This window comes from Myxine glutinosa, chromosome 12, assembly GCF_964187855.1.
Source record: "Myxine glutinosa chromosome 12, kmMyxGlut1.1, whole genome shotgun sequence".
In the NCBI taxonomy this organism is placed as follows: Eukaryota; Metazoa; Chordata; class Myxini; order Myxiniformes; family Myxinidae; genus Myxine; species Myxine glutinosa.
This window is the reverse complement of record NC_136272.1, coordinates 28714244-29002601: the sequence shown is the minus strand read 5'-3', so window position 1 is coordinate 29002601 and position 288358 is coordinate 28714244. Positions and strand designations below refer to the sequence as shown.

The window sequence follows — 288358 nt, the reverse complement described above, 5'->3', positions numbered from 1 at the left end:
GACGGCTACAACCATGACATAGAAGACAGACTATAGGAATTTTGATGCATATTATGCTTGTTTGTTTAAGTTTCACATTTGACTATTTGGACCTGATTTTACAATCCATTTTAAAGTCCCACTCATTAAGTAGTATGGCAGACACTTTTTGGGAAAGATTTTTTCCACTTAGTTTATTAAACAAGAAAAACTTTTGACTTTTTGAATGAGATGGGAATGCCAGACAGGTCAATCCAAATACAGACCAATTAAATAATTTCATTTTTTTTCGTGACTTCATTTTTTGGCCCAAGTATTGCACGAACCAGGTGGCCAGGACTGACGTGAGATGGAAGGTAATTTGGGTAGGAATTTGTTACTTGTTCCAGGGTGAAAGACCCCGTCGGATCTTTAATGTCCACAAATGACCAATGCTGGAAAACGGGTCTTCCAGCTTTACATCCATCCCATTCCAAGGAACGTTGATGTACAACCCTGCATACGAAGCACCAGGATGACTGTTTATAGCTGAGCCCAGATTCAAACTCAGGTGAGACAACTTAGTGGTGAGTGTACGTACATACCTCCATAACTATCCTACTAGCCCTCCAATTCTGATACTGTATATGAGGCCATTATGAGACTCTAATAAGGTTCGGTGTATTGGAGATACACTATATAACTATCATACTAAAATACGCAATTTGGTGTCTGTCTGTCTGTCTGAGCACTATACATTCGGTCGTTACTTCTCCAATCTCAACCAAACTGGACAGGAAGACTAATGGTCAAACGACGGAGGTTGTAGCAACTTAATTTGTCCCCCTTCCCAAGGAAGTTTTCCACTTTGGGCGAAACCCGAGTTAAGGTGTATATCCGTGTTAAGGTAGCTAATTGTGGCATTACTTTTCAAGGCCACATCTAATAATACTAGATGGTATTCATAGAATACTTACCCTGCGCAGTCAACTTGTTGCGAGCCAACTCTTCTGTTTTTGAGCATTTTTTCTTTGATCCAATATGGTTGCCAGACCACGTGAGCGATGACATCATAAATTTACATTCTCTATTATAATTGTTGTATAGATCACGCTCAATACATTTCAAACTGATCAGACTAAGCGTTGTCCCTGTCGAATTATAACGTCATAATTATGGCACCAATGCCGTCATCGTTAACAGCACCTATTCCCCATATGGAGTTCTTTACAATGAGCCACGTTTCAATTTTTTCCATGCAGCGGTTTTGGAGATATAGAGGTGCAACATTTTTTTCCCCCAAGATGGTGCCTGTATCACATGACCTATGACATCATGATTATCATTAAAATATTCTACAGGAGGAGGCACTCCTATGGTAAAATTCCATGTCAATCGGTCCAACGGTTTGCCGAGAAAATGAGTTTTTAAAATGCAGGCATGTGCGGCACACGGCAGACGTACGCAACTGAATGCTTAACCTTGATTTTCGCTTCACAAGTACAGGGTAATAACAACACCAGTGATAATATAATCTATATATATATATATTGTTGCGGTTTTGAGTTTTGTATAATAAAGGTTAAATTTCCCCTCATAGTTAGTCACACAAACAACACGTACCCTCGCGATAGTTCAGTTATTTCTTAGTATTTGTGAGCTTAGTCCTTTTCCTGTGTTAGTTTTGCGTTGAGTAGAGTAAGGAGAATAGGTCCTTTCATCGCTTCCATTGTCCTATGCCGCCTCCATCGCCTTACGTCTCTTTGTGCTGCCTTTGGCTTTTTGGCGCGAATTAACACGAGGCCGGCCTGGAGGGTCGGGGCAGGACCGAATGAGGGCAACAGAGAAGCTGACGGTAAGCGCGAGCCGCCAATCAGGGCTCACAGGGTGTGGCTGCAGCAATGCGTCACGCGGCGTGGTTGGAAGGTTCGAGAAGGCTCAGGGTGTGGCAGATATAAGCGGTCGCACAAAGCCCCCAGGAGGACTCGCGAGTTGAAGGAGCGCAGTGGGCAATTGAGGACTCGCGAGCAGTGGGATTGAAGAGAGCAGTGCGGTGAGTTGGCGGTCAGCAGAGGACTTTGAAAGATACGACATCGGCGAAAGACGCGCGTGAACCAGGATACGCGCTCGTATGAAAGTGATGCTCGGTTGAGCTTGAAGCCGAGCCGCATGTAGTGCATTGAGTTACGTGAGTGATGACGCGCTGTGTAACCGCCAGCCGCGCTGAGAGATGCGTACTTTGCCTTCCTGCCTCATCATCTGTTCTGTTCGGGAGACGCACTACGAGGATCCTTCCACCGCCTGCTTGCCTTCTTTGCGGGACGTGCTGGGACCGTGGAGAACCTGACGGGGCCGTTCCTGGACGACCACGTCAGCGCGTTTGGCCTGAACATCATCCTGCCTGCAATTCCCTGTGTGAGTGTGAATGGGCCCGAGTCTGGATATAAGGATAAGACTGATTAAGTGCTGCTCTGTGTCTCTGCGTCTACCGATCATTGTACATACTTGTGGGAATAATAATTAAACCTGTGTTCTTCCTTCCATTCGATCGTTCTTGTGTTTTCCTCATTGATTAAGCGTGGTACGAGTAGAATCGCTCGAATCGGGTTCCACTACTAGAAAACTGCACGGACCATGTGGTACTCAATCCGCTCGGTGTACCCAAATCACACGTGGCTCGTGCGAGGCTTGCTTCCCCGCTTCCGTGGCAGCGCAGGGATTTAGGTACGAGCAAGACTAGGGCCCGAAACCCTACCTTGCGTTTGCCCGGAAGTGGCATTTCAAGTCTCTCGGTTCCGCCAAGCCCAGAAATAACAAGAGGCTTAATCCCCCCCTTAGTAAGGGTAAGAAGGGCGGCGGAGAACCGCAACAATATATTATATTATAATCTATATATAATATAATTTGTTGCGGATCTCCTGAAGCCCGTCGACGTACAAAGGGGGGGTTAAACCCCTTTTCCCCCTCGGGTCTTCGTGTCCACGAGGCCGAGTCGCCACTCCCACAGCGAACGTGGAAAATGGTATCAGGTCGATGCCACACGTACCTTTGGTACCCATGCTGCAACGAAAACAGGGACCGGACCTCGCACAAGCCATGCTAATCGAATACGTCCGAGTGTTGTGCGTATCACGTGACTCATGCCGTTACCTTTTATTGAACCCGATTCGAGCGGTTTTATTTGAGCGATGCTAGACCAATAGATGGAACTGACGGGGATGATTAGATGGAAGGAAGAACAGGTTTATTTACTATGTACAGGGCGAAGAGACACAGAGCAGGCCCTTAACAGTTGTAACTTATCCCCAGACAAAGGGCCCACTCACTCACGTGGGGAAAAGGAGGAAGAGCAAGTTCACGCACCAAAGGCGCCTTGCCGTCGGTCGCTCCCGGACAGCTCGCCGGGCGTGGCCCTCTGGTGTTCACGGCACGTTTGCAGGGAGCCCAGGTAGGAGGGTCGTCGGCGTAAGTGGCTCCGGGATGGATCGTCTCCACAAGCGCGATTAATACAGCCACAGAGCGCAGGGCACGGGGAATTCGTACACAGAGAGGCTATAACAAGCAATTCAATCCACTTGTGGTGGGACAACAGTTCTGACGCACTCTCTCTCGTTCTCGTTCTGACTGACTCACTGGGGCACTCCCTCTCCGACTCCGTCGTGGGGCGACTCTGACTTGTCTCCTGCGGAGGGCTCGGGGCAGGGTTTTATATGGCCCCTCCCCGGCCTCAGCCGAATGTTCCATGCCCCTCCTCTCGTTGCCGTGGTGAGCCACTCCCCTCGAGCTCGAGCTAATTCTATGACCCAGGACCTGTACTTTGGGAAGAAATTGGAGGGGAAAAAAACACAACACACTCATAAATGTGGCACTTGCTGCTTGCATCTTGCATCTTGCTTCTTCTGTGTGCGGCTAACAAAACCGACTGGCCCCGACCAGCATACAGGCCATTTGAAGCATCAGGGCCATCTAGGCTTACACTTCTTCTTCATACCTAGCACACGATAGTAAATAATGCACACTTTTTATTTTTATTTTTCATTGCCAAGCAGGGCCACTCCCATGTGGTCCAACTGCGTGGCATCAGTGCCACTCAACAAGTGGTCCGAAGGTGCAAGATGAATGTGCAGCAAGATGCTGCACAGCAGAGGTGCGAGGCCACAAGGCTTGTGGTCCATAAGTGTGACGAGTGTGCAGCAAAGTGGTTTGGCAGCAAGGTGCTGCACAAGCCGGCTGCACAGATGTAGCAAATGTGCAGCAAAAGGACTGGAAGCAAGGTGGTTTTGGCAGCAAAGTGCTGCACAGTTCGGCTGCACAGGTGCGATGGTGCTGCATGGTTCGGCCTCCAAAATGGTCCTGGGGCGGGGAGGGAAGACGAAGCGCAAAAGCAAGCGGAAAGGACACAGTGGCACACAAAAATCAAGGTGACCAGGCACCACCATGCCTGGTGCGGTGCGAGGAATGTGGTAGAGTGAGCAGAGCAAACTTGTCCCGAGCCGTCCGTACCCCCCACCATTGGCTACACTACCCTAGCCCCCCCTTGTATTCACAATCCGTCTCTAGGTCTTGTCTCCCATATCCCCCCTCGATGCCAAATTCGTCTCCCAATCCCTCCCAGGAAGGAAGGGATGGAACAAAAACAATGTCTCACCCACGTCATGATGCGTCTTACCACTCAATCGGCTTACAGAGCCTTGGTGTGGAGCTCGTCCTCCTCGGTGACTGGCTGTGTATGGTGCGAAGGAATTTGTCATCCTAACTACTCTAGTAACATTAACTCATTTAAACTACCCGGGGTCGTACCCTGCCAATTGGCCTCTTTAAACTATGTGGTTCTAAGAACCCGAATTCCCATTGCCCATACTGTGTTGCCCTCCGAATTTGGGTCTCACTCCCACAAATTTTCACACTGTGCCCTCGCACAATTTCGGGGCTGGGTTGTGTGGCACTACCAGCAGGTCTACTACCTGCGCACCTCCACCACTGAAGCCACCTCCCGAGCTTGCCCACTCCTGACGACTACGTAAACCGGGGAAGGCCCTCCCTGGCACTTACCCCCTCTATGCCCACCTTGGCATCGTGCAACCAGGGTCCTCTCCTGGGATCCTCGGGCCCCATTCACTCTCAACAACTACCCTAACCGGCTCCCAGAGCCTACCTGTGGTCTCACCTGGCCGACAAACTACCAGTGATGGAGTGCCTCAATAACTATACTCACTAATTAAGCCACATGCGCAGCCATTCCACAGACTACTGCACCCTACAAAGCACTACTTTTCCACTACCCACACCACAGGTGTCAATATCCATGTAATTTACCTATGCCCTCTACCTGGCTTTACACTACCCACCCCGGGCTTTCGTGAATGGGTTCCACTCCCCCCATTCACTCCTTCGCACCATGCATTCCACACCTTTTATTCCACACCAAGCATTCTCACACCAAATATCTTGCACACCATTTTTCTCACACACCACTACTTTTACACACCATTTATTTCCACACAACTTTTGTTCTCACTCACACCTCCACACAATTCCTCAAACACTACCACACAACTCCGTTTATTCTCAACACAATTCCTCTCTCACACAGCATCATCTATCTACCTAATTTCCCCTACTCTCGTGCTTCCCCGTCGTCCCTTTACACTATGCACTCCCTTTTCTTTATCAACCACCTAAACTCTCTACGACCCCTCTTCAGTTCAGCTGTCACTACTTAAATCTCATGTTCCTAAGGTCTTCTAATTCCGTAACATTATCCTAGCCCTCCCTCGGCTAGCTTCGGTGCCCCAGGGAGGAAACCATTGCTGGCCCCTCCATGGGCCTAACACTGCCATCCCCCTAAACTAATGCTCATGCCCCCCCCCCCCCCCGTGTGAGGAATGTTGACACTACCATTCCCCCACGTGGGGTACACTACTCCCAGTCCTCTACACTATGAGCCCCTCCATGTGGAGGTACGTCTTCACGGCTCGGCCTCGAAGGGCCGAGCGATCCATGTGGGTGGTTGGTCGCCTGTATGGGGTGTCCGTCCGGCATTTTCGATCCAAGGGGGGAGGGATTGATGGGCCCAGGTTCAGGGCTCCATCCCTGCGCGGGGCCTCGCAGTCCCACGCGCGATGACCCAGCCGGCCACGGTCGGAGCACCGCACCCGACAAGGTGCGTGGCTCCGATAACTCCTACCTCCCCTTGAACCTGGCCGATCGGCCTTGCCGCACCATACCGTGCGGGAGCCGGAGGCACGAATCGTGCATGCCGGTCCTTGTGAGACCGACGCCGCACCGATCCCCTCCGGTCCCTGCAGCACACAACTCACCGGGGGCTCACGTACACTACCCGTCCCGCTAGGCGCTACCCCGGTTGGTGTCGATGCTTGAGTCGTGTCCTCACACCTCGCGGCCCACTCCACACTCGCACACCCAGGCACACACGCGCCCCTCACACTCTCCGCTATCGCACACCCAGGCGCACATGCACCTTTCACACACTCCTTTACCGCACAACCAGGCGCACACGTGCCCGCCACACACTCCGTTGTGCATTCTTCCTCGTACTCCGGAATTGCACACTCGGGTGAACACCACCCAGGCGCACTCGCACCTTTCACACACTCCAGTGTTGCACACTCCGGTGCACACCTTTCTTCTATGCATTCGGCCCTCGCACACTCCGGTGCACACTTTTCTCTTACACATTCGGCCATTGCACCTGCCGGTGCACACCACCCAGGTGCGCACACACCTTTCACACACCCCAGTGTCGCACACTCTGGTGCACACCTTTCTTCTATGCACTCGGCCCTTGCACACTCCGGTGCACACTCGGCCATCGCACACTCCAGTGCACACTCCTTTTTGCACACTCCGGTGCACACTCTGTTTCACTCTCTGGTGTGCACTCCTCCACACACTCGGGTACGCACTCTCTCTCATACTGCATACCACTCTCTCGCTCCACGTGTTCCATACCAGTATCACTCACACACCACACAATGGGCCCATCGTGAAAGCCCGGGTCTCGCCTCTCTCCCAAGCACGCCGAACACGCGTTCGCGCCAAACACATTCCCGCCATTTGCGCTACTCACCTCAGGGCCCTCCTTCTCCGCCAGCACCTGCAAACTTTCTATTGAGTTAGCAATCACGGTGCAAACACAGACTTTGTTCAGGCTCCATTTCTACCTCCCGTGATTTATTTTCTGTTACTCCTGTCTCTTCAGCCCCAATTGTTTCTTCTTTTTTCCGGGTTGCTTCCTCTAACTCGCCAATCGTCGGCGCCCCCAAAATTTCGTCTTCCAATTCGACCTTCCTCGGCGCCCCCGAAATTTTCTTTCCCAATTTGACGATCGCCGGCTCCTCTACACCCCGTGTCGCTACTCCCATAGTCTCGATCAACTTGGCTGTCCTTCGCTCAAGCTCGCTCCCCACGCGTTCTCCACACCGTGTCACCTCGTCGCGTACCACCGCGAACTTCCCGCTCAACCTGCGCCCAATGTCCTCCCCCATTTTTTTGATGTCCTTTCTCGACTCTGCCCTCATCTTCTGCAGATCGCACTTGGATTCCTCCCTCAATTTTTCCATGTTACACCTGGATTCCTTTATTTCTTCCCTCAATTTTTCCATGTTACACCTTGACTCCTCCCTTTGGGTGTCCATTTTTGTATTAATTTGGGTTAGGTATAATTCAATGTCAAACCCGGCTCGCTCAGCAGGCCCGGCTGCCGCCGCCACATGCGAGGCGCCGCCATTTTCTTCGCCAGCTGCCGCACCCTCATAAATTTCCTCTTCTTCTGCCAACCCTTCCTGCTGGTCCTGGGCCATTAATTCCTCTTCTACTACCCCCACCGGCATTTGACCGCCTTGGCCAGCCATCGTACGAATTTAATTTGGTTCTTAAACTAAATTTCATCCACTCGTAATTTTTGAGTGCGTGAAGCGCACTCTAGGTCCAATTATCCCACTCCTGACACCAATTTGTTGCGGATCTCCCAAAGCCCGTCGATGTACAGAGGGGGGGTGGGGGGGGGTGTTAAACCCCTTTTCCCCCTCTGGTCTTCGTGCCCACGAGGCCGAGTCGCCACTCCCACAGCGAACGTGGTCGATGCCACGCATACCTTTGGTACCCACGCTGCCACGAAAACGGGGACCGGACCTCACACAAGCCACACTAATCGAATACGCCCGAGCGGTGTGCGTATCCCGTGACTCATGCCGTTACCTTTTATTGAATCCGATTCGAGCGGTTTTATTCGTGCGATGCTAGGCCAATAGATGGAACTGACGGGGACGATCAGATGGAAGGAAGAACAGGTTTATTTACTATGTACAGGGCGAAGAGACACAGAGCAGGCACTTAACAGTTTTAACTTATCCCCAGACAAAGGGCCCACTCACTCACGTGGGGAAAAGGAGGAAGAGCAAGTTCGCATGCTTAATGCGCCTTGCCGTCGGTCGCTCCCAGACAGCTCGCCGGCGTGACCCTCTGGTGTTCACGGCACGTGTGCAGGGAGCCCAGGTAGGAAGGTCGTCGGCGTAGGTGGCTCCGGGATGGATCGTCTCCACAAGCGCGATTAATACAGCCGCAGAGCGCAAGGCACAGGGCACGGGGAATTCGTGTACAGAGAGGCTATAACAAGCAATTCAATCCACTCGTGGTGGGACAACAGCTCTGACGCACTCTCTCTCATTCTCGTTCTGACTGAGTCACTGGGGCACTCCCTCTCCGACTCCGACGCGGGGCGACTCTGACTTGTCTCCTGCGGGGGGCTCGGGGCAGGGTTTTATATGGCCCCTCCCCGGCCTTACCCGAATGTTCCATGCTCCTCCTCTCGTTGCCGTGGTGAGCCACTCCCCTCGAGCTCTGATTGGCGGCTCGCTGCTTACCGGCCACTCCCCCTGCAGCACCTCCCGTCGGCCTTGCCAGACTTGTTCCAGGCCGAGCACATGGCATTCTAGCCCAAATTGAGGCCAACATTTCCTGGCCTGCTCAACGCAAAACTAACACAGGAAAGGAGACTACGCTTACATTTACTAAGAAATAACTGAACTACAGCGAGGCTACATGTTGTGGTGCGTCTACCTACGAGGGGGGTTATCCTTTATTCACAAAACCACAACAATATTATATACCCCAGAATTAAAATAACACGAACCTCCCTGCCGCTCCCATATGGAGTAGGTGTACTAGTAAGCGTACTTCATTGTACCTTGCAGTGCACCTTTTACTTTTCGAAATACAAAGCAAAGCCGGAAATGGAAGATATTTCTGAATGGGAACCGGAATACCTTTGCTGATGAGAAAAGCTGACGTACAGACGTATATTGCATTGTGTGTCGGAGCATTGTTCTAGCTTGGGTCCTCATTACCCTGCGCTCGCGAAGCGACAAGCGGGGTTAAGCACTCAGGTGCGTACGTACGTGTGCCGGGCCGTGAGCCATGTGCCGTACATGTCTGCATTTTAAACATTCATTTTCTCGGCATCCGTTGGTCCGATTGACATGAAATTTTCACCTTAGGAGGGCCGCCTCCTGTAGAATATTTTAATGATTATTATGAAGTCATAGGTCACGTGTTGCAGGCGCCATCTTGGAAAAACTTCGCACCTCTATATCTCTGAAACTACTCCATGGAAAAAATTGAGTCCTGGCTCATTGTCAACTACTCCCCATGGGGAATAAGATATGTTAATGATGTCATCGGTGCCTTTGTTATGACGTCATTATTCGACAAATACAACACTTATCCACGAACTTTTCACCATAGGAGCGCCTCCTCCTTTAGAATATTTTAATGATAATCATGACGTCATAGATCATGTGGTACAGGCGCCATCTTGGAAAAACCGAAAAATGTTGCACCTTCAAAACCGCTGCATGAAAATAATTGAAACGTGGCTCATTGTAAAGAACTCCATACGTGGAATAGGTGTTGTTAACTATGACGCCATTTGTGCCATAATTATGATGTCATAATTCGACAGGGACACCGCTTAGTTTGATCAGTTTGAAATGTATTGAGCGTGATCTATGCAACAATTATATTAGAGAACATAAACTTATGATGTCATCGCTCACGTGGTTTGGCAGCCATATTGGATCAAAGAAAAAAAAATGTTCAAAAACAGAAGAGTTGGCTCGCAACAAGTTGACCGCGCAGGGTAAGTATTCTTTGAATACCACCGAGTTGTTTGAATGAATGAATGAATGATCGTTTTAAGGCCATGTTCCCCACTAGAACAGGGGTTAGCCTTGTGGGCCCTATGACAATCATGGTTCCCTGTTTGAGGCCTTGTGGGCCCTATGACAATCATGGTTCCCTGTTTGAGGCAATGTTTTTATGGCCAGATGCCTTTCCTGACGCCAACCCTTGGTCACGCTCTTACGATGCGCAGGAATACCGTGTACCTATTCTAATCGGGGTACACACCGTGATCATTCATCCCAGCAAGCTGGTACTCAATTTGCCGACCTCGGAAGGATGACAGGCTGAGTCAACCCCCCTGGCCTATAATTCAGCGCTTGACCGGGATTCGAACCCAGGATCCTAGGATCCCAAGCCGGCACCCTAACCGCTAAACCAACACCAGGCTTGTTTAGATGTGAATATTTGTTTGAACGACAACATCTAATTGCATCGCACAACAGTTTGAGAATAGGCCTATTCACATTTAGAATATTTAATTGGCTCGCTCTTTATCCATCAGGAATGGGTTTGTGGTGCAATATGTAATCAGCATCTTATTCGCAATGAGGGCTTGTTTTGCTGAATGCGTAAACCACCGAAAACATTTCTCAACAACCTTATTGCAATGTCCCTGTTTCGTCATGGCCTGTGCTTCTGGACCAGTTTTTCCAGGTTTTAAACGAAATGTAACGTTCTGACATGGAGATGAAAACCATGATATCAGATAAAACATTCCCTACCATTAACATCCCCACTAATTATGCGGGCGCACGTCACACGGGAAGGATGACGTCATACCGTTGTGTGTATTGTTGCATCGCAAGACCTTAAATAGAGCATGATCACATCAAAACGACGTCACATCCAGTCTGGAAACGGTATGGTTTCACCTCGTATAGTATTGATGTCGTTAAGATTTGTATTAAAATGACTCACGAAACCAACTATAACTCTGGTGTGATGTTAGGCGTTGTTTGTTAGGTGTGATGTGATGTGTGGTGTGATGTTATGTGATGTGTGTTATGTGATGTGTGTGATGTTATGTGATGTGATGTGTGGTCTGGTGTGATGTTAGGTGTTGTTTTTTAAACAACAGCACACTGTTGTTTAAAACAGCTGTTCACCACCATCTCTTATCTTCGCCCATCCAAAACCGTGATCTTTTCTACCCCTGATAATTTCACCCCAGATCCACTTTTTTGAAATACAAACTTCATTCTTTGAAGTCCTAGCAGTGTCCATGTGTTTTTTTACCACCCCCCCCCCTTCCCCTGCCTCTTCCCCCCCAGCCCTCTCCATCCCACAGATCTCCTGATGTCCCTGTTCTCCACTGCTGTGCTTGTGTGCTTCCCTCTCTCCCCCAATCTTGTCTCCCGCTCCTTTTACTATATGTTTTTTTTATGTGTCCGTTAGTTTTTTGTGATTAATGTTAGCTCTTACACGAGCCTCGATCATGTATACAAAAAAAAAAAAAAAAAAAAAACACGCTACTATTATGGCCCATGTACCGACACATCATCTATGCGCCTTATTATGTCACATTGTTTCTTGGCATAGTTATGACGTCACGAGTTTCAAACTTCACACACATCAGGTAGTAGATCAGATGTATGTAGTTTCAGATTTTTCGGATAACGATTTAAATTCAACCAATTATGGCTGGAATACCACTTCACCAATGACGTCATTGGTATAACCTGTTTGTGAACAAGATAGCTCAAAAAGTTGTGGACCGATTCGGACGAAACTTGGTGGACAGGTTGGGTGTGTGACGAGGACAAAACGATTCGATTTTGGTGAAGATCCAAAACCACGGATCCGGATACCGTACGAGAGTTTATTTTTTATTTTTACGCGATTCTTCACCATTGAGTGATAGGTGTGATGATATGATATTTTGATATGATATACAATGATATTTCAAAAAGTTATGGACGTTTTATGACTAAACGTGGTGGATGAGTTAGTTCGGAGACAAGAACAACCGATTCGATTTTGATTCAGATCCGAATCCAGATCCGGCCTGTCAGTGGATACAAAATGTAAACTGTTCAACCTGGCGGAGGTTTGCTCTCTACCGAATGCTTCTCAAGTTACCTCCGTCTCCAAATGTGGATGGAGGTGAGGTTATGGTTTCACCTCTGTCTGTCTGTCTGTCTGTTCGATTGTCTGTTTGTGAACAAAATATCTCAAAAAGTTGTGGACGGATTCGAACGAAATTTTGCAGAGATGTAGCGTAAGTGACAAGGACGAAATAATTAGATTTTGGTGAAGATCCGGATTCGGATCCGGCTAGTAGAATTTTTCACGTGATTCTTCACAATTGGGAGATAGGGCCAAAAACGATACAAAGCAGGATATCTCCAAAAGTTGTGGACAGATTTGGACGAAACTTGGTGGACATGTTGGGTGTCTGACAAGGACGATTCGCTTCGATTTTGATGAAGATCAGAATATGGATTCGGATATGATAATTATTTAATTTAATAAGTGATTATTCACCATTGGGAGATAGGGCCAAAAACGATACATAGCAGGATATCTCAAAAGGTTATGGATGGATTTGGACGAAACTTGTTGGACAGGTTGTGTGTGTGACAAGGAAGAATCGATTAAATTTTGGTGAAGATCCGGATCCGGACCCACCTCGTAGAATTTTCAAGTGATTCTTCACCATTGAGTGATGTGGCCAACCAGGCGGAGCTTTGCTCTCCACTGAGTGTCTTAGTTTTGACTGTTTCTTCCCTCGTTCATGTTAAAAGTGATGCCTTTTATGAAAAATTATTTTTCCTCTGGAGAAATGTGTAACATTTTTTCCCCCTCGTGGAACCTCATGGAATTACAAGAGTGGGTTCCACTAGGAAATTAAACAATAAATCCATAAAACTAAACGAGTTGTTTCCACATTTTTCCAGTATTGCATTGTTTATTTATAAAATACTAGCAGAAGACCTGGCGTTGGGGAGGGGGGGGGGGGGGGAGGGAGTGAGGAGACAGACAGGGAGGGGTGAGAAAGGGAGTGGGGGAGTGGAAGGGGGTTAATCACCTCTTCATTGAATCTATGCTGGTGAATGTGCCGTTCATCACGTTTCTGAGTTAAGTGTGATGCCGATCAGGAAGAAAAGGAAGCCTTACTACCAACTTCGTACACTTGCGGAATTGTTTGATTTATTTGTGTTCAAATGTCTGGTGATTGTTTTGTATTTATTTATACGAATGTGTACTTGTATATAACTGTCATTAATTTTAAAAGGCTTAGGATTTTTTAAAATTGAAAATTAAAAAATGTAATTAAAAATTTAAAAATTAAAAATTAAAGGCATTAATTAAAAAAGACGATTGAGCGATTTTTTTTTTTTAAATCCAAAAAAGGAACTTTTTTCAGAAAGTTTTTTTTAGTCTGAAACACTCCCAGGCACACACTGATGAACCTCTGAAAGTTTGACGAAGATCCGTTCAGCCATCTCTGAGAAAAATGGCGACACACACACACACACACACACACACACAGACTCAGACAGACCAACAGCTCTCTTATATAGTAGATCAAAATGTCTGTACAAATTTCGGTTTCTACATCTGTACAAATAAATAAAATGAAGCTCTTTCACAATCCTTTTCATCAAATATATAAAGCATATATTTATTATGTCCACATAGCATAGATCCAAATCAGTACCTGCTTGCAGACTGCAAGTAGAAGCTGGAGTGCATCCCCCGTGCACATGTAATGAATATAACGCATTCTGCAAGCAGCTAAATAACTCAAGTAAATCAAGAATGAGTGATTACAATGAGCTCTTTATTTTAGAGTTTTTAGCTGCAGGCATTTTTCATGTCAATATGGAACAAAAAGTTATAAAGCAAAACTATTCTTTATATGTACTCTTGGTGTTTCCCAGTAACTATAATGAGGTACCTGAGTGAAAATATCGTTACACGGTGGACAAAAGTAACATTTTTTCACCAAAGCATCTCCATGATATACTTTTTAGAAAAAAAGTAAGCTGCAAATAATTGGATAATGGGAAGGGCAATATATGACGTCATTATGACGCCATCATCAAATTATTACACAATTATATGTAAACCATCGTTTAATTAGTTAGGAGTAAGCCGTAGAGCGTATTTTGACCTTAAAATATATGTTTCGGAGGTGAAGGAATTCAATGCAGTCGCCAATATTGTTCTTAGACTATCTTTAAAAGACTTATGATGTCATTATGACATCAACTAAAAATAAGCACGTATTACACACAAACTAGGACGTGCCCGTACGTGGGTGCCCGTTCCGTGGCCAAAAAAAAAAAAAAAAAAAATTTCCAAATTTAAATCAAGTGTACCTCCCTGTCTTTGCTAGCCATGACATTCGATGCCATTGACCATTGCCACTCCTACGCCACGGTGAGGCGACAGGGTAGGATTTGTAGGAGACCTGAAAGTGCAGTGTCAGTATGTATTCCATGTTCGAATTGTATTAGTTTTAAAATAGTTTAAAAAAAAAAAGGTTTGCAAAGCATATCACCAAATTGAAACAGAATTGAAACAGAGCAGAATTCGTTATTATTATTATATTACTACAAATTATTACAAATTATTACATTACAAATTTTATTCGTTAATGTTAATTCCCTGCCATCACCCTCTGCCATCACCCTCTGCCATCACCCTCTGCCATCACCCTCTGCCATCACCCTTCCATCACCGTGCCATCACCCTCCCATCACCCTGCCATCACCCTGCCATCACCCTGCCCCATCACCCTGCCCCATCACCCTGCCCCATCACCCTCCCATCTCCCCCCCATCACCCTCCCATCACCCTCCCATCACCCTGCCATCTCCCTCCCACCACCCTGCCATCACCCTGCCATCACCCTGCCCCATCACCCTGCCCCATCACCCTGCCCCATCACCCTCCCATCTCCCCCCCATCACCCTCCCATCACCCTCCCATCACCCTGCCATCACCCTGCCATCACCCTGCCCCATCACCCTGCCCCATCACCCTCCCATCTCCCCCCCATCACCCTCCCATCACTCTCCCATCACCCTCTGCCATCACCCTCTGCCATCACCCTCCCATCACCCTGCCATCACCCTCCCATCACCCTGCCATCACCCTCCCATCACCCTGCCCCATCACCCTCCCATCTCCCTCCCAAACAAAGAATAATAAAAATTGTCTACATGTACATTGTACACACCTTTATGTCGTTAGCACCACTTCATAAGGCACCACGTACGGGCTTCTTCTTTGTTTCCTCGTCCTGGGCAAGAATGCGGAGGCTGCTGGAACTGCCAACCCTACAGGTCGCCACGTAGAACTGGCAATGGCTGAAGAAGTCTCTTGGGCAGAAGATCCCAACATGGTGTAGCGACTGCCAAAAGAAGTTGTGCATGTATTTTGATGAAATCTTTTCGTAACAATTTTTCTTCAATCAATAAATAAATAATAAGAATTGTCCACATGTACACACCTGTATGTCGTTAGCAGCTCTTCATAAACAACATTGCTGAGGAAACGGCACTTCTCCAGGAGATCCTCACATGGTGTACAACTGGCAAAAGAAGTTGTGCACTTATTTTGATGAAATCTTTTCGTAACAATTTTTCATCAAGCAATAAATAAATAATAAGAATTGTCCACATGTACACACCTGTATGTCGTTAGCAGCTCTTCATAAACAACATTGCTGAGGAAACGGCACTTCTCCAGGAGATCCTCACATGGTGTACAACTGGCAAAAGAAGTTGTGCACTTATTTTGATGAAATCTTTTCGTAACAATTTTGTCTTCAATCAATAAATAAATAATAAGAATTGTCCACATGTACACACCTGTATGTCGTTAGCAGCTCTTCATAAACAACATTGCTGAGGAAACGGCACTTCTCCAGGAGATCCTCACATGGTGTACAACTGGCAAAAGAAGTTGTGCACTTATTTTGATGAAATCTTTTCGTAACAATTTTGTCTTCAATCAATAAATAAATAATAAGAATTGTCCACATGTACACACCTGTATCTCGTTAGCAGCTCTTCATAAACAACATTGCTGAGGAAACGGCACTTCTCCAGGAGATCCTAACATGGTGTACGACTGGCAAAAGAAGTTGTGCACTTTTTTTGATGAATTCGTTTCGAAACAATTTTTCTTCAAAAAATAAATAATAATAAAAACTTGTCTACATGTACATTGTACACACCGTTATCTCGTTAGCACCTCTTCATAAACAACGTTGCTGAGGAAACGGCGCTTCTTCTTTGTTTCCTCGTCCAGGGCAAGAATGCGGAGGCTGCTGGATCTGCCAACCCTACTGGCCGCCACGTAGAACTGACCATGGCTGAAGAAGTCTCGTGTGCAGAAGATCCCAACATGGTGTAGCGACTGTCCTTGGGATTTATTCACAGTCATGGCAAAGCAGGGTCGTACCGGAAACTGCCGACGCCTCAGAGTGAACGGGAACATGTTGTCAGATGGACTCAAGGTTATGCGTGGAATGAGCAATGTGCGTCCAGAATTGACACCCATCACAGATTGTGCAACCAACAGATTTGGAAGGATCTGAAGTATGATGTACCTTGAGCCATTGCAGTGCCCGCTTTGCTGGTCGAAGTTTCGCAGCAGCATGATTACCATACCCACCTTGAGAGAGATTCGATGTGGCGGCATACCAGATGGACAGAGGGTGTTCAGGAACTCAGGCGGATACAAATGATCACCCTCAGATTCCGCTGTATCGACGCTACAGCAAACATGTTCCTCCCCTGGAAATATGGTCGTCATGTAGGCATTTACCTGATCGACTTCGGAATTGGTCGGACATAGTATAACACGCTCGCATAGCCACTTGGGGTTGCTAATGTTGTTATGCAAGTCTTCGTACACCCAAGTGACAATATCCTGAAGTTTTTCACCTGGAAGAATGAGCGGTTCCCTGAGCTCAATAGCAAATTCACCCTCTTCTGGATTGACAGGAATCTTCCCTTCACCCAGATCCAGCAGGAATTTTGCAAATTCAGATTCGTCCTGTTGTTCTCCAGCACCCTGCATGATCCTCATGTTTACTCTGAGACGAAGTATCTGCACTTTTCTCCACAGGTATGAGCTCTTGAAGCACCTTCCAACTATGTCAATACGGCTACCGTGTGGCACAACAGTAAGGATCTGCCTCCAGTCACCACTGAAAACCATTGCGATGCCGCCAAATGGGTCCTCTGAGCCCCGAAGCCACTGGAATGTTCGATCTGCTGCCTCCAATGCGCGACGATCCATCATTGAAACTTCATCCACCACCATTAGATTAGTCATGCGTATGAGTGCTGCAGTGGTGTCATTTTCACTGATGTTGCAAGTGGACTCATCAGTGAGAATGAGAGGACACTTGGTCCTACTATGGAAGGTGGCCCCTTTAGGCAGCAGCGTAGCTGCAATACCACTTGCAGCAGTTGCAAGAGCCACTTTGCCCATTGCTCGCACTTTGTTGAGTATATGAGACAATGTGAATGTTTTCCCAGTCCCACCACTTGCATCAACTGCAAGCATGCAGCCATGTCCGTGTTCCACACTCCGCATCACTGTATCGACAACAACGCGCTGCTCGTCATTAAGAAGGCACTCTGTTTGAGCGATGTGAGCCTCAAGTTCTCCTATATTGTGCACTGTTTCGTGCTCGATGACGCGCGGAATGCGAGACTGGAAATGAACTGGTTCAGGTTCAGGAAGGCCAAAGGTCTTGCTGAGCGAAAAGCCGTGGCACTCAACTTTGTTCCTCAGCTCTTGGAGCACTGCACTCACAATGCGTCCATTTGGTTCATTCACACCTGCTGCACGCATGAAGTCCTCGCACAGCACATACTTGTGCCTTTCCCAGAACTGCACGTGGTTGCCTCTGAGAACGAATATGAGCATGTTGGCAAATACTTCGCGGACTGCAGGGCCAAATGCAATATTTGCAGCCTCTTCCATAACAGAATCCACCTCCTGGTCATTGTCAACGATGCCATATGCAATGCAGGCTGCCAGATAGGTCTCCATGACCCTACCACCAACACGACGGAGATCCTGAAAGCATGTGGGGCCAGGCACGCGGTACAGTAGCATGCGGAGATAGTACAACTCGGCAGTATGTGAGTTGACGGGAATAATGGGGAGCCGCCCAACCGTATCAGCCTTACGGTTATCCTGGAAACTCAGCCTTCTCTTCCGCAATTGAAACCTTTTCCTCAAGTAGGTGAAGTGTTGGAATACATCTGGATATAGAACATGACGCATGTGTGGATGGAGATTCATGGCTTCGAAAAAGGCGGTGAGGGTTGTTGCAGGGGGTCCTGACTCTGCCAAGTTCTGTACGGCACCTTCGTCATTGAACGTGATCACCTGCTCATCCTGTAGATGGAGTGCCAGCATCTCGACTGGTGGGTACTTGCGTTGAATGGGGAAATCGTATATGCGCCAGTATCCCTCAGATGCGGTGATGTAACGCCCTAGTTCGTAGCGTGCCACTTCATCATGTCGTAATGCCTCTCGCATCCTCTCATGAGGCTCAAGTCTGACCAGGCACTGGTCCGGGCCCTTTTCAAGGTATTTGTACAGGTACTTGACACAGGTGACAGCACAGACGATCTCAAGGTTGATGTGAGCATCGTACCTGAGGACAATATATGGATTGTAAGGCACAACCCATGCATTGTTAACTAATACGTTAGCACCGCCTCGTATTGTCTTCATGATGGGATCACCAGGTGCAGCTTCTGCCCGTCTTCTGTACAGGGGATAGGAGTCATCAGAGAAGCTTGTCGTTTGTCGTAGGGCTTTGGGATAGTCCTTTGTGCACTTCCGGTCTGCCATGCAAGGGCTCAAGATGTTCCATTCCCCACATGGGCCGTGAATCATGTGTGATGTCACAATACGGTGTAGTTCCGGATTTGTGAGTCTGTCAGGAATCTCAGCAGAGACCACGCGATCGACATCTGCTGGTGTTCTGGGCTTGTCGCGAGGTACCACGGTCAGGAGCATGTGTATATGGGGAAGGTGACGCTTTTGCGTTTCCTTCACCATCACGTAAGCGTCCACATGCCCCAAGATGTCATGCTTGAGGATGTCTGCGAGGAGTGCTTCCACCTTCATATGAAACACCCGGGCGATGATATCAGGTCTTGCATTGGGTGGCTGACCCTCAAAAACCGATTCTTTAATTTCTGGCCACTTTGGGTTGCAGGTGAATGTTAGGAAAAAGTCTGGCTTTCCCTTGACTCGGACTAAAGCCATTGCATCCTGAAACTCTTTGGCATACCAACGTGGCGACCCATAAATAGACGGTGGCAGAATGGTGAGGCGTCCAGGTAGCACCTCAGCATCACTGTTCAACGCATCAACGATGATCTTATACTTTTCTGCCTTAATTGACTTCTGGTTGCAGCGAATCCAAGTGAGACGGTGTGACTCAATTTTTGCCATCATGTCGCATACGTACTGCTGTGTCAACCTTCCACCACGAAGCAGTAGATTGAAGTGATGAGTAGGATCACGTACTTGTAGATGGTAGCGGTAGAAAGTTGTTGGCGTTGTCCCTGCCAACTCAGTGTGGTACCCCTGAGAGCCGCAGGGTAGCAGAAGTATGTATGATAGTGGGTCATACGCTGGATGCATGGCGTCTATTGTCTGTAAACCTCCTCCTCTGAGGTGAACAGCGACTGCCAGCCTTCCAAACTGCTCAGTTGTCATTGCCCCTGGAGCAATGACAGCCACATCGCTGTCTGGGGAGGGAAGGTTGACGGTACCATGATGAAGGTCTTGGCGCCGCGTGCGACCTGTTAACACAATATTCAGTTCATTGGCGCTATCATTATGAACCACATACTCAATGGCTGATTTGAATTGCTGGACGTATGGGTTGCACTCATGAATGGCCTGTTGTGCTCTTAGCAAAAACTGCTCATTCAGGCCACTGTTCGAGGTGTGGGCACGACGATAATCCAGCTCATGGGCTGGATCGTGAAAGTAGATCTGAGCAAAGCGTGGGGTACAACCCAGATCGGCAAGAGGAGCACCAATGTAATGGTAAACCTTACCTTGTATGCGCACTCCAGGATTGAAGCCAGGCATACGTATCTCTCGGACACCGATACTTGCCATTGCCAGCGCGTTGTTGTACTGTTTCGCGTGCTTCACAAAGGCCTGGTTAAGGAAAAGGTTTTTAATAGCATCTGGAGGATGTGATGGAATTGAACCGGGTTTTGGATTCGTAGGATCATGCATAAGATCGACCTTGCCGTGGTTGCAGCAAAATCCTCTTCTCTCCTCATTCCACACCAAAGCAGCACAATGCGAGCATTTAGTGCATTGAAATATTGAGGTCCTGCTCAGCGCGTGCCTGTACTCACCATGAAGTACCTCTCGGAAGAAATCGGTATCATCGTATCGAGCAAGGTTGCGATTGTCATGGCGAGCCTGCTCTAGTCTCACACGGTGTACAGCCTGATGGCGCAGGGCATCCCTTACTTGCCGGTCTTCTCGCTGGTGAGGGATTTCTTCTGCACGACGCCTTGTCTCGCGTCCAGTGTTGTCTGCCAAGCGAGCAGTCCGTACCTCATCCGTTTCTTCTGCACGACGACTTGTTATGCGTCGAGTGTTGTCTGCCACGCGAGCAGTCCGTTCTTCATCCGTTTCTTCTGCACGACGACTTGTTATGCGTCGAGTGTTGTCTGCCACGCGAGCAGTCCGTTCTTCATCCGTTTCTTCTGCACGACGACTTGTTATGCGTCGAGTGTCGTATGCCACGCGAGCAGTCCGTTCTTCATCCGTTTCTTCTGCACGACGACTTGTTATGCGTCGAGTGTTGTCTGCCACGCGAGCAGTCCGTTCTTCATCCGTTTCTTCTGCACGACGACTTGTTATGCGTCGAGTGTCGTCTGCCACGCGAGCAGTCCGTTCTTCATCCGTTTCTTCTGCACGACGACTTGTTATGCGTCGAGTGTTGTCTGCCACGCGAGCAGTCCGTTCTTCATCCGTTTCTTCTGCACGACGACTTGTTATGCGTCGAGTGTTGTCTGCCACGCGAGCAGTCCGTTCTTCATCCGTTTCTTCTGCACGACGACTTGTTATGCGTCGAGTGTTGTCTGCCACGCGAGCAGTCCGTTCTTCATCCGTTTCTTCTGCACGACGACTTGTCACGCGCGTAACGTCGCGTGTCAGGCGAGCAGCACGTTCTTCGTCAGATTCCATTGCGCGTGCACGCCGTGCATCTTCGTTCCTTCGTTCTCGTAAACGACGACTCGATTGGGGCATTGTATAATAGATAATAGAACAGATAATAGAATAGAATAGATAGATAGAATAGATAGATATAACAATAAGACAGTGGGAAGATACAATCGAGACAGTAAGTCGGCACTTTCGTAAGGCCGGAAGTGAAGGCCTCACTGTCCGGAAGTTCGCATGTCGCAGTTACGATTATTCGCCATTTAGTGTTAATAATGCCCAATTATTCAATTAGCGCCAACGTATTTTGGCTGTTTGCAATTTAAGCGCAAGGAATCAATCAATTCAATGAAAAAAATGAAAAGGAAAAACACGCAACAACGTGTTCCGTGATTGGCTACGGGAAGTGAGGTCTTTGGCTGATGGGTGATTGGCTGCCGGAGGAAGGTCGTATATCGCAGTTACGATGAATCGCAAATTCGTTTTTATTAGTTTTAAAACATAGTTTAACGCCAACATAGCGCCAACATAGTTTGCAAACGTGAAATAAATGAATACGCTCTCAAATGTGCCATCCGAGGCAGAGTGTGTCCGCCACGTTCGGCACACGCGATAGCTCGCTGCTCTCTGATTGGTTGAATCGTTTTTTGGACATAGCTCGGTAAGTAATTGTCCGATTAATATGAAACCTTGAAAAGGCACATCCTCGGGTCCCCAGCAATATACCTGGCAAGTTTAAAGTATATCGGACCCGTGGTTGTCGAGAAACAGCGGTCACAGACAAACAAACAAACGTACAAACGTACAAACGTACAAACAAACACACAGAGATTACTGGAATTATAGATAGATTGGATTGGTTAGTCAACACTGACATGTGGAGAGTCTTTAGTTCATACGGCTATGCTTGTTGGGTCATAGAATTTAACGCAGCCACACTTTTTTTTATTTAGACTGAGCTATTACGTTTTATGACGTCATCATTATGTCATCTGCTAGTTGAATAAAAGGATAGATGGTTCAAAATGAAACATTGAATTAAATATTTATATACATCATAGTCGTGCGCCTCTCCCCTGTTGTGATCAATGATTCCATGGAGATGTAAAAAAAATAATAACGATGTCTTATGTCATTATTACCTCACAAAAACACAGTGACAGCCCCCCCCTCTCCCTCCCCCCCCCCCACACACACATCTGTTTTATGCTATATCATTGTTGTAATTGCTACTCATGCCTTTGTGAGAGGATATTACGAAGTATTACCAGCCTCATTGATTCTGCAATTAGGATTGATATTCAACACCCTAATTGTACTCAAGGCGAGTAATTCATTGTTCAGAGTTGACATGCACACATGTGGAATATGATTGATAGCTTAGTGTCAGTGATGAGCTGTAGCTGCAAGCAAATGATTTCTGACAGTTGCAACTGCAAAGTTCTGTGCAGGGTAGACCTCTTCCATGAAAAGATCCTTTGGCTGTAGTGGACGAGGGATTATGGTCAATGTTATCCAGCGCACCGACAGATGACAGTGAAGAGTCCATTCCTGAGAATAGATAGGCACACAATTTGATCAGCAGTGAACTGGTCACACATTGCAGATGCCAATTTATTCTCCAGCTGCAGGACCCGGCTGTAGGAGATGCTCAACCCCAGTTTAGCCAGTTGGTCAACAAGCGTTCTGTTCCTCGTCAGTGTGTGAATATTCAATCCAATGTAGACAGGAAGTGGAGGCTCTTGCTCTGGAGACTGTTTTTTGGGAGTGGCCCCCTTTTTTTTTTCTTTTTTTTTTTGTATACTGAATCGAGGCTCGTGAAAGAGCTAACATTTATTTCACAAACAAATCAACCAGACAAACAAAATATACAAAAAGAGGGAGCGGAAGACAAGATGGGGAGAGAAGGGAAAGCACACAACCACAACATTTGAGAGCAGGGAGACGTGTGGGAGGGAGAGGGCTTGGGGGGAGGAGGCGTGGGAAGGGGGGGGGGGGGGGGAGAGGTATAAAACACAAAGGGACCGATCTTGCATCTTCTCTTCGATTTGTGGAGGTATAACTGAGCCATTGTTTGACTGGCCTGAGTGTCATCAACATTGAAGATTCTTTGCTATTTTTGAATAAAATTGGAATATAGTGACGTCACTGCAACAGCAAATCAGCTTATGGTTGCTTAAATGTCATTGATTACATCACTCTTCAATTCACTGACCCTCAAAATGTCAAATTAATGACTTGGAATCTCATCTCAATGCTTCACCACCTCATTTTCTACATTTACAACATTTACTTGCTCTACGAGCTCGGTAGTAGATTGTGACGTCATTATGACGTCATAAAGTACACTTCCTGTCATCCGATTTTTTGCAACTTACCCTCTTTTTGATTGTAACACATGGGCAAAGCTTTGGTGAAAAAATGGTGCTTTTGTCCACCGTGTAACAATCCTTGGCATTTTTGTTACTAAGGTTACTGGGAAACACCAAGAGTTGTAATTTATTATTCAGTAATTTATGATTCTAAGTCGAAGATAAACGTTCAGAGGTGTATCTTTAAATTATAAATCGAAGTAGAAAACAAACAGTAATTGTCATGTTTTTGTAGCTGCTCTCATGTCACGTATGCTTTTCGCTGCAGCAGCAGAGCAGCAGAGCTGATTATGCAGCAGCAGGAAGTAAACAGCAGAGCTGATTCGAGTTATCGTGTTAAGGTAGCTCTTCCCTTTTTGATATGTTGATTGATGTATACATATATCTTATGGACAAAGATGTCTAAATTGATGTTCAAATTCAGACTTTCTTCGGAAGTAATTTCAGAACAAAGGAGATGCTCGGAGTCTTAATTAAACTTTTAAACCATAAACGAGAATTTACCGTGAATTTTAAAAGGTTAAAAGTTTAGTTTCTTTGGGGTTCAGCATTGGCATATGACCACAACCCCACAAGCACAATTGGTACAGACTTAAGATTACTGTAATAAAATCCATTTGGAAGGAAACCACAGTATTGAGCAGTCGTTGCAAGTTGTTGCATGTTCATCGTGGTATGACGTCATACATTGTTCAACTCCTGTGATGAAGTTTACCAAGATTTTTGGTATTTCAATCAAAAATAATTCAAGAAAAAAAAACAATGGAGTTCATAGAACACTGTACCCCACACAGTCTTGAGAAAAAGGACATGGGTGGAGTCTTTTTAACTCTTGCTTTGCATTTCAAAGCACAATCTATATTCCAAGAACAATATATATTTCCTATGAGACATGATTTTGTCTGAATCTTGATAATCCCCAATGCTGAAAGTGTGAGCGTCAAACTTGATTGGTCGAGATGGCGTAATATTTTGTCCAAGTACTTCTAAACTGGAGGTTTTTGGAAGTGCCAACAAGGCGATTTGTGTTCTGCAGTGTTCAAGTACGCAATTAAATTGAAATATAATAAAGGTTTTTAAAGGTTGCAGAAACTTTTTTTCCTGGAAGTTTCCCACCCTTGTTGCACCCTCTTTTACACCACCTTATTGAACACGTTAAATTAGCTTTTTGTGCCTGTTGTTTGTGTCTTTTATGAGGTCCCTAAAACAGTAAGTTTTCTGTTTGAAATTATTTTTACCTTCACCACAAAAGGTGGACGGAGGTTATGTTTTCACTGCAGTCTGTCTTTTTGTTTGTCTGTTTGTATGTTTGTTTGATTAACTGTGAGTAGGATATCTCAAAAAGTTATGAACTGATTCGGCCGAAATCTGGTGCACAGGTTGAGAGTGTGACGAGGTTGAATTGATTAGATTTTGGTGAAAATCCAAATCCGGATTCGGCTACTATAATTTTTTAAGTGATTCTTCGCCATTGAGAGATAGGGCTAAAACTATACATAGCACAATATCTCAAAAAGTTGTGGAACGGAATCTTGGTGCACAGTTTGGATGTGTGACAAGGACGAAATGATTCGATTTTGGTGAAGGATTATCCTGAAAGTGATTCTTAAACATTAAGTTATGGGGCCAAAAATTACACATAGCAAGGAGGATAAATAGCCTAATGTTGAGGAGGTAGAAAATACAATATTTGTGAAAAAAGAAGCAAAACTACAACAGCAAACTACAATGGTGAAGAATCAGTTAAAAATATATACGAGCTGGATCCAGATCCGGATCTTCACCAAAATTGAATCGATTCTTCCTTGTCACACACACAACCTGTCCAACAAGTTTGTCCAAATCCATCCATAACTTTTTGAGATGTCCTGCTGTGTGTCGTTTTTGGCCCTATCTGCCAATGGTGAAGAATTACTTACAAAATGTAATAACTCTCATATCCGAATCCATATACAGATCTTCACCAAAATCGAATCGAATCGACCTTGTCAGACACACAACCGGTCCACCAAGTTTCGTCCAAATCCGTCCACAACGTTTTGAGATATATTGCTATGTATAGTTTTTGGCCCTATCTCCCAATGGTGAAGAATCACTTTAAAATTTTTAGTAGCCGGATCCGAATCCGGAACTTCACCAAAATCTAATCATTCCGTCCTTGTCACATACGCTACATCTCGGCCAAATTTCGTCCGAATCTGTCTACAACCTTTTGAGATATTTTGTTCACAAACAGACAGACAAACGGACAAACAGACAGACAGAGGTGAAAACATAACCTCCATCTACGTTTGGTGGCGGAGGTAACGAGGACCACGCCAACAAATGGGAGACATAATTTACATGGTTGCTATCCAATGAGTATGCCTTAACAACACGAAAACAAATTCGACAAATACAGCACAACAAGATATGATTTAACAGTTAAAATTGGACAAAAACATTGCAGCAAAAAATAATAGCAGCAAAGGAATGAAAATACAGCATTGTAGGAGTTACAGGCAACAAAAGGCTGAAACTTGTTGAATAGCTCATAGTCCAGCAGTGAAACGACCATTTCTCACCTAACCCCTTCTTGCCGGATAAAGTTTTTTTAAATGTTGATTATTACTCACAAGGGTTTATATAATAAGATACAGGTGGGTGTAGACATCTTACCCTTGGGGAAATTGAAGAAAAATGACAAAATCCAAGATGGCCACCATAAAATTCGTAAAATCTTCTTTTCTCCATATTATGGTTACTACTTGACATAGAAACGTCATTAAAACATCTTTTTATATGTTTTCAGACACGAGGAGTCCGATAGGAGTTCAATTTCACGAAAAAGTAAAGAAAAAACAAGATGGTGATGCCAATTATGCCACTTGGCCCATGTCCATATCTCATGAAGGTAGTTTCTATGGCCATGTCCGTCCAAACGCCATTGAATATACCAGCCTTGTGATGCATTGTGTGTTTGCCATCAACAAAATGCTCTTGGATATTAACTGGTAAGTTTTGTATTGAGCGCAAATAGTAGAGGGCATATCTGGCATAGTGAATATGTCCCGCAGCAAAAAACAGAGGGATCATTTCCTTCACGCTATCGAGATGCAGAGCCCAATCTGCTTCACGTTCTGCTCGAACGTATCTCAGCATTGTGAATATGGGCATGATGAGACAGTCCACCCATAACTTTCCAGTTCTGTTCTGTGAACTTATGTCCTCCAGTGTTTGGAGAAGGTCAGCTATGCTCTCCAGCTGGAACTTGGCAAACAGTGGACGGAGAAGTTCTTCAACAAGCATTCTTAGGGCTCTGATGTTTTGGGGATATTTATTGCCGCTCAACATTTTCAATATGCCACCGAATGCAGTGCTTAGAATTTCTACTATACCACTTTCAGCCATTAGTGTACCCACACAACCACGGTACTGTAGCTCATGAGCAGGTGCATGCCACCAAGTCTCAGATATACGTTGCCCAGTTCTGCCTCATTCTCCCACTGGACAAGAAGTGCTATTCGGTATAGTTGCTGGTCAGCTGTGAATATCACATATTCTTGTTCTGCTTCTTCAGACACCTTCTGGGCTTTCTTCATTACAAGCATCATCGTAGATGGGTCAGCGGGAGGCAGGTCAATCAAAGGTAGATATACTACTTTAGTCTTCAGTTTCAAAGTGTGTCCTTGCTCTCGAGACATCTTCGTGTTATAGGGGGCACTTATAGCCGTTATATTCTGGACAATTGTTGTGTGTGGTCATATCTTGGAAGAAAGCAAAATCATTCTCTTCAGCTCGCCTTCGAGACACATCTTGGTGTGCTAGGAACTCAGCAGAAATTGACCTAGTAGATTTTCGCGGCATGGGGGGATTCCATTGGCAATAGTAAGAAAGTCCCTGTTCCTCAACCTCTTCAACGATTGCCTTACTTAAATCTTCTTTTTTGAGTCGTCTGATTGTGTCTTGCACATCCGTCTCATCGCTGGTTGTTGGTTGTGTGATGATCATTGCCAGAGAATGGGTTGATGATTTTCCATTTGGTGATGATACGTCTGTGTCAAAGTTATCACAGATCACTTGAACTAGGCCTTCTTTCGCGTCTATGATTCCCTGTTGACTTAGGTCACGAGCTGTAGCGACTGCAGCTGATTTCTTGAATCGGAGGACTTCGTCATAGCTGCAGGTAACACGATAGTCATACATGTGAGCTATTAGTTGTTTTGAGTCCCGCATCAGCACCCCGAGTGCCACCTGGAGACCCGTTGGTTCGTTGGTCACCATGCTTGTGATTATACTTCCGATCAGCATAGCTGGTAAGGAGTTGGTAAGTTTCGGTGATATTGCTGTCAGTAATGTTAACAGTGTACTCGATACAGCTTCTGCTGCAGTGTTCACATCAATATGTGTTGTAAGACGATTTGTCCCAAACAATGGCTGCACACTCTTTTCCTATTTGCTTGCCTACTTTACCGATGCATGTCGGAACGTCGTCCTCGTCGTCATCCTTGACGAGCTTCAGAATAACAGCAGTGTTAGCTCGGAAGGTAATAGTACTTGCAAATCCTGGCGAGGAGAGAACAAGCAGATCTCCAGAGAAATGACGGTGGACAGCAACAACAAGGCGGGCTCTACTCAAGACAGTACCCCTGTGATACTGATTAAGGTACTCCTGATGCAACTCAATCGAGTTCCAAATGCGGTTTTTGTCATCGCACAGCACATTGATAATCACATCAAGTGCTAAATCTGGACAGGTACCATCGTCTGTTGTCGATGTGTCATTGTTTTCACGAACTAAGCTTCTGTTTGCGAAGAATCGACTCGTACAGTCTCTGTGATATCGTGCTTCCACTGCATGTAGGTCACCTAGGGCACCCTGCACACGATGCTTCACATCTTCTCCCCACTTGTCCCCTCGGGTATCACATTCCTCAATCAAGTAAAGCTTGGAAGGTTTGTCTCTTTGTTCTGAAAGTGTTGATCTGCACATATATGCTGGACGCCACCGTTCAGGATGTTTCTCGTCCTTCGTGACATTACATGTGTCTGCACAATATAAACGGTGTTGTAAGAAGTCAAAAGGCACTGGGGAGGAACGTAAACGCTTTGCTGCTGGAACAGTTTCAGGTGTGTTTTCGGTACTTGTTGATGCACGACGGAGAATGGTCGCCAAGTTAGACTTGGATGTGTACTTTGATGCACAGTTCTTGTGATATTGAATAGATAAACTTGGGTTTGCTGCAAGCTGACCTTCGAGGCCTTGCCATAACTTGTCTTTGTATATTCTGCCTGCTCGGATGATTGATTGTATTCTGGCCGGTCCTGAGTTGGTTACACAAGGAGACTTGTTGTCACGTGCTTCTCCGTAGCGTGATTTAAATACACGTCCCTCGTCCATGGCTGGACTGAAATGACACATACATAATATGATTGAGCATATGGTGTTTTATAATTTTGAAATCCTTATCTATTACATTTATTGAAATCCCGGAAGGAGGCGCGTCAGAATATACACGTTTCATCTGAAAATACATCGAACGTGCAACTGTGCAAGTCATTATTGATCTTATGCCTTTATTAAATATAATCCACGATGTATGTTACTTAAAGGTGGGCGCGATTCGGAAAATGTTAAGTCCGCTTACCGCTTATCCGCTCCGCCAGCCCGTGTAGTCCGATTCGCTTATCCGCTTCAGCGGCCGAAAATCTTAGTCCGCTTACCGCTTATCTGCTTATCCGCTTCGATTCGATTTTTTAAAAGCGCTTCGACGTTTTTAAAGCGCTTTTTGACGTTTCTAAAGGGAATTTAATGCTTTTTAAGCCTAAATAGCCATTTCTAACTACTACAAAGACAAACAAAGCTTTTAAGATCAAAAATATACATTTTTATTTAAATAAAATTTATTCAAAATTTATTGAAATAAAGTTTTCCACTCGACTCTACTCTACTCTACAGTTAATTTAAATATAATTTTAATATATGCAAGTTACATTAAAGAAAAATCAATTTGCCCGTCCTTTCTTTGACAAGAGAGTCTACTAGTCAACAGACTAGCAGTCTGTTGACTAGTCCTCGTCTTCCTCCTCCACCTCGTGGGCCTTCTTGAGGAATTGTCTGTGTCCATTGTCACGTTGATCTCAGCCGACTCGATTGAGTCCAGCGACATCCTGCTCTCGCTGCGCGCGAGCTGAGGGGTCAGGGCACAGATCTCCTGACTGTCCTCCACGTCCCCCATCATGTTGACCGCCGGGTTGTGGATGTCGCTGTGCTGGGACTGCTGGTTTGCGTCGCTCGTGTGCCTGTCCCTGGCACTGCCGCTGGGCTGGAGAGTCAGAAATCTCTCCATCTTGACGTTATTGCCGCTCTAGCGTCCAATAAAATATTCAGTTTTCACTTATTATTCACTTAAATAAATATTCACAATTCTAGAGTAACGGCTCAGGCTAACAGCTGATTTGGCGAATCGCGATGCGCTTTAATTTTTCGGTAGTCCGCTTACGCTTATCCGCTTCGGTTTCCGGGGGTTGTTCCGATTCGCTTATCCGCTTCGAAAACGTTAGTCCGCTGCAGCGGATAAGCGGATAAGCGGACTTCCGAAGCGGACCGCCCACCTATTGTTACTCTTGTCTTGATGTGTCTGTATCACAACTGCAAAAGACATTCATCTTGTGTTTATAAGACTCGTAAATAATTCCTTAATTATTGCATTCTATGTAGCTTATCACTAGAATGTAATTTTCACAATTTCGGCATCCATTCTGACGCATAAATGGCCGCCATCTTGTTTTTCCTGTGCTTTTTCGTAATAGGCCCTACTGACCTCACAATCGGACTCCTCATGTCTGTAATCCTATAAAAAGATGTTTTGATGACGTTTCCATGTCAATTAGTAACCATAATATGGAGAAAAGAAGATTTTACGAATTTTAGGGCGGCCATCTTGGATTTTGTCATCTATCTATAATTCCAGCAATCTCTGTGTGTGTGTGTGTGTATGTCTGTGTGTTTGTCTGTGACCGCTGTTTCTCGACAACCACGGGTCCGATATACTTGAAACTTGCCAGGTATATTGCTGGGGACCCGAGGATGTGCCTTTTCAAGGTTTTAAATTAATCGGACAAGTAGTTACCGAGCTATGTCCAAAAAACGATTCAACCAATCAGAGAGCAGCGAGCTATCACGTGTGCCGAACGTGGCGAACAGACTCTGCCTCGGACGGCACATTTGAGAGCGTATTCATTTATTTCCCGTCGGCAAACTATGTTGGCGCTATGTTGGCGTTAAACTATGTTTTAAAACTAATTAAAACTAATTTGCGATTCTTTCGCTTTGCGATGCGATTTGTGATTGCGTTAAACTCGCTCGGGCGTTAAACTATGTTTTAAAACTAATTAAAACTAATTTGCGATTCTTTCGCTTTCCTGCGCGTTTGTGCACGATATGGCGATTTCTTTACCAAACTCCGCAAGCCGTTCGCTTTGGACCAAACCATTTCATGTAAATAGAGGGGGGGGATTGTCACCGTACTCGCAAGCCGTTCGCTTTGGACCAAACCATTTCATGTAAATAGAGGGGGGGGATATAATTTTAGATATAGATATAGTACGGGCATGCCCTAGTCTATCTATAATTCCAGTAATCTCTGTGTGTGTGTGTATGTGTGTGTCTGTGTGTGTGTATGCGACCGCTGTTTCTCGACAACTACCGGTCCGATATACTTGAAACTTGCCAGGTATATTGCTGGGGACCCGAGGATGTGCCTTTTCAAGGTTTCATATTAATCGGACAAGTAGTTACCGAGCTATGGCGATTTCTTTACCAAACTCCGCAAGCCGTTCGCTTTGGACCAAACCATTGCATGTAAATAGAGGGGGGGGGATTGTCACCGTACTCGCAAGCCGTTCGCTTTGGACCAAACCATTTCATGTAAATAGAGGGGGGGGGATTGTCACCGTACTCGCAAGCCGTTCGCTTTGGACCAAACCATTTCATGTAAATAGAGGGGGGGGATATAATTTTAGATATAGATATAGTACGGGCATGCCCTAGTTTTTCTCAATTTCCCCAAGGGTGTGAGGTTTACACCCACCTGGATTTCATTATATGTATCTTAATGATAAATAATCAGCAAAGAAAAAACTTTATCAGGTGAAAAGGGGTTACACCCCCCCACTGCCGGACTATCAAGGCCCCTTTATTCCAAAAAATCCTTTTTTTCCAAACCGGAACTCGTCTCAATAAAAAACCCCCGTCACTTCCGTTCCGCCCGATCCTCTTAAAGGGGCGTGGCTCCAATAACCGAGTGCACGCAACACCCATACCGTCAATAATCCCATTGGTAACGTGACAGTGAATTATGACCAACCCAGCCTCTATGGGGTATCCCCCACAGTATCACAGAAAATACACGACGGATCCAGGTTGAGAAATATAGCTTTGTTGAGGTGGAAGCAAAAACTTTAGGTTTGACCACGCAACGTTTAAGTTCTGTCACTCAAGCTTTTGGGTCTCACAATCTGCCATGATCTGTCCTGGGTAACCCACATTTCCAAGCTGGCCTGCAAAGCCAGTCGCCGTCTGGGCATCCTCCATCGTGTAAAGCCCTTTCTGGGCACACCTGAGCTCCTCACCACATACAAGGCTGCCCACAGCCAACCCAGCCTCTATGGGGTAAATTTGGGGTATGAGTATCAGGGGGCACAGCCCACAGCCACATCTCAGATCTCCCGCTGTCCCCATCATCTCTTTCATCCATAGGTTGATGGAATACTGCTCTCCCCTCTGAGCTGGTGCACCTGCCTCACACCTAGCTCGGCTTCACGCTGTAGAAACCAAAGCTTTCAGGATCATTGGAATCTCCTGTGATGAAGCTGATTCTGAGGGGCTTTCACTCACTCACCGCAGGCAGGTAGGTTGTCTTTCTATCTTCTACCGACTCCTCTCCGGCCTTTCCCCCCCAGCTCTCTCTGGGCTCTGTCCCCCAAATATTCCTACAGGTCGCACAAGATCTGCCAGCAACCCTCTTATGGTTAAACTGCCGAAATCTCGGCTCTCTGCTCACCTTCACTCCTTCATTCCTCTTTTCTCCCGCCTCTGGAACAAACTCCCTCACCCTCTTCAATCCCACTCCTCCCTCCAGGTCTTTAAAACAGCTGTTAACCATCATCTCTTATCTTTCCCCATCCATAACCTTGATATTTTCTACCCCTGTTAATCCACCCAAAATCCACCTCCTTCATATTCCGTTTTCTTTCCTAAAAGTCCTTGTAGTGTCCATCTTGTTTAACCCGTGTGCCCCACCCCCAGCGCGATACCATAGCTCAGCCCGATACCAACCCGTGTGCCTCTCTTCCTTCCCAAGATCTCCCGCTGTCCTTGTTCTCTACTGTTTTTGTGCTTCCCTCTCCACCCCACCCCCACCTCTTATTGTCTCCCGCTCCCTTTATTATATGTTCTATGTGTTAGCTCTTACACAAGCCTTGACTTAATATACAAAATATATATCTAAAAAAATCCCCTAACCGGAAGTCTGATTTGTGTAGTTTATCTGTGTCACACAAGACTTCATCACATGATAACTGGAGCACTCTGGAGGATGAAATCTCACCTAAGTTGAGATACTGGAGTGGGCTACTGAAGGGAGAGGAGCAGAGGAGCATGTACCCCCAATTTGGAGCGGGGTCAGAGTGTGCCTCAATTGGTTGATGATTGTTTTTATTTTTGTTTCAGTGCTGCGAGTCATGAGCAGCTGGCTGCTCATGGCATTTGAGAAGGAAGCAGGAGGCTCAAGTCCAGCAGCAACTGCAAGGCCAGGGACAAAGACCCAAGAGCCATGGGGGCACAGCCCACAGCCACGATTTTGGCACCTGAGGAAGCCATGGGGAGGATTTGGTCTGAATTTGGACCAGCGGTAGTCAGTTTGTCCAGTATCAGGGGAAATTACCCCCCATAGCAAATTGGGATGTGTCAGGCAGCCAGGGGGCTGGTCTGGCAGGATTTGGACGTGGGGCCTCAACATATAGTTGGCGTGAGCTCGGCTCCACAGGGAGTCTTTTGGCAGTGCAGTGGGGCACCCCATGTCCATTGTTGGGTAACCTGAGCTATGGTATCGGGCTGACAGAGTCACCGAACCCAGAAGGGGGGGGGGGGGGGGGGGGAAGTCTGTCATCTGGGGGTTTACGATGGTCTCTCCCAGGCATCTGTGAGAGGTATGTTTGGGAGCACCACCTGGGAGAGGTGAGGAGGTCCGTGCAATAGTGGTATTGACCAACCTCCTCAGTGATTAATTGAAGAAAAAAAATGTGGACAAAATTGACCTTTTTCCACTGCAACCTCTCACCATGCTATGCTATGGGAGAATGCAGGTGGGTCATGGAATGTGCAACTTTCAAAATGACGTATGATTGCTAACGAGGCCTTTTGCGCATGGCGCAGTTCTGCTCACAGGTCACTTTTAACATGCCGATGCTAACGCGGAATCTGCAATAAAAATCGTCTTTTTTTGAAATAATTTTCCACATTTAGACAAAAGAGTAGAGCCTGGTGTTGGCTTAGCGGTTAGGGTGCCAGCTTGGGATCCTAGGATCCTGGGCTCAAATCCCGGTCAATCGCTGAATATATGCCAGGGGGGTTGACTCAGCCTGTCATCCCTCCGAGGTCAGCAAATTGAGTACCAGTTCACTGGTAATTCTCTGTGCGTTGCAAGAGGCGACCAACAGTGCTGGTGGCAGGAAGGCCATAAAACATTCCTTCAAAAAAGGGGACCATGGTGCCCAAAAAAGGCCAACCCCTGCTCTGAAGGAAAAAATGGCCTCGAAAGAAGTTTTTAATTATCTATTTATTTATTTAGACAAAAGAGTGGTGTTTATACAATTGTTAACCATAACTGGTCTGTTCCTGAATGCAAATCTGACTCACGGACACACAGGAAATACAACACAAAAAATATCCGTGGATGAGAGTTGGCAAGTTCGTACCATTTCTTCTTAGTACAAGCAAGCAGTGGCAGTGGATATGACATATATATATATACACACACACAGACAGACGGACGCTTGTCATTTTTACCAATAGATGCAAAAACTCTTGTGGTCCCAGAACCACACCATAAAAAATACATACTGTATTTATAATATCCCTCACAGGAGTCACAGTTCATACAGCTCCCACTCCCAGCTCCCTGCCCTCCTTCCAAACATGATTAATAGTAAATATCATCATTTTAAACTTACCTTGTGCATTGACAAGCCCCAGATATGACCTTCCCATCGGTGTGAAGAAATAAGAAGCATCCAAACCAGAGGTGGCGTTCCCCCCTGGGAAGTTTGCCTGAATGTTGGTAATGATGGCATTGTCTTTCGAATTTCATTAAATAAATCACCAAACCTGCCATGTTCACATAGGTAATCCTGCAAGGTTCAAAGTCCACTCACTGACAGGGATGATCGGGTGGAAAGCGTCGGTCCACAGCCCATCCACAGGCCTTGCATTGGCCCACATCTTTGGAGTTTTTTCAGTACCAGCTGCAATATATCAACTTTTTGTGCAAGTTGATCAGAAAGTTTTCCAAATCTTTTGTTGTGCAGAGGCACACCCCTTTCTTTCTCCCTTTCTCTCAGGTACGTTTTCAAATATTTTTGGATTACTTTAGAAGCTTAGTGAGCCATTTTAGGCAACAATCATTATCTGTCATGCACAATACAATCCCCTGTCCCAATGACCATTGTTTCTAGGGGTTTCTGTGTATGTTTACTGAGCATTCTGGGGCAGATTACGCCATATCGAAGGTTGCGTATAGGTATGGGCAAGAGTGATAATGAGTGCACGTGGACCAAGTACTGTTAACATGTAATGTTACCCTCATGGGTCGGGTAGTCGGCGACTAAACCGACTACCCTGACTGGCTTGCCATTGGGGATGGTGACTGTGACAGTGTGACAGTGACACCCTACAGGACTAAAAACAATACCTGTTAAAGGGCAGATGAGCTCCCTTCGGGAGCCAACGGCCATCCAGTAAGGAGATGGTGTCTCCTAAAAAACACCAATCTGGTTGGACCGGTTTTTTAGGTGGTAGGTTGAAGACAGCAACTGCTCAGGGTAGTACTACCGTTCGGACTTAGGAGCATTAAAGTGGTGCCCGGAACCATCATACACTCTCCGTGTCAGCTGGTCTTACTTTCTGTCTCACTCAAACTCTAGCTACTGGGCTAGCTTTAATCTCTCTTTCTCGTAAACAAACATCATACATTTTTCATCATACACTTTTCTTACTCATTTTCACTCCTCATCTCTATCAATGCAGCTCTTTTATTTAAGGCCTCGCCTCAATAAGGACTATATAGTCCGTGACTGGAGCCTTCAACATAAAAAAGTGGAATGGGCTTCAAATTATTGAAAGGGGATTTGCATTAAGCAATAAAGAAAAATACATCCCTTTGTTTTGTTTTTGTTTCGTGTACACTAGCAAGGTACCCGTGAAACGCATTGGTGGGATTCCACAGGCAGTAAATGGCGAAACTGCTAATGCTGAACCCGTCAATGTGTTTACATGTGGAGAGAGAGAGCAGCTTTCGAAACTCAAAATCATAATTGTATTGTGAAAGTAATGAAACCTCCCACTCACCTTAAGACTCCCACTGGGACCCCAAAAGGTTCCGCAGAAAGTTTGGTGGGGCTAGCCCCAAAACTGAGGGAGTAGTTCTGGGGAAGGAAGGACAGACAGACAGTCAGACAGTTCTGACTTATTATATAGGTGCAGGCCATGGTATTTAAGGTATATACTTACTCTATATGACAGGTGGTCTAGTGTAAAATGGTATGGCAACCAGGAGGGAAAATTGTGTTGTAAAGTGAGTCAGTTGGGGATTATAGTGAGAGCCCGCAACCTCAGGTAATCTCTCATGGAGGGAGTATCGTCTGTGGCTCTGCCATACCTCGCCCTCTGTTACTCCGGCATTGGACTGGAAATGGAAAAATCACTTGGAGGAGGGTTAGGTTCAGTCGACCATTTGATATAGGAAGATTTCTGGTGACCAGGGGAGGACAATGGGTGATCCCCTCGAGTGAGGTGACTTCACAGAAGCTGATGTGGTGTTTGGGGTGTAGGAATCATGAGGAGTAGGCAAAGTTTAAGTACCGGTACAACATTTTAACAACCAAGTGGTTTTCACCTGGGTCTTCATAGTGAACATAAGGTCTGATGAAGATCAGTCATTGGTCGAAACGTTTTACATGCTGGAAAGCTACACCAGTTTGCGGTGTCTTCATTTTTGTAAAACTATCTAATTGCCAACTACAACCAGCTTTTTCCTTATTTCTATTTTTTTTTTTTTTTTTTTTTGTATACAAGATCGAGGCTCGTGAAAGAGCTAATATTAATCACACAAAAGTCAAACCGACACACAAAAAAAAAAGGGAGCGGCAGACATGATGGGGAGAGAGGGGGAAGGACACAAACACAACATTTGAGAGCAGGGACATCAGGAGGACTTGGGGGGAGGTGGGAGAGGTATAAAACATATGAACACTGCAAGGACTCTGGGGTGAATTAGCGGGGGTAGAAAAGATCAAGGTTTTGGATGGGGGAAGATAAGAGATGGTGGTGAACAGCTGTTTTAACGACCTGGAGGGAGGAGTGGGATTGAAGGGAGTGGGGGAGTTTGTTCCAGAGGCGGAGAAAAGGGGAATGAAAGAGTGAAGGTGAGCAGAGAGCCTAGACTTTGGCAGTTTAACCATAAGAGGGTTGCTGGCAGATCTTGTGCGACCTGAAGGAATATTAGGGGGACAGAGCCCAGAGAGAGCTGGGGGAGCAAGGCCGGAGAGGAGTCGGTAGAAGACAGAAAGACCACCAACCTGCCTGTGGTGAGTGAGTGAAAGGCTCTCGGAGTTAACTTCATCGCAGGAGATTCCAATGATTCTGAAAGCTTTGGCCTCAACAGCGTGAAGCCGAGCAAGGTGTGAGGCAGGAGCACCAGCCCAGAGGAGGGAACAGCCCAGTAGGCACACAGACATTGGATCCACGTTGAATGAACGTCAAGATTCGACGTGGACCCGAGGTTGAAAACGAGTTGGATTTGAAAATTGGATCAACGTCATTTTTCCAACGTCGAAACAACGTCGAATAAACGTTGATACAATGTCACAACAATGTCATTTATTCGATTAAAAAATCAAGCCAAGTTGCCAACGGTGAACAACGTTGAATGACTGTCGGGTTTTGATGTAGGTATTAATGTGGTTGGGTTTTGGTTGTCCGACGTCGCGACCTCATTTCAACCGTTATTCGACGTTGAAACAACGTCGTGTGCCCGCTGGGAGTATTCCATTGAGCTGCGGATGAAAGCCTTGTATGTGGTGAGGAGCTCAGGTGTGCCAAAGAAGGACTTCGCACGACGGAGGATGCCCAGTCGGCGACTGGCTTTGGAGGCCAGCTTGGAAATGTGGTTTTCCCAAGAAAGATCATGGCAGATAGTGAGACACAAAAGCTTGAGTGACAGAACTTCTTGGAGAGGATTGTTGAGAAAGTAGATGGGAGGGTTTTCCAGTCGGTCCTTTCGGAGAGACATTGTAAGAGTGTGAGATTTGTCAGGATTGAAAGACATGTTCTACTTGTTTGACCAGTCTGTGATTTTGGCCAGGTCTGCAGAGAGTGAGGAGCCTGCAGCCTGTCGATCTGAGGGAAGAGGAATGGAGCGGCAGAGAGTGGAGTCATCAGCAAAGAGACAGAGAGGATTTTCCAGAGAGTCGGAGAGATCATTGATGAAGACCAGAAATAGCAATAATAGAAATAGCAATAAATAGAAATTTAATGTTCAAGTATGGAAGTTTTTTTTGTAAATAAACGATTCAAATAATAGGCGGCGAAGCCGGTGTTGTCAATAAACCAGTACGTATTATGTTGAAAACCTGATTATGCCTTGGTTCGAGAATCCGAAGTGCAGTGGACGCAGCCATCTTGCGGATGCGGAAGTATGCATAACAAATTTAAAACGTTCATTAGGAGTTTCTTTCACCCGTCATCGTTTGATTCACAATCTTATGCACCTCCGATGTATTAATAAAATAATTTAAGACCAACATCGGCCCGCACGGGCCTGGTTATCTTCAACAAAACGCGTCACCAAACACCGGACCCAATGAGAGTCGAGCATTTGCAAAAATATTTCTAAAATGAAAGCGCTCAATGATGGGCGCCATCGACCGGATGCGGAAGTTTGCATAAAACAATTGCGAAAAAGTTCAATAGGAGTTTTTTCACCCGTCGTTCTTTGATTCACAATCTAATGAAACCTCTAATTAGTAATTAAAATACGTTAAGACCAACCTCGTTATCTTCAACGAAAATCGTCATCAAACACCAGAACCAATGAGATTCGAGCATTTGAAAATATATTATTACGCGTTTCGGAGGGTGAAAACGGTGTCAAATATTCTAAAATTGACGAAGAATTATTTTTTAGAAATCTCGCAGCCGTATGGGACAGTTTTTCACGGCCAGAAATATGGTATAAGCGGTTTACATATTTAGTTTAGAAATACGGATAGTTTTTCACGGCCGGAAATATCCGAAGTTGAGACGGAATTCACCGAATTAATCACTGCAAGCTAACGTCTTCTGGTGGAGGAAGCTGCCGTGCCCGGAGAGTCAGAGAACCAGCCCTGGCGCCTGACAGCGGCTGAAGTTAGAAGACGACACACATACTGTGAAAACGTATGTTGAGCCCAGTTAAAAATAGGCCTTAAGCTAGCACATCGTATAGTTACTTCCTTAAGCTTCTTGTGACATTTATTGTATGCAGGTATTGCCATTGGGAAGGACTGTCTGCTCTTCTCTTTTACCAAGTCTTACCAGGTACGGTACCTACTACACCTACCTACTACCAACTACCTACCTACCTACTACCAACTACCTACCTACCTACTACCAACTACCTAACCTACTGATGCCATGGTGATGGGTAAAATAGTGGCAAGAGGTTTTGGCTTCGCCGGCTCATTGCAGCTTTGCAGTCGGTACTAGTAGCCGGCGAAGCCGGTGTTGTCAATAAACGAGTACGTATTATGTTGAAAACCTGATTATGCCTTGGCTCGAGAATCCGAAGCGCAGTGGGCGCAGCCATCTTGCGGAGGCGGAAGTATGCATAACAAATTTAAAACGTTCATTAGGAGTTTCTTTCACCCGTCGTCGTTTGATTCACAATCTTATACACCTCCGATGTATTAATAAAATAATTTAAGACCAACATCGGCCCGCACGGGCCTGGTTATCTTCAACAAAATGCGTCACCAAACACCGGACCCAATGAGAGTCGAGCATTTGCAAAAATATTTCTAAAATGAAAGCGTTCAATGGTGGGCGCCATCGACCGGATGCGGAAGTTTGCATAAAACAATTGCGAAAAAGTTCAATAGGAGTTTCTTTCACCCGTCGTTCTTTGATTCACAATCTAATGAAACCTCTCATTAGTAATTAAAATACGTTAAGACCAACCTCGTTATCTTCAACGAAAATCGTCATCAAACACCAGAACCAATGAGATTCGAGCATTTGAAAAAATATTATTACGCGTTTTGGACGGTGAAAACGGCGTCAAATATTCTAACATTGACGAAGAATTATTTTTTAGAAATCTCGCGGCCGTCTGGGATAGTTTTTCACGGCCAGAAATATGGTATAAGCGGTTTACATATTTAGTTTAGAAATACGGATAGTTTTTCACGGCCGGAAATATCCGAAGTTGAGACGGAATTCACCGAATTAATCACTGCAAGCTAATGTCTTCTGGTGGAGGAAGCTGCCGTGCCCGGAGAGTCAGAGAACCAGCCCTGGCGCCTGACAGCGACTGAAGTTAGAAGACTACACACTTACTGTGAAAACGTATGTTAAGCCCAGTTAAAAATAGGCCTTAAGCTAGCACATCGTATAGTTACTTCCTTAAGCTTCTTGTGACATTTATTGTATGCAGGTATAGCCATTGGGGAGGACTGTCTGCTCTTCTCTTTTACCAAGTCTTACCAGGTACGGTACCTACTACACCTACCTACTACCAACTACCTACCTGCCTACTACCAAATACCTACCTACCTACTACCAACTACCTAACCTACTGATGCCATGGTGATGGGTAAAATAGTGGCAAGAGGTTTTGGCTTCGCCGGCTCATTGTGGCTTTGCAGTCGGTACTAGTAGCCGGCGAAGCCGGTGTTGTCAATAAACGAGTACGTATTATGTTGAAAACCTGATTATGCCTTGGCTCGAGAATCCGAAGCGCAGTGGACGCAGCCATCTTGCGGATGCGGAAGTATGCATAACAAATTTAAAACGTTCATTAGGAGTTTCTTTCACCCGTCATCGTTTGATTCACAATCTTATGCACCTCCGATGTATTAATAAAATAATTTAAGACCAACATCGGCCCGCACGGGCCTGGTTACCTTCAACAAAACGCGTCACCAAACACCGGACCCAATGAGAGTCGAGCATTTGCAAAAATATTTCTAAAATGAAAGCGCTCAATGGTGGGCGCCATCGACCGGATGCGGAAGTTTGCATAAAACAATTGCGAAAAAGTTCAATAGGAGTTTGTTTCACCCGTCGTTCTTTGATTCACAATCTAATGAAACCTCTCATTAGTAATTAAAATACGTTAAGACCAACCTCGTTATCTTCAACGAAAATCGTCATCAAACACCAGAACCAATGAGATTCGAGCATTTGAAAAAATATTTTTTTTAAAGCTTATTACGCGTTTCGGACGGTGAAAACGGCGTCAAATATTCTAACATTGATGAAGAATTATTTTTTAGAAATCTCGCGGCCGTATGGGATAGTTTTTCACAGCCAGAAATACGGTATAAGCGGTTTACATATTTAGTTTAGAAATACGGATAGTTTTTCACGGCCGGAAATATCCGAAGTTGAGACGGAATTCACCGAATTAATCACTGCAAGCTAATTTCTTCTGGTGGACGAAGCCGCCGTGCTCGGAGAGAACCAGTCCTGCCAGCGACTGAAGTTAGAAGACTACACACATACTGTGAAAACGTATGTTAAGCCCAGTTAAAATTTCTTAAAATAGGCCTTAAGCTAGCACATCGTATAGTTAATTCCTTAAGCTTCTTGTGACATTTATTGTATGCAGGTATTGGGGAGGACTGTCTGCTGTTCTCTTTTACCAAGTCTTACCAGGTACGGTACCTACTACACCTACCTACTACCAACTACCTACCTACCTACCTACTACCAACTACCTACCAAGTCTTACCAGGTACGGTACCTACTACACCTACCTACTACCAACTACCTAACCTACTGATGCCATAGTGATGGGTAAAATAGTGGCAAGAGGCTTTGGCTTCGCCGGCTCATTGCGGCTTTGCAGTCGGTACTAGTAGCCGGCGAAGCCGGTGTTGTCAATAAACGAGTACGTATTATGTTGAAAACCTGATTATGCCTTGGCTCGAGAATTCTGAACGCAGTGGACGCAGCCATCTTGCGGATGCGGAAGTATGCATAACAAATTTAAAACGTTCATTAGGAGTTTCTTTCACCCGTCATCGTTTGATTCACAATCTTATGCACCTCCAATGTATTAATAAAATAATTTAAGACCAACATCGGCCCGCACGGGCCTGGTTATCTTCAACAAAATGCGTCACCAAACACCGGACCCAATGAGAGTCGAGCATTTGCAAACATATTTCTAAAATGAAATCACTCAATGGTCGCCGCCATCGACCGGATGCGGAAGTTTGCATAAAACAATTGCGAAACAGTTAAATAGGAGTTTGTTTCACCCGTCGTCGTTCTTTGATTCACAATCTAATGAAACCTCTAATTAGTAATTAAAATACGTTAAGACTAACCTCGTTATCTTCAACGAAAATCGTCATCAAACACCAGAACCAATGAGATTCGAGCATTTGAAAAAATATTATTACGCGTTTCGGACGGTGAAAACGGCGTCAAATATTCTAACATTGACGAAGAATTATTTTTTAGAAATCTCGCGGCAGTATGGGATAGTTTTTCACGGCCAGAAATACAGTATAAGCGGTTTACATATTTAGTTTAGAAATACGGATAATTTTTCACGGCCGGAAATATCCGAAGTTGAGACGGAATTCACCGAATTAATCACTGCGACGCCGGGAACTGCGACGGGAATCACTGCGACGTCTGCGACGCCGGGAACGAGGTTGGTGCAAAACAACCGAATCATGAGTAAGCGTATGCTGCTCGAAATAGTTCTCATCATATGCTCAAATTTCCTAAGCTAAATCGTCATTGCTTTGGGCACTGTGAAACGTATCAAGTCACTCGCTTACTGCACAGTGAAAAAGTACGAGCACTTGAACAACGTGTTTTTCGACTCGATTCTGCAAAACGCCATGTCACTCGGTCAAAGCCAAAACGAGGAACAATGTTTCGCCTCCATTCTTCATCGCCACACCGACCTATCAGATGTGGCATGAAGGACGACGTTTATGCTTAACCACGACATAAATGTACCCAAGTCTTGGGTACCCAAGCTAAATCGTGAGAAAGTGTCATGTGACTCCTGCTCATTCACCAGGTTACAATCTACACTGTTTCAATTACCAGTTTAAGTCTACACTTTAACTGTACACTGCTAAATTTCTCTAAACCGTATAAAGACCTTTGAGTGCTCGCACCAGCATATATGTGTTGTTGAGGATGTTCAAGAGTACTTACAGGTCACTATCATCGTCTATCACCTTCTTTTCGCGATAAAAAACAATGTTCTCATGAAACGTAATTGGAAAGTAAACCACTCTGGGCCACTTTCGAAATTTTTCTCTTCTTTAGTGGTAGACCTGAAAAGCCGAATTAGGCTTCAATCCCATGCTCCCATGCTCAGTAGGTTTGTCTGATTTATGATGTTGTCCTGCCCTACCGGTATAAGCGGTTTATATAAAGAAAGAAAGCTCGGTTTGATTAACGACAGTCACACATTACTGTTGAAACGGCGCTATCGTCTGATCTGTCGGCACTGATCTTACTGCAAGCTAACTTCTTCTGGTGGAGGAAGCCGCAGTGCCCAGAGAGAACCAGTCCTGACAGCGACTGAAGTTAGAAGACGACACACATACTGTGAAAACGTATGTTAAGCCCAGTTAAAATTTCTTAAAATAGGCCCTAAACTAGCACATCGTATAGTTACTTCCTTAAGCTTCTTGTGACATTTATTGTAAGGAGGTATTGGGAAGGACTGTCTGCTCTTCTCTTTTACCAAGTCTTACCAGGTATGGTACCAACTACACCTACCTATTACCAACTACCTAACCTACTGATGGGTAAAATAGTGGCAAGAGGCTTTGGCTTCGCCGGCTCATTGCGGCTTTGCAGTCGGTACTAGTAGCCGGCGAAGCCGGTGTTGTCAATAAACGAGTACGTATTATGTTGAAAACCTGATTATGCCTTGGCTCGAGAATTCCGAACGCAGTGGACGCAGCCATCTTGCGGATGCGGAAGTATGCATAACAAATTTAAAACGTTCATTAGGAGTTTCTTTCAACCGTCATCGTTTGATTCACAATCTTATGCACCTCCAATGTGTTAATAAAATAATTTAAGACCAACATCGGCCCGCACTGGCCTGGTTATCTTCAACAAAACGCGTCACCAAACACCGGACCCAATGAGAGTCGAGCATTTGCAAAAATATTTCTGAAATGAAATCACTCAATGGTCGCCGCCATCGACCGGATGCGGAAGTTTGCATAAAACAATTGCGAAAAAGTTCAATAGGAGTTTGTTTCACCCGTCGTTCTTCGATTCACAATCTAATGAAACCTCCAATTAGTAATTAAAATACGTTAAGACCAACCTCGTTATCTTCAACGAAAATCGTCATCAAACACCAGAACCAATGATATTCGAGCATTTGAAAAAATATTATTACGCGTTTCGGAGGGTGAAAACGGCGTCAAATATTCTAACATTGACGAAGAATTATTTTTTAGAAATCTCGCGGCCGTATGGGATAGTTTTTCACGGCCAGAAATATGGTATAAGCAGTTTACATATTTAGTTTAGAAATACGGATAGTTTTTCACGGCCGGAAATATCCGAAGTTGAGACGGAATTCACCGAATTAATCACTGCAAGCTAACGTCTTCTGGTGGAGGAAGCTGCCGTGCCCGGAGAGTCAGAGAACCAGCCCTGGCGCCTGACAGCGACTGAAGTTAGAAGACGACACACATATGGTACTGTGAAAACGTATGTTAAGCCCAGTTAAAATTTCTTAAAATAGGCCCTAAGCTAGCACATCGTATAGTTACTTCCTTAACTTAAGCTTCTTGTGACATTTATTGTATGCAGGTATTGCCATTGGGGAGGACTCTCTGCTCTTCTCTTTTACCAAGTTTTACCAGGTACAGTACCTACTACACCTACCTACTACCAACTACCTAACCTACTGATGCCATAGTGATGGGTAAAATAGTGGCAAGAGGCTTTGGCTTCGCCGGCTCATTGCGGCTTTGCAGTCGGTACTAGTAGCCGGCGAAGCCGGTGTTGTCAATAAACGAGTACGTATTATGTTGAAAACCTGATTATGCCTTGGCTCGAGAATTCCGAACGCAGTGGACGCAGCCATCTTGCGGATGCGGAAGTATGCATAACAAATTTAAAACGTTCATTAGGAGTTTCTTTCAACCGTCATCGTTTGATTCACAATCTTATGCACCTCCAATGTGTTAATAAAATAATTTAAGACCAACATCGGCCCGCACTGGCCTGGTTATCTTCAACAAAACGCGTCACCAAACACCGGACCCAATGAGAGTCGAGCATTTGCAAAAATATTTCTGAAATGAAATCACTCAATGGTCGCCGCCATCGACCGGATGCGGAAGTTTGCATAAAACAATTGCGAAAAAGTTCAATAGGAGTTTGTTTCACCCGTCGTTCTTCGATTCACAATCTAATGAAACCTCCAATTAGTAATTAAAATACGTTAAGACCAACCTCGTTATCTTCAACGAAAATCGTCATCAAACACCAGAACCAATGATATTCGAGCATTTGAAAAAATATTATTACGCGTTTCGGAGGGTGAAAACGGCGTCAAATATTCTAACATTGACGAAGAATTATTTTTTAGAAATCTCGCGGCCGTATGGGATAGTTTTTCACGGCCAGAAATATGGTATAAGCAGTTTACATATTTAGTTTAGAAATACGGATAGTTTTTCACGGCCGGAAATATCCGAAGTTGAGACGGAATTCACCGAATTAATCACTGCAAGCTAACGTCTTCTGGTGGAGGAAGCTGCCGTGCCCGGAGAGTCAGAGAACCAGCCCTGGCGCCTGACAGCGACTGAAGTTAGAAGACGACACACATATGGTACTGTGAAAACGTATGTTAAGCCCAGTTAAAATTTCTTAAAATAGGCCCTAAGCTAGCACATCGTATAGTTACTTCCTTAACTTAAGCTTCTTGTGACATTTATTGTATGCAGGTATTGCCATTGGGGAGGACTCTCTGCTCTTCTCTTTTACCAAGTTTTACCAGGTACGGTACCTACTACACCTACCTACTACCAACTACCTAACCTACTGATGCCATAGTGATGGGTAAAATAGTGGCAAGAGGCTTTGGCTTCGCCGGCTCATTGCGGCTTTGCAGTCGGTACTAGTAGCCGGCGAAGCCGGTGTTGTCAATAAACGAGTACGTATTATGTTGAAAACCTGATTATGCCTTGGCTCGAGAATCCGAAGCGCAGTGGACGCAGCCATCTTGCGGATGCGGAAGTATGCATAACAAATTTAAAACGTTCATTAGGAGTTTCTTTCACCCGTCATCGTTTGATTCACAATCTTATGCACCTCCGATGTATTAATAAAATAATTTAAGACCAACATCGGCCCGCACGGGCCTGGTTATCTTCAACAAAACGCGTCACCAAACACCGGACCCAATGAGAGTCGAGCATTTGCAAAAATATTTCTAAAATGAAAGCGCTCAATGGTGGGCGCCATCGACCGGATGCGGAAGTTTGCATAAAACAATTGCGAAAAAGTTCAACAGGAGTTGTTTCATCCGTCGTTCTTTGATTCACAATCTAATGAAACCTCTAATTAGTAATTAAAATACGTTAAGACCAACCTCGTTATCTTCAACGAAAATCGTCATCAAACACCAGAACCAATGAGATTCGAGCATTTGAAAAAATATTATTACGCGTTTCGGAGGGTGAAAACGGCGTCAAATATTCTAACATTGACGAAGAATTATTTTTTAGAAATCTCGCGGCCGTATGGGACAGTTTTTCACGGCTAGAAATATGGTATAAGCGGTTTACATATTTAGTTTAGAAATACGGATAGTTTTTCATGGCCGGAAATATCCGAAGTTGACACGGAATTCACCGAATTAATCACTGCAAGCTAACTTCTTCTGGTGGAGGAAGCTGCCGTGCCCGGAGAGTCAGAGAACCAGCCCTGGCGCCTGACAGCGACTGAAGTTAGAAGACGACACACATACTGTGAAAACGTATGTTAAGCCCAGTTAAAAATAGGCCTTAAGCTAGCACATCGTATAGTTACTTCCTTAAGCTTCTTGTGACATTTATTGTATGCAGGTATTGCCATTGGGGAGGACTGTCTGCTCTTCTCTTTTACCAAGTCTTACCAGGTACGGTACCTACTACACCTACCTACTACCAACTACCTACCTACCTACTACCAACTACCTACCTACCTACTACCAACTACCTAACCTACTGATGCCATGGTGATGGGTAAAATAGTGGCAAGAGGTTTTGGCTTCGCCGGCTCATTGCGGCTTTGCAGTCGGTACTAGTAGCCGGCGAAGCCGGTGTTGTCAATAAACGAGTACGTATTATGTTGAAAACCTGATTATGCCTCGGCTCGAGAATCCGAAGCGCAGTGGACGCAGCCATCTTGCGGATGCGGAAGTATGCATAACAAATTTAAAACGTTCATTAGGAGTTTCTTTCACCCGTCATCGTTTGATTCACAATCTTATGCACCTCCAATGTATTAATAAAATAATTTAAGACCAACATCAGCCCGCACGGGCCTGGTTATCTTCAACAAAATGCGTCACCAAACACCGGACCCAATGAGAGTCGAGCATTTGCAAAAATATTTCTAAAATGAAATCACTCAATGGAGACCGCCATCAACCGGATGCGGAAGTTTGCATAAAACAATTGCGAAAAAGTTCAATATGAGTTTGTTTCACCCGTCGTTCTTTGATTCACAATCTAATGAAACCTCTAATTAGTAATTAAAATACGTTAAGACCAACCTCGTTATCTTCAACGAAAATCGTCATCAAACACCAGAACCAATGAGATTCGAGCATTTGAAAAAATATTATTACGCGTTTCGGAGGATGAAAACGGCGTCAAATATTCTAACATTGACGAAGAATTATTTTTTAGAAATCTCGCGGCCGTATGGGATAGTTTTTCACGGCCAGAAATATGGTATAAGCGGTTTACATATTTAGTTTAGAAATACGGATCGTTTTTCACGGCCGGAAATATCCGAAGTTGAGACGGAATTCACCGAATTAATCACTGCAAGCTAACGTCTTCTGGTGGAGGAAGCTGCCGTGCCCGGAGAGTCAGAGAACCAGCCCTGGCGCCTGACAGCGACTGAAGTTAGAAGACGACACACATACGGTACTGTGAAAACGTATGTTAAGCCCAGTTAAAATTTCTTAAAATAGGCCCTAAGCTAGCACATCGTATAGTTACTTCCTTAAGCTTCTTGTGACATTTATTGTATGCACGTATTGCCATTGGGGAGGACTCTCTGCTCTTCTCTTTTACCAAGTCTTACCAGGTACGGTACCTACTACACATACCTACTACCAACTACCTAACCTACTGATGCCATAGTGATGGGTAAAATAGTGGCAAGAGGCTTTGGCTTCGCCGGCTCATTGCGGCTTTGCAGTCGGTACTCGTAGAAATTGCCTCTTTATTGCTTGCTGATTGTGATTTCACACTTTTATAGTTTTGAGTATTAAGTTGCACTGAAAAGGGGATTCCCTCGAGAAGCTTCCAACCAGCGAGAAGCGCACTCGATAGTAAATACGTCATATGTTTTTTCAGCCAATCAGAGAAAACAAAAGCAAGCAATGGCTACCTCCCCAAAAATCTCTGGGAAGCTCATTGAATTTTAATTTGCTGCTTAATCTTTTTCACATAAGGATGTGAAGTGTAAACTTCCACAACGATCAGATTTAATAATCCTCACTTTTAGAAAATTGTTTCCATTTTTTGAATCAGATTTATATTGGATCTATCTATGCCACTTCCGTTTCTATCTATTTTTCTCCTAAACTTTGTCCTCTCCCCCCATTCTTCCCACACTTTTCTGAACTCCATTTTTCTCTCCTTTCGTCAGCGCTATTCTTTTTAATATTTAATTAATCGACTGCAAGCTTTACAACGAGAAACGTGATATTGAGTGGTGTAGCGAGGCTTGTTTTAATCAACAGAGCTGTTCTCTCGTTCCTTTTACGTGGAGATTTTTTGCTTCGTATTTCGAAGTATAACGTAGGTATGAATATTAACGAGTCGTGCTGATCCCGAAAAAGCAAAAACAACGGTTTCTGATAGGAAGACGATTTCACGGTGGTGGGGGGGGGGGAATCGAAGATCCCAGCTTAAGCTGAGACGTTGGTTGTGCTTGTGTACATTGGTTTGCCTTGGTATAAGGGCAGGGGAAGAGGCGAATTTCGGCCTCGCGATGTTGGTGGAGAAGGACAAGAAAAGGTGAGGTGTGCGTGTTTGAGTTGGCAATCCTGGAGATTACCTCAGGAGACGGAGATCCAAGATCCCTTTAGCTTTAGCATTTACTGATTTAGGCCGTGTTCATGGAGGTCGGTCAGGGGACGCTTATCCGAGTGAGAAGTCTTTCGGACCTGTTACTGTTAGTATTACAGGAATCTGGCTGTGTAATGAAGATCTGTCGACTGCTAGGTCTGTGGATAATGGGTACGTAAGACACTAGGTGGTTGGGTGCTTTGGTAGCTGCATGTGGTTGGGTTCTTTGGTAGCTGCATGTGGTTGGGTGCTTTGGTAGCTGCATGTGGTTGGGTGCTTTGGTAGCTGCATGTGGTTGGGTGCTTTGGTAGCTGCATGTGGTTGGGTGCTTTGGTAGCTGTATGTGGTTGGGTGCTTTGGTAGCTGCATGTGGTTGGGTGCTTTGGTAGCTGCATGTGGTTGGGTGTACGAATACGGGATGTGAGGTACGGTGGATATTTGGTTGTCGGTCTGTTAGTCTATTCTCCGAGGCGCCGCCATTTTGTCGTGTTTGCCTCAGCATCGCGGTTCGTCAACGTCAAGATTGGAACTGGAAGCTGGTGGTCTAGACTCCAGACGAACGTTTACCCAATATAAATAAACGTTACAGTACGGCCCAGGTAAGACCGGAAGTCGTGGCCTTGTGTTAGAGCCAAAAGGCCAGGGCAGTTCGGGAGATCGAGTACCCGACCCGACCCGACCCGATCATCCTGATTACCCGGAGTTCGCTGCTGCACGGATGGGATGGATATTGAGGACATCGTGGGGGTAGTGTTTGACCGTTTCCTGTCCCTGTATAAACCTCTTCCGCTGCGTGTGTACAGTCAGTGCTGTCTACGTACTGTTGTTTCCTCTCACTGTATCGTTCGTGCGTTTACAGTACATACTGTACGATTCAAACTGCGTTCCCAACTCGCGTTGGTGCCACCGAGTTTATCTTCGAGTATGTACTATTTACAACACTGTAAATGTGTCATTGTACACAACTGTGTGTGTGTGTACGTACGTGTACCTGTGTGTGTGTGTACGTACGTGTACCTGTGTGTGTGTGTGTGTGTGTGTGTGTGTGTGTACGTGTGTACGTACGTGTGTACCTGTGTGCGTGCGTATACCTGTGTGTGTGTGCGTGTACCTGTGTGTGTGTGTGCGTGTACCTGTGTGTGTGTGTGCGTGTACCTGTGTGTGTGTGTGCGTGTACCTGTGTGTGTGCGCGCGCGTGTACCTGTGTGTGTGCGCGCGTGTACCTGTGTGTGCGCGCGTGTACCTGTGTGTGTGCGCGCTTGTACCTGTGTGTGTACGCGCTTGTACCTGTGTGCGCGCGTACCTGTGTGCGTGCGCGCGTGTGTGTGTGTGTGTGTGTGTGTGTGTGTGTGTGTGTGTGTGTGTGTGTGTGTGTGTGTGTGTGTGTGTGTGTGTGTGTGTGTGTGTCTCTGTGTAGACCTGTGTAGACCTGTGTACGTATGTGTGATTACGTTTATGTAGACATGATTAATTTCGTTGGTGGTTCGGGTTACCTGCCCGCTCTTGTAGAAATTCCTGGTTCGCTGGTTGACAGAATTGTGGATGCCCTTTGCAAATACAGTACTTACTCGAATTGAAACCTGAGGTTCATGCCATTAAAACCCATTCAAATGTTGCATTTTATAAATCGATCAGCTTATTTTGATTTGTAAGCAAAATTTTGAAGCACTTTACAAGGATGAACCAGGGAAGAAAAGTCAAACTTAAGAATGACGACAAAGTCTATGGCGTGCCATCACAAGTCCCCACACTTCCCACCTAAATCAAGGTTGAAGGGTGGAAAAAAGTTCCACCATGGATGATCCAATATCAAATTTTGAGTTAAATTTTTTTTGCGTTTTGACCCCTGTGGTTGGGTGCTTTGGTAGCTGCATGTGGTTGGGTGCTTTGGTAGCTGCATGTGGTTGGGTGCTTTGGTAGCTGCATGTGGTTGCAGCTACCAAAGTCCCCACTCCATGGGAAATGAATCAGAGGCCAAATACAAAGAACCCACGTTTCCCCCCCCCCTCACCCCCGCACGGAATCACTCTGGAACAGTTTACCTGCATCCTGCTTTCCCTTCTGAATGAATGAATGAATGAATGAATGAATGAAGCCTGGTGTTGGCTTAGCGGTTAGGATGCCGGCTTGGGATCCTAGGATCCTGGGTTCGAATCCCGGTCGATCGCTGAATTAATGCCAGGGGGGTTGACTAAGCCTGTCATCCTTCCGAGGTCGGCAAATTGAGTACCAGCTTGCTGGGATGAATGATCACGGTGTGTACCCCGATTTAGAATAGGTACACCGTATCCCTGCGCATCGTAAGAGCGTGACCAAGGGTTGGCGTCAGGAAGGGCATCCGGCCATAAAAACATTTCCTCAAACGGGGAACCATGATTGTCATGGGGCCCACAAGGCCAACCCTCGCTATAGCAGGGAAAATGGCCTTAAAACGATCATTCATTCATATTCATTCTGCTTTCCCTTCTATCCCAATCTACTTCAATTCAAGAGGAATGTCAATAGATTCCTCCTTTCTGTCTAATATCTATACTTTGCTTTGTATTACCCACACCTCGAGTGGCCTTGAAGGCATTTTTAGCGGGCGATGTCCTATATAAAAAACAAAAACCATTCCATATTTCATGCATCTCCCGATGTTGAATTGCATACGCAGTTTATTTAAAAAAAATTTTTTTAATGTGCCCGTACTGTAATTGCATTTTTCAGCGTTTGACCTTTTGGCCCAAAAATATTCTGCTCTTGTACCTTCTTGCCAAGTGGTGATCATAACTACCAAGTTTGGAGAATTTCTACCCAATATAGCATGACAGATACATACGTGACATAGAGAAAGCGTGACAGATGGACAGACCAGGCCGGCAACAATATCCGACTGTTTATTTATTTATTTTTTCAAAATGCATGGGGATAAAAAGCAACTACAATAAGACAGAATTTTAAAGATTAATAACCCATAATTGATGAGATTGTGTGGATTTTAAAAGGCAAAAAGTTCCAGAGTTGAACAAATCTGAAGAATGCTTGATTACCAAAGATCGACATAATGCGAAGAACTACGGAGCGATTGCCGTTGTTAGACCGTAGCTTTTTTTCAGCGATGCAACGTGCGATTCAGTTCAAAATGTCGGCAGTAAGCAAAACTTTACAATGAGTGTCGATTGTACGTGAAAGTAGTTTTATTGGACTTTAAGATTTTGCATTTTTAAATTTCGTATCATAAGTTGGCATATGTACTTTATCTCGCTGAGCTTTGGTTGCTTTGATTAATAAATAGTCAAAACACTTTAAAAGTTAATTTATCAATTTAAATTGTTTCATGGACTTTTAAAAGTTGTTGTGTTCAAAAAATCCGGCCTCATCAATTTGAGAACAATTGATCGTCGTGTTTGCCAAAAATTGCTATGTTGGTCACTTTAGCCTCAGAACGGCCTCTGAGGCCGCGGCCACATGTCCCATGTTACTTTCCGCACAAAGTTGTATCTGTACCTTGAGTATGGAGTTTGTACCTTTAAAGATGTTGCCGTGCATAAGGAAGACAGAGACACATTCGCGCTTATAGATACACGAGCCAGTTTTCCACGGGTAAAAAACATCATAGTAACAGTATGGGCACAGTTGGATGCGACAAACGAGGGATTGAGCTAATAAAAAAGAGGAGGGAGGGGAGGAGAGGAAACGCATAACCTGCAAGTAAGACACCAATTTAAATTTGTAAAGGGCTACAAAGAAAAAGAAGAAGGGGAAAAACTAGCAAAACCTTCACCTCGTCCTGAAACCAGGAAATCTCTTAACAGGACCATTGTGCAGTAAGGGGTAACTAGTCCACACAGGAAAATAAATTTTATTTCCCCTATTATTCCCCTATAACAGTTATTTGAACTATATAATTTTAATACCATTTGTGTTTGTGGAACCTGCATGTATGTTTTTGATCGTAATATCACATCGCTTTGCTCAATTGTTTATACTGTACTTGGTTTCTGTCTACATGCAGAAGTGACCTTGAATTCAATATATCAGGAACTACGTAGTTAAGATTTTGCATGTCTGTGGAAGTGTGGTAAACTTTGTTGAAATTTTGTAATTTTTTTTCCGTGTTATGTTCCTGCCTGGCTGATAGGATGGCCTAGAGGCACGTGCACACACACACACACACACACACACACACACACACACACACACACACACACACACACACACACACACACACACACCTTAAAGCTGTCTAGCCTGGGTTCATATAGCGACCCAGGTATAGACAGACAGTCATGCCAGTATTCCACAAGCAGTTGATTCATCAATGCGTGTGCCGTCCCTCGGAGCGACATTATCCCTGGCATCCCGTTTGCCGGCATTAGTTGGTGGGCGTTAAATATCCCAAGGTGTCCTTCACGAAGAGCCGTTGAGTTATCGTCACACCATGAACAAATTCAGAATTGCTGCCCTAACCTTAGTCGAACATCATCAGTTGTAACCTTGGTGGCTTTTTGGTGAGGACACTCGACTTAGCATGCCAGAGGTTGTGGGTTCAGATCTGGCTGTAGGCAGGGGTATTATGGATTTGGATTCTAGGCCTCCAGAAAATGGGCTCATCTCAGTAGAATTTCCAAGTCACTATCGGATTGTTGATTAAAACAAACCCACGTTGCCTCATCAATGGCTTTCAGGGAGCGTGTAATCTGTTTGTCCGGCTTGAGCTGGTTTACACCTAATGCTCACATTGTACCTCGTGGTTGCCTCTTAATGCCATCTGGGCACCTTGGGATCGGGCACTAAAAAGGCAGGGCTACCCAAAAGTCACTCTTAACCATCTTGCTATAATTCACCAAATGTCCGTCTGTCTGTTCGAAGGTACCGTAAAAACTGCTGAACCTATCGCAAAGATATTTTGGGTGGGTAATCCTGGAACCCCTGGGAGTAAAACAGGCTATTTAGTTTTCCCATTTTCAGCTTTGGTCTCCAGCATTCTCAGGTTTGGACTCCCGCATAACATGCGCGTTCGCATAACGTTCATTGTGACGATGTTCTCGTTGTGACGATGTATGTGTTCACGGTAGTGTTTGACGTGACGGTGTGAACATAATTTCATAATGTTTTTCGTTTCGTAATCCTTTAATGAACGTTTAATGTTTAAAAAAAAACAAAAAAAACCCACCTTTGGAGGCCATGTTTAATGAACGTTAAATGTTTAATGAACGTTTAATGCCCTTTAATGTCCAGGGCCGCATGCGCGCTGTACTGGATGGGCCAGCGTGTACCTTGCCCTTCGCCATCAGGCTCGGGTAAACCGCTGAGCCCCATCCGTGATGGGGACTGGGGCTTGAGACAGTGTCCCACAAACGAGGAATTCCCAGTAAGCGCGAGTCATCAGCTCACTTTGATTAAGTCCCTGCCCTTTGTACACACCGCCCGTCGCTACTACTGATCGGACGGTTTGATGAGATCCTCGGATCAGCCCCTGCACGGGCCGTTCTCGGCTCGTGCCGGTGCACCGAAAAGATGAGCGAACTTGACTGTTTAAAGGAAGTAAAAGTCATAACAAGGTTTTCGTCGGTGAACCTGCGGAAGGATCATTATCGGGACAACATGAGAGCGAGCGAGACGTACGTGGTACGTGATCGTCCATGTACTGTTTAGCCATGTACTGTTTAGATTTTGATGATTTGCATGTGATATGATTCAACGGATGCTTATATGAATCGTTTAAAATAAAAAAGCCTTCAATTTCTGATATTTTACCTTTTCATTTGGGCTTCCCAATTGAAGCCCTGCCCGTAGGGCGGGTATGGTTGCTAGTTAAGAAAATGCTTTGAGGTCCATTTTCTTTGTGGTGTGTGACAAGGGAAGGAGTTTTAAACCTTATTGTTCTTTCTGGATTATCCCTGTCTGTCTCTGGTGCTGTGCCCGAAGGCATGTTTGGTGTAGCCAAGTAGTCTCTTGGCAAATATTACTCTGGGTGAGTTTACCCATGTATGCCAGCGGCAACCAGGGCAGGAATATTTAAGTTGCTCCAAGGTGCCAGCTCGAACTCTCCCATTCTTCCCAAAAAATGTTCGAAAAGCTTATCTTTAACGTTCACAAACTATAATGCCAGCAAATGGGGCACCCAGTTTAACGTACATTAAAGGAACGGCAGATCCTGTGACGCAACTCACTGCCTGCGAAGCCTCGATCCAACAGTTTATAGTCGGGTAAGGAATCAAACCCATACTAGACAGTTTAGAGGTATAACGTGGGCTACCTGAACATTTAAACCTGAAAACTTGTGGATAAACACCTGAAAGTTTTATATAATCCAAACCAATTTGGCAGGTGTTTTTGGCCCTTCATTCCTATCCATCTTGTTTTATTATTCGAACTGAATCTGTTGATAGAACCCAGGCGATATCCTGATTGTTTTGTCATGCTTACAACTCCGTGTGAATGTATTCTTCGATCTGTTTTGTCAAGTGCTCTTTTGTACAGGGAAGCTTTGGAGCAGTGCAGGAACATTATTATGTTACTCGAGAGATTTTGATGACCTGCTTTTGAACATGCACAATGATTACCTTAATTGCCCCACAATCCGTACACTGACTGCATGTCACAATTGTGTTTGTTTGCCTCGCCGAGTTAGGTAAGCGAAGAGTGAATCCCATCATGTTCAAATGCAAGAAGCGTCAACATAAAGAAGACTGTGCATACGCTTCTTGAACTTGTTGACTGATGTCGTATGGTTCGATGTCGGGCAGTTTTGTAAAGTTGCTCAAGTTCAAGCTTTGATTACCCTTACTCCAGGTCTATCCTGTACTTGGGTTGGGGAAACGTGGGGGAACATGGACCTATCAATCAGTCTGAGTTGCGGTCGGTTTATTCTTAAAACTTTCATTATTTTATCCCGTATGGTTCTGAAACGGACACCGAAGGCCTCCCAATAATCCTTGATGGTGATTACTAAATGTCTGATTACAAAATGAGCAACAACTTGCTGCTGAGACTGGAATGCAGTTTCTGACTGATTTGGTTTGAGAAGTGAGAATTCAAAGTTCATAAACCAAGACTTGCTATCGGAGATGGATGGATACTGATCGGCTTTGAAAAAGCACATGACCTTTGACCGCCAAGCAGGGTCGCTCAAACGGAAGTACGCCATGGCTGCCTCCACAGCAAATGCGGAGGAATTCACAGCAAAGTTATTTGCTGCTTGAACCATCAAGACGGTTTGATGTATATTTACCCCTCACACATGAAGCAAAAAGTGGAGTTGGTGGAGTTCATCTTGTTTGTCTGTCTGTCTGTCTACAAACGTCAGCTGATAATCGAGGAACAGCTCGATTTCAATTGAATGTTGTATTTTGAACATAAAGAGGAAAACAAACCTGCAATTCCAGAGTACTTTGTCTCTGAATTCGTCCCGATCGCACTGCATGCGCAGAGAGGAATGAGATAATTTTTTACTCTGTCTACTTGCCTGGTGGTCAAACAAAATTGAAAAACATTCCAAACAGGAAACTTACTGCTTTAAAGGATGTCATAACGGATACATACAACAGGCACGAGGAACTAATGTAGCGTGTTAAATAAGGTGGTGTAAAAGACACTGAATCAGCAGCAGGAAACTTGCGGAATGTTTTTTTTACAACCTTTAAAATCTTTATTTTTAACTCCACCACCAAAGGTGGACCCCATGTTTTTGTCATGTATGTTTTTACCACTATGTTTTAAAATGTAGGTCATGTTTTTACCCCAGTGTTTGTCTGTGAGCAGGAAATCTCATGGTTGTGGACAGTTTGGGTGTGCGACGAGGACAAATCGATTCAATTTTGGTGAAGATCCGGATCTGGATCGGAGATTTTAAAAAGTGATCCTTCACCATTGAGAGATTGACCAAAAAGCAATATATATAACACGATATGTCAAAAGTTATTGACGAGTTATGACTAAACTTGGTGGACGAGTTGGTTTGGTGACAAGAACAAGCCGATTAGATTTTGGTTCAGGTCCGAATCCAGATCTGGCCTATCAGTGGGATACAAAACATAAACTGTTCAGCCGGGCGGAGGTATGCAGTCTACCGAAAGCTGTTCTCGTGTTTCAATTGAATTATGTACTTGAACACTGAAAAACACAAATCGCGTTATTGGCATTTTGAAAAACCACCCACTGAGCAGTACTTGGACAAAATATTTTGGCATTTCACATCATCATGACCAATCAAATTTGCCGCTCGCAGACCCCACCCCACCTATGTTCTTGTTTCTCAAGACTATGAGGGCTAAGGTGTTTTATGAACTCTGTACTTCCCATTTGTTTCACATTATCTTCGATTTGTCTGATCTGATCCACAATGTCATCACTAATTGAGTATTGTTACTTGTCGGTCTCACCATAGTTTCCTTGCAATATTGCCTATCCTTGTGTGGCAGCAGGAAGGCAAAAAGAGGATCAGGTTGCAGGAGTAGATAAACGTCACGGTTGACATTGTCAGTGTTCAAGGTTAGGATGCTGTTGCTGAATGGCTGATACAGCGCGAGGCTTTACACAGATTTTGGGGTTGATATGGTGCTGAAGACATTCCAGATAAGCATCCTCTTGATGGCATTCCGAATGTGTACCACCCAAGCCTCTCGACATGACTTGCAGTGCATTCATTGTGCCAGAGACCACAAAGTCCCACATGTTGGGTGTCATTGTACTGCAGCTTTAAATGGAAACACAAACTCTATTGACTTGGCATCTTATTGACCTAACAGGATGGGTATTTAGCCCTTAGACGTAAATTTCTCAAGTTTTTTCCTCCATGTACTGAATCATCCGGCTTTGGCGTAACGGTCAATTGTGTTGCACTAACTTTGTGATGCAAACATTTCCCGTTGGTGCTTTTTGTTGCATCTTGTTTCATCATTCACCAAACGGTCACTTCTTTCTTTCCTTCCCACTGATCCTTGTATCTAATTAATGTTTTGATGTCTGTTGCTCGATTCCAGCTCCTCCCTTTGCCCCTCTCCTTCCTCTTCTCCTTGCTCATTCGAGTATATCAAAATAAGAAAATGCAAGTCGGACTCCCCATCCCTCCTTTTCCTCATCCAACTTCCTTGTTTTTAGGAAAATCCTCCATATTTTTATTTTTATTTTACAAAATAGGTGAAATCCCACTGTGTCATGCAAGCAAAGTGGGATGTGGGGAAAAGTTCATTTGGTCCTTCACTCATGTCACGTATTCCCACAGTCTGACATAATTCAGGTAATGTGTACAAATCCAAAATTAACATTTGTTTTGACAGGTTAGAGAGGTTGGCAAGCAAAATAGGGGGCTGTTGTACCGTTGGCTGCCTCGTTATACAAACGAGACAAAGCAAATTAATAGCGTTTGAATGAGCATGCAAAGGTTTGACCATTTTTCAAATAATCTTCCTCTTCAAAGGAGTTTCTGGAATGAGGAAGAGCTGTTATTAAGGAGGAGGTTTTTGATACGACTCAAGTCCAAATCTGAGTTACCCAGGCCTGTGTGATAGTCATGGTTGGTATTTTCCTTTTGCCTTTATCTGCTGCTTAAATATTGTTTTTTTTTTTTTTTGCGAAGAAAGTCGGGAATAAAATCGTTTATTTCATTATTATTATTATTATTTTTGTATACTGAATCGAGGCTCGTGAAAGAGCTAACATTGACTTCACAAACAAATCAACTAGACAAACAAAATATATAAAAAGTATTATTATTACAAAATATCTTATTATTTTACTAGCAGAAGTACCCGGCATTGCCGGGCGGGGGAGGGGAAGGGGAGGGGAGGGGAACGGGGGGGAGGGGAACGGGGGGGAGGCGAGTGAGGGGGGGAGGGGGAGGGGAGAGGAGGGGGAGGGTAAGGGTGGAAGGGGGAGGGTAAGGGGGGAAGGGGAGGGGGAAAGGGGAGGGTGTAGGGTGTAGGGGGAAGGGAGGGGTAGGGGGGAAGGGGGGAGGGCAGGGGGGGAGAGGGGGGAAGGGGGAAGGGAAGGGGGGGGAGGGGGTTGGGAGGAGGGGGGAGGGAGAGGGGGAGGAGGGAAGTGCAGGGGGGAGGGAGGGGGAGGAGAGGGCGAGGGGGGAGGAGAGGGGGGAGGGGGAGGGGAGTGGGGGAAGGGGGAGGAGAGTAAGGGGGGATGGGGAGTGGGAAAGGGGAGGGGGTAGGGGGAAGGGAGGGGGTAGGGGGGAAGGGGGAGGGGAAGGGGGGAGGGAGGGAGAGTGGGGAGGGGAGGAAGAGGGGGGAGGGGAGGAGGGAAGTGGAGGAGGGGGGGGAGGGGAAGGGAGGGGGGAGGTGGGGGAGGAAGAGGGGGGAGAGGGGAAGGGGAGGGGGGGAGGGGAGAAGATGGGGGAGGGGAGAAGAGGGGGGATGGGTGGGGGGGAGGTGGGTGGGGGGCGGGGGAGGTGGGGGTAGGGGGTGGGGAGGGGAAGGGGAGGATGGAGGGGGGAGGGGAGGTAACATTACATTACACACACACAAACAAACTGTGTTTTATGTTCAATGGTCTGGCGGCGGGAATGGAACATCACGTGATCGCTCTGAGCGAATCAGCGCGCTGCTCTGCCACCGGCTCAAATTCCGTGTAAAATATTCCTCGCTGAAATGCGCTGAGGTAAATATGAATAAAAAAATATGGATCTCGTCAAATATTTTGAGGTAGGCCATGTTCTTCCCAGGCTCAATGGCCATGTCTATGCCAAATATCAAGCACGTGAGCCTCTCCGTTTAGGAGTCTATCGGTAACATTACACACACGCACACACACACACACACACACACAGTGTTTTATATATATAGATTTTGGGGGAAAGCAGGTCATCATTGACTCGAGTGTCATTGTTTGTCTCTGTTAAACTGAGTGCATTAAGGGGGGACAAATATAGGATGGGCTGGCAGGATAGCTTGTAGAGGTTGGCGTACACACCTTTGAGCCATCTAGCCTGGGTTTGGATCTCGATCTGGTTATGATCTCTCACCCTGGTGTATCACATGCAGGGCAAGGAATCGATGTCTGCAGCATCCCTCGGATGGGCTCAAGCTGGGTGTTCTAGCTGCTAGCATTACTTGGTGGACGTAAATGATTCTGAGGTGTGTTTCACGAAGAGTAGGGCAGCAGGAGAATTTTCTCTGGCACCCTGAACGAACAAACGTCAGACTTGACGATCCGGTTTCTAAAGGACTTGGGGTAGGAATTTTTTGGGGTTGTTAAGTAAGAAGAGGAAGAAGCGAGGCAAATACGTAGGAGTGCGGGTGCCTGTTGGGGTTGTCTGATTAACAACAAATCATGGAACACTGCACAAGTCTTTTCAGGTTTCAACTTGTGTACAACATTCATTTTTGATTAACCACACTATTTACAGGAAGAGAGAGAGACTGACTGCTTCTTCCTTTTATCACAAAAGTGAAAAAGGAACAGTTATGTGCAGTCACAGAAACACAATAATAAAACCATCGCCTGAAAGATAAATTATTAATATATCGGCATCAAGTTTACAAAAGGCATCGTTAAAAATCCATCTTTCCTTAAATCGTGTTAAACGTTTGTTCATTTAAAAACAAGACCGAAAGTCTAAGCTGCGAAGCCGGGCTTGTTTGATACTTTAGTTGAAGAGGATAGTATGACCTGGGTGGAGATACCAGTTAGCAAATAATGTAAGTACTGTATTTAATTATTTTGAAGTACTGTAAGTCTCTAAGCTGTCTGTCACCATGGAAGTGAAGAGATTGCATTGAGACACTGGTTTATTCTATATGTTGGTCAGTTAGTCAACACTATCAAAGTGACCTCAGCACCATCCCGGCACACACCACCGTGTGTGTTACGGAATGAGGTGTTTTATGGCGGCAGGAGTGCAAATCCGGCCACCAACCTCCTTGAGAGAGGATCCAGTGAATTGGTACTCATTTTACCAACCTCGGAAGGATGACAGGCTGAATCAACCCCACCTGGTGTTAATTCAACAGCTGACTGGTGTTCAAACTCAAGACCGTAGGATCCCAATCCCTCCACCCTAACCGTTAAGCGAACACCAGGCTTAGTGTGGTTGGAGGCAGTTATAAGAAATGCTTCAATGTTTAAAGAGCCCTTAATCAAAGTTTTAATTATATATGATCTAGGTGGGCATGCACCCCCTCCCCACTCCCCGTCATATATCATCACCCTGTTCTCATACTTTTGTTCCCCCCCAATCGTCAAGTGTGATAATGTGCCCCAACCAGGTATATGACATAATATATTGTTACGGATTCGTCACTTATTATTATTATTGCTGTTATTATTATTATTGTGGGTTCTAAGTATTATGGTTATTGTTGTTTAAGAGAAATGGTTATTGTGGTTAAAAGGTTAAAAGCGCTCATGGTAAAACTGAGACAGGAAATCGGACCGACCCGGAAGAAAAAGGCGGTGAAGAAGAAGAGGTCTTGAAGCAAAGGTCGAAGAAGAAACGTGTCTTGAAGCTCTGTTGCGAGCGTGGTCGAGCGAACGGCGTCGAGGGAACTTTGAGTCCGGGAAAAGAATCTCAGGCGATTGGTGATATCGCCGGAGTATTCTGGAGCCTGCGTAGTCGGGTATCGGCATTGAGATTCCGGAGAATCCTTGCCTAGAAGCTCCGGCTCGAGTGAGAGCCGTCCGCCATTTCGCCCCGCGCGCTGCCTTTATTGGCAAAGGTTTTTGTCGTGTCGGCTGGGCTTATCCTCCGGTGGTTTGCCGGGGACGGCTGTGCAATAAAGCGGCATTTGAGGAGTACACGGCGATTCGCCGATTGAACGGCAAACGCGTACGTCGGCACGCGTCTTTGGAGATTTTCCATTCTACCGCGAGTTTGCTGGGTGTTGGACCACGTGACTTCTGTGTCGCTTCGACCGTCTACGCCTCGATTGCTCTTGATCGGACATTGTTCCAACGATCGCCGGAGCGAATCAACTTCGTCTTGAAGGTTATAGAGACATTGAAGAGGTTCTTTCCATGTACTGGGAACAGTGAGTTAGATTACTTTAACAGACGGTACCATCCTAAGATATTGATTGTACTAGCCGAAACCCGTGGAACATCCACGGAAGGGAGGATGTGGTGTATGGATAGAGTGTACCATTATGGATGGCATAGGGGATTTGCTTGTCCGAGTAAGAGTTGGGAAGAAAGATGAGAATGAAGAGTGCGTATATGAACAACGTATTTATTGCAATCTACTTAAATGACAACGCTCCGATATACTTTTGAAAAATGAATGGATTCGTAATAGGAATCGGCATAGCACCACTCTGGGATTGTCCACTCAGTGGACGGCTTGCTGTCGCCTTCGACTGTCCAATCAGCGGAGGGCTTGCTTCGCCTTCGCCCAGCAGACGCCAATACGATGGCGTCGTAAGATGGCGTCGTGTCGGCAGTTAATCGGATGCTTTTGGGCCCCAACGTCGGCTAATTCAGATTTTTCGAGTATGCCTGTACGTGATAAACAAAGAGCGCGGTTCGTAGATCGTAAATCCATTAGTGCCGTGGGCATCGGGTCACTGGGTGCGGCGTAAAAAGGATAACAAAGTCGAGTCCTTACGCTATTATTATATAGATGGTGGCTGGCTATCAGGGTTGTATCATAATTCCTGTGTGATTTTTAATATATTATTTTTGTTGATAACCATTGGTGTGGTTTCGATCTTGATTTTGACACGGAGTAATAAATTTCTTTTCTGCCGTGGCTCCACCCGGGGTTCGGGGGTATACCGAGACCAGGGGGTCGGGGAGGAGCACGTAACAATATGGACCTAAATACCTAAATACCAAAAGGGTGTTGAAAGAAACATAACTGGAAAAACCAAATGGCATTACATTCTACCTTTCAGAAGCGTAATTGTGGTTATAAAATGTACCCAATATATAAGATAAATATGTGAGGGCCATACATACGGAGAGACAACCGCTGTAAACACAGGAACCAAACATCTACGCCTAGTCAGGGCCCTTAGGGATATTTTGGGGCCGTTTGGTTCAAATTCTTCCAAAAGCACCAAATTTGGCCCAGATGTTGCCCATGCCATACTCTTTCGATTTTTGACGGGCGCCCCCTCCCCCCCCCCCGGGGGCCCCATATTGGCGAAATACTAAATGGCCGCCACCCGGATTAGAGGAAAATCGGTTAAATAACCAAAAGGGTTGGAATCATGTATGATACCACTTTTCAGGGGTTTTCGAGGTCGAGGAATCCAATTATGATATTTTGATGATTCGAGGTCAAGGTCAACCCTCAAGGTCATCTTAAAGGTCATTTTTGAGTCAAACATGTCGGTTTTTGAGTTTTTTGTCATGATTTACGCGAGGTTCACCATTTTATGTTTCTGGGTTGGGTAATCGAACTCTGACCTTATTTTTGACAATTAGAGGAAATATTTACATGTCTATTTCCTAATTTTCAGGCATATGCAGTTCATCAGTCTAATTACAAAGGTACGGATTTTGATGTTTTATGAACTGTATGCCATATCCTTGTGTTTAATTTTTGTGCGATCATGATCCGGGTTCATGTATACATGATTGTATACATGTCATAAATATGACGTCATAGGTCATGTGACCTGGCGGCCATATTGGATTTTATGAAAACATTAAAAATGGATCCCTGCCTTCATTTTTCGATCGATTCATTTTGAACTTTGACCACTTATAGTACGCCATGTGATTGGATGCATATCCTAATTATGACGTCATAGGTCAGGTGACATGGCGGGATGGACCGGTATGGTCCCCGGATCATACCGCCCTTAGCGCCTGTCAAAAATCGAAAGAGTATGGCATGGGCAACATCTGCGCCAAATTTGATGCTTTTGGAAGAATTTGAACCAAAATATCCCTAAGGGCCCTGACTAGCCATAAAAAATCGTTTGTTTAATCACGAATTTGCCAGTTCTAAAAGCCTCTTTGCGAGTTTGAAGAAGAGGAAGAAGCGCTAATGTATAGTTTATTCACACAGCAGTTTGAACGGAAACATTTATTATTCTACGACAGTAGAAACCCTTGAGAAGGACACGGAACAGCATACAAAATTATATATACAGTAGTGATATTTTGCGAAGCAATAGAAAAATATATAAAATTACACAGAAGGACCCACAAACAACAACAATCACAGCCACGAGAGCAATCGAGTGTTATACCTTATTTTCACGTGTTTTACTTCATGTGTTTCACGTGTGTGTTTGTGTTTCACACTGAATGAAAAACGTAAAGGTAGAGCATGCACATTATGATACATGACAGGTTCAACGATATGTCCGGCCTGAACGGCATAGGAATCAAAATGGTGGTGTGGAGTCAGCCGTTTTATCGCCGTAATGACATCACATCACCACTGTCATGTGATCCGATCCTCAACTCTGATTGGTGTACGTTGTAGGGGACATACATACAGAAACGTGAAAAAGTAAGTACACCCCGTGTAAAGTTTTGACTTTTTCAACATATTTCAACATACAGCTATTTGATCTTCATTTCAACAATATTGATAGATAAAGGTGATATAATATAACAAATATCATGAAACATTTAGATTTTGTAGTCCATTGTATAATTTAAATAAACATAAATGCAAATTTCGCATGTGGAAAAAGTAAGTACACCCCTACATTTATCACTATTTCAAATACCTAAAATTAGAATCAGGTGCACGAGCTCAGGTGCAAATGAGTAGAACATCGTAAGAGAGGATCCTGGAGGAACCTGTCTTATTTAAACCTCAGACATTTAGTTTGGTTTGCGCTTTGTTGTTTAAGTGTGCGGCGTCACCATGCCTAGATCAAAAGAGCTCTCGAGGCCTTCAGAAAGAAGGTTATAGATGCCTACGAGTCTGGGGAGGGATTTAAAAAGATCTCCAAACAATTTGAAATCAATCATTCGACTGTCCGGAAGATCATCTACATGTGGAGAAGATTCCAAACAACTGCCAACTTGTTCAGGCCAGGCCGCCCAGCAAGTTCAACCCGAGAGCAGACCGCAAGATGCTGAAAGAAGTCTCGAAGAACCCCAGAATGTCATCACGGGACCTACAGGTAGCTCTTGCCACTGTTGATGTCAAAGTGCTCGAGTCTACCATTAGAAAGAGGCTGCACATATTTGATCTACATGGGAGGTGTGCCAGGAGGAAACCTTTGCTGTCCAGAAAGAACATCAGGGCAAGACTAAAGTTTGCCAATGAACACCGAGGCAAAGACCAGCACTTCTGGAACAATGTGCTCTGGACAGATGAGTCAATGGTAGAGCTATTTGACCACAGTATCAGAAGTCATGTTTGGCGAAAACCAAAGACAGCATTTGACCATAAGAACCTGATACCAACTGCAAAGCATGGTGGTGGAAATATTATGGTTTGGGGCAGCTTTGCTGCATCAGTGCCTGGGCAGCTCACCATCATAGAATCCACTATGAATTCTTCCACATATAATCATATAATCCACATATAATCCACTATGGAGTGGGCAAAAATTTCTCCCAGTCGGTCAGAGACTGGTAGACAGTTATAAGTATCGCCTACTTGAGGTTGTTTCTGCCAAAGGGGGCAATACCACCTATTAGAGCCAAGGGTGTACTTACTTTTTCCACATGTGAAATTTGCATTTATGTTTATTTAAATTATACAATGGACTACAAAATCTAAATGTTTCATGATATTTGTTATATTATATCACCTTTATCTATCAATGTTGTTGAAATGAAGATCAAATAGCTGTATGTTGAAATAAGTTGAAAAAGTCAAAACTTTACATGGGGTGTACTTACTTTTTCACGTGACTGTATATATAATATATTCCCATATAAAAGTTGATGGATGGCATGAAGCCGGAAGACCATAAGTCGCCTGCAGATGTTGATGAGGCCTTTGCCACCTTCAGCAAGTGTCAAGTCGGTTTCGCACTCCAGAATAATTAACTGATAATATTTTGGATTGCGGCTCGAAGGTTTCCAGGTGGTTGTTATGTGGCGAGAGAGTATAAAGGTCCACATAGCGGGCAACCCTGCCGTACTCTCCGTTGTACAGTGACAGGGCTGCACAATAATTGGTTGATTTTAGGAGCCCTTGATACATTACAATATGAAAGTTTAACATATGAGATAAAAGTTGTGCCAAATCTGAAACCCTCTAACATTCTATAAAGCTATGTGTGTTCAATACAATCAAAAGCTTTTCCTTGGCCAATAAACATCCTTGTTAAATTGTTACAAAACCGAATAGTGTCACAGACAAAAAATATATTATCAAAGATGACACGTCTAGGTACACAAAGGATGATGTTCTCCTCCGAGCAGATTCATAAAAGGTTTCATGCAATTGAAAAAGCTTTTCACTAAAAATTTATAATTTGTACATAAAACAGAAAAAGGACGACAGTTTCCTATCAGTTGAGAGTCTCCTTTCTTAGGGATGAAGGAGGGAACTGCTCTACAGCAGCTCCAAGGTAGTTGTCCATCATAGTAAAATATGCAATTTGGTGTCTGTCTGTCTGACGATTTTTGAATGCGATATGTTCGGTCGTTACTCGTACAATATCAACCAAACTTGACAGGGACATTAAGAGTCACACAATGGAGGTTGTGGTGATTTAACATCCTCACTATCCCCCCAACCCAAGCGGGGGTTTCCGTGTGGGGGTTGCATGTTGAGGTGCATATCCGTGTTGAGATAGCTTTATCGTGGTGTTTTTCCAAGGCTTTTGTTTTTCCAAATACAATAACCTAGTATTAATGTTGTTTCAAAAAAATAGGACTGTGGGTCCTGAAGCTCTCCTGGATCAAGAGCAACAGTCACTGAAACCCCCCACAGACCCTTTCAGACATCAGATAAGCAGCTTGTGGCCACGTTTCATTTGTTTAATGCCATGACCGAACTTTGGTACATCATGGGTGATGAAGGTTGTGATCAAGTTTCATTGAAATTGCGTGTGTAGCTTCAGAGAAGAGAGCAAATACCTATTTTGGGGGATCAAAAACACTCCCGTACTTCCCCCTAATGAGCGCAGATTTTGATCCGGTCAATACATCTTTGTTCGGCATCAGATATGAAGCTTGTGGTCAGGTTTCATCAAAATCGTGTGTGTAGTTTCAGAGAAGAGAGCAAATGCCTATTTTGGGGGGGTCAAACCCCCCTCCCACGTAAACCCCTTTACTGAACGCACATTTTGATTCATTCCATGCACCTTCGTTGGCAACAATCTGCATATCTGATGCCTAAGTTTCATCAAAATCGTGTGTTTGGTTCAAGCGATAATGACTGAGCTGCTTACGGACTCACTGACTTACCTCCGGACACTGCTCGATCGCATAAGCTCACTGGACTAAAGACCAGGTGAGCTAAACATATCATAAACCACAAACACGTTTGATTACCTTTTGAAACGGTTGCTCCTGCTGTTTTTAACACTAAACTGAAAGGGAGAAAACCCGGAGTATGATTAGTTACTAAGCAGCTAGCTAGTGCTTGCCAAGCCAGCCGTTCCTTATCAACGGTTTTTAATGGAGTGCTTGCTCGAATGCTTGAACCACTCGGCAAGCTCTCCACAACAAGCTTGGTAAATATACACACCCCAGATGTTCTTGAGGCCCGACCCTAGATCTACTCTAATGTATATACCCCAGAGAGGAATGACCCTTCCTGCCACTTCCATAGGGAACAGGTGTACTTGGCCATTAAACATTCATTCAGGACCTGCAGTAGTTCAGGTGAGGTCCAATAGTGTCCCAGAAGTACTAGAAAAATTCGTTTGTCAGTCCATAAAATCTAGGGAATTTGCCAGGTTTCAAGGTATTATGCAGTGGTAAATTCACACATGAGAAGGGGAGTCTCCAACTGTTGCTTCTGTTCCTCCATTAATGTTGGAAGATTGGAAATTAGTTCAGATGTAGCATTATGGTTAATGCCATGTCGCGTAAAGTTGGTTAAAATGATTCCCAGCACAATTCCTGATTGGAGCATCCTCACAAAGGAGTTTTCCATCATCTAGCAAGCATGTTATCTATGAAGATGCGGTTTCTTTTTGAAGGCTAAATAAAAATTTGGGTGGGCATCGAGGTTTTTTCATTTTCAAACGTAAAAATGCATTCTGTGCCCACTTGTCAGATAAGGAATTGAGTTAAGATGAGAGAACAAATAAGAACCACCTTTAGAGGCCATTTTTCCCCGCAGAGCAGGGGTTGGCCTTTTTCAGGAACCTTGGTCCCCTTTTTGAATCAATGTTTTATGGCTGGATGCCCTTCCTGCCGCCAACGCTTGGTCACCTCTTGCGACACACAGGGAATTACCAGTGAGCTGGTACTCGATTTGCCGACCTCGGAAGGATGACAGACTGAGTCAACCCCCTGGTGTTAATTCAGCGATTGACCGGGATTTGAACCCAGGATCTTAGGATCCCAAGCTGGTACCCTAACCGCTAAGCCAACACCAGGCTATAATCGAATTAAGATGGTTTTCCATTAATTTGTTGTCTTTTTTTGTTCTTTTTTCTTTTTTGCCTGTGTTGTTGATTCTATGGAGCTGTTCCTCTAATTGTAGGATTTCATTTTCAAGTGAGGTTACGGGTTTGTTTTTCATTTTGAGCACCATGTACACCACTGGTTCCCAGTATAATAAATATAAAAGACACGAGTATAATAAATTTGCAAAACTTTCTAAAATCCTGTTTTCTCTTTGTCATTATGGGGTATTGAGTGTAGATTGATGAGGGAAAAAATGAATTTAAACGATTTCAGCATGAGGCTGCAACATAACAAAATGTGAAAAAAGTGAAGGGGTCTGAATACTTTCTGAATGCACTGTGTGTATATATATATATATATATATATATATATATATATATATATATATATATATATATATATATTGTTACGGTACGCGGTTAAGGATGTTGTTTGCCGAGCGAAGGCTCCGCGACCGAACAGTTGTTCCCCGATTCCACCCAGACGTTGGCCGTATCGCGCCACAGCTATTCAATCAGGGAAAAGACAAAGACGACGGATGTGAAGAAAAGGAATAAGAAGACGAGAAAAGGGTTGAAAATACTACTAAATTTATTTACTATTTACAGGCTCAAAATAACCAAGGAGAAGGAAAGATAAGAAAATAATATACAGAAGCTTTTAGAGACACAGGGAAAATACTAGCTTATACAGACTTAATTAAATACCCAGGGACAAGACACACAGAACAAACTCACGTACACAAGAAGGGTGGAAAGGCAGGAGGTGGATGGCTGGAGGGAGAGGAAGGTCCAAGGGGGTCCTGCAGCACGATCGGCGTGTTTAGCAGCCGCCGTTCCTTCGCGGCCCTGCTCAAAACCGCCGTTCAGGCCCCAAGCTGCTGTTGTTGCTGCTGTTGCTGCGGCTGTGGACGTCGCGTGCTTTGCCAGGACTCGTCTGACTCGTCTGGTCCAAACCCTCAACTCAACAACACTCTTGCACGTCTCCCTGTCCAACCACTCTTTCTCTCTTGGTCCAACCACTCTTTCTCTTTCTTGGTCCAACCACTCTTTCTCTCTCTTGGTCCACTCACTCCTCACCACCGACAACCCCACGCTTCTTGCGCGCGCGCCTTTATAGCGCCTCCGGCGATCAAGCCGCCGGCCTTCAGGACACGCCCATCGGTGTGCTCACCTCGGCCCTGGTTGGTCACGCGACCTGGCTCCGCCCTTGATGACGACGGGCGGGCACGCCCCTCTTCCCTGACCCGAGCACATGTTCAATGGTGGTTTTGGAGGGGATGTAATTGGCAATCGAGGCTTGGCAATGACGAAAGGGGATGTGAAAGGAAATGGAGATTTTGGGGATGGGAATGAAAGGGGATCTATTCTCTTTCACTGGTGCAATGGAGTACTTCAATTAATGGGAGACACAGCCTTACCCTAAAACACAGAATAAGATATAACTATCGAACAGGGGTATTCTATTATTGGCTGACGTGTATGCTTGTGGACTAATTATGGGATGCCCTTTGACCTTTACACAGCTCCGGAGGCAGGGGGCGCAGAATAAACAATAATAATAATAATAAAGCACACAATCAAAAAAATATACAGTCCTCATATCCGCAACACTGCACCCTCCTCCTCTTAGGCACGTCCCAGGCCTACAACTTTTATTTAGTGTGACACGTAGGTGTAGTTCCCTCTACTTTTAACCTGACCCTGAGTGCGACAGTTTTAAAACATAAATAAATGTGTCCCGCTGCTCCATTGCACCCTGCCTAACAGACTTACGCCCACAGTTAACCGAATTGCGGAATGGTCTTCAAACTATACACTGACGGTGGGGAGCATTATTTACAATGACGCTATTTTTATTTACAAAACTAACCCAGGACCTGTGATTGTTCTTTCTGGGGGGGAGACAGTCTGCTCTGCATCGACGCACCATTAAAGCACCCAAAAACGCACCAATACACACCCAAGCACCAATCGGTGCAGTCACCATTGTTCATCAATGTTCAACAATAAAAAATAAATCAACAACCCCTAACCCTGCAGGTGATCTCTTGCTCTTCGGCTCCCTCTGCTGGTTATTATTATTTGTTCTTCCAGATGTTGTCATTCTTTCATTTTCTTACTGGCGGCCTATTTGCAATAAAGTGTGCCCAATGTGTCCTTTTTATTTTCTTTTATTTATGGCCCACAGGGCCGACTACGTGTGGTTCACCTGTGTGGCATCGGTGCCCTGTGGCCAAGGTCCGCCAGCAAGATTTGGGGCCCTCATGGCCGGTTCCAGCAGAGGGGCCATGCCCCAACCCATGGGGTCCATCAGTGGTGCTCGGCCACAGGCATGTGGTCCATAATGTGGTGCATCGATGCAGACAGCTGGTTCTGGGAATTTCGGGCGCACAATGGCCGACCCACGCACGCTCCCCTCGGCGCCCAATGGCGCACAGGTCATGTGGGAGACAAAAGGGGGACAAGAGAAATGAGCGAGGGGTAAGGTCACAAGGGTACACGTCAATAAGGCAATGCAAGGCGAAATGCGTACGGAGGGCGAAGTGAGAAAGCTCGTCCCTACCGTACGTCACCTCCCTGCCACCTACACTACCCTTGCCCTTACCCCATATTTACAAAATCTACCCATTTACAAATTCGTCACTACTGTCACGTCTTCCCCATATTTCTCCTATACCAAATTCGTCTTCACTCCCCCACTATCCAAAATTTGCCATCACCCAATTCGTCATCAATCCTCATAAGGAGGGAGAGATGGAATTACGCACAATGTCACACCCACGTCATGATGCGTCTCACAATCCAAACATTTGCACAGTAAAAAATAATCAAAACATGGCATGGTGTGGAGTACCTGTCACCTCAGGTGAGTGGGTGCAGATGGTGCGAGGAGACTCCAATCCTAACTATCCTCTAAATGACCTTAACACACTTTACACTACCCGGGGTCTCTCCCTGCCAATCCATTGGCCAACTTACACTATGGGTTCTAAAAACCAATTCCCATTGACCAAACTGTGGTGCTTCTCAATTTGGGGTCTCACTCCCCCGATTCATCTCCCGGTGCCCTCGCACAATTTCTGGGCTGCGACGTGTAGCTCTCCCAGCAGGTCTACCCACCTGCACACCTCCACCACTGCAGTTGCCACCCGAGCTTACCTAGCTCCTCACCCTAACCTAACTAACTGGGGAAAGCCCCTCCTGGCTCTGTCACCCCACTCGGTGCCCTCTGGCACTGGGCTACCCGGGTCCGTCCTCCGGATCCTCGGGCCCCATCCACAACAACTACTACCGGCTCCCAGAGCCCACCTGCGGCCTCACCTGGCCGACATCCTCACAGTGGTGGAGCGCCCAACCAACTACACACACTAACAGGCTACACGCCCAGCCATTTCCACAACACTAATGCACCCATCCAATCATCATTCTTCCACCCGCACCACAGATGCCAATATCCAACCACAATTTACCTGTACCCTCTACCTAACACTTACACTACCCGCCCCGGGTATTCGTGATGGGGGTCCATCCTTCCCCCTTTCACACCTTCGCACCATCCACTCCACTCCATCGTTTCCACCATACTCACTCCACGACCATCCATTCCAATACCCCATATATTCCACACTCCATGTATTCCACACACCTGTTGGTGCACACCTGTGCACTCACACCTGGTGCCACCTGCACCCTCCTCCTCTTCCTGGACCAGTTGGTCAACACAACACACAATCACCACTACTCCCTCATACACTGCTCCCTTCACCTGTTCAGTTGCACACCTGTGCAATCACACCTGTTCAATCCTCAAACACACGGCATCATCTCATCTAACTACTCCCCTCTGAAACTTGCGCTTCCCAGTCGTCCCTTTAAACTATTGCGCTCCCACGTCATTATCATCCACGCTAATCTACCTGCGTCCCCACTACAGGTATCCTTGTCACTAACTAATCTTATCGTTACCTAATGTCATCTTCTAGGGCCCTACACACAATATCCTAACCCACCCGGGCTAGTTTTCACTGCCATCAACCCCATAATCTAGTGCTCCTTTGCCCCCCCCCCCCCCGTCTGTGAGGGATGGTGGATTTGCCATCCCACCACATCGGGGAGGTCCTACTATCAATTTCGCTCGTCCAAATCCAACAAATCAAAAATTTGTCATTTACTGTTAATCACCGTACCATCATCAAATTTTGCTTTTTTCTAATTTCGGGGCCAAAACACTATCCTCATCACCCGTCTACTTATTAGATCCTCTCGGTGCGCCAATTCCCTTCTAAAGCTCGGCTTCGTACAGCCAAGCAATGAATGCGGGTTGTTTTGTGCCAGCGGCTGGATACGTCCCGCATTCGGGGCCGGGACGGGGGCTTACCCGGGCCGAGATCCCACGCACCACCTCGGCGTGGAGCCATCCAATGTCCCGATCTCGACCTGCCGGCACGTCTCAACAAAAAGTGGTCGCCATGACGACCCTTCCTATCGAGCTGCCCGCTCCGCCCAGTGGAGCACGGACGCGGCCGTTCCAAGCGAGGCCCAGCGTGGATCGCGTACGGCAGTCCTTTCGAACCCGCCGTGGCTCGGATCCCCGCTGGTTCTCGCGGCACGCGAAGCCCGGCACGCACCGAGGGCCCGATTCGGCTAAAAGTCGCTCTAACCGCTAACCCGGTTACCGTCGATGCCTCACCTGCATGCTGACACGCATACGCTACCCCTTTCTTGCTCATACCTCCAGCTCTTTTGTAGATGCCACCCTCATCTGTCCCAATTCATCCCTCTGAGCATCCAATTTGGTTTCTACCCCGATTTTTACCTCCTCTATCTGCTCTCCCATTTGTTTAATTTCTCAGGCGGATTGCTCCCCTATCTCCCGCAATTTGCCTTCCATCCTATTTTCTAGCCCCATTAACCCATTTTTCATCCCCTCTATCTGATTGTCTAACCCCTCAAATTTCTTGTCTAATTCCCCGATTTGATTTCCTAGTCGCTCCCCCATTCTGTTTTCCATTTTCTCCATTTCCCTGGCTCTTTTTTCGTTGTCGCACTTCGACTCTGCCATGTATTCGCTAAACCGTGCCATGAACTGCTGCATGTCAAACGGCTGCATGTTAAAGCCCGCTGATACAGCGGGCTCGGCTACCGCGCGCTCGTGCGAGGCGCCTTTTTGCGCGCCTGAAACCTCGTGCGCGAGAGCGCCATTTTGTGCGCCTGATACCCCCTCAACCACATTGCCAATGTTCTCCTCCTCTCTTTCATCCACATACATTTCCCCGAGGTCCTGGGTCGATTCTACCCCGTCTATCTCTCCCACCGGCATCCCGTCGCCTTGACCAGCCATGGCGCAATTTCAAAATTCGGGTTTTGTAAAACAAAAGCAATTTCGGTACTTTGTAATTTTGAGCGCGTCAAGCGCGCTTCGGGTCCGATCTCACTTCCTGACACCAATTTGTTACGGTACGCGGTTAAGGATGTTGTTTGCCGAGCGAAGGCTCCGCGAACGAACAGTTGTTCCCCGACTCACCCGATTCCACCCAGACGTTGGCCGTATCGCGCCACAGCTATTCAATCAGGGAAAAGACAAAGACGACGGATGTGAAGAAAAGGAATAAGAAGACGAGAAAAGGGTTGAAAATACTACTAAATTTATTTACTATTTACAGGCTCAAAATAACCAAGGAGAAGGAAAGATAAGAAAATAATATACAGAAGCTTTTAGAGACACAGGGAAAATACTAGCTTATACAGACTTAATTAAATACCCAGGGACAAGACACACAGAACAAACTCACGTACACAAGAAGGGTGGAAAGGCAGGAGGTGGATGGCTGGAGGGAGAGGAAGGTCCAAGGGGGTCCTGCAGCACGATCGGCGCGTTTAGCAGCCGCCGTTCCTTCGCGGCCCTGCTCAAAACCGCCGTTCAGGCCCCAAACTGCTGTTGTTGCTGCTGTTGCTGCGGCTGTGGACGTCGCGTGCTTTGCCAGGACTCGTCTGACTCGTCTGGTCCAAACCCTCAACTCAACAACACTCTTGCACGTCTCCCTGTCCAACCACTCTTTCTCTCTTGGTCCAACCACTCTTTCTCTTTCTTGGTCCAACCACTCTTTCTCTCTCTTGGTCCACTCACTCCTCACCACCGACAACCCCACGCTTCTTGCGCGCGCGCCTTTATAGCGCCTCCGGCGATCAAGCCGCCGGCCTTCAGGACACGCCCATCGGTGTGCTCACCTCGGCCCTGGTTGGTCACGCGACCCTCTGGCTCCGCCCTTGATGACGACGGGCGGGCACGCCCCTCTTCCCCGACCCGAGCACATGTTCAATGGTGGTTTTGGAGGGGATGTAATTGGCAATCGAGGCTTGGCAATGACGAAAGGGGATGTGAAAGGAAATGGAGATTTTGGGGATGGGAATGAAAGGGGATCTATTCTCTTTCACTGGTGCAATGGAGTACTTCAATTAATGGGAGACACAGCCTTACCCTAAAACACAGAATAAGATATAACTATCGAACAGGGGTATTCTATTATTGGCTGACGTGTATGCTTGTGGACTAATTATGGGATGCCCTTTGACCTTTACACAGCTCCGGAGGCAGGGGGCGCAGAATAAACAATAATAATAATAATAAAGCACACAATCAAAAAAATATACAATCCTCATATCCGCAACAATATATATATATATATATATATATATATATATATATATATATATATATATATATATATATATATATATATATATATATATATATATATAAGACTGCCTGGCAACCCCATCTATATACTTAACCCCCTCTATCTCTGGAAGAAGTTGAGTCATTCAACCTTCTTTGTCTCACTATTGGCCATGATCTTTCTTGGGTAAGCCATATTTCAAAGTTGGCCTCTAAAAACCAGCTGCCTCCGTCATAAAAAGTCCTTCCTTGGATCACCTGATTTCCTATGCACCCACAAGGCATTATTCCACAGCTTGATTGAGTACTGCTCTCCCCTCTGGACTGGCTCTCCTGCCTCACATCTTGCTCAGCTTGATGCCGTGGAAACCAAAGCCATCAATATTATTGGAATCTCCCTCAATGAAGTTGAGTCGATGGGTCTATCACTTCGCTATTGCAGACAGGTCAGTGGTCTCTATGTCTTCTCCTGCGTCCATTCTGTTTTTGCACTCTCTGCTCTTTCCTTGCTTTGTCCCCCCTCTCAACCCCAAAGTCCACCATCACCCTTCTGGTGAAACTACCTAAATCCAGGATCACCATTCACCTCTACTCATTTGTTCCTCTTTTTCCCACATGTGGAATCAACTTCCACATCCTCTTCAATCTCATTCCTCCCTCCAGGTCTTCAAGACAGCTGATCACCACCTTCTCAGATCGTCCCCAATCAAAACCCATGATCTTTTCTACCCTCGTTAACCCCACCTAAATTCCCCTTCCAATTTTCCAGTTTTCTCTCTTTGGAGTTTCCTTCTGTGTCCATTTTTGTCTGCCCCATGCATGCGTGTTTTGCATCCTGTTTTTGTTTTTTACGTCTTGGTCTGTTCGGTGTACTCGCTCTTCCACGAGCCTAGACTATGTATTTTAAAAAATGTGGGGATTGGTGATGGCGTGCCATCAACTTTGCCTTACTTTTTATCATCATTATAAATTGTGTCATCGGCTTTGATTTATTGGTCTCGAGGTATGAGACATAGCACAAATAGTTGTTGCACAATCTTTGATATTCCACCAATCTTTTTAGTCTCATCCTTGCGCAAGTTCCTTGTGGGTTTAAACCAAGCCTTCAAACATGGTCATGTAAGCCACATCATCTTTTGAGAAACTATATATCAATCGTATTTATGCTCTGCTCTGATGGTTCACATCATCACCGATGTAATAATCATCTCCACCTCATCAACCCCCTGTTACATTTGTATAATCACACGTCCTGACTGACAAAAACATAAATTCCACCGATGTGTTTAAAAAAAAGAAGAAGACTTTTAGAGTTTTGCAACAATATTACGGTATGTTGCTATTTATTTTTCAGTTTTATTGTGAAATCTTTATTTTTTGGTTTATCATTTGCTTTCATGGAATAGAACAACATTGTGCACTTTTTGATCAAGTCCACCTTGAGGTGTTGTTGATACGGTATTCTGTACTTTATCCACATATTCCACAGAGTAGAGCCTGACATGGCGCAAGGTTTGATTTGAACATCCTGTTTGGTTGCTTTTTTAAATCAGAGTAAATTCCGAACGCCGCAAGGAGAAGTCTCGTGATGCCGCACGATACCGGAGAAGTCATGAGACGGAGGTTTTCTCCGAGCTTGCGAACCAGCTCCCCGTTGGGCGCAATGTGGTCGCACACCTGGACAAGGCATCCATCATGCGCCTGGCAATCAGTTACCTCCACATGCAGCAGTTACTCAAGGCTGGTACGTAACTAGCACATCCTCGACTCCAGGGAACACATGACTTGTTTTTAAATTGTGCTTGTGTAGTGGAAGAATGTATGTCTTTGAGGTGTAGTCGAACAGCTCTAATATTACACAAAAATTACATGGACACAGCTTTCCCCACCAAAACCCCTGGAAGGTAAGTCATAAGGAAGTTGAAGACATTTTAGTGCAAGTGACCGTGTCCCTGTATGGGTGGGAGGAGAACAGTTTGTTGGTCCTGGCACAAAATTGTCAAACAATTGGGGAGAGCAGAGAAAATGCAGAAAGTCAGCTCTTCCATTGTTTGTTTTTTGTTTTATTTTTAAACGAAGGATTTCCATCTAATTTTCACCATTACAGAAGCAATCCCTTGCCAATGGATAAGTAAGTGAGATTAAATGTACTTACATCATCAGATTTGATATGCCACGGTCAAATTGGATCCATTTTGTTGCCAATGCTGAATTGCCTCCATCGTATTGTTCTGTTCATGCTCCTTCCTCCCCTACATTTACTCCTCTCAATTTCAGCTCTTGGACTTCCTTTTTATCCCACCTCCTTCCCTTCTCTCACTTTGGCACAGTCTTCATTCCACCGGTAAATGGTCTTTTCTAAATCGTCCCTGATGTTCCTACAGCAGGTACGGTGGAAGGAACGACGACAGACGCTCAGAAGCAGGAGGCAATGGACAGCTTGTACCCACAAGCCCTCGACGGATTTGTTGCGGTTCTGACTCGTGACGGAGACGTCGTCTACCTCTCGGAAAACGTCACCAAGTACTTGGGCCTCTCTCGGGTAACTAATTTTGGCCTGAGTCTCTTGTGCGGTAAGATTGCATGTAGGGTCAACCCGCTGGCATCGTGCATGGCTGCAGCAACAATTAAACACACAACCTTGGGTGCTGCTGAATGTTTGTACCTAGGGGTGACTTTGATTTGCTTCTGCTTGCCTGTGCAGTTCCAAATCAGTACTGTGTGGCAAAGTAATTATTGTCTTTGACTAATTATACTCGGACGGTGTGCCACACTCGCACACCTGAATTTACCGAAAGCCACTGTCAGATTTGGGTCATGACCTGGTTAATTTAGGTCCATGCATGGCTTGTAATTTGGATTTGCTTGCTTTGTACTCGATTTATTGTGAGTGATTATTAATTTATTATACAGACTTGGCATTTAATATGGAATATTTTTTTTGTGGGAGTGAACTTACTTTTCAAGATGTCTTAGAACCAAAAGTTCATTGGAATTATGTTGAAATTATTCTAGATTTTGTTAATGTGACCTTTAAAAGAAACAAAAACCACATTTGACATTTCGAAACAAATAAATTGATCCTTGAAAGTGATGTAAACTGATATCGAACTCAATTCATGGACAGGACTGTGTTAAACTTCTGTACGTTTTCCAGAAGTATCTCTTTATTTTGCACATTAGCCAAAATTTTTTTTAACAAAAACAAAAGTTAAATTACGACTGGGATTACGGACACTACAATTACAGTTCAGTACTTCCTGTAACCCCCACGAGCATTCAGGAGAGCACGTACACGTTAAGGCATGCTGTTCACGAGATTTGCCAAGGTTTGGACAGGAATCGCTTGCCATGCAGTGACAATAGCCTGCTGCAATTCACGCACAGAGGTCGGCTGCTGGTCCAAGTGGTCGATTTGACACGTTAATTCTGCCCACAAGTTCTCTATCGGATTCATATCCGGGGACATGGCAGGCCACTCCATATGCTCTACACCACGGTCAGCAAGAAAGTGTTGGATCATGCGAGCACGATGAGGCCGTGCATTGTCATCTTGGAAGACAAAATTTCCTCGAAAGGCTGCACGAGCAAATGGAAGCAATGTTTCTTCCAGAATGGCCCTGTACTTGAACTGGTTCAGGTTTCCATTCAGAAAAACCAGGTCAGTTTTGCCCCCTGCGTGAAAAGCAGCCCAAACGGTCACCCCACCACCTCCAGCTTGGACTCTTGGCACTATGCAATCTTTGTTGTAGGCTTCATGCACTTGCCTGCGCACTCGGACGCGGCCATCTTGACGATATACCAGAAATCTAGACTTGTCACTGAAGATCACGTGATTCCAGTGTCCTGGCTGCCATTGACGGTGCTCTCTGGCCCACTGCAATCGGCGCTGGCGGTGTTGTCTGGTCAGGCGTGGCTTTCTCGGGGGACGCCTGGCACGATAGTCTGCTTGAACCAGTCGTTGGTCGACTAGCCTTCTGGATACAGGCACATTTGTCAGTTGCTGCCACTCAACCCTAAGCCGATTAGCTGACTTGGTACGGCCATTGCGGACTAACCGGTGCAGCTGATGATCATCCCTCCTTGTGGTTCTGCGAGGACGTCCTGACCTCGTTATTGGAGTAGGGACACCCCTCTGAGCATTTCGTTTCAGGATCTTTGACACCTGACCTTGAGTGATGCCATACTGCCAAGCAATAGCACGCTGTTTCATGCCGGAATTTTTTGGAGATGTGCAGCAGTTGTTTTCCACTAATACAGAACGCAACAACCCTTGTATACCCGACTGTGAAGCCAATCGTCAAATGCACCTGTCCGTACATTTTGCCACGCCACCTGTGATATAATCCTGTTGTTGACTTATTGCTGCGACAGACAATCAGTGACATGGTTCTTTTAACAAATAAATCACCAAAGTGTAAAAGAAACTCACCAGATTGATATACTGAGTTAAGAAAGAAAACCCAAGTCAAGAAAAAAAAAATATTCCATATTAAATGCCAAGTCTGTATTTGCTGAACAAAAAGAAAATCTTATCCTAATTTTCCCTTTGTTTGCTTTGATGGTGCTTTTATTGAATCGTAAACACCACAGACAAACACCTGTTGTTTTATATGAATCTGACCGTGTTCCAAAGTGTTTGGCCATCATCATTAACATCAGAAATTAACCTCTCCATCCTTTGCATCAGGTGGATTTGACAGGACAGAGCATATTTGACTTCATCCATCCATGTGATCAGGAAGAGCTCCAGGAATTGCTCGTGTACAGACAAGGTGCGTGTATAGTGAGGAAGGTGACTTTCCTTTTCCTGTTTACCCATTGTTGTTGAATAATATTGAAAGTTCTAAATCGAAATAAGAGTGAGGTTTTTGTGGGTTTATAGTTACCGTAACGCCAGCGAGGGAAGCCACCGCAGTATATTCTCATTGGTGCTAGAATTGAGCACTATTTTTTTTAGCAAGATGACATTTCCTCACACTGAGACCGATAGTGTTTATCCTCACACTGAGACTGATAGTGGTTATTCATTGATGGCAATGACCCATGCTACTTAGAACTTGAGTGTTAACCACAGTTCTTTTGGACAAATGTGAGTATATCTTTAAATAGTGATGGCCAAACCCAAGGATTTCCTGTTATGGAACTTATTTTCCCCCATTAGGAATGGCAAATTTACCAACTAGATGGATCAACATCGTCGATTGATAATTATCAGAGTGAATAATGCTTGTTATCGTGGGTCTGTGGTACATCGGACTGGATTTGGTTTGTTGAAAGCTTGTGCTTGATTTGCAGGTGTGGCGAAGAAAGACACGAGTATAAAGAGTGAGAGGAATTTCTTCATTCGGATGAAGTGCACCCTTACGAATCGAGGAAGGACCGTCAACCTGAAATCTGCCTCGTGGAAGGTCCGCAAAGCAGGCATTGCTTTTGATTAGGCATTCTCGCAGCCATTCTGATGTCCTTGATTTGCATTGACATTGTTTTCTTTTCTTTTCTTCATTGGAGTGAGGCTCATGGAAGAGCAGGGTATATCTGACAGTTGGGTAAAATCAAGGAAATGAACAAACAGGGTGAGAGCGAAGGGAGGATGGTAGGAAACACTGCAACTAGCAAGTAAGGTGGTTGGGTTAGGAAATAATAATGGGGCTAATAAATATCATGGAGAGAGAATTGGGGATGATAACAATCCTGTCCTACTTGAAGTCTTGGAGTGAGATAGAACGGGCTCTGTCTGGAAGGTGGTTCCATAATTGGGAGTTAATATGAAGTCCCTGCCGAGCCAGTCAAGTCCTATGCTAACATAAGTAAGGAATAAAAGAGAGGTGTGCAGTCATCCTGGAGTTTGGAAGTTTAACCAGGAGCAGATTATTGGAACAACGTATGCATCCTGGAAGTAGGTTGGGAGGGTTGGAGGCCTAAGGGAGCAGAGGGAGCAATATCACTGAATCGATGATGGGAAACAGAGAGACCACCGACCTGCCTGTGATGTGAAATCAACAGATCTTGTGCTTCGACCTTATCATGTGAGATTCCAATACTGTTGAGAGACTGAGGTTCCACAGAATCCAGGAGAGAAAAATGTGATGCTACATCGTCAGCTCATGGCCACGGGGCAGAATTTAACTCCATTGAGTTACAGACAAAGGCTTTGTGGAGTGTGATGAGCTCTGATTTTCCAAGGAAAGACTTGGATCGATAAGGATTCCCAGTTTGTGGCTGGCTTTTGGGGCTAGCTTTGCTATTTTGTTGGCCTAGGAAAGGTCATGGCTGATGAGGCCTAGAAGTTCAAGAGACTAAACCTCTTCTTCCAAGGAAATAGGTGGGTTAGTTTGACAATCCATCTGGAGCCAGAGGGTGAGAATGTGAGACTTCCATTTATCAGGCCATTGTCTAATCATTTCCACATCAGTCACATCAGTCTTTTTAGAGAAATATGCAGCTGCTTGTCTGCCGAGCACAGGGGTGGTGTACTGTACAACACAATATGGAAGTTATCTAGAAAAGGAAGAGAGGGTTTTCCAGAGCATTGGAGAGGTGATTAATATAGATGAGTAACAAGACTGGGCCCAAAACACTACCTCTGGGAACTCCATCCTCCACTGAGAGATGGCAGGAGAGGGTTCTATTAATGGCAACACATTGACTGCGCAAGTGAAGGAAGTCAGAAATCCATGAATTAAGGTGGCCTTCTATACCACACAGGCAGAGTCCTTGGCAAGCAAAGCAAGATGCCAGACTGTGTAGAATGCTCGAGATGTGTCCAGGGAGACTCGTGCCTTCGGAGCAAAAGAGGACATCTTATTTCTGTGTGTACTTTACGCATAGTTGTGTATCCTGCGAAAGATCGATCAGCATTGCATTTGTCGTGTTTTAGCTTTGTAATGAGTGTCCTGGAGTCTCTATGCAAGTTTATCGAGGCTTATGTAGTATGTACATGATTTATTGAGGCACACGATGATTCCCAATCCCCTCTAAACCTTTCTTTCTTTCATTCTCCTTTATCCCTCAAACCTCTTCCTTTTTTCCACCATTACCTTTTTCCACCATTCCTTTGCTGAATTGTTTTCTTCTCATTATAGGTGGGTCCTTGTAAATTTGTCAGCGGTGCAGAAAGTGATGACTTTGTAACATCCCATTGGCTGCTTGGGACCCAAGTTTTTTTCCAATATATTACTCCATTGGTGGATTCACATGAGCTTTTGGGGCAGTTGTTTACGTGACCCCCAAGCCTCGCTTGTTCATTGCCATTTTGGTCGCTCTGGGATATGTTGCTAATTTGGGCCTGTGCTTTGCACACCGGTGACCTTGCTTTGTTCTCGCTGGACGGGTTCCTTGTACATACAAAAACGTTTCCTGTTCTCCACTCTCTCCAATAACTACAACTCTGTTGGAATAACTTTTGTGAGAGAATGAAATCTTGACATCATGACCCCCATTAAGCAGATAATTATTTTTATTTTTAGTCAGTAAGGTTTTGTGGTTCCTATAAGTTTAATAAACATGGCAGCTGGCAGTATGTGGTGACAAACTTTTAAATTGATCATCCACCCCTCTTCCCTCCCCCACACACACCGTCTTCCATTGAGTTAATGTCCCCTACTGGTTTCACCGGGGTGGACTGGACTATAGTTTTGCTCTCCGTCTGTCCATCGATCCGCCTGTCCATCCCACCTGTGGTTTTCTGCACTTTTTTCCATACCATTTAACTTATCCGACTGAAACTTGGTGCATTGCTTTATTATGACAAGTTACGGAAAAAATTTGAGTTTCGGAGCGTTTCACCAATTTTTTTAATTTGTGATAGCTTTACGATGTAAAATATTGGGACCGTTAGTGGACATGTATTGCAAAGTAATTCTCCCTCTTGTTTAATTACAATGCGATTTTTAAAGTTTTTTTTTTTTTCCCTTAAAGCTATTTTGTTTATTCCCTTCTGCAAACAGGTACTTCACTGCTGCGGGCGCATCAAGGTGTGTAGGGGCAGTGGTTGCGATCACAAAGAATCGAGTGAGACCTTTCTGGTAATGATCTGTGAACCGATTCCTCATCCAGCAAACATCGAAGTCCCCCTGGACAGCAAGACTTTCCTAAGCCGGCACAACATGGACATGAAGTTTACTTATTGCGATGAGAGGTAGACCTAAATTTACCGAAGAAGGAACATTTGACTATTTTCTTTACTTATTCATTTTTCTTGCAGTAAAAGTAAATAACACAAAATCAGTGGCCATATAAAATGCTTATGGGATCAGGTGCAATGTCAAAGATGCACTTTATTTTTTATTTTTGTCTCTTTTCTCTAATTATTAGAGAAAGGACACACAGAATAGTTCTAAGAGATCAATCTGATCCCACGTTTCCAAGAATCCTCTATTTTTTTGTTATGCACGTTTATGGGTCATGACATCATTGGTTGTCAAAACTTAAAATTTAGCAGAAACTAAACTCATTTTAAAATTGAATGTAAAAGAAAAAACAAAAATTGGCAATCACAAGATGTAATTGTTATTGATTTTTTTCCATTCAATTATCATTTAATTGCCTCGTGGAAGGCTTGTGTTTATTAAAAAAAAAAAAAATGCACAATTAAAAGCAAATGCAAGTTTCATGAATTTCTTATTAATGTTTGTGGAGGCCACTTTCATGATTAGCCGTGCAACACATGACGTCACAGATACATTTCAGCCAATCGTGAACAAGATACAGTTACACAAATGGTACATTGCTGTTCTATCATGTTGTGGATGATTGGACTGCAATTGTGTTGTGGCAGATGAATGATGGATGCAAAAGCAATTTTATTTGCTTTCAAATATGTTGATCGTGGCAGCTTCTCGTGCCCACGATGTAAACAAGCATAATGATAACATATGGTGACTGATGTTGGTTTTTGTATTTGTTATGACAAGGCCACAGTTCTGTGTAACGTTTTCAGAGCTCGTGGTGTTGACGTTTTCCCTTCATCCCCTGCCTCTTCCAGGATCACAGAGCTGATTGGTTACGAACCCGAGGAACTCCTTGGACAATCTGTGTACACTTATTATCACGCCCTAGACTCGAGCCACGTCACCAAGAGCCATCACAACCGTAAATCTTTTCCCCTCTTTGTGTGGCTCGGATAAGTAATGCTGATGATGGTGGCAGTTAGTAACAAACTCTTATTGTTCTGCCCTTAGTGTTTACAAAGGGTCAGGCGGTGACCGGCCAGTATCGCATGCTGGCCAAGTGCGGGGGCTACGTGTGGGTGGAGACACAGTCAACGGTCATCTATAATCTGCGTAACGCTCATCCTCGGTGCGTCGTCTGTGTCAACTACGTGCTCAGGTAGCTGCATCTTTTTCACATGTGTCGAGGGGGACGGGGCCATTCTCTTTCTCTTTTTACTGAAACTTTGCATATTTGTTTTTCTGGTTAATACATGGTGGTGGGATGATGAAGTTGGAAAGAAGATTGACGAGAAGAGGAAGAAGTTCAAGGAGTGGCAGAAGGCGAAGAGTATGGGGGCAGAAAAGGCAGAGCATGAAAGTTATAAGGCAGCCAAGAAGGCTGCAAAGGAAGAGGTAGCAAAGGCCCAGGAGGCATGTAGGAAAATGTTCGGAGAATGCTTGGATTTGGAAGAGGGTCAGAGAGTGGTATTCAGGATTGCAAAGCAGATAGCGAAAGAGAGGTGTGATGTGATGGGGGTGAGTTATTCAGGATTGCAAAGCAGATAGCGAAAGAGAGGTGTGATGTGATGGGGGTGAGTTGCTTGAAGGATGAAGTGGGACAAATCGTTGTGGACCCAGATGGAATTAAAGGAAGATGAAAGAGATATATGGAAATACTGTTGAATGCAGAGAATGAATGGGATGGCAACATAGAGAGTAACCCAGTTTTAGGACCAGCAGAGAAGATAACCAAGAAGGAAGTTGAGGAAGCAATAAAAGCAATGAAGAGTAGAAAAGCGGGAGGGCCGACGGGAGTTGTGGGAGATATGTTGAAGGCAGCGGGAAATTGGGGTGTGAAAAGAATGACAGAGATCTGCAATCTGGAGGTGAAAGAAGGCCGCATTCCAGTGGATTGGGAACTGAGTACCCTCGTCCCTCTATACAAGGGGAAAGGTGACCCTCTGGACTGTGGCTCGTATCGAGCGATAAAGTTATTGGAGCATGGAATGAAGGTATTGGAAAGGGTGTTGGAGAGGAGGATAAGGAAGAAAGTGAAGATTGGTGAAATGCAGTTTGGATTTATGCCAGGAAGAGGAACGACAGACGCGCCTTTTATTGTGAGGCAGTTGCAGGAGGAGTACATGGAGAAGAGGAAGAAGTTGTTTCTTGGGTGTGTTGATCTGGAGAAAGCATTCGATAGGGTTCCACGTGAAGTAGTGACATGGGCATTGAGGGAGTTAGGAGTGGAGTAATGGTTGATCAGAGTCGTGATGGCAATGCACAAAAGAGCACGCACAGCTGTAAGGACGAAGGACGGGAACAGTGGTGAGTTTTAGGTGAAGGTGGGAGTGCATCAGGTGTCGGTACTAAGTCTACTACTATTTGTAGCTGTGATGGAGGTGCTGGCTCGGAACGTAAAGGAGGGTTTACCGTGGGAGTTGTTGTATGCAGATGATCTGGTTTTGACTGCAGAAAGTATGGATGGACTGAAGGAGAAGATGAACAAGTGGAAGGAATGTATGGAGACAAAAGGTCTGAAGGTGAATATCAGAAAAACGAAGGTGATGGCAAGTGGTAAAGCATGTGGTGAGGTGGAAAGAACTGGGAAGTGGTCGTGTGTTGTGTGCAGGAAGGGTGTCGGAGTGAATTCTATTCAATGTACAATGTGCGCTGAGTGGGTTCATCAAAAATGTAGTGGTTTGACAGGGTCATTAACCAGTGTGGCAGCTACATTAAAGTGTAAGGTGTGCACAGAGGGAGCTGCAGATGGAGGAAATGTTGAGTTTGATGTTGGAGACTGCGTGAAGCTGGAAGGTGTGAAAACATTTTGTTACCTAGGAGACATGCTGAATGGAGAAGGTGGATCAGACTCGGTAACGGTTGCTGGAGTGAGATGTGCATGGAAGAAGTTTCGGGAACTGAGTGGCGTGCTGACGAGGAGGGGAGTGTCGTTGAACTGAAGGGAAAGGTGTATGCTGCATGTGTGAGAAGTGTTATGATTTTTGTGAGTGAGACATGGGTAATGAACGTAGAGCAGCAGCGAAGGCTGGAAAGGGTGGAAATGCGAATGGTTCGGTGGATGTGTGGGGTATCGTTGAGAGAGAGGAAGACAAATGATGAATTGAGAAAGATGATGGGAATAGAGCCTGTGATGGATGCTGTGAAGAGAAACAGTTTGAGATGGTTTGGGCATGTGTTGAGGAAGGATGAAAGTGACTGGTTGAAAAGAGTGATGGAAATGAATGGCGAAGGCAGTAGAGGACGGGGAAGACCGAGAAAGATGTGGCTAAAGATGGTCGAAGAAGAAATGCGGTCAAGGGAGTTAACAAGGGGAGATGCAGAAAATAGGACAAAATGGAGAAGATTGTCATGGGGACCGCAAGGCTAACCCCCGCTCTTGCAGGGAAACTGGCCTTAAAATGCCTGTTGTTGTTGTGTTGGTTCATACAAACATTGAGAATGCCTGTTTTTTATGCCTTAGCAGCTGAAGGCCAGAGGCATTGTTTTTGGGTTGTTCGTTCGTCTGCATTATCGTTTCTTTTTGTTGCTGCAATAACTTGTGCTCTTTATTTGAAAATCTTTGTTACCACAATAACTTGTGAATGGCTAAAAGGATCTCAACCAAACTTGGCACAATTATCGACTGTAATACAAAGATTAGCTGATTCGATTTTGGGTTCAACAGGTCAAAGGTTTAAAGTTATCTGCCCTTTGAGAACCATTTTGTAAACCAAACCTCAAGTTGGAAACATTTGTTGTCTCTCTTTGACTGATTTATCTTATGTGCTCTCTCTCAAGGCTGATTGATCTGGTGTAATTAAAGGCTATGGATGGTGAATTGTTGTTACTCTTTAACAGCCACAATTATCCTACCTTGTGGGGTAGCCCGGAGGAAGCTTGGCTCAAGTCTTTCACAAACTGGCCTGGCTCGGCCTGATATTTGCCTAGTTAGGGCAGGGATTTGTAATTTGGCCATCGTGCCGGCAATACTCGACTACTCTTTGCGAAGGACACCATGGGATCTTTAACGTCCACCGACCCATGCTGACAGATGGGACCCGCAGTTTAATGTCCATCTGAGGGACGGCATACACATTGATGAATCGCCCTGCCTGCGAAACACCATAGTTTAGAGGCGAGTATGCGTACCTCTAGTCTAGGCCATCCTGTCAGCCATAGATGGTGAATTGTAATCCAAACAAAACTAGATGGTATTCATAGAATACTTACCCTGCGCAGTCAACTTGTTGCGAGCCAACTCTTCTGTTTTTGAACATTTCTTTTTTTATTTCATCCAATATGGCTGCCAGACCACATGAGCGATGACATCATAAGTTTATTTTCTCTAATATAATTGTTGCATAGATCACACTCAATACATTTCAAACTGATCAGACTAAGCGTTGTCCCTGTCGAATTATGATGTCATAATTATGGCACCAATGACGTCATCGTTAACACCTATTCCCCATATGGAGTTCTTCACAATGAGCCATGTTTCAATTTTTTCCATGCAGCAGTTTTGGAGATTTAGAGGTGCAACATTTTTCGGTTTTTCCAAGATGATGCCTGTACCACATGACCGATGACGTCATAATCATTAAAATATTCTAAAGGAGGGGCGCTCCTATGGTCAAAGTTTCATGTCCATCAAACCAACCGTTGCCGAGAAAATGAATTTTTTAAACGCAGACATGTACGGCACATGTACTCAACTGAATACTTAACCCCGCTTTTCGTTTCGTGAGTAAAAAAAAAACCACCTTTAGAGGCCATTTTTTCCCCGCAAGCGGGGGTTGGCCTTTTTCGGGGACCGTGGTTGTTGTTGTTTTTTTGGTCCCCTTTTTGAAGCAATGTTTTACGGCCGGATGCCCTTCCTGCCGCCAACCCTGTTTGTCGCCTTTTTACGACACAGGGAATTACCAGTGAACTGGTACTTAATTAGCCGACCTCGGAAGGATGACAGGCTGGGTAATAATTACTTGTACCTACCTGTATTTCTGATTATGATAATCTACATCGCCATACTTTGCGCAACTATATTACTTTGTTAATTATGGTAATTATTATTAATTATGTACCCATACTTTACAACTAACTTGTTTTGTTTGTCTAACGAAGTCGTCTGGAGCCAAATCGTTCTTAACGGCTCCATGTGTTGGCTTATTGTGATGGCATTCCAGAAGGTTCCAACATGCCAAGTTTTGTAGCGAGAGAAGTGACGGATCCGATGGAGAGTGTTTGTTTGATTAATACATCCCTCGTTATACGATGACTCAATATATGGAATATTGCTATAATGTAAATTGTAAATTAGGGAACCAAATCTCCTCCAAAGTGCTTCATGTTAAATCCACTACGTTGCGTTTTGGGAACCGAATTATGCAATACTATGGAAATTCAGGAACCAAATATGTTGCGTTCAATTCACTTTTATGGAAGTTTTAACCTCCAAGTTATTTTAAAAATTAAAAATTGGAGGGTGGGGCAGGTATGGAACAACGTCGAGTCTGTCGTTTGGCCTAGCTTGTATTTCATACTCCGGGTCGTTTGCGCGTTTTTCATACTATACTGGTTTACATTGCTTTTTGTGCTGCTCAAGCTTGGCTCGTTTTGGTTCATAGTATAGGCATATTTGGAATTTCGTGTATTTTTTTTGTTAAAAGCAAAAACTCAATTGATTTTGTAAGAAGGTATCATAAGCGTTAAAAAAAATTAGGGTGGCATTTTTTCTGAACATTCTAAGACTATGAAATCCAAGATGGCGTCCAAAATGGCCACCGAACACTAATAATGCGATATCTTCGCGAGTACATGTGATACAATTACAAATAAAGTGTCTAAATATATGTTTTCTGAGACCAGGAATCGAATGGAATCATCAAATTTATGTTATATGTATGATCTGCATGCCAAATTCCAAAATGGCCACCGCGCACCCGCAATGTAAACTATACCTTCTCCCTTCGCATGTAATTACAAACAAAGTATCTATTTAAAGACATGTATTTTTCACAAAGAATACATAATTAACAAGCCAACAAACAGATCTAAATAAAATGAAATACTTGAATTACTGTTCAATCTCTTAAATCGTTTAAACAGGAAGATGCAAAAAGTCATACTGATTAAATGCCTGGCTTTCATTTAGTATTTTTAACAATGGATATCAAGTGAATTATAATTTTGTGAATGTCATAGAAAGTAACACCTCAATCTTCACAGTCTTCATTTATCCCTGGTTGGACAGTTTTGTTGTTGCAGCTGAAAACCCAGCATCCACAAACTTCCGTCCATGGGATATTGTTCTTGCGACAGCTACACCTTCCTTCGCATCCACGTTTGCACCCGCACTTTATGAGGTGCAATACTGCTTCAGGAGCTGGTGGATTCAAACAGCGAACTGGAGAGAAGTGACTTGAAACTGCAAAGATTGTTTGATCTTTTGGAAGATGTCCCTGGATTCGAACATTTCGATTGTTTTTTTAACGGCATCAATGAGTTTGTGTCTGCTTCCTGAGTCTGTATTGATGTCTTGTTGATAGGCTTCTCCCAAAAGAGTGGATGTTTCCTTCAAGAAAGCTTCTTCATCAGGCTGAAGTTGCAGGAACTTTCGGAAGTACAAACTGTACAAAGCAAGCAAGGTAACTGTATGAGCTTCCAGTGCTCGATACATGTGTTTTCCGTAGAGTATTTGTCTTACGGTTGTAGGTGAGTAAAGTCCAGCTTCGACCCATGCTTGGTCAATACCACTCCCTTCCACATATTTACCCATGGCAGCCAGTGCCCAGAAGACGATGTGCAGCTCGCCAGGTCGAAACAAGAACTGCTTCTTGATGTCCTCACGCTCCATCCACAACTTCATGGCCATGTCGTATAGCTGAAGATCAAGAGTCACGACTGTGATAGATTTTGGTCCCATGACATGAGTGGCGATAGCACGTGCTCTCATCAGACCTGTGAACAGGGTGTCATACTCTGTTGGTGGCAATCGTATTAGTGGTGGTACAAGGGCAATGTTTGTCTTGGAACCAGATGGAGACAACAGAGAGTTGAAGGCGCCCCATGTTCCTGGAGAAGTAGAGCTTGATTTTACTTCAACTTCACTTTCGTTGAAGTCCAAACAGCCAATAATCCATGCCATATCCTTCTCTTTGTTTGACTGTGAGCTGGACTTGCAGGAATTCAGTGTGCAAACACACTTTTTGTTTGTTGGTATTGGTTTGTCACATGATAGTATTTCACATGGAATAGCCTCCTCTAATGTTTGAGACCTTGATGACCAATCGATATCAAGTGGTGTTGCTGGGGATTTGTCAGATGCAGTCTGATATATAGCGGTGGCAGTGCCATGGAGTGTGTTCATGCCACAAGGCGTGGATTCGAGAAAATCTATGTTGTCCAGTGCAAACCAAACAAACATGTCGTTAACCAACCAAGGTGGTCGATAAATTCCTCCCATGGATTTTATCCTTTCAAGAACAGCATTTGCGACGGCAGTCTCTATTTCCATTACCTTGTTGTACGGGACAGTGAGGTCTAGTTTGCCTAATGTCTCCACAAGGGCCATGGACCTGGTGTTTTTGTGCACATCCAGAGCTAAGCCGACGGTAAGGGGAGTCTCAGTGCGGTGTTTGAAGGTGACATCTTCATGTTTTGTTTCATAGGTGACCTGCCGATCAGACTTGTATGCACATACGAAATGTTGTGCCAGCACAGATGCACTTTGGTTCATAGATTCGTCCCTGCTGATTGTTTTAACATGATGTAAACCTTGGATAGCAAGCTTGCAGAGGAGTTGAAGCAAAGCAGGTGGTTTATAATTATCAAATGTTCCTTCGAATTTCCACGGGGTTGCGCTTGCAATGTCTCTTCTCAGTATTTTAGATGCTTTCAGAAGGACTTTCACATCTTCTCCTAGGTCTTTTGTATCGGAGGCCAACGCACCAGCTAACAGGGTTTCCTTGGATTTTGTAGAAAGTACTTGCTCAGGTTTGGTTTTGTCTGGAGGCCTGGTGAAGTGCACATCAGCGATGTTGTCCAAAATCAGTAATTGTTTTAAACGTCTTTGTTACACTGTATTACATGGCATTATATATGTAGTCTTTAAATAAAAATAAAAATTGAAATTCGACTAAAAATAACTGTGTACGAGTTTTCTGAAAATCGTCACACCTCCCTGACGGAGATACGTTAGGGAGGTGTGACGATACGTTATACCCTGTAGATACGTTATACCAAATTCAGTAAGTGGTGGAAATGGTGTACACAAATGAATCGGCAAAATGCTTATAAATCGGTAATGCACACCTATCTAGAATTAAAACCGGGCATATCTACTGCCCATAGGACCCCTCTACCAAACTATATAGGTTTCAGGTATATACACTGATGCGTGAATGGAATCACTAAATAAGGCACTTTTTCCAATGTGGTTCCTGCACTATATCGTCTGTGGGTTTGAAGAAGGCATTTCATTTCCCACTAAATTTGTCTCTTCCAAGCCAAGAGTCAATTCATTACCTCGAAATTTTTTTTTTTTACCCTTTAATTGGATATTGTACCGTAGACATCCTATGCTCGGCTGTATTTTATATTTCAGTCAGCGATTTTATTGCCATTGTTTCAGTAAATGCACAAATTGTTTTCAGAAGTCAAAAATAGGAAATGATTGTGGCATCAATACCCAATTTACCCCTCAATACCCAATCTACCCCTGACTAATCATCTGAAACCTGCTTCTTTAACAACCAGGCATATCTCCTGCTGACTTTGCTCTCCCATTGTGTTGTTGCATTTTCATTTGCATCTGTTTTTTGAGATTGCTGTCATTCTGAAGCAAAGTTTCCATTTGAATGCAACAATATGATGGCGTGAGAAATTGTATGTCATAACATGCTTTCAGCAATCCAATATTGTGTGAGGCATCCACCCCCCTCACCACAACCCCACATCCCCGCCCCTCCACGACTACTGGGCCTTATTTCTTTGGGCCACATAATCTCAAGCCGTCCCTCAAGGATTGCATTATTTGGACACACCAGCTTGAATGTAGTGTAGGTATTGGATTATGTGCTCCCATGGATAGATGACAGATGCCCCTTAGTGGTCAAATCGGTAAGAACATCTCTCGGGACTGGTGAAAAAGGTTTAATAAATATAGTGAGGTGGCCTAAGGATGAAAATGGAAAGGATCGTTATCGGGTAGCATGGGCTTAAGCATTGACATAAAGGTCATGGTCCAAAAAATTGGATAACCGGAAGTGTCCTGTATGACTTCATTATGACGTCATCTTTCCTTACCTTATAATTAAAACAAACAAAATGGTAAAATTGGATTATAAAATCGCAGATGGTGGGATTTTAAGTGACAAAAGTATAGGCTTTTGAAGCCCAGGAATTAAATGGTGATATGATCCATTAGAATTAGATGATATGTCATGTGACGTCATCTCTTATCTTATTAAAAACATAAATAAACGATATAATCTCATTTTAGAAATGCCAGAAATGCATTTAACTGTTTATCTTTGTGTTTTTGTGGTCAAGGATTTTAACAATGATATTACTCCATTTCATTGAACTAAAATAATAGGTGTTGTGATGTCATTATGATGCCATAATCTAATAATTACCTCTAAAGCAAACCAGAATTATGGTGCATTGATTTCATGGTACTGTAATTGTTTGTAAGGACAGAAATGGAGCCTCATCCCCATCGCCTCATCCTCATCCTTTGAACACCTGGCTTTTTAACTCTCTGGTCGCATGCAGTCAGTCATGGCTGTCGTCTACCGCCTTCCCAAACCACACCCATTATTCCTGTCTGACTTCTCCTACTTTCTGACCCAGCTATGTTCCCTCTCCCCCTCAATCCTCCTCCTTGGTGATTTCAATATCCACATGGACTCCACTGACTCCACAATGACCACTGACTTCACTGATTTACTCACCTGCTTTAACCTCACTCAACATGTCAACTTTCCTACGCATATCCGTGGTCACATTTTGGACCTTGTCTGCTCCACTGGATTAATTTTGCACCATCTCTCTGGCTCCGACCTCACCCTCTCTGACCACTTAGCCATCACTATGACCATCAACATCCCCACCCCAACACCAAGACATTATCGCACTATGAACTTCCGTAAGCTAAACGCTCTTTCAACTACCTCATTCTCATCCACCCTCTCTGAAAAAATGTCCACTTCTCCCTTCATTGACCTCCACACCCCTTCCGACCTCACTGACTACTACAACCACACTCTCTCCTCCTGCCTTGACCAGCTTGCGCCTGTAAAAACCAAAACAGTTTCTTTCACCCATTCTGCTCCCTGGTTTACCCCTGAACTCCGCCTGATGAAAACTCGTGCTCGCCAACTTGAAAGACTCCGCAATAAAACAGGTCTCACAGTTCACTCCCAAGCCTACAAGGACCACCTACAACACTACAAAGATGCCCTCTCCCACGCCCGCTCCGCCTACTACTCTCAAATTATCCACTCTGGCTCCGGAAACCCAAAAGCACTCTTCTCGACAATAAACAAACTCCTCCGCCCCCTGGACACCACCACCCAGTCATTCACAGTAGACAACTGCATCTCCTTCCTTTCTTTCTTCCAACGCAAAATTGACAACATCTACAACAGCTTGACCACCGCCGCACCCGCTCCCCCTCCAACCACCTGCCCCCCCTTATCCTGCCTTCCCCTGTCTCAATTCTCCCCAGTCTCCCCTACTGACCTCTCTGAACTCCTCATAGGAATGAAAACTGCCACCTGCACTCTTGACCCCATCCCCTCCAGCTTTGTCAAGGCCTCCCTTCCTGCTCTCTCTCCACTTATCATTGCAACAATAAACTCCTCCCTGTCTACAGGCATCGTCCCACCATCCCTCAAAATTGCTGCTGTTACCCCCATTCTAAAAAAACCTGGTCTAAACCCTGACACCCGAAACAACTTCAGACCCATCTCCAACCTACCCTTTCTGTTGAAAGTTTTGGAACGCGCTGTAGCCACTCAACTCAAACATCACCTCTCTGCCAATAACCTGTATGAAACATTCCAATCCGGATTCCGCTCCAACCACAGTACTGAAACTGCTCTCCTCAAAATCACCAACGACCTTCTCCTCTCCTCTGACGCTGGCAACCTCAACATTCTCGTCCTCCTCGACCTCAGCGCTGCCTTTGACACCATCGATCACACCATCCTCCTCACCCGACTTGAATCCACCTTTAACGTCACCGGCACTGCCCTCTCTTGGATTAAATCATACCTCTCTGACAGACGCCAGTTCATCTCCATCAATAACTGCAAATCCCCCACTGCTCCCCTCCCCCAAGGTGTCCCCCAAGGTTCAGTTCTTGGCCCCCTCCTCTTCATCCTTTACCTGTCCCCCCTCGGTCACTTAATCCGCCGTCATGGTCTCCAATTCCACTGCTTCGCCGATGACATCCAGCTTTTCATCTCCACCAAGTCTGTCTCCACCGACACCCACTCTATCCTGACAAACTGCATCTCTGAAATAAAATCCTGGCTTCAAATCAACTTCCTCAAACTTAACTGTGATAAATCTGAAATAATCATCATTGGCCCAAAAACGCTCACAAAATCCACCCATAACTTTGCCCTCAACATCGACGGTATCCCAGTATCCACCTCCCCTCTCATCCGGAATCTTGGCGTCATCTTTGACCATACCCTCTCCTTCGACAAATACACTAAACAGATCACAAAGACAGCCTTCTTTCACCTGAAAAACATCGCCGGTCTCCGCTCATCCCTCTCCTCCACGGCTGCAGAAACCCTCATCCACGCCGTCATCACCTCCCGTCTGGACTACTGCAATAGCCTCCTCTATGGTTCACCCTCAACAATCACCAATAAACTCCAATACATTCAGAACTCCGCTGCCCGTCTACTCACCCATTCCCGGACCCGTGACCACATCACCCCCGTCCTTTACAAGCTTCACTGGCTCCCCATCTCCCAGATAATCCAGTACAAAATCCTCCTCTTGACCTACAAAGCCCTCCATAACCTGGCCCCATCCTACCTGGCTGACCTCCTCTCCAGACACACTCCCACCCGCAATCTCCGCTCTGCTGGTACCAACCTCCTGACCCCCCCCCCCATCCGGACCAAATTCAGATCCTGGGGGAACAGGGCCTTCTCCATCGCTGCTCCCACCCTCTGGAACTCACTACCTCACACCATCAGAGACTCCTCCTCACTCACCACATTCAAAACATCACTCAAGACCCACCTGTTCAGCACTGCATTCAACATTCAACCCACAGCATTTAACCCCTGACTATCACTTCTCCTTCTCCCTCCTTTTGCTTTAAATATTTCCCTATTGATTCTTGTCTTTTTGCAATTGTTGTTTTCATGTTTTGTTATGCATTATGTTTTGCAGTCTGTCAAAGCGCCTTTGGGCTTCATGAAAAGCGCTATACAAAATAAATGAATTATTATTATTATTATTAAAGGTCCACAGGATGCTCATGGCCAATTAGCACCTGTCTGGGTAGATGAGGTGATTATTATGATGAGGAAGGTGAGCAGTCCCATGTGTTGAAGCATACCCAGTCGTACCCTGCTGCTCCTGGACTCCGTGTCCTTTCCTCCTGACAAGGTGGAAAAGTTTCTGTCAACCCTTGACTCTGATTCTGCAACTGGACCCGACGGCATCAGCCCATGGGTCCTAAAATCCTGCTCTGCCGCTCTATCTCACCCTCTCTCTGTTCTCTTCACCCTCTCTTTTGCTCAAGGTCAACTGCCATCTGCTTGGAAATCAGCCAACATCACCGCTTTGCACAAAAAAGGTGCAAAAACAGATCCTAGCAACTACAGACCAATCAGCCTTCTCCCAATTATCAGCAAAGTCATGGAATCCATCATTGCTTCGGATATGAAATCTTTCCTCTTCTCCAATGGCTTGATCTCTGATCATCAATTTGGTTTCAGACCAGGTCACTCTACTCTGGACATGCTGCTTCTGCTGTCTCAACAATGGATGGAGGTCCTCAATGCCAAACAGGAAATTAGAGCTGTCTCCCTTGACATATCACGTGCCTTCGACACGGTCTGGCACCCCGCGCTGCTCACCAAACTCTCCTCCTTTGGTATCCATGGAAATCTCCACGCATGGCTGGCGGACTTCCTCTCTAGTCGTCGTCAACGTGTGGCCCTGAATGGGTTTCTCTCATCTCCTCTTCCTGTTCAAGCTGGAGTTCCCCAAGGCAGTGTTCTGGGCCCCGTGCCTTTTCTGGTCTTCATCAATGATCTCTCTGACTCTCTTGAAAATCCTCTCTATCTCTTTGCTGATGACTCCACTCTCTGCCGCTCCATTCCTCTTCCCTCAGATCGGCAGTCTGCAGCCTCCTCACTCTCTGAAGACTTGGACCAAATCACAGACTCGTCAAACAAGTGGAACATGTCTTTCAATCCTGACAAATCTCACACTCTTACTATGTCTCTCCGAAAAGATCGACTGGACAACCCTCCCATCTACTTTCTCAACAATCCTCTCCAAGAAGTTCTGTCGCTCATGCTTTTGGGTCTCACTATCTGCCATGATCTTTCTTGGGAAAACCACATTTCCAAGCTGGCCTCCAAAGCCAGTCGCCGACTGGGCATCCTCCGTCGTGCGAAGTCCCTCCTCGGCACACCTGAGCTCCTCACCACATACAAGGCTTTCATCCGCAGCTCAATGGAATACTGTTCTCCCCTATGGGCCGGTGCTCCTGCCTCACACCTAGCTCGGCTTCACGCTGTTGAAACCAAAGCTTTCAGAATTATTGGAATCTCCCGCGATGAAGCTATCTCTGAGGGCCTTTCACTCACTCACCGCAGGCAGGTAGGTAGGTGGTCTTTCTGTCTTCTACCGACTCCTCTCCGGCCTTGCACCCCCAGCTCTCTCTGTGCTCTGTCCCCCAAATATTCCTACAGGTCGCACAAGATCTGCCAGCAACCCTCTGATGGTTAAACTGCCGAAATCTCGGCTCTCTGCTCACCTTCACTCTTTCATTCCTCTTTTCTCCCGCCTCTGGAACAAACTCCCTCACTCCCTTCAATCCCACTCGTCCCTCCAGGTCTTTAAAACAGCTGTTCACCACCATCTCTTATCTTCCCCCATCCAAAACCTTGAGCTTTTCTACCCCCGCTAATTCACCCCAGATCCACCTTGTTTGAAATTCCAACTTCTTTCCTGGAAGTCCTGGCAGTGTCCATATGTTTTATACCTCTCCCACCGCCCCCTTCCCATGCCCCCCCCCCCCCAAAGCCCTCGCCCTCTCTCAGATCTCTCGATGTCTCCATGTCTCTCGGTCCCTGCTCTCAAATGTTGTGTTTGTGTCCTTCCCCCTCTCTCCCCATCTTGTCTACCGCTCCCGATGTTATATGTTTTATGTGTCGGTTTGTCTTTCTGTGTGATTAATGTTCGCTCTTTCACGAGCCTCGATCTTGTATACAAAAAAAAAAAAAAAAAAAAAAGTTGTGGCAAGTGGAGTGGTGAGGTTTTTGGGTCGGGTGATAATGAATGGCGTGTACAATGTCTTAATGTAATGGAAATTAGCGTGTGAATAATCCCAAATGTAAATAAAAATGTGTATTCATTTATTGGTAAATGTTGTGTACTTATGGGGTCTTGTAAAAGAAGATTATGGGGGGTTAAGGGAAAGTGGCCGTTGGTTTCTGGCGTGCGATTCGAACCAGATTTTAGCATGATATGTAAATTAGCGCCTGCGTTGCACAGTGAGCGCCACAAAGCTCGTATAGGATTTATAATTAGCCCCTAGGACCGCGGTTTTTAACCTGGGTTCGACCAAACCCCAGGGTTCAGTGAGCCACTGAGCCAGTCTCAGGGGTTCGGCAGAGGTCCTCCGAAACGCATTGCACATTTTTTTTTTTTTTTTTTGTATCAATTTTGAATCTATGTGTAATTATGCTTATTATTATTATTATTATTATTATTATTTTGCTACGTAGTTACGAACGAATGGAAATGTTATTTGTAATTGTATTCCCATCCCATTCATGGTTTCTCTGGTCTGTGTTTAAGATAAGTTGTTTCACACTGACTGTAGTAAATTGAATCAATGAGCAACTTGCTAATTATTCTGTTGATGGTGCTTACTTGCTTACTTACTTATTGGATTTTGGACTTTGCAGGTGTTCGGAAATTCCAGTGAATAGCCTCGATTAGCTTGCCGTGTGCCGTGCGTCATTGGTCGCGCCTCACTTTGGGGTTACTGATTAATTGAAAAGTAAGTTGGAAATGTTTGTGGATATGCAGGGTGGGTTCAGAGTTATATTAAAGTCAAAAGTGGATGGTGATTATAAAATATGATTGAATTACTCAGAAAATTAGGTGGAGGTGATATCTTCTTTGGTCGCAATTCAAAACTAACAATTCGCAGTTTTCTATGTAATATTATAATGGGATTTGAGGTGACATAGAGTTGAGTAGATAATAAATCCCATCATCGTAACTATAAGTTATGTTTTCTTCGTTAAAATTTCTCAGTTTTCAGAGGGGTACTGATTATATTTAAGCATGTTCCTTTTTAAATTTTTGTCATATAATTATTTGCCCGAACTCAATTAAGATCAGTTTGTTACTTTTTTTTTTTTTTGCAGTATGTCGAGCAAAAAAAGGAAGTGGTCGGAGGATTACGTGCGGTATGGGTTCACGTGTTTGACGGAACGGGACGGAAGTCAGCGTCCTCAATGCATGCTTTGCAATGTCAAGTTGAGCAACTCCAGCCGAGCACCAGCAAAACTACGGGAACACTTCACAAAAAACTGCATGGCGAGGGGCAGTACAAAGACGCAACGCTGGATGAATTCAAATTGAAGAGAGCCCGATTCGACGCAAGTGCTACCTTGCCCACTCTCGGCTTCGTTCCAATTGACAAACCGATCCTCACCGCGTCGTATGAAATTGCGTACCTGATCGCAAAGCAGGGCAAACCGCACACCGTTGGCGAGACACTCATCAAACCGGCCGCGTTGAAGATGGCCAACATCATGCTGGGAAAAGCTGCTGAAAACAAGTTGTCTCTCGTTCCATTCTCAAATGACACCATCAGATGCAGAATCGACGACATGAGCGACGACATCCTCACCCAGGTAGTTGCAGATTTAGTCGCGAGCCCGACGAAATTCAGCCTTCAACTCGACGAGACCACCGACGTTTCGAATTTGAGCCAGCTCATCTTATTTGTGCGTTATGTCAAAGGAGACGAGATCAAGGAAGACTTTCTGTTCTGCAAGCCTCTCACAACAACGACGAAGGCAGCTGATGTGAAGAAGCTTGTGGACGACTTCTTCAGAAGCAACGGCCTCCCATGGAACATGTTGTCTGCAGTTTGCTCGGACGGAGCTCCAGCCATGCTGGGATGCAAGTCCGGTTTTGGAGTGCTGGTGAAGGCCGATGCACCACACATCGTCACGCACTGCGTCCTGCACAGACACGCGCTGGCATAAAAAACCCTGCCTCCAAAACTGGCCAATGTTCTGAAAATCGTCGTTGAAACTGTGAATTACGTGCGAAGCCATGCTCTGAATCATCGCATCTTCAAAGAGCTGTGCAATGAAATTGGCTCTGAATTCGAAGTCCTTCTCTACCACTCTAACGTTCGATAGTTATCACGAGGGAAGGTAGTGAGCCGTGTTTTTGCCTTGCGTGTAGAATTAGCCCTGTTTTTGCGAGAACGCCAGCATTGCCATGCAATGCACTTCCAAGAGTCAGAGTTCATCCTCGCCTTGGCGTACTTGGCTGACATCTTCGACGCACTCAATCATCTCAATTGCCAGATGCAGGGCGGTGGAGTGAATGTCATCGAATCTGAAGAAAAGCTGAGTGCTTTCCGAAAGAAGTTACCATTGTGGAGGCGGCGAACGGAGAACGACAACTTCGCGAACTTTTCGCTACTGGACGAGTATGTGAGTGGGATCGAAGATGAGTCTGAAGTTGGAGGCACTGCTGTACCGGGGGAGCTGAAGCAAGCGATTGCCACGCACTTGGATGAGCTGGGAAAGTCATTCGACAGCTACTTGCCAGACCAAGAGCAATACCCAGCATGGGTGCGGCAGCCGTTTACTTTCGACGTTGCAACGGCAGATGTCAACGACCAATACCTTGACGACCTCATCGAACTTCAGCAGAGCCAGACTCGACAACAACTCTTCGGCACAACAACGCTCTCAACGTTTTGGTGCCGCCAAATGGAAGGGTATCCTCACATCGCTAAAATTGCCCTTGAAATCCTCACGCCGTTCGTTACAACGTATCTCTGCGAGCGTGCGTTTTTGAAACTGGTGGACATTAAAACAAAGAAAAGGAGCAGGCTTGTATGCGAAAATGATTTGAGGATGTTCCTTGCCAAAACAAAACCACGCATTTCCCAGATCGCCTCCCGAAAAGAAGAACAGAAAATGCATTAAGATGCAATTCTTCTTAATTTTTTTGTCAAATTTGAGGGGTTCCACGAGTGATCGGTGGGTTTTGTTAGGGTTCGGCGCCTTTAAAAAGGTTAAGAACCACTGCCCTAGGAAATGGGGAGAAAAGGGGAAAATAGGGGAAAATCTCTCTAACCCTTCATCAACGCATTAGATCACATTCTAATCCCCTACACAAAGGGAAGGAACGACTCTAATCTTATATTATTGAAATAACTACCTAAGGACCTATATGTTGGGTGCCATTGCCTTCGGTGCCGGTTCTTAGAACCGCAACTATATATAGCATGATTTTGGAAGTACAGTATTATAAAGGCGATTTGTGTTCTATAGTATTCCAGTATATATATTCAATTTAAATATATGTTTAAAGAAGTTTGAAGGCCTATAAATAAATATATTCCACGTTTTACCACCATTTTCCCCAGTGTCTATTACATCACCCTATTTAACACATTACATTAGTTCTACGTGCCTGTTTTTTATGTCCTTTATGATGTCCTTAAAAACAGTATTTTTCCTATTTGGACTGTTTTTCAATTTTGTAAACCAGCGGCAGACTTGTCTTCCGATTCATGCTCTGATTCGTGTTCAAAATAGAACATGCAATTTAAATAAGCTGTTCCTCAATCATAAATTGACAAGACAGACAGACAGACGAACGGACATGAACCAATTGCTTAACCGCAGGTTTACGCTTCACATGTGCACTGTAAAAAAATGAGGTGAAAACACACAAAAAAATGGACATTAAATTCCTTTCCCTCCCCATTCACCTCTCCCTACCCCTACCCTCCCCTCCCAAGAACGGGGTGGGGTCGGATAGGGGTCGGGGGAAGGGAACAGGGTGGGAAAAGAAGTGGGGGCGCATGAGGGGGGAGGGGGGACGGAAGGAGAGGGGAGAGGCAGAGGGAGGGAAAAGAGGGGGGGGGGGATGATAGGGATAGAGAGGTGAAGGGGAGGGGGTGGGGGGACGGGAATGGGGAAGGGACGGATAGGGGAGTGGGAGGGAAGGGAAGGGTTCCTCAAAACCTGTCGGTTAAAACACAATGCCATCCATTTATCACGAAAGCAATTATAATGGCAGAATTTCCCTCTTCCTCTCTGCACTGTATTCTCCATATGTGAGGGTTGGCTGACTAATGGCAACTCGTATTACCCAGGTGTGTGTGTACCTAGCTGATGTGCAACGGTGCCCAGCTGATGATCCATGCAGTCGGGAAACTAGTCAATTGCTTACAGGTTAAGGTTCTTGCTTTAGGTGGAGAAACTATGTTTGAGGTTTACAATTTAAATAAAGTTGAATATGGGATGTTGTAAAATTAACATCATTTACAACAATCCTTTAAATTATTTAAGTTTAGGAACAACCGATACTGTACAATTAAGTGTGTGTGTGTGTGTGTGTGTGTGTGTGTGTGTGTGTGTGTGTGTGTGTGTGTGTGTGTGTGTGTGTGTGTGTGTGTGTGTGTGTGTGTGTGTGTGTGTGTGTGTAGAGAGAGAGAGAGAAAGAAAAAAAAAGAATGAAAGAGAAAGAAAGAAAGAAAAAAAAAATTGTGAAGAACAAAAATGAAAAAACGAGATGTGCGTGATGATTGACATTTCTTTTGGTGAGGTTTCTCCCGCTGATTTGTCATTTATCTTTTGGTGGAAAATCCACTATACTGTTTCTCATATATTTATATGTTTCTTCTATGTTTATGTGATTTTAATGTGTTTGTTAAACTACATTTATATGATATTTTATGTTTGTTCAACGACATTTCAAAACATGAAAATGATGAAATTATACAAAATGAAAGGTGAAGCAGGGCAGCCCCCAGCTGAACTAGCCTCCCTGGGGACTAACCCTCCTCAGAGGATTTGTGTTCCTCGACAAGGTAATGCTTTAGTTAACTCAGATATCCAGGCTGTAGGAGGTGGCCATTCTGGGTTAGCCAATGGGGAACACTTGTCCGAAGTCAAAGTGCATAAATGTGGGATTTGCAATTGCAAAACTTGTCTTATATTTACCACAAACAATATAATTAATTGTACAGTAACGGCTAGATGTTACAAGTTAAAAGAAACTAAAGAATTAATTACATGTAAAACCTCAAATATAGTTTACCTATTGACCTGTAGCAAATGTGCGATGCAATATGTTGATGAAACAATGCAGAGATGTAATGTGAGAATGAATGCACAGAGGAGCGGCATGATAAACCCAGATAGAACTACTGGTTGTCCACTACTTACCCATCATTTTACTTCTGGATATTGTGAAAATGCGAGCTTCAGTATTCAGGTTATAGAAAAGATAAGCGGAAATGGCCGTAAAAAGAATGGGATGGAAGATAAAACAATCACACTTACGTAAGCGTAGAGAACTTTTCTGGATTAAAGAATTAAGAACTGCTTACCCTTATGGATTAAATGAAAGAATTAATGACACATATACACAGCAAAATGGACAAAACATCATCGCTTCTGTTTTTAACACCTTACCACGAGACTCTCAGAGACACAGAGTACATAACGATGGACGTAAATGTCCAATTATAGACACACCACAACAAATTGTAAATGAATGGTTAGATCTTAACAAATCCAATATCTGCACATTACTTAACAGCAGCAGAATTAAGAGCAATACGTTAAAAAAAAAAAAACTGAAAGAAGTTTGGCAAATCGTGAACAGATTAATGGAAGAGGACGATCAAGAGGAACTCCCAATCCAACACATGGAAGCAATTCTGGACATTATTGATCATAAAATGTACAAAGAGAAACCTAAAAAAGTGAATCGTAGAAAAGACAATGATATCAAAATTATGTTTGATAACAAAGGGGTGGAAATGATAAATATCGAGAAAATACTTCAACATAAGGAAGTGTGGAGTAAACTTCCAGAAACAATACAACAGAGAGAGCGACCAAGAGTTGTGTACACTTTGGGAAATTCAATTCGGGGAAAGATCTTCAACTACAAGGACACTGTACAATGTATAGATGTAGAGGAATGGTTAAATAACACACATCATTGTAATTGTGAACATTCCACATTCAAAGATCCACATCATAAACATGTCATCACAGGTGATCTCAGAATAGTGAAAGATAAAAGATTACGCGCATTACTTACAAAGGGACCAAATTATAGAGAAAATAAAAGAATAAACTGGAATAAAGCATTGGAACTTACAATGATGGGACTGGGCGAATGGATGAAAGAACAAATTGATAAACATAAAGTACCAAACACACAAATGGCTTTATGGTTGGAGGAGGTAGAGAAACATGTGAAAAGGAGAGTTGTTGATTTGAAAAGAAAAGTTCGAATCAATAATCCAAAGACAATTTTAAACAATCCAGAGACACGTGATTGCTTAAGGCAGCTTCAAACACAATATGTTATTATTCCAATTGACAAAGCAAATAATAATATTGCATTTTTATGTAAAACATTCGACATTCAAAGACTTTTGGAAGAATTGGGCTGAGACACGGGAATTTCAAAGACCTACAAAATAAGTAACGATAACAAAACAGACTTGATACAACACCATACAAATCACTCAACGGTGAGAAGACTGCTAGTTCCGGATATACACCACAAATTACCATTCATTTACTGGATCCCAAAAATGCACAAACACCCTTGTAAGATGAGGGTCATCATCGCAAGTAGAGAATGTAGTTTGAAACCTTTGTCGGGCAGTATTACAGCGGCAATGAAACTAATCGAAAAATGCTTAAAAAACTACCATGAAAAAGTGAAGTTTTATTCTGGTATTAAGAAATTCTGGATCATTGACAATTCCAAACCGGTAATCGACAGTGTCCACAACATTAATAACAAGGGTAAAGCAAAATGTCTTTCAACGTTTGATTTTTCCACATTGTACACAAACATTCCACATGACAAGCTAGTAACCGCATTGGACAGAGCAGTAGATAAAGCATTTGCAGGAGGTAATAGAGTATACATTAATGTATATCAAAACAGAGCACACTGGTCTGTAAAGGATAATCAATATTCATGCAGTTTTTCAAAAAGTAAACAAAAAAAGTATTCGATTTCTGCTGAACAACAGTTTCTTTACATTTGGCAACAAGATACTCCAGCAGACAGTGGGGCATACCCATGGGTTCAGATCCAGCCCCTTTCTTTGCAAATTTGTTTCTGCACATGTACGAGTTTGATTGGGTCCAGAACATGTGCAGGAATAAATTAACAACTGCACGAAGATGCGGAAACATCTTCAGGTTCATTGATGATTTGTTGGCAATTAATGATGGATCTATATTTGAGCAGCTTCATGATGACATATATCCAAAATAACTTGAATTTAAAAAGGAAAACCAAACTTCCACTTCAGTTTCCTTTTTAGAATTACAAATTGATATCCATAATAATAATAAATTTCACACCAAATTATTTGATAAACGAGATGCATTTCCATTCCACATTGTCCGAATGCCTTTCTTAGACAGCAACATTCCTAAAAAGCTATTTTATGGTACGATTGCAGGTGAAATAATTCGGACTGTAAGAGCAACCACACACAGCTCTGAACTGGTCAATAAATTACAACAACTAGTCACACGTATGTTAGCACAGGGAGCTACAGCTGGTAGATTAAAACAAGTTTTCTTTAATATCACAAAACAACACCAAATCGAATTAGTAAAATACAATACAACAACAACAACATGCATTTTAAGGCCATTTTCCCTGCAAGAGCGGGGGTTAGCCTTGCGGTCCCCATTACAATCTTCTCCATTTTGCCCTATTTTCTGCATCTCTCCTTGTTAACCCCCTTGCCCGCATGTCTTCTTCCACCGGCGTTAGCCAAGTCTTTCTCAGTCTTCCCCGTCCTCTACTTCCTTCTACATTCATTTCCATCACTCTTCTCAACCAGTGACTTTCATCCTTCCTCAACACATGACCAAACCATCTCAACCTGTTCCTCTTCACAGCATCAATCACAGGCTCTATTCCCATCATCTTTTGCAATTCATCATTTGCCTTCCTCTCTCTCAGCGACACTCCGCACATCCACCGAACCATTCACATTTCCACCATTTCCAGCCTTCGTTGCTGCTCTACATTCATGACCCATGTCTCGCTCCCATAAATCATAACACTTCTCACACATGCAGCATACACCTTTCCCTTCAGCTTCAATGACACTCCCCTCCTCATCAGCACGCCACTCAGTTCCCGAAACTTCTTCCATGCACATCTCACTCTTGCAACCGTTGCCGAGTCTGATCCACCTTCTCCATTCAGCATGTCTCCGAGATAGCAAAATGTTTTCACACCTTCCAGCTTCACGCCGTCTCCAAGATCCAACTCAACATTTCCTCCATCTGCAGCTCCCTCTGTGCACACCTTACATTTGAATGTAGCTGCCACACTGGTTAATGACCCTCTCAGACCACGACATTTTTGATGAACCCACTCAGCGCACATTGTACATTGAATGGAGTTCACTCCGACACCCTTCCTGCACACAGCACATGGCCACTTCCCAGTTCTTTCCACCTCACCACATGCTTTACCACTTGCCATCACCTTTGTCTTTCCTATATTCACCTTCTGACCTTTTGTCTCCATACTTTCCTTCCACTTGTTCATCTTTTCCTTCAGTCCATCCATACTTTCCACAATCAACACCAGATCATCTGCATACAACAACTCCCACGGTAAACCCTCCTTTACGGTCTGAGCCAGCACCTCCATCACAGCTACAAATAGTAGTGGACTTAGTACCGACCCCTGATGCACTCCCACCTTCACCTCAAACTCACCACTGTTCACGTCCTTCGTCCTTACAGCTGTGCACGCTCTTTTGTACATTGCCATCACAACTCTGATCAACCATTCCTCCACTTCGAACTTCCTCAATGCCCATGTCAATACTTTGCGTGGAACCCTATCGAATGCTTTCTCCAGATCAACAAACCCAAGAAACAACTTCTTCCTCTTCTCCATGTACTTCTCCTGCAACTGCCTCACAATAAAGAGCGCTTCTGTCGTTCCTCTTCCTGGCATAAATCCAAACTGCATTTCGTCGATCTTCACCTTCTTCCTTATCCTCCTCTCCAACACCCTTTCCAATACCTTCATTCCATGCTCCAATAACTTTATCGCTCGGTACGAGCCACACTCCAGAGGGTCACCTTTCCCCTTCTATAGAGGGACGAGGGTACTCAGTTCCCAATCCACTGGAATGCGGCCTTCTTTCACCACCAGATTACAGATCTCTGTCATTCTGTTCACGCCCCAACTTCCTGCTGCCTTCAACATATCTCCCACAACTCCCGTCGGCCCTCCCGCTTTTCTACTCTTCATTGCTTTTATCACTTCCTCAACTTCCTTCTCAGTTATCTTCTCTGCCGGTCCTAAAACTGGGTTACTCTCTATGTTGCCATCCCATTCATTCTCTGTATTCAACAGCATTTCCATATATATTTTCCATCTTTCTTTAATTCCATCTGGGTCCACAATGATTTGTCCCACTTCATCCTTCAAGCAACTCACCCCCATCACATCACACCTCTCTTTCACTATCTGCTTTGCAATCCTGAATACCGCTCTCTGACCCTCTTCCGAATCCAAGCGTTCTCCGAACATTTTCCTACATGTCTCATGCGCCTTTCCTACCTCTTTCTTTGCAGCCTTCTTGTCTGCCTTATAACTTTCATGCTCTGCTATTTCTGCTCCCGTACCCTTCGCCTTCTGCCACTCTTTGAACTTCTTCCTCTTCTCGTCAATCCTCTTTCCAACTTCATCATCCCACCACCATGTTTCCGAGTGCCTCGGTGGTCCTTTTGTCCATCCACATACCTCACCAACGGCTCCCAACAGACTATCTTTCATTGACATCCAACCACTTTCAAGCTCAACCACATCATCCTCGACCCGACTCAGCCTCTCTTTTAATGCCTCCCTTACTGTCACCTCTTTCAACATCCACACCTTCATTCTCGGTTGGTACTTCACCCGCCGAGCTCTCCTCGCACCTTTCACCCTTATGTCGCAGACAACCAAGTGGTGCTGTGAAACAGCCTCCTCCCCCGGGATCACCTGTGTGTCCCGGAGGTGCCCCCTATCTCGCCTACGCACCATCAGGTAGTCAACAGTTGTCGTCGACCCACCTGACATGTATGTCACAAGCTTATTATCCTCTTTCTGGAACTGAGTATTACAAATCAACAAATCAGCTCCATCAGCAAACTCCAAAATCCTTTCACCTTCTCCATTTCTCACACCATATCCGTAACCCCCATGAACTCCCTCAAAACCGTCCATACTCCTTCCCACATGTCCATGTAGGTCTCCTCCTACCACAACAACTTCCTCATCTTTCACGTTTTCCATCAGCTTCTCTATCGCACACCAGAACTTGTCCTTCTCTTCATCGCTCCGACCAACCTGCGGAGCATATCCCGAGATGATGTTCACCAAGAGCTTTCCAATCATCATTTTCACCATCATCAACCTATCACTCACTCTGGTCACACTCACCACACTGTCTACAAACTCCTCAGAAAACAGGACACCAACACCATTCATGCCCTCCAGGCACCCTTGCCACACAAACTTGTATTTCTGTCCCTGCCTACCCTTCACCATTCTCACACCACTTCCCTTCCATCTGTCTCTTGCACACAACATATGTCCACTCTTCTTCTGACCAATAACTTCCACCACTTCTCCTGATCTCCCTGTCATTGTCCCTACATTCCATGTCCCAAACCTCAGAAACCAATCTCCACTTCGGGCTGTACCCTGCCCATATGTAGTTGTAATTGTCATGGTTCTCTTTTTGAGGCAATGTTTTTATGGCCGGATGCCTTTCCTGACGCCAACCCTCTTAGTCGCCTCTTACGACACGCAGGGATACGGTGTACCTATTCTAACCAGGGTACACACCGGTCCAAGTCAATTCATGTAAAACGAAAAGCACAAGGATGGCCGAGTCGTCCTCCCAAATACATTACACATACAAGCTCCTCCACAAGCTTGAGATCACCATTGATAACAAAGAAAAGGTTCGTTTACACTGCACGTAAAGTAGCTAAGATGGTCAGGCGTACAGAATGTAAACGCAACACTTTCGAAGGTGATGATGCACGAAAGAAAATGCTTGATGCTTGATGAAATGAAAATGCTTGATGAAAATGCTTGGTGCACGAAAAAAAACGATCAATAAACTATATTCCCAAATGGAGCACTCCCAAACATACCCAAATACAAAAAAAACAAAAAAAACAAAAAATACAACAACAACAAAACCACCGTTTAGAGGCCATTTTTCCCCGCAAAGCGGGGGTTGGCCTTTTCGGGGACTGTGGTAGTTGTTTTTTGGTCCCCTTTTTGAAGCAATGTTTTATGGCCGGATGCCCTTCCTGACGCCAACCCTTTTTGCCGCCTTCAACGACAAACAGGGAATTACCAGTGAACTGGTACTCAATTAGCCGACATCGGAAGGATGACAGGCTGAGTCAACCCCCCTGGCATTAATTCGGCGATCGACCGAGATTCGAACCCAGGATCCTAGGATCCTAAGCCGGCACCCTAGCCGCTAGCCCAACACCAAACATACCCAAATACAGACAAAGGGAAATCCAACTGAAAAACAGAGGTGTGATTTAGTGGGCACTTAGTCTTAAATCGGCTGTTGTATCTCGTCAGGAATCGTCAAAGATCGTCCGAGGCCCTGGCGTCTTTGCGCATGAAACACACTCCTTGGCACGAAGTAGGCCTTCTGCGTGAAGCGAACGGCCTTGGCGTGCAGCTCGCTCTTCCCAGCCGTGCTTGTCCTCACGATGTCTGCACGGAAACCTATTTTATAACTGTTATAAATGACAGTTTGAACATTGGAAGTGTACAATACGAATAGTAAAAATATTATTCATGAGATCTTTATGTAAATACCGTACAATATAATAATTAAATATACTACAAATCAATGTTGCTAGGAAACAGTGGTTGCTAGGATATGGCAGCATGCAAAAAACTGTTATAAATAACAGTTTGAACATTCGAAGTGTACAATATAATATTATTATATTACAGTACAATATAATACAAGTACAGTACAATATAATATTATTCATGAGATCTTTATGTAAATACAGTACAATATAATAATTAAATATACTACAAATTAATGTTGCTAGGAATCAGTGGTTGCTAGGATACAACAGCATGCCAAAAACCGTTATAAATAACAGTTTGAACATTCGAAGTGCAGTTTGATCGAAAGGTAGGTGGTGTGGTCATGTTGGTTGGTCGATTGATGTATTTCAGGGTAAGATGTGAATGATTTCATGATATTATCATATTATAGAGTGTGTCAGGAAAGTTATAAATATATGATAACACATTAAATCCTGTTGCGAGTAAAGTTGGAATAAGTGATGTTGCATTGATGGGTTGACTGACTGCCTGGACGCAACTGAGGTTGTGGATCTACTGATGTACCATCTATTGATGTGGATCCATGATCGAGGTTGTGGATCCGCCGTTTGGAGAGGCCCTGGGCTGAAAGGATCGAAACCTCGAGGAAGAACGGTACCCAGCTGATGATCCATGCAGTCGGGAAACTAGTCAATTGCTTACAGGTTAAGGTGCTTGCTTTAGGTGGAGAAACTATGTTTGAGGTTTACAATTTAAATAAAGTTGAATATGGGATGTTGTAAAATTAACATCATTTTCAACAATCCTTTAAATTATTTAAGTTTAGGAACAACCGATACTGTACAATTAAATGTGTGTGTGTGTGTGTGTGTGTGTGTGTGTGTGTGTGTGTGTGTGTGTGTGTGTGTGTGTGTGTGTGTGTGTGTGTGTGTGTGTGTGTGTGTGTGTGTGTGTGTGTGTGTGTGTGTGTGTGTGTGTGTGTGTGTGTGTGTGTGTGTGTGTGTGTGTGTGTGTGTGTGTGTGTGTGAGAGGGATAGAATTGTGAGGAACAGAAATGAAAAAACGAGATGTGTGTGTGTGTGTATGTGTGTGTGTTCGTGTTCCTGTTCGTTCTAATTCACCGGCCACACCATCGGACCCACGGGGCTCTCAATTGGCATGAAGTGTGACCATTCCTCCAGAAGGGCTTTGCACTTTTACTTTCCCCAACCCCAACACCTCTATGCCCCCTTCACAACCCCACCCCTTCCAAACCTCACCCCCGAACAGGTTCACCTGAGCGACTGGGTATATCCCCCACTCCACTTTCTACCCCCACGGCCCTCCTCCCCTCACCAACCCCCTCCAGATCCCCCCTGATTCCACCCACTCCCCCACAACCTCAGCCCCCACTCACTCACACCTCCCCAACCCCGTCCACATACTCAGAATTTCCTGGTCATAGAACAGGTATCTCATCTAGTTATATTAAAACGGGCAAGCATGTGCTGTCATCGAGATTCTACAATATCATCAAGGTGTATGATCCCTCAAAAACTTCAAATTCCCCCCAAACTTATTTTAGCGCAAGTGTAACGGCCTCAGGTGCATCCATTAGTACAATCATGTGTAACATAGATAAACCACACAGGAAAAGCGTCACCTTGCCTGCATGTCCGTGCATGTAATCACTTGTTACGTTTGCCTGCAGAATGCACAGAAATATGTGATTTCATTTTTAAACATCCATTTTTTTCACAAGATTTGTTTTAATTTATTGTGGAGCATCTTGAGTCTCAACGCTCCCCAGTTGAGGGGAACATCAACGTCTCCCGTGACGGTCTCAATGTTCCCCGGTTGAGGGGAACGTCAACGCCCCCCGTGACGGTCTCAACATTCCCCGGTTGAGGGGAACCTCAACGTCCCCCGTGACGGTCTCAACGCTCCCCGGTTGAGGGGAACGTCAACGTCCCCCGTGACGGTCTCAACGCTCCCCGGTTGAGGGGAACGTCAACGTCCCCCGTGACGGTCTCAACGTTCCCCGGTTGAGGGGAACCTCAACGTCCCCCGTGACGGTCTCAACGTTCCCCGGTTGAGGGGAACCTCAACGTCCCCCGTGACGGTCTCAACGCTCCCCGGTTGAGGGGAACCTCAACGTCTCCCGTGACGGTCTCAACGTTCCCCGGTTGAGGGGAACGTCAACGTCCCCCGTGACGGTCTCAACGTTCCCCGGTTGAGGGGAACCTCAACGTCCCCCGTGACGGTCTCAATGCTCCCCGGTTGAGGGGAACCTCAACGTCCCCCGTGACGGTCTCAACGTTCCCCGGTTGAGGGGAACCTCAACGTCTCCCGTGACGGTCTCAATGTTCCCCGGTTGAGGGGAACGTCAACGTCCCCCGTGACGGTCTCAACGTTCCCCGGTTGAGGGGAACGTCAACGTCCCCCGTGACGGTCTCAACGTTCCCCGGTTGAGGGGAACCTCAACGTCCCCCGTGACGGTCTCAACGTTCCCCGGTTGAGGGGAACCTCAACGTCCCCCGTGACGGTCTCAACGTTCCCCGGTTGAGGGGAACGTCAACTTCCCCCGTGACGGTCTCAACGTTCCCCGGTTGAGACCGTCACGTGGAACGGGTATCGCGCAACGGTCCAATCAGTGTTAGTAGTTGCTGATTCGCAACCTGCTACGTATGAAGTTATTCGTGCGTGGCAGCCGCAGGTCCGGTAAGTTCGGGAGGGAACGGAGGTTAACCCCCTCGTAGTAAACCCGAACCCCGCACCGTAACACATTGGTGCCGGCAGTGGGATTCCTGTCCGAGCACCGTAACAATTTGGTGTTCAGGAGCGGGATTCCTGTCCGAGCACCGTAACACATTTGGTGTTCAGGAGCGGGATTCCTGTCCGAGCACCGTAACACATTTGGTGTTCAGGAGCGGGATTCCTGTCCGAGCACCATAAGAATTTGGTGTTCAGGAGCGGGATTCCTGTCCGAGCACCGTAACAATTTGGTGTTCAGGAGCGGGATTCCTGTCCGAGCACCGTAAGAATTTGGTGTTCAGGAGCGGGATTCATGTCCGAGCACCGTAACAATTTGGTGTTCAGGAGCGGGATTCCTGTCCGACACCGTAACACATTTGGTGTTCAGGAGCGGGATTCCTGTCTGAGCACCGTAACACATTTATTGTTCAGGAGTGGGATTCCTGTCCGAGCACCGTAACACATTTGGTGTTCAGGAGCGGGATTCCTGTCCGAGCACCGTAACACATTTAGTGTTCAGGAGCGGGATTCCTGTCCGAGCACCGTAACACATTTGGTGTTCAGGAGCGCGATTCCTGTCCGAGCACCGTAACACATTTGGTGTTCAGGAGCGGGATTCCTGTCCGAACACCGTAACACATTTAGTGTTCAGGAGTGGGATTCCTGTCCGAGCACCGTAACACATTTGTTGTTCAGGAGCGGGATTCCTGTCCGAGCACCGTAACACATTTAGTGTTCAGGAGTGGGATTCCTGTCCGAGCACCGTAAGAATTTGGTGTTCAGGAGCGGGATTCCTGTCCGAGCACCGTAACACATTTGGTGTTCAGCAGGGGGATTCCTGTCCGAGCACCGTAACACATTTAGTGTTCAGGAGTGGGATTCCTGTCCGAGCACCGTAAGAATTTGGTGTTTAGGAGCGGGATTCCTGTCCGAGCACCGTAACAATTTGGTGTTCAGGAGCGGGATTCCTGTCCGAGCAGCGTAACACATTTGGTGTTCAGGAGCGGGATTCCTGTCCGAGCACCGTAACACATTTAGTGTTCAGGAGTGGGATTCCTGTCCGAGCACCGTAAGAAGTTGGTGTTCAGGAGCGGGATTCCTGTCCGAGCACCATAACAATTTGGTGTTCAGGAGCGGGATTCCTGTCTGAGCACCGTAACAATATTATTCGGTATAGCATTATATGGATATCTTTGCACCTTGTTTTTTATTTCATTGGAACAAAGTGATGTCACCATTGAAATCCTTGGCCACAAAAACATTGTGACAATTACTTCCACCCCAGTTGTGACATTTAAAGTATGAATTTTTTTTTTTCAGACAATTAAGGGATTATGTCATAATGACATCATACAAAACCCTACTGGTTATCCAAGTCTTGGGAACATGACCTTTTTATAGATCTGTAAGCCCATGTGGGAATTTGGTGAAAAAAAAAAAATGGTGCTTTTGTCTGCCATGTAATGATATCGTCAATAAAACGACCTCACTAATGCATCATAAGCCTGGTGTTGGCTTAGCGGTTAATGTGGCTGGCTTTAGATCTTAGGGGTCTGAGTTCAAGACTCTGTCATACTGTTGAGATAACTCCATGTGGGTTTACTCAGCCTGTCATCCTTCTGAGGTCGGCAATATGAGTACCAGCTTAATGGTAATAGGGGGCATTGTATCAGCGGCGCAGCCACACCCCCAGAAAATGATGCAGTCAAGCAGCTACAGGCTGCATATGAATCATCACCACCCTCACTAATACATCCATGCTGCTCATAATAGAAGCATCAGTGTTCTGAGAATATGATGTCATGACCGGTGTGATATATTCATTTTGGTGCTTCCCTTACTTTTTGAACCAAACTTTTTTTTGCTATCCTTCACGTTCCCTTCCAAGTGGTCTTCTTGAGGATGATGTCGTTTTCTCACTCGAGCAAACCAAGCATCTGCTCAGAATGAGTACGTCGCCCTCAACTGTGCCAGCAAAAACCGGCGACTTGGCTGATTCCACAAACTTCAAGGAGCAAAAAGATGAGCTCATCGACCTGGCCCCGACTGCTGGTGATGTCATAATTCCACTGAAGTTTGGTGCGTTTCCTGGATGATCTTGGGGGGGTGGGGGAGTGGGGAACTCTTTCCCCAATATTGTTTATGCTACCTGATTGCTGATGATGTCACAAGTGTTTTTAAATGCCCTGTGGAATGGATGTAACATGCGCATGAGTATAATTTTCATCGACATTTTAGTTTTGATAATTTTTTTATTTCATTTTTGATGTTTGTGAAAGCGAATGCCCAACATGGCCCAAACAGCAGCAGTTATTATTATTATTATTTTTTACTTTATCTTCATCATATGTTGATTATGTGAAGGAAACTATAACAAAATAGACTTAAGATGGATGTGAGATTCAATCCTGTATTTTGTGATTGTTAGAATTAAAGCTCCTCGTCTTCATATGATACCACCTTTGTGTCACTGTAGACGTTCCGCCGAACTCACCTGTCCTAGAGGAAATGCCTCTCTACAACGATGCCATGCTGGTCCCGTCTGACTGCCTGGATTCGTCTATGATGTCTTCTGACTCCGTGGAAGGTCTGCCCAAGGGCATGCCCTCTTCTGGCAGTGGGGAGTGCAATCCATTGCCGAGCCCATGCTCAACGCCAGACATTGCATTGGATTTACCGCGCATGTCGCTGGACCCGTGCACATCCAGCCCCTCCTGTGGAAGTATTTCAGCAGTGAGTAAGAAGGAAGCCATCCATTTTATATCGTGTTTTTTTTTAGCAAGCCTGTGTGCTACAATTTCCGGCCTTCAGGTGGCGTGAGAGAGACGCTTCCTGGTGGTTTGTTGTGCAGAGTAAAAAGAGCCGTCTGTAAAAGCTGTCGCAGTATATTCTCTGTGTAAAGGCCTCCCGTATGTCGGACAGTTGCTTCTATAATATTGTTACCGTGGGGTGTACACTAGGTCAAATCTTACACCCAGTCACCAATTTAGCAACTGGAGCTGCGACGCCGTCTGCCAGAAAAGCCGAAATAGATCTTTGCTTCGTTTTCTGCCACACAGACCCTCCAGCGAGAATGTTGCCTTTGGTTATTTATCACCCCATGCGTTCCTTGTTCTGGCGACTTAATCCTAACATAAGCCCATTCACACAAGCACACTAAAGGCATTGGGAAGAGATGATGAGATGGAAAAAACCTTCCTTTGCATGATGTTTGCTCGGGGTGGTTCTGGTGGTAGTCATGAGAGTGCTCACTCGTCCTGTTTGGCCCCGAAGGTTCCTTCCTCAAGATCCTTAAATGGGCAAGCTTCAGTAAGCCTCAAACCAACAAGCCACGATGTTCAAAGCAGCGCACATCCGCACACCAGGTCCCAGCATACACTGCTGCTTTCTTCCCACACTCCTGCACACTCTACACGTTTTTCTTTTCTAGCCTCATCCTCACCATGCTCTGTGCCGCGCACTGATTGGCCGGCGCCAGCCTCCCAAAACATTTGCGTCTTCTGAGAAACATGCATCCCTGTGCAGAGTTCCGACAAACTGTTCCGTACGTGCCGTCCCATGCCATGCATGCCCACATTTACCCTGGGTGTTCTTCCCAATCATGAGTTAAAGGGGACTTACTGCGCATGCACAACAGCCACTCCCCTTGCATAATCCAAAGGTAACATTAGACAGATTACAAATGGGGGATTTTGAAGATTAAAAGGTGGGAGGACATGGGGTTCTAGACACAATACAGAATGATGGGGTAAGCCTCTTAGCTCTTTCTTGATATGCTAGACATGGGTCCTCCTTTTTACCCAGAAACCAATGGTTATGCTAGACATATATTTATAAAATGATTACTCTATTTTACTCTCATTACCTCCTAAGGGCCGTTCCCACAACAGTATAAACTGGCGAATGTGTTCAGCGTCATGTATTACATCGGCTTCCAACAAATACTTGAATCGTCAATCAAACCCGTTTTTTTTTCTATAGCTGGCCCAATCATCACATTTCATAGTACTTTTATCGTCGCATGGTTCGTCCGGATGCCCAGTTTGAATCCGGTGAGTCTCCTCATTGCGACCGTAACGGTCAGCTGAGTTGGTGGTCCCAGGATGGATTACAGCTTTTCTACTTCCGATACCTTGCCCGTGGGACCATCAAATCTGCCAAGTGTTACGCTAATTGGTACCATCCTCCTTATCCCCAATTAGGGCCAAGCGATGCCGAGAGGCACATGGTACGACCTTGATATGCGGCCCTATTTGCTGCAGCAAATTATCCCTCAAAGGACTTTTCCTAACTACCAAATGAAGACCACGACAGCCAGAATTTACCCCAGAGACCAGGTTTATTCAATGGAAAACAGTAAATAGTCATGGGGAAGGAACCAGGGGAAGCCGCCGAGTATGTAATAAATAAATAAACCCAATGCCCACTACCTATAGTACGCCCCCAAGGACCAAACTATGAACAGGAGCCTTAATTATCTCTGCCTTATGGCTGTCAGACACCACACTAGAGACAAAGCGGGTAGGACGAGACAGTAAGTGTGTTCGGGCAAACCCAGCAGAGTTTGTGGGAACGTGGACGGGCCACGAGCAGAAACAGGCCGGTGGCAGCTGGGAAATCGGCTTCTCCCTCCCTGCGGTCCACGCGCCATCAGACGCCTATGAGGTGGTTTACAGAAGTAAAAGTGGTGTCAAAAGGGTTGTTAATTCTAGACACAGATGTTGGGATTGGTGTATGTCTCGAACTAAACATATTACCGATGTATATCTAATAACACGATTAATTGCTTCATGCTTATTCTAGACATTTATTGTAAGGAAATAACTGCTCTATGCTATGCATTATTAACCCCCAAGGAGCCATTTCCACAACAATACTTTTGCATGTTTACATTATAAATGTTTACCTTTCTACGCACAGTGGAGATGTCAATGCATTGTATTTGCACCATTTATTACCCTCGCCTGAGGATAGGTTATTGTCCCCCGTCGCACCGCGGAGCGAAAGGGATTATTGGTTTTCCCCTCCGTCCGGTGTGTGCTTCCGTCCGTCCGTGCGTGCGGGGACGTGCGTGCGTGTGCGTAAGCGAAGGACCGAATTCTAATTTGGTGTGTGGGTGCAACTAGGCATAAGGAAGAACGCTCTTGAAAATTGGGTCACCACGTCAAACAACAAGATGGCCGCCACCATATATATGTCTGAACCTTGTGAGCGAAATATCTTGAAAAATAAGCGAAGTACTAACTTCTAATCTGGTGTGTGGGTGTATCTAGGCATAAGGAAGAACGCTATTGAAAATTGGGTCACCACGTCAAACAACAAGATGGCCGCCACCATATATATGTCTGAACCTTGTGAGCCAAATATCTTGAAAAATAAGCGAAGTACTAACTTCTAATCTGGTGTGTGGGTGTATCCAGGCATAAGGAAGAACGCTATTGAAAATTGGGCCGCCACGTCAAAATCCAAGTTGGCCGCCTTGCGTCTTCCACTTTGTCAACCCGCATCACTTCACCGACGGGGGACCTAGGCGTAACGCTTGTTACATTTGAGTCCGTTTGTTACTTGCCAGAATAGATTCCGGCAAGTATGTTGATCTGTTCGTTTGTTACTTGCCGGAAGAGATTCCGGCAAGTATGTTGATCTATTTGTTTGTTTGTTACTTGCCGGAAAAGATTCCGGCAAGTATGTTGATCTGTTCGTTTGTCTGTCTGTCTGTTTGTCTGTCTGTCTGTTTGCAGCACTACGTTTACACCGTTGCACGTAGAATTGCCAAACTTTGCACACATATTTGTCTTGCCCTGGAATAGACTGTGCCCAATTGATGATGTCATCGGTCACGTGGTTCGGCCGCCATCTTGGAAAAACCGAAAAGAATTGCACCTCCATATCTCCGAAAGTGCTGAATAGAAAAAATTGAGATGGCTCATTGTAAAAACTCTCCATGGGGAATAAAATATGTTAATGATGACGTCATAGGTCACGTGGTTCGGTCGCCATCTTGGAAAAACCGAAAAACTTTACACCACATCTCCGAAAGTGCTGAATAGAAAAAATTGAGACATGGCTCATTGTAAAGAACTCTCCATGGGGAATAAAATATGTTAATGATGACGTCATCGGTCACGTGGTTCGGCCGCCATATTTGTCCGAAATTGCCGATAAAAAAGTAAATTCCGGCAAGTCCTCGGTCTCTGACCGATTTTTCATCTGTTTGTTACTTGCCGGAAAAGATTCCGGCAAGTATGTTGATCTGTTCGTTTGTTTGTCTGTCTGTCTGTCTGTCTGTCTGTTTGTCTGTCTGTTTGCAGCACTGCGTCTACACCGTTGCACGGAGAATCGCCAAACTTTGCACACATATTGGTCTTGCCCTGGAATAGACTGTGCCCAATTGATGACGTCATCGGTGACGTGGTTCGGCCGCCATCTTGGAAAAACCGAAAAACTTTGCACCTCTATATCTCCGAAAGTACTGAACAGAAAAAATTGAGACATGGCTCATTGTAAAGAACTATCCATGGGGAATAAAATATGTTAATGATGACGTCATCAGTCACGTGGTCGGCCGCCATCTTGGAAAATGGCAAAATTTTGCACCACTATATCTCCAAAAGTGCTGAACAGAAAAAATTGAGCTCATTGTAAAGTACTCTCCATGGGGAATAAAATGTTAGTGATGACGTCATTGGTCACGTGGTTCGGCCGCCATCTTGGAAAAAGTTTGCAACTCTATATCTCCGAAAGTGCTGAACAGAAAAAATTGAGACATGGCTCATTGTAAAGAACTCGCCATGGGGAATAAAATATGTTAATGATGACGTCATCAGTCACGTGGTTCGGCCGCCATCTTGGAAAAACCTAAAAACTTTGCACCTCCATATCTCTGAAAGTACTGAATAGAAAAAATTGAGACATGGCTCATTGTAAAGAACTCTTGATGGGGAATAAAATGTGTTAATGATGACGTCATCAGTTACGTAGTTTGGCCGCCATCTTGGAAAAACCGAAAAACCTACCACCTCCATATCTCCCAAAGTGCTGAATAGAAAAAATTGAGATGTGACTCATTGTAAAGAACTCTCCATGGGGAATAAAATATGTTAATGATGACGTCATAGGTCACGTGGTTCGGCCGCCATCTTGGAAAAACCGAAAAACCTACCACCTCCATATCTCCCAAAGTGCTCAATATAAAAAATTGAGACATGGCTCATTGTAAAGAACTCTCCATGGGGAATAAAATATGTTCATGATGACATCATCGGTCACGTGGTTCGGCCGCCATATTTGTCCTAAATGGCCGATAAAAAAGTAAATTCCGGCAAGTCCTCGGTCTCTGACCGATTTTTCATCTGTCTGTCTGTCTGTTTGTCTGTTTGTCTGTCTGTCTGTTTGCAGCACTGCGTCTACACCGTTGCACGTGGAATCGCCAAACTTTGCACACATATTGTTCTTGCCCTGGAATAGACTGTGCCCAATTGATGACGTCATCGGTGACGTGGTTCGGCCGCCATCTTGGAAAAACCGAAAAACTTTGCACCTCTATATCTCCGAAAGTACTGAACGGAAAAAATTGAGACATGGCTCATTGTAAAGAACTCTCCATGGGGAATAAAATATGTAAATGATGACGTCATCAGTCACGTGGTTCGGTCGCCATCTTGGAAAAACGGCAAAACGTTGCGCCACTATATCTCCAAAAGTGCTGAACAGAAAAAATTGAGACATGGCTCATTGTAAAGAACTCTCCATGGGGAATAAAATATGTTAATGATGATGTCATCTGTCACGTGGTTCTGCCGCCATCTTGGAAAATCCGAAAAACTTTGCACCTCCATATCTCCGAAAGTGCTGAATAGAAAAAATTGAGACATGGCTCATTGGAAAGAACTCTCCATGGGGAATAAAATATGTTAATGATGACGTCATCGGTCACGTGGTTCGGCCGCCATCTTGGAAAAACTTTGCACCTCAATATCTCCGAAAGTGCTGAACAGAAAAAATTGAGACATGGCTCATTGTGAAGAACTCTCCATGGGGAATAAAATATGTTAATGATGACGTCATCGGTCACGTGGTTCAGCCACCATATTTGTCCTAAATGGCCGATAAAAAAGTAAATTCCGGCAAGTCCTCGGTCTCTGACCGATTTTTCATCTGTTTGTTACTTGCCGGAAAAGATTCCGGCAAGTATGTTGATCTGTTCGTTTGTTACTTGCCGGAAAAGATTCCGGCAAGTATGTTGATCTGTTCGTTTGTTACTTGCCGGAAAAATTTTTCCGGCAAGTATGTTGAGCTGTTCGTTTGTTACTTGCCGGAAAAATTTTCCGGCAAGTATGTTGATCTGTTCGTTTGTTTGTCTGTCTGTCTGTTTGTCTGTCTGTTTGTCTGTCTGTTTGTCTGTTTGCAGCACTGCGTCTACACCGTTGCACGGAGAATCGCCAAACTTTGCACACATAATGGTCTTGCCCTCTAATATACTGTGCCTCAATGATGACGTCATCAGTGACGTGGTTCGGCCGCCATCTTGGAAAAACCGAATAAATTTGCACCTCTATATCTCCGAAAGTACTGAACAGAAAAAATTGAGACATGGCTCATTGTAAAGAACTCTCCATGGGGAATAAAATATGTTAATGATGACGTCATATGTCACGTGGTCGGCCGCCATCTTGGAAAAACGGCAAAAATTTGCACCACTATATCTCCAAAAGTGCTGAACAGAAAAAATTGAGACATGGCTCATTGTAAAGAACTCTCCATGGGGAATAAAATATGTAAATGATGACGTCATCAGTCACGTGGTTCGGTCGCCATCTTGGAAAAACGGCAAATCGTTGCGCCACTATATCTCCAAAAGTGCTGAACAGAAAAAATTGAGACATGGCTCATTGGAAAGAACTCTCCATGGGGAATAAAATATGTTAATGATGACGTCATATGTCACGTGGTCGGCCGCCATCTTGGAAAAACGGCAAAACTTTGCACCACTATATCTCCAAAAGTGCTGAACAGAATAATTGAGACATGGCTCATTGTAAAGAACTCTCCATGGGGAATAAAATATGTTAATGATGACGTCATCAGTCACGTGGTCGGCCGCCATCTTGGAAAAACGGCAAAACTTTGCACCACAAAATCTCCAAAAGTGCTGAACAGAAAAAATTGAGACATGGCTCATTGTAAAGAACTCTCCATGGGGAATAAAATATGTTAATGATGACGCCATCGGTCACGTGGTTCGGCCGCCATCTTGGAAAAATGGGAAAACTTTGCACCACTATATCTCCAAAAGTGCAGAATGGAAAAAATTGAGACATGGCTCATTGTAAAGAACTCTCAATGGGGAATAAAATATGTTAATGATGACGTCATATGTCACGTGGTTCGGCCGCCATCTTGGAAAAACCGAAAAATTGTGCACCTCCATATCTCTGAAAGTGCTGAATAGAAAAAATTGAGACATGGCTCATTGTAAAGAACTCTCCATGGGGAATAAAATATGTTAATGATGACATCATAGGTCACGTGGTTCGGCTGCCATCTTGGAAAAACCGAAAAACGTAGCACCTCCATATCTCCAAAAGTGCTGAATAGAAAAAGTTGAGACATGGCTCTTTGTGAAGAACTCTCCATGGGGAATAATATATGTTAATGATGACGTCATCTATCACGTGGTTCGGACGCCATATTTGTCTTAAATGGCCGATAAAAGAGTACATTCCGGCAAGTCCTCGGTCTCTGACCGATTTTTCATCTGTCTGTTTGTCTGTCTGTTTGTCTGTCTGTTTGTCTGTTTGCAGCACTACGTCTACACCGTTGCACATAGAATCGCCAAACTTTGCACACGTATTTGTCTTGCCCTCTAATATATTGTGCCCAAATGATGACGTCATTAGTCACGTGGTTCGGCCGCCATATTGGAAAAACCGAAAAACGTTGCACCTCCATATCTCCGAAAGTGCTCAATAGAAAAAATTGAGACATGGCTCATTGGAAAGAACTCTCCATGGGGAATAAAATATGTTAATGATGACGTCATCGGTCACGTGTTTCGGCCGCCATCTTGCAAAAACCGAAAAACGTTGCACCTCCATATCTCCGGAAGTGCTGAATAGAAAAAATTGAGACATGGCTCATTGGAAAGAACTCTCCATGGGGAATAAAATATGTTAATGATGACGTCATCAGTCACGTGCTTCGGCCGCCATTTTGGAAAAACGGCAAAACGTTTCACCACCATATCTCCAAAAGTGCTGAATAGAAAAAATTGAGACATGGCTCATTGGAAAGAACTCTCCATGGGGAATAAAATATGTTAATGATGACGTCATCGTTCACGTGTTTCGGCCGCCATCTTGGAAAAACGGCAAAACGTTGCACCACCATATCTCCAAAAGTGCTGAATAGAAAAAATTGAGACATGGCTCATTGTAAAGAACTCTCCATGGGGAATAAAATATGTTATTGATGACGTCATCGTTCACGTGTTTCGACCGCCATATTTGTCCAAAATGGCCGATAAAAAAGTACATTCCGGCAAGTCCTCGGTCTCTGACCGATTTTTCATCTGTCTGTCTGTTTGTCTGTTTGTCTGTTTGCAGCACTGCGTCTACACCGTTGCACGGAGAATCGCCAAACTTTGCACACATATTGGTCTTGCCCTGTAATAGACTGCGCCCAAATGATCACGTCATTGGTCACGTGGTTCGGCCGCCATCTTGGAAAAACCGAAAATTTTTGCACCTCGATATCTCAAAGTGCTGACAGAAAAAATTGAGACATGGCTCATTGTAAAGAACTCTCCATGGGGAATAAAATATGATAATGTTGACGTCATCAGTCACGTGGTTCGGCCGCCATCTTGGAAAAAACGAAAATTTTTGCGCCTCCATATCTCCGAAAGTCCTGAACAGAAAAAATTGAGACATGGCTCATTGTAAAGAACTCTCCATGGGGAATAAAATATGTTAATGATGACGTCATCAGTCACGTGGTTCGGCCGCCATCTTGGGAAAACCGAAAAACTTTGCACCACTATATCTCCAAAAGTGCTGAACAGAAAAAATGGAGACATGGCTCATTGTGAAGAACTCTCCATGTGGAATAAAATATGTTAATGATGACGTCATCAGTCACGTGGTTCGGCCGCCATCTTGGAAAAACCGAAAAACTTTGCACATCCATATCTCTGAATGTACTGAATCTATGTATAATTCCAGTAATCTCTGTGTGTATGTTTGTTTGTACGTTTGTATGTTTGTATGTTTGTATGTCTGTGACCGCTGTTTCTCGACAACTACCGGTCCGATATACTTGAAACTTGCCAGGTATATTGCTGGGGACCCGAGGATGTGCCTTTTCAAGGTTTTAAATTAATCGCAGAAGTAGTTACCGAGCTATGTCCAAAAAACGATTCAACCAATCAGAGAGCAGCGAGCTATCACGTGTGCCGAACGTGGCGAACACACTCTGCCTCGGATGGCACATTTGAGAGCGTATTCATTTATTTCCCGTCGGCAAACTATGTTGGCGCTATGTTGGCGTTAAACTATGTTTTAAAACTAATAAAAACTAATTTGCGATTCATCGTAACTGCGATATACGACCTTCCGGAGCTCCCGTGAGAGCGTGCGCCATTACGGATAGTAATTCAATTAAAAACATAAAAACATTGTCCCAATTCAGTCAGAGCGAAGGGCGTTGTTTTAAGCGAAGAGCGTTTTATTTTTCCCCTTAAATTCAGTCGCCGGACGGTGAAAGCTTTTTTTTGGGGGCAGCTACTGGCAGCCACGTACGGCCAATCACAGGACACGTTGTTGTGTCGACGTGCCGTGTTGTTTTCCCTCGCGGTTTGGAATGTTTTTCCTTTTCATTTTTTTTCTCTTCCTTACGGAAGTACGGGCATTTCCTTAAATTTGCGATTCTTTCGCTTTCCTGCGCGTTTGGGCACGCTATGGCGATTTCTTTACCAAACTCCGCAAGCCGTTCGCTTTGGACCAAACCATTTCATGTAAATAGAGGGGGGGGGGATTGTCACCGTACTCGCAAGCCGTTCGCTTTGGACCAAACCATTTCATGTAAATAGAGGGGGGGGATATAATTTTAGATATAGATATAGTACGGGCATGCCCTAGTAGAAAAAATTGAGACATGGCTCATTGCAAAGAACTCTCCATGGAGAATACAATATGTTAATGATGACGTCATCGGTCACGTGATTCGGCCGCCATCTTGGAAAATCCGAAAAACTATGCACCTCCACATCTCCAAAAGTCCTGAATAGAAAAAATTGAGGTATGGCTCATTGTAAACAACTCTCCACGTGGAATAAAATATGTTAATGATGACGTCATCGGTCACGTGGTTCGGCCGCCATATTTGTCCTAAATGGCCGATAAAAAAGTACATTCCGGCAAGTCCTCGGTCTCTGACCGATTTTTCATTTGTTACTTGCCGGAAAAATTTTCCGGCAAGTATGTTGTTCTGTTCGTTTGTCTGTTTGTCTGTTTGTCTGTCTGTCTGTCTGTCTGTCTGTCTGTCTGTTTGCAGCACTGCGTCTACACCGTTGCACGTAGAATCGCCAAACTTTGCACACATATTGGTCTTGCCCTGGAATAGACTGTGCCCAATTGATGATGTCATCGGTGACGTGGTTCGGCCGCCATCTTGGAAAAACCGAAAAACTTTGCACCTCTATATCTCCGAAAGTACTGAACAGAAAAAATTGAGACATGGCTCATTGTAAAGAACTCTCCATGGGGAATAAAATATGTTAATGATGACGTCATCAGTCACGTGGTCGGCCGCCATCTTGGAAAAACGGCAAAACTTTGTACCACGAAAGCTCCAAAAGTGCTGAAGAGAAAAAATTGAGACATGGCTCATTGTAAAGAACTCTCCATGGGGAATAAAATATGTTAATGATGATGTCATCAGTCACGTGGTTCGGCCGCCATCTTTGAAAAACCGAAAAACCTCGCACCTCCATATCTCCGAAAGTGCTGAATATAAAAAAATTGAGAAATGGCTCATTGTAAAGAACTCTCCACGGGGAATAAAATATGTTAATGATGACGTCATCGGTCACGTGGTTCGGCCGCCATATTTGTCCTAAATGGCGGATAAAAAAGTACATTCCGGCAAGTCCTCGGTCTCTGACCGATTTTTCATCTGTCTGTTTGTCTGTTTGTCTGTTTGTCTGTCTGTTTGCAGCACTGCGTCTACACCGTTGCACGGAGAATCGCCAAACTTTGCACACATATTCGTCTTGCCCTGGAATAGACTGTGCCCAATTGATGACGTCATCGGTGACGTGGTTCGGCCGCCATCTTGGAAAAACCGAAAAACCTTGCACCTCTATATCTCTGAAAGTACTGAACAGAAAAAATTGAGACATGGCTCATTGTAAAGAACTCTCCATGGGGAATAAAATATGTAAATGATGACGTCATCAGTCACGTGGTTCGGTCGCCATCTTGGAAAAACGGCAAAACTTTGCACCTCTATATCTCCAAAAGTGCTGAACAGAAAAAATTGAGACATGGCTCATTGTAAAGAACTCTCCATGGGGAATAAAATATGTTAATGATGACGTCATCAGTCGCGTGGTCGGCCGCCATCTTGGAAAAACCGGAAAACCTAGCACCTCCATATCTCCGAAAGTGCTGAATAGAAAAAATTGAGACATGGCTCATTGTCAAGAACTCTCCATGTGGAATAAAATATGTTAATGATGACGTCATCGGTCACGTGGTGCGGCCGCCATCTTGGAAAAACGGGAAAAAAAATCACCTCCATATCTCCGAAAGTGCTGAATAGAAAAAATTGAGACATGGCTCATTGGAAAGAACTCTCCATGGGGAATAAAATATGTAAATGATGACATCATCAGTCACGTGGTCGGCCACCATCTTGGAAAAACGGCAAAACTTTGCACCACGAAATCTCCAAAAGTGCTGAACAGAAAAAATTGAGACATGGCTCATTGTAAAGAACTCTCCATGGGGAATAGAAGATGTTAATGATGACGTCATCAGTCACGTGGTCGGCCGCCATCTTGGAAAAACGGCAAAACTTTGCACCTCCATATCTCTGAAAGTACTGAATAGAAAAAATTGAGACATGGCTCATTGTAAAGAACTCTCCATGGGGAATAAAATATGTGAATGATGACGTCATCAGTCACGTGGTCGGCCGCCATCTTGGAAAAACGGCAAAACTTTGCACCACGATATCTCCAAAAGTGCTGAACAGAAAAAATTGAGACATGGCTCATTGTAAAGAACTCTCCATGGGGAATAAAATATGTTAATGATGACGTCATATGTCATGTGGTCGGCCGCCATCTTGGAAAAACGGCAAAACTTTGCACCACGATATCTCCAAAAGTGCTGAACAGAAAAAATTGAAACATGGCTCATTGTAAAGACCTCTCCATGGGGAATAAAATATGTTAATGATGACGTCATATGTCACGTGGTTCGGCCGCCATCTTGGAAAAACCGAAAAATTTTGCACCTCCATATCTCTGAAAGTGCTGAATATAAAAAATTGAGACATGGCTCATTGTAAAGAACTCTCCATGGGGAATAAAATATGTTAATGATGACATCAGAGGTCACGTGGTTCGGCCGCCATCTTGGAAAAACCGAAAAACGTAGCACCTCCATATCTCCAAAAGTGCTGAATAGAAAAAGTTGAGACATGGCTCTTTGTAAAGAACTCTCCATGGGGAATAATATATGTTAATGATGACGTCATCTATCACGTGGTTCGGCCGCCATATTTGTCCTAAATGGCCAATAAAAAAGTACATTCCGGCAAGTCCTCGGTCTCTGACCGATTTTTCATCTATCTGTCTGTCTGTCTGTTTGCAGCACTGCATCTACACCGTTGCATGTGGAATCGCCAAACTTTGCACACGTATTTGTCTTGCCCTCGAATATAGTGTGCCCAATGATGACGTCATCGGTCACGTGATTTGGCCGCCATCTTCGAAAAACCGAAAAACTTTGCACCTCCATATCTCCGAAAGTGCTGAATAGAAAAAATTGAGACATGGCTCCTTGTAAAGAACTCTCCATGGGGAATAAAATATGTTAATGATAACGTCATCGGTCACGTGGTTCGGCCGCCATCTTGGAAAAACCGAAAAACCGAGCACCTCTATATCTCCAAAAATGCTGAATAGAAAAAATTGAGACATGGCTCATTGTAAAGAACTCTCCATGGGGAATAAAATATGTTAATGATGACATCATCGGTCACGTGGTTCGGCCGCCATATTTGTCCAAAATGGCCGATTAAAAAGTACACCGGCAAGTCCTCGGTCTCTGACCGATTTTTCATTACTTACCGGAAAAGATTCCGGCAAGTATGTTGATCGGTTGGTTTGTTACTTGCCGGAAAAGATTCCGGCAAGTATGTTGATCTGTTCGTTACTTGCCGGAAAAGATTCCGGCAAGTATGTTGATCTGTTCGTTTGTTACTTGCCGGAAAATTTTTTCCGGCAAGTATGTTGATCTGTTAGTTTGTCTGTCTGTCTGTCTGTCTGTCTGTCTGTTTGCAGCACTGCGTCTACACCGTTGCACGGAGAATCGCCAAACTTTGCACACATATTCGTCTTGCCCTGGAATAGACTGTGCCCAATTTATGACGTCATCGGTCACGTGTTTCGGCGGCCATCATGGAAAAACCGAAATAATTTGCACCGCTATATCTCCGAAAGTACTGAACAGAAACAATTCAGACATGGCTCATTGTGAAGAACTCTCCATGGGGAATAAAATGTGTTAATGATGACGTCATCAGTCACGTGGTCGGCCGCCATCTTGGAAAAACGGCAAAACTTTGCACCTCCATATCTCTGAAAGTACTGAATAGAAAAAATTGAGACATGGCTCATTGTAAAGAACTCTCCATGGGGAATAAAATATGTGAATGATGACGTCATCAGTCACGTGGTCGGCCGCCATCTTGGAAAAACCGAAAAACGTAGCACCTCCATATCTCCAAAAGTGCTGAATAGAAAAAATTGAGACATGGCTCATTGGAAAGAACTCTCCATGGGGAATAAAATATGTTAATGATGACGTCATCGGTCACGTGGTTCGGCCGCCATCTTGGAAAAATGTTTGCACCTCGATATCTCCAAAAGTGCTGAACAGAAAAAATTGAGACATGGTTCATTGTAAAGAACTCTCCATGGGGAATAAAATATGTTAATGATGACGTCATCGGCCATGTGGTTCGGCCGCCATGTTTGTCCTAAATGGCCGATAAAGTAAATTCCGGCAAGCCCTCAGTCTCTGACCGATTTTTAATTTGTTACTTGCCGGAAAAAATTTTTCGGCAAGTATGTTGATCTGTTCGTTTGTCTGTTTGTCTGTCTGTTTGTCTGTTTGTCTGTCTGTCTGTCTGTTTGCAGCACTGCGTCTACACCGTTGCACGGAGAATCGCCAAACTTTGCACACATATTCGTCTTGCCCTGGAATAGACTGTGCCCAATTGATGACGTCATCGGTGACGTGGTTCGGCCGCCATCTTGGAAAAACCGAAAAACCTTGCACCTCTATATCTCCGAAAGTACTGAACAGAAAAAATTGAGACATGGCTCATTGTAAAGAACTCTCCATGGGAAATAAAATATGTAAATGATGACGTCATCAGTCACGTGGTTCGGTCGCCATCTTGGAAAAACGGCAAAACGTTGCGCCACTATATCTCCAAAAGTGCTGAACAGAAAAAATTGAGACATGGCTCATTGTAAAGAACTCTCCATGGGGAATAAAATATGTTAATGATGACGTCATATGTCACGTGGTCGGCCGCCATCTTGGAAAAACGGCAAAACTTTGCACCACTATATCTCCAAAAGTGCTGAACAGAAAAAATTGAGACATGGCTCATTGTAAAGAACTCTCCATGGGGAATAAAATATGTTAATGATGACGTCATCAGTCGCGTGGTCGGCCGCCATCTTGGAAAAACCGAAAAACCTAGCACCTCCATATCTCCGAAAGTGCTGAATAGAAAAAATTGAGACATGGCTCATTGTCAAGAACTCTCCATGTGGAATAAAATATGTTAATGATGACGTCATCGGTCACGTGGTGCGGCCGCCATCTTGGAAAAACGGGAAAAAAAATCACCTCCATATCTCCGAAAGTGCTGAATAGAAAAAATTGAGACATGGCTCATTGGAAAGAACTCTCCAGGGGGAATAAAATATGTTAATGATGACGTCATCGGTCACGTGGTTCGGCCGCCATCTTGGAAAATCCGAAAAACGTTGCACCTCTATCTCCAAAAGTGCTGAACAGAAAAAATTGAGACATGGCTCATTGGAAAGAACTCTCCAGGGGGAATAAAATATGTTAATGATGATGTCATCGGTCAGGTGGTTCAGCCGCCATATTTGTCCTAAATGGCCGATAAAAAAGTAAATTCCGGCAAGTCCTCGGTCTCTGACCGATTTTTCATCTGTCTGTCTGTCTGTTTGCAGCACTGCGTCTACACCGTTGCACGTAGAATCGCCAAACTTTGCACACATATTGGTCTTGCCCTGGAATAGACTGTGCCCAATTGATGACGTCATCGGTGACGTGGTTCGGCCGCCATCTTGGAAAAACCGAAAAACTTTGCACCTCTATATCTCCGAAAGTACTGAACAGAAAATATTGAGACATGGCTCATTGTAAAGAACTCTCCATGGGGAATAAAATATGTAAATGATGACGTCATCAGTCACGTGGTTCGGTCGCCATCTTGGAAAAACGGCAAAACGTTGCGCCACTATATCTCCAAAAGTGCTGAACAGAAAAAATTGAGACATGGCTCATTGTAAAGAACTCTCCATGGGGAATAAAATATGTTAATGATGACGTCATCAGTCACGTGGTCGGCCACCATCTTGGAAAAACCGAAAAACCTAGCACCTCCATATCTCCAAAAGTGCTGAATAGAAAAAATTGAGACATGGCTCATTGTAAAGAACTCTCCATGGGGAATAAAATATGTTAATGATGACGTCATCAGTCACGTGGTCGGCCACCATCTTGGAAAAACCGAAAAACCTAGCACCTCCATATCTCCAAAAGTGCTGAATAGAAAAAATTGAGACATGGCTCATTGTAAAGAACTCTCCATGGGGAATAAAATATGTTAATGATGATGTCATCGGTCACGTGGTTCGGCCGCCATCTTGGAAAAACCGAAAAACTCTGCACCTCCACATCTCCAAAAGTCCTGAATAGAAAAAATTGAGGCATGGCTCATTGTAAAGAACTTTCCATTGGGAATAAGATATGTTAATGATGACGTCATCGGTCACGTGGTTCGGCCGCCATATTTGTCCTAAATGGCCGATAAAAAAGTACATTCCGGCAAGTCCTCGGTCTCTGACCGATTTTTCATTTGTCTTTGTTTGTTTGTTTGTTTGTCCGCACTGAATAAATATGATTTTCTCTGCAACTGTTGGTCCGATTGACAGGAAATTTTCAGCTCCACGTGTCAAATTTTGAATGATAGTTGTGACGTCATAGGTCACGTGGTATGGCCGCCATCATGGAAAATCCGAAAAACTTTGCACCTCTATATCTAAGAAAGTGCTGCATAGAAAAATTGAGACAGGGCTCATTGTAAAGAACTCTCCATGGGGAATAAAATATGTTAATGACGTTATAGGTGCCTCCATTATGACGTCATAATTCGACAAGTGCAAAACTTCATCCGATCAAGATCAAATTTCTTGAGCGTCATCTGAGGATAAATTGGTGGAGAAAAAAATAATAATGATGACGTCATCGGTTACGTGGTTCAGCCGCCATCTTGGAAAACCCCCAAAAAATTGCACCTCTATATCTCTGAAAGCACTGCATAGAAAAAATTGACAAATGCCTCATTGTAAAGAGCTCTTCATGCGGAATAACACATGTTAATGATTTTATTTTATTTTTTTGTATACAGAATCGAGGCTCGTGTAAGAGCTAACACATTGAACATGAAAACATGCACAGGCACATAAAACATACAATGAAGGTAGCAGGAGACAAGGGGGAGAGAGAAGGAAGTACACAAGCACAACAACAGTAGAGAACAGGGACGTTGGTAGATCTGTGGAAGGGGGAGGGCTGGGGGAAGAGGGAGGGGTATACTGTATAAAGCAAATTAACACTTGTAGGAATTTCACGAAAGAAGTTGGGGATTGAAAGAGGCGGATTTGGGATGTTTCAATGAGGGTAGAAAAGATCAAGGTTTTGGATGGGGGAAGATAAGAGATGATGGTGAACAGCTGTTTTAGAGACCTGGAGGGAGGAGAGGGATTGAAGAGAGTGTGGGAGTTTGTTGCAGAGGCGGGAGAAAAGAGGAATGAAAGTGTGAAGGTGAGCAGAGAGTCTTGATTTTGGCAGTTTCACTAGAAGAGGGTTGCTGGCAGATCTTGTGCGACCTGTAGGAATATTTGGGGGACAGAGCCCAAGGAGAGCTGGGGGAGCAAGGTCGGAGAGGAGTCGGTAGAAGACAGAAAGACCACGTACCTGCCTGCGGCGAGAGGGAGAAAGGCCCTTAGAATCAGCTTCATCTTGGGAGATACCAATGATTCTGAATGATTTGGTTTCAACCACGTGAAGCCGAGCTCGGTGTGAGGCAGGAGCACCAGCCCGAAGGGGAGAGCAGTATTCCATTGAGCTGCGGATGAAAGCTTTATATGTGGTGAGGAGCTCAGAAGTGCCCGGGAAGGACTTCGCATGACGGAGGATGCCCAGACGGCAACTGGCTTAAGAGGCCAGCTTGGAAATGTGGTTTCCCCAAAAAAGATCATGGCAGATAGTGAGACCCAAAAGCAGACAAAGTGACAGAACTTCTTCAAGAGGATTGTTCAGAAAGTAGATGGGAGGGTTGTTCAGATGGTGTTTTTGGAGAGACAAAATGAGAGTGTGAGACTTGTCAGGATTGAAAGACATGTTCCACTTGTTTGATGAGTTTGTGACGTTAGCCAGGTTTGCAGAGAGTGAAGAAGTTGCTGCCTGCCGATTTGAGGGTTGAGTTGTGGGGCGGCAGAGAGTGGAGTCATCAGCAAAGCGATCTAGAGGATTTTCCAGAGATAATAACACGATGACGTCATAATTCCACAAGTACAAAACTTCATCCGATCTAAGATGAAATTTCTTGAGCATCATTAGGGATAAATTGGTAGAGAATTTTTTTTTAATGGTGACCTCATCAGTCACGTGGTTCGGCCGCCATATTTGTTTTAACACAAAAGCCTTAAAAATCACTGAAAACACGTCCTGGCGAGGGTCTGCAATCTCTGATATTCTTTCTTGTTTATTTTGTCATTAGTTTGCTAATCTTACTTCTTCATCCTATTCCCCTCCAACCCCCACCCTTCATCCTGCTTTCCATCATCACCACCACCCACCTCAAATAAAAATCTGAAAGATAAAATAAGGGAAAAGGTCAGCATTAACTGTCAACATTCAAATTTAGGATTTTACATTTGCTGTCGATGAGATCTTTCCCCCCACAGCATGGTACTCTGGGGAGCTACATCCTTGGTCGTCAACACCTTGGATGAAAACATAGGGGCAATACCACTGTCGCTCACCTGGTAGAATAAACAGTATACTGCACTGACTAAAGGTATTTTAAACCAATTTCAATGGTTGCTCGAAGACAGGGCAGCATGTAGAATCATACTAACATAATCATAAGACTTCAAACAAACAAACAAAAATCCATATTTTGGGGGACTAACCCTCACCCCATGTACCTCCTCAGACCCCAATTTTTTCCAATGTCGTAAACAAACATTGGTACATCACGGATGATGAAGGTTGTGGTTAAGTTTCATCGGAATTGCGTGTGTAGTTTCTGAGACGAAAGCAAACACCAATTTTGGGGAGCAACTCCCCCATAGACTTCCAAATGGGCAGATTAAAAAAAAAAATTGTGAACAAACTTTGGTACATCGTGGGTGATGAAGGTTGTCGTTACGTTTCATCGAAATAGTGTGTGTAGTTTCAGAGGAAAATGCAAATTCCTATTTTGGAGGGTCAAACCTGGATCCACTTTGACCCCCGGTCGACCGCCTTATACCCCAAACTTTTTATTGTCCCCCATCACACCGCGGAGCGAAAGGGTTTTCTTACTTTTCCCGTGGTTTTCTATGGTTTTCTATACTATGGTTTTCTATACTATGGTTTTCTATACTATTGTTTTATGACCTAAGACTATGGTTTTCCCGTGCGTCTGTCCGTCTGTGCGTGCGGACGTGCATGCATGCGTGCGTGCGTAAGCGAAGGACCGAATTCTAATTTGGTGTGTGGGTGCAACTAGGCATATGGAAGAACCCTATGGAAAATTGGGTCGCCACGTCAAAATCCAAGATGGCCACTGCCATATGTATTTCTGAACCTTGAGAGCGAAATATCTTGAAAAATAAACGAACTACTAACTTCTAATCTGGTGTGTGGGTGTATCTACGCATAAGGAAGAACGCTATTGAAAATTGGGTCGCCACATCAAAATCCAAGATGGCCACCGCCATGCATGTCTGAACCTTGTGAGCGGAATATCTTGAAATATAAGCGAAGTACCAACTTCTAATCTGGTGTGTGGGTGTATCTACGCATAAGGAAGAACGCTATTGAAAATTGGGTCGCCACGTCAAAATCCAAGATGGCCGCCACCATATATATGTCTGAACCTTGTGAGCGAAATATCTTGAAAACTAAACGAACTACTAACTTCTAATCTGGTGTGTGGGTGTATCTACGCATAAGGGAGAATGCTATTGAAAATTGGGTCGCCACGTCAAAATCCAAGATGGCCGCCTTGCGTCTTCCATTTTGTCAACTCGCATCACTTCACCGACAGGGGATCTAGGCATAACGCTTGTTTCCTTTAGCAAACTTTAGCCACAACACAACAAATATCATTTGTGCCAAATCTCGTCGCAATCCCATCAGCGGTTTCGGAGAAGAAGTTTCAAGTGTTTACGGACTGACGTTTACGCATAAGCTCCCCTGAACTTCGTTCCAGGTGCGCTAAAAAAGAAAAACACTTTTTGGGAAAGTACACTGCAACAAATATCCCCATTATTACCCTCTGTGTTTTAATTTGTGTCGGTGTTGTTTTCGTCACTTTTAGTTTGAGTACTGTACAATGCGGATGGGCTTTGCCTTTTGAGATGCTTTGTTGTTTTATTTGTTTTTAGCGCAAGTTTTGGTCCCTTTTTGGTGCAGGCAGGTAACCAATAAAGCTTTGTTTCCTAATGCAGCCAAACAGCCCCGCAGACTATTGCATGGGAATCAACAATGACCTGAAGGTAGACCTGATTGAGAAGCTGTTTGCGATGGACACCGATACCAATCATGGCACCTACACACAGGTATTGTTAGTAATTATTGTTTATCGTGTACAAAAGTTATTTTCTTGCTTTGTTTAGCATGTGTAAAGGTTATCAGCAGTTGGTTTTCTGAATTTAACCTCTTGTGTTTCTCCGCCCGCCTCAGGAGGAGCTTGAACGACTGGCTCCATACATTCCAATGGATGGCGAAGATTCGCAGTTGTGTTCTCTTGACCTGAAGGAACCACTGCAAGAGCCTGACACGCTGGGTACCACTGACAGGTTGACGTTTCTCAGCAAGGACTGCATAGCGACCACGCCGCTACCCCAAGAGCCATCTCTGTTTTGTTCTGCAACAGTAGATTTATTCCTGAATAAGTCTCCTACTTCACAGGCTGAGAGCGTCACTGTGACAGTGCTCCCACCTGCTCCAGAACCACAGGTCATATAGGAAACCCTCTGCTCAACTTTATGGTATGGTCTGTAAAATAACTTAAAAAAAAAAAACAACCTACTACACTGGATTAACTTACCTTCTTGATGTTGTTCTTTGGGTGTAGGCCAAGCGGAAAGGTTCCCCAAGCAAGCTGTGCAAGGCTGTAACGGTGCCTGCGGTGAGAATAATCCTCGGAGGTGATGAACTGACCAGGCTTGTATCTGCCGCACCCTTATCTGTGGAAAATGCAGCTTTGGGCACCCAAGGGAACTTTCCCACTGCCATCTTGTTGGTGCCCCAACTCGCAACCAATTTGCAAGTGGCCAACACTCGGCCTTCCACGACTCGGCCCGCTCCCACATTGCTTGACAGGTGCGTCACCAACGTGTCTCGTTGTTCGGTATTGATTGGTACGGAACGTTTAATACAACTTTTTTAAAATTACGATTACTCTTTAAATCCCGAGTGGGTTGTTGGACTGAGCAATTTCAATAACAGATTTGTGCGTTTTGTCTGCAGAATCCCAGGGGTGACCCTGAAACAAGTAACTTCACCGGCATTTCCAGGACCAGTGAAGCGCAAATTGTATCCTGAGGACTTGAAGGTGGCACATGTAGTTCCAGAGGTAATGGTTCAACTTGTCTGCTAAAGCACAGTTTTTCTTTGATTCCGAACAGTAAATGCGCCAGATTTTTTTCCCCCTGCTCAAATTTGTCTGGCACTAATAGCCAAGCTTGTTAATTATTTGGCGAAAGATAAAAAATCCTTCCTTTGTACAAGAGCTCTCATGGATTATTGGGTCTCACCAAGTCACAAATTGTCACAAATTATTGAATTTGACCAAGAATGTAAATGGTACGACCATAGAGCCCTGTGGACTTGTAAGGACCAACTTATAGTTATGTGAAGTAGTGTTAAGCCGGCAGTCGGTCAGGGCATGTGGTGAGGAAATACAAGTGGTGAGGAAATACAAGTGGTTTCCTAAAAAGAGCCCAGGAGTTAGTGCAAATGACTGCCATAGCAGTGCATTTACTGTGCATTCAGAAAGTATTCAGACCCCTTCACTTTTTTCACATTTTGTTATGCTGCAGCCTTATGCTGAAATCGTTTAAATTCATTTTTTCTCGCATCAATCTACACTCAATACCCCATAATGACAAAGAGAAAACAGGATTTTAGAAAGTTTTGCAAATTTATTAAAAAGAAAAAACTGAAATATCACATTTACATAAGTATTCATACCTTTTGCTATGACACTTGAAATTTAGCTCATGTGCCTCCCATTTCTCTTGATCATCTTTGAGATGTTTCTACACCTTGATTGGAGTCCACCTGTGGTAAATTCAATTGATTGCACATGATTTGGAAAGGCACACCCCTGTCTATATAAGGTCTCACAGCTGACAATGCATATCAGAGCAAAAACCAAGCCATAAGGTCGAAGGAATTGCCTGCAGAGCTCAGAGACAGGATTGTGTCGAGGCAAAGATCTGGGGAAGCCTACAAAAAATATCTGCTGCATTGAAGGTTCCCAAGAGCACAGTGGCCTTCATCTATCTATAATTCCAGTAATCTCTGTACGTTTGTACGTCTGTACGTTTGTACGTCTGTTTGTCTGTGACCGCTGTTTCTCGACAACCACGGGTCCGATATACTTTTAACTTGCCAGGTATATTGCTGGGGACCCGAGGATGTGCCTTTTCAAGGTTTCATATTAATCGGACAATTACTTACCGAGCTATGTCCAAAAAACGATTCAACCAATCAGAGAGCAGCGAACGATCGCGTGTGCCGAACGTGGAGGACACACTCTGCCTCGGATGGCACATTTGAGAGCGTATTCATTTATTTCACGTTTGCAAACTATGTTGGCGTTAAACTATGTTTTAAAACTAATAAAACCGAATTTGCGATTCATTCGCTTTCCTGCGCGTTTGTGCACGCGATGGCGATTTCTTTACCAAACTCCGGAAGCCGTTCGCTTTGGACCAAACCATTGCATGTAAATAGAGGGGGGGGATTGTCACCGTACTCGCAAGCCGTTCGCTTTGGACCAAACCATTTCATGTAAATAGAGGGGGGGGATATAATTTTAGATATAGATATAGTACGGGCAATGCCCTAGTAATTCTTAAATGGAAGAAGTTTGGAACAACCAGGACTCTTCCTAGAGCTGGCCACCTGGCCAAACTGAGCAATTGGGGGAGAAGGGCCTTGGTAAGAGAGGTGACCAAGAACCCAATGGTCACTCAGGCGGAGCTCCAGAGATCCTGTGTGGAGATGGGAGAAACTTCCAGAAGGACAACCATCACTGCAATACTCCACCGATCTGGGCTATATGGCAGAGTGGCCAGACGGAAGCCAAAACAATTCAATCTTGGTTTCATCAGACCACAGAATCTTGTTTATCACAGTCTGAGAGTCCTTTAGGTGCTTTTTTGCAAACTCCAAGTGGGCTTTCAGGTGTCTTTCACTGAGGATTGCCTCAAACAGGGAACCATGACTGTCATGGGGCCCGCAAGGCTAACCCCCGCTCTAGTGGGGAAAATGGCCTTAAAACGATCATTCATTCATTCATTCATTCATTCATATATATATATATATATATATATATATATATATATAGATAGATAGATAGATAGATAGATAGATAGATATATAGAGATATAGATAGATATATATAGATATAGATAGATAGATATATATAGATATAGAGATATAGATAGATATATATAGATATAGATAGATAGATATATATAGATATAGATAGATATATATATATAGATATAGATAGATATATATAGATATATATATATAGATATATATATATATATAGATATAGATATATATATATATATATATAGATATATATATATAGATATATATATATAGATATATATAGATATATATATATAGATATATATATATATAGATATATATATATAGATATATATATAGATATATATATATATATATATATATATAGATATACAGTGGTACCTCGGCTTACGAGTGCCCCAACGTACCAGTTTTTCGGGATACGAGCCGTCGCTCGGGCGGTTTGTTGCTTTGGGATACGAGCCGAGATCCGATGTACGAGCTCAAAAAATTTATTTTTTTGAATTTTCCGGTTGTGGCTTCCGGTTCCGGTCACGTGGTTATCTTGCCGTGAAAGCATCTCTGCTTGGATATAAAACACGCAATCGTCGAAATACATGAGCGAGGAATCTCCTTGCTCCAGCCGGTGACGTCATCGGCGGGGATCCCCGCCTCCAGAGTGGCTGGTCACGTGACCGCCAAAGCGTGTCGCTGTCGCGCGTGCGGGTATAATGAGCTACACCTGTGGATCACGTGACCACGGAAGCACGCCTCGCTTGAGAGGCATGGCTTTCGGTTTGCGTTTTGCTTTATAAGGCGCGATAAATGGGCTTTTGAGTGTTAGCGGTTCATGGCGTTGACGGTTCATGACGGTTCATGACGGTTCATGACGGTTCATGACGGTTCATGGCGTTGACGGTCAAAAACCCATTACATCAATTTTACCAGGCACTGTACAGTAAGTACAGTGGACACCAAATGCACGGTGGAAGGCTAGAAGTAGAAGATCGTCCAAGACAAGTGAGAATAAGCCATACTTTGGAGATGACGTCATTCGCTGGTCCGATAACCAAAGATGTGGTATAAAAAACCAGGTGAGCTAACAATGCAGCAATGAAGGAATTCGGCCAAGGCACCGGCACACAACGACCTACCTACATCGAAAGACTCAATGCCAATGGTGACAGAAGCCAAGACGGCCGGCTTAAACACCGCCGAAAGACCACGGTGTACCAACTTACGATGCAGAACATCTTGCACTTAATATGATGACAACAGGTGCCATCCTCTGACGTACCATTACAGGTACAGGTACAGTACACGTGAGCACAGAGCAAAAGTTCACTGAAACCGAGATTAAGAAAAAAGAAAAAACACCTCGTGGTCCGTGCTCGATATCCGAGTTTCAATCTTTTCAAACACATGATGCTCTCGGTCACGGTATCTCCTGCGAGCTGCTTCTCCTTCAACCACACAAACAACAACTTCTCCATATCTTCATGGATAGAGGTCCGGAGCTTTGAAATAATCGTAACGCCCTTGGCTGGCGTTATAGCCTTTATGGACTCCTTCTGCTTCAAAATCGTACATATCGTAGAAGGAGTACGATCGTACTGCCTCGCCAAGTCGACAACACGCACACCTCACCTGGCATGCTCTTCTCCTCTGCTTAATAAAACCAGTTTATTTCTTTACATTCTCTTGTATTATGTACAGTATATACGAGGTCGTGCTTGTTTATACATTATTTGTTATTTATAAAGTACATTTTTGTTATTTAAAAGTACCTAACAAAAAAAATTGGTGTTTTTTTTTTGAGGCTGGAACGGATTAATAGCATTTCAATGCATTTGAATGGGAAAATTTGCTTTGACTTACGAGCGATTTGGCTTACGAGCTCCGTCACGGAACGGATTAAACTCGTAAGCCGAGGTACCACTGTATATATAGATATATATATATATAGATATATATATAGATATATATATATAGATATATATATAGATATATATATAGATATAGATATAGATATATATGTGTATATATATGTGGTGCTGACCAGGCCGACGTGGTGTGGTGCAGACAGGCCCCCCGCAGCCGTGATGCTGACGCGCCCCTCCCCCCTCCCCCCAGAATTTCCATGTTTTAAACGTTTCCGAGTATGTACCCTGGATTAGAATAGGTACACCGTATCCCTGCGTGTCGTATAAACCACCTTTAGAGGCCATTTTTCCCCGCAAGCGGGGGTTGGCCTTTTTCGGGAACTGTGGTTGTTGTTGTTTTTCGGTCCCCTTTTTGAAGCAATGTTTTACGGCCGGATGCCCTTCCTGACGCCAACCCTTTTTGCCGCCTTTAACGACAAGCAGGGAATTACCAGTGAAGGTTACCTCGTATGAGGCGACTAAAAGGGTTGGCGTCAGGAAGGGCATCCGGCCATAAAAACATTGCCTCAAAAAGAGAACCATGACAATCACAACTACATATGGGCAGGGTACAGCCCGAAGTGGAGATCGGTTTCTGAGGTTTGGGACATGGAATGTTGGGACAATGACAGGGAGATCAGGAGAAGTGGTGGAAGTATTGGTCAGAAGAAGAGTGGACATATGTTGTGTGCAAGAGACGAGATGGAAGGGAAGTGGTGTGAGAATGGTGAAGGGTAGGCAGGGACAGAAATACAAGTTTGTGTGGCAAGGGTGCCTGGAGGGCATGAATGGTGTTGGTGTCCTGTTTTCTGAGGAGTTTGTAGACAGTGGGGTGAGTGTGACAAGAGTGAGTGATAAGTTGATGATGGTGAAAATGATGATTGGAAAGCTCTTGGTGAACGTCATCTCGGGATATGCTCCGCAGGTTGGTCGGAGCGATGAAGAGAAGGACAGGGTTCTGGTGTGCGATAGAGAAGCTGATGGAAAACGTGAAAGATGAGGAAGTTGTTGTGGTAGGAGGAGACCTAAATGGACATGTGGGAAGGAGTATGGATGGTTTTGAGGGAGTTCATGGGGGTTACGGATATGGTGTGAGAAATGGAGAAGGTGAAAGGATTTTGGAGTTTGCTGATGGAGCTGATTTGTTGATTTGTTATACTCAGTTCCAGAAAGAGGATAATACGCTTGTTACATACACGTCAGGTGGGTCGACGACAACCGTTGACTACCTGATGGTGCGTAGGCGAGATAGGGGGCACCTCCGGGACACAAAGGTGATCCCGGGGGAGGAGGCTGTTTCACAGCACCACTTGGTTGTCTGCGACATAAGGGTGAAAGGTGCGAGGAGAGCTCGGCGGGTGAAGTACCAACCGAGAATGAAGGTGTGGAGGTTGAAAGAGGTGACAGTAAGGGAGGCATTAAAAGAGAGGCTGAGTAGGGTAGAGGATGATGTGGTTGAGCTTGAAAGTGGGTGGATGTCAATGAAAGCTAGTCTGTTGGGAGCCGTTGGTGAGGTATGTGGATGGACAAAAGGACCACCGAGGCACTCGGAAACATGGTGGTGGGATGATGAAGTTGGAAAGAGGATTGACGAGAAGAGGAAGAAGTTCAAAGAGTGGCAGAAGGCGAAGGGTACGGGAGCAGAAACAGCAGAGCATGAAAGTTATAAGACAGCCAAGAAGGCTGCAAAGAAAGAGGTAGCAAAGGCGCAGGAGGCATGTAGGAAAATGTTCGGAGAACGCTTGGATTCAGAAGAGGGTCAGAGAGCAGTATTCAGGATTGCAAAGCAGATAGCGAAAGAGAGGTGTGATGTGATGGGGGTGAGTTGCTTGAAGGATGAAGTGGGACAAATCGTTGTGGACCCAGATGGAATTAAAGGAAGATGGAAAAGATATATGGAAATGCTGTTGAATACAGAGAATGAATGGGATGGCAACATAGAGAGTAACCCAGTTTTAGGACCGGCAGAGAAGATAACTGAGAAGGAAGTTGAGAAAGCGATAAAAGCAATGAAGAGTAGAAAAGCGGGAGGGCCGACGGGAGTTGTGGTAGATATGTTGAAGGCAGCAGGAAGTTGGGGTGTGAAGAGAATGACAGAGATCTGTAATCTGGTGGTGAAACAAGGCCGCATTCCAGTGGATTGGGAACTGAGTAGCCTCGTCCCTCGATACAAGGGGAAAGGTGACCCTCTGGAGTGTGGCTCGTACCGAGCAATAAAGTTATTGGAGCATGGAATAAAGGTATTGGAAAGGATTTTGGAGAGGAGGATAAGGAAGAAAGTGAAGATCGACGAAATGCAGTTTGGATTTATGCCAGGAAGAGGAACGACAGACGCGCTTTTCATTGTGAGGCAGTTGCAGGAGAAGTACATGGAGAAGAGGAAGAAGTTGTTTCTTGGGTTTGTTGATCTGGAGAAAGCATTCGATACGGTTCTACGCAAAGTATTGACAAGGGCATTGAGGAAGCTCGGAGTGGAGCTTCCGAGGTGTGAGGTCTGAGAGGGTCATTAACCAGTGTGGCAGCTACATTCAAATGTAAGGTGTGCACAGAGGGAGCTGCAGATGGAGGAAATGTTGAGTTGGATCTTTGAGACGGCATGAAGCTGGAAGGTGTGGAAACATTTTGCTACCTTGGAGACATGCTGAATGGAGAAGGTGGATCAGACTCGGCAACGGTTGCCAGAGTGAGATGTGCATGGAAGAAGTTTCTGGAACTGAGTGGCGTGCTGATAAAGAGGGTAGTGTCGTTGAAGCTGAAGGGAAAGGTGTATGCTGCATGTGTGAGAAGTGTTATGATTTATGGGAGCGAGACATGGGTAATGAACGCAGAGCAGCAACGAAGGCTGGAAAGGGTGGAAATGTGAATGGTTCGATGGATGTGCGGAGTATCGTTGAGAGAGAGGAAGACAAATGATGAATTGCGAAAGATGATGGGATAGAGCCTGTGATTGATGCTGTGAAGAGGAAAAGGTTGAGATGCTTTGGTCATGTGTTGAGGAAGGATGAAAGTGACTGGTTGAGAAGAGTGATGGAAATGAATGTAGAAGGAAGTAGAGGATGGGGAAGACCGAGAAAGACTTGGCTAAAGATGGTGGAAGAAGAAATGCGGGCAAGGGGGTTAACAAGGAGAGATGCAGAAAATAGGGCAAAATGGAGAAGATTGTCATTGGGACCGCAAGGCTAACCCCCGCTCTAGCAGGGAAAATGGCCTTAAAATGCGTGTTGTGTGTGTGTGTGTGTGTGTGTGTGTGTGTGTGTGTGTGTGTGTGTGTGTGTGTGTGTGTGTGTGTGTGTGTGTGTGTGTGTGTGTGTGTGTGTGTGTGTGTGTGTGTGTGTGTGTGTGTGTGTGTGTGTGTGTGTGTGTGTGTGTGTGTGTGTGTGTGTGTGTGTGTGTGTGTATATACACACACATACACAGACTTGGCATTTAATATGGAATTTTTTTTTGGGGGGGGTGAACTTACTTTTCAAGATGACTTAGAACCAAAAGTTCATTGGAATTATGTTGAAATTATTCTAGATTTTGTTAATGTGACCTTTAAAAGAAACAAAAACCACATTTGACATTTCGAAACAAATAAATTGATCCTTGAAAGTGATGGAAACTGATATCAAACTCAATTCACGGACAGTACTGTGTTAAACTTCTGTGCGTTTTCCAGAAGTATCTCTTTATTTTGCACATTAGCCCAAAAAAATTTTAACAAAATTTAAATTACGACTGGGATTACGAACAGTAAAATTACAGTTCAGTACTTCGTGTAACCCCCACGAGCATTCAGGAGAGCACGTACATGTTGAGGCATGCTGTTCACGAGATTTTGCCAAGGTTTGGACAGGAATCGCTTGCCATGCAGTGACAATAGCCTGCTGCAATTCACGCACAGAGGTCGGCTGCTGGTCCAAGTGGTCGATTTGATGCGTTAATTCTGCCCACAAGTTCTCTATCGGATTCATATCCGGGGACATGGCAGGCCACTCCATATGCTCTACACCACGGTCAGCAAGAAAGTGTTGGATCATGCGAGCACGATGAGGCCGTGCATTGTCATCTTGGAAGACAAAGTTTCCTCAAAAGGCTGCACGAGCAAATGGAAGCAATGTTTCTTCCAGAATGGCCCTGTACTTGAACTTGTTCAGGTTTCCATTCATAACAACCAGGTCAGTTTTGCCCCCTGCATGTAAAGCAGCCCAAACGGTCACCCCACCACCTCCAGCTTGGACTCTTGGCACTATACAATCTTTGTTGTAGGCTTCATGCACTTGTCTGCGCACTCGGACGCGGCCATCTTGACGATAGACCAGAAATCTAGACTCGTCACTGAAGATCACGTGATTCCAGTGTCCTGGCTGCCATTGACGGTGCTCTCTGGCCCACTGCAATCGGCGCTGGCGGTGTTGTCTGGTCAGGCGTGGCTTTCTCAGGGGACGCCTGGCACAATAGCCTGCTTGAACCAGTCGTTGGTTGACTAGCCTTCTGGATACAGGCACATTTGTCAGTTACTGCCACTCAGCCCTAAGCCGATTAGCTGACTTGGTACGGCCATTGCGGACTAACCGGTGCAGCTGGCGATCATCCCTCCTTGTGGTTCTGCGGGGACGTCCTGGCCTCGGTATTGGAGTAGGGACACCCCTCTGGACATTTCGTTTCAGGATCTTTGACACCTGACCTTGAGTGATGCCATACTGCCGAGCAATAGCACGCTGTTTCATGCCGTAATTTCGTAAAACCGCCACTCCATGACGAACAGCATTGTCGAGTTGATGGTCCATCTCCAGAGGAAGCGGCAATAACTTTTGGAGACGTGCAGCAGTTGTTTTCCACTAATACAGAACGCAACAACCCTTGTATACCCGAATGTGAAGCCAATCGTCAAATGCACCTGTCCGTACATTTTGCCACGCCACCTGTGATATAATCCTGTTGTTGACTTCTTGCTGCGACAGACAATCAGTGACATGGTTCTTTTAACAAATAAATCACCGAAGTGTAAAAGAAACTCAGCAGATTGATATACTGAGTTAAGAAAGTAAACCCAAGTCAAGAAAAAATATATATTCCATATTAAATGCCAAGTCTGTATATATATGCGAGGGGAAACAAGAGGGAGAGAGAGAGAGGAAAGCGTACAAGCACAACAACAGTAGAGAACAGGGATGTCGGTAGATCTGTGGAAGGGAGAGGGCTGGGGGGGGGGGGGGGGGGGGTGGGGGAGGGTGGAGAGGGGTACATGGTATGAAGCAAATGAACACTACTAGGAATTTCAGGAAAGAAGTTGGAGAATGAAAGATGTGGGTTTGGCGTGTTCAATGGGGGTAGAAAAGATCTAAGTTTTGGATGGGGGAAGATAGGTGGTGGTGGATAGCTATTTTGAAGACCTGGCAGGAGGAGTGGGATTGAAGAGAGTGTGAGAGTTTGTTCTGGAGGTGGGAAAAGAGATGAATGAAAGATTTTGTCCATAAGAGGAGTGAGTAGAGAGTCTTAAATTTGACGTTTCACTTGTTTGACCAGTTTGTGATTTTGTCCAGATCTGCAGAGAGTGAAAAGACTGCAGCCTGCCGATCTGAGGGTTGAGATATTGAGTGGCAGAGAGTGGAGTCATCAGCAAAGAGATAGGATTTTCCAGAGTGTCGGAGAGATCATTAAAGAAGACCATTAAAAGCACAGGGCTCAGAACACTGCGTTGGGGAACTCCAGCCTGGACGGGAAGAGGAGATGAGAGAATTCCATTCAGGGCCATACGTTAACTGCGACCGGAGAGGAAGTCCACAAGCCATGCGTGGGGGTTACCATGGATACCATAAGAGGAGAGTTTGGTGAGCAGGGCGGGGTGCCAGACCATATCGAAGGCACGAGATATGTCAAGGGAGACAGCTCTAATTTCCTGTTTGGCATTGAGGATCTGGTGTTGGTTTAGCGGTTAGGGTGCAGGCTTGGGATCCTAGGATCCTGGGTTCGAATCCCGGTTGATCGCTAAATTAACGCCAGGGGGGGGTTGACTCAGCCTGTCATACTTCCGAGGTCGGCAAATTGAGTACCAGCTTGCTGGGATGAATGATCCCGGTGTGTACCCCGGTTTAGAATAGGTGCACCGTATCCCTGCGCATCGTAAGAGGCGACTCAGGGTTGGCGTCAGGAAGGGCATCCGGCCATAAAAACATTGCCTCAAACAGGGAACCATGATTGTCATGGGGCCATTGGGGCCCGCAAGGCTAACCCCTGCTCTAGCGGGGAAAATTGCCTTAAAATGATCATTCATTCATATTCATTCATTCAGGACCTCTATCCATTGTTGAGACGGCAGAAGCTGCATACCCAGAGTCGAGTGACCTCGTCTGAATCCAAATTGATGATCCTAGATCAAGCCATTGGAGAAGAGGAAAGATTTCATATCTGAAGCAATGATGGATTCCATGACTTTGCTGATAATTGGGAGAAGGCTGATTGGTCTGTAGTTACAAGGATCTATTTTTGCACCTTTTTGTGTAAAGCGGTAATGTTGGCTGATTTCCAAGCAGATGTCAGATGGCCTTGATCAAAAGAGAGGGTGAAGAGAACAGAGAGAGGGTAGGATAGAGCGGCAGAGCAGGATTTTAGGGCCCGTGGGCTGATGCCGTCTGGTCCAGTTGCAGAATCAGAATCGAGGTTTGACAGAAACTTCTCCACCTTGTCGGGAGAGAAGGACACCGAGTCCAGGAGCAGCTGTGTTTGACTGGGTTCGGTGGGTACACAAAGCAATGGGTTTGGACACAAGATTTGGAGACCAACAGAGTTGAGGCATTCGGTTTTTTCACATGCAGTGTCAGTTGCCTCTGTAGCCGTTTCAGGTAATGGAGAGGATGGAGGGGGAACAAACACCAGAAACAGATTTGACCAGATGCTACCAGGATTTGGAGGAGGGTTGTCGTCAGGAAGGGCATCCGGCCATAAAAACATTGCCTCAAACAGGGAACCATGATTGTCATGGGGCCCGCAAGGCTAACCCCGCTCTCGCGGGGAAAATGGCCTTAAAAAACGATCATTCTACCAGGATTTGGAGGAGGTTGACAGGTTTGAGAGTTCAGTCGAGAGTAGAGGGATATTGTTTCCTGGCTCTCCTGAGGGTAGACACATACTTGTTCCGAGCTTTGTGAAATGAACGGAGATTACCTTCAGTTGAATTAGCCTTCCATTAGGCAAAGGTAAGTTGTTTCCGGGCAACTGCCTCACCACAACATTTAGTGTACCATGGACGGGAGGAAGGGTATGACAACTGATTCCCTCCCTCCCCAATCCCTCCCCATTCAAAACCCACAGATGTGTACTCCCCCTACTCCTCCCCTCCCTCCCCCGCACATGTACACAGACATACTCGCGATCTCTGTCCCACCTCAAACCAAAGGGAAAACAGGACTTAGACTTTGAAAGACTTGTGAAACAGATAGGTTTTGAGGGGGGTTTTAAAGGCAGGAAGAGAGTCAACATGTCGACCAGATGAAGGCAAGTCATTCCAGAGCAGAGGTGCAGCAAAGGAAAAGGATTTCTCACCCAACCGACTTGGTGCTGGTGCGCGGCGGCTCTAAGGTCATAGAGTCGTCGCTTGAACTTAAGCCGTCGCCGAGGTTCATAGAGAGTGAGCAAATCGGAGAGATAGTGAGGTCCCGTTCCACACAATGATTTATAACATAGTGTGCAAATTTTATATTGCACACGAGCAGAGACGGGCAGCCAGTGTAAAGATTCAAGAAGCGGAGTAACATGGTCAGACTTCTTCGCCTTGCAGACAAGACGAGCGGCAGAGTTTTGAACCTTTTGTAACTTATCCAAGAGAAACTGAGGGCAGCCAGCATACAAAGAATTACAATAGTCTAGCCTTGAGAAGACAAGGGCACAGACCAGAGTTAGAGCAGCCTGAGGAGTACACAAAGCTGAGACAGAAATGCCACACTCGACGGCACTGAGGCTGCTCTCTGAGAATGGCCAGAGAGATATCCATCCAAAGTGATCTGATGAACCGATTGGAGCAGAAGAAGAACAGCAGACATTTGCAGAGAAGTTAGTCATAACCAAGTCTAGAAGTGAAGATACTCCATTGACTGAGATCCGGGTCAGGAAGTCGACAGATTGTGTCAGTCCCAATGAGTCACAGAAGTTGCAGAGGTGCCATGACTAGTGCGAGAGGTACCCACACTCAGCCAGCTGGCATGATGACAATTGAAGTCGCCACATATGAGGATGAGAAAATTGGGATGAGTGGATAGAAGTTGGTCCATATTGTCAGACAGCGAGATGTAAATGGAGTCATCACTGTTTAGAGGACGGTACAACACACATATGAACAAAAGGTGGGAGCGGAGGGGAAACCATAGCCAGAGGTACCCCTCAGGGTGTGGTGGAGAGAGGGCAGTGCAGGGAGAGTGAGGAAGAGAGTTTTTGATAAAGATAGCAACACCACCACCAGGATGAGGCTCAGGTCTATCATACCGCAGGAGGGAGTAACCAGGGAGAGATATTAAGGAATCAGAGACATCTTGAAGGAAGAAAGGTTATGTTGGGCAGATTAAGTCTGGTTTGTCAGAGGCAACCTGTGTGGAGAGATCGGTCAGGTTTGAGTGAAGGCCTCGGATATTTGAGGACCATACCATTAAGAAAGAGGGAGGGGGAGCATCGGACACAGAACAGGGGAGGGGGGAGAGGTATGGTAAGATGAGGGAGGAGAGGGAGAAGTCGGGAGAGCATTTGATAGTGTGTCGGAGATTGCAGAAAAGCTAGGAGAAGGGGGGAGGATGAGGAGGACAAAAGGTTTGGTGGTGATTGGATGAGGCACAGTGAGGTGTTGTTTAAGGGGGATGTGGGTGGGGGAGAGTTTCGAGAATGTAGAAAGGAAGAACTGTAAGATTAAATATTTTTTTGAAATGGAATGATTTAATGAGGGAATAGTAGACAGCCTTTTAAAGAGGAAGGAGACGAGCGAGTCATAATATATAACTGAGTACAGGACTGCAGCGGAAAGTTTAAACATATTTAAACAAAACCATGAAAATTATCTTGGAAATTCCCTGAAGAATAGGAGATTAAGAAGCCAGGTGAGCAAAGAACGAAGGAAGAGGAGGTGTATAAGCAATTTGTTAGTGCGGGAGGAGGGGCCTCCTTTTTAATTTCTTCGTTAATATTATTATTATTATTTTTTGAGAGTTAGGTGAAAGTGGATCTGAGAAAAAAGGAGAAAGGTTGAAGCAGTATGGTGAAAACTAAAATTGGAAAGGTGAGTATTGGCTGGAGAGGAATGAGAAAAATGGAGGAGGGAAAAGGGCAGGGCGAGCCAGAACATGGTCGAGGGTGGGGGAGGGGAAGCCGCGAGGAGAGAAGGAAATTATTATTATTATTATTATTTATTTATTTTTTGGATATAAGACTTTATGCAAAGGATAAGATGTTTGGGGGAAGGAAGAGATGAGAAGAAAAACGAATAAGGCAGCAATGCAGTGAAAGATCGAACATAAATAATAATAATAATAATAATTCATTTATTTTGTATAGCGCTTTTCCAGAAGCCCAAAGGCGCTTTGACAGAGTGGCAAACATAATGCATAACAATACATGAAAACAACAATTGCAAAAAAGACAAGAATCAATAGGGAAATATTTAAAGCAAAAGGAGGGAGAAGGAGAAGAGATAGTCAGGGGTTAAATGCTGTGGGTTGAATGTTGAATGCAGTGTTGAACAGGTGGGTCTTTAGTGATGTTTTGAATGTGGTGAGTGAGGAGGAGTCTCTGATGGTGTGAGGTAGTGAGTTCCAGAGGGTGGGCACAGCGATGGAGAAGGCCCTGTCCCCCCAGGATCTGAATTTGGTCCGGATGGAGGGGGTCAGGAGGTTTGTACCAGCAGAGCGGAGGTTGCGGGTGGGAGTGTGTCTGGAGAGGAGGTCAGCCAGGTAGGATGGGGCCAGGTTATGGAGGGCTTTGTATGTCAAGAGGAGGATTTTGTACTGGATTCTCTGGGGGATGGGGAGCCAGTGAAGCTTGTAAAGGACGGGGGTGATGTGGTCACGGGTCCGGGAATGGGTGAGTAGACGGGCAGCGGAGTTCTGAATGTATTGGAGTTTATTGGTGATTTTTGAGGGTGAACCATAGAGGAGGCTATTGCAGTAGTCCAGACGGGAGGTGATGAAGGCGTGGATGAGGGTTTCTGCAGCCGTGGAGGAGAGGGATGAGCGGAGACGGGCAATGTTTTTCAGGTGAAAGAAGGCTGACTTTGTGATCTGTTTAGTGTATTTGTCGAAGGAAAGGGTTTGGTCAAAGATGACGCCAAGATTCCGGATGTGAGGGGAGGTGGATACTGGGATACCGTCGATGTTGAGGGCAAAGTTATGGGTGGATTTTGTGAGCGTTTTTGGGCCAATGATGATTATTTCAGATTTATCACAGTTAAGCTTGAGGAAGTTGATTTGAAGCCAGGATTTTATTTCAGTGATGCAGTTTGTCAGGATAGAGTGGGTGTCGGTGGAGACGAACTTGGTGGAGATGAAAAGCTGGATGTCATCGGCGAAGCAGTGGAATTGGAGACCATGACGGCGGATTAAGTGACCGAGCGGGGACAGGTAAAGGATGAAGAGGAGGGGGCCAAGAACTGAACCTTGGGGGACACCTTGGGGGAGGGGAGCAGTGGGGGATTTGCAGTTATTGATGGAGATGAACTGGCATCTGTCATAGAGGTATGATTTAATCCAAGAGAGGGCAGTGCCGGTAACGTTAAAGGTGGATTCAAGTCGGGTGAGGAGGATAGTGTGATCGATGGTGTCAAAGGCAGCGCTGAGGTCGAGGAGGACGAGAATGTTGAGGTTGCCAGCGTCAGAGGAGAGGAGAAGGTCGTTGGTGATTTTGAGGACCGAGGGCGTGGTAAACGATCTAAATAAACAAAAGACCGACAAGGAGACGGGAAGCCTCGAGGGACCAGGCCCCAAACGTGGGGAGAACACGAGCGACTATTGCACACAAGTTTGCACGATTTACAAAACAAGGTCTAACAAACAGACAGACAGGGGTGAAAACATAACCTCCATCCACCTTTGGTGGTGGAGGTACCTAGAAACACACAGTAAACACATACACAGTAAAATAAAGAGTATAAATTTGACAAAAATACGATCGGGAAGACACTATCTTGGATGAGGTGGAGACCTCGGAAGGACGCTACCTCGCCGGAGGAACTGGAAGTGGAAGTGATCGTCTATAAAGTATGTGCAATTATAATGTGAGTACGTCTACAAAGTATGTAGGGTATAATTAGAATGTGAGTCTATCCATAAAATACATACTATAAAACCACACAAAACAAGTCCAGGCAAGCATATGCAATCTTTGCTCGTTCTAGTTCCTCTTGTGATGTTAAAAGAGTACAGATGTCACATTGAGAACTAGAGCAGCACTCAGTGGAGCGCATACCTCCGCCAGGCTGAACAGTTTGTTTTGTGTCCCACTGACAGGCCGGATCTGGATTCGGACCTGAACCAAAATCTAATCGGCTTGTTCCTGTCACCTAACCAACTCATCCACCAAATTGAGTCATAACTCGTCCATAACTTTTTTAAATATGTTATATATCGCTTTTTGCCCGATCTCTCAATGGTGAAGAATCACTTAGAAATTAAATAATTATCATATCCGAATATATATTCAGATCTTCAAAATCGAATCAATTCGTCCTTGTCACACACCCAACTGGTCCACCAAGTTTCGTCCAAATCCGTCCACAACTTCTGGTGACATCCTATCATGTATCGTTTTTGGCCCTATATTATATTATTTTTGGTTTATATTATTTTGTTATATCCTGCTATGTATCGTTTGCTGCTGACCTGATGCTTTGCAGGACCATGTGGTGGGAAAAGTGTCTCCAGAAATACCTTGGAAACGGAGCAAAAGGCCAGTAGCAGAAAATGCAAAAGAAAGACCTCTTTTAGCAGGTACTTTTGTAAACTATTATTCTATCAGTTCTGTGGTGTTCCGCACATAATTACACAAGTACCAGAGCGGCTGTTTATTTCTTAGTTAATAGTTTTGTGTTCCTGCGCATCTTTCCTCAGGTTCAGTAAGCCAGCTCCTCAATCCGATGCTGGACTCGAGCCAGCTCCCAGAGCTCACCAGGTATGAATGTGAGGTGAACGCACCTCTCGCGTCTGTTCGCTCGCTTCTCCAAGGAGAAGAGCTCACGAGAGCTCTGGACCAGCTCTAATGATAATGGCTGTCAAAACGGGCTTCAGGACGACAAAAGGCCATTATTTCCCCCTCTACGTTTTTCTTTCTTTCTCTCTCACTCTCCCCATCACCACAAACTTCATTGAGAGTTGCGGTGTATCGTATTCGCAATGCTGCGGTGGCCGATTGATTCTTGGTTCGAAAGGAGGGAATCAACATCAACACGGCTCTCCACTCTTAGGAACGACCCTTCATTTTTATCTCCAGCTTTGAAAAAAATCACAAGACAATTTATCTCTTATGTTCGTTCGTTGGATGTTTGTTTAAAACATGTTTTCTCTTCTCAAGTATTTAAAAATATCGATTTCCTTTCTGGATTGGAGTTTTATTCTCTGCCGTCTCTTGTTATTACTCCCCGTATGCTCTTACGCTGCAGTGGTATCTGGAAAATAGTTTGTTTTGCTAAACAAACGCTCTCCCTTAAAAATTGTCCCTGCTTGAGTGTGCTGTTTGAAAGCTGGTTGATGTCGGTGAATCTGTTCGCACGGTTATGGCTTCTCCAGGATACGCTCTCCAGATGCATTCTCATTCGGATCTGATAATCCAACGAGATTGACTTTGGTCGATTGTGCTCTCATACGCACCATGGGTCAAGCCAAAGCTCTGATTCCCAAGCTAGCAGCACATGTAGACCACATGTAAAACTTTTGGCTACCTCCTTATCATAATAATCATCATCATCGTCATCATCATTAATGTAGTAAAAATTTGCTTTCTTATAATTCATTTGCACAACTTCCACTCTTGCTTTTTCCTCCTATCTCCTTATCAGATGTTTATTTCCGTTATCGGTTAAGCGTAATTTGGTTTTATTGAAGTATATCAATAATTTGTACAAATTAGCACCTACATAAACGATGGGATTTGTGGAAGTAATCTTCAAATTCAATAAGAAACACGTTTCTGCTAATTAATTGGCTAAGAATGTCCTTATTTTATTTTATTGGGAATCCCACGGACATGGAGGTGTATCGTTGCGACCGGTGCAGCCGTTTTTGCGGTACCCAGGACAATAACGTTAGGCGGGAGTCCAAACCTGAAAATACTGGAGACCAAAGCTGAAATTGGTAAAACAATATAACCAATATAACCTATCTCCAATCAATCAGGTCCCAGGATTACCCACCCAAAATTTCGTTGCGATCGGTTCAGCTGTTTTTGCGGTACCTGGAAATGGACGGACGGACAGACAGACGGACGGACATTTGGTGAATTATAGTAAGATAATTTTATTTCCCTCCCCAAGGGTATTATCAAATCCATCCAGACATTACGAGTATCTCTTTCATAATTTTGTTCACAGTGAGAAAGTTTGTTGTCTCCTTAGCACAGGCTAGTCGTATTGTGGTGCGCACAAGTCAAACATAATTTTGACGCTTAAACGAGGTGCTTCATCCATATTTTATGTTGGAAAAGTTGGGGCATTCGAAGAGAAATCCTCTTGTGTAGGAAGAATCCGCTCTTGTTTTGAGCATGCACTACTAGCGGCTTGTTTTCACAGGCCGTTTGAGCAAATAGGTGCAATAGGAAAGGCCATTATATTATAAGTAGCAGGTACCCACGGAAATTCCGCGTATCTCCCGTTTGTTCGTCGCACTGTCTGTCTTTCTGTCGCCGGCAGTCAGGCCGCACCGGCCCTTGGACTTTGCTGATCTCCATCGAAGTATGCCAACGTATGGCGGGTGTGAAGTCACAGTTCAAACAACGGCCAATTCACAATCTCGTGAGATATGTCCCACGGAAATTCCATGGAATTGCCACTCAAGTGATTGTGAGTAGTCTAATTGTGTTAATAAATGATCCAAAATGAATTATCATCTCCGTAATGCATAAATCCAACGTTAAAATGAAATTACGACAAAACAACGTTCAATTCTCAATCTCGTGAGATTACGTCATCTCGCGATATTTTATGGGACAGATGGCAGAAGTGCATTATAGAAAAGATTGTGTAACTTCTAATTTCCAATCAATCAGTTAAATGTACCGTACTCTTTATGGAGTGTCAGTGTTGCCGAGGCAGCTTCTTAGCAAGGGTTATGATTGGTGCTTTGCTGTTGCCTTCCCAGCAGTCAGTGCAAGAATTTGGAATTTTTTCAGGATGCCAGTGATAACTCTGATATCTTTCGTGAAATATTCCAAGGGATCTTTAGCTTCTGTGCTTGCATCCCGGTATTCCTTGATGTCCTTCCAATGGATGACGCATACAATAAACCATCCTGCATGCGAATCATCAGTGACGGTTTATAGTGAGGCCTAGATTTAAACCCAGACTAGACAGCTCAAAGACAGGTACACATACCTCCAGGCTATCCTGCCAGTCATCAAATTATATTCCTAAAGGTAAATAGTTCCCATTTGTCCACATAAAGTATTATCCGACTGGTTAAAGATTTATATATGTGTGTATGTATGTATGTATGTACGTATGTACGTATATATATATATATATATATATATATATATATATATATATATATATACATACACATATACACACACACGAGGGTAAATCAAAAAGTAAAGGCAATATGTGTGTAAAACTAACACCCAGTGACACAACACCTTTTGTTTTCAATCAAAAGAGAATGAACAGTTTTATTCTGCTTATTGATCATTTCCATATTAAATCCTCAACATGACAAGTTTAAATTGCCAGGTGCTGATTTGGTCTTAGTTGAAGGCGTTTCACTTCGGCCTATTTCTACCTTTATTATGTCAATCTAGGGAGGGAATTAGTTCAATTCCTGTTTGCACGTTAATTATTTTTTTAATATTAAGATCTATGATGTTTCAAACTTTTTCTGTGTGGTTGAGCATTTGTAATCGTGCCTTTCAAGAGATGTTCATTTTAGCACATTAAGCCCATCTTTCTTGTAATGTCAGTGCTTCTTTCGACCATACATGTGTTAACTTCTCAAATATTAGAACTGCCTAATTGCTTCATCATCCTTTTGTGTTTTGAAGGTGAGCTCGGGAGTGAGGGCAGGGAGAGGGAGTAAATGTCAATGCAGAAATTAAACATTTTTAATACAATGTCTGTGATGTTGCAAAATTTCTGCATCTTTTTAGGATACTCCCTTGCTTGCCCTCTTGTGCTTGTTTCAAAAATAGCATACATGCTACACTTTTAAAATAAAGTTACATTTTCACATTTCCGTGTGTTTTTGCTTTGCGCCAATTTATCTGAAAAATTATCAAAATCGAAGATGAAATGTACTGTTATGGGCGTCGTGCCGGCCAGACAGTCGAGATGCTCTGGGCCGGATTTAGAGCCTGTTCTGACTCAGTGATCATAGACGTCCGAATGACTCAGAGAGACCCAATGTTTTCGTAAAGTGTATTTAAAACTGGGAGGGGAAAGAACAAGAAGGCAATCATTGATTCACACAATACAGGCTCAACTATCAACTAGCAGGGGTACCCGATGTTGCTCAGGGAGAGGGGTGGACTGAGAAGGGTGGCAGGAGGGGAAGAACAGATGGGCCCAGGGCCATGATGAGATTGTGGATGCGGCCATTGAAGGTGAATATGACACGATTGTGAGCAAACGACTCAAGCGTGCTGGGTCAAGTAACATAGAGTTTAATCGTCGGATTCAGTGGAAGGTGTGAGAGGTCTGCTGTAAGGGACACATCGTCACTGCCAAAAGCCTTAGGCCCCATGTGGCCAAAGTACAAGCGGTGACAAACTTGCCAACACCCCCCATCGAAAGCAGACCTACAGTGTGCCTTGGGAGTTTCGAACTACCTCTCGCTTTTTGTACCCAACATGTCGACAATCACGGCGCCGCTACGTGACTTACTGAAGGACGCACAATGGCAGTGGCACCGTGAACACGCTGCAGCATTCCACATACTCAGCAGGCAATTTGGCATGAGCCGTCCAAACCATCAGTCATCCAAGCTGGTGCCTCATCTCCTGGCTGAGGAGCATGTTTGCCTATGCCTCTCGTTTGCTATCAGTGGCAGAGCAAAACTATGCTCAGATATCAAATGAACTGCTTGGTGTTGTCTTTGCGGTAGAAAGGCTCCACTACTATGAATATGGGTATAAGACAGAGGTGCAGACCACAAGCCATTGGTGACCATCGTTAGAAAACCTCTTCACAGAGTGTCACCTAGATTGCAAATGTTGTTGCTTCATCTTCTTCGTTATGACTTGGAACTCTTGGTTATGCATCTTGGTTATCACTAACTTCCCTGAAAATGTCTGCTGCTCTTCTTCTGCTCCAATCGGCTCATCTGATCATGTGCTTGTCAAAGTGGACATCTCTCTGACCATTCTCAGAGAGCCTCCTCAGCGTCGACGAGTCTGGCATTTCACTCAGGCCAACTGGCACGGTCTTCAAGCAGCCATCAATCATCTGGACTGGTCTCCCATCTCTACCGCCTCTGACATCAACTCATCCTGGGAATTCTTCCAAAGTAAATTGCTCTCTCTCATGCACAGATTTATCCCATCTCGTCTTCAGTTGTCATACCCTTCCTCCCATCCATGGTACACGGAATCTTGTGGTGAGGCTGTTGCCCTGAAACAACTTGCTTTCGTCTCCTGGAAAGCAAATCCAACGGAAGGAAATCTCATTTCCTTTCACAAAGCCCGAAACAAGTGTGTGTCCACCCTCAGGAGAGCCAGGAAACAATATCTCACCGTTCTCAAGACCGAACTCTCTTATCTGTCTCCCTCTTCCAAATCCTGGTGGCGTCTGGTCAAATCTGTTTCTGGTGTTTGTTCCCCCTCCATCCCCTCCCTCACCTCAAACGGCTTAACGGCTGACTCCGCACGTGAAAAAGCTGAATGCCTCAACTCTGTGTTTGCCTCTAAATCTTGTGTCCCAAACCCATCCCTCTCTGTACCCACCATACCCAGTCGTACCCAGCTGCTCCTGGACTCTGTGTCCTTTCCTCCTGACAAGGTGGAAAAGTTTCTGTCAACCCTCGACTCTGATTCTGCAACTGGTCCTGACGGCATCAGCCCACGGGTCCTAAAATCATGTTCTTCCGCTCTTTCACTCCCTCTTTCTGTTCTCTTCACCCTCTCTTTTGCTCAAGGTCATCTGCCATCTGCTTGGAAATCAGCCAACATCACCGCTTTGCACAAAAAGGTGCAAAAACAGATCCTAGCAACTACAGACCAATCAGCCTTATCCCAATTATCAGCAAAGTCATGGAATCCATCATTGCTTCAGATATGAAATCTTTCCTCTTCTCCAATGGCTTGATCTCTGATCATCAATTTGGTTTCAGACCTGGTCACTCTACTCTGGACATGCTGCTTCTGCTTTCTCAACAATGGATGGAGGTGCTCAACGCCAAACAGGAAATTAGAGCCGTCTCCCTTGACATTTCACGTGCCTTCGATACGGTCTGGCACCCCGCTCTGCTCACCAAACTCTCCTCCTTTGGTATCCATGGAAATCTCCACGCATGGCTGGCGGACTTCCTCTCTGGTCGTAGTCAACGTGTGGCCCTGAATGGGTTTCTCTCATCTCTTCTTCCTGTTCAGGCTGGAGTTCCCAAGGTAGTGTTCTGGGCCCTGTGCTTTTTCTGGTCTTCATCAATGATCTCTCTGACTCTTGAAAATCCTCTCTATCTCTTTGCTGACGACTCTACTCTCTGTCGCTCCATTCCTCATCCCTCAGATCGGCAGTCTGCAGCCTCCTCACTCTCTGCAGACCTGGACAAAATCACAGACTGGGCAAACAAATGGAACATGTCTTTCAATCCTGATAAATCTCACACTCTTACGATGTCTCTCCGAAAAGACCGACTGGAAAACCCTCCCATCCACTTTCTGAATAATCCTCTCCAAGAAGTTCTGTCACTCAAGCTTTTGGGTCTCACTATTTGCCATGATCTTTCCTGGGAAAACCACATTTCAAATCTGGCCTCCAAAGCCAGTCGCTGACTGGGCATCCTCCGTCGTGCAAAGTCCTTCCTTGGCACACCTGAGCTCCTCACCACATACAAGGCTTTCATCCGCAGCTCTATGGAATACTGCTCTCCCCTCTGGTCTGGTGCGCCTGCCTCACACCTAGCTCGTCTTCACGCTGTTGAAACCAAAGCGTTCAGAATCATTGGAATCTCCCGCGATGAAGCTAACTCCAAGGGCCTTTCACTCACTCACCGCAGGCAGGTTGGTGGTCTTTCCGTCTTCTACCGACTCCTCTCTGGCCTTGCCCCCCCCAGCTCTCTCTGGGCTCTGTCCCCCAAATATTCCTACAGGTCGCACAAGATCTGCCTGCAACCCTCTTATGGTTAAACTGCCAAAATCAAGACTTTCTGCTCACCTTCACTCCTTCATTCCTCTTTTCTCCCGCCTCTGGAACAAACTCCCTCACTCTCTTCATCCCACTCCACCCTCCAGGTCTTTAAAACAGCTGTTCACCACCATCTCTTATCCTCCCCCATCCAAAACCTTGATCTTTTCTACCCCCGCTAATTTCGGTCCCCTTGTGTTTTATACCTCTCCCCCCCCCCCCCCCCCCCTTCCCACACCTCCTGCCCCCAAGCCCTCTCCCTCCCACACTTCTCCCTGCTCTCAAATAAATGTTGTGGTTGTGTGCTTCCCCTTCTCTCCCCATCTTGTCTTCCGCTCCCTCTTTTTGTATATTTTGTTTGTCTGGTTGATTTGTTTGTGAAATAAATGTTAGCTCTTTCACGAGCCTCGATTCAGTATACAAAAAAACACAAAAAAAACTCGAGTATGTGCCTGGCAAGCAAATGTATATTCCTTTTTTTTTGAAGACATGCACATGAGGGTGCACCAGTTGATATCCCATTTGCCAGGAAGCGAACACAGACTAGAGACCCTACGTTTTGCAACCTCAGATGATAACGGTCTTCAGTTTTTAGCTGGATTTATCATAAATGGATGGCTATCCCACAAAGCCAACTTGCCACCCATTAATCAAGCCATATTGGGACTGTGGTGAAAATGTACCAAAGTTGAACCCAGGTGTGACGCTCACTTAAACCGCTGGGCGGTGTCTATAAGACCTCGGACGTCCGCGACTCGAGGCCACTCCTGCGACCTTATACAATGACATGTAGAATTGAATGGTACGTACCCACTTATACTCCAGGCTTGCTTGCATTGACTGATATATCCAATCTTTCTCATATGATGCCTTGATCCTGACATATATATTGCATGGTGTATTTTACAGGATGATGTAAAGATATTATTGAGATTAAACCTATCTATGGGACGAGTTGTGGATTTGGTTGATTTTCACAACACTTAATCTCAATAATATCTTCGGAAATGGCGGGACACGAGTCTGGCGATGGCCGGATGAACGCAGATCTCAGACGAGCGTTTCCCGACATTCTCCGCGCTCCTGCGAGGCCCAACTCGGAGAAGAATGACCGGCGGAGGACCCGTCGAGCTAGCTCCAGCAACGGAGCTCCGACTACTCTCGCTGCCGGCCTGCCTCGAAAGATGGGACTTCGCAAGCCTTTCGCGGGACCGCGTCGTCAAAGCGCGACCTGCTCTCCTGAGACCCGAACACCAGAGCAGGCGTGACGGACTCCGGCAAGATGCCTGGAGAACGATGCTACTGGGCAACGTCCTGTGGCCGAAACCCCGTCGGAACGACGGACCCGCTTGGAGGTGCCGGCCTACCCGTCCGATCGCAGCTCGGAAGCGCTAACGGCTCCGTCCGAGGGATTCATCCTAGATATGCGTGCCTCGGCCCGAGATGAGATTCCCACGCGAGTGATCACGTCTCCCATGTCGGCCATGCCTCCACACGGCCGGCACACTCCGACCACTCACTACTCGGTGGAACCATCACCTCCGCGCGAATCGCGCACTGCTCGTCGGAATCACGCCGACACGACCGGCTCACTCCGACCGCTCGCTACTCGGTGGCCCATCTCCTCCGCGCGGATCGCGCACTGCCGCGCGAATCGCGCACTGCTCGTCGGAATCACGCCGTCACGACCGGCTCACTCCGACCACTCGCTACTCCGTGGCCCATCTTCGCGCGGATCGCGCACTGCTCGTCGGAATCACGCCGTCACGACCGACTCACTCCGACCACTCGCTACTCGGTGGCCCATCTCCTCCGCGCGAATCGCGCACTGCTCGTCGGAATCACGCCGTCACGATCGGCTCACTCCGACCACTCGATACTCGGTGGAACCACCTCCTCCACGCAAATCGTCGTGCACTGCACCCATCGCGTGCTAATACTCTGGGAGGCCCGCGATCCCATCCTGCTTCCGAGCACCTCCTCGCCGCGAAGCCGCACGTTGCTCCCTTTTGCGGGCCCTACTCGGCGAGGCCCACTATATCGGCGAGGCCCACTATATCGGCGAGGCCCACGATTCCGAACGTTGCTCGGAATCACCTCCTACGCGAAGCCACACGTGGCACCCATCGCGGGCCCTCTCTGCGACGCCGGCGATTCCTATCGCTGCTCGTCGGAACCCCTCTTACGCGCGAGTCACGCGCCGCACCGTCGCTGGATGGAATCACTACAATGCACGACGCGCCAGTTGCGCGCGCCGCATCTTCGCTGGATGAACCCCTTTGCATGCGGTTCCTCTCGCGGGCCCTACTCTGTGAGGCCGGCGATTCTGATCGCGGCCGTCGCAATCCCACCTGCATGTGGCTACTCCCCGAGGCCGGCGAACTCCGCTGCCCGGAATCGCCTCAATGGAGGCTCGCTTGGCACCATGCGAGGACTCGTCGCAGCACGGATGAATTTCTAAGGACGTCGAGCGGGACCTTCATAGCCTTTCACGGCACTCGGGTTATGCTTATGATGGTTGATCGTATACATGTGTATTCCATAAGATGATCGTTCTTCTTCGTCCTTTGTATTTACCTGATGTGTTGTTCCCGATCTTCAAACGGCGTATTCGTTAAACACCTGCGACCATTGTACACCGTCTGCTTTCATTCCTTTTCCACACCCCGCGTTTCACCCAATTAATTTAATAAGATAAACTGTTGGATTGAATTAATGTGGTGTTGGTGTAGAGCAGGCTTGACGGACCAAATGGCCTCTTCATCCTTCATGCTTTGACCCGTCAGCAAAACAAACGAGACGCTACATCAGGTCGTGCAGTCTATCGCTGCCCCGCATGCACGCCATCTCGACTCGGCGTGCTCGCCCCTCGACTCGGCGGGCTCACCCGCACTGGAGCAACAGGCCGAGCTCGCCTTTCGGTTTCCCTCGTACGCGGTGCGCCCTAGATATTACTTTCGCCCGTCGGCCGGGTTCGTATTCCGTATACCGATCTCGAGCTCGCTCGAATGCTGCTGCCCAATGGACGCGAGACTTTAGATTCCGGAATTGATGACGTCATCGCCTATATCACGCGTTTGCTTTACAGCGTCATTAACGTAATGCTTTACAGCGTAAATTGCTTTACAGCGTCATCGCGTGCTTCCGGCGATCTCATCGGGGATTCGTTTACATTTCCCTGTACCTTGGTAAACTACGTACCACATGTCCTTTACGTAAACGACGTAAACAACGTAGCGCGGCGCTACCTCAGGGTCGCGCGCCAGCGCCGTCTAGGGAGTTCACGGTGACCTCGTGAAACGGTGACATTGAGCGTCGCGCCCGACTCCCTTGTCACCTGCGCATGTAACGGGGCACCGTACTGTCTGCTCGCCCTTGACTCTGGGCTCGTTATCGGACAGAGCTCTTGGCTCGTACATTTCGAGCCTGCGAGACGCCTCGTCTGATTCCATTTTCCCTCTGCCCCGGACTGACTGTGACTCAGCCTGACCCAGACGGTGAAGGTCGTCTGTCTTCGGTTTGCAGCGCGCTGCTGCAACCTCGGTGGGGGGGGGGGGGGGGGGGGGGGTGGGATCGGGTGCCTTAACAGATGTTTCGTCTACCTCGTTAATCTTGCGGTTTGTGGATATGTCCAAGGGATATGACCATGTTGCTACTCTGCAGCGCTTCCTCGAGGTCGCGCTGGTATCACTTGTATACGTGCAACTACTCCCTACGCACGTGCAAATACTACTCCCTACGCACGATGGATTAATTTCTGGGGTACACCGTGACCGGGTAAGGAGCGTCTGCCACCTTTGTCTGCCACCTTTGCTCGACATGGCCCCTCCCTGTGATCGGGCCACCTCGCCCCTTGTGGGGGCCCGGGAGGTCATTGTTGCTCGCCCGGGTGCCGTCCGGTATAACGCCTCCCACCTCGCCCCTTGTGGGGGCCCAGGATGGACATTTGGAGTCCATGGATGGTCGATCCGAGCCATTCCATGAGGGTGTTGAATGGATGGATTGGTCGGACAGCCGTGGATGGACAGTCCATCCGGGACGATGGCTGTCTTTGGGTCTCTGTGCCATTGCGTCCGTGGATGGTCGATCCCTCCGCGGTCCGGCTGGATCCGTGCCATGCAATGATGGCGTTGCATGGATGGAGCGGTCGGACATCCGGGGATGGCCAATCCATCTGGGACATCTAGCATGACAATCATCTCGACATCTAGATTATCCAGCCGGGACTCTCTCTCGGTCTGCCGATCGTCTCCGATCCTCCGCGCGCGCTGTACAGCTGGCCAGGATGCCATATGCATCCCGGGGGATTCTGCGCGTTTCGGTCGTTTTGTGCGTCGTCGTAATCAGCCGTGCCGGTCGTCCAGGCAGCCTTCAGAGGCCGCTCGTGTCTCGTGCGATCGCTGCCAACGGTAGCTTCGCGTGCCGAAACAAGAGTTTGTAATGCGTATGTACCCTTGGGAGCCAAGGATCTAACGTGGATCGACCATGTACCCATGGGAGCCATGGCAGGTACAGACTTACTGTAATGGGCTTACTGTAATGGCCTCCTGTCATGTAATCTTACTTACTGTTACAGCTTACTGTAAAGAGGATTTACACTTCTTCCACTTCGGCGCATCTGCCTGTAATGAGTTGCATTGCGACGAATGGGCATTCGCTCTTCGACAAGGTACACCTCACATGCAAGGTACACCTTATGTAATGAGTTGCATATCGACAAGGTGCACCTTGACAGCGAGCACACCCAAGGTACACCTTATCCAGCACATAGGCCTGTGAGACTAGACTATTGTGACCCACAGGCTCATCGTCTACCGGTATCGGGCATGTTTGCTAACCAGGCTATGAGTGCGCCACGGGAACATCTGCCGTCCCTCCCTTCGCCTGATACACCCCTGCCTGAAGCGGTGAGGGCACTGAGGTGCCCCTCCGACACCTGCCTCCAGCGGCTACTCCGAAGCAGGGGACTCCGGGTTTGGGGACGTCGTACCCGGTAGTTTCCGAACCTGTGCTGGCAGGGTAATTCGCCACACTGACCGCTACGGATGGACCGACTGGCCTGTAATAATGATAATGGATTTATTTCATACAGCGCTTTCCAGGAAGCCCTGAAGACGCTTTGACAGAGTGCGAAACATAAAACAATTGCGCAAAGACAAGAATCAATAGGAATATTTCTTTGACACCCCCAATAATGATATAACGACTTCCTCTACCCATTAGTGCTGACGCGCGCTTGCTTCCTGCCTCGTGGCAGCATAGTTCTAACGGCGGGGTGAATGTGGTGAAAATGTACCAAAGTTGAACCCAGGTGAGACGCTCACTTAAACCGCTGGGCGGTGTCTATAAGACCTCGGACGTCCGCGACTCGAGGCCACTCCTGCGACCTTATACAATGACGTGTAGAATTGAATGGTACGTACCCACTTATACTCTAGGCTTGCTTGCATTGACTGATATATCCAATCTTTCTCATATGATGCCTTGATCCTGACATATATATTGCATGGTGTATTTTACAGGATGATGTAAAGATATTATTGAGATTAAACCTATCTATGGGACGAGTTGTGGATTTGGTTGATTTTCACAACAGGGACACCAGGCATGAACACCTTGCCCAGGATCTGCTCGTCGCGGGGGACCGCATAATAATCCCTAAAACACAACATCGCAACGTACGTAGTACGATCCAAGAAGGCCATTTTGGACAAGTAAAAAAGCAACGGCAGAGGCCGAAAAGTCGTCTTCTGGCCCGGAATGAGCAGGGACATTGAGCATCTTTTAGCCAAATGTCCAGTGTGTTCAAAGTTTAGACCTGCCAACTGGAAAAGAACCACTCATACTACAGGAAGTTCCACAGCTGACCTCTTCCAATTTGCAGGGAAACATTTCCTCGTAGTAGTAGTAGTAGACCGTTTCTCAAAATACGCAGAGGTGTTTCGGGTCCCTGCACTTTCTGCAAAGTATGTCATTGATGCACTCAAGGCAACATTAGCCAGACATGGCATTCCTCAGGAGCTGACAACATGTCATTCTCAAGTACAGAATTAAACAGATTCGCTCAAGAATGGGGATTTCATATGACATCAAGTCCTGCATATGCCCAATCGAATGGACAGGCCGAACGTACAACACGGACTGTCAAACAAGGGCTCAGGAAGGCTCGAGAATCTGATGAGGATTTGGATTTGACCCTGCTGACGGACAGGAAATCTCACATAGCAGGACTACCCTACTCCCCAGCTCAGCTATTGATTAATTGAAGGCTCCGAGACGTGCTGCCTATGATAGAGCGACTCTTGCAACCGCATATCCCAGGAGATCCATGTCAGCTATTGGTACAGTGTCAGCAGGTGGCATAGAAGTTTTATGACCTGAACTCTAAAAAGCTCCCACCACTTGCTCTGGGTGAAAGTCCTCGTTAAGCAAGAAAAAGTCTGGGAGCCAGAAATTGTCACCGCTATATTCCATTCGCCCCATTCATATCATGTGATGACTTAAGATGGCCAGGTTTGTGACCGCAAGCACCTCCGGAAGACCTTTGAGCCTCCTCTACCTATTACCCCACTCCCAGTGAAAGACCATTTGGCGAATCACTCCACAATACCTCAGTATCAGACGAGTAATGGTACTAGTTTTGGCTTTTGGCCACTGTGAGATTTTGAACATTTTTTTTTGTATACAAGATCGAGGCATGTGGAAGAGCTAACATTAATCACAAAAAAGTAAAAACCGACACAAAACATAAAACTAGAACGGGCACTCGGTAGAGCGCATACCTTCGCCGCAGCTACTGTTCTGTACTTGGCATGGGAGTGTAGGGAACAGAACAACAAAAATACGATTTTGACCTTTTCGTGACCTTGACCTTGACCTTTGACCCGATTGCTCCCAAAATCTAATCAAATGTGTCCCGTATAATAACCAATCATCCCACCAAATTTCATGCAATTCGGTTGAATACTTTTTGAGTTATGCGAATAACATACACACACACACACACACACACAGACATACAAATAAATACACAGCGATCAAAACATAACCTTCCGCTTTTGCGAAGGTAATAAGGGGAGCAGGAGACAACATGGGGAGAGAGGGAGAAGCACACAAGCACAACATTTGAGAGCAGGGAGATCGGGAGATCTGTGGGAGGGAGAGGGCTTGTGGGGAGGAGGCCTGGGAAGGGGGGTGGGGTGGGTGGGAGAGGTATAAAACACGTGGACACTGCTAGGACTTCCAGGAAAGAAGTTGGTATTTCAAAAAAGTTGACCTCGGGTGAATTAATGGGGGTAGAAAAGATCAGGGTTTTGGATGGGGGAAGATAATTGATGGTGGTGAACAGCTGTTTTAAAGACCTGGAGGGAGGAGTGAGATTGAAGAGAGTGAGGGAGTTTGTTCCAGAGGCGGGAGTAAAGAAGAATGAAAGAGTGAAGGTGAGCAGAGAGTCTTGATTTTGGCAACTTCACCATAAGAGGGTTGCTGGCAGATCTTGTGCGATCTGTAGGAATATTTGGGGGACAGAGCACAGATAGAGCTGGAGGAGCAAGGCTGGAGAGGAGTCAGTAGAAGACAGAAAGACCACCAACCTGCCTGCGGTGAGTGAGTGAAAGGCCCTCACAATCAGCTTCATCGTGGGAGATTCCAATGATTCTGAACGCTTTGGTTTCAACAGCGTGAAGCCGAGCTAGGTGTGAGGCAGGAGCACCAGCCCAGAGGGGAGAGCAGTATTCCATTGAGCTGCGGATGAAAGCCTTGTATGTGGCGAGGAGCTCAGGTGTGCCAAGGAAGGACTTCGCACGATGGAGAATGCCCAGTCGGCGACTGGCTTTGGAGGCCAGCTTGGAAATGTGGTTTTCCTAGGAAAGATCATGGCAGATCGTGAGACCTAAAAGTTTGAGTGACAGAACTTCTTCCAGAGGGTTGTTAAAAAAGTAGATGGGAGGGTTGTCCAGTCGGTCTTTTTGGAGAGATATCGTAAGAGTGTGAGATTTGTCAGGATTGAAAGACATATTCCACTTGTTTGACCAGTCTGTGATTTTGTCCAGGTCTGCAGAGAGGAGGCTGCAGACTGCCGATCGGAAGGATGAGGAATGGAGCGGCAAAGGAAGATGCTATGAGTTGTGGTAGGACATGACGATCGACTGGGGAATGCTGGGTAATAAAGAGTTGGTCTTGAAACTTCGTGTGGCTGGCTCATTCCAGTACGTCGATTAATTACGTACAGTTTGAATTGAGGTGGACCGTGTGTCCATTATGTATTATTGGACCGTGACGACATCTATTAATTACGTACTTTTGCAACATTCCTTTCAGACCTTTACCCTCTTCATATCTTTCATTTGCAATCAATGACCTTTCATTTAGTAAATCCTTCTGTTTATTTGCGGCACAAACCAAGTCCTGGTGACTGAGGGTCTGCAATCTTATTGCTCTTTCTAGTTCTAATTAATAAACTTCTAAAGCAGATTCTACACCGACTCAAGTCACTTTGTAATACAGTACACGTTACAGGGTTGTGTAAATAACCCTAATAATTACATCGAATGATTTCAACATCGTCACAAGGTTAGTCATCCACCTAGCCCAAGACAGGTGTATGTATCTTCCCTTCCGACAGGTTATTGCTAATAGTAACAAGTCAAGTGAATCCACTTGGATTCCGCCCAGGTTGGCACATGGAAATTATTATTCATATGGTACTTTCCATGGTGAAGTAGTTCGCAGCAGAACCGGCAGCATAATGATGTAGCATAATTATCATCTCGGGTCAAGATTTGAAATTATGCCATGGTTTTTGTAAAATTGCTACTAGTATTCACATTATGTACTTTTCACGAAATGTATTCACATTATGTACTAGCGAGCGGCCGCGTACCAGCCAAAGGGGTAGCCCATGGTTAGCCTAAATATAGATTTGATGACGTCATGTTTACACATCTGAGCGACAGAAACTGTTTACACATCTGAGCGACAGAAATGAGCGACAGAAACTAGCTTCACTTTTGGAGAGACAGAAATTCCCAGGCAAACGCTATAACGCACCAGGTTTACAACCTGTGCGTTAATAAAGTGGTTCGGTGGGCGGGCAACGCAACACACTAGCTGGACAACACACTAGCTGGACAACACACTAAATCGACAATTTAAGAGCTTCACAACCAGTGAGCCCATCGTGAACAACGTGACCCGGATTGTCAACCGAATACTTTATACGTCACTAACTTTAACATGTCAGAGAGAACATGATCTTGTCTGGAGTTTAATGGAGTTTCACTCTGTTTTCATCGCTGTTATGGGAGGTGGAGCTTGTGTTATGTTGCCCCGCCCCTATCCGTGAATCTCCATCAGCCATTCGCTGTGATCGTGACTATTTTAAAAGGCGGAGCTGACACCGTGCATCGTGGATTTCACTGGTGGATTCAGATTCAGATTCCTTCCCGTTGTGCGTTTTCGTGCCTAAAAGTACGGAGAGAAGATTACAGAGCACGCAAAAAGATCGGACGTTCAGTTAATTCAATGTTATGAAGCATTTTTCTTAAATGCAAAAACTCAGTTGCATTGGCCGGGAATCGAACCCGGGCCTCCCGCGTGGCAGGCGAGAATTCTACCACTGAACCACCAATGCACTGACAAAGGCTGTAGCAAAACTCTCACAAAGCTGTTGGCTATTAACCTCAAACAAAGGATTTCAAAGGATTAGTCAGACACATGTTCCATTACCAATCAACTTGTTTGAGTGCTCAAGCCGTTTAGTGAGCGCTCGACAAGCTTATAGCTAATGGAGCACGTCCCAGTGTACCCCTTTCCTCATTGGTTCACGAGTTATAATATCAAGTGACCAACAGCAACATATTCGTCATGTGTGTGTGTGTGTCTGTGTGTGTGTGTGTCTGTCTGCAGCATAACTACCCGATGATATCATCCGATCTTGATGAAACTTGGGTGGGAGGTTGATATCATGATCTAGTTGTGTCCTGCCGAGAGTGGGCGTATTGCGCCCATTGTGGGCGGAGCCACACCCGAAAAAGATGTCTTTTTAGGGGGTAATCGAGTTCAAGCTACATCTTCTCCGAGGGAGTTGGTGGAATCTGACAGGGGTTTCGGTATTTGGTTAGGCCAATGTCACGTGTCTAGCCCCACGGAGCTCGATTTTTCATTTTCGCAAAAAGGTCAAGGTCACAAGGTCACGAAATTTAGAAAAGTTGATTTTTGATGGTTTTATTACATTGTTCGCTTCTTGATGGGGTGAAATGTCATACATGATCTTATATTATCACATACATCATGAAATACAAGTTTTCCAACAAATTTCAGAATCTTTGACCTTTGAAGGTCACAAAGGTCAAATTTTCAAAGTTGTCGGTGTAGTAAGTTCAGGAATCTCCTTTAATCAAGTCTTTTATTAAAGACGATACCAAGCTCTCACAGAGCACACGGCCATCATGACGAGCCGCCATTAACCACTCCAGCCACGCCCCCCTACGTCACTACGCAGTACGTAGTACCAATCACAACATCTCCCTTTCATTGAAATTATTATGTTTGTATGCAACAAAACACTACTAAACTAAATCAAAATAATAAACACAATCAGACACAACTTGAACCACACAGATGGGATCTGGGGTTACTGTTATAACTCTTAACCAAAATGTAATTACTGCTCAGTATGATTAGCTAAAACAGAGAACACACAGAATCATTCCAATCAACGCATTGTCTCTGCACCAATATTACAAGTGCTGATTTCTGGTGGTCGTTATTCACTATCACAATATCTCAATGGTTTTCGAATCACACGGCCTGATCTGGTCGAGTACGGAGAGTTGTCCGGCCTTGTTGTCTCAGCACTCTCGTCATCCTTGGAGCTGGAGCAGCCATTAGTTTCCATTGTTGAAGTTCGTTGTTGAAATGTACGTGTCGAGCAGTTGGTAGACTTTGATGTGTTGGTTGGGTCGGTTCGTCCTTCCACTTGGCGCCACAATCGGGTGGATGAAGTTCACGCAAGTGTGCCCTGGTTCTTCGAAGATGCGTCCCGTTAGGCATATGTACTATATACGAGCGGGGTTCATTACAGCGGGCCACAACTTTCCCGGGGTACCATTGGTGCGTGTCCTTGTTCAGAATCCGAACCCGATGTCCAATAGCCAATTCAGGTAATTGCGGCCCGGCCGTTCTGTTGTATTGCTTCGCCATCCGGTCTCCACGTTCCTTCAATCGTTCCTGAATTTCCTGATGCCTTTGTTGTGCAGGAACCAACAGACGACTTGGCAGGTTGGTGCGTATGGGCCGGTTGAACAGCATTTCGCTTGGACTTGGGAGGTGGGAATCTACAGGTGTGCACCTCAGGTGTTGTAGTGCAATATCTATGTCACTATCTTCTATGTCACGCATCTTCTTCCAAAACTGTCTCCTTGTCATGATGATATTATGTTAGACAGGCGTCTGCATCAACACTCTGTTTCAGTTCCTCAAATGCAAACTGATGGTCTTCCTGCCACATGAATGGCACTCCATTCTTCAGTAAATCTCGGAGAAATGCCACTTTATCCGCAAAGTGGGGAATATGTGGTGACAGATAGCTCATCAGTCCAATGAATCGGCTCAAGTCTTCCTTATCCTGCGGTGACGGCATCTTCCGGATGATGCAGATCTTCCCAGGATCAGGTGAGATTCCTTGTTTGCTGTAGATCGAGCCGAAGAAGTCGATACGGTCGGTCTTGATGATACATTTCAGAGTTGAAAACCATACCCTCTCTTCGTGCTACTTTCATCAGGTTCAGAAGATTACGATCATGCTCCTCTTCAGTTCGTCCTGATACTGCCACATCATCGGAGATACCAATACAGCCTGGTGCTTGCTCGAGTATGCGGTCCATGGCTTGCTGGAACAGATCCTGGCTGACACATAAACCAAAAGGCAATCTCTTGAAGCATCAGTGCCCAAAAGGTGTGTGGAATGTGGTCAAATCCTGGCTTTCCTCATCCAGATGCACAGCCCAATAGCCAGCCCGAGCATCTAATTTTGAGAATATCGTGGCGTCAGCAAATTCTGGGTTCAGCTCGTGTAATGTCGGTATTTTATGTGGACACCTCTTCAGCCAAGAGTTTAGGCGTTTCGGATCGAGACATACTCTTAATCTCCCATCTTTCTTTACACTATTACAGATGGAAGAGCACCAATCCGTATGATAGTCCACTTTCCTGATGATACCCTGTTTTTCCATTTTCATTAGTTCCTCCTTCAACTTCCCTTTGATGTGAACACTACACTTCCTTGGTGCGTCAATCGATGCCTTTGCATCAGGCTTTAGATGAAGCCTCACTTTTCCTTTAAAATTCCCAATGCAGTCAAACCTGTCTGGGAACAGCCTTTTCATATCATCCACAGAATTCACCTTGTAGGCCTGTTCCTCATGGCGCATTGGTTTCGGAATCCTTGATGCTGGAGGTGCAGCCTTCAGCAATGTCCTCCGTTGCCCAGCAACGCTGTTTATGGTGACGATGTTGATCCGTTCACACGCTGGTAGTCCAAGTACTGCAGGTCCAGGTACTTCAACCACATAGAACCTGTACTTGAACCAATCTGAGTCTTTATATCGACACAAAAGCTTGAGGATTCCATGACACTTGATCGCACTGCCATTGTAAGCAGTGAGCTTGGTCCCACCAAGCGGAGTCAGATTTGACATCCATTTGTTTCCATACATGTCCTTCACAATACGCGTTGGCAAAGTATTCCCTGACGCACCTGTATCCACTTTCAACTTGTTTGTATATACCTTTCATGTCAGGGCATACAATGTTCAACAATGTGTACACTTCATCCCTCGTCTCCTTCATCCACAGTGCGGATACCCTGATCACGTGAAACGGCTTGGTGTGTTCATATGCCTCAGTGTCACTTTCGTAACTGTCTTCATCGCCTTCAGTACAATACCCCGACACTTCATTCACCGAGGTCCCATTATTGTTACTTCCCCGAAGCATACCTCTCAACTTGCTTTTGATGACTCGACGGCCTCTTCCACCCATTGCAGGACGGCGGCTCCACTCATATCCATCAGCATATCTCGTGCTTCGTTTGGGATTTTCACAACACCGGGCCCAGTGTCCCAGTTCACCACAATACTTACAATAATCATTGTGTGCTGGGCAGTTCCGTGGTGGATGTGATAGTCCACACTTTTTGCACCTTTGTCGATGTGTCATGGCATTCACAGACGATGAAGGCCCTTCCATCTTCTGGATGGCCTGCTTTCCGATTACCATTGCTTCGTACTTGCGTCCCTCACTTAAAACCAGGTCCATGTCGTACCCGACCTCCTGGTCGAGCAGATGCTTTTGAAAATCATCATGTGGGGTGCTCGCAACAATCAACTCGATAATCCGTTCCGAGAGTTCTGCTTCGGAGAAATTGCACAACCTTCCCTTCCGTCGGCATCGGTTGACGAAATCATCAATGGACTCTCCTTCTTACTGCCGAAATCTCATCATTTCCAGCCGGTGAATCCGAAAGTTTACATGAATGTCCAACTGAGCCTCGAATAATTTATATAATTTATCCGGATCCTTTTTATCATCCTCACTCAGAGTCGATGCATTGATCCGCCTCAGTCCTTCGTCTCCCACAGCAATCTGAATCTTGATGGCCTGCCTGGCTTTAGTATCGACGTCCTCGTCCGACAGCACCAAGTTCATTCGTTGCTTGAATAACGTGAAGGTCTCCGCCAGGTCCGAGCTGGACCAGTCCATTGTCGGGAACTTCGCCATGTTGAAAAAAACACGGAACGTGCCGCCGTGGTAATCCGCAAAGAAAACAAGACCAAACGTCAAACTGCTTGTTGATCTTCACGATCCCGCGCTGCCACCATGTAGTAAGTTGAGGAATCTCCTTTAATCAAGCCGTTTATTAAAGACGATACCAAGCTCTCACAGAGCACACGGCCATCATGACGAGCGGCCATTAACCACTCCAGCCACGCCCCCAGACGTCACTACGCAGCACGTAGTACCAATCACAACAGTCGGAATCGAACCGAATTTTCGGTATTGTGCAGCTAACTAACCTCATAACTGATTATACATTCCTATTTATATATTTTCAATGTCGGTTTTGACCTTTGTCATTGAATACCGCTCGCTCGTGAACCATCGTCGTCTCCTGACTTGTCTTCTTTATTTGTTTTCCCACTTGAGGACGGGGCAGCGGAGGTGGAGGATCTTGGACTTTGGGCTTGACCTTCAAACTACAAGTTATCCATAACCTTGCCACAAGACCTTGCCTTGCCATGTAATTGAACGACATTTAGACGGACTACACAACAAAACTTACGTATAGTATCACTGAATCAATGGTGTTCAATTCGTCGCCAGACAGTTGTTTTCACCGCGCTAAAATGGCGGTGGTCGTTGCTAACTGCAAGTAATCCAGATTTCCAACCAACATTAGACAGAATACAATGCAGTGTTTTCACTTATTTGGATTCATCGGTACTTTGACTTTATCTAGACGTGTAGTTATTACAGCTTTATATCTTATATTACAGCTGATCTTGCTTTATATCTTCGGTTTTGAATTCTGACGTTTTTGTTTTGTTCTCGCGGCAGGTACTTGATAAATTGATGGTATATAACAGACTTATATCGACTACGATGTGGTTCCACCTTTTGCTGCTTTATACATTTAGATTAGATATTCTTCCACGAATTCAACCAGGGTGTGTCTATTTTCTCCTTTATCAATACTCTTAAAATAATGTAAGCAATAAAAAGAAGTAAGTGTTGTGAAGAAATACTACGAAAAGAATTTGAGCGGTATCTGTTGGCCACAGCGAAATAGCTCGTGGCAGTTTAACATCATTTTTTTCTTTAAATATTAATTGCTCTATCGGCTGTTGGTTATTTTCAAGACTGGTAGTTTAGGAATGTAAAAGTTTAGTGTATGCAATTATTTTTGTTGTCAAACCGCCGTCAGATCGAAAGGAGAGAGGAAGGCAGGCAGCGAAGGTGTTTGCCGTAATGTCGGCCTTGGCAAGGTTTGGCGTTGGATTCCTAACTCTTCGCGATTCGTATTTGTCTTTTTTATGAATTCGTTATTTTAAAATGCATTTGTTATTAAAGGCTAGTTATGGAGGCGCAAGGCCTGTTTCTTGGGATTTATTTTCGGTTTTTATTTTTTCAATACAGGGGCTGAGGCTCATGGAAGAATCATCTCGATGTTTATTGCATCCTGGTGTTCTATCACATCACATCACATCACATCACATCACATCGCATTAGATTGTGGTTGTTTTTGCCGTAACATGTGAAAAAGTGATTGACTGCAACCCTGAGGTTCGCATGCACTAATTTGTACACGGTAACCATGTCATCATTTGGACGACTGGAGTCTGGAGTAGAGTGAGTGCAGGTTCAGTATCTCCAGTCTCGTGGAGAAGGTGACGTATCGCCATTCGCCAGTCTCGTGGAGTAGGTGACGTATCGCCAGTCTCGTGGTGTAGGTGACGTATCGCCAGTTTCGTGGAGTAGGTGACGTATCTCCAGTCTCATGGAGTAGGTGACGTATCTGCAGTCTCGTGGGGTAGGTGACGTATCTGCAGTCTCGTGGGGTAGGTGACGTATCTCCAGTCTCGTGGAGTAGGTGATGTATCTCCAGTCTTGTGGAGTCGGTGACGCAACTCGGGGACTAAGCGAGTTGCTAGTCTCTGTCCCTTCAATATCTTGTCCCCATCAGTCTCGTATTGCAGATGCCACACAACAATCTCATACTCGAGGTGGAGTCTGACCCAAAGTTGAGTAGAGGATTGGGATCAGTCACGTGAGGGGACGTCCGTTTGATGATCAGATCCCCATGATTTGATCTTCGTCGTGATGATGAGATGTAGTGATGAAGTTCAGTTAATTGTCAATGATGCCACCTCAATCCTCCGACTGGACATCTTGAAGATAGCTACTTCTGGTGTTTGCCAATGCAATATGTAGGACTTTGCACTTGGTCTTATTAAAGGAAGTTGCCAGCTGATATCTCAAAAAGTTTTCGACAGATTCCGACGAAATTTGGTGGATAGGTTTGGTGTGTGACAAGGATGAATGGTCCATATGCAGATCTGTCCGAACAGTGGGATCCAAAACCTAAGCTGTTCCTGGGGGATACGTTCCTGAAAACTGCCACGAATGTTGAATCTGCAAATGTGGGGGCATTGTTTGAATGGGGGAGGGGAGGGGGGGTTATTACTACATGGTCTAGGCTCGTGGAACAGCTATTACACAAAACCAGGTTTTAGAGGAGGGAGACAAGTTTGAAAGGTCATTCTTGAGATTGGACAGATGTTGTTTTTTGGCTCGAGAGAGAGTACACACACTTGTTGCGAGCTTTGTGGAACGATCTGAGGTTATCTTCAGTTGGATTTGCATTCCAGGAGGGGAATGCAAGTTGTTTTAAAGCCACTGCCTCACCACAGGATATTCAGAGTACCAAGAGCAGGAGGATGGATATGATAACTGAAGATGAGATGGGATGAATCTCTGTATATAATAATAATAATAATAATAATAATAATAATAATATATTATATAAATAAATCTATAATAAAAAAATAATTATAATATATAATATTATATTATATATATCTATCTATAATTCCAGTAATCTCTGTGTGTTTGTTTGTACGTTTGTACGTTTGTACGTTTGTTTGTCTGTGACCGCTGTTTCTCGACAACCACGGGTCCGATATACTTTAAACTTGCCAGGTATATTGCTGGGGACCCGAGGATGTGCCTTTTCAAGGTTTCATATTAATCGGACAATTACTTACCGAGCTATGTCCAAAAAACGATTCAACCAATCAGAGAGCAGCGAGCTATCGCGTGTGCCGAACGTGGCGGACACACTCTGCCTCGGATGGCACATTTGAGAGCGTATTCATTTATTTCACGTTTGCAAACTATGTTGGCGCTATGTTGGCGTTAAACGATGTTTTAAAACTAATAAAAACCCCGGGGGGATTGTCACTGTACTCGCAAGCCGTTCGCCGTTCGCTTTGGCGTTGCGAATGGACCAAAACATTTCATGCACCAAACCATTTCATGTAAAGCGTTCGCCGTTCGCTTTGGCGTTGCGAATGGACCAAAACATTTCATGGACCAAACCATTTCATGTAAATAGAGGGGGGGATATAATTTTAGATATAGATATAGTACGGGCATGCCCTAGTCTATCTATAATTCCAGTAATCTCTGTGTGTTTGTTTGTTTGTACGTTTGTACGTTTGTTTGTCTGTGACCGCTGTTTCTCGACAACCACGGGTCCGATATACTTGAAACTTGCCAGGTATATTGCTGGGGACCCGAGGATGTGCCTTTTCAAGGTTTCATATTAATCGGACAATTACTTACCGAGCTATGTCCAAAAAACGATTCAACCAATCAGAGAGCAGCGAGCTATCGCGTGTGCCGAACGTGGCGGACACACTCTGCCTCGGATGGCACATTTGAGAGCATATTCATTTATTTCCCGTCGGCAAACTATGTTGGCGCTATGTTGGCGTTAAACGATGTTTTAAAACTAATTAAAACCCCGGGGGGATTGTCACTGTACTCGCAAGCCGTTCGCCGTTCGCTTTGGCGTTGCGAATGGACCAAAACATTTCATGAACCAAACCATTTCATGTAAAGCGTTCGCCGTTCGCTTTGGCGTTGCGAATGGACCAAAACATTTCATGGACCAAACCATTTCATGTAAATAGAGGGGGGGGATATAATTTTAGATATATATATAGTACGGGCATGCCCTAGTATATATAATCTTATTATAATTCACCAAATGTCCGTCGTCCGTCTGTCTGTCTGTCTGTCCGCCCGTTCGAAGGTACCGCAAAAACGGCTGAACCGATCGCAACGATATTTTGGGTGGGTAATCCTGGGATCCCCTTGAGTAAAATAGGCTATATTGTTTTTCCAATTTCAGCGTTGGCCTCCAGCATTTTCATGTTTGGACTCCCGCATAACGTTATTTTCCTGGGTGCCGCACAAACGGCTGCACCGATCGCTGAACTGATTGGATTCGGTGACCTCGGACAAAGACCTTTTATAAGGACATGGGTTGAATCCCTGCTTGAGAGAATGCTAACCCCCCCCCCCCCCCCCCCCCCGCCATCACGGTCGTCTCTCCAACTCACAATCCCATGAGATATGCGGAAAGGACGACCCAAAACCAATTATCTTCTTTTTGATTCGTATATAAACATCATTAAAAGTAAATAATGACCTTGGCCAAAGTTGAAACGACGTGAGTTTAATCTCTACATGAGAGAATTACACATAGCTATTTGGGCGGTGTATAAGCTAACATCACTTTCTCCATTGATCTTGCCAAGGCTGTAACACCTATTGGCTCAAAATCCTTTAAACTCTTGACTTGGTAGTTTTTACAATGAAGGAAACATTAACAATGTTGTGTTAGGGATTCGGCCCTAATGATTGTTGTTATGATTATTGTTGTTGGTTCTAAGTATTCTGGTGATTGTGGTTGAAGGGAAAGGGTTATTAGAGTTAAAAGATTTAAAAGCGCTCCTGGTAAAAATGTGGCCGGAAACCCGGATCGTGACCGGAAGAAGTTGAGCGAGGAAGAGGAGGCGGTAGGAGATCGTGGACAGACGTTTTTGTTGAAGCTCCGGACCGAGCGGTCGACGTACAGTGCGAGTGAACTTTGCGCCCTTGAAGGGAAGTTCGGGTGATAAGAGATATCGCCGGCATGCGGTGGAGCCTGTGTCGTCGGGTATCCTCAGTGAGGTTCCGGAGTATCCTTGCCTCAAAGCCCGGGTTCGAGTGAAAGCCGTCCGCCATCTTTGCCACGCGAGCAACCTGCAGTGAACCGGTTTTTGTCGCGTCGGCTGGGCATTATTCCCCGGTGGTTTGCCGGGGACGGCTGTGCAAGAAAGGGCGCTTGAGAATTATACGGAGGCTCACGGATTGAACCGCAAACATGTACGTCGGAGCGCGTCTTTGTGAGGTTCCTTTCCACCGCTGTATTGCTGGGTGCTGAACCACGTGACCTCGGGGTCGCCTCGATCGCCTTCGCCTCAATTGACTTTGATCGGGCCTTGATTCCCCGATCGCGGGAGCGCATCGACTCCGCCTTGGAGGGGTACAGAGACAATGGGACTTCGCCTTGGAGGGGTACAGAGACATTGGGGAGGTGCCGTGAGTTTGGGGTTAAGGGGCTTGATAAGGTTACCATCGTAAGATTTGATAGTAGGGTTGATTGCCCCCATTGTTGTATGGCTTTTTTGTGTGATTTATAATATATTATTGTTTGTTCATAACCTGGTGTGGTTGCATTATTGATTTGACTGTTTCATTTGCTGGTTCCATTGAGGGTTTCATTATTTGCTTGATTTCAACCAAGGATAACATATCTTTCTGCCGGGGACCCTCTCGGGGTTCGGAGGTCTACCGAGACCAGAGGTAAGGGGAGGACCCTGTAACAGAAATTGGGGGCTCGTCCAATTGATATTCGTGGGCTCGCAATTGGGTCTGCGTCCGGGATATAAAAATTCCTAAATTTAGTCCGGGAATGAATTCTCTAACATTCCCAGAATTCCCAAATTTGGAACTTTTTCCAACATTCCCAAATTTTTTCCAAAAACAAACGAGAAAAAAAAAATTTGTCTTGTTTGTTAAAATTTCTTGTGTGAAGGTTAACAGGTGTTACCGGTAGTCACTATGGAGTTTGACGCAGAGAAGTTTACAGTGACCCCTAGTGAAGCACAGTTCAGAGCGTTAGTAAAATCGGACCTCTTGAAATTGGCCAAACATTTTAGCTTGGAGGTCTGAACTAATATGACGAAGGCAGAGTTGCAGACAGTGGTGATACAATCTATGGTGGGATTAGAAGCATGGGAAGAGGTAGCCTGGGATTGGTTACCAGAAGAGCAAGAAAATGTGGAGCTCCGGAAACTTGAGATGCAATTACAGAGCCAGGAAAGGGAAAAAGCAGAGGAAAGGAAAGCAGAAAAGGAAAGAGCAGCACTGGAACGAGAACTCCAGGAAAGGTTAGAAGAGAAAAAAGCACAAGAAAGAACCGAAGAAAGGAGAGTGGAAAGAGAACTCCAGGAAAGAAGAGAAAAGGAACAAGCAGAGGAAAGGAGAGCTGCAAGGGAACTCGAAGCAGAGGAGAGAAAAGCCGACAGGGAGTTAAAGGACCGTGAATTGGTGCGTCAGCAGGAAATTAAAGTCAAGGAGCTGGAGTTAATGAGAGAACGGGAAGAGGTACCATCCCTGCTGACTGGTTCGACACCTAGTCAGAACACCTGGGATGTTGGCAGACATGTGAGGCTGGTTCCACCCTTCAATGAAAAGGAGTTAGCCAAGTTTTTTCCACACTTTGAGAAAGTGGCTCGACAGTTAAACTGGCCTGAGGAGTACTGGTCCATACTAGTGCAAAGTGTTCTGGTGGGTAAAGCTCAAGAGATTTATTCGGCTTTACCGATTGACCAATGTACAGATTATGAGGTATTGAAGAAACACATTCTCAAAGCCTATCAATTGATCCCAATACCAGGACAATGTCATTGTTGGCGCTTGGTCCAGAGGGAATTAACTTTGGAAAGCTCTGGGGGTTGTGTAAAATTTTGTTGCTTTATTTTTGGGGAAGGTTGAATATTGTTGCCCACAGGAATTGCTGATTTGGGTTGTGAATTTACTTTTGCTTATTTAAAGAGGGCATGCAAAGAAAGTTTTCGCTGTGTTCAAACTTTCTTTCTTGAGGGGGGGGAAGTGTTACGGATTCGGCCCTAATGATTGTTGTTATGATTATTGTTGTTGGTTCTAAGTATTCTGGTGATTGTGGTTGAAGGGAAAGCGTTAATATAGTTAAAAGATTTAAAAGCGCTCCTGGTAAAAATGTGGCTGGAAATCCGGATCGTGACCGGAAGAGGTGGAGCGAGGAAGAGGAGGCGGTAAGCGATCGTGGACAGACGTTTTTGTTGAAGCTCCGGATCGAACCGTCGACGTACAGTGCGAGTGAACTTTGCGCCCTTGAAGGGAAGTTCGGGCGATAAGAGATATCGCCGGCGTGCGGTGGAGCCTGTGTCGTCGGGTATCCTCAGTGAGGTTCCGGAGTATCCTTGCCTCAAAGCCCGGGTTCGAGTGAAAGCCGTCCGCCATCTTCGCCACGCGAGTAACCTGCAGTGAACCGGTTTTTGTCGCGTCGGCTGGGCATTATTCCCCGGTGGTTTGCCGGGGACGGCTGTGCAAGAAAGGGCGCTTGAGAATTATACGGAGGCTCACGGATTGAACCGCAAACGTGTACGTCGGAGCGCGTCTTTGTGAGGTTCCTTTCCACCGCTGTATTGCTGGGTGCTGAACCACGTGACCTCGGGATCGCCTCGATTGCCTTCGCCTCAATTGACTTTGATCGGGCCTTGATTCCCCGATCGCGGGAGCGCATCGACTCCGCCTTGGAGGGGTACAGAGACAATGGGACTTCGCCTTGGAGGGGTACAGAGACATTGGGGAGGTGCCGTGAGTTTGGGGTTAAGGGGCTTGATAAGGTTACCATCGTAAGATTTGATAGTGGGGTTGATTGCCCCCATTGTTGTATGGCTTTTTTTGTGTGATTTATAATATATTATTGTTTGTTCATAACCTGGTGTGGTTGCATTATTGATTTGACTGCTTCATTTGCTGGTTCCATTGAGGGTTTCATTATTTGCTTGATTTCAACCAAGGATAACATATCTTTCTGCCGGGGACCCTCTCGGGGTTCGGAGGTCTACCGAGACCAGAGGTAAGGGGAGGACCCCGTAACAGTTGTTAAAAGTTTATTTTGTGATTAATTCGTGGGACCGTGGTGATTGGAGTTATGTTGTTTGGAATGAAAAAAGCGATATGGGCTTCAAGTAAATGACGACATGCCATGATGGTTTCTACTTTCTAAACGTGAACTTCGCGGATCGCCATATGCAGATTCGCCACGGTCCCACGATCGATGTTTCTAGACGTGAACGTACCCGTTTGTTTGCGAACGGTACGTTTTTCATGGAAGTCCTTCGCGAACTGGCTGTCCATGTCTGACGTGCGACTGAGGGTGCCACAGGAATGTGGAATTTATTGGTTTCATGCTTTAGCATTCGCCGTATCTGAATTGCCTGTTTGCTTCTGGCCTCCCACCTGTGCGTAGCACGGGTATCTCACTAGTTAATTATAATAATAATAATATCTGTAATAGGAGAGAACGGATTTCTGTGGAAGAATTCCCTGGGCTGAATTATTCTCTGCAGTGGTGGATGTAGGAGACCAGCCCTGATGGGTAAAAAGAAATGAATAAATAAATAAATACAATTTTAGGCCACGAAGCGAGAATGTCGAAGCAGGGTCACATGCTGTTATGAACTGCGAATATATGGTGTCCGCGAATGTTGAGGCCAACTTGTACTTGAAGAGAAGTCTTTGTGTACATTATTACCCCTCAAGTTGATTGTGTTTGAATCGACATTGTTGGAGACATTGTATCCAATGATCGATAGAGATGTTGCAGTTCAACTTTGTTACACGAGACTTTGGCTTTACCTCTGTGATCAGTATCAAGTCTGGATTTGTCCTCTCAATCATTAGTTCCAATTCAGCCATTTTGTTTAACATCAGTCCACAACAATGTTAACTTTTCAACCTTCTTTGACTCATTGGTGCCTTGTCCATTCATATGGTCATCCAGTCATTGCTGCTGGTGCTGGTCATCCGCTCCACTAACTGCACCTTCACGTTCTCGTGTCTGATGTGTTCCCAGGGCAGGATCATCAGCAACAGGGATATGACTAGCATGTTCCTTTCCACCTGAGTTGTGGGGTCTTCCAGTTCCTGGTGGAGCTCCTTCCTGTGGACTATGTTCCCTACCCTGTTTATCCGCTTTCTTCCCTTTATGATTTGTCTGCTTCACTCTCGATGACACCAGTCCACCTCTGCGAATCACCAGATTATCTTCACCTTCATCCCGTCTCTTTTTCAGTTCCTCTCTTAGTGCTCTCCTCTCTGCGCTTCAATCTCTGGTCATGTCTGGAGCAATAAATGTATTTCCCTACTTTTCAGGCTTTTCCAGATTTTTTTTTTGGCTGCCTGCAAGATTTCATTTATCTGTGTAGAATCCTTCTGCTACACCAACAGAATCCTCGCTTTGATATTCTTGTCTGAGCTTCTCCCTCCAAGCCTGACTGTTTTTGACGATGTTTACTCCATCCGCCAAATATCCCATGGTAATGGTGCCCATCACCTCCTTGCAATATCCAGTTTGGCGATCCCCAAACCTCCTCCCTTGGGTTCGACGACAATGTGTATCACAGACTCTATTCTGGAACCATCTCCTATTGTCTTCACCTGATTTGATAGTAGCTGAGAAGACCGGAGCTCTTTGTCTGACGGTTATCAGCGTAGCTCCTATGCATCCTCTTTTCGCTGGTTTCTAACAGACTTTTCATCATTTATTGTACCTCTTGCATGATTTGTCCCACCTTTTCTGTAATAAGCGTGATATTAATTTCTGGTTCAGGGTACAATCGTTGATCTGCTTCTATGTTCAGCTCAGCTCTCATCACCAAATACATGATACGGTGCAACTGACATTCTGTGGCGTTCTAGACAAGACCATCGTTCGCACCCTATCATAGTGTCTGCACCTTGTTTCCGGCAGTACTCCCGGCAAAATTGATCCTCCTGATCCTTTCCTTTTCCAATATGTATGGTGGTGTTTAGTTTCAAGTTTTACTTATCTCAAATGTACTTTGGGGGATCTGCCTGGTTTTGACACAATTTCTGATCTGGGTCTTTGCAGGCTCCTTCCAGCGCCCACGCAGGTCTCGAAGGATCAGGCCGAGTCCGAGGAGCGAGCGAGGGCACAGCGCCATGCATCCCTGGTGGCAACACGGACGGAGCCCCCTGCGTACGGTTATCGCCAGGGTTGGACTCCTCGCGCAGTCGAGGTCTGCTCCTGTCGAACCAGTCCAAACTGAAACCGTTTCGTGCCACAGTCCTCTCGGTGTATGTGAATGTGCACTACAACCGACTAACCTCACCAATGATTGTTTGACCATGCTCTTTGGCCCCAGGACTTTGCTGATGGCGGAGCCTTCCCGGAGATCCACGTGGCTCAGTTTCCACTGGACGTGGGCCGCAAGCAGAAAGCCTCAAACGCGTTGGCACTGCAGGTGGACTCGGAGGGCAGAGTGAAGTATGACGCAATTGTCCGCCAAGGGGTTTCTAAGGATAAGGTAAGCACTGAAATGTCTGCAGATCGCTCCTTGCGTTGCAGTGAAAGCTTAAATTAATTGAGCTTTCCTTAAAACCTTCACACACACACACACACACACACACACACACACACACACACACACACACACACACACACACACACACACACACACACACACACACGGCATTAATGTGTGTGCTGTCCGTCGGATAGACATTAAGTCGGAGGATAAGTCTGTCAGCGCTGGTTGGTGGTGGACGTTAAAGAATCCCACATTGCCTTGCGAAGAGTAAACAAGTTGTTACTGGAACCCTGGACAAATTATAAATTTATGCCACAGTCAAACGTCAGGCCTGGCCAGCCAGTTTCAGAAAGTCTTTGCAGATAGACTCGTTCCCCCCAAGCCAACTCCAGAAGGTGGGAATAATGAAGGTCGTTAATAAAGAAGAAGATGTAAATACACTCATGCATCTGTTAATGTTCCCTTGTTAATGGTCGTGTGTCCTGTCTACTAGCGTTATTCTGTATATGTTAAACATCTCGGTGTCCTTCACGGAGAGTAGACGAGTTATTGCCGGCACAATGAACAAATTATAAATTCCTGCCCAAATCGCGTTCAGCCTGGCTAGCCAGTTTATGAAGACTTGGACCCAAAACTTTCCCTGGCTGACCCCACCAACAGACGTGAATAATTGGGTCATTCAAAAATGAGTACTAGTTGTAGAAGTATGATGGGCGATATGAACCGTATTAGTACACTGTGTTCAAATAGGAATGCTGAACAGGCACAGGCTCACTTTTAATAAAAACGCTGTATTTTTTTTACATCATTGACATAATTCCTGGGCAAAAGGAGGCCAATACATTGGTAATCCTGCTATTAATTTGCAATTGGTCACTGGCTTTGACACCAATACAATTTTATTACGGACCCTAGGCATCAAAAAGTTACATATATCGAACAAACAATTTCGATTGGAGGACCTCGCTGCCATTAGAGAATTTAAATTGCATCAGATTATTTTTGTTTGTATACCAAGTCGAGGCTCGTGTAAGAGCTAACACATAGAACAATAACAAAGGGAGCGGAAGACAAGAGGGGGAGAGAGAGGGAAGCACAACAACGGTAGAGAACAGTGACATCGGGAGATCTGTGGAAGAGAGAGGGATGGGGTAGGGTACCCGTGATAAACAAGATGGACACTACAAGGACTTTCAGGAAAGAAAACAGGGAATTTGAAAAAGGTGGATCTGGGGTGAATCTACACAGAAAGACGTGACAGCATCTGCAGAGTAATCCACTGGCACATCTGTAAACATTTCAACACTGGTTTCAGAACAATCATGGAAACACAAACCAAATCAGATTCTTGAAAATGAACATATAGTGGTCACGCATGACACAATGATCCCATCAAGTGTTCAAGCACAAAAAGGAAAAGACTGCATTGTTGATTGAGGTTTCAGTTCCCAAATACTTTGGACTAAATGCTTCAGAAACCAAGAAAATGCTCAATTACCAGGAGCTGAAAAATTAGGTCAAGCTAAAATTGACCTTCGGGATTGAAGTCAGCTGAAATTGTAGCAGTGATAGTCGGAGCAATAGGGATGATCAGGAAAACCCTTACTGAGTATGTAAAAAAAATAATTCGGGGGAATATCACGACAAACGAGCTACAAATGGAGGCTGTTTGAGGTTCAGTTAGGATTCTTAAACGAGACCTTGGAACGAAGCTATGAGAACGAAGTTTCACAATCTGGTTGATGAATAATGATGTTTTACCGAAAAAGGAGGTGGAGATTTTGAGTTCTAGGAGAACTTCCTCCGACCTCCTAAAACCCGCATATGGAGATAACAACCTATGAGAGAAACCCTATGACATAACACATCACCTCCAAACTAGGAGACTAAAGCATGATCGTCACGAATAAACGAAAGCAGACATGTCGATCTAGATTTCGCTCTTGAATGTACTGAATCGTTTATTCGTGACCATACTAAGCACGTAATAAACACGGATCAAACCCCCTAACGTTAGAGCGCAGCTGTGATTGGTTAATTAAGACTGGTGACGTCAGTACGGACAGATTGATTTTTTTTTTTCCTCTCGCTCCACGAAAGAGATCGCAACAATGTTGACACAGCTTCGCTTCCCTTTTGGGACACGGGACAAGGTATTGCACACTTCTCCTCTGATGATCATTCCTGGTCACTCTCCGAATAATGTCCAGGCCCACACGTGCAACCAGATGTATTATTATTGAACGCACTGCCGAATGTCTCGTCACGAAGGCTGCAGCATTTGGATAGGTTAGTTTTTCTTCCAAATGTGTTGTAATTCTTTATTTTGTGTTATAATTTTTGTACTTATTATTGTGTGTTTGCCCTCAGGTAATTTACAGCCGCTACACAGATCTCATTCCCAAAGAGGTCTTGAACGAAGATGCTCCGGACCTGCAGCGACCAGACGAAGAGTCTGTCAGGGAGGTATGATGGAACGAAGTGTTGATGATGATTCGATCAGATGATCTGCATTTTGTTAAAACGTTCCCCCTTTGGGTGCGTGGCAGAGTGGAGGTGGATTATTATTAGTCGCCCTTATAATTATGCCCGGTTGTACTGTTGTAGCTCACGGAGAAGACCCGTATGGCTTTGGAGAAGCAAGTTGCTGAAAAGATCTCAGCCGCCATGCCCGTCCGTGCCGCAGACAAGCAGGCCCCTGCGCAGTATATCCGGTATGGCTGTCGTTTTATCAATTTTTCTTTTTGATGGATGTGGATATGGAGGTGGCGGAGGGCGGTATGAAGGAGAACGTTAATTTAAATCCATGTACTATATTGTTTTTGGCGTTGACATTTACGTAGAAGTATAATAGTCTCTTAATGTCCTTGTCATGCATGTAATATATGTGCAAGGTACACCTTGTGTATGATGCGTCTCACATTCCAAACATTTGCACAAAAAAATAATAAAAAACATCACCCCAGGTGAGTGGATGTAGATGGTGCGAGGAGATCTCCATCCTATCTACCTTCTAAATGACATTAACACACTTTACACTACCCGGGGTCTTTCCCTGCCAATCCATGCACGGTAAGCATTACATCACCGTTGCAAATTATGGTGCAAAGTTATTTTGAAAACTTTCTCTGCTATCGCCGTCACTGCCGACCAGCACACACATCGCGCCACGTGTGGTTGGCAGTCAGGTGCGGTAGTAGTGCGTGTGTTTCGATAATCGTTTGACAAGCCGCCTGTGAAGAAGCTGCAGATTTCTTCCGAAAGTTTTAATAGCCCTCTGCCGAGGTTAAATTGCTTAATGTGCGGCAGGTGTTTTGTGTTTTTCTGCGATGAGTCGCACGACAGCTAGTCGAATCGATGGAACGTTTAGTGCGGGAAATTGCACCGGGCGGTCGGACGCAGCTTCCGGGCACAGCAAGTTGCATTGTTTGCACTCTTCTTCGTCAGGCGCCCCGTGCAGATTTAAATGCTTTGTCTTTTGAGCTTAAATAATGTTTCATGGCAGTTCGTTCGTGTGACGCTGTTAATTAACTACCTTTTGTTCAAACTACACACGTATACATCACCGTGCATGTTCTGAAGGTTTTAAATACTGGTCCTGATATATTTGGTAATAATTAAACTCTGTTTAACCCCAATCCGTCCCCCATCCTCCACCAACAAAACAAACGGATTTTCGCTAATTGCCATCATTCGGTGCCTTCTGAGCTGCTACCCAATTGCTGCGTGTCCACCTTTTGGCCTGCTTAATCTCGGGTTGTTTCTTTTCTGTTTTTCTTTTCACCTGTAAATTTTCTTGTTTTCAACATTTTGTCAGCAAAGTATGTAAATCATTGACATCGGGCTTGATTGAAGGGCATTTGAAACATAGTCAGCCAAATAATCTATAATGTGGGGTCGGAGTTCAATCGGGTGAGGTTTGGTGCCCTTTACTTCCTGGAATCTATGCCAGACATAGCTCGAATTAGCTGTTTACCAGCCATAACCACGGTTTTATATTTGGAAGGGTTGCCCTTGAGTGCCGACCTGGACGTGATTGCATCACAACCTGTACAGAAGTACTCCTCGTGCTAGGAAAGGATATAAGGGGATGCTTGTTTTCTTCTGAGGAGCCATACACCTAACTGGATATCTCTTTCCGTATCTGGATGAACGACGGAATAATGATCATCGTGGAAGCCGGTTGGCATGTGCTTCCTCCTCATCGTGTATCACTTAAAAGTGTTTGGTGTGCCGAAGCATGTAGCTCATTGTGAGAAAGCTTTCAACGTTCGCTAAAGAACTGTCGCAGAATGAGATGATGATGACACAATTTACTGACATTGTCTTACGAGTTTGGTGTTTGTCTTGGAGGGTATAAGGTGAAGCATTACCGTCGGTACACAAACAGGCCGTTTTGCTGCTTTGTCGATGAACCCTTATTGCATTTGCCTTGTGAATGTGATAAGCTTTTTGCTGTCCACTGTAGTTCACTTTCACAAGGACAAATGCTTTTTTTTTCGTGTCCAGTTGGTGGATCATGCTTTACCTTCCTTTTTACAATAGGATTACCTATGTTGTTCCAACTTTACCACTCACAATATTGGTTCCTAGAAGGATAGCAATTCCTCGCTTAATGCGATAGATCCATTCCTGAAACATACCGTGTTAAGCGAAATCACGTTGTGCGAAAATAATTTCCCCATAATAAAAATTAACGCATAACATGACGGAGCAGTAGACACAAAGAGAAAGAGAGCGAACAAGGGAAGGCTATACTGTGTGTAAATTTAACAATTAATACAACTATAAACTACAACGACACTCGGTAGAGCGCACACCTCCTCCAGGCTGAACAGTCTGTTTTGTATCCTACTGATAGGCCAGATCTGGATTCAGACCTGAACGAAAATCGAATCGGCTTGTTCTTGTCACCTCCCCAACTCATTCCCCAAGTTTAGTCATAACTCGTCCACACCTTTTTGAAACATCATGTTATACTGTATATCGCTTTTCACCCGATCTTTCAGTGGTGAAAACCACTTAAAATGAAATAATTCTCGTATCCGAATCCATATTCAGATCTTCACCAAAATCGAATCGAAACATCATGTTATACTGTATATCGCTTTTCACCCGATCTTTCAATGGTGAAAACCACAAAAATGAAATAATTCTCGTATCCGAATCCATATTCAGATCTTCACCAAAATCGAATCAATTCGGAGGGTAATAATGCACAACCTCTCCACCAAGTTTCGTCCAAATCCGTCCACAACTTTTTGAGATATCCTGCTATATATCGTTTTTGGCCCGATCTCCCAATGGTGAAGAATCACTTAAAAAATTATACGAGCCAGATCCAAATCCGGATCTTCACCAAAATCTAACCATTTCGTCCTCGTCACACATGCTATTTCTCTTCCAAATTTCCTCTGAATCCGTCCACAACTTTTTGAGATATCTTGTTCACAGACAGACAAACAGACAGACAGGGATGAAAACATAACCTCCACCCACCTACGATGGCAGAGGTAAATAATAACTAGAACGGTACTCGGTAGAGCACATACTTTCGCCAGGCTGAACAGTTTACAATTTGTATCCCACTGATAGGCCGGATCTGGATCCTTGGCCAGTCACTTATATACACAAAAAAATTCAGAACAATTGCTTCAAAACTGTGGACAAAAATCATGTGACAAACAAACGAACAAACAAACAAGAAATGTCATGTCAAGTACGATACTTGCGAAATCCCTAAAATAAGTTGTTGGCCTATGATGACCTCAAAAATAATTGGTGGTTGAATTCAGTGACCTGGTATGCAAATCCTCTTAAAATTTCAAGTCAATCAGGTGAAAATTGAGGATTTTAGAAATTTGGCCTATGTTGACCTTTTGGCCTATGTTGACCTCAAAAATACTTGGTCGTTGAATTCAGTGACCAGATATGCAAATTCTCTTCAAATTCCAAGTTAATTGGATGAAAATTGATGATTTTAGAAACTTGGCCTATGTTGACCTTTTGGCTTATGTTGACTTCAAAAATACTTGGTGGGTGAATTCAGTGTCCAGATATGCAAATCCTCTTCAAATTTCAAGTCAATCAGATGAAAATTGAGGAACAAAAAGGAACCGCCTTTAGAGGCCATTTTCCCCCACAGAGCGGGAGTTGGCCTTTTTTTGGGCACCGTGGTCCCCTTTTTGTTTTGGAAGCAATGTTTTAAGGCCGGATGCCCTTCCTGCCACCAACCCTGTTAGTCGCCTCTTGCGATACACAGGGAATTACCAGCAAGCTGGTACTCAATTTGCCGACCTCAGAAGGATGACAGGCTGAGTCAACCCCCATGACATTGATGCAGCGATCGACCGGGATTCAAACCCAGGATCCTAGGATCCCAAGCTGGCACCCTAACCGCTAAGCCAACACCAGGCTACGGATGAAAATTGAGGATTTTAGAAATTTGGCCTATGTTGACCTTTTGGCCTATGTTGACCTAAAATATAATTGGTGGTTGAAATCAGTGACCAGATATGCAAATTAGATTAATGAACAGGATTATAAATAATGAAATTGATATATGTAGGAAAATTACTTGCCCAGACCAGGAATCGAACCCAGGTCCTCTGGAAAACTGTACCAGTGCTCTGCCATCTGAGATATCTGGGCGATCCTGACTGAACATGCAATTTTCCCCCACACATATTGCCACTTTCTTTCCGTCAATGCTTCCGGGGCACTAGCTGCCAACCATAGGAGCACCAGCGGCCTGAACACGAGAGGGTCTGGTCTTCCTCCATTGGGGGGACAAATCCATGCCCTCTATTATAAACACCAATGGGGCATAGTGAAGCAAGAGAGTGGCAATCATATGTGTGGGAAAATTGCATGCTCAGTCAGGGTCGCCCAGATAGCTCAGATGGAAGAACACTGGTATGGGTTTCCAGAGGACCTGGGTTCGATTCCTGGACCGGGCATGTAATTTCCCCACATATATCAATTTAGATATGCAAATCCTCTTCAAATTTCAAGTCATTCGGATGAAAATTGAGGATTTTAGAAATTTGACGAAGTTGGTGACCTTTGGCCTTTGTTGACCTTTTGACCCCAAAAACAATAGGATTCTTGCTTATGACCAACTCTGCCATTTGGTGAAGTTTCGTGAAGATCAGTTGAAAATTGTGACCTGTAGGCGACTGACATACAGACAGACAGACAGAATAACGCACAAGACCAACCAATATACTTGAAATACCTTCACCAAGTAACAAACAGAATGGTCAAAACATAACCTCCCTCCACCTTCAGTGGTGGAGATAATAATAATAATTTTAAGCGGTGAAGCCGCTTCAATATTTGGCTGTCTTTCCGCCCATAAAAAATGAAGAAGAAGAACCTTTATAACCCAGCGTATTTAATTCTAAAGGGTTATAAAGGGTAATTCTAATGGGTTCTGAAGGGTTAGCGTTATTCTAATGGGTTTTGTTCATTTCTAGGCTTTGCCCATTTCATATTAAACGTGCCAAACTGAACCTCTTCCTTGGCCACGGGTGCAACTTCTATTTAAAATAAAAAATATTAATGCAACAACATTGTATTTACCCTAAGATGGTGGTGATTGCTTGGTGTAGTGGTGGGGGTGGAGGGTGAGGGGAGGAGTTTTCTTTTCGGTTGGGAGGGGGAGAGTTGAACGCATAGGGTCATGAGGCTATACCATTAATGATTTCAATGGATGGCACTGATAAATCCTGATGAAAAGTTATGATCGTCGAGGACGTCACCCAACAAGATGGTGGGGCAAAGGACTGAGATGCGAGTTGTATCATTCTGCACAGCCAGCCCTGCAGCGCAAGAAAGGTCGTCGACCGCCGCTCAGAAACTGCGTTATATTAGGCATCTTCCATGTTGTGCGAATAGTGTTCCTTTTCGAAAATCTGTGTTATCGCGAAATCGCGTTGTGTGAAACTGCGTTAAGCGATGACTTGCTGTACACCAAGTACTTGCTGCTTTCTCGGATACCTAACTAAAATATCTGCGCCACTCGATTCCTGTACAGATACACTCCAGCCCAACAGGGAATCGCATACAACTCCGGAGCCAAGCAGCGCGTTATCCGCATGGTGGAGATGCAGAAAGATCCCATGGAACCTGCACGGTTCAAGTGAGCACATCGATTACCCCATTACCCTTCATGGATCTCTGGTTTGGCTTTCCTTTGTCCCATCCTTGAGTCTATCTGCGCCCTCCTTGAGGTTTTCCCACTTGTTATACCACCCATGTGTTTCACACTGGGTTTATGTGGTTATCCTGTCTCTTGTTCCCAGGATCAACAAGAAGATTCCCCGGGGACCTCCCTCACCCCCTCCGCCAGTCATGCACTCGCCCACCAGGAAGATGACTGTGAAAGAACAGCAGGAATGGAAGATTCCACCCTGTATTTCCAATTGGAAAAACGCCAAGGTGTGCCTGTCCTGAAGCAAATGAACTATGAATATGAATGAATAAAGCAGTGAATGACTGATGGATGCACAAAACACTGTTTTTATTGATCTGTTCTTAACCAAACGATGTTGAGTGGATTTTGTATTTGCACTTTTCAAGGTGGCGTTGTGGTGTTGTACTGTGCGCAGGGTTATACTATTCCGCTGGACAAGAGGCTGGCCGCGGATGGCAGGGGCCTTCAAACCGTGCACATCAACGAAAACTTCGCAAAGTTGGCCGAAGCGCTTTACATAGCCGACAGGAAGGTACGGCCTCGTCTCTCTTCTGGATCTTGCCATCCTTCCTCCCAGCTGTCTCAATTTGTGACGTCGAACCTTTTTTCCACAGGCAAGGGAAGCCGTGGAGATGAGAGCCCAGGTGGAAAGAAAAATGGCTCAGAAGGAAAAGGAAAAGAAGGAGGAAAAGCTACGAGAGCTCGCTCAGCTCGCGCGTGACAAGAGAGCCGGGATCAAGGCTTACGGAGAAAGAGGTGTGGTGCATTTAAGGAGCTTGATCATAATGGTGTCTCATTCACTCAACTGACGAATGAGCCGTTGTAAGAAAGACTTCGCTGCTTCACTTTTGGAAATTAAAGCTGCATTTCAAACCCAAAGTGTTTCGGCAAAGTTCTGTTCTGTAATGATTCGTACCACCCAGAACCATTTCCGCCGTTTACATTTTGGGTTCCTCAAAACATCATGAACATGTGTCGAGCGATTGTCCATGTTGCCGTTGTTTGTAGCTGAAGATCCTGATGTGGCTGAGAGAGATGAGATACGTCTTGAACGGCACAAAGAGAGGCAGCATGATCGCAACATCGCGCGTGCCGGTCCTGACAAGAGGTTTGTACCTCCTCTCGCGCTGGGCGCACCTTTTTCCGGGGATGCCTCGGTGTTCAGCTGTCGATGTTATTCATTCTAAAAGCTTCCAAACACAACTCGTGCAGGTCCAAGCTGCAGCGTGACCAGGACCGGGATATTAGTGAGCAGATCGCTCTGGGTCAGCCAAATGCACGCCTGAACAACACTGAAGTGCAGTATGACCAGAGGCTGTTTGGTCAGACCCGGGTACGTCCTTGGATGGGGTGGGGGGGGGGGGGGGGGGAGGGAGAGTGAGGGTTCTTGATGATTCCATTGCTCGAATTTTTTTTATCGCTCTCATTTTTCCTCATTTGTTATCAGGATTGTGGCTGCGTGCATCAATGCGGGAAATACATACTTAATGGGAATTGACGTTCAGGTTTGGTTTGAAGCACCCTTGTGCAGCTGCCACAATTAGCCTGCAATCTGTTGGGGGGAGGGGTGGGGTGGGGGGGGGGGGGGGGAGGCTAAGACACACTGAATTAATGTTCTTGCTCTCCCATTCTTTCAAAACATGGCTGGACATTTATTGAAACCAAACAAATGCATTTTTCACAGACACTGAGTGATGTCTTCAACCTCCCCCAACACCCTCCATCCTGGGGCCTTCAATTTCACTCCCATTTCAATCATCCCTGAACTCTCACATTGGGGTATCATGATTATCTGCCATTACGGCTTATATGGGATCAAGACAGTTTTAACTCGACATTTCCTTGAACTTTTCTGGGCACGGAAGCACTTTTGTCTATGTCCATTAACTTTTCATTGATCTACGTCACGTTCTTCCCATTATGCCACTCCATCCACGCAATCAACAGGGCATGGATAGTGGCTTTGCGGGAGGTGAGGATGACATGTACAACGTTTACGACCAGCCATGGAGGAACACCAAGGAGGTTGGCTCGAGCATATACAGGCCGAGCAAGAACGTGGACAAGGAACTCTATGGGGACGACCTGGACACCCTCGTGAAGACTAGCAGGTATGGACAGCAGCGGTACGATGGTTATAACCACCTTTCCATGGCTCTCACGTTGACAACATTTACAGTTAAGCCATTCTGTTATCCACGAATATATATATATATATATATATATATATATATATATATATATATATATATATATATATATATATATATATATATATATATATATATATATATATATATATTCTGTTAAGACAACATTTACAGTTAAGCCATTCTGTTATCCACGAATATATATATATATATATATATTAGGGTGGTGCTCAAAATAATTTTTTTTAAATATTTACTGGGACATGGCTTTATGTTGTTCCTTTTGTTCCAAAATGAAAAGACACCAAATATGAAAGCAATCTGATTTTATTTAGGGGTGCCACATCAGCCTTCAAACTAAAGGTGTCTACAAAACTTTTCTATATATGGATCGAAAGCAAAACCAGAAGTTTGTTTTATGAAAATCCACCCTCCACTCACTTTCTTTGTATTCTAGCAAACACAAGTTACAATAGCTGCACAAATAGCACTATATTGCTATGAAAACTCAAATTCAATGATAACAATCCAAATGTTCAGTTCATAAAATGGAGACACCATATCACATAATATAAAAAAACCCAAATATAATGAGAAATGTAACTCCTATTTCTGGGCCTGTTTCACCACTGTTGCCTTCTTGGCATCGGGGTACATCTTCCTGTGAGCAGCAACAACTTGGAGCAGAGCTTGCTTTTGCTCTTCATCCTTTGTAAGGAGCTTATTGTAGTCTTGTATCAATGCGACACCCCTTTCTGCCCTGTCGTTCACCACGACTAAGCCACTGGCGGCTTTCTTTGCTTCCTGAAAGCTAGTTTCTTGCTCCCATGAACCAGGATCCTTATCCATCCAATCAGTTGGGGTCCCTAGGATGCTGAAGAAATGCTTGGTGTGTTTTGTTATGAGGCCAGCGATTGACAGGGCGGTTCCTCGTTTGATAGCTGGTCTCTTTGGAGAGGGGTTTTCACCATCATTTTTCAATGCTTCAATCATATTGATCTTGCTTTCTTTGTCAATTCTGGTGTCAAAGAATGCAAATGCCACTAGTACTGGGCTCATGTACCACGTGTGGCGGCCAAGTGCCTTCAAGGCTGCCTGAGCCATCTTCTGATTGATTTGTTCAAACTTTTCCAACTTCTTGAAGAGGTTAATGTCATTCAGGGGAGCCTCAATAGCTTGTGGAGCCCGAAACCATGCCTGTACATACACAAGGCAGACAAAAATGTTGAAGGCTCGGAGTTCTCTCGCCTCTCGAAGTGTCAAGTGGAACTCTGACCGAAACATGAACACCTGTAGTGAATATAGTGCTTTTGCCATCCATCTGGCTCTGTGCATTGCTCCTGGAGCCATGATCCGGATTCCACGAGGTGGGATTCCTCCCATGTAGATGACAGTCAGTTCTAGGAGTTCACGATAATCATCTCGTGGCTGCTGATCTTTCAAACACACAAGAACGTTTTTGCTTCCAACACAGTGTCTACAGATCCTATTGAAGCCTTCCTCTCTGAGAATTGATCGTGAAGAAACTTCCTGTCCTCGGGGTTGGTGATTATGGCCTCCGAATCTGCATGCCTAAGATCAAACGTCTTCTCCAAGGAGGCCTTGAAGGATGCTTCCTTTTTCTCTTGGGTCGCACCACCCCGCTTTGCACCTTTTTGGAGGCTCCTCCATTCTTCATATAGCCTCTCCAAACGATGGATGCAGTGCTGCTTCGTCGTTGTAGGTAGGTGAGCTTTTTCCCAGAACTTCACAACCTCTTCAATGGTGAGGGTTGCACTCTCCCGGGCAGTGCGATTCTCCTTCTTCAGGTGATGGAAAAACAGGACAAGAGATTGATGCACAGTCGGGAGCTTGGCACCTTTGATGGCATCTCCAGAAGTGGACCCAATGAGATACACATTATCCTGAGCTCGAGTTTTCAATGAAACACTGGTACTAGCACATGCCATATCTGCAAAATAAGCAAGAATGTGGGTAAAATCCTGTTAATTCTTACTCCACAGGGTCACTCTCTACAAAAGAGCCACAGTCAATAAGTTAGGCCTACATATTACACACTAAAAAAGCATACCCCTGACCACAGGAACCTGTACAAAACATGCATGAAAATTGCCCAGATAGTGATCATAGGAAGTCTCAAAACTGTATGTATAATATATTGTATATATATAATGTATAATGTGTATTTATGTATATTTATTATTTAATGTATATTTACTATATATTTATTTTTAATATTATATTTAATGTATATATATAATTATGTATTTATTTTGTGTATATACAGCCCAAAAAATGGGAATTCCGATTTTTGCATGGGGGAAAATTCATCACTGATGTGGCACCCCTAAATATTATTGGATTCCATTCAAATTTGGTGTGGTTTCCTTTGACACCAAAAGGAACAAAAATAGACCATGTCCCGGAGAAAATCTGCATTTTGATTTTTTGAAGCCCACCCTAATATATATATATATATATATATATATATATATATATATATATATATATATATATATATATATATATATATATATATATATATATATGTATGTATGTATGTATGTATGTATATATATATATATATATATATATATATATGTATGTATGTATATATATGTATGTATGTATATATATATATGTATGTATGTATATATGTATGTATGTATGTATATATATATATATGTATGTATATATATATATATATATGTATATATATATATATATGTATATATATATATATATATATATATATATATATATATATATATACATACAGTGAAACCTTGAGTTACGAGTGCATCAACTTACGAGTTTTCCGAGATACGAGCCGTCGCTCGGTCGATTTTTTGCTTTGTGATGCGAGCCGAGATCTGAGTTACGAGCGAGCGAGCTTGGATATAAAACACATAATCGTCGAAAAACATGAGCGAGGTGTGCGTGTTGTCGACTTGGCGAGGCAGTACGATCGTAGTACTTCTACGATATGTACGATTTTGAAGCAGAAGGAGTCGATAAAGGCTATAACGCCAGCCAAGGGCGTTAAGATTATTTCAAAGCTCCGGACCTCTGTCCATGAAGAGATGGAGAAGTTGTTGTTTGTGTGGTTGACGGAGAAACATCTCGCAGGAGATACCGTGACCGAGAGCATCATCTGTGAGAAGGCACGAGACATTTATGGGGATTTGGTGCAGCAGACGGCGGGAACATCAACGGACGAGGCATCGGAAGAGTCATTCAAATCCAGTCGGGGATGGTTTGATAATTTTAAGAAGAGGACCGGCATTCACTCCGTCGTCAGGCATGGTGAGGCAGCAAGCTCGGATGTGAAGGCAGCTGAAGATTTTATTATAACTTTTGCCGAACTGATAGAAGCCGAAGGATACATCCCCCAGCAAATCTTCAACTGTGACGAGACAGGGCTCTTCTGGAAAAAGATGCCGAGGAGGACGTATATAACGGCAGAGGAGAAGAGCATGCCAGGCCACAACTTGTTCAGAGTGCCGGCGATAGCTCGCCTTCTCTTTGTGGAAGACACGGTGAGATCCTTAACATCCAACAACTAATGGGACGCAAACGGGGCGCCTAGTTTAGCGGTACACACATTGATGAATCACCCTGCCTGTGAAACACCGACATGACAGGTTATAGCTGGGTCGGGATTCAAACCCAGGCTGGACAGTTTAGAGTCAAGTGTGCGTACCTCCAGTCCAGGCCATCCTGCCAACTTGAATGCTGCATACAGGTGAAATATAAAGCGTGAGATATTTTTATATATACTGTATATTTCAAAAAAAATTGGTGTGGTTTTTGGGGGGCTGGAACGGATTAATAGCATTTCAATTCATTTTAATGGGGAAATTTAATTTGAGAAACGAGCAAATTGAGTTACGAGCTCGGTCACAGAACGAATTAAACTCGTAAGTCAAGGTTTCACTGTATATATATATATATATATATATATATATATATATATATACATATATATATATATATATATATATATACTGTATATATATATATATATATATATATATATATATATATATATATATATATACACACATACATACATACATACATACATACATACACACACACACACACACACACATACATACATACATACATACATACATATATACATACACACACACACACATACATACATACATACATACATACATATATACATACACACACACACACATACATACATACATACATACATACATATATACATACACACACACACACACACACACCAGTCACTATGCGACCTTCATATCATCAGTGGAGAACCGCCAGCAAGGTGTCCCATACAGCTGTTGCTGCACCTTGCTGGGAGCGATAAGCACCGCCTGCCACACGGTAACGTTATCTCTGGTATACACTCATCATATGGAGTCGACCAATGTGTTCCTGCATACCCAACCCCAATCTGGAGAACCAGATTACAGATACTATATATATATATATATATATATATATATATATATATATATATATATATATATATATATATGTATATATATATATATACAGACTTGGCATTTAATATGGAATTTTTTTTCTTTCTTGACTTGGGTTTACTTTCTGAACTCGGTATATCAATCTGGTGAGTTTCTTTTACGCTTCGGTGATTTCTTTGTTAAAAGAACCATGTCACTGATTGTCTGTCGCAGCAAGAAGTCAATAACAGGATTATATCACAGGTGGCGTGACAAAATGTACGGACAGGTACATTTGACGATTAGCTTCACAATTGGGTATATAAGGGTTGTTCAGGGGTCGAATTACTCTGTAGGGAGGGCACAGCAATGTTAGCCTTTGATGACTTCAAATTTTTTGGGGCACCAAGGCATTTTCTTTTGGGTTTGGGGGGCACCAAGGCATTTTCTTTTGGGTTTGGGGGGCACCAAGGCAATCTAGAATTATTCTTGTGGGCACAAAGGCAAAGTGTGTCGGTAACTTAAACAGGCATGGAAATGTTACTGACAGAACAAGTAAATCAACTTAAACTTTTTAATAATGTATTTTTAGAATTTGAATCTCAATAACAGTTTCAGATTTGATTTCTCTCAAAACTCAACTCAACTCAGTCAGAACTGCATTGTCATCATGTCCATGTAACAAAGTTTAACTTTTGTTTGACAGAGTTGAACTTTTTTCATCATCATCATCAGACATCATCTTTACTCAATACTGACTCAGTCTTGAGTCAGGTATACATGATTACCATTCAATCACCCTTGGGGGAGAGGGGTGTAGTATCAGGCCTACGTCCAAATGCACTCATAGAATGCCACCTGGCAACGCTACGTGTAGGATCAAAGTCGTCGGGGTCGGGCCCTTCTGTGCTGATGCGCAGAAGGTGTTCCTGCATACCCAACCCCAGTTTTAGCCTCCAATCCCCAAGAATACGCTTCACTGCTGAGAACTGCCGCACTGAGACATGTGCGCACAGGTACAGCGGCAGATGTACACCACCGCTGACCTTGCGGGATTGTAACATACCTATAGTCGGGACGGAAGCAATCGGAAGGCCGTCCCAACCATGAGTATTACCCCCGCTAATACAGCGTGGTTGGTAGGCAACGACGTGGGTGTGCAAACATCGGCAATAATAGCCACGCTGTAATTTATGCGCTCATAGTAGCCCATAATGCTTTGCGTTTCATTGATGATGCTGGATGACGTATGGGATGACGAATGGTCGTAGGCGGGGCCAATAGAAATTATGGGATGCCCTTGAACCTCGTTTCCCGTACCCAAGGACGATAGTAGGACTGCAACATTCTGTATTCAGTAAGAGAACGGGAAACGAGGTAGCCTAGACAATGTATATGCTTACTACGCTAATGTGCCGACATGCACTGAGAAAACGAAAGCTGACGAAGTCAGTTTGTTGTTTTCATCATTACTTTATTCATACTTTGGTCTCGATTATTATGCTTTATTGACAAAAAGGGCACAGCAGCAACTGAAGAAAAAGGGCACTGCAACTCTCTGCCGTAGTGATCATGAAAAGTTTGGGGGCAGCACGGCAAATAGCTTGGGCACGCCGGCTTTTGCCGTCGATAATTTCGACCCCTGGTTGTTGCGTTCTGTATTAGTGGAAAACAACTGCTGCACGTCTACAAAAGTTATTGCCGCTTCCTCTGGAGATGGTCCGACAACTCGACAATGCTGTTTGTCATTTAGTGGTGGCTTTACGAAATTCCGGCATGAAACAGCGTGCTATTGCTCGGCAGTATGGCATCACTCAAGGTCAGGTGTCAAAGATCCTGAAACGAAATGCTCAGAGGGGTGTCCCTACTCCAATACCGAGGTCACGACGTCCCCACAGAACCACAAGGAGGGATGATCGCCAGCTGCACCGGTTAGTCCGCAATGGCCGTACCAAGTCAGCTAATCAGCTTAGGGCTGAGTGGCAGCAACTGACAAATGTGCCTGTATCCAGTAGGCAAGTCAACCAACGACTGGTTCAAGCAGGCTAGCATGCCAGGCGTCCCCTGAGAAAGTCACGTCTGACCAGACAACACTGCCAGCGCCGATTGCAGTGGGCCAGAGAGCACCGTCAATGGCAGCCAGGACACTCGAATCACGTGATCTTCAGTGACAAGTCTAGATTTCTGGTCTATCGTCAATATGGCCACGTCCGAGTGCGCAGACAAGTGCATGAAGCCTACAACGAAGATTGTATAGTGCCAAGAGTCCAAGCTGGAGGTGGTGGGGTGACCGTTTGGGCTGCTTTTCATGCAGGGGGCAAAACTGACCTGGTTGTTCTGAATGGAAACCTGAACCAGTTCAAGCACAGGGCCATTCTGGAAGAAACATTGCTTCCATTTGCTCGTGCAGCCTTTCGAGGAAACTTTGTCTTCCAAGATGACAATGCACGGCCTCATCGTGCTCGCATGATCCAACACTTTCTTGCTGACCGTGGTGTAGAGCATATGGAGTGGCCTGCCATGTCCCCGGATATGAATCCGATAGAGAACTTGTGGGCAGAATTAACGCGTCAAATCGACCACTTGGACCAGCAGCCGACCTCTGTGCGTGAATTTCAGCAGACTATTGACACTGCAAGCGATTCCTGTCCAAACCTTGGCAAATCTCGTGAACAGCATGCCTCAACGTGTACGTGCTCTCCTGAATGCTCGTGGGGGTTACACGAAGTACTGAACTGTAATTGTACTGTCTGTAATCCCAGTCGTAATTTAACATTTGTTTTTGTTAAAAAAAATTTTTGGCTAATGTGCAAAATAAAGAGATACTTCTGGAAAACGCACAGAAGTTTAACATAGTACTGTCCGTGAATTGAGTTCGATATCAGTTTACATCACTTTCAAGGATCAATTTATTTGCTTCGAAATGTCAAATGTGGTTTTTGTTCCTCCCGTCTGGACTACTGCAATAGCCTCCTCTATGGTTCACCCTCAAAAATCACCAATAAACTCCAATACATTCAGAACTCCGCTGCCCGTCTACTCACCCATTCCCGGACCCGTGACCACATCACCCCCGTCCTTTACAAGCTTCACTGGCTCCCCATCCCCCAGAGAATCCAGTACAAAATCCTCCTCTTGACATACAAAGCCCTCCATAACCTAGCCCCATCCTACCTGGCTGACCTCCTCTCCAGACACACTCCCACCCGCAACCTCCGCTCTGCTGGTACCAACCTCCTGACCCCCTCCATCCGGACCAAATTCAGATCCTGGGGGGACAGGGCCTTCTCCATCGCTGCTCCCACCCTCTGGAACTCACTACCTCACACCATCAGAGACTCCTCCTCACTCACCACATTCAAAACATCACTAAAGACACACCTGTTCAACACTGCATTCAACATTCAACCCACAGCATTTAACCCCTGACTATCTCTTCTTCTTCTCCCCTCCTTTTGCTTTAAATATTTCCCTATTGATTCTTGTCTTTTTGCAATTGTGGTTTTCTTGTATTGTTATGCATTGTGTTTTCCACTCTGTCAAAGCGCCTTTGGGCTACTTGAAAAGCGCTATACAAAATAAATGAATTATTATTATTATTATTATTTTAAAGGTCACATTAACAAAATCTAGAATAATTTCAACATAATTCCAATGAACTTTTGGTTCTAAGTCATCTTGAAAAGTAAGTTCACTCCCACAAAAAAAGTATTCCATATTAAATGCCAAGTCTGTATATATATATATATAACATTATATTGCAATTATTGGAAGGTCGTTCCTTGTTTTACCGGGGGTCACAAAAATCACATTATTATTATTATTTTTGTATATTTGCAGTCAGACTCCGTCTGGTTACATCAAATGTGGTGCTAACCCCCAAAAACCTCACCCCCCCCCTTTCCTTTTATGGTCATTGTGGAGCAGGTTTGTTCCTGATAAGGAGTTTGATGGTGCAGATCGTCGGCAGCGGCGCGATGGTCCAGTACAGTTTGAGCGGGACGAGGAGGATCCCTTTGGCCTGGACAAGTTCTTGGAAGAGGCAAAACAGCATGGAGGGGGCAAACGGGCGGCTGAGGGAGTCAGGAGCAAGGACCACGACGACGGGAAGAAACGTCGTAAGGACTGATGTCGTCAGTGTTTCCTGTCCGACACACTCAGCATGAGTGTCCCTACTATGTAGCTCTGCTGTTCTCCTGTAAAGCATCCGATGGAGGGAAGTGGTCTTCTTTGTAATAATGTTTTCCCACTTTATTTTACCTATTTTGTGTATCCATGTGTCTTCAATTTGAAAGATGAGTTTTTTTTATTTCTTTTTTTGTTTTCTGCAGTGATGTAGTGTCGATCAAGAAATCTGTTTGGAAATCCAAAGTTTTTTTCCAAAATTTCCCACCTCTTCCACTGCGTTGTCTCCATGAGCAGATTTGAAACGCTTGGAACAGCCACAATTGTGTCTCCATTCACCGTAAAATTGCACCTCAAACTGGGTTCGAAGCAGCTCCACGTATTGTCATCGGTATCCAATGCCATGCCGTGAACAAATGTAATCACTTAACTTCTGCCCGTCTCACTTGGCTTTTTGTCTTCCACGTATTCTGAGCCTGCTCGGTCCACACAAACGGTAAATAAGCAATAGCAAGGATAAAATAATTAATTTATCCAAGTACTATTGCAATAATCGACAAATGACATACACGGCCCACAGACGCAATGACTCGAAGCCACCAAATGGAAACGCTCCTCAGGCTGTGGCTGTTGACACAGGGCCAGTCCAAAACGGCTCAAACCTGCTCATGGAGGAGACAGACGAGACGTATTGTGATCCCAAAAGGTAATCAGGGATTTGTTTCTGTGCAGGTGCAGAGACAGCCTGTAGGTAATATCTTATATGTATAATAAAGCTCTTCATGTGAAAGATCCTTTCTATTTAAAATCGTTTTTTCTGAGTGCTGCTGCCTCGGTTCCACTCCTTGATTGAAGTGAAATGTCTTCGGTGTTTTATTTTACCATCATTGGACCAACAATTAACTGGCCAGAGTCGAGAGGTATGATTGAGCATTTCTTGGGCCAACAGGGACTTATGTATGCAGTGTGGACGTCATGCAGGCCCAAACTTTGGGACTAATTGGGACATAACCGAATGAAACTAGAATGTTGCAATAGGGTTTAGATAGTAACATCACCTCGTACGTGCTTAGGACCAAGTTCTAGAGACCATCCATGTAAAAGGTGGTATTTTATACACAAGGCGGCAGTACCTGCACACACACCTCAAAAAGTGTAAGATCTTGTCGATCAGAGCGGAAAACAAATGCCCTATTTCTGACCCTCTGATCCGATGTTTCTTTGAAACCTGTTTAGTGGCTCGACTGATAAGAGTAGAAATGTAGTCGTATGAACACATAAACAAGACAAGAAATATGTCGTGCATAGCACGATACTTGCGAAATCCATTAAATAAGTTGTTGACCTTTGGCCTGTGTGACCTCAACAAAATTGGTGGTTGAATTCATTGACCTGATCTGCAAATCCTCTTCAAATTTCAAGTCAATCGGGTGAAAATTGAGGATTTTAGATATTCCACCTCAGTTGTTGACCTTTGGCGATGCTGATCTTTTGGTCTATGTTGACCTCAAAAATAATTGGTGGTTGAATTCATTGATATGATTTGAGGTAGATCACGTAGATCACGATCATCCATATTGCGTAGATCACGCTAAAGAAATTTCAAACTGATCAGACAAAATGTTGTTCTTGTCGAATTATGACGTCATAATTAAGGCACCAATGACGTCATCATTAACGCTTATTCCCCATGTTACAGAATGTAGCAATTGTATTAGAGAAGGTAAATTTGTGATGTCATCGCTCACATGGTCTGGCAGGCATATTGGATCAAACAAAAAAAACCCTTCAAAATCAGAAGAGTTGGCTCACACCAAGTTGACTGTGCAGCAACAACAACAACAACAACAACAGGCATTTTAAGGCCATTTTCCCTGCGAGAGCGGGGGTTAGCCTTGCGGTCCCCATGACAATCTTCTCCATTATGCCCTATTTTATGCATCTCCCCTTGTTAAACCCCTTGCCCGCATTTCTTCTTCGACCATCTTCAGCCAAGTCTTTCTCGGTCTTCCCCGTCCTCTACTTCCTTCTACATTCATTTCCATCACTCTTCTCAACCAGTCACTTTTATCCTTCCTCAACACATGACCAAACCATCTCAACCTGTTCCTCTTCACAGCATAAATCACAGGCTCTATTCCCATCATCTTTTGCAATTCATCATTTGTCTTCCTCTCTCTCAACGATACTCCACATATCCACCGAACCATTCGCATTTCCACCCTTTCCAGCCTTCATTGCTGCTCTACGCTCATTACCCATGTCTCGCTCCCATAAATCATAACACTTCTCACACATGCAGCATACACCTTTCCCTTCAGCTTCAACGACACTCCCCTCCTCATCAGCATGCCACTCAGTTCCCAAAACTTCTTCCATGCACATCTCACTCCAGCAACCGTTGCCGAGTCTGATCCACCTTCCCCATTCAGCATGTCTCCGAGGTAGCAAAATGTTTTCACACCTTCCAGCTTCACGCCGTCTCCAAGATCAATCTCAACATTTCTTCCATCTGCAGCTCCCTCTGTGCACACCTTACATTTGAATGTAGCTGCCACACTGGTTAATGACCCTCTCAGACCACTACATTTTTGATGAACCCACTCAGCGCACATTGTACATTGAATGGAGTTCACTCCGACACCCTTCCTGCACACAGCACATGGCCACTTCCCAGTTCTTTCCACCTCACCACATGCTTTACCACTTGCCATAACCTTAGTCTTTCCGATATTCACCTTCAGACCTTTTGTCTCCATACATTCCTTCCACTTGTTCATCTTTTCCTTCAGTCCATCCATACTTTCCGCAATCAACACCAGATCATCTGCATAAAACAACTCCCACGGTAAACCCTCCTTTATGTTCTGAGCCAGCACCTCCATCACAGCTACAAATAGTAGTGGACTTGGTACCGACCCCTGATGCACTCCCACCTTCACCTCAAACTCACCACTGTTCCCATCCTTCGTCCTTACAGCTGTGCGCGCTCTTCTGTACATTGCCATCACTACTCTGATCAACCATTCCTCCACTCCTAACTTCCTCATTTTCGCAAAGGTGTCTACGCAAATGTAAACATTAATTTTTGGATTCCTCATGCTCTGAATATTCCAAAAATGTATAGTTTTGCTAATCTACCAAAATTTTGAACGAAAAAACATAGTGAACCTGACTATATTACAAATCAACAAATCAGCTCCATCAGCAAACTCCAAAATCCTTTCACCTTCTCCATTTCTCACACCATATCCGTAACCCCCATGAACTCCCTCAAAACTGTCCATACTCCTTCCCACATGTCCATTTAGGTCTCCTCCTACCACAACAACTTCCTCATCTTTCCTCACTGTGCGGGGTATGTATTCTATGAATACCATGTAATTTAGAGGGTGGTAGGTTAGACTCCATGGTGTGTGAAGCAACCTATGTTATGTGCGGTTGCGGGTGCGTGGTTGGAGCAGCAAGGGTTCTTCTGATGTTCCGGAGACTGACAGGGTGCGACCTGACACCAGCTCTGGTGTGTGCGCAGATACATCAAGTCAATTGGATAAAATTGATGATTTATGTGACCTTGACCTTTAGAACTATTGACATGAAAAACAAAAGGCTTCTGGCTTGTAACTACCTCTAACAGGTGGTTAAGTTTCGTGAAGATTGGAGTAAAATGCGACCTTTAGGCATTGAAACCTCCATTCATTATTGGGAGAGGTAAAGCAGCATGTCCAAGGTGTAGTGACCCTGGTCTGAAACCATAATGATGATCTGAGATGAAGTTGTTGGAGGAAAGGAAGGATTTCATAACTGCGATTCCATGATTTTGCTGATGGTTGGAACTAAGCTGACAGGTCTGTAGTTAAGGAGATCAGTTTTTGCACCTTTTTATGTAGTGCAGTGATGTTGGCGGATTTCCAGGCAGATGGTAGATGACCTAGCACAAATGATACGGTGAAAAGGGCAGAGAGAGGATATGCAAGAGCAGCAGAACAGGATTTTAGGACACATGAATTGATGTCATCCGGTCCAGTTGCAGAGTCAAAGTTGAAGGTTGAAAGAACCTTCTCCACCTTCTCAGGTGTAAAAGACACAGAGTCCAGGAACAGCAAGACATAATTTCCACACTTTCCATTCGAGGAATAGGCCGTGCTAAACGAATAGCAAAAACAAAGCATGAATTAACATGTAATGTTGCACGGAGTACAACAGCAACACCTAGATAAGATAAAACAACATAAAAAGATGACAAATCCTGTTCGGAAAACTCATCTTATGTGAGATGGAAACGGAGAGCTCAGATTTTCGCCACCATGTGCAGAAAACCCCAATCGGGCTTACCATACCTGTAATATGACGGCCACAGATGGGGTACCGTGCTGCCGACTGCGCAACGGATGTTAATTGGCCGAGCAAACCAACATTACCTTGCAGCAACCTTGTTGAGTTGCCGCCATCCAATGGTCTGGCCTGGTGGTCCTCAGATCGCCCTCCTCACACTTCCTCCTGGATTCCTCCCTCTGCTCTGCTTGTGCTCCACATCGCCAGGAGTGCCCCATGATTTATGGATGAATGCGGTGATAAGTGCAGTCTTGATGGGAAACAGCTGGCGGTGAGGTGAGGAGTAAAGCTTCAAAGTGGCCGGGTGGCGAGATGACCAACCTGGCTGATGCGAAGGTGCACAGGGTTTGGTGCAGAGATTGTGTGTGGTGAAGGTGAAGAGGAAGAAGGTGCAAAAAGGAATGCAGAGTATGAACTGAGTAACGAAGTGAGCGTACTGGAAAGGGGAAGGAAGAAAGAAGAGAAAAGATGATGACTTGGACGGACAGATAGATGCATGGGTTTTGTAAGGGAGTGATCGAACAGACAAACAAATGACCAAAGACGAAAAAACTGAAAGACCCAAAGTCAAATAGGTGAAAGAACCACAATTTATTGCCAGCGTTACCTTTTATTATAACCCTCCTGCCCCCCACACTCCCAGACCCAACACCCCTTTCCTCGTTTTGCACTCCTGGGACCCCTAATGGCGGAGACCTCATGGGGGTGGACTGTCCCCCACAGTTGGTGATTGGCTGTGTTGTGCATGCTCTTCTGCATGGTAGCAGGGTCCAATTGGTGGGGCGATGTGTCCACACCAGACATTCTGAGAAGAGGGGATGGAAGGGTGGGGTTTTTGGCGTGTACCTGTCACTTTAGATGATTGATCAGTACCTGTGGTGCAGGGTGGTGAGGAGCTCTTCGTGAGCAGGCTGCGCCGAATCCTCTGCTAAAGCGGTCAACAAAAAAAGGGGGGGAGACACAAAGCGAACCATGGAGTGTTGTGCATGAAATGGTTCGAGTCCAGAGTGTATATATATATATGAATGAATTGCCGAGTATATATATATATATATATCCCTGGTGTTGGGCTAGCGGCTAGGGTGCCGGCTTTAGGATCCTAGGATCCTGGGTTCGAATCCCGGTCAATCGCTGAATTAACGCCAGGGGGGTTGACTCAGCCTGTCATCCTTCCGAGGTCGGCAAATTGAGTACCAGTTCACTGGTAATTCCCTGCTTGTCGTTAAAGGCGGCAAAAAGGGTTGGCGTCAGGAAGGGCATCCGGCCGTAAAACATTGCTTCAAAAAGGGGATCGAAAAACAACAACAACCACAGTTCCCGAAAAAGGCCAACCCCCGCTTGCGGGGAAAAATGGCCTCTAAAGGTGGTTTTATATATATATATATATATATATATATATATATATATATATATATATATACGTATATATATATATATATACATATATATATATACGTATATATATATATATATATATATACGTATATATATATACGTATATATATATATACGTATATATATATATATATATATATATGTATATATATATATATACAGTATATATGTATATATATATATATATATATATATATATATATGTATATATAAACGTGTGGCGGTTACCTTATGTGCAGGTAACCGCATGTGGCGGTTACCTTATGTGCAAGTAACCATTACCTTATTTGGGCATAATACACGTGCACGGGCCTGTTGGACTTTTGGTTGTGCGGATGTGACGCACGCGCGGTTGCCGGAGCCACGCCCTCCGAAGAGGGCTTTTGGCTTTATATAAGCGTGCCGACTTCCGTTCGAGTTTAGTGTGCTGGATCTTGCTGTTTGAATAAACCATCTTCGAACCCGACGAATGGCCTCGTTCTCTCACCTTCCGCGACTCCTAAATACATATATATATATATATATATACGTACATATATATATATATACGGTGGGAGGGATTTTCGAAGCTCCACACGGTCTCCACGTTTTTCGAAGTTAAGTCTGTTCACAATTGTATTTTGTCGAAACTGTATTTATCTTTCGGTGTGTGAAGTTATTGTGTGCAACTTTGGTTGTTTCTCGGTGTTTATCTTTCATAAATTGATCGTCTGTTTGCCGTGTCGCGAGCAAGGCCTTTGCCGCGTCGCGAACGATTTGAAATCGAAGTTAAGTGATTGTTCCCATTTGTATTTTCGTTAAAACTGTATTTATTTATGGTGTTGTACGTATATTGTGTCCCGACGAAGATTTTTCGGTGCAAATCTTTCATACCTGTATTGAAAATCGTGTTAATTCGTGTCGTGTCTTGAGGCCTTGTACAGTGTGCACTGTACAATCTTGAGGCTTTGTTTTTTCTCTCAGCGGTCCGTCGTTTGTGATCCAATAACTTTCGTTCTCTGTATTCCCAGGCTTTTCACCCATAGCCTACTTCCTTGTGTAAATCTCAACTCAAAAAAAAACAAACAAAAAAAAAAACATTTCCTTCTCTGTTCTCATTCGTTTATTCATTCTTATTCGTTCGTTCGTTCTTCGACCACGTGTTTCTCTCCCATTTCCCCAGATAGTTTTCACTCATTAACCTTCAATGTTTACACTTTCCCCTCAAGTTATGTATTCCGTCATATTTTATAACACCTTTTTCTTCTTCTTCTTTAAAAGGCTGCTTTCGACTTGCTCACCAAATCAATTCATCCCAAAAAAAATATCCATCTCCTATAGTGCCTTTTTTCTACATTCCCTAAACTCTCCTGCACTCCATCCTCCATCCAGCGTCCTTAAACGTATTTTTAACTCGAAGGTCACAAGAAACTCATTTTGCAATAAATGTTCGTTTCCCATAAATCGTACACTTTCAAAAATCCAATCTCACCCCTCCCCTCCAAATCTTACCCATAACCCCTCCCCTCCAAATCTTCCCCATCACCCCTCCCCTCCAAATCTTCCCCATCACCCATCCCTTTCAAATCTCCCCCCTTGCCCCCTCCCTCCTAAACTACCCCCTCACCCCTCCCCGCCAAGACGCCCCCTCGCCCCTCCCCCTCCTAGACTCCTGCCTCACCCCTCCCCTCCAAATCTCCCCCATATCCCATCCCTTTCAAATCCCTCCCCTTGTCCCTTCCCTCCCAAACTCCCCCCTCACCCCTCCCCTTCAAATCTCCCCACCCTCATTGCTTCTCAATTTCCCCCCTCTCACTCCCCCTCCTCAAAGCGTCCTCCCCGCTTCTTCCCCCTTCAAACTCTCACCTCCATCTCCCCCAACCTTCTGCCTCGCTCTTCCCCCTCCTCAAATAACACCTCATTGTGGCTCACCCAATCACCATCAAACCTTTTGTCCGCCCCATCCTTCCCTTTCTCCGAGCTATTCTGAAATCTCTGACACACCTTCAACAGCTCTCCCTACCTCTTCCACCTCTTCCACATCTTACCCTACCCCTCCTCCCCCCTGTTCTGTATCTGATGCTCCCCCTTCCTCTTCATTAACGGTATGGACCTCAAACATCCGGGGCCTTCGTTCAAACTTAACTGATCTCTCCATACAGGTTGCTTCTGTCAAACCAGACGTGATCTGCTTAACAGAAACTTTCCTCCTTTATGATGTCTCTGATTCCATAGTATCTCTCCCGGGCTACTCCCTCCTCCGGTATGATAGACCTGAGCCTCGTCCTGGAGGCGGGGTTGCTATCTTTATCAAAAACTCTCTTCCTCACTCGCCCTGCACTGCACTCTCTCCACCTCACCCCCAGGAATACCTCTGGCTACGGCTTCCCCTTCGCTCCCACCTCTTGTTCATATGTGTGTTGTACCGTCCACCAAACAGTGATGACTCCATCTACATCTCGCTGTCTGATGATATGGACCAACTTCTATCTACTCATCCCAACTCTCTCTTCCTCATATGTGGTGATTTCAACTGTCATCATGCCAGTTGGCTGGGTGTGGGTACCTCTCTCACCAGCCATGGCTCCTCAGCAAAGGACTTCTGCGACTCACTGGGACTGACACAATCTGTCAATTTCCCGACCCGGATCTCAGTCAACGGAACATCTTCTCTTCTGGACTTGGTTATGACTAACATCCCTGAAAATGTCTGCTGCTCTTCTTCTGCTCCGATCGGATCATCTGATCATGTCCTTGTTAAAGTGGACATCTCTCTGACCATCCTCAGGGAGCCTGCTCAGCGTCGGCGAGTCTGGCATTTCACTCAGGCCAACTGGCACGGTCTTCAAGCAGCCATCAATCATCTGGACTGGTCTCCCATCTCTACCACCTCTGACATCAACTCATCCTGGGAATTCTTCCAAAGTAAATTGCTCTCTCTCATGCACAGATTTATCCCATCTCGTCTTCAGTTGTCATACCCTTCCTCCCGTCCATGGTACACGGAATCTTGTGGTGAGGCTGTTGCCCAGAAACAACTTGCCTTCGTCTCCTGGAAAGCAAATCCAACGGAAGGAAATCTCATTTCCTTTCACAAAGCCCGAAACAAGTGTGTGTCCACCCTCAGGAGAGCCAGGAAACAATATCTCTCCGTTCTCAAGACCGAACTCTCTTATCTGTCTCCCTCTTCCAAATCCTGGTGGCGTCTGGTCAAATCCGTTTCTGGTGTTTGTTCTCCCTCCATCCCCTCCCTTACCTCAAACGGCTACACAGCTGACTCCGCACGTGAAAAAGCTGAATGCCTCAACTCTGTGTTTGCCTCTAAATCTTGTGTCCCAAACCCATCCCTCTCTGTACCCACCATACCCAGTCGTACCCTGCTGCTCCTGGACTCCGTGTCCTTTCCTCCTGACAAGGTGGAAAAGTTTCTGTCAACCCTCGACTCTGATTCTGCAACTGGACCCGACGGCATCAGCCCACGGGTCCTAAAATCCTGCTCTGCTGCTCTATCTCACCCTCTCTCTGTTCTCTTCACCCTCTCTTTTGCTCAAGGTCAACTGCCATCTGCTTGGAAATCAGCCAACATCACCGCTTTGCACAAAAAAGGTGCAAAAACAGATCCTAGCAACTACAGACCAATCAGCCTTCTCCCAATTATCAGCAAAGTCATGGAATCCATCATTGCTTCGGATATGAAATCTTTCCTCTTCTCCAATGGCTTGATCTCTGATCATCAATTTGGTTTCAGACCAGGTCACTCTACTCTGGACATGCTGCTTCTGCTATCTCAACAATGGATGGAGGTCCTCAATGCCAAACAGGAAATTAGAGCTGTCTCCCTCGACATATCACGTGCCTTCGACACGGTCTGGCACCCTGCTCTGCTCACCAAACTCTCCTCCTTTGGTATCCATGGAAATCTCCACGCATGGCTGGCGGACTTCCTCTCTAGTCGTCGTCAACGTGTGGCCCTGAATGGGTTTCTCTCATCTCCTCTTCCTGTTCAGGCTGGAGTTCCCCAAGGCAGTGTTCTGGGCCCCGTGCTTTTTCTGGTCTTCATCAATGATCTCTCTGACTCTCTCGAAAATCCTCTCTATCTCTTTGCTGATGACTCCACTCTCTGCCGCTCCATTCCTCTTCCCTCAGATCGGCAGTCTGCTGCCTCCTCACTCTCTGAAGACCTGGACAAAATCACAGACTGGTCAAACAAGTGGAACATGTCTTTCAATCCTGACAAATCTCACACTCTTACTATGTCTCTCCGAAAAGATCGACTGGACAACCCTCCCATCTACTTTCTCAACAATCCTCTCCAAGAAGTTCTGTCGCTCAAGATTTTGGGTCTCACTATTTGCCATGATCTTTCTTGGGAAAACCACATTTCCAAGCTGGCCTCCAAAGCCAGTCGCCGACTGGGCATCCTCCGTCGTGCGAAGTCCTTCCTCGGCACACCTGAGCTCCTCACCACATACAAGGCTTTCATCCGCAGCTCAATGGAATACTGTTCTCCCCTATGGGCCGGTGCTCCTGCCTCACACCTAGCTCGGCTTCACGCTGTTGAAACCAAAGCTTTCAGAATTATTGGAATCTCCCGCGATGAAGCTATCTCTGAGGGCCTTTCACTCACTCACCGCAGGCAGGTAGGTGGTCTTTCTGTCTTCTACCGACTCCTCTCCGGCCTTGCACCCCCAGCTCTCTCTGTGCTCTGTCCCCCAAATATTCCTACAGGTCGCACAAGATCTGCCAGCAACCCTCTGATGGTTAAACTGCCGAAATCTCGGCTCTCTGCTCACCTTCACTCTTTCATTCCTCTTTTCTCCCGCCTCTGGAACAAACTCCCTCACTCCCTTCAATCCCACTCCTCCCTCCAGGTCTTTAAAACAGCTGTTCACCACCATCTCTTATCTTCCCCCATCCAAAACCTTGATCTTTTCTACCCCCGCTAATTCACCCCAGATCCACCTTGTTTGAAATTCCAACTTCTTTCCTGGAAGTCCTGGCAGTGTCCATATGTTTTATACCTCTCCCACCGCCCCCTTCCCATGCCCCCCCCCCCCAAAGCCCTCGCCCTCTCTCAGATCTCTCGATGTTTCCATGTCTCTCGGTCCTGCTCTCAAATGTTGTGTTTGTGTCCTTCCCCTCTCTCCCCATCTTGTCTACCGCTCCCGATGTTATATGTTTTATGTGTCGGTTTGTCTTTCTGTGTGATTAATGTTCGCTCTTTCACGAGCCTCGATCTTGTATACAAAAAAAAAACAAAAAAAAAAACGTATATATATATATATATATATATATATATATATATATATATATACGTACATATATATATACGTATATATATATATATATATATATATATATATATATATATATATATATATATATATATATATATATATATATATATATATACATATATATATATATATATATATATATATATATATATATATATATATATATATATATATATATATATATATATATATATATATATATATATATATATATATATATATATATATATATATATATATATATATACGTATATATATATATATATATGAATTTCTACACTCTAGTCCAGAGTGTAGAAAGCAAAAAACTAAATCTAACGAATATTTGCAATGTTATGATTTATGGGAGCGAGACATGGGTAATAAACGTAGAGCAGCAACGAAGGTTGGAAAGGGTGGAAATGCGAATGGTTCGGTGGATGTGTGGAGTATCGTTGAGAGAGAGGAAGACAAATGATGAATTGCGAAAGATGATGGGAATAGAGCCTGTGATTGATGCTGTGAAGAGGAACAGGTTGAGATGGTTTGGTCATGTGTTGAGGAAGGATGAAAGTGACTGGTTGAGAAGAGTGATGGAAATGAATGTAGAAGGAAGCAGAGGACGGGGAAGACCGAAAAAGACTTGGCTAAAGATGGTGGAAGAAGAAATGCGGGCAAGGGGGTTAACAAGGAGAGATGCAGAAAATAGGGCAAAATGGAGAAGATTGTCATGGGGACCGCAAGGCTAACCCCCGCTCTAGCAGGGAAAATGGCCTTTAAAATGCATGTTGTTGTTGTTGTATATCTGTCCACATGAACATGAGATGCTTAACTCTGTTGAGAAACCTCAATGTGGAGCGCACCAAAATATCGGTTTTCACACTCAAACCTGTGAACATGTACAACATGTACTTCATTTTTGATGCAGGCAGTGATAACAAAAATGCACATCTTACTATAATTCACCAAATGTCTGTCTGTCTGTTCCCAGGTACCACAAAAACGGCTGAACCGATCGGAACGATATTTTGGGTGGGTATTCCTGGGACACCCAGGAGTAAAATAGGCTATATTGTGTTTCCAATTTTCCAATTTTCCAATTTTCCAAACACAACGGAATAATATTTACCGATATAAACAGTGATGTGGCTTTTATTGAAATTCTACAAATACTGTTTCGATTTTGATGATTTGCATGTGATATGATAACGGATGTTTATATAAATCGTTTAAAATAAAAAAAAGCCTTTAATTTATGATATTGTTATGGTTTTTTGAACCTCCACTTTGTAAATAATTCTTGTAAATGATTTCTTGTAAATATCCACCTTTGTAAAGGTTGCACCCTAGTTAGGCCATGTACAACATGTAGGACACAGTAGAAACCCCTCTAGTTATCTCATTAGTATGTGTTTCAGTTCAGGATCTGTTCCCAATAGTTTGACTCTGCGTTGTATTAATCAAATAACCTAGCCCCCTTCTCAAATTCCCATCCTATTCATTTTGCGGCTTTACCCTCTCCAAATTGTATGGCGCGCCTTTGCTAGCAGCGTTCGCTGCCTTTTGGTTGTTCGCTGCCAGCCGCCATAAGCCACGCGGCCGAGTTGGAGAAGAAGGGGGAGGAGCGCCAGGAAAGAAGGCGTGGCCCATCAACGCACCATCAAGGGGCGGACCGATGAGCGCTCGCGACCAATCAGGGCCGAGGCAAGCTCACCAATGGGCGTATCCTAAAGGCAAGCGGCTTAATACGCGAGTGGCCAATATAAGCGGCCGTGTGGGACTGCTTGCGAAGTCGGTGCAGAGCGTAGAGATGAGTCATGAGGCAGGAGATGTGCCCGGGAGAACGACTTCAGCAGAGTAAGTCGGACCGAAGGAGATTGACAGGGTCGAGCTACCAGAGGCAAGTCGAAGAGAGAAAGAGGGTCGGTCCGCTACCGCGACAATATTAACTGCGCTGCGTGCCGGGTTTCACCGCGAACTGAAGCGTGAACCAAGGTGAAACGTGGACTGGATTGGAGCATGACCCTGGAGCCGGACCTCAACGCTGAACCACCTGTCCGAACCTCGATGCCTACCATCGGCCTGGACCCTTCTCTTCCTTCCCATTATCCCTGCCATTCCATCCTTTTCGTGTAAGTGTGTTTGTTCTGTCCTGGGCGTGTTAATTAAGAGTGTTTAAGGATTGCTCTGTGTCCTTTTATTTCCTTCTGTATATTCTTGCCCTTTCGTTTCCTCTTTCATTATTGTTAATAAATTCCTGTGTTCTTTCTTTACTCTGGTTTCTCTCATCCGATCGCTTTCGTTCTGTCCCCAATTGATATACGTGGCACGATTTGGCCAACCGCTTAATCGGGTTTCGTCTTATTGCTAACGCCCCGAGTCGCGGCTCGCTTTGCTCGGCGTATCCATTAACGCTGCGGCTCGGGAGGAAATTATCTCCTCGCTTACGGCCGGTCTTAGTACGCAGGTATTTTGGACTTCATTGACTAATGACCCTGGCTACTACCGACCGGAAGTGACGTCATAGTTTCCAGGATCGGAGACGGCCAGTGTAAAAGACAAGGGGATTAACCCCCCCCCCCCCCACCCCCTTGGTAAGGGGAGCGCCGTACTCCGAAACCGCAACAATATTTTGCCTTTTCATTTGGGCTTCCCAATTGAAGCCCCACCCATAGCTCGGGTACCGTTGCTAGTCCATCTAATTTGTATTAGCTAGCACCTACACATGTACATCCAAAGAGGTAACAGAAGGAAGGAGTACATTGTCATTGGTGAGCATGTGTTTGTCTTTGAAGGTATTACAAATCTGGAGCAACTCAAGAACAAAACTAGAAGGGCAGCACTCTGGAGAGCATAAACCTCCACCAAGCTGAACAGTCTATGTTTTGTATCCCACTGATAGGCCGGATCTGGATTCGGACCTGAACCAAAATATAATCAGCTTGTTCTTGTCATGTATCCAACTCGTCCACCATGTTTATTAATAAGTCATCCATCACTTTTTTAAATATCATGTTATTTATCTCTTTTCAGCCGATCTCTCAATGGTGAAGAATCACTTAAAAATTAAATAATTATCGTATCCGAATCCATATTGAGATCTTCACCAAAATCGAATCGATAAGTCCTTGTCAGACACCCAATCTCTCCACCAAGTTTCGTCCAATTCCGTCGATAATTTTTTGAGACATCCTGTTATGTATCGTTTTTAGCCCTATCTCCCAATGGTGAAGAATCACTTAATAAATACTACTAGCCGGATCCGAATCCGGATTTTCACCAAAATCCAATCATTTCATCCTTATCACATACACAACCTCTCTACCAAGCTTCGTCTGAATCTGTCCACAACGTTTTGACATATCCTGTTCACAGACAAACAGATAGGGGTGAAAACATAACCTCCATACAGCTTCGGTGGTGGAGGTAATAATATACCTGTTATTCCATTATGGATATTTTGTTCAGTCATCCCTTTTCCTAACTAGAACGCTACTCAGTAGAGCGCATACTCCCGCCGTGGGTGTAGTTGGAGTAATACGTTTTGTTTAACATTGCCTCTCCCCAAAACAATAAATGAAAAAGAAAGTAAGCCCTAACTGTCAGAGAATATATTTTGATATATCTCGGAATTAGAGGAGAAAAACATCATTTAAGAATAAGAATAAAAGCTTTAATGCAGTAAAACAGAAAAAATATTTCCCAAAAAAATTTCCAAAAAAAATTCCTGGATCCAGAATAAATATCCTGAGCTTCACCAAAAACTAATCAATTCTTCCTTATCCCAAGGGCAATCATCCCACCAACTTTCATCCAAAGCCGTTCAGAACTTTTCCAGATATCTTGTTCACGAACATACGAACACACACACACACACACACGGACGGACACGATCGAATGCGTTACTCCCTGGCGGGAGTAATAAACCTGAACATCGCAGAGCCAGAACCAGAATTATTTATTTGGTCTGGGAAGCCCATGCGAGGTTTCTTCGTCTTCGGCCTCTCACAACCCTGGGGGAATATGCGATCTTTTTAAAAAAAGTTGGAATTTTTCCAAATCTGTTTTATTCGTTTGTTAATATACCTCAGCCATTGACAAATCTGGAACTAAGTCTTTATAAGTTCATCAAATACTGACACCGCGATTGACATTCGCTGAGCTAAATGTTGATATCTCTTCTGAGGTAAAAAAAAAAAAAAGCTTTAATTAACAAGGAGAGATGCAGAAAATAGGGCAAGATGGAGAAGATTGTCATGGGGACCGCAAGGCTAACCCCCGCTCTAGCAGGGAAAATGGCCTTAAAATGCCTGTTGTTGTTGTGTTGTTGTCTTCTGAGGTAAAAAAAAAACAACAAAAAAAAACAGTTTGAAATAGTTTGAAAGCATTATACGTATGAAACGATACATTTTATGAAATGGGGAAACCTAATACACACTTCGGTGGTTTTAAAATGACAGAATATGTCTTTATTAGAAAAAAAAAAAGAACATTGAAGACGACGCTGCTAAAAAAATACACCGCTCCAACGCATAACCACGAGTTTAAACTATACTGAAACGCAAAAGAAACTTACCACCTTTGAAACCTTTAAATATCAACAATAACACTGCGTGTAGTAAATGTGTGAACTTATTTGTGGACAATAGTGTCCTCACTGTCAGACAAAACGGTCACGGATGGTCACTTGAACCTTCAATGGTCACTCCATAGCACAGCTGTTGAACAGCCGTTTTGACTGTCAGTGATTAGCCAAGGGGTACGGGATGATTTTAATGAGCTGCACGTGATGTCTTGATATTGGCTTTAAAAAGGCCAGTGCAAAATGGGCATTTTGACCGAAAAATTTGACCATTTTGACCAACTTCAAAAAGACCGAAAACGCAAAAGAAACTTACCACTTGTTTGAAATGTAATAAAATTGTAACAGTTCAAAATAAAACAAACCAACAATTGCTAATTGAAACATTGGCATTTTATTGATGACATGTCAAGTTTTTGACCAAGATACACCATCTCATCAGTTTGTTATACAGTACAGAACAGCACAGGGTGCAATGTCAGTCCCCTTTCAATAGCGTGTGTGGCCACCATTGTTTTGGATACAGGCAGTGCATCGTCGGCGTATACTGCCTACCAGTCTTTGGATGGATTGCTGCTGGATTCTGTCCCACTCAGTCCTCAATGTCTGAAGCAGCTCTGCCCGTGTCCTGGCCCTGCCAACTACGCGTCTCCCAAGCTCATCCCACAGGTGCTCTATGGGATTCAGGTCAGGGGAGAGCGCAGGCCACTGCATGGTGTTAATGTTCTCGCCTTGGAGAAATGCAGTGGTAAAGCGAGCAGCATGGGGAGGAGCGTTGTCATGCTGAAAGGTTCTCAGTTCTGGGTGGTCTAGCAGGAATGGCAGCAGATGAGGTCGCAGGATGTTATCCACATAACGCTGGGCGTTAAGATTCCCATCCACAACCACCAGTGGCGTCCTGTACTGGCCTGATATGGCGGCCCACACCATCACACTTGGGCCACCCCACCTGTTGGCTTGACGCACGCAACAATCGGCATATCGCTCGCCAGTTCTTCTCCAGACACGCTCACGCCCATCAGGACTGTCCACACAGAACCTTGACTCATCGCTGAAAGCGACCTCGTTCCACTGCGCCAAGGTCCACCGCTGATGCTGCTGGCACCATCTCTGTCGGTTGCGGCGATGCGCAGCCGTCATCACGGGGCCTCTGTATGGTCTTCTGGCAGTCGGACCATAGTCATGCAGTCGTCTTCGTGCGGTATCATTGGAGATCCGTGGGTTTGCACGCCCCGGAGTTTCTGCCGCAGTGCGGGATGCTGGACGGAATCGATCCCGCAGGTGACTTCGGACCATCTGCCTGTCCTGCCTTGCAGTGGTGACTCTTGGCCTCCCTGATCGAGGTCTGTCATCTTCAGAGTTGTGGAGGGTGTCTCTGTCCACCAGGGCCGATATCGTCTGGTGTGAACAGCCAAGGCGACGTGCCACCTCACGGTAGCTCAGTCCGCCTTGCAGCATGCCCAGGGCACGCTGCCGTTGATCCCTTGACAATCGTGGCATGTTGATTGAAATGCCCATTTTGCACTGGCCTTTTTAAAGCCAATATCAAGACATCACGTGCAGCTCATTAAAATCATCCCGTACCCCTTGGCTAATCACTGACAGTCAAAACGGCTGTTCAACAGCTGTGCTATGAAGTGACCATTGAAGGTTCAAGTGACCATCCGTGACCGTTTTGTCTGACAGTGAGGACACTATTGTCCACAAATAAGTTCACACATTTACTACACGCAGTGTTATTGTTGATATTTAAAGGTTTCAAAGGTGGTAAGTTTCTTTTGCGTTTCAGTATACATTTACAACAAATATGAATGTGTAAAGATTGTGGGGTGGGGGGCTCTGTTAGAGAATGTGTATAGATTGTGGGGTGGGGGGCTCTGTTAGAGAATGTGTATAGATTGTGGGGTGGGGGGCTCTGTTAGAGAATGTGTATAGATTGTGGGGTGGGGGGCTCTGTTAGAGAATGTGTATAGATTGTGGGGTGGGGGGCTCTGTTGGAGAATGTGTATAGATTGTGGGGTGGGGGGCTCTGTTAGAGAATGTGTATAGATCGTGGGGTGGGGGGCTCTGTTAGAGAATGTGTATAGATTGTGGGGTGGGGGGGGGGGGGCTCTGTTAGAGAATGTGTATAGATTGTGGGGTGGGGGGGGGCTCTGTTAGAGAATGTGTATAGATTGTGGAGTGGGGGGGCTCTGTTAGAGAATGTGTATAGATTGTGGGGTGGGGGGCTCTGTTAGAGAATGTGTATAGATTGTGGGGTGGGGGGCTCTGTTAGAGAATGTGTATAGATTGTGGGGTGGGGGGCTCTGTTGGAGAATGTGTATAGATTGTGGGGTGGGGGGCTCTGTTAGAGAATGTGTATAGATCGTGGGGTGGGGGGCTCTGTTAGAGAATGTGTATAGATCGTGGGGTGGGGGGCTCTGTTCGAGAATGTGTATAGATCGTGGGGTGGGGGGCTCTGTTAGAGAATGTGTATAGATTGTGGGGTGGGGGGCTCTGTTAGAGAATGTGTATAGATTGTGGGGTGGGGGGCTCTGTTAGAGAATGTGTATAGATTGTGGGGTGGGGGGCTCTGCTAGAGAATGTGTATAGATCGTGGGGTGGGGGGCTCTGTTAGAGAATGTGTATAGATCATGGGGTGGGGGGCTCTGTTAGAGAATGTGTATAGATCATGGGGTGGGGGGCTCTGTTAGAGAATGTGTATAGATCGTGGGGTGGGGGGCTCTGTTAGAGAATGTGTATAGATCATGGGGTGGGGGGCTCTGTTAGAGAATGTGTATAGATCGTGGGGTGGGGGGCTCTGTTAGAGAATGTGTGTAGATCGTGGGGTGGGGGGCTCTGTTAGAGAATGTGTATAGATTGTGGGGTGGGGGGGCTCTGTTAGAGAATGTGTATAGATTGTGGAGTGGGGGGGCTCTGTTAGAGAATGTGTATAGATTGTGGGGTGGGGGGCTCTGTTAGAGAATGTGTATAGATTGTGGGGTGGGGGGCTCTGTTAGAGAATGTGTATAGATCGTGGGGTGGGGGGCTCTGTTAGAGAATGTGTATAGATTGTGGGGTGGAGGGCTCTGTTGGAGAATGTGTATAGATTGTGGGGTGGGGGGCTCTGTTAGAGAATGTGTATAGATTGGGGGGTGGGGGGCTCTGTTAGAGAATGTGTATAGATCGGTATAACGAAGCCGCAGCAGTAAAAGCCGTGAGAAGCGAATTCTTATCTTTTTCTTTTGCTGTTTTTTGATCCGCACGCCGAGCCAAGCGCTGAACGTTGAGCTGGGAGACCGTAAACAATTTTACTGCTCAGAAGAGCGATAACGTGAGCGGATTTCCCAAAAAAACCCACTGGAATCGGTATATAAGCACCGGGGACCATCAAGGAGCAACAACCTGGAGCTGAGCGAAATGCTCGGCTGAACGTTTGATTTTCCCGAATGAACGCTCCGTACGGGTCTCGCAACTCGGACATGTCAGGTACCACCAACGTGGCGCTCACCCTTCAGATCCTGCCATGGTTCTTCTCCAACTGCGTGTTCCTCGCCCTGTACGATGCCACGACCCTCGTGCGACGCTTCGCGGCCCGTTTGCTGCTCCTAGAAGGTCGACGGGAGACGCGGGTCACTCCGCGGATGCTCACCAAGAAGGGGATGCGCGCCGTGTGGCGGAGCTACGTGCTCGACCTGACGAAGGCGGTGCGCCTCGGGGGTCGAGCCCCCGACGCCAGGGTCGTGCCCGTGAAGGAACCCAGCCGTTCGCAGCGACACCGTCGTCCCAACGACCCCAATTATCACGGACGCCTCCTGGATTTTGCTCGAGCCGGAAGACCTCTGGTCGTCAACTTCGGTTCTGCCAGCTGACCGCCGTTCATGGAGAAGCTGGGCGAGTTCTGCCGCCTGGCGGACTCCTTCGCGGCCCAGGCCGACTTCATGGTCGTGTACGTGGCCGAAGCTCACCCGGCCGAAGCGTGGCCCGCCCCGGGGGGTCTCGTCGTCCGCAGCCACCGGGACCTGAACGAGCGTCGCAGCGCGGCCCACATGCTCCTCCACATGGCTCCGCTGGGGTCGTGCCGTGTGGTGGCGGACGCCATGGACAACAACGCGAACCTCGCGTACGGCGTCGCCTTTGAGCGACTCGCCGTCATTCAGGACGGGCAGGTCGTGTTCCTGGGCGGGAAGGGACCGTTCTCGTACCGCGTCAGCGATGTCGGCTCCTTCCTGGAGACCTTCTTTGCTTCTTGAGCGCCTTTCCCGCCACCTTTTCTTTTCTAGGTCGTGTCACCAGTGATGGAACCCGAGGTTCGTACTTCGTACCACGAATGGTTACCCACGAATCCAGATCCTGGCTCTAGTCCAGTAACCACGAGGCGCGACCAACGACCGTGCGTTCGTTGACCCGGAGCACGCACGACCTTTGCCGAATGTCACCAAACTACCGATCATGGCGTACCCCTGCCGTGGACCCCGGCCGATGTGGGATCGTGAGAATGACAGCTGTTGGCGAAATGGGAATGGCAGCAGCTCGAAGTTTAGTGGATCTCCAGCATCCGGACGGTGCCCGGCGATGGACGTGAAGGACTTAATTAATATTATCCATCGTCCTTAAATAAAGAATGTCGGATTCTTCTTCTTCTTCTTCCTCCTCATGCGTCTCGTTGCAAATGGGTGATGTGAGGAGAATGCTGACTCGTTCTGCACCGAGACGTATCCGGTTAATTTACTTGACAGTTGGAACTCTTCATGGAATGTCGATTTTTTTTTTTTTCCAATAAAACTTTTTCTAATGATCCCTGTGCATGTTTATGTTCACTTTGTCAGCGCGACACGTCATGGTGGTTAAACTGTCCTTCAAAATGTCGTAACTTTTGGGGGAAAGGGTCCCCGACCAAAAAGTCAATGGCACAGCAAGCAAAAGATAATAAAACCTGTTTAAGATAAACTCATGACGGCTCAGTGACGGCTTTTTGCTGATACGTTTAAACTGTGAACCTTTGTTGATTGTTGACGTCCGTTGACCAGAAAGTGACGTCTCGAGGTTGACCAATTATATTATTTATTAATAATTACGTACTAATTGTATATGGCCCTGTTTGCGCTCGGGGCGAAATGTGGGGGGTCGGATCAGCCACTTGTGACGTCACAATTGGGTCGGTCGATAAATGGAATGGTTGTCAAAACGCCCGGCCAAACTTTGTGGTCGTTCGAAGACCTCGGAGGCGATCACGTGACCATTGAGTCGAGGTCACACATCCCATACGACTCGCTGGTGTGCCCCTGCCGGCTGATCCAATCGAGCAGAAAAAGTGGAGCATGTAACGGTTTAAGGGCAAGGTCCAGACAATGGGGCCGTGCAACTGCAGATGGACACAACAAGCAAGGGAAATACAAATGCCGAGCAGAAAAAGAGAGTTGGGAAAGGTGTATACCTGAAAATGACTGACAAATAAAGCCACGGTCCCATAGAGCTTGCGTTGGTATACGATGGCCCAAACCTACGATGGCCCACGATCACTCTGAACAAGTCGGCATGAACTGATGATGATGAAGTGATGGCTGATGGCTGGGGTTTATATACTCCCAAAGTAGCTACGAGGACGCACAAGGCACAGCAAGCATCATCCTGCGTCCTCGCAGGATTGTCGTACGTTGTCGTACGATATCGTACATGTCGTACGACGGTCGTACGATAGTCTACGATTGTAGGATCGTGGACCATCGTAGACCATCTTTTGAACATTTCAAAAGATGATTTTCCAACCTACGATGGCCACAAAATCGTACGTCGATGCAGGATGGGCTCTACGATGCTACCATCGTAGACCATCGTATACCAACGCAGGCTCTATGGGACCATGGCTTAAGAGGGTTCACTTTGGTAGGGTTGATGGGGGGGAGGAGGGGGGAGGGGTGGAAGAAGGTATTGTGGGTATGGATAGGGGATGATTGGGCATGGTGGTGCATCGCTTGCTTTTGAAGCCAAAGAGTGTTTTTGGAAAGTTGCAGAAACACAAGGAGGATGTTCCACAAACGGGAAATAAGAGGATCAAAAGAAGTGGATGTATATGAAAAGTATGGATTATGGGAGTTTAAGCAAGAGGGAGGAAGTACCTCCGGAATAAGTGCGTCCTGAATTTGTTCGGGAGGGTTGGAGCTCTGAGCGAGCATGGAGAGGCAGTGAAAAACAGAGAGGCCACCGACCTGTTTTCTGGGATTTGAAGCTGACCTGTTTGTATATCTGCGATGCAACAGCTCTTGTTTTTCAGCCTCGTAGTGCGAGATGCCAATGATATCGAGAGCTTTAGCTCCCACGGGTCTCGGAAGACCGATGATGGCTGGCGCTCCAACTCATAGGGGAGAGATCGGTATTCCATCCAATAGACTACAAACCTCGTCTTGTGGCTGCCCATGGAAATCTGGATATGTGTGCTCGTTTCATGATCCTTCCAGGTCAGAGATATGTCAGAGATTCCAGGGTCAGAGGGTCAGAGGGTGAGATATGTCCAGAGAGACGGTCCTGACTGCGCTGCTTTTAGAATTTGGTGCTCCGACCATAGCTGGGAGAGAAACAGCACAGCATGTCCACAGCGGAGGTTGTAACCTAAAGGGTATGCACCTCAACCCCTTAGGGCAGATCCATTTTATTTATTTATTTCTTAAGTCCTAAGTTCAGGTGAAGCCCATAGTCATTCAGAGCGACCTCCTGTGACAGGGAAGGGAATAAAAGTCAACCACAATGAGTCGACTCGCATCACATGTAGACCAGACCAACCAGGGCAGATAGATACACCTGAAGGTCATCAATGAGCCATCTGGTCGTTTTTTTTTTTTAACCAACAATCCAATAGTCCTTAAGCTTAGAATCCAAGTCTCTAATACTGACATTTTCAGTTGGATTTGAACTCGCAACCTCTGGGATGCTGTCGTCTCTCATCCTCAACACCAAGCCACCATGGTACCCAAGAGGATGCATGGCGATGAAAGATCACGGGGTTGCAAATCTGTCTGAGTCCGGATGTTATTCGACTTGGAGGTCATGGGCTTCATAGGATACCTTTATGGACCACAGGGCTGGTAGGTGCTGTTGGAAAAGGATGGGTGAGGTGCACGCTGCAGTGCATTCCGTACGTGGTACATCAAGTGAGTAGCTCTACCCTGGAATGGGTCCATTCTTTTGAGAACGTTTGATCCCATGACCCAAGCGAGTCTGGAATATTCCAGAACACTCCAACTTTATACTGTATTGGTTTTGGGGAGGTATTGAAAAATCACGAGGTGATTGGAATATGTCCTGCTGTTGATGTACGCCACAAACAAAATTGATCCCCTGAGCAATGGTGAGCCTCAGGTTCTTGAAACTAGAGGACTCTGACTTGCAGCACCGAGGGTCAGAGTCCACTCTTTGGAATGACAAAAACTAGCTATTCTGCATATCAAATGGAGAATTATGCACTGTTTTTTGGATATTCCTCGGACCTAGATGATGAACTTCTCACATGTGGTTGTTGATTTCTCGAGTGCAGTAGAACCTTCCAGCACATGTTAAGGGTCGTGTAGTTTTCTGGTGCACGTCAACAACTTGGATCAACATTTATCGACCACCATCTGCTCCAATTTACTGCAATTCGCTTTGAGTTGAATACTTTTTAAGCACAAAAACCACGAAGATCTACCTCTTCTTCTCGGGTCAGTCTCCATCTGAAATTAGTCGCTCACTTATATACAGTGCATTATTTATACATTTTAGTCCAATTAGTCCAATATACAGTGCATTCAGAAAGTATTCAGACCCCTTCACTTTTTTCACATTTTCTATGTTGCAGCCTTATGCTGAAATCGTTTAAATTCATTTTTTCCCTCACCAATCTACACTCAATACCCCATAATCGCAAAGAGAAAACAGGATTTTAGAAAGTTTTGCAAATTTATTAAAAAGAAAAAACTGAAATATCACATTGACATAAGTATTCAGACCCTTAACTCAGTACTTAGTTGAAGCACCTTTGGCAGCGATTACAGCCTCGAGTCTTCTTGGGTATGACGCGACAAGCTTTGCACACCTGGATTTGGGGATTTTCTGCCATTCTTCTCTGCAGATCCTCTCAAGATCTGTCAGGTTGGATGGGGACCGTCAGTGGACAGCCATTTTCAGGTCTCTCCAGAGATGTTCGATTGGGTTCAAGTCAGGGCTCTGGCTGGGCCACTCTAGGACCTTCACAGAGTTGTCCTTAAGCCACTCATGCATTGTCTTAGCTGTGTGCTTAGGGTCAATGTCCTGTTGGAAGGTGAACCTTCGGCCCAGTCTGAGGTCCTGAGCGCTCTGTTTCAGGTTTTCATTAAGGATATCTCTGTACTTTGCTCCGTTCATTGTTCCCTCAACCATGACCAGTCCCCCAGGCCCTGCTGCTGAAAAACACCCCCACAGCATGATGCTGCCACCACCATGCTTCACCGTTGGGATGGTATTGGGCACATGATGAGCGGTGGCTGGTTTCCTCCAGACATGACGCTTAGAATTGAGGCCAAAGAGTTCAATCTTGGTTTCATCAGACCACAGAATCTTGTTTCTCACAGTCTGAGAGTCCTTTAGGTGCTTTTTTGCAAACACCAAACGGGCTTTCATGTGTCTTCAACTGAGGAGAGGCTTCCGTCTGGCCACTCTGCCATAAAGCCCAGATCGGTGGAGTGTTGCAATGATGGTTGTCCTTCTGGAAGTTTCTCCCATCTCCACACAGGATATCTGGAGCTGAACCAGTGACCATCGGCTTCTTGGTCACCTCTATTACCAAGGCCCTTCTCCCCCGATTGCTCAGTTTGGCCGGGCGGCCAGCTCTAGGAAGAGTCCTGGTTGTTCCAAACTTCTTCCATTTAAGAATTATGGAGGCCACTGTGCTCTTGGGAACCTTCAATGCAGCAGAGATTTTTTTGTAGGCTTCCCCAGATCTGTGCCTCGACACAATCCTGTCTCTGAGCTCTGCAGGCAGTTCCTTCGACCTCATGGCTTGGTTTTTGCTCTGATATGCATTGTCAGCTGTAAGACCTTGTATAGACAGGTGTGTGCCTTTCCAAATCATGTCCAATCAATTGAATTTACCACAGGTGGACTCCAATCAAGGTGTAGAAACATCTCAAAGATGATCAATGGGAGGCACCTTAGCTAAATTTCAAGTGTCATAGCAAAGGGTCTGAATACTTATGTCAATGTGATATTTCAGTTTTTAATTTTTAATAAATTTGCAAAACTTTCTAAAATCCTGTTTTCTCTTTGTCATTATGGGGTATTGAGTGTAGATTGATGAGGGAAAAAATGAATTTAAACGATTTCAGCATAAGGCTGCAACATAACAAAATGTGAAAAGAGTGAAGGGGTCTGAATACTTTCTGAATGCACTGTCCATACATACATGCACTTGTATACATATATACACAGATATACATACATACATATACATACACACACATATACATACATACACTTGTATACATATATACACAGATATACATACATACATACATACATATACATACACAGACATATACACTACTCACAATAAGTTAGGGATATTGTGGGAGTGAGCTTTTTTTTTTTTATAGGGGTTCGGGTTAGGGTATTGAAATCAAGAATGCTGTGTTTTTTCACACTCAATAATAACCAGAGAATTAGGACCAACAACTTTTTAAAACATAATTAACACACAAAATCAACCACACTGAAGAACCTGCCAGTATCCCTAACTTATTGTGAGTAGTGTACACTGTACATATATACACACATATACATACATATCGAACCAACATATTCCCTCTGGTTCGATTTGCGAAATCTACGAAACTATTGCTCGATCCCAACTTCTTAACCCCTTTCGTTGGATGTTTTTGCCCAAGGTGGGACCACAAAGCGGGACCACAAAGCGGGACCACAAGGTGGGACCACAAAGCGGGGCCACAAGGTGGCACCACAAAGCGGGACCACAAAGCGGACCCACAAGGTGGGACCACAAAGCGGGACCACAAAGCGGACCCACAAGGTGGGACCACAAAGCGGGACCACAAGGCGGGATCACAAAGCGGGACCACAAGGTGGGACCACAAAGCGGGACCACAAGGTGGGACCACAAAGCGGGACCACAAAGCGGACCCACAAGGTGGGACCACAAAGCGGGACCACAAGGTGGGACCACAAAGCGGGACCACAAGGTGGGACCACAAAGCGGGACCACAAGGTGGGACCACAAAGCGGGACCACAAGGTGGGACCACAAAGCGGGACCACAAAGCGGACCCACAAGGTGGGACCACAAAGCGGACCCACAAGGTGGGACCACAAAGCGGGACCACAAGGCGGGATCACAAAGCGGGACCACAAAGCGGGACCACAAGGCGGGACCACAAAGCGGAACCACAAGGCGGATCACAAAGCGGATCGAGGCCCTCCCAGACCCCCAAAGTTTCCCTCCTTTTCTTTTTTAGGATCACGTTTCGAGGACTAATTCAGTTTTGATGTTTTGTCATTTCAGAAAATGCCATCTATACCATCATACCTGTGTTCCTCTCGTCGGAACACCTGCTTTGAGTGATTTATGGAACCCTCAAAACTCCGCCCACAATAGTTAGGGACATGACATGGAAAAAGGTGAACGGTAAGCACAGAGTAACATCAAGGGTGCAAATAGGGACGCTGTCGCTTTGATCGACGCCAAACACGTGCGGGAGGGACGCAGGTAACGTCTCCGACCATAAACTAACGGCGCTGTGATTGGCCATGCAGGACAGGGAATCACCCAATGGCAAGAGGGCGCTCGTGCAGCGCCACGTGCGCCAGGCTGACGCTGCGATCCCATTGGCTGAACCGTCGCAGCCAATCATATCTCGCAAGCATGTTTGCTCGCGCTCTTTATATGGGACGCACCATGTGAGCACGTGAGTGTTCCGCAGATTATATGCGTGTGGAAAACGATTTCAATATCTACAACTTAACTTGTATAAAGTTATTGGTCTTGTCTGACCAACTCATCCACCTCGTTTTGTCAACATAAGTCGTCCACAACTTTTTGAAATATGCTATGTATCCTTTTTGGTCCCATCACTCAATGGTGAAGAATCAGTTAAAAAATTAAAAATTCTCATATCTGGATATGGATCCGGATCTTCACCGAAATCCTTGTCAGACAACCAACCTGACCACCAAGTTTTGTCCGAATCCGTCCACAACTTTTTGAAATATCATGGTACATATCGTTTTTGTCCCTATCTCTCAATGGTGAAGAATCAACTTTTTCTAAGTCCAATAAGGGCATAAACTCTATGGGAAATTTACAAAACGCCCTGAAACTCCAACGTGTTCTGTAATGTTATTATAATAGAGCAAACGTATATTTTAAACTTTAAAAAAAATCTAACACCCAAAATACAGTCCGTGAACTCTTAATTACGTTTAGACTGTTGAGACCCCTCAGACCTTTGACGACCATTTAAGTCCTCAAAGACCCATAAGACCACCAAGACCCCAGAAGACCCAAAATACACTTAAAGACCCAAAAGACCCTGAAGACCCGAAACACCCAAAAGACCCAGAAGACCCAAAACACCCCAAAGACCCAAAATACCCCGAAGGCCCAAAACACCCTGAAGACCCAAAGACCCAGAAGACCCCAAAGGGCTCAAAGAACCAAAACACCCTGAAGACCCAAAAGACCCTTAAAGACCAAAATACCCTTAAAGACCAAAATACCCTGAATAACCAAAATACCCCAAATACCCATAAAGACCCAGAGGAACCAAAAGACCCTGAAGACACCGAAGACCCAAAAGACCCCGCAGACCCCAAAGACCCAAAAAGACCCCGAAAACCCCAAATACCCCGAAGACCCAAAACACCCCAGAGACATAAAATACCCTTAAAGGCCCAGAGGATTCAAAAGACCACGAAGACCCAAAAGTCCCTGAAGACCCCAAAATGGTCAAAGATGCCTATCCCTCTGAAACAACATGTGATAAACGCTAGTTTATCATAACAAATCAATGTACCAAGTTTCAGTTGAATATGTTAAAGGGTTTGGGGAACAGTCTGAAAAACTACTTGTGAGACAGACGGACGGGAATGCCTCAATTCTGTGTTTGCTTCAAAATATTGTGTCCCTAACCCCTCTTTCTGTACCCAACTTTCCCAGTCGCACCCGACTGCTCCTGGAGTCTGTGTCTTTTGCACCTGAGAAGGTGGAGACGTTTCTGACAACTCTCAACTCTCATCCTGCAACTGGACTGGACGGCATCAGCCCACGTGTCCTCTCTGTGCCCTTTTCTGGCATCCATCGACATGGAAGTCAGACCCAGTCACTCCATCTTGGACATTCTGCTTCTGCTCTCGCAACAATGGATGGAGGTCGTCAATGCCAGACATGAGATCAGGACCTTCTCTGGCGTCTGGACAAATCTCGAGCTTTCGATACATTGCGAAACTCAAACATTTGGGTCTCACCATCAGCTATGATCTTTCTTGGGCAAACCACATTTCCGAAGTTGTCCTACATAGCCAGCCACCGACTCCATGCAAAGTTTTTCCTTGGCACACCTGCACACCTGAACTATCAGCTAGCAAGACCTCAATCCTCAGTTCCATGGAGTACTGTTCCTCATTTTGGCGGGCACCTTTGCCTCACACCTTGGTGTATAAAAAAGATTACCAAGTGCATCGTTATGCCTGAAGACAAAGCACAAAGCGTCATTTGTTTTCATCTTTTAACGTTGACAATGGGTGCTTGTGACGAAGTGAAAATGGTGGAAATAAAAAACAGTTTTATCAAATCAAATTTTGTATGTGATCATCCTTCCAGGACAGGTAACTTCACCTCCTGCCTCTGCATTCCATTTCCACTTTGCTCAGCCAATAAACCCTTCACTCCATAAACTCCGTGCTTTGTTATTACAACGACACATTTTCAAACTTTTTTCGATCGATGTGCTGTTGTTGTACGAGTTTTATAAACCGAGTGGTGAAGATAAAACTGAGAATGAAAACAAACGTTGCCATGACAACCTCAACAATGGAACACTTGGTGCGGGTCATGACATGGGAGGCTTTACTGATATCATCACCTGGATATCTCTCATTAATTGTTGATCCCATCTGGGTTGTTGGAGGGATGGAGGGAGGGCGGGGGATGAGGAACAGGGGATGACGAACAATGATGCAGGTGGTGCAGTAAACCTACGGGTGCAATTCGGGACAGGTGTCTGGGGTACGTGGCTATATGACCTACCGGCATCCACACGTGCAGGTAAAAGGTGTGAGCCCAGTTCGCGTTGCCAATAAAAATTCTAGCTTCCCTATAGGTCCGTTGGCAGTGGAGTCGCTCCCATGGAATGCGTCCTCGCGGCGCCGGCGTCCTCCTCCTACCAGTCAGCACCGCCAGACGTCGATTGTGACGTCACAATACAGGAACGTCAAAAAAAACGAGACTGCGCGGCCTTACCCAAATCCGTTTGCACTTGTGTCTGAAGGATAACGTGATAACAACGTCGGCTGAAGCCCGTAACTCGAGATAGCACGTGGGGATGTATAGGGAATGGGAATGCTTTCTGTATATAGGAAATGCACCCAAACCCTCCATTAATCCACGTGAGAATTGCGCAGTTCTGGGTGCTGGTTTCCATGGTGATGCCCTGACAGCTCCCCCGTATCAGCTGATCATCATTGGCTGCGAATGAAAAGTTTGTGTGAAGTTTTCTCGCACGTGGAACGTGTTCTCAAACGCCTCCTGCCTGCGGTTCGCCACTGGCGCTCTTTATGGCGGCAATAGGATTGAATTTGTGGGAGTGCTCAATTGTTCTAACACACGAGCACTTGTATGAGCTCGGCTGTAAATGAGTCGATAAAAGCACCATAAACTGTTTGGGAAATGCATTCCCCCAAAGGGCCAATGGAAAGGTCCATCGCTGCACGAGGTCTTGTGCGTGCGATGAGGGCTGCGGGGGCTCTTTCCTCCACGAGGATCGACCAACACAGCATTTACAACCAGTAGCCAATGGGCTTGATCCCCACAGGTGTTACTTGGTTCACTTCATGAGGGACAGAAGTTACATATTTTAATATACAACACTAGAAAAATCCACTCTTTTGGGAGCAGCCCCTAGAGGGGTGGGGTTTGCGGGGGTGGGAAGGGGGTTGGAGGGGGGGGAGGGAGGGTAGTGGGGGTTGGGGGTGAGGGAAAGGGCGATGAGGCATTTGCTTCTTTTTTGATACAATAACCTCTTCGCTGTATGAGCTTGCGTGTGTGTTTGTGTGTGTGTGTGTGTGCGCGTGTGTGTGTGTATTTATGTGTGTGTGTGTGTGTATATGTGCATGTGCATGCGTGTGTATGTGTGCATATACCCAGATCTAATGTGCTGGCATAATGGCCTATTGGATAAAGCATCTGATTCCAACGCTGGGGAGTGGAGGTTCAAGTCCCACCTGGGTTGAAAGGTTTTTTTTCTTCTTACTTTTTGAAGTATTTTATATCATCTTGAATAATTATTAATCAAAGGGAGGCGCAAAGTACCCCTCCCTTCATATGGGATCGTTTCTCTGTGTGCAACTTTAATAACATGGGGACTGAAAATTCGTTTGTCGGCTTCCACTGGTATATTATACATACAAATATACATACATACATACACACTTTATACCCCTTTAAAATATTTAAAATATGTATCATAACATGTTGGCTCAATGGCCTAATGCTAAACGCATCAGACTCTCCAAGCTGGGGATTGTGGGTTCAAATCTTGTCTGGGTTAAATATGTTTTTTCCCCTTACCAACACAATCATGTCCTTCATGTCGTCCTGAATTGATTCATGGACTATGAACAAATGCATTTTATTCGTGTTTAAAATGTATCTTGTGAAAAATGCCAGGGGCAAAGAAAAGGCCTCCTTTGTATGTGATGTGCCATGTGGCAATCGACAGAAAAGAAGGGACACTCTTGGGTAAAATGCTCGGGGCATACAAAAGGCCCCTTTATGTAAGGGTATGTGCCATGTGGAAAAGTCGAGAAAAGAAGGGACATTCCATAGCTTAGAGAAAATGTCGAACAATAGAAAAGAAGAGGCATTCAAAAAACTCGTGTGCATGCTGGACTACCCTCGTGTTCTCAAGAGGAACCAAGTAATGCCAAGAGAGGGAACCAAGAGTGAGGTCTCAACGCCTTGATATTAATGCATCACAAGCACGGACCCAATGAACTTTCCAGAAACGCGGAATGACCATTATTATCCTTTAACTAAAAGCAGGATCAAAGTGGCTTGGTGATGCGGTCAAGAAGCGGTTTTGTTTTTTGTATGAAAACAAAATCAATGTCCACGTCCACACCCTCTCAGCACTTGAACACAAAGATACACAAGGAATTTGACGCAGGAGGATGTCATCAAGCCGACGCGACATCAACGCATGTGCCAAACCAACATGCATGCTTTGGTTTGGCGCATGTGTTGGTTTGGCGCATGTGTTGGTTTGGCGCATGTGTTGGTTTGGCGCATGTGTTGGTTTGGCGCACGTGTTGGTTTGGCGCACGTGTTGGTTTGGCGGATACGTTGGTTTGGCGGATGTGTTGGATTGGGGGATGTGTTGGTTTGGCAGATGTGTTGGTTTGGCGGATGTGTTCGTTTGGCGCATGTGTTGGTTTGGCGCACGTGTTGGTTTGGCGCACGTGTTGGTTTGGCGGATACGTTGGTTTGGTGGATACGTTGGTTTGGCGGATGTGTTGGATTGAGGGATGTGTTGGTTTGGTGGATGTGTTGGTTTGGCGGATGGGTTGGATTGAGGGATGTGTAGGTTTGGCGGATGTGTTGGTTTGGCGGATGCGTTGGTTTGGCGGATGGGTTGGATTGAGGGATGTGTTGGTTTGGTGGATGTGTTGGTTTGGCGGATGGGTTGGTTTGGCGGATGGGTTGGATTGAGGGATGTGTAGGTTTGGCGGATGGGTTGGTTTGGCGGATGCGTTGGTTTGGCGGATGTGTTGGATTGGGGGATGTGTAGGTTTGGCAGATGTGTTGGTTTGGCGGATGGGTTGGATTGAGGGATGTGTTGGTTTGGTGGATGTGTTGGTTTGGCAGATGTGTTGGTTTGGCGGATGGGTTGGATTGAGGGATGTGTTGGTTTGGTGGATGTGTTGGTTTGGTGCATGTGTTGGTTTGGCGCATGTGTTGGTTTGGCGCTTGTGTTGGTTTGGCGCATGTGTTGGTTTGGTGGATGTGTTGGTTTGGCAGATGTGTTGGTTTGGCGGATGGGTTGGATTGAGGGATGTGTTGGTTTGGTGGATGTGTTGGTTTGGTGCATGTGTTGGTTTGGCGCATGTGTTGGTTTGGCGCTTGTGTTGGTTTGGCGCATGTGTTGGTTTGGCAGATGTGTTGGTTTGGCGTATGCATTGGTTTGGCGCATGTGTTTATTTGGGTCATGTGTTGGTTTCGTGCATGTGTTGGTTTGGCGCATGTGCTGGTTTGGCGGATGCGTTGGTTTGGCGGATGGGTTGGATTGAGGGATGTGTTGGTTTGGTGGATGTGTTGGTTTGGTGCATGTGTTGGTTTGGCGCATGTGTTGGTTTGGCGCTTGTGTTGGTTTGGCGCATGTGTTGGTTTGGCGGATGTGTTGGTTTGGCAGATGTGTTGGTTTGGCGGATGGGTTGGATTGAGGGATGTGTTGGTTTGGTGGATGTGTTGGTTTGGTGCATGTGTTGGTTTGGCGCATGTGTTGGTTTGGCGCTTGTGTTGGTTTGGCGCATGTGCTGGTTTGGCAGATGTGTTGGTTTGGCGTATGCATTGGTTTGGCGCATGTGTTTATTTGGGTCATGTGTTGGTTTCGTGCATGTGTTGGTTTGGCGCCTGTGCTGGTTTGGCGGATGCGTTGGTTTGGCGGATGCCTTAGTTTGGCGGATGTGATAGTTTGGTGGATATGTTCGTTTGGCGGATGCGTCAGTTTGGCGGAAGCGTCAGTTTGGCGGATGCGTACGTTTGGCGGATGCGTTAGTTTGGCGGAGGCGTTAGTTTGGTGGATGCGTAAGATTGGTGGATGTGTTGGTTTGGCTGATGTTTTAGTTTGGCGGATGTGTTAGTTTGGGGGATGTGTTGGTTTGGTGCATGTGTTGGTTTGGCGCATGTGTTGGTTTGGCGGATGTGTTGGTTTGGCGGATGCTTTAGTTTGGCGGATGTGTTAGTTTGGCGGATGTGTTGGTTTGGTGCATGTGTTGGTTTGGTGCATGCGTTGGTTTGGCGGATGTTTTAGTTTGGCGGATGTGTTAGTTTGGAGGATGTGTTGGTTTGGTGCATGTGTTGGTTTGGTGCATGCGTTGGTTTGGCGGATGTTTTAGTTTGGCGCATGTGTTGGTTTGGCGCATGTGTTGGTTTGGCGCATGTGTTGGTTTTGGCGCATGTGTTGGTTTTGGTGGATGTGTTCGTTTGGGGGATGTGTTGGTTTGGCGCATCTGTTGGTTTGGGGGATGTGTTGGTTTGGTGCATGTGTTGGTTTGGTGCATGTGTTGGTTTGGCGCATGTGTTGGTTTTGGCGCATGTGTTGGTTTTGGTGGATGTGTTCGTTTGGGGGATGTGTTGGTTTGGCGCATCTGTTGGTTTGGGGGATGTGTTGGTTTGGTGCATGTGTTGGTTTGGTGCATGTGTTGGTTTGGCGCAAGTGTTGGTTTGGGGGATGAGTTGGTTTGGCGGATGTGTTAGTTTGGCGGATATGTTAGTTTGGCGGATGTGTTCGTTTCGCGGATGTGTTCGTTTGGTGGATGTGTTGGTTTGGGGGATGTGTTGGATTGGTGGATGTGTTGGTTTGGTGGATGTGTTGGTTTGGCGCATGTGGACATCTCTCTGTCGCCCTGAGTGGACTCAGAGAGACAGAGAGATCTCTCATCTCTCTGAGTGGACATCTCTCTGACGATTCTCAAAGAGCCTCCTCAGCGCCGACGAGTCTGGCATTTCACGCAGGCCGACTGGCACGGTCTTCAAGCAGCCATCAATCATCTGGACTGGTCTCCCATCTCTACTGCCTCTGACACCAACTCTTCCTGGGAATTTTTCCAAAGTAAATTGCTCTCTCTCATGCACAGATTTATCCCATCTCGTCTTCATTTGTCATACCCTTCCTCCCGTCCATGGTACATTGGTACAATGAAGCTTGTGGTGAGGCAGTTGCCATGAAGCAACTTGCCTTCACCTCATGGAAGGCTTATACAACTGAAGGCAATATCAGTTACTTTTAGAAAGCTCGAAACAAGTGTATGTCTACCCTCAGGAGAGCCAGGAAACAATATCTCTCTATTCTCAAAACTTAACTCTCAAACCTGTCTCCCTCCTCCAAATCCTGGTGGCGTCTGGTCAAATCTGTTTCTTGTGTTTGTTCCCCCTCCATCCCCTCCCTTACCTCAAATGGCTGCACAGCTGACTCCGCACGTGAAAAAGCTGAATGCCTCAACCCTGTGTTTGCCTCAAAATCTTGTGTCCCAAACCCATCCCTCTCTGAACCCACCCTTCCCAGTCATACCCAGCTGCTCCTCGACTTTGTGTCCTTCTTTCCTGACAAGGTGGAGAAGTTTTTGTTTAACCTCGACTTTGATTCTGAAACTGGACCAGACGGCATCAGCCCACGGGTCCTAAAATCCTGCTCTGCTGCTCTGTCTCACCCTCTCTCTGTTCTCTTCACCCTCTCTCTGTTCTCTTCACCCTCTCTTTTGCTCAAGGTCATCTGCGATATGCTTGGAAATCAGCAAACATTACCGCTTTACACAAAAAAATGTGCAAAAACAGATCCTTGCAACGACAGACCAATCAGCCTGCTCCCAATTATCAGCAAAGTCATGGAATCCGTCATCGCTTCTGACATTAAATCCTTCCTCTCCTCCAATGGCTTGATCTCGGATCATCAATTTGGATTCAGACCAGGCCATTCTACTCGTGACATGTTGCTTCTGCTGTCTCAACAATGGATGGAGGTCCTCAATGCCAAACAGTAGATCAGAGCTTTCTCCCTTGACATATCATGCATGGGGGAAAAACACAACCTGTACACCAAATTTCGTCCAAATCCATCAATAACTTTTTGAGATATCCTGCTATGTATCGTTTTTGGCCCCATCTCCCAATGGTGAATTAATCATTTGAAAAATTCTCCAAGCCGGATCCGAATCCGGATCTTCACCAAAATCTAATAATTTCATCCTTGTCACATACTCTGCCAGTGCTTGTGACATACTCTGTGACATACACATCTCTGCCAAATTTCGTCCGAATCCGTCCACAACTTTTTGAGATATTTTGTTCACAAACGGACAAACAAACAGACAGACAGGGGTGAAAACATAACCTCCATCCACCTTTGGTGGCGTAGGTAATAAAACTATTGTTTACATTCTAATGGGTTGCTCGGAAACGCTAAGAGACGGAGTTTATGATTCTAAGTCAAAGACAAACTTTCGAGGCCATGTTTGCCAAAGGGAGGTCATGTTTAACAAATTTATTGGAGTTCTGTGAAGCAGTTTCTAACTGGGTGGATGAGGGAAGTTCAGTGGATGTCGCATATCAAGACTTTCAGAAGGCATTTGATAAGATATCAATCAGTAAGGAGGTTGTTAGCAAAGGTGAGGCCTTGTGGTTGTGGAGTGGCTGGACGGGTAACAAATTCGAGGAAACTGGTTTACTGATAGGAAAGAGTTGTGGACAGATTAGGACGATATTTGGTAGAGAGTTTGGGTGTGTGACAAGGAACAATTGATTCGATTTTGGTGAAGATCCGGATCCAGATCTGGATTTGAGAATTTCTCAAGTGATTCTTCACCATTGAGAGATAGGGCTAAAACCGATATATATATATATATATATATATAAGTTCAAAACACACCTGGTCACAAGTGTGCCGCACTGACTGGGTCCTCAGTCGAGGTCCTCAGCATCATCCCATTTCGGCCCTTCAACCTCGATACGGTCAGCTAAGGTGGGCCAGCAGGGGCACATACACATCCACATGCAGCAACTACACCTAGATGCGTGCATTCCCCCAGCCCCAGCCCCAGCCCCAGCCAGTATGAACGCAGACTACAAAAACAAAATCGCCTCCACATCCAGAATCCAGAGCACCAAACAAACATGGTGGAACACTGGAACACTCGAACACCCACCTTTATACCCTTCACCACTCACCAACAAAACACACCAGATCATTCATACACACACTTACACACAATACACACACGCACACACTCACACACCTCCATTTTTATTCCGTAACCTCAACCTACACCGTTCGACGTGCCTCCATAAACTTCCTCCAAATCCAAAATGAGCCTTTCAAGGCAACCTGGGCCACCTTGTCACACGTCCTCCTTCTTTCTGTCCCACACACTCCAAGCTGAGCAAGAAATGCAGAAAAGGAATTTCCAATATACCCTCTACACCGCACCTCAAATTGCTGACAAGAAACTCGCCAACCCTTCTCCCGGCACTCTGCCTCCAGCTCACTGTACTTTCCTCTCTTCCTCTCGTGCACCTCCTCCATGTTCTCTTCCCAAGGTATAGACAATTCCCCTAAGATGACCTGTCTTGTTGCACCTGACCAAATGACAATGTCAGGCCACAACCTTTTCACACAGATCTCCTCTGGGAATACCAATTGTGGCTTTAGGTCTGCCACCACCTGCCAATCACAAGCATCTGACAGCCCTCTTGCTTTCCACCTCCTCCTCTTTCCACCTCTTACCACTTGGCCCTCTTTGACAAACCACACCTCTCCCCCATCAGTCTCCTTCTCCACTCTTCTCTCTCTCGACCTCAGCACCTCTTGTTGCACCATCTGTACCACCACCGCCAGCACCTGATCATGTTGCCACCTGTATTGTCCTGCTGCCAATGCTACTGAACATGCACTCAGTGCATGCTGCACCGTTCCCACACCTCCACACAAATAACATCTCTCCTCCTGCAACAACCCCCACAATCTCAAGTTTACTGGTGACGGAAGCACATCATATGTTGCCCGCAACAGGAAATTCAACAATATTGGCTCCAACATCCAAATCTCTTGCCACTTCAATATCCTCACCCGCACACTTTCTCACCACGTCCAAGCACCCTGCTGTGCCTGACCGACTGCTTTCACATATCTCCCCTCCTCTATCCTCTTCCTTTCTTCTCACCTCCCTCTCAACCATCTTCCTCCTCTCTTTCACACATGCCTTTCCCCATCGCTCATGCTTCATCCACTCCAAGCCATGCTTCCCATGCTGTACCATCGCCATGACCTCCTCCTGTTGGAACTGCTCCTCCATCTCGTCCAACTCTGCTCTTGCCTTCCACTTCTGACTTCCCTTCTTCTCTGGGAGAGCATTCTTTACCACTGCATCACTTGAATCCCGCAACATCATGAACTCCCGCACCCTCACCACCTTAAACTCCTCGGTTAATGATGTCAAGGGAAACTGGAGTTTTCCACCCTGACCATAAAAGGCAATGTTCGTCAAACAGCATGGCACTCCCAACCACCTTCTCACAAACCCGCTCGCCACAACCTCCATCCTCTCTACATGCCCAATCGCAATATCATACATCATCAATGGCCACAATACTCGTGGCATCAACCCAAACTTAAAACACCATACCTTCAACTTACCTGGCAAACCACATCCATCAATCCTCTTCAAACCTCTCAAAAGCTTGTTTCTGACCTCCTCCACGCTTCCCACATCATTCAACTCCACTGTATACCATCTTCCCAAACTCTTCACAGGGGCCTCTACTCTACCAATGATGGAACCACCTCCCCTCCCAGCTCAAACCTGTGCATGTTATCCACCACTCCTCGTCTCACCACCACACTCCTCGACTTTCTTGTTTAAATCCCATTCTTGCCCACCACATCAACCTTTCCAGTCGTCCCAGTACCTCCAGTGCTGCATCAGCGGACTGTTGGACAACTGTCAGGTCATCCATGAAAGCAAACATTGCTGGCAACCTCTGACCAGGGGCTAGCTCCACTTCTTTCCCATGTCCACTCACCGCACGTATCAACAACTCCATAACCAGCACAAACAAAATAGGGGAGATGGTACATCCCATCAGGATCCCCACTTCCAACTTCTGCCACTCTGTTACATTGGACTGTGTCGCAAACCGCATCCAAAACTGATCATAATATGCCATCAAAAAATCCCTTAATCTCCATGGCACCCAAAAGAAATCCATGACATACCTGATCAAGGCATGCGGCACTGACCCATATGCATTCTCCAAATCCAGCCATACCACCGCCACATCCTTCTTTTGCCTCTTTGCCTCCTGCAACACTTGCCAGACCATTGCCGAATGTTCAATGCATCCTGGTGATCCTGGTCAATATATATATACATATACGTATATATATATATATATATATATATATATATATATATATATATATATATATACATACATACATACATATATATATATATATATATATATATATATATATATATGTATATATATATATATATATATATATATATATATTGTTGCGGATATGAGGACTGTATATTTTTTTGATTGTGTAAATTATTATTATTGTTTATTCTGCGCCCCCTGCCTCCGGAGCTGTGTAAAGGTGAAAGGGCATCCCATAATTAGTCCACAAGCATACACGTCAGCCAATAATAGAATACCCCTGTTTGATAGTTATATCTTATTCTGTGTTTTAGAGTAAGGCTGTGTCTCCCATTAATTGAAGTACTCCATTGCACCAGTGAAAGAGAATAGATCCCCTTTCATTCCCATCCCCAAAATCTCCATTTCCTTTCACATCCCCTTTCGTCATTGCCGAGCCTCGATTGCCAATTACCTCCCCTCCAAAACCACCATTGAACAAGTGCTCGGGTTGGGGAAGAGGGGCGTGCCCGCCCGTCGTCATCAAGGGCCGAGCCAGAGGGTCGCATGACCAACCAGGGCCGAGGTGAGCACACCGATGGGCGTGTCCTGAAGGCCAGCGGCTTGATCGCTGGAGGCGCTATAAAGGCGCGCGCGCAAGAAGCGTTTGGTGGTCAGTTGGTGGTCAGTTGGTGGTCAGTTGGTTGCGTTGGTTGCGGTGAGGAGTCGGTGGTGGTGGTCAGTGGTTGCGTTGGTTGCGGTGAGGAGTCGGTGGTGAGGAGTGAGTGGACCAAGAAAGAGTTGAGGGTTTGGACCAGACGAGTCAGACAAGTCCTGGGAAAGCAGCGGAGGCCACAGCAGCAACAACACCCAACAGCCACTTGGGGCCTGGACGGCGGTTTTGAGCAAGGCCGTGAAGGAACGGCGGCTGCTAAACGCGCCGATCGTGCTGCAGGACCCCCTTGGACCTTCCTCTCCCTCCAGCCATCCACCTCCTGCCTTTCCACCCTTCTTGTGTACGTGAGTTTGTTTTGTTTGTTCTGTCCCTGGGTTAATTAAGTCTGTATAAGCTAGTATTTGCACTGTGTCACCTGCGTCTTATGTGTTGTAAATAAACGTGACTGCTTTCTTTTTGCTTGTGTGTACAATAAATCCAATTACTCTTCTGTCCGTCTTCTCGTTTTATTCCTTTTCCTCTTTGCATTTCGTCGTTTTAGAGTTTTCCAGATTGGGCAGCTGCGGTGCGATACGGCCAAAGTTCTGGGTGAATCGGGTGAGTCGGGGAACAACTGTTCGGTCGCGGAGCCTTCGCTCGGCAAAGTAACATCTAAACCGCGATCAGTAACAATTGGTGTCGGGAAGTGGGATTGGACCCGAAGCGCGCTTAACGCACTCAAAATTACAAAATACCGAAATTGCTTTTGTTTTACAAAACCCGAATTTTGAAATCGCGCCATGGCTGGTCAAGGTGACGGGATGCCGGTGGGAGAGATAGACGGGGTAGAATCGACCCAGGACCTCGGGGAAATGGATGTGGAGGAAGGAGAGGAGGAGAACATTGGCAATGTGGTTGAGGGGGTATCAGGCGCACAAAATGGCGCTCTCGCGCACGAGGCTTCAGGCGCGCAAAGTGGCGTCCTCGCGCACGTGGGTGTAGCGGCACCAAATTTTGCCGCGCCCGTGACCGTAGCAGCGGCCGCAGCACCAATGAACTGGGGCCTATTCATGCAGCAGATGCAGGCCTTCATGGTCAAGGCGGATGAGGAAAGGGAAGAGAACAGGGGGATGAGAAACCAAATTTTAGGAATGGGGAACCGGATGGATGCTCAGGGTGAGCAATTGTGGGTAATGAGGGACGAAGTGAGGGGTACCGGTGAGGCGTTAGACAATGGGATAAAAGAGGTAAAGAAGGGGTTAAAGGGGTTAGAAAACAGGATGGAAGGCAAATTGCGGGAGATAGGGGAGCAATCCGCCCGATAAATTAAACAAATGGGAGAGCAGATAGAGGAGGTAAAAATCGGGGTAGAAACCAAATTGGATGCTCAGAGGGATGAATTGGGACAGATGAGGGTGGCATCTACAAAAGAGATGGAGGAGATGAAAGAGGGGATACGACGAGGTGTGAGTGAGGAGGTCTCGGGGCTACGCGAGGAGGTAAAGCGAGGTGAGAAGCGTATGGAGAAAGAGGTGAGGAATAATACGGCTAGGTTACAGGGGGGAATAGAGGGTCTGACGAAGGGAGTAGAACAGCTGACAGTCGGACAAAGGGAACTAGCGGACCAAGTGGAAAAGAACACTGCAATCATCGGGGGTTTAAAAGCGATACAAAAGGACATTAAAAACGAATTAATAGCAACACAAAAGGAATGTCAGATGGTACATGAGGGGTTGACGAAGAAGTTGGAGGAGGTGACAGAAGTAATGGAGATGAAGGACCGAGAGGTGAGGACGCACATAGAAACGGTTAAGGTGGTGTTAGAGGAAGAGATAGAGGGGGCGCACCGGGAGATGAAGGAGGTAAAGGAAAAATTAGAGGAGGTGGAAGAGGGGGTGAGTGAAATTAAGAAGAGACGGAGGGAAACTAAGAGGGAGATAAAGGAGGAAGTCATGGAATATGTACAAGGCCTGTGTTCAAATCATGATGAGGTTCTCACTAACCAAATAAAAAGTTTGCAGGTGGCAGAGGAGGTGCGACGACGAGGTACGGAGGTGAGTGGAAATGTACATGATGTGAGGAAAGCTTCAGTCGGCTTGGGGATTGGTTTGGATCCGGGTGTTCGTGAAAGGCCGTTGGTGAAGTGTGCGACAGGTCTGGTGTGCGAAAAAAGAGGTGTGCGAGAATGTCCGACCATGGGGTGTGTGAGGAAAAAGTGCGCGCCGACCAGTGAGTGTGCTGTCGAGAGTGAGTCGGTCGTAGCTCGTGTGCGAGGGGGTACATGGAAGCGCGGTGTGGTAAGTGTTACGGAGGAAGTAACGAAAGAGTGTGCGCAAGAGGATGCACGAGAAAGGTGTGTAACGGACAGGTGCATGGGGAAAGAGTGCGCTGTCAAGAGTAAGGGGGAATGCACGCCTGTGGTGAGTGTTACAGAGGATGTAACGGGAGAGTGTGCGCAAGAGTGTGCGCAAGAAAGGTGTGTAACGGACGGGTGCATGCGGAAAGAGTGCGCTGCCGAGAGTAAGGGTGAGTGCGCTGTCAAGAATGGAGGTGACAGTAGTGAGAGTGACACGGAGCGTGAGTTGGTTGTGACAGGTGAGCGAGGATGTACACCTGGAATGGAAGGATGCACACCTGGAATGGTAGAGCGTGTGTGGGAATGCACACTTGAGTTGGTCGTGAGGCACGTGGGTGGGTGTGCGAGTGAAAGCACACCTGTGATTGTCACAGAGGAGGTGAGGGAGGAATGGGCGCGAAGAGGTGTGTTGGTGAGGTGTGCGAGCGACGAATGTGTGCCAAGGTGTTCGGTGGTCAGGTGTGTGACCAAGTCGGTGAGCGGGATGAGTGTACCGAGGTGTGTAAGGAAAGGTACGAGGAGCATGGGAACAGCTGGAGGTAGTAGCAATAAAGGGGTAGCGTATGCGTGTAACCATGCAGGTGAGGCATCGACGGTAACCGGGTTAGCGGTTAGAGCGACTTTTAGCCGAATCGGGCCCTCGGTGCGTGCCGGGCTTCATGTGCCGCGAGAACCAGCGGGGATCCGAGCCACGGCGGGTTCGAAAGGACCGCCGTACGCGATCCACGCTGGGCCTCGCTTGGAACGGCCGCTTCCGGGCTCCACTAGGCGGAGCGGGCAGCCCGATAGGAAGGGTCGTCATGGCGACCACTTTTTGTTGAGACGTTCCGGCAGGTCGAGATCGGGAAATTGGATGGCTCCGCGCCGAAGTGGTGCGTGGGATCTCGGCACGGGTAAGCCCCCGTCCCTGCACCGAGTGCCGGACGCATCCAGCCGCCGGCACCAAAGAACCCGCGTTCATTGCTCGGCTGTACGAAGCCGAGCTTTAGAAGGGAATTGGCGCACCGAGAGGATCTAATAAGTAGACGGGTGATGAGGATAGTGGTTTGGCCCCGAAATTAGAAAAAGGCAAAATTTGATGATGGTACGGTGATTAGCGGTAAATGGCAAATTTTTGATTTGTTGGATTTGGACGAGCGAAATTGATAGGACCTCCCCGATGTGGTGGGACGGCAAATCCACCATCCGTCACAGCGATGGGGCAAATGCGCACTAGATTATGGGGTGTATGGCAGTGAAAACTAGCCCGGGTGGGTTAGGATATTGTGTGTAGGGATCTAGCGAAGATGACATTAGGTAACGTTAAGGTTTAGATAGTGACTGATACCTGTAGTGGGTGGGGACGCAGGTAGGTTAGAGTGGATTATAATGACGTGGTATGTGCTTAGTTTAAAGGGAAGACGGGGAGCACTAGGTTAGCAGGGCAACAGGTAGATGAGATGATGCCGTGTGTTTGAGGATTGAACAGGTGTGCAACTGAACAGGTGTATGGAGCAGTGTATGAGTGAGTAAAGGTGATTGTGTATTGTGCTGACCGAAGGGTCCAGGAAGAGGAGGAGGGTGCAGGTGGCACCAGGTGTGAGTGCACAGGTGTGCACCAACAGGTGTATGGAATAAATGGTATGGAGTATTGGAATGGATGGTCGTGGAGTGAGTATGATGGAAATTGTGGAGTGGAGTGGATGGTGCGAAGGTGTGAATGGGGGAAGAGTGGACCCCCATCACGGATACCCGGGGCGGGTAGAGTAAGTGTTAGGTAGAGGGTACAGGTAAATTGTGGTTGGATATTGGCATCTGTGGTTCGGGTGAAAGAATGGTCTTTGGATGGGTGCATTAGTGTTGTGGAAATGGCTGGGCGTGTAGCCTGTTAGTGTGTGTAGTTGGATTGGGCACTCCACCACTGTGAGGATGTCGGCCAGGTGAGGCCGCAGGAGGGCTCTGGGAGCCGGTAGTTGCAGTGGATGGGGCCCGAGGATCCGGAGGACGGACCCGGGTAGCCCAGTGCCAGAGGGCACCGAGTGGGGTGACAGAGCCAGGAGGGGCTTTCCCCAGTTTGTTAGGTTAGGGTGAGGAGCTAGGTAAGCTCGGGTGGCAACTACAGTGGTGGAGGTGTGCAGGTGGGTAGACCTGCTGGGAGAGCTACACGTCGCAGCCCAGAAATTGTGCGAGGGCACCGGGAGATGAATCGGGGGAGTGAGACCCCAAATTGAGAAGCACCACAGTTTGGTCAATGGGAATTGGTTTTTAGAACCCATAGTGTAAGTTGGCCAATGGATTGGCAGGGAAAGACCCCGGGTAGTGTAAAGTGTGTTAAAGTCACTTAGAGGATAGTTAGGATTGAAGTCTCCTCACACCATCTGCATCCACTCACCTGAGGTGACAGGAACTCCACACCATGCCATGTTTTGATTATTTTTTACTGTGCAAATGTTTGGATTGTGAGACGCATCATGACGTGGGTGTGACATTGTGCTTGATGTTCCATCTCTTCCTCCTTATGAGGATTGATGACGAATTGGGTGATGGCAAATTTTGAAGTAGAGGGATTGTGGAGACGAATTTGGTATAGGAGAAATATGGGGAAGACGTGACAGTAGTGACGAATTTGTAAATGGGTAGATTTTGTAAATATGAGGTAAGGGCAAGGGTAGTGTAGGTGACAGGGGGGTGACGTACGGTAGGGACGAGCTTTCTCACTTCACCCTCCGTACGCATTTCGCCTTGCATTGCCTTATTGATGTGTACCCTTGTGACCTTACCCCTCGCTCAATTGTCTCTTTTTGTCTCCCACATGACCTGTGCGCCATTGGGCGCCGAGGGGAGCGTGCGTGGGTCGGCCATTGTGCGCCCGAAATTCCCAGAACCAGCTGTCTGCATCGATGCACCACATTATGGACCACATGCCTGTGGCCGAGCACCACTTATGGACCCCATGGGTTGGGGCATGGCCCCTCTGCTGGAACCGGCCATGAGGGCCCGAAATCTTGCTGGCGGACCTTGGCCACAGGGCACCGATGCCCCACAGGTGAACCACACGTAGTCGGCCCTGTGGGCCATAAATAAAGAAAATAAAAAGGACACATTGGGCACACTTTATTGCAAATAGGCCGCCATTAAGAAAATGAAAGAATGACAACATCTGGAAGACCAAATAATAATAACCAGCAGAGGGAGCCGAAGAGCAAGAGATCACCTGCAGGGTTAGGGGTTGTTGATTTTATTTTTATTGAACATGCATTGAACACTGATGAACTATGGTGACTGCACCGATTGGTGCTTGGTGTGTATTGGTGCGTTTTTAGGTGCTTTAATGGTGCATTGATGCAGAGCAGACTGTCTCCCCCCCAGAAAGAACAATCACAGGTCCTGGGTTAGTTTTGTAAATAAAAATAGCGTCATTGTAAATAATGCTTCCCACCGTCAGTGTGTAGTTTGAAGACCATTCCGCAATTCGGTTAACTGTGGGCGTAAGTCTGTTAGGCAGGGTGCAATGGAGCAGCGGGACACATTTATTTATGTTTTAAAACTGTCGCACTCAGGGTCAGGTTAAAAGTAGAGGGAACTACACCTACGTGTCACACTAAATAAAAGTTGTAGGCCCGGGCCGTGCCTAAGAGGAGGAGGGTGCAGTGTTGCGGATACGAGGACTGTATATTTTTTTGATTGTGTAAATTATTATTATTGTTTATTCTGCGCCCCCTGCCTCCGGATCTGTGTAAAGGTGAAAGGGCATCCCATAATTAGTCCACAAGCATACACGTCAGCCAATAATAGAATACCCCTGTTTGATAGTTATATCTTATTCTGTGTTTTAGAGTAAGGCTGTGTCTCCCATTAATTGAAGTACTCCATTGCACCAGTGAAAGAGAATAGATCCCCTTTCATTCCCATCCCCCAAATCTCCATTTCCTTTCACATCCCCTTTCGTCATTGCCGAGCCTCGATTGCCAATTACCTTCCCTCCAAAACCACCATTGAACAAGTGCTCGGGTCGGGGAAGAGGGGCGTGCCCGCCCGTCGTCATCAAGGGTGGAGCCAGAGGGTCGCATGACCAACCAGGGCCGAGGTGAGCACACCGATGGGCGTGTCCTGAAGGCCGGCGGCTTGATCGCTGGAGGCGCTATAAAGGCGCGCGTGCAAGAAGCGTTTGGTGGTCAGTTGGTGGTCAGTTGGTGGTCAGTTGGTGGTCAGTTGGTTGCGTTGGTTGCGGTGAGGAGTCGGTGGTGGTGGTCAGTGGTTGCGTTGGTTGCGGTGAGGAGTCGGTGGTGAGGAGTGAGTGGACCAAGAAAGAGTTGAGGGTTTGGACCAGACGAGTCAGACAAGTCCTGGGAAAGCAGCGGAGGCCACAGCAGCAACAACACCCAACAGCCACTTGGGGCCTGGACGGCGGTTTTGAGCAAGGCCGTGAAGGAACGGCGGCTGCTAAACGCGCCGATCGTGCTGCAGGACCCCCTTGGACCTTCCTCTCCCTCCAGCCATCCACCTCCTGCCTTTCCACCCTTTTTGTGTACGTGAGTTTGTTTTGTTTGTTCTGTCCCTGGGTTAATTAAGTCTGTATAAGCTAGTATTTGCACTGTGTCACCTGCGTCTTATGTGTTGTAAATAAACGTGACTGCTTTCTTTTTGCTTGTGTGTACAATAAATCCAATTACTCTTCTGTCCGTCTTCTCGTTTTATTCCTTTTCCTCTTTGCATTTCGTCGTTTTAGAGTTTTCCAGCTTGGGCAGCTGCGGTGCGATACGGCCAAAGTTCTGGGTGAATCGGGTGAGTCGGGGAACAACTGTTCGGTCGCGGAGCCTTCGCTCGGCAAAGTAACATCTAACCCGCGATCAGTAACAATATATATATATATGTGTATATATATATATATATATATATATATATATATATATACATACATATATATATATATATATATATTTATATATATATATTTATTTATAGATAAATAAATATCACGATATTGGAAAAAGTTATGAACGGATTCGGATGAAACTTGGTGGACCCGTTGGGTATGTAACGAGGGAGAATTGCTTCGACTCCAGTGAATTGTGGATCTGGATACGAGAATTTTAAAGTGATTCGTCACCATTGATAGATGGGGCTAAAAACGATATATACAGCACGATATTTCAAAAAGTTGTCGACGGATTTTGACAGAACTTGGTGGATGAGTTGGTTATGTGACGAGAACAAGTGGATTCGATTTTGGTTCAGATCCGGTCGATCAGTAGATACAAAACGTAAACTGTTCACCTGGCGGAGGTGTATGCTTGTGAATGCGATTTCTAGGTTATCCCATACCGCCCCCAAATGGGTTATCCAGTAATCGTAACAGTCAGAAAGTCTGCGAGTACCCTGTGTTACTGTGTTAATGAATGATAGACTTACCATTTATGGGTTATCCCATACCGCCCCCACCTGGCTGATTAATCAGAATGCCCGAGCACCTTTCCCCATACCACCTGTGTTGTTTATCATTGCTTCCGTACGTAGCCATTTTGGCCCTGCCTTCAAGTTCAGCGCGACTTTGGTCCAGGTAGGAGAGATCAGATCAGCCTTTCGCCCTTTCCCAATCTACCTATACCTGGCATGTATACCGTTTGTTCGTGGTCACCGAAAATCACCTCTCCTTCCCCCAACCACGAACTAGCACTAAAATCGACCCGAGTCAATGCCATTGATTAACCCCACTTTTCAATAATAATTAATACACGTGAATCGGGCGAACCAGAGAGACTGGGTTCGAGTTTGAACTGCGGGATTTGAAACGATCACGAGTTTGCGAAGTTGAGGACAAATGATCGATGAACTTTGTAGCGATTCGAGTCAAATATTTAGCCAAAGCTGGTCGGCGTCCGCATCGGCAGACATTGAGCCCGAGATCACCCTGCTCTGAAACCTTTGGTGAGTTCACAAACAAGTTTCATCGCTTTTGATCATTTCAAGTGAAAAAGGTAGACGTTAAAGATCCCACGCTGTCCTTCGGGCAGAGTGTGCAGCCGGCCATCACGCCACCTTCAGTCGAACGGCGGGCCTGGCCATCAGGTTCGTGAATGGCTCGGCCAAAAAAATAATCCTTGGCCGACCCCGCAAGGTGGACATAATTGCGGCAGTTGTAGCAGTATCGCAGATTAAAAATAAAAAGCCATAATATATACGAAGTAGTTCGTATCGGAATGTTTATTTAAGACCATCTCATGGCGCTTTCATTGTGGATCATCTATAAAATGACGTCACACAGCCCCACGAATATCCCCCAAGCATTGTTCTATTATAATATTTACTGAAATGTTACGTCATTTACCAGTGGCGATTGAAAAAGGTTTGATTCAAACTACCAGGTATACTGACCAAATCCTTTTTCGTACCCAGACAATGGAGCGTTACATTCATCGGAGTGAGATGGCCGTGCAGTTGGTGATGAACGATGGATGTGAAGAAGCAGTGAATAACCTCAAGGGTGATTGATTGTCCATATAAAAATAGGATAGCTCGGTAATAGGTTACTTGCGGAGTTTGGGTTTGAATCCCGACCCGATCATGAAACGTCAAAGCAGTCCTTGGCAGGAGGTGCACATCAATGAGCGACACCCATCAGATGTGACGTTTATGACCCCATGGTGTCTTCCTTCTACAGATGAGTTTATAAACATGCTCGTTACAAGGATCACCGGATCCCTTAACAAATTCCAAACTTCGACTAGCGCCATCGCAAACCCCCACGCTTCCCATCTCAAGCAAAGTTGAAAGATGGCAAAAAGTTCCACCAGGAATGACCCAATATCAAATTTTGAGTTAAAAAAAAAATAATCTTGTTTTGACCCATGACTCAAAATCTTCCACCCCTCGGGGCATGAACTGGGTCAAATCCAAAAAATTCGTTCCATATTTAATGCATCCCCAATGTTGATGGCATATTTAGTTTCATCGAAAAAAAATGTGCCCGTAATTACATTTTTTGGTATTTGACCTTTTGACTTCACATCAGGACCCCAAGGGATAAGGCCAAAAATGATACTGCTCACGCACCTTCTCACCCTGTGGTGATCAGAACGTACAAGTTTGGTGAATTTCTGTACATCTGTTCAGGAGGAAATAGCGTAACGGATAGACAGAGCTCATTGCAAGACCCTGTTTTTAATCTTTAAACATAATGGTAAATTTTATTTTTAGGTAACTTCAATCTCTCTTACAAACTCAACCCATATTAAAATGTACTCTCTGCTTGATAAAATACAACAACAACAACAACAACATGCATTTTAAGGCAATTTTCCCTGCAAGAGCGGGGGTTAGCCTTGCTGTCCCCATGACAATCTTCTCCATTTTGCCCTATTTTCTGCATCTCTCCTTGTTAACCCCCTTGCCCGCATTTCTTCTTCCACCATCTTTAGCCAAGTCTTTCTCAGTCTTCCCCGTCCTCTACTTCCTTCTACATTCATTTCTATCACTCTTCTCAACCAGTCACTTTCATCCTTCCTCAACACATGACCAAACCATCTCAACCTGTTTCTCTTCACAGCATCCATCACAGGCTCTATTCCCATCATCTTTCGCAATTCATCATTTGTCTTCCTCTCTCTCAACAATACTCTGCACATCCATCAAACCATTCGCATTTCCACCCTTTCCAACCTTCGTTGCTGCTCTACGTTCATTACCCATGTCTCGCTCCCATAAATCATAACACTTCTCACACATGCAGCATACACCTTTCCCTTCAGCTTCAATGACACTCCCCTCCTCATCAGCTCGCCACTCAGTTCCCGAAACTTCTTCCATGCACATCTCACTCGAGCAACCGTTGCCGAGTCTGATCCATCTTCTCCATTCAGCATGTCTCCGAGGTAGCAAAATGTTTTCACACCTTCCAGCTTCACGCCATATCCAAGATCCAACTCAACATTTCCTCCATCTGCAGCTCCCTCTGTGCACACCTTACACTTGAATGTAGCTGCCACACTGGTTAATGACCCTCTCAGACCACTACATTTTTGATGAACCCACTCACCGCACATTGTACATTGAATGGAGTTCACTCCGACACCCTTCCTGCACACAGCCACTTCCCAGTTCTTTCCACCTCACCACATGCTTTACCACTTGCCATCACCTTCGTCTTTCCGATATTCACCTTCAGACCTTTTGTCTCCATACATTCCTTCCACTTGTTCATCTTCTCCTTCAGTCCATCCATACTTTCTGCAATCAACACCAGATCATCTGCATAAAACAACTCCCACGGTAAACCCTCCTTTACGTTCCGAGCCAGCACCTCCATCACAGCTACAAATAGTAGAGGACTTAGTACCGACCCCTGATGCACTCCCACCTTCACCTCAAACTCACCACTGTTCCCGTCCTTCGTCCTTACAGCTGTGCACGCTCTTTTGTACATTGCCATCACTACTCTGATCAACCATTCCTCCACTCCTAACTTCCTCAATGCCCATGTCAATACTTCACGTGGAACCCTATCGAATGCTTTCTCCAGATCATCAAACCCAAGAAACAACTTCTTCCTCTTCTCCATCTACTTCTCCTGCAACTGCCTCACAATGAAAAGCACGTCTGTCGTTCCTCTTCCTGGCATAAATCCAAACTGCATTTCATCGATCTTCACTTTCGCTGGTGCTCCTGCCTCACACCTTGCTCGGCTTCACGCTGTTGAGGCCAAAGCTTTCAGAATCATTGGAATCTCCTGCGATGTAGTCAACACCGAGGGCCTTTCACTCACTCACCACAGGCAGGTTGGTGGTCTTTCTGTCTTCTACCGACTCCTCTCCGGCCTTGCTCCCCCAGCTCTCTCTGTGCTCTGTCCCCCCAATATTCCTTCAGGTCGCACAAGATCTGCCTGCAACCCTCTTATGGTTAAACTGCCAAAGTCTAGGCTCTCTGCTCACCTTCACTCTTTCATTCCCCTTTTCTCCCGCCTCTGGAACAAACTCCCCCACTCCCTTCAATCCCACTCCTCCCTCCAGGTCTTTAAAACAGCTGTTCACCACCATCTCTTATCTTCCCCCATCGAAAACCTTGATCTTTTCTACCCCCGGTAATTCACCCCAGAGTCCTTGCAGTGTTCATATGTTTTATTCCTCTCCCACCTCCCCCCAAGTCCTCCCGATGTCCCTGCTCTCAAATGTTGTGTTTGTGTCCTTCCCCCTCTTCCCCCTCTCTTTTGTGTCCTTCCCCCTCTCTCCCCATCTTGTCTGCCGCTCCCCTTGTTTTTTGTGTTTTGTGTGTCGGTTTGTCTTTTTGTGTGATTAATGTTAGCTCTTTCACGAGCCTCGATCTTGTATACAAAAAAAAAACTAAAAAAAAACTATCGCTTGGTACGAGCCACACTCCAGAGGGTCACCTTTCCCCTTGTATAGAGGGACGAGGGGACTCAGTTCCCAATCCACTGGAATGCGGCCTTCATTCACCACCATATTACAGATCTCTGTCATTCTCTTGACACCCCAACTTCCTGCTGCCTTCAACATATCTCCCACAACTCCCGTCGGCCCTCCCGCTTTTCTACTCTTCATTGCTTTTATCGCTTCCTCAACTTCCTTCTCAGTTATCTTCTCTGCCGTTCCTAAAACTGGGTTACTCTCTATGTTGCCATCCCATTCATTCTTTGCATTCAACAATATTTCCATATATCTTTTCCATCTTCCTTTAATTCCATCTGGGTCCAAATATAAATGGGCGTACATTTATCAACCCAAATAAAAATGTACGCTTATTGAAATGGTAAAATATGGTAGTGTAGCGGTTGCCGCTGAACATACACAATCGCCTTACACCTGCCGAGGACGCAACCACGGAAAGATCGCTGTGCCGGGCTCGCCCAGACCGCCCGGAGACGTTCAGTCTCGCCTTTCCCGGGCATGCCCGGACTCGCCTTTCCCGGGCTCGCCCGGCCCGTCCGGCGACACCCAGTCTCGCCGTTCCCGGGCATGTCCAGGCTTGCCCGGCCAATCCGGCGACACCCAGTCTCGCCGTTCCCGGGCATGTCCAGACTCGCCCAGGTCTACCGGACACGCCCAGTCGCGCCTTTTAAGGGCAAACACTCCGGCATGATATTCGAGTGCTTGTATATAATGCTGCCCGATAAACGGGCTTTTCAGAGTACCCGAGTTGATTTGATGCAAAAAAGAAACTCGGACGAATTCCAGCTTTTTGTCGCGTCCATACTTTCGATTCGAGTTGGAGCACAGCTCCTTCATTGGTGACCTACCGACATGGACACGGCAGTTGCCCTCAAACTGCCTACCTTCTGGGAGGCTCACTCGGCGGTTTGGTTCGCCCAGGCGGACTCCCAGTTCGCCCTGCGAGGCATCACCGCCGACGACACCCGCTTCCATCATGTGGTAGCAGCACTCGGCTCAGCCACCGCGGCCCGCGCCCTCAGCCTCCTCCAGCACCCGCCAGCCGCTGACAAGTACGGCGCGATCAAGAAGCTCCTCCTCGACGCTTTCGCCCTCTCATCGGCGGAACGCGCACGGCGCCTGCTCGACCTGCCCGAGCTCGGCGACACGCGCCCGTCCGAGCGAATGGATTACGTGCTCTCGTTGCTCGGGGAGCACGCCCCGGATTTTATTTTTCAAGAGCTGTTCCTCCGTCAGCTGCCTAGCCAGGTACGCCTCGCCCTGGCAAGCACGCAGATCACGGATCCCCGCGCCCTCGCCAGGGAAGCCGACAAGATCTCCTCGGCAGGCCAACGCATCGGGGCAGCGACCTGGAGCCCGCCGCCATCCGAAGCAACGCCCATGGCGCCCGAGCACCCGGCACGGTCGGTGGCCGAACTGCCGGCGCAATTGGCGGCTGCTACGCCGCGCCGACCGCCTCCAACACGACGACCGGGGCCTCCACCTGACCAGGCGTGGTGTTACTACCATGCCAGGTTCGGACAAAAGGCCCGGACATGCCGACCCCCGTGCACTTTCGGCAAGTCGGGAAACGGCCGGGCCGGCGTTCATTACCAGCCATGAGCGCCGGCCACACGGGCAACTTACTTTTTATCAGGGACAAAGCGTCCGGACGGCGCTTCCTGTGTGACACCGGCGCCCAACTGAGCGTCATACCCGCCTCCGATCAGGACAGGCAGTCCGCGGTTTGCGGCCCCTCCTTGGTGGCAGCCAACGGATCGGCCATCCGCACCTTCGGCCCGCGCAACGTCACCCTCTGCTTCGGCAGCCAGCGCTTTCATTGGACTTTTGTGACCGCAAGCGTGCCCATGGCTCTGCTGGGCGCCGACTTCCTCTGCGCACACGGTCTGCTGGTTGACGTCAAACGGCGTCGCCTCGTCAACGCCGAGACCTTCAGCTCCCTGGCATGCACGTTGAGCAGCTCCGCGCCGACCGAGCTAGCATGCGCCCTCCCGGCGGCGAACGAGTTTGCTCGCCTGCTCGCGGAGTTCCCGGCCCTCACGCGGCCGACGTTTTCGGCCGTCGCGGTACGACATGGTATCGAGCACCACATACCAACTACGGGCCCGCCGGTCTACGCCAGAGCCCGCCGCCTCGACCCAGCCAAGCTCGCCGTGGCCAAAGCCGAGTTCGACGCTTTGGAACACCTCGGCATCGTGCGGCGCTCCGATAGCGCATGGGCTTCGCCACTACACATCGTACCGAAGCCGGGGGGCGGCTGGCGCCCATGTGGCGACTACCGCCGCCTTAACGACGTTACCACCCCCGACAGGTATCCGATCCCGCACATTCAAGACTTCTCCGCCCGTTTGGCAGGACGGGTCATTTTTTCGAAGATCGATTTGATACGGGGATACCACCAGGTACCTGTCAGGCCGGCCGACGTCCCAAAAACGGCCGTCATCACGCCGTTCGGCTTATTCGAATTCCTTCGAATGCCATTTGGCCTCAAGAACGCGGCTCAGGCGTTCCAGCGCTTGATGGACGGCGTGCTGCGTGACCTGCCGTTCCTCTTCGTCTACCTGGACGACATCCTCGTCGCCAGCGCGTCCCGGGCCGAGCACCTCCTCCACCTCCGAACACTGTTCGGGCGCCTCGGCGAGCACGGCCTAATCGTCAACCTGGCCAAATGCCACTTCAGCACGACGGCCGTTGATTTTTTGGGCCACCACATCACCAAGAACGGGGCTGTGCCGCTGCCTACCAAGGTCGAGGCCATCACCGCGTTCCCGCTCCATCAAGGCCCTGCAGGAGTTCCTCGGAATGGTGAATTTCTATCACCGCTTCGTGCCCCGTGCTGCTCAGCTCATGCGGCCCCTCTACGAAGCCCTCCGGGGCAAGCTGGCCAAACACGACGTCGTCTGGTCCGCAGCCATGGACGCGGCATTTACAAGCTCAAAGCGGGCCCTCGCCGACGCAACACTGCTCGCTCACCCGGTGCTCAACGCTCCCATCGCCCTCACCACGGATGCCTCCGACTACGCGGTGGGCGCCGTACATGAGCAATGGGTGAACGGGGTTTGGCAGCCACTTGCTTTTTTCAGCCGGCAACTCCGGCCGAACGAGCTCAAATATAGCACGTTTGACCGCGAGCTCCTCGGTCTACACCTGGCCGTTCGCCATTTCCGCCACCTCCTGGAGGGCCGACCCTTCACGGCTTTCGTCGACCACAAGCCGTTGGTTTACGCAATGGCCAAAGTCACGGAGCCGTGGTCGGCCCGCCAGCAGCGCCACCTCTCCGCCGTGTCGGAGTTTACCACGGACATCCGGCACGTCGCCGGCAAAGACAACGCCGTGGCCGACTGTCTTTCTTGGGCCAGCGCGAACGCGGTCCACCTCGGCGTGGGCTTCGCGCTTATGGCGGCTGACCAGACCACCGACACCATGGTGCAAGCCCTCCGGGCGGCGGACACGGGCCTCCGCCTGGCCGACGTCCCCTTCGCGGACACTGTCCTGCTCTGCGACATCTCCAAAGGCCAGCCTCGCCCCATTGTGCCCGTTACCTGGCAACGCCGCATCTTCGCCTCCATCCACGGCTTTTCCCACCCGGGCCGGAAAGCTTCCCAGAAGCTGGTGTCAGCGCGATTCGTCTGGCACGGCCTTCAACGGGATGTCCGCGATTGGACCAGCACCTGCACAGCCTGCCAACAGGCCAAGGTCCACCTACACACCCAGGCCCCGCTGGCACCTTTCACCGTGCCCGAACAGCGTTTCGACCACGTCAACGTGGACCTGGTGGGCCCCCTCCCCCCAACACGGGGTTTCACACACCTGCTCACCATGGTGGACAGGACCACCAGGTGGCCGGAGGCTGTTCCCCTCGTCTCCACCACCACCGCCGACGTGGCGCAGGCTTTCATCGCCACCTGGGTCGCCCGTTTCGGTGCACCGGCGGACATCTCTTCAGACCGCGGGCGGCAGTTCACCTCTGAGCTGTGGGGCGCGGTCGCCCGCAACCTGGGGGTCAGGCTCCACCGTACCACGGCCTACCACCCCCAAGCCAACGGGTTGTGCGAGCGGTTCCACCGTTCCATGAAGGCCGTGCTCATGGCCAGCCTTCAGGATGGCGGCTGGACCGACCGGCTACCGTGGGTCCTTTTGGGCCTCCGCACGGCCCCCAAGGAGGACCTCCGGGCGTCCACCGCCGAGCTGGTCTACGGCCAGCCGCTACGCGTCCCGGGCGAATTCGTGCCCGATGCCACCAGTCCCTGGTCCGCAGCTCGCCAGCGCTCGGACCTCCAGGAGACCGCCCGACGGTTTGCCCCCGTGCCAACGTCCCACCACGGTGACCCCCAGGCCTACGTCCCCCCAGCGCTTCGCACAGCGGAGTACGTTTTCGTGCGTCATGACGCACACCGGGGGCCACTCAGGCCACCGTACGACGGACCCTTCCGGGTGCTGCGACGGGACGACAAGTCCTTCGTCATCGACGTCGGCGGCAGGTTGGACCGGATTTCGGTGGACCGCCTCAAGCCGGCGCACGTGGACATCGACCAACCACCTCGGTTGGCCCTTCCTCCGCGGCGAGGCCGCCCCCTGTCCACGGTGCCTCCCGCTCGACCACCCACCCCCACACCGGACCCCCCCCCCCCCCCCACGACCCTCCAGGGGTCGCTTCGGCCGGGTCATCAGGACCCACCTTAAATTGACCCTGCCGGTGCAAGTCGATTCTGGGGGGGCGTGTGTAGCGGTTGCCACTGAACATACACAATCGCCTTACACCTGCCGAGGACGCAACCACGGAGCGATCGGTGTGCCGGGCTCGCCCAGACCGCCCGGAGACGCTCAGTCTCGCCTTTCCCGGGCATGCCCGGACTCGCCTTTCCCAGGCTCGCCCGGCCCGTCCGGCGACACCCAGTCTCGCCGTTCCCGGGCATGTCCAGGCACGCCCGGCCCGTCCGGCGACACCGTCTCGCCGTTCCCGGGCATGTCCAGACTCGCCCAGGTCTCCCGGACACGCCCAGTCGCGCCTTTTAAGGGCAAACGCTCCGGCATGAGATATTCGAGTGCTTGTATATAATGCTGCCCGATAAACGGGCTTTTCAGAGTACCCGAGTTGATTTGATGCAATAAAGAAACTCAGACGAATTCCAGCTTTTTGTCGCGTCCATACTTTCGATTCGAGTTGGAGCACAGCTCCTTCAGTAGAAAAGGTGAAACAATAAACCAGAAAGCTCAAAATGCAAAGCCTGTTCACGTCCGCTTTGTACTCAAACTAAACTTGATGAAAACGACGGTTAAAAAACAACAAATGTACATTTTATTAATTAGTGTTCTCCATATCTTTCTTATTATAATAGAGCAAACGTATATGGTTATGTCGCTGTTTATATGCGACGAAAACGTCTTCTTCTTCTTCAAATAAAATTAACACCCTCTTAATTACGTTTAGACTGCTGAAACCCCTCAGACCTTTGACGACCCTTTAATTCCCGCAAGACCCTCAAGACTCCTGAAGACCCAAATCACCCTTGAAGACCCAAAACACCCCGAAGACCCAAAAAGACCAAGAACCAAAAGACCCTTAAGATCCAAAAGCCCCTGAAGACCCAAAAGACACCGAAGACCCTTAAGACCCAAAAGCCTCTGAAGACACCAAAGACCCAAAACACCCTTAAAGGCCCAGATGATCCAAAAGACCCAAATGGCCCTGAAGACCCAAAAGACACCGAAATGGTCAAAGATGCCTACCCCTTTGAAACGAAGTGCGGTGAGGAGTCACGCCAGTTCTCATAATAAAAATTTGTTGCAAATTTGTGGACAAAATCTCAAATGGTAAAAAAGTTTTCAGACAGAAAGGTCGACACACACATATACCCCATCTCTTGCTGTGCGGTCCCTTGAAAAAAATAATTAAAGGTCTTCTACATGGTCTGCTCCAAACAAAGTGGAAACCTGTAAACTAGTATGATGCAATGAGGTCTCTCAATGAGGTCTGGGTCACAAGTAGAGACAAGATGTAAATCCGAATTCTCACTTCTTGAACAATAGTTAGCAATCTTGGTTTGAGGCGCACAAGACTTTGGTTGCACACTCACTCAATAACAGCGATCACCAATCCCAAAATATTCTTCACAAAGAGTGCCACTGGCATGGCAGAAAGTGAATTCTTTCTCAAGGTGCCATCTTGTCTCTCTGGTCGGCAGATGGTGAGGAAGTGTCAGACGTGGATCCAAAGATACACATCCTGCACACCTCCCGCTTTGACGAGGGAAAAGTTGAGGAGAAAATGGAGCGGAAGAGGTTGAGGAAAAAGAAACGCGACAAACTACTCAAGGTACAGCTAAACCAATCTAGGTCCATTTCACTCAAAGACGTGCAGGTGAGTGTGCACACCGGATGGACAGATTGTTGCATGAACAAACTGTTGTTGCTTTGTGTGCTTGGATATCTTGCAGAACATGGGTGAGGAATTACTCTATTGGTGGAAGTGCTTTGTTGCTGCTTTGCAGTCTTTAACTACCTTCTACATCTCACCTTGGGCAGTGGTGGAAACCGTGTCCCGATACTAGTATCTACACAATGTGAATCAACAGCACCGACAGTATGGCCAGCACCGGAACGTTGCACAAGAACTGTTTGAATCCAAGATCATGGGAAAAAAAAATTCCCAAAAAATTCTGATTACTCATACTATTATACTTACTTTATCTGACAGTTTATAATCAGGTCTTCGGGAATCGAACCCAGACGACACAGCTCAGAGCCGAGTGCCACCAGTCTCAAAACATCACGTGACACATGACACGTGACCTGATTACTTGGAGAGTGTAATCAAGCAAAGACAGCAAATTCGAACCTCCGGTTGATGCAAGTATTTCTCCATTTGACGTCTCCCCAACCCTTCGAAAATTTGATTGCAAATAATAATAAATACAGTAATCAATAAATTCTACTTAATTTTGGGACATGGTGACGATCATGTACGGAGCGTTGCAAATACCTCTCAGACATGAACGAACTTTGGACTTTGTTTCTCCAAAAATCAGCAAAGTTAAAAAATATATATTGTGATCAAGTCTGACCTTTGACATCAATTCCCAACTGCCCCAACCCAACACGGAACCATCGTCCTAATAAATCGCCTCTTGGCCGAAAGGAAAGTGCTTTCGATAATAAAAAATAAACTAATTTTATCTTTTATATTAAATTTGGGGAAGACAAAAGATGATGACTTGAAAGATGTGATCAAATGTTTGTTTTAATAAACCAAAGTGTTATCACTGACGTCAGAGAGAGAGTGTGTGTGTGTGTGTTTTGGGTGGGGTGAGGAGAAAGGGGTAGGGCATCAAGAACATCACAAAGGCCTAATAAAGATGCTTTGTACTAACTACCAATCCTTCAGACTTACAACTGAAGGCAAGTGTTTAAACAAGCCAAAGGGGACATTGCCCTGGTGGGAATGAGGGGGTCGGAGGGTTTTGAACTTTTGCCCACAGCATAAACCCAAACGGGGTTATAGCACCTTGAATGTCAGTCAAAATCAAGCTGAAAAAAGGAAATGACTTTTGTGTAAAAATGTTTTGGTGTAAGCCAAATATGACCGGCATGTCAAACGAATTTTGAGGAAAACAGGGAGAGAAAATGACTGATACCGTTCATGGTCCGGTGTTGTAGCACCATTATGGTGACTGAATGCGAGAACATACGGAGTAGAAGAAAATAAAACAAACAAAAACAAAAAAAACTTTTATTTAATTTAAATTCTTGTATAAACAAAACAATCAATTCACTGCAATTCATCAAATAAGTCCTTTAAATTACGCATTCGTGGCTGTCAAAGGTCGTGTGCTGCGATCGTCTCGCCATTTCGCTTGGCATGATTTTTCAATCAATGGGAATGAAAAATTCGAGAAAAACGTTTATAAAAAAAAAAAGAAAAAAAAAGGGAAGAGAATTTCTGAACGCATCTTTTTCTTTTTAAAGAAAATAATAACATAACTGCCAGTAAAGAAGCACAACAGTTATTGGTTACCCAATGAGTGTTCGTGAAATAATAAAAAAAAAATGAACAAACAGAGCGATTAAAAACTTTGGTTCCAAATACAAGGTTCTGATAATAATAATAATAATAATAATGAGCAACATCTGTTAGGCCAGAGGCAGCGTCATCAACCGTTGAGACCAAAATGACCTTTCTGATACTCAGCATTAAAAGCACGTCTTCATGACTTGATCAATTAATTTTAATGGGGCTTGAGAAGTTTCAAAGTTGGCTCTTTGCTGCACTTCTACAATCATATCACTTATGTAGTTGACAACTTAAGTCAAGCTCGACTTTTATTTTTTTAACCTTCCAGCATATCAACTGTATTAATGGTAGTGCTTAGCAGTATCAGGTGAGAGCAAAAGTCTCTTCCTCTTCTTTTTTAAAGTCTGAATGATTGATGAACCACAAGGTGAGTTGGCTATGTACAAAAATGGCAACCATCGACTCTCAAATCAACAGCAAAACAAAAGGGGTCAGTAGACCTTCTTAACAAAGGGCTCAAATTAAGGGACACTTTGTGTAGACTTAACAGCGAAGGCCGCATGGGCCGAAGCGGCCTGAGCTGCACCCCTGCTTTGACGCGAGTCATGCCGCTCCTTGCAGACCGGGCCGGTGCAGAATTTTGGACTTTCACTGCTCCGAGAAGGAAAACGGCACGGCGTACGCCATCGACTCGTTTACAGGACTCATTTTTGTGCGTTACAAGGCTGCGACTTTAAAGGGGGAGGGGGGAGGTAGGGGAAATTGACGTCATTTGTCGTTGCTCAGGTGTGCATCGGCTTCATCACAAGATACCCAACTGCATTAGTGCATTAGCGTAAGCCATCGGTCTCATATTAGGATGTTCCTGTGAAATGGCACAAAAAGGGTTCAAATATTAGATCATCGACTACAACAGAGAGAAGCTTAAAGGAAGGCCTAAATACAGTAAACACTTAAATATTGTGGGGTTATGTTCCTGGGAAATGCCGTGATATTCAAAACCAAGGGCCTATGGGAAAAAGGGGGTGGGTTCATGAGCTTTAGGAAAATATAGGGGAAGGTGGGCAGCAGCCAAAATAAATACATCACAATTCAAACTAGAGAGTTCAGAGAACACGATACTCCACGCAGTTACTTCAATTTTAATTCAATTTAAGTAAAATTATGATTTTAACGATCGTTTTAAAAAATCCGAACGTTTAGTGTTATTGAAGTACTGTAGTCCAGATGCAGTTCTGAACACCACCCTTATACACCACCACATACATTGAACCTTTATTTAAATTGAACTACTGCAAAACTGGAGGTACCTGTATTATGACAGACTATTTGTGTTCTTCAGTCTTCAGTGATATAATTCAAGTTAAATAAAATAAAGACTGTAATAGTCACAAAATTAAATTATTTCAGGTTTTACCACCATTTTCCGCGGTGTCTATTACACCACCGTATCTAACACATCACGTCACATTAGTTAACCTTGTTTATGTCCTTTATGATGTCCTTAAAAACAGTGCATTTCCTGTTTGGATTGATTTTAAATTTTGTTTGACACCCAGATTTAAATAAGTTATTCCTCAATCATAACCTATCGATTATGAACCAATAAGATGGCTGCGCGGACATGAGCCAATTGCTCAACACTGTTTTTCGCTTCACGTGTGTGTGGTAATAACATGCAAAATAAATATAAATTGGCTTTGCGATGAAGTCTCCTGCTGCGTTTAAGCAGATTAAACATGGTCCCTCCTACCATTCCTCTCCTATTAATATCTTGACTTGTTTCCCTTTGTAATCTGTCGATGTATTTCTTTTTACCCCACGCACGCGAAGCAAAAGGCAGAGTTAAGTAATTGGTTCATGTCCGACCGTCTTATAGGTTTATGATCGTCAGTTTATGATTGAGGAACAAATTATTTAAATCGAATGTTATATTTTGAACACAAATCGGACTTTGAACACGCATGAATATGAAGACAGGTCTTTCGTTTTACCCTAACATGCCTCTCAATTTGTCCCGACCGCACATGAGCAGGGAGGAGTGTGATGGTATTTTTACTCCGTCTCCCTGCTGGAAGTCAAACAAAATTGAAAATCAATCCAAACAGGAAACTTGCTGTTTTTAAGGACGTCATGATGGACACAAACGACAGGCACAAGTAATTAATGCAATATGTTAAATCGGGAGATATAACAGACACTGCAGAAAATGGTGGTTATAACCAGAATTAATTTATTTATATGACTTTTACAACCTTTATTTTATTTAAAATTTAATTATATACTTGAAGACTGTAGAACACCAATCGCCTGTCATAATACTTCCAAAAATATCCAGTTTTGTAGTACAGTACTTCAATTTAAATAAAGGTTCAATGCGGTGGTGTATAAGGTGCTGTTCAGGACTACTTAAATAGCACTAAACTTTCGGATTTTTTTTGAACGATCGTTAAAATCAATACCTTATTAAAATTGAAGTGACGCTGCACATGGTGTCATGTTCTATAAACTCTCTAGTCGAGTACAAATAGTTATGCAGCTTGGTAAACCAGCAAATAAATAATTAAATATATAGATATCACTTTTGTCCATAGTTTTACGCTTCGGCACCATTATTAACTTATTAACGGTGTGTGACAGAAAGAACAAAAGTTTAGTGCTGCAAGATAACAGCAAACGATGACTTACAGCTCAAAAACTGTGAATGGTCAAAATTAAGCCCTAGATTTGCACACAAAGAGGTTGCCCGCGATTGGTCGAAACCGTGATATTTAAGGGTTTACTTCAAAGAAAAGCAGAAAACTCTCATTAGGCCTAACAAGTTTATGGTTCACTTTACCGAACCAGAAGGGCACCACAGTGGTGTCATGAGTGGGATATTACATGTCAAACAATTTGGTTTGTAAAGAGTCAGCAGTTTGCAAGAGCTTAACATCCGAATTCGAGGACTTTGTTACATGTGGTGAAAAGTACTGAGATCTGGGTGTGCACATGGACCCTATTGGCAGCTCCAAAGGAGTCTTTGCACAAACCAAGACTACAAGTGGAAGTGAATGCTCTCAAGGACATTTGTCACGTCATAATTTCACGTCATAATTCACTTTGAAAATACCGATGAGAACAACTTGGATGGTCAAAATTTGTGTTTGTGTAGAAAAACAAACTAAGGGACTTTTTGAATCACACACGCTGGGAAAAAATGGTAAATCCAAGGTGACATACTTACCACAGCAGCAAACTGCCGGAACGTTGGTTTTAATTCAGGTGCCTTGAGGTGGATGTAAGCTCCTTTGTTTCCCATTTGGTCACTGCATTTGAGAATGTACAATTAGTCAAGAGTTTTGCAACTCGTCCACATCCAGTACTTCTCTCAAACAATCCTTGATTTTATGCGTTTTGGTGTCCGTGAGATGCATAAACCCCTCCATATCTCTTACCTCCACCAAAAACAACAACACAAAATGGCGGCAGGCAAAATGACGACTCAGATGTTTAGAATAAAAGCTTTCAGGAGAGTAGATTCAAGACCATGCACAACTCACCGGACCCTATTTGCAGTGCTCACCAGTAGTTTGGAGCAGAGAAGACTGTGATGCAGTGACCACCATGCGCCACCTCATAACCCTCAGGCTTCACCTCGTGGCTACGGATGATCAAGTCGAGGCCGTTCTCCTCGAGAAAACGACAGGTCACATCCGGCCCAAACTGGCAGCTCACTCCACGCTTACTCACCGACCGTCCGTTCTGTGCACATTCAGATATTCTGGCCTTACAACCATTCCTCTATGCTTTCCCATTACACTTCCACTGCTACCCAAAGCGAGCCATTAAAGCAGTGCTAGAGAGGTATTCCTGTAAATGCCGGATGGCTCATCTAAATTAGATGTACAGTGATGCGCATTGCCAAGTCCAAGATTGCATTAGGAGACCAGATCCAAAAAAAAAACAATTTTGATCTGGATTCGGACCTGAACCAAAAGCTAATCAGATTGTTGTCACCTAACCAACTCATTCATAACTTTTGGAAATATTACGCTATCTATTATTTTTGCCCACATCACTCAATGGTGAAGAATCACTTAAATTTAAAAATTCTCGTATCTGGATTCAGATCTTCACCAAAATCGAATCGATTCGTCCTTGTGACATACCCAACCTGTCCACCAAGGATTCGTCTGAATCTGCCCATAACCCTTTTTGAGATATTGTGCTATATATTCGTCTAGCCCTATAAATGGTGAAGAATCACTCAAAGCAGATCCGGATCCAGATCTTCACCAAAATCTAATCATTTAGTCCCTGTCACACACCCAACTTGCTGGAATCTCTCCATCAAATTTCGGCTGAATCCATCCACAACTTTGAGATATCAGGTTCACAAACAAACAGCCAATCAAACAGACAGGGGTGAAAACATAACCTCCATCCACCTTCGGTGGTGGAGGTAAAAATAAAATACAATTGATAAACTTGCTCCTCTGGCTGTAAATCTGATTGCCCTACCTCTGGCTGAGGGTCTGACCACAGGAGGTCACACATCGGCCCTAATGAGGGGAGGAGTGGGGATTGGTCGGGGTTTGGAGGGAGGAGAAAGATGAACATTTCAGTTTGATTCGAGCAGAAGCCTACATACAATGTATGGAAATCAAATAGGTGGAAACCCGGCTTAAGTGGCTGTAGCTTGCTGGAACCTCACCAGAGTCGGGTGGTTGTCTGTTCCGATTAATGTTCCGGATGCTGTCCAGAGTAACACCATCTTCCCTGAAAAGTCCGCCGTGCATTACCTGCCCAGTACAGTGGTATCCGTTATTACAAATCATCTTGCTTTTATATAAAGTAAGTTTAAATAACTTAACAATATGCATTATGGTGATGTTGAAATCTGAGGGAGAATAATTCAGAATTTTAAAAATGTTTCATTCCACTCATTTTAAGCAGAGGTTCAAACCAAAGCATCTATCACTGAACTTTGTGGCGAAGCGGAACTGATTTTTGCTCATGCCTTATATAAACAGCATGGATGGTTGAGGAAGATGTTAGCTGACTTTAAGCAGATGGAAGACGACCTCGGGCAAACTATAGAGTAAATAGAGCAGAATGTTTCTGATCTACAACATATTGTCTTTTGATTAAACCAATCAGCAAAGCAAAAAGCTTATTTTTGAAAATTCGAATATTTTTTTTGCTTTTCCAAATTTTTCATAGGTCTTATTTGTGGCATAGCACATTGCCCACCGAGAGTGGGCGGAGAAGGGCACTCTTGCCGAGAGGAGGTGGCAGTACCCGCTTGTTAACACAATTCAAGAGAAGCAGACATACCCTCTTAAAAACATCCCACTTAGTTTTTCTACACAAATAAAATTCTTCCAAGGTTATCTGAGATAAATACATCTCTTTGCAGGAGACCAAAGTTATGACGTCATCGGTGTCCAAAAAACAGCAATTAGAGATACAACTGTGGTTTTACCCATTTTCACGAAACTGCTGATACAGACATTTGAAAGTTGGAGGATTTTAGGATTCATTCACTTGTATCTTAATGTGCAATTGAGGTGCCGATGATGTCATGCACCGCCTCGTATAGCGCAATGGTTGTTTCCTCATGAATTGGTGTTGGGAATGAGCATCGATATAAAAACAATTTCACTTCCCAAATATCAGCTCTTGTAATTCTATATAGAACAACTTCACTGCAAATAAATAGCCCATGGTCACATCCCATTGGTATTCAGTTTTGCGATGTCCTGACCAGCACACGGCCGTTGATGCACTGTGCAAGCGGTAGCCACTGGAAGACCTCACTGAAAAGGTCGAACATCTGTGAGGTGTACTTTGCTTTCACTTCTCCCTCAAACCCGTACATTTGGTTCATGTTGTCAGTCTCGTGGTTTCCTTGATGGGGGAGGGAAGAAGGAAAGTGGGATTTATAAAAATCAGACAAGAAAGGTCACGCGCCAAATCAAAGAAATCCATTTCTAGATATTATTCAGCAATGATTTATTTGACAATCCCTGGTGTTGGGCTAGCGGCTAGGGTGCCGGCTTAGGATCCAAGGATCCTGGGTTCGAATCCCGGTCGATCGCTGAATTAACGCCAGGGGGGTTGACTCAGCCTGTCATCCTTCCGAGGTCGGCTAATTGAGTACCAGTTCACTGGTAATTCCCTGTTTGTCGTTAAAGGCGGCAAAAAGGGTTGGCGTCAGGAAGGGCATCCGGCCGTAAAACATTGCTTCAAATAGGGGACCGAAAAACAACAACAACCACGGTTCCCGAAAAAGGCCAACCCCCGCTTTGCGGGGGAAAATGGCCTCTAAAGGTGGTTATTATTATTTTTTTTAATGATTTATTTGACAAAAAAGTGCAAAAATGTTATATCGGTTTTATCCATTCACAAACCAATGTCCTCGTATCCATGAGCGAAGGCTGATAATAGATTCACGAGAACATACAAAACAAGAAGACATCATGCAGAGCACGATACTGGCAAAATCCACCCCTCCCCAAAATAAAAACTTGCCATGGATACATCAAATTGTCCATTTCATAAAGATTAAAATTGACGATCTTAATGAAAGCTCGGGTCAATCGGATTAAAATTGATGACTTTTCAGATCCAAATTGATGATATTAGAACTTTGATTTTGAGTTGACCTTTTGACCGCAAAATAGTTGTTTTCCAAATTCAGTGATGCACTATGTAATTGCTGTTTAATTTTCAACTTAATAGGATGAAAAGTGACGATTTTTCAGATGAAAATTGATTATTTTGGGTTTGACTTTGAGTTTACCTTTGACCTTTTGACCTCAAAAATAGTTGTTTCGCAATTTAGTGACTCAATATTCAAATGCTGCTTAAATTTCAAGTCAATCAGATAAAAATGACAATTTTAGAAATTTGACCTCAAGATGACCTTTGACTCTTGACCTCAAAATCAATAGGCTTCTTCCTTATGACCAACTCTACCATCTGGTGAAGTTCGTGAAGATTAGTTTAAAATTGTTACATGTAGGCGATTGACAGACAGACAGACAAACAGACATACAGAACAACGCACAAGACCAACCAATATACTTGAAAAATCTTCGATTTTGCAAGTAATAAAGCATAAAATACATGTATGCAATGATAAACTGCATTGGTTCATTTGGTTGCTGCACTGATCCAACCAAATTGACAACACTTGGAGTGCTATAGCTGAAGACGTACAGTATCCTGATCTAGTATGGAGAGGCTGTAGGCAGAAACTTAGAAGCTACACATTACAGGCAGGAGGATTCACACATTCATTTACCGCACAGTCCCTACGCAGAAGCTTAGGTGTGAGTAGATGTACCGTAGCAACGAGAAGTTTAGCAAGCAATGTGCGTATAAACAATGCAGGGAGGTGAGGGAACTTACCACGCAGAAGGTAGAAGTGGTCAGGGTAAAGCACTTTGAAGCCAAACAGAACCAGAATCACTTCAAGTGACCACGAACCTCTGTCTACGAAATCACCATTGAACAACTGAGGTCTGGTTAAGGACAACCTTAGAGAAGTACAAGATGCATCAAAGTAGAGACACACAAATTGGGGAGGGGTGGTGGGAGGGAAGGGGGTAGACAACAGAGGTGGTGAGAATGGAGAGAGGGGGCAGCTCATTGAGTGGAAGGGGCTGTCAGACAATGGTTTAGTTCCAACTTGAAGACACCAATCCTATGGATTAAGTACAAAAGTGTATGAACATCGATATCTCTGGCAAGAAGTCAGCGATGCAACCGACTATTAATCCACTGATGCTGGTGGTTCATTTGACTCCTCAAACTAGGGAATGCGTATTCAGCATCAATAAATGACATTGCTACATTCAAAACAAACCATCTTTGCGCTCAATGACTGCAAACGCAACAAACTACCATTACCTCCTCCACCGCAGGTGGACTGAGGTTATGTTTTCACCACTGTCTGTCTGTGAGCAGGATATCTCAAAAAGTTGTGGACAGATTCAAATGAGATTTGTTGGACATCAAATTGAGAGATGGGACCAAAATCGATATACAGAACGATATTTCAAAAGGTTGTGGACAAAACTAGGTGGACGAGTTGGTTAGGTGAAAACAACAAGCCGATTAGTCTTTGGTTCAGGTACGGATGCAGATGCGGCCTATCAGTGGGATACAAACCATAAACTGTTCAACCTGGTGAGGGTATGTATGTGATCTACCGAGTGCCGTTCTAGTTGTGGCTGTATTCATCTTGTTTACCCCGAGTCCTCCTCTCTTCCTCATTCTTCCCCACATCCCTTATTTCTCCAAGTCTCTCTCTATTTTGGCCTGGATCCCTGCTGTTGGCACGTTTCCCCCGCCCCCCCCCCCCACTTTCGCTATCGTGTTTTGTTATGTTACATCCTGATCCATTCCTGATCTAGCTTCTTCATGAGCCTCGACATTGTATACAAAAATAAATAAATAAAGTATCTCTTTACAAAACTTGGGGAGCAGGTTTCAGACATACTACAACCTCATCTCTCTGATTTAATGGCATAATGAGCACTAGACGTTCGGGTAGTTGTGATTGCTAAGATAAAGCTAAAAGCACATCTCACCAAAAGGTGTAGTCATTGCTAGTAGGAGTCATTTCCATTAAAGTTTGGTTACCTGTTCACCTGCCGTTCCTCTGGGAGGTGTCTGAGGAACCACAGACATTCCATCGTTCAATGCCATTTCTTTTTGGTTTTTCGTTTCCAGCATGAGTACAAATATAATTGAAAGTGAACAGATTAAATTTATTCCACAACTGCAATCCATAAACTCACATGATAAACCTACTTATTGAGATATCAAAATCAATTCCCAGTTGGAATTCCCCAAAAACGTTTTAATTTTATCAAATCTATCGACAAGATATCAATACATCGCTCACAAAGGGCCACCACTGGTGCTGGGACTCGGTACAAAAAGTCGGTTCGAATCCGGCTCGGTGATTTTGGCAAAAAGTTGATGGGTCCCAGATGGGCTCGGAAAAGTTTGCAAAATTAATTTAATTATTTACTTATTTTCTTTTAAAATTTCTTCAAACTCGAAGAGACTTTTAAAACAGGCAACTTTGTGATGAAACAAATGAATTTTTGCTCCAGCTAAATCGATTTACTTGGTTGGAAAGCTAATCAAATTATTCGGAACAAAAATTCCTTCGTTTAATTACAACCTTGCCTGCTTTGAGAACCTCTTTCCAAGTTTGAAGACGAAGAAACGCAAATGGTTTCTTCATTTAGCAGTTCGAACAGAAACATTTATTACTCGATCAAAGCAGGAACCCTTTGGAATGACACAGAAGGAGCATACAAAATTATATCATCATCATCCTTTTCTTCTTGTGGCCGTGGCCGAGACAAACGTATATAATTACACTGTAGTAATATTTCTCTCAGCAATAACGAGAAGGGTACTCGGTAGGGCACATACCTCCACCAGGCTGAACAAGTGAACAGTTTATGTTTTTTATCCAACTGATAGGCTGGATTTGGATTCGGACCTGAACCAAAATCTAATCGACTTGTTCTTGTCACATAACCAACTCATCCACCTAGTTTAGTCATAACTCGTCCATAACATTTTGAGATATCCTGCTATGTATCGTTTTTGGCCATATCTCCCTAAGGTGAAGAATCACGTTAAAAATACTACTAGCTGGATCCAAATCCGGATCTTCACCAAAATCTAATCATTTTGTCCTTGTCACATACACTATCTCTCTGCCAAATTTCGTCTGAATACGTCCACAACTTTTTGAGATATCTTGCTCACAGACAGACAGACAAACAGACAGACAAATGAAAAATCGGTCAGAGACCGAGGACTTACCGGAATGTACTTTTTTTAAATCGGCCATTTTGGACAAATATGGCGGCCGAACCACGTGACCGATGACATCATTATTTGTTTTCTAAACTAATTTATTCCTAGATTATGCTCAAGAAATTTCATCTTGATCGGATGAAGTTTTGTACTTGTCGAATTATGATGTCATAATGGAGGCACCTATGACATCATCATTAACATATTTTATTCCCCATGGAGAGTTCTTTACAATGCGCCATGTCTCAATTTTTCCTATTCAGCACTTTCGGAGATATAGAGGTGCAAAGTTTTTCGGTTTTTCCAAGATGGCGAACGAACCACGTGACCGATGACCTCATCATTATTTGTTTTCTAAACTAATTTATTCCTAGATTATGCTCAAGAAATTTCATCTTGATCGGATGAAGTTTTGTACTTGTCGAATTATGATGTCATAATGGAGGCACCTATGACATCATCATTAACATATTTTATTCTCCACGGAGAGTTCTTTACAATGAGCCATGTCTCAATTTTTTCTATTCAGCACTTTCGGAGATATAGAGGAGCAAAGTTTTTCGGTTTTTCCAAGATGGCAGCCGAACGAATTGACCGATGACGTCATCATTTTTTTTTTTTCTCCACCAGTTTATGCCGATATGGCGCTCAAGAAATTGCATCTTGATTGGATGAAGTTTTGTACTTGTCGAATTATTGAATTATGTCAGTCGTGATATCACCCGATAATGGAGGCCTTGGGCCGAGAGAGTTAAAAATTGGACACAGTCCATTCCAGGGCAAGACAATCATGTGTGTAAAGTATGGCGATGCTATGTCCAACGATGTAGACGTAGTACTGTGCACAAACAGACAAACAGACAGACAAACCAACCAACCGACATACTTGCCGGAATCTTTTCCAGCAAGTAACAAACAGAAAGACAGGAGTGAAAATTTAACCTCCATCCACCTTCGCTGTGGAGGCAACTCGAGAAAACTCAGGTTATGCGACAAAACATACGCGACACTCGACGAAAGGATACGTATTGGTTGTCCTCGGATGGCAACCCGTTGAGATGGAAAATATTAAGCAAGTCATAGTACTGACCATGAATGTCTCCACAAATCGAGATCATTTCTCCCTGTCCGTCCAAGTGGGAAGTCCACAAGAAAAACTCCATGATCACACAGTCATACGTGAAATAGCTCGTTCAACGGAGACGATTCCCTTGGTCACCCTCAACCCGATCGACAATACACGAAGGGTCGGCATCAATCAATAATCTTCAGCTGACCAATCACTTTCTTTTTTTAAAGCTAATTGGGTCATGTGAATTTAACTTGACTTCCCACTAAAATTAGGAAACGCAAAGGATGTACGACGTACGTATATTGGCAAACCAAACAAGCAGACATGCACTTTACTAAATAATTCAAAGCCAGACCATTTTGGGATAAGTAGATTCACAATGCTGACGCTTTCCCCAGACCTCAACTTACATCTTTGAGATTGATTTCCATGAGGCTCGGTAATTTCTGAAGTATCTGTTTTACTTGTAGCAGGATCTGCAAAGAGAATAGTGAGAAATCTCTCCTGCAATCCACTAACTGGATAACAACACAATGCATTTGAGCTCAAACACAAAATACCAGTGCACTGAAAATAGCAACAAAACATTCCATGGTGACAGACAGCTTAGATACTTACAGTACTTCAAAAATAATTTAATACTTACATTATTTGCTAACTGGTATGCCCACCCAGGTCATAATATCCTCTTCGACTAAAGTGTATCGAACAAGCCCGGCTACGCTGATGTTAGACGTTCGGTCTTGTTTGCTTTAATACAGAAACCAAAACCAACTTGATTTAAAAGCATAGGGGCAATACCCCTGGCACTCACAGTATACTACACTGACTAAAGGTATTTTAAACCGTATCATGGCATTTTTTTACCAATTCATGGTTGCTGGAATACAGAGCAGCAGGTACAATCATACCAGCGTAATCATAAGACTTTCAAACAAGAGCTTCCAGGGAAGCAGAACTCAACTGAACTGACTGGACAACTTTAAAGTAGGTCGGGTCTCACATGCCAAGTTTGATGAAAATTCGTCAATATTTTTTATTTATGTTCAAATTTTATTCAAATTTTACAATTTTTTTAAAAAAATTTAAATTTAAATTTATTTTAATTTAAATTAAATTTTTTAATTTAAATTAATTTAAATTAAATTTATTTAAAATAAAATTAAATTTAATTTAAATATTTAAATTTAATTTTTTTTTAAAAAGTCAAGTTTTAAAATCATGTTCTTCTGCTCTTTCACTCCCTCTTTCTATTCTCTTCACCCTCTCTTTTGCTCAAGGTCATCTGCCATCTGCTTGGAAATCAGCCAACATCACCGCTTTGCACAAAAAAGGTGCAAAAACAGATCCCAGCAACTACAGACCAATCAGCCTTCTCCCAATTATCAGCAAAGTCATGGAATCCATCATTGCTTCAGATATTAAATCTTTCCCCTTCTCCAATGGCTTGATCGCTGATCATCAATTTGGTTTCAGACCTGGTCACTCTACTCTGGACATGCTGCTTCTGCTTTCTCAACAATGGATGGAGGTCCTCAACGCCAAACAGGAAATTAGAGCTGTCTCCCTTGACATTTCACGTGCCTTCGATACGGTCTGGCACCCTGCTCTGCTCACCAAACTCTCCTCCTTTGGTATCCATGGAAATCTCCACGCATGGCTGGCGGACTTCCTCTCTGGTCGTAGTCAACGTGTGGCCCTGAATGGGTTTCTCTCATCTCCTCTTCCTGTTCAGGCTGGAGTTCCCCAAGGCAGTGTTCTGGGCCCTGTGCTTTTTCTGGTCTTCATCAATGATCTCCCGGACTCTCTTGAAAATCCTCTCTATCTCTTTGCTGACGACTCTACTCTCTGTCGCTCCATTCCTCATCCCTCAGATCGGCAGTCTGCAGCCTCCTCGCTCTCTGCAGACCTGGACAAAATCACAGACTGGTCAAACAAGTGGAACATGTCTTTCAATCCTGACAAATCTCACACTCTTACAATGTCTCTCCGAAAGGACCGACTGGACAACCCTCCCATCTACTTTCTCAACAATCCTCTCCAAGAAGTTCTGTCGCTCAAGCTTTTGGGTCTCACTATCTGCCATGATCTTTCTTGGGAAAACCACATTTCCAAGCTGGCCTCCAAAGCCAGTCGCCGACTGGGCATCCTCCGTCGTGCGAAGTCCTTCCTTGGCACACCTGAGCTCCTCACCACATACAAGGCTTTCATCCGCAGCTCAATGGAATACTGTTCCCCCCTCTGGGCTGGTGCTCCTGCCTCGCACCTTGCTCGGCTTCACGCTGTTGAGGCCAAAGCTTTCAGAATCATTGGCATCTCCTGCGATGTAGTCAACTCCGAGGGCCTTTCACTCACTCACCACAGGCAGGTTGGTGGTCTTTCTGTCTTCTACCGACTCCTCTCCGGCCTTGCTCCCCCAGCTCTCTCTGTGCTCTGTCCCCCCAATATTCCTTCAGGTCGCACAAGATCTGCCTGCAACCCTCTTATGGTTAAACTGCCAAAGTCTAGGCTCTCTGCTCACCTTCACTCTTTCATTCCCCTTTTCTCCCGCCTCTGGAACAAACTCCCCCACTCCCTTCAATCCCACTCCTCCCTCCAGGTCTTTAAAACAGCTGTTCACCACCATCTCTTATCTTCCCCCATCGAAAACCTTGATCTTTTCTACCCCCGGTAATTCACCCCAGAGTCCTTGCAGTGTTCATATGTTTTATTCCTCTCCCACCTCCCCCCAAGTCCTCCTCCCGGTAATCCCACCTCCCACCGGTAATCCCCAAGTCCTCCCGATGTCCCTGCTCTCAAATGTTGTGTTTGTGTCCTTCCCCCTCTCTCCCCATCTTGTCTGCCGCTCCCCTTGTTTTTTGTGTGTGTTTGTGTGTGTGTGTGTTTTTTGTGTGTTTTGTGTGTCGGTTTGTCTTTTTGTGTGATTAATGTTAGCTCTTTCACGAGCCTCGATCTTGTATACAAAAAAAAACAAAAAAAAACAAAAAAACAATTGTGGACGCTAGATTGTTAACGTCGTTTCGGAGCTGAAAACAATATGGCGGCCTATGGCGGCCATTTTGTGACGGATCGGGTTGGATTGCAATAGCAACCTACCTTGTGTGGTAAATGTTGATCAAAATCTGTTAATATTTGTGGACGCGAGAGTGTTAACGTCGTTTTCATGACCAAAAACAAAATGGTCGCCTACGTCCGCCATTTTTCAACGGATCGGGCTGAAATGTAATACCAGCCTGGTCCTTGGGGTAAGGATGCTGCATGTCAGGTTTGATCAGAATCGGTTCATATTTGTGGACGCTGGAGTGTTAACGTCGAAAAGTTAACGACGACAGACGACGGACGTAATCCGTATGTGATGAACATACGGATTGAGGGTTCAGTATGTGATGAACTCAACCAGTTGAGTCAACAAACTTCCCCATAATCATACGTAATCATAAACCTCGGAACTTCGTTCCAGGTGAGCTAAAAATTACAGAAGCAATGGTTGCAATACTGTACTGTGCATATAAACCGTTTGTGCAGTTGTTTGGATGGCAAATTACAGGGCCAAACGTGGATCACATATTTCCCACTGGCACAATCACATCGTACCTGGTAAGCATACTTCCGATGAAGTTTTTTTTGTTCTCCAAACCACTCCATCAGCTCTTTCATGAATGTTACGGTAATGCTGCCATCACCTTCAAGCTTGGGTCCCGTGTAATCATCTTCGATGGCTGTAAGAAAAGCAGCGGAGAAGGAAAAACATCAAACTCTTTCCGAACTCACCTGTCAAGGACATAGTCCGTGGGCTGAGTAGGGTTTACATGCACCCCCCCCCCCCCCACAACTTAACTTCCCGGGTATGTCCATGTACCCCCCACCCTAGGGGTTAGGAAAAACCATGTTAACAGAAAAAAAACTCATTCCCTCATAGTTTGACCTCTGGTGACCTCATTTGCATATAACACATATCTTTGTAAAGAGTGTCCCAGGACAAACATTTTGAGGGGTCATATGCAACCATAGGATGACTAGGTAAAAAGTTATGGCCATTTGAATTTCGCCTACCCCTAATTTTCGGAAATCACTGACACAGGGGGGGGGGGGGTAACATCAAAATATGCGTGGGAGGTACCTTGGGAATGAGTTTTTTTTCTGTTAACATGGTTTTTCCTAACCCCTAGGGTGGGGGGTACATGGACATACCCGGGAAGTTAAGTTGTGGGGGGGAGGTGCATGTAAACCCTACTCAGCCCACGGACTAATAGCAGTTCGATACACCGGGAGCTTATCAGTAAAACACGACGTATCAAAGGAATAAAACAAAATATACTTTTGCACCTCTTCGCATCAATTTTTTGAGCAAACATACTCATGGATTCGATGTCCATCATATCTGCGACGGACTTGGAATCATCGCTGGCAATTGCTCTCTCGAAGGCTTTTTGCTTCACGATCTTAGCGCACTCCTGGTACTTCATCTTGGCATCCTTATCATTTGGACGAACTTTCATTACCTGGAAGGGGGAAGAAAAAGGCGGCAAAATGACCAAATGTTTGGTTGAGCCATTAAAAGGTCTGCGGTGGAGTGAAGACTAGCGTGGAGAAAGGTGACCACACCAAGGGCATCAACCCAGAGTTTAAGGGGATGGAAGCACTTACAGTCTCGTAATCTTTGAGTGCAGCTTTGAACTTCCCCAAAGCCATGTTTGCCGTGGCACGACGGTAGTATCCTTTGACGTAGTTGGAATCGATACGAATGGCAGTGGATGCATCACTAAGTGCGTAACCGTAGCACTCGGTGCGCAGGTAGGCCAAGCTCCGATTGCTGTAGTACACGGCATTGCAGCTATTTAGCTTTATTGCCTCTGTGTAGTAATAGATTGCTTGGTCGTAGTTCTTATCTGTTGGGAAGAGAAGGGGGTTGAAGGAGAAAGAGAAAAATCAAACTCAGAGCGAAGAGTTTGAACTCTGAACATTTAAATGTGGTTTGAGAAGGGGGTTTTTTTTGGGGTTTTTTGTATACTGAATCGAGGCTTGTGAAAGAGCTAACATTTACTTCACAAACAAATCAACCAGACAAACAAAATGTATAAAAAGAGGGAGCGGAAGACAAGATGGGGAGAGAAGGGGAAGCACACAAACACAACATGTGAGAGCAGGGAGATGTGTGGGAGGGAGAGGGCTTGGGGGGCAGAAGCGTGGGAAGGGGGGGGGGGGGGGGTGGGAGAAGTATAAAACACAAGGACACCAAGGACTTCCAGGACAGAAGTTGGTATTTCAAAAAAGTGGAATTGGGGTGAAATTAGCGGGGGTAGAAAGATCAAGGTTTTGGATGGGGGAAGATAAGAGATGGTGGTGAACAGCTGTTTTAAAGACCTGGGGGGAGGAGAGGGATTGAAGAGAGTGAGGGAGTTTGTTCCAGAGGTGGGAGAAAAGAGGAATGAAGGAATGAAGGTGAGCAGAGAGTCTTGATTTTGGCAGTTTAACCATAAGAGGGTTGCAGGCAGATCTTGTGCGACCTGTAGGAATATTTGCGGGACAGAGCACAGAGAGAGCTGGGGGGGCAAGGCCGGAGAGGAATCGGGAGAAGACGGAAGCATAGGTTTTCATTCTAGTTTATTCTAGAATTCTAGATTTATTCTAGAAGGTTTTCATTCTAGTTGGAAATCTTTAATGAATAATTGTCTGATAAACCATTAGACAAGAGCTCACTTAACATTCCTATCCAAAATATAATTTTATCAGCAATCTGCCGATCATCAAATACATATTTGATTAGACATTATGATCAGGGCACCGGCACACAATAGCCTACTTTTTTGGAAAATTACGACTGAATCGTTGGTATCTACTAGCAAATGCAAGCTGGCTTAGTGCTCTTCCACCTTCACCTCCATCGTGGGATTCAGAAAGGCTCAGATCTTTGTAAGCGAACCACGGAGTTATCCAGACCCAAGTTAGATGACCTCTGCCACCTAAGGTGGACAGAGGTTGTGTTTTCACCCCTGCCTGTTGGCTGTGAGCAGGATATCTTCAACAGTTATGGACGAATTCGGACGAAACTTGGTGGGCATGTTGGGGGTGTGTGTGTGTGATAAGGACGAATCAATTCGATTTTGGTGAAGATCGGAATATGGATCTGGATACGACAATTTAAAAATGTATAAGCAATTCTTCACCATTGAGAGATGGGGCCAAAAACGATACGTAGCACAATATCTCAAAAGGTTATGGACAGGTTATGACTAAACTTGGTGGACAAGTTGGTTAGGTGACGAGAACAAGCCGATTCGATTTTGGATCCAGATCCGGCCCATCAGTGGATACAAAACATAAACTTTTCAGCCTGGCGGAGGTTTGCTCTCTATCGATATCGAGTGCCGTTCTGGTGTCACATGGAATTATGCCCGACTGGAAGCGCGTTCTTGTCGAAGATCTAACATAGAGATAGAGCCAATCTCATAGATAGGGCCAACCGTAGATAGGGCCAATCTCATAGATAGGGCCGTAGATAGGGCCAACCTTAGATAGCGCCAATCTCAATTCCTGTTGAGAATCCTTGTTTAAGAGGGTGGGTTGACTTACCAACACCTCTTAGTTCAGCAAACCATGGTAAATGGACACACATTTAATTCCCGAGACAATTAGAATAAAATGGCAGCAGTTGCTTAGATTTCGCTCCCACCCACTTCAGATTTCCAATGGACAAATTGCTAGTCCAGACGAAATCAGAACATGCGGGAGGCAAGTGTCCGGTATGTGACGAAACACAAAGCCCTGAGAAATTGCGTTCTGCCCAACCTCATAAACTCCCACTCAAGACAACATGTGCACAGCTGCTAGGACAATTCGACATGAGAACAAAAATTACTCCATGATGTATTGATGTCCAATTCATACCGTAGACAGGGCCTGAATGCAAGAGCAAAATAAAATATGGTCTAAACAGCATTATTAGCTGTCGGTAAACGTTCTGCAACGAGTATCGACTTCTTTTTTTTCACAATTGATGTAACACTAACGATCACGAAAGAGCTGCTTGTACACATGATAAGTAGGAAGACGCTGGCATAAGGAAACATAAATGCACTTTTACAGGAATACTCTACTCTACACATTCATATACTCCCCATGTACCATACACCATTCATATACTCCCCATGTACCATACTCCATTCATGTACTCCCCATGTACCATACTCCATTCATGTACTCCCCATGTACCATACACCATTCATATACTACCCATGTACTCTACACATTCATATACTCCCCATGTACCATACACCATTCATATACTCCCCATGTACCATACTCCATTCATATACTCTCCATGTACCATACACCATTCATATACTCCCCATGTACCATACTCCATTCATGTACTCCCCATGTACCATACTCCATTCATATACTCCCCATGTACCGTACTCCATTCATATACTACCCATGTACTATACTCCATTTATATACTCTCCATGTACCGTACTCCATTCATATACTCTCCATGTACCGTACTCCATTCATATACTCTCCATGTACCGTACTCCATTCATATACTACCCATGTACCATACTCCATTCATATACTCTCCATGTACCGTACTCCATTCATATACTCTCCATGTAAAGTACTCCATTCATATACTCTCCATGTACCGTACTCCATTCATATACTACCCATGTACCGTACTCCATTCATATACTCTCCATGTACCGTACTCCATTCATATACTACCCATGTACTATACTCCATTCATATACTCTCCATGTACCGTACTCCATTCATATACTACCCATGTACTATACTCCATTTATATACTCTCCATGTACCGTACTCCATTCATATACTCTCCATGTACCGTACTCCATTCATATACTCTCCATGTACCGTACTCCATTCATATACTCTCCATGTACCGTACTCCATTCATATACTACCCATGTACCGTACTCCATTCATATACTCTCCATGTACCGTACTCCATTTATATACTCTCCATGTACAGTACTCCATTCATATACTCCCCATGTACCGTACTCCATTTATATACTCTCCATGTACCGTACTCCATTTATATACTCTCCATGTAAAGTACTCCATTCATATACTCTCGATGTACCGTACTCCATTCATATACTACCCATGTACCGTACTCCATTCATATACTCTCCATGTACCGTACTCCATTTATATACTCTCCATGTACCGTACTCCATTTATATACTCTCCATGTAAAGTACTCCATTCATATACTCTCGATGTACCGTACTCCATTCATATACTACCCATGTACCGTACTCCATTCATATACTCTCCATGTACTGTACTCCATTCATATACTCTCCATGTACCGTACTCCATTCATATACTACCCATGTACCATACTCCATTCATATTCTACCCATGTACCATGCTCCATTCATATACTCCCCATGTACCGTACTCCATTCATATACTCCCCATGTACCGTACTCCATTCATATACTACCCAATACCCATGTACCGTACTCCATTCATATACTCTCCATGTACCGTACTCCATTCATATACTACCCATGTACTATACTCCATTCATATACTCTCCATGTACCGTACTCCATTCATATACTACCCATGTACTATACTCCATTTATATACTCTCCATGTACCGTACTCCATTCATATACTCTCCATGTACCGTACTCCATTCATATACTCTCCATGTACCATACTCCATTCATATACTCTCCATGTACCGTACTCCATTCATATACTACCCATGTACCGTACTCCATTCATATACTCTCCATGTACCATACTCCATTTATATACTCTCCATGTACAGTACTCCATTCATATACTCTCCATGTAAAGTACTCCATTCATATACTCTCCATGTACCGTACTCCATTCATATACTACCCATGTACCGTACTCCATTCATATACTCTCCATGTACCGTACTCCATTCATATACTACCCATGTACCATACTCCATTCATATTCTACCCATGTACCGTACTCCATTCATATACTCCCTCATACTGTCCGGGCATTGGACCGTAAATGCGTCGAGGTTGGGCTTTAAAAGCCGAGCCTGAAGCGAATGCGTTTTCATACAGGAAATTGTTAATGATAAAACAAGTAACTAGAACAGCACTCGATAGCGCACATACCTCCGCCAGGTTGAGCAACTTACGTTTTGTATCCCACCGATAGGCAGGATCTGGATCCTGACCTGAACCAAAATCAAATCGGTTCGCTCTCGTCACCTATCCATTACCCAACTCATCCACCTGGTTTTGTAAAACTTGTCCAAAACCTTTTCAAATATCATGCTATATATCATTTTTGGCCTGATCTCTCAATGGTGAAGAATAACTTGAAAATTATATAATTGCCAGATCCGAATATTCACCAAATCGAATCGATTCGTCCTTATAACACACCCAACCTGTTTCCCTGATTATGGCTGAATCCGTCCACAATGTTTTCAAATGTCCTGCTCATAGACAAACAGACAGGAGTAAAAACATAACCTCCGTCCACCCTTATTGGCAGAGGGAACTAGAAAGGCACTCGGTAGAGCGCATACCTCTGCCAGGCCGAACAGTTTAGCTTTAGTACCCACAAATAGGCTGGTCTAGATCCGGACCTGAACCAAAATCGAATCGGCTTGTTCTTGTCACCGAATAAACTCGTCCACCTCGTTTTGTCACAACTCTTCCACGATGCTTTTAAATATCTTGCCCTATATCGGTTTTGATATTGTGTAGATCTGGATTACCTCTGCATTAGTACATGTTCAGCGTAATCTTTCAATTGTGAAGAATCACGTAAAATGTAAAAATTCTTCTATCCAGATCAGGATCTTCACCGAAATCAAATTGATTCGTCCTCGTCACACTCCCAACCTGTCCACCACGTTTCGTACAAATCAGTCACAACTTTTTGAGATATTGTGCTCATAGATGAAGAAACAAGCCAACAGACAGACAATCATGGGTGAAGACATAACCTCCACCTACCTTTGGTGGCAGAGGGAGCAAATACTATCTATATAATAATACCGTAAGGACTCGACTTTGTTATCCCTTTTACGCCGCACCCAGTGACCCGATGCCCACGGCACTAATGCATTTTCCATCTACGAACCGCGCTCTTTGTTTATCACGTACAGCCATACTCGAAAAATCTGAATTCGCCGACTTTGGGACCCAAAAGCATCCGATTATCGGCCGATACGACGCCATCTTACGACACCATCGTATTGGCGTCTGCTGGGCGAAGGCGATGCGAGCCGTCCGCTGATTCGACAGTCGAGTGGTGTGATGGGTGGTGTGAACCAAATGGTCTTTTTATTCCCTTGAACATTTTAAATTAGGATATATAAGGAAACGTCGTTATCGTCATTTTAATAAAGTTAAATGGAGTGACGTTGCGATACTCGGGGTGCGTTGCATAAATCCTCGTAACTCAGAGAGGTGTAGCAGGTGGCAAGACGTAAGGAAGCTTAAAGATAACGAGCTGAAAACAGACGAACGATATCCCTTCCGTGGATGTTCCACGGGTTTCACGTCTTTATCGTCATTTTAATAAAGTTAAATGGAGTGATGTTGCGATCAGTGAGTTGTATACGAAGAGATAAAAGGATGGCATTGACTTTGAGACGGTACGTGATAGTTGGCTGCGGCTGGCTGATGCCACATTTTTTTTTTCTAAGTGCCATGGATGCTGATGGACATAATAAAGGTATCGGCTGATCTCTCATCGTAATATTACCCGATGGAAATGAACTGTTTCTTTGTTTGTCATTTCCTGTGCAATAATGTCAAATTGATAAGTCAGACATCCTTTTCTATGGACAGCTGCTCTCCTTTTCGATGGCATCGTCTATTGATATGCATGTTCTTCTTTCATATAATTTTACACATTCACAATCAGTATTTCAATTCTTGCAGACATTGGAAAGGAGGTTGACTCACAGGCCAACTCTCTGGCTCAATCACAGGCCGACGCACAGGCGATGTAATTGTGAGTAGCATTTTTGCACAAGTGAAAATTGATCTTTCTTCCTAACTCTTACTCGGACAAGCAAATCCCCTATGCCATCCATAATGGTACACTCTATCCATACACCACATCCTTCCTTCCGTGGATGTTCCACGGGTTTCGGCTAGTCTATATAATAATAGCGTAAGGACGCGACTTTGTTATCCCTTTTACGCCGCACCCAGTGACCCGATGCCCACGGCACTAATGGATTTACGATCTACGAACCGCGCTCTTTGTTTATCACGTACAGCCATACTCGAAAAATCTGAATTAGCCGACGTTGGGGCCCAAAAGCATCCGATTAACTGCCGATACGACGCCATCTTACGACGCCATCGTATTGGCGTCTGCTGGGCGAAGGCGAAGCAAGCCGTCCGCTGATTGGATCGGCGAAGGCGAAAGCAAGCCGTCCACTGAGTGGACAATCCAGAGCATGCATTTGTGCCGGTGTCGGCGATCGTTGTTCATATACGCACTCTTCATTCTCATCTTTCTTCCTAACTCTTACTCGGACAAGCAAATCCCCTATGCCATCCATAATGGTACACTCTATCCATACACCACATCCTCCCCTCCGTGGATGTTCCACGGGTTTCGGCTAGTAATATAATAATTCACTCACTCGAATGCGAAAACACAAGTTGATGGTAACCATCACAACTTTCATCACAAAAAAAGAAAAATTCACTGCACACCCAGAATATAACAAGTTACAACTTGTTCTGTCCAGCGGTTTAGGTGTGAATACAAAACAGACAGACGTGAGACAGTGTACTAAAAGATATATTATAGTTTACTTAGAGAGAATAATTGACATACAGTACTGTATTTCATTATATTATGACTTGTAATTCCAACTCCCACCAGTGATGGCATAAATGTAAACCAGTGGTTCTCAAACTTTTTTGGACTACCGCCCCCCTCTGCCCTCTTGGACCGGCCCAATGCCCCCCTTGTCCTATCGTTCGTGGTCGGACACCCAGAATTTATGTAGATAGGAAGCAAAAATAACAGAAGCCAAATATTTTCTGAATAATATTTTACTTTATTTTACTTTACTTTTTATTTCATTTTGCACGACCTACAATGTTTCAGAACAGGTCCAGGTGAGGCAAACTGGGAATCTGTTATCACAGGCCCAAATACCGTTAGTGTGAAGGGTGGGCCCATATCTCCACGAATCTTCTCAAGGTGATTGCAATAAACGAGCAGCTCTTCATCAGAAACAGCAGTTTCCTTTGCCAACTGGGGAAAGTGGTACATATCTCTGCGGCCGAGGGTTTCCCTGTGCAGAGTCGCCTTGGTTACGAACGCGCCGATCACTTTCTTTGCTTTAATCAGTGTCATATGGTCACCCTGGAGTTGTTTGTTGACATCATTCAGTATACTGAATATGTCCGTGAGGTAAGCCACATCATGCTTAATCGCATTCACTTTCTCCGATAGCTCCGTATCAATTTCCGACAGAAACTCGACCACTGTTGAGAAGACGGCATGGAAACGGGTCAAACCTAATACCTACACGACATCAGCAAATATGTGATCATAAAAACCATGCGGAGGGGGAAAGAATGTGGTCGTTGATTGGATGGCCAATTTGCCGAATGGCGCCGGGTAACCTGTGCAGACTGCAGGAAGCCCAATGAGCGCTCCAAATCGCCGCTGCTCCTCTAAATTGCCAGTGCCCCCCAAATCATTGCCAGCGCCCCCCTACCGCCGTAGACTCTGGAGCGCCCCCCTGAAAGTTCCCAGCACCCACTGGGGGGTGGTAGGGACCACTTTGAGAACCTATAATGTAAACAAACAGGGCCATGAAAGTTTTGAACTAGCAGAAACATTCCTGGATGGACACGGACACACACACACACACACACACACACACACACACACACACACACACACACACACACACACGTCCTTGAGGTTTGGCAAAATAAGAACACTCCTCCATTGACCTCACGCACAGGCACATGACCGGAGATGAGTGGTCGCATCAGGAATAAAATCTGACACGTGGTGAGACACGGGGTCTATTGGCCTGAGGAAGCTCACTGGGAAGTGAGTGAAACATTGCCTGAGACAGGGTCTGCTCTTGCTGATTACTTGCTGCTCTTGCAGAGTAGACGTAGTTACATTTTGTTTGGAAGCGCCTTAAAAAAAAAAAAGAAGTATAATCTCAACTGACTCAGCCTAAGCACCAGTTCACTGGTGATTCCCTGTGTATCGTAAGAAGCGACGAACAGGGTTGGCGGCAAGAAGGCCGCCAACCTTCCTGCGGATGTCGAATTAGAATTCCCTACATCCCTACATACATACATACATACATACATTAAATTAGAATTCGACATCCGACATCGAATTACAATTCCCTACATCCCTACATATACATACATAAAATTAGAATTCGACATCCGACATCGAATTACAATTCCCTACATCCCTACATACATACATACATACATACATACATACATACATACATACATTAAATTAGAATTCGACATCGAATTAGAATTCCCTACATCCCTACATACATACATACATTAAATTAGAATTCGACATCCGACATCGAATTACAATTCCCTACATCCCTACATACATACATACATACATTAAATTAGAATTCGACATCCGACATCGAATTACAATTCCCTACATCCCTACATACATACATACATACATTAAATTAGAATTCGACATCCGACATCGAATTACAATTCCCTACATCCCTACATACATACATACATACATTAAATTAGAATTCGACATCCGACATCGAATTACAATTCCCTACATCCCTACATACATACATACATACATTAAATTAGAATTCGACATCCGACATCGAATTACAATTCCCTACATCCCTACATACATACATACATACATACATACATACATACATACAATTAGAATTCGACATCCGACATCGAATTAGAATTCCCTACATACATACATACATTAAATTAGAATTCGACATCCGACATCGAATTACAATTCCCTACATCCCTACATACATACATACATACATTAAATTAGAATTCGACATCGAATTAGAATTTGACATCCGGCCTTAAAACATTGCTTCAGAAAGAGGACCACGGTGCCCAAAAAAAGGCCAACCTCTACTCTGCATGCAAAATGGCCTCTAAAGGTGGGTCATACATACCTACATACATACATACATACATATATATATACACACATATATACATAAAATATATGAATTGGGTGATATACAATATATGAATCGACTTCTTTATTACATCATGCCATACAAATAATATCATTTTTACAGCATAAGGCAAACCTTCAGTGCCTCCTGTACACTTCTGTACACCTGTAGTCTCTTTGCAAAAACCTTACACAACGTGCAGTACAATTAGTACATTCTATCCCCAAAATTGCATCATTCGTAAAAGCAATTTCAAGACCATTTCTGGGGGAGTATATCGTCGGAGCCCCCGAGATTTGGCAGGATGCCCGCAGGCCAGAAGGAAATTAGAATTCGACTCGCTGCGCAATTTCTTGCGGGAAACCCTGTAAATATAACCTAAGTGCACAATCAACAAATTTTAGCAACTTCGAGTCGATGCAAACAAAGCAGGCATATGAATAATCATTTAAAACGACGCCATCATGGGTGAACTGGCAGATAAACATTGTAAAGCCAGCACTTGAGCATGCCATCCATCATCAGCATGTTGACAGGTTAGACTCATTAGTAGAAATTGAGAGTTGTCGAGCAGGTAAGAATATCTTGTTATTATGATGTTGGATGCGAGTACGTGCTTTGCCCTTCTTGTTAGCCTTTTGGAATGAAGACTTGGCTTATTTGTGCTTCATGATGCCGCCAACCCAGACGAAAAGTTCCCTGTGCACTGTGCAGTGTACATTGTCATTGGCAATTAGATAAAGCAATCACCCGTTGGTAAGGTAGTGTACATCAATTTGGCGTAGAGCTTACACACTTACCTGTGAGCTGTCAGGTGTGGCTTCCATTCCCCACCGGAGTATAAACTGTCAGGTTGGTGCTTCACAGGGAGGGCATTGCATCTCAATGTGCGGGGTCCCTCGGATAGACGTTAAGCCGGTTATCCTGTCTGCTAACACGAGTTGGGGGTCGGATGTTAAAGACCCCACGAGGTCTTTTTGCAAAGAGTAGGTGAGTTATTTCCGGCATCCTGAACAGATTACAAATAACAGGCCATACTAGCTTCAGTTGAACTTTACTCCTGGCAGGTCGCTTCGTGAAAGACTTGGGCCAAATATGATTTATTTATTTTTCCCCCAAACGACCCTACAAGGTGGGAATACATTATTCATTAACCTGGGGGTTATGGTCCATTAGATTAGAGAAAAGGCAACTTGTCTAATCATTTCGTCTCAATGTCTGCTGTCCGCTCCAAAGATGACCGCGAAGCACCATTGAGGTCGTACTACTACTACACCCCACGTGTGCAAAATAAAAAAGGACACGTTCGGCCTCAGCTTGAGGGGCCTCGTGATAGTAGTCAGCAGACGACGTGGGTCTAACGGACGGGGAAGCGTCCCGAGCCAGTACAACACATGTGGTTAATTAAGGTAGGGCCAAATGAAACGTCCAGCACAGCAGTGTCCGTGAGTACATACGGTCACCCACCGCTGAAGAACTCGTTAGCCTTCGTTTTAAATGCCTCGGAACGTTCCAGGTCTTCTTGAGAAGGAGGAGAGGCGACTTTGTCATTCTGTCCAGCCTGAAAGTCCTCGACAACCTGCTCACTGGTGGTCGCCATGTTGGCCGGACGAGACACGGCAAAACCGCCGCTTTGACTAAGCGGATTCGTGTGGCTCGTCCCGTTGGGCCTGTGTGTGCTTTGTTCATTCAATGACTACTTCCGCCTCGTGTTAAACATCCGCCGCTTCTCACAACCAGATTCGTAGCATCATCGCTGCCTGTTGTAGTTGTTGTTGTTGTTTAAAATGCCTGTTTTCAAGGGGCGACTAAAGGTTAATATTAGAAAGTTTCTACTATTAACAAGCAATTAGCCATATTATGTCATCCGATTCAAAGTAGTAATTAAACCCATCCGTTGTCGGAAAGCATGGCTTACAATCGTCGTTTCATTCATTTATGGGTGTTATTCAACACTTTAGGTTACTTCCGGTTAGCGACGGTCGCCGCCATTTTAACGCGATGAAAACAACTCCTAAGCAACGATTTGAACGCCGTTGCTCTTTGTGACTGTGTCCCAATTGGGATTGGGCAAGAAAATTGTCCTTAGAAACATCGAGCAGATGCTTGGATTGACGATCCCAAGTCGAGGGAACGAATTGAGTATGCTGACTTGTTTTGCGACTTGGTAGAAATCCACGGTGGAGTTATGTTAGTGACGTTAGAGATTACTTCGTAATTAACAAATTGCTAATTACTACGACTACTGGTTAATCAACAATTGGTGATTAGAATGAAGTCTTTATTTAAAAGTTTACAGCTACAGTAATTTTAATGTAAATATGGAAAAAGTTATGAAATAAGCAACAGAAGTAACGTGTTTGTTGCCGTTACCTAGCAACCAGTTACATTGTCAGCTCCATTGTCTCCATTGTCATTGCACACCTGAGCTCCTCACCACATACAAGGCTTTCATCCGCAGCTCAATGGAATACTGCTGTCCCCTCTGGGCTGGTGCTCCTGCCTCACACCTAGTTCGTCTTCACGCTGTTGAAACCAAAGCGTTCAGAATCATTGGAATCTCTCGTGATGAAGCTGATTCTGAGGGCCTTTCACTCTCTCACTGCAGACAGGTTGGTGGTCTTTCTGTCTTCTACCGACTCCTCTCCGGCCTTGCTCCCCCACCTCTGTCTGTGCTCTTTCCCCGAAATATTTATTCAGGATGCACAAGATCTGCCAGCAACCCTCTTCTGGTTAAACAGCCAAAATCAAGACTCTCTGCTCACCTTCACTCCTTCATTCCTCCTTTCTCCCACCTCTGGAACAAACTCCCTCACTCTCTTCAATCCCACTCCTCCCTCCAGGTCTTTAAAACAGCTGCTCACCACAATCTCTTATCTTCCCCCATCCAAAACCTTGATCTTTTCTACCACCGTTAATTTCACCCCAGATCCACTTTCTTGAAATACCGACTTCTTTCCTGGAAATCATAGCAGTGTCCATGTGTTTTATACCTCTCCCACTCCCCCCAT

General features: G+C 45.3%; 5 protein-coding genes and 1 non-coding gene across 6 annotated transcripts; 4 read left to right on the top strand and 2 right to left on the bottom strand.

Moving 5' to 3' along the window:
• The first annotated feature begins 49283 nt into the window (after positions 1-49283).
• On the top strand, positions 49284-152793 carry LOC137438035 (hypoxia-inducible factor 1-alpha). Its single transcript, XM_068132901.2, has 16 exons — positions 49284-49484; positions 77207-77397; positions 78038-78195; positions 80344-80428; positions 80952-81064; positions 83603-83793; positions 84640-84746; positions 84836-84983; positions 114810-115000; positions 115398-115654; positions 135204-135314; positions 135439-135714; positions 135833-136080; positions 136228-136333; positions 152080-152173; positions 152294-152793. Exons 1-16 carry the CDS (start codon positions 49459-49461, stop codon positions 152440-152442), a joined length of 2451 nt encoding a protein of 816 aa, XP_067989002.2. The 5' UTR covers positions 49284-49458; the 3' UTR covers positions 152443-152793.
• A 15494-nt stretch (positions 152794-168287) lies between these two features.
• TRNAG-GCC (transfer RNA glycine (anticodon GCC)) lies at positions 168288-168358 on the bottom strand. Its single transcript has one exon. It is a non-coding gene; the product is annotated as a tRNA-Gly (tRNA).
• A 5187-nt stretch (positions 168359-173545) lies between these two features.
• SNW1 (SNW domain containing 1) lies at positions 173546-202716 on the top strand. Its single transcript, XM_068132907.2, has 13 exons — positions 173546-173771; positions 182561-182708; positions 182835-182996; positions 185370-185465; positions 185607-185713; positions 191038-191142; positions 191306-191441; positions 191612-191728; positions 191811-191952; positions 192205-192304; positions 192409-192529; positions 193144-193307; positions 201725-202716. Exons 1-13 carry the CDS (start codon positions 173755-173757, stop codon positions 201924-201926), a joined length of 1617 nt encoding a protein of 538 aa, XP_067989008.1. The 5' UTR covers positions 173546-173754; the 3' UTR covers positions 201927-202716.
• An 18071-nt stretch (positions 202717-220787) lies between these two features.
• Positions 220788-222266, top strand: DIO2 (iodothyronine deiodinase 2). Its single transcript, XM_068132909.2, has one exon. The coding sequence runs from the start codon at positions 220918-220920 to the stop codon at positions 221719-221721; it is 804 nt and encodes a 267-aa protein (XP_067989010.2). The 5' UTR covers positions 220788-220917; the 3' UTR covers positions 221722-222266.
• A 26020-nt stretch (positions 222267-248286) lies between these two features.
• LOC144888510 (uncharacterized) lies at positions 248287-259505 on the top strand. Its single transcript, XM_078766641.1, has 4 exons — positions 248287-248389; positions 249226-249313; positions 258416-258546; positions 258668-259505. Exons 2-4 carry the CDS (start codon positions 249229-249231, stop codon positions 258779-258781), a joined length of 330 nt encoding a protein of 109 aa, XP_078622767.1. The 5' UTR covers positions 248287-248389; positions 249226-249228; the 3' UTR covers positions 258782-259505.
• Positions 259506-259945: 440 nt separating this feature from the next.
• PPP5C (protein phosphatase 5 catalytic subunit) lies at positions 259946-287079 on the bottom strand. Its single transcript, XM_068132902.2, has 13 exons — positions 286815-287079; positions 275795-276036; positions 275505-275649; positions 274742-274866; positions 271558-271623; positions 271101-271199; positions 267640-267745; positions 265991-266133; positions 264938-265025; positions 264745-264785; positions 263807-263985; positions 263468-263549; positions 259946-261106 (listed from the first exon to the last, which is right to left on the bottom strand). Exons 1-13 carry the CDS (start codon positions 286945-286947, stop codon positions 261044-261046), a joined length of 1512 nt encoding a protein of 503 aa, XP_067989003.2. The 5' UTR covers positions 286948-287079; the 3' UTR covers positions 259946-261043.
• Between the last annotated feature and the right edge of the window lie 1279 nt (positions 287080-288358).

Excerpts from the sequence above, each read along its gene's own strand:
- LOC137438035 (XM_068132901.2), top strand. The coding sequence starts at position 49,459 with ATGTTGGTGGAGAAGGACAAGAAAAG. Across the intron at positions 135,315-135,438 it reads ATCATGGCACCTACACACAG|GAGGAGCTTGAACGACTGGC; the intron begins GTATTGTTAGTA and ends CGCCCGCCTCAG. Across the intron at positions 136,334-152,079 it reads TGGCACATGTAGTTCCAGAG|GACCATGTGGTGGGAAAAGT; the intron begins GTAATGGTTCAA and ends GATGCTTTGCAG.
- SNW1 (XM_068132907.2), top strand. Across the intron at positions 182,709-182,834 it reads GGACTCCTCGCGCAGTCGAG|GACTTTGCTGATGGCGGAGC; the intron begins GTCTGCTCCTGT and ends CTTTGGCCCCAG. Across the intron at positions 192,305-192,408 it reads CGTGCCGGTCCTGACAAGAG|GTCCAAGCTGCAGCGTGACC; the intron begins GTTTGTACCTCC and ends CAACTCGTGCAG.
- LOC144888510 (XM_078766641.1), top strand. The coding sequence starts at position 249,229 with ATGGAGCGTTACATTCATCGGAGTGAGATGGCCGTGCAGTTGGTGATG. Across the intron at positions 249,314-258,415 it reads AGCAGTGAATAACCTCAAGG|ATGGTGAGGAAGTGTCAGAC; the intron begins GTGATTGATTGT and ends TCTGGTCGGCAG. Across the intron at positions 258,547-258,667 it reads AACGCGACAAACTACTCAAG|AACATGGGTGAGGAATTACT; the intron begins GTACAGCTAAAC and ends GATATCTTGCAG.
- PPP5C (XM_068132902.2), bottom strand. The coding sequence starts at position 286,947 with ATGGCGACCACCAGTGAGCAGGTTGTCGAGGACTTTCAGGCTGGACAG. Across the intron at positions 274,867-275,504 it reads GATGGACATCGAATCCATGA|CCATCGAAGATGATTACACG; the intron begins GTATGTTTGCTC and ends CTTTTCTTACAG. Across the intron at positions 264,786-264,937 it reads CAGACAACCACCCGACTCTG|GGCCGATGTGTGACCTCCTG; the intron begins GTGAGGTTCCAG and ends TCCCCTCATTAG.